Source organism: Schistocerca americana, chromosome 1, assembly GCF_021461395.2.
Source record: "Schistocerca americana isolate TAMUIC-IGC-003095 chromosome 1, iqSchAmer2.1, whole genome shotgun sequence".
NCBI lineage: Eukaryota > Metazoa > Arthropoda > Insecta > Orthoptera > Acrididae > Schistocerca > Schistocerca americana.
Window position 1 is genome coordinate 219,991,492 of NC_060119.1, and position 253,219 is coordinate 220,244,710.

General features: G+C 43.2%; 1 protein-coding gene and 2 non-coding genes across 3 annotated transcripts; all 3 read right to left on the reverse strand.

Annotated features, from left to right (window-relative positions):
* Positions 1 to 3,143: 3,143 nt before the first annotated feature.
* Positions 3,144 to 185,552, reverse strand: LOC124620811. Its single transcript, XM_047147099.1, has 20 exons — positions 185,317 to 185,552; positions 179,487 to 179,666; positions 177,861 to 178,018; positions 170,209 to 170,337; positions 166,483 to 166,670; positions 161,889 to 162,090; positions 157,101 to 157,546; positions 155,458 to 155,601; positions 149,769 to 149,852; positions 134,508 to 134,848; positions 133,627 to 133,824; positions 66,258 to 66,431; positions 50,415 to 50,594; positions 47,753 to 47,910; positions 41,153 to 41,281; positions 31,222 to 31,409; positions 26,019 to 26,220; positions 15,692 to 16,137; positions 13,311 to 13,454; positions 3,144 to 3,389 (listed from the first exon to the last, which is right to left on the reverse strand). Exons 1-20 carry the CDS (start codon positions 185,471 to 185,473, stop codon positions 3,302 to 3,304), a joined length of 3,936 nt encoding a protein of 1,311 aa, XP_047003055.1. The 5' UTR covers positions 185,474 to 185,552; the 3' UTR covers positions 3,144 to 3,301.
* Positions 185,553 to 186,082: 530 nt separating this feature from the next.
* Positions 186,083 to 186,157, reverse strand: Trnas-cga. The gene has a single exon. It is a non-coding gene; the product is annotated as a tRNA-Ser (tRNA).
* Positions 186,158 to 188,594: 2,437 nt separating this feature from the next.
* Positions 188,595 to 188,669, reverse strand: Trnal-caa. The gene has a single exon. It is a non-coding gene; the product is annotated as a tRNA-Leu (tRNA).
* Positions 188,670 to 253,219: the final 64,550 nt, after the last annotated feature.

Consider the following 253,219-nt stretch of genomic DNA (forward strand, 5'->3'; position numbering starts at 1 on the left):
GCAAGATGCTGACACTCTGCAGTCAAGTTGGGATACAACAGCAGTATTTGGATGAGCGTTATCCTGTTGGAAAACATTACATGGAATGCTATTCATGAATGGCAGCACAACATGTCGAATCACCAGTTTGATGTACGGTAGAAATTTGCAGTCACGGTGCGTGGGATAACTGCGAGAGTGCTCCTGCAGTCATATGAAATCGCAGCTCAGACCATGACTCTAGGTGTAGGTCCAGTGCGGCTAGCACGCCGACAGGGTGGATGCAGGCCCTCACCTGCCCTCCTTAAAGCCATGTAGTTGGCTATTTGCTGGTCTTGCACTCACGTGGAGTCGTTACCTTACACAGAAATCCAGTTGTATAACCCACTAGCATATTTGCCAAGGAACGTTCAAATATGTTTAACGTCCATCCCAGAGAAAATGACAGTAGTGTAGGTCGACATTATACTGATAAGAAAACAACAGGTTACACTGAATATGGCATCTATTACTCCCTGAAAAACGATATTTATCGGCTCTAGGGAGCTATGCTCATGTTTTCTCATGTTTTTCCCAGTCATTTAGTTGGTGTGATGTATTTGTGAATTTACACTACTAGCCATTAAATGAGCTACACCACGAAGGTGACGTGCTACAGACGCGAAATTTAACCGACAGGAAGAAGATGCTGTGATATGCAAATGATTAGCTTTTCAGAGCATTCACACAAGGTTGGCGTCGGTGGCGACACCTACAATGTGCTGACATAAGGAAAGTTTCCAACCGATTTATCATACACAAACAGCAGTTGACCGGCGTTGCCTGCTGAAACGTTGTTGTGATGCCTCGTGTAAGGAGGAGAAATGCGTACCATCACGTTTCCGACTTTGATAAAGGTCGGGTTTTAGCCTATTGCGATTGCGGTTTACCGTATCATGACATTGGTGCTCGCGTTGGTCGAGATACAATGACTGTTAGCAGAATATTGAATCGGTGGGTTCAGGAGGGTAATACGGAACGCCGTGCTGGATCCCAACGGCCTCGTATCACTAGCAGTCGAGATGACAGGCATCTTATCCGCAAGGCTGTAACGGATCGTGCAGCCACGTCCCGATCCCTGAGTCAACAGATGGGGACGTTTGCAAGAGACAACAACCATCTGCACGAACAGTTCGACGACGTTTGCAGCAGCATGGACTATCAGCTCGGAGACCATGGCTGCGGTTACCCTTGACGCTGCATCACAGACAGGAGCGCCTGCAATGGTGTACTCAACGACGAACCTGGGTGCACGAATGGCAAAACGTCATTTTTTCGGATGAATCCAGGTTCTGTTTACAGCATCATGACGGTCGCATCCGTGTTTGGCGACATCGCGGTGAACACACATTGGAAGCGTGTATTCGTCATCGCCATACTGGCGTATCACCCGGCGTGATGGTATGGGGTGCCATTGGTTACACGTCTCGGTCACCTCTTGTTCGCACTGACGGCACTTTGAACAGTGGACGCTACATTTCAGATGTGTTACGACCCGTGGCTCTACCCTTCATTCGATACCATTGGTATTTTTAGCAGTAAGCCTTAAAACCCTATTTACTGCCATGTCTGGCGTCTGATGCCTTCTGCTGTGTTTGTGGCTGCTTACCTGTAATATTTTATTATTTGTAAGTTGTAAATTGCAGCGAGTTCTTAAACATTCTTAATTTATTGCCATTGTTGGCGTATAAGGCCTTCAGCCGTGATCACAGTGGCTTGTTTTTAAAACATTATCTGTTGTATCTGTATTTTATGTTGATTTGCTAAATTGTAACGCATTGAAAACACTATTATTTTACACAGTTTCTCATTACCTTATTAATAACGTGTGTTTTTATTTATTGTTGAGTCTGGAATTACTTATTTAAAATAAATGTGTGTAACTGTAAAAGGCAACCAATAGTAAGTGACTACAGCCCCGTTCACAAACTTTTCTGATTACGAGGTGTCTGGTTCAAAAATGGCTCTGAGCACTATGCGACTTTACTTCTGAGGTCATCAGTCGCCTAGAACTAATTAAACCTAACTAACCTAAGCACACCACACACATCCATGCCCGAGGCCGGATTCGAACCTGCGACCGGAGAGGTCGCTCGGCTCCAGACTGTAGCGCCTAGAACCGCACGGCCACTCGGCCGGCTACGAGGTGTCTGATAAAAGGTAAATCATTTATGTTATTCTTGTTACCTCACTTAAACGGTGAACAATACTTTTTTTACGCTAGTAATGTCTGTACAACACCTGTCGTTATAAATGTACGGTAGTTCTTTGTTGTTTCTTCCGGTTTGATGGGCCACACTAGTCGTCAGAAAAACTCAGCAAGATTTTTTTTTCATATTTTACATATAATATTAGAAATTTACTTCTAAATCCCTTCATACAAAAAGCTATCATTCGTCATGGTATCTCTTCATAATGATTTTGAACTTAATAAAACCGAAAAAAAGGTGTTCTAAGAAAAAAATTCATATGGAGAAGGCGATAAAAAGAATTATAGGGAGCTCATGGAGTATGTTCAACAAAGAACAAGAACAAGGAATCCCTCATTATGCTTAAGAAATGGAAAAACTATTTTATAGATTTACAGCGAACGATCTATGGAGATTGCCATTCAAACTGGAGGAATGGGAAAGTGAGTAATCTCGAGAAGTAGATAAAACACGATGTACTTCACAAGTCTTGAATGAGCATTTTCACTATAAACCGTTTTATAGTGACCACAGTGATATTAGATATCTTAGAATCTTTAGTCGATTTGTGTGTGTGTGTGTGTGTGTGTGTGTGTGTGTGTAACCTATATTCGAGCTTCAAGTGAAAAATAAACAAACGTTATATAAATTTTCTCTCTTCTTTAAACTGGTAAAGAATCTTTAAAGTACGTGCAGACTACAAAGGAACCCGTGGGCTTGCACCTTTGCTCGAAGCAACGATTTCAAAAATATAAGTTTAACCATGGGATTTTTGATCTATAAATGTATACTGATGGTGCATGGAAGCAACTTTAAATGCGAAAAATGTGCTATATGTGGGACCTTAACTTACCGCAAGCAGTGAAGATCGAAATCTAAGATCAACTGTACTTCACCTGAGGACAGACACACACTTTGTTAAATTAATAGACGGAAAAAGCGTACTTATTTATTTGTCAAACGATAGCTGTTAACGTCATGACACACATGCACATCACAAAATAAATTCTCGAGAACTGTATTTGTATCAGGTAGGCGGTAGCTAGTGAGTAGTCGGCATTACGTCGAGACAGTGACACGTCGCTACAGCTCGCTTAGTACTCTTCGAGCTCCACTGGCATCGAAATGAGTGTGACGGATTCGTGAGGAGAGAACACCAACAAACCGGGATCCGCTGGCCCACTGCAAGAGAAGCAGAAGTACAGTTTAGGCAAATTTTTCTTTCACAGTCTCTCAAGCTCCTGAGGTACATGGGACCAGAGGTACCTAGGATGAACATGTAGCTCAGGGTTATGAGACAGACGTATCTCTTAGAAATAATGGTTTTTAGTCTATAGTCGTAATGTTTTATTTTGCCCACTGGCGACCAGTTTCCGTGCACAGTATCATCATCAGGCAATAACATGCTAGGCATTCGTCACGCTCGCTACCCATGTAGGTGTCTCAAATGCTTGACACTTCCGATTGTAGACTAAAACTTACTACTCCTAAAGTGCATGGTCGCTGTTCCAGCCGACAATACCTGAAGAATATGATGTCTCTTCTCTCTATGATTTGCATAAACCTAGGATTTTAGTAGCAATGAAACAATTCAATCGCGTACTTGCGCATGTTATATAACACGGTAAAAGATTCTTCATTTACTTAACTGTTATTCAAATTGTCTCTGACGTAACATTGTACAATACATCATAACCTAATCGGAAGCAAATAAATGAAAAAATAACAAAATAAAACAACATTTAATTAGAAATTGTAGAATAAAAATACAATTAGAACGTTAATAACAACTGTAAATGCAGAGCTTACGAATTTACCTCATTCACCAGCTTACATATATCTGTAATGGAAGTGAAGTGCAAGCATGTAACCAATGAGCATAAAGCATGAAGAAATCTGGAAAGGGCCATCACACGGCAATGGGTGTCACATGAATAGTGGTAGTGATGATGATAACAAATCTTACTAATGGGCAAGGGAAGGCCTTTCCCTACTAGTAGGACGCACCTCAACATTTTCCTGGAGTATTTTGAATAAATAATAACCTTAATCAAGATAAATAATAACCTTAATCAAGGTGGTGGGATCGTGTAAATCAGCCGGCAACATCTTTACACGATTATTATTTCCAGTTTTCAATGCATTTTGGGGATTCACTATAAAAGCTCATCTAAAACAATAATATATGAATAACATTGCCCACTATTTCATCGAAGTACATTCCTGCAAGACGGTTAAGTGAATCCATAATATTTCTTCAGGTAAGGGAAAAAACTTAAAGAGTTGAAAATCCGTGGTCTGTCGCTAACAGCCGTCAGTTTTGTATAGTTATTGTTGCTAAAACACATTTTGCTATTACGGAAGCAGCCTACGACTCCGTTACAGACAAAACCTGAATTCGAAAAGCTTGGACTTAACGCTGAGTAGGTACCGAAAACATAGAACGTTTCAGAAGTGGAATTTTTGCGAGATTTACACATTGTGATCACAAAATCGTATTAAGTGCCATCATATATGCACACATTGACCAGTTGTTTTCAATTTATTGCTCACAGACGTACCGTAATTCCAAATTCACATTTCGAGCTTTTTCCTGCAATTAAAATATATTGAGGTATGTCTAAACCAAACTGCATTTTTTCTCTAGTTGTGACTGAGACACTGTAACATATGATGTATTCTGTTAAAGTGGATGTCTTCCTTAAATTATATTGATCAAAACGTTTTGTTATTGTCTGCAATCCTTTAACTAATCAAACATGTTGATATGGCACATTGTCTGATAATAACGACCCCAGTCAACGACTCACTAGGAAAGCCGTCCCAGATGCCACTGCATTTTCAGGAAGGACCTCTTTCGCATCTTTGGTCAGCTCAGATCAGCTAAAGTAGTGCATAATCTACGAACCCCTGCTCTGGCCAATATGGCGTAAATATTACGACTCAACAAGGAGTGGGCAGATGCTGAGAAAAATATCAATAAACTGTTACATTATCGGCAAGTGACTTTTTTTTAGCGTGAAAAAGAGGCCATTGCTCATACGCAACGAAAACTACTAACACAGTCTTGTTGGCATGAATTACAATCCCATCTGGCCAATCGAAAGTAAAGACTCGCCCAGGATGAATTTTGGAGGAACCCAGGTGACATAAGAAATTTCCAAGTACTTCAGCAGCGAGAGGCTTCTGCGCCTTATGTGACAGATTTCAATGCAGTTCTAGAAACATTATAACTATCTGCAACAGTAGTACTTGACACTCCGCCTTCCAAAATACTTAAAACTGCTCGCTTCATAGTCATCTCGGCAACTCCTATCGACACCTCACCGGCTGGTATCGTCTTCAACCTTGGAAAAGTGCCCGGAAAACAGAAACAAAATTGAAACTTCCTGGCAGATTAAAACCGTGTGCCGTACCGAGACTTGAACTCAGGACCTTTGCCTTTCGCGGGCAAGTCTACCAGTTGGTAGAGCACTTGCCCGCGAAAGGCAAAGATCCTGAGTTCGAGTCTCGGTCCGGCACACAGTTTTAATCTGCCAGGAAGTTTCATATCAGCGTACACTCCGCTGCAGAGTGAAAATCTCATTCTAAAAACAAAATTATTTATGTGACCCTCACCACCCGACAGTGTATGGCCCATACAACCCTACTGACAGTGCATATTGAATCACGGCTGAAACAGAAATCACCTTGAGTGAGCACTTTAATATAACGTACAGTCTACATTAAACTACTTGAATGTTTGTACTAACGTAATAATTTTACTTCTTACTTTGAAAGTATAAACCGATGCTGAAAACTACACCGTTTACAAGCTTCGACGCTCAAGACTAAATACGAGTAAAATTTTCTTGTAACGCAAACGCAACAGCTACATCGTTCGAGCTCTAGCTAATGGCTTGGTGATGTCTGCACTTTATAGCAAACACTGCATGTGTCCGCTAATTCGGGGCAAATTCGAAAAACACCAACTGGCCCTTGCTACCTGCAGGTCTACACAAACCGCCATTCCCGTAAGTATGAAGATTAGATCACTTTAAAATCTTTTGCTTCATGGTATGCACAGAAAATCGTAAGAGAGCTCGGTCATCAGATCCTATTGTAACTGTCAAATTATATAACTTTTTTGTATTTCTTTCTGTATTAGAATGAGATTAAAGTCAGGGTGACAGGATAACAGTGATAAGAATCGCTGATAACATTGACATTCTCAGTGAAAGTGAAGAAAAATTAAAGGACTTGTTAAATGGAGTTAAAAGTCTAATGTGTACAGAATATAGAGTGACAGTAAACTGTAGACAGACGAAAGTAATCAGAAGAAACAACATGAGACTAGCGACAAAAAATGTTCAAATCTTATGGGACTTAACTGCTAAGCTCATCAGTCCCTAAGCTTACACACTATTTAACCTAAATTATCCTAAGGACAAACACACACACGCACTCATGCCCGAGGGAGGACTCGAACCTCCGCCGGGACCAGCCGCACAGTCCATCACTGTAGCGCCTTAGACCGCTCGGCTAATCCCACGCGGCGACAAGCGATAACCTCAACATTTTAATTGTTGATCACTAACTAGTTGAACTGAAGAAATTGTGCTTACTTGGAAGCAAGTTAAGGCACGGGAGTCGAAGCAAGAAAGATACAGAGCACTCCTTGTGCATAAAACTCTACTAGTATCTGAGCCGCGCTGCGGTTCGCGTTGGTGCTGTTTGTGGGTTTCTGTCTTCTGTTGGAGGCCAACCTTATCGTTTAGTTGACATGGTTGCGGTTGTTTGTCTTCCTCTAGTGTTGACTGGCGCCACATAGTTTCACAAGCGTTGCCTGTCCGCTAGTGGCAGCAGCGGCGATTATCGATATGTAGTAACTGTGGCCCTATCTTTGGGGTGACGACGGTGGTTCTTCCGGGTCGTGTCAGTGTGCAGTTCGGTTGGGGACTCAGGAGGAGCCAGGTCCGCGCAGCGCGGGAACACGCCGGGACCACTGGAGGCGCACATGGACTGCCAGATGGAAGGCCTGTGGTCACGAGGGTGCACGACCTCGTCGTAAACCGGATCCTACAAGTTTTGAGTGCATTTGGATTCAAGTAGAGAAACATCGACTATTGTGAGATCTTGCAATTCTCCAGTGACTAGGGTTCGTGTTGCTGCTTGTAGTGTTGGCTCTGAGCACTATGGGACTTAACATCTGTGGTCATGAGTCCCCTAGAACTTAGAACTACTTAAACCTAACTAACCTAAGGACGTCACACACATCCATGCCCGAGGCAGGATTCGAACCTGCGACCGTAGCAGCCGCGCGGTTAAGGACTGAGCGCCTAGAACCGCTAGACTCGTAGTGTTACCAAGGCAAAGAGCAGAGAGTGGAGTGCTTGGGGAAGGCGGATCTGATTAGCTTTCCTGGACTTCTAATTACTATTTATTGCATTCAGTTTGTTACTATTTGTTAAGTTCAACCAGCGGTATTTTTCCTGCTTCGTGACCGCTAACGCCCCAGTTACCTGCCCTGGGGGTTAGTGTATGTAACAGCAGTGTACGTTTCCTTGCCTTGCAGCTGCTGTCCGGCGAGGCGTGTAGTTTTGACAGCTTTCTTGATTGTAGGTTGGTTGGCGATTCTTCTACTCTAGCGGTAGTGATTCCTTTCTCGTTCCGGACGATCTAAGCACAATATTCTGTGGGCTGATTCCAGACCGCCGGTTCCGGCTTTGGCGTATTTTTACATCTTCGCATTTGGTTTATTGGACGTCAGGTAGCCTCAGCAAGATTATCATTAGTCATTCGTTAGACTGCCACTAGACTGAGTTAGCATCTTGTGAAGTGAATGCAACTCTTGGCTGCCTATCTCACCGCTCGCGAAACTGTTTTTTGCCTGACCTACTCAGAGGTCGATTCCTGGTGCACCGTCTGTGACTGGCCCTTGTGTTTTATTATTGTATTTGCAGTTTTATTGTGTGTTACTAATTTTTTTTATATAATTGCTATTCTTGGCGTTACAGCAGGTTTAAATGATTGTGCTACCAAGTTTGCCATCATTTTGTCTCACGTTTGGTGATCAGTTGCTTGTGTTTTAAATTGACCTTTGCTGTTGTATTTGCTTTTTTACTGTATGTTTTTCAATTTTTTTATGTAATTCCTACTCTTGGCGTTACAGCAGGTTTAAATCGTTGTGCTACCAAGTTACCATCATTTTGTCTAACCCGTTTCATGATCAGTTGCCTGTCTTTTTAAATTAACCTTGCTATTGCATTGCTGTTTACAGTATGTTAAACTTTTTTTGTTGTTGTAATTATCGTTCTTGGCGTTAAAGGCCTTCAGCCGTGACTGTGGTTACTTGCCTCAAAATTCTAATTGGGATCACATTGGTTTGTTTCTAAAACATCATTTGCTGTGTCCGTATTTTATGCTCATTTGGTGAATTGTAAGACACTGAAGGCACTATTAATCACGCAGTTGTTTATTCCTTCATTAATAACGTGTAATATCTTTATTTATTACTGAGTCTGGAATTAACGTTTTAAAATAAATGTGTGTAACTGCAAAAGGGAACCAACAGTAACTGATTACAGCCCCGTCCACATTCATAGCCGAATCCTGCGGTCCTTGACTTCCAGGTTTCAGTATCACACATTAGCTTTAATTTGAGGAAGAAATTCCTGAGAACTCCCTTTTGGAGCCCAATATTGTACGGTAAAGAACCATGCATGGACTGTCGGAAAGCCGGAAAAAGAGGAGAATTGACTTGTTTGAGACGTGTGATGATTTCATGGTTAGGTACGTAACATTTGTGCAATTTACATTGGAGTCTTAACATCAATATAATAATAATAAAAAAAATAAAGGAACAAATAGACTGAATGTAGAGCTATTTTACACTGAAGGTTTGATGATGAAAGCTGTGTTGTTTTGCCATCAAACAAAGAAACAGGAAGTATTAAAGGCGTAACCAAACTTTCACCTTTCCTGAAATGACCCGTGGTGCTACAGCAGTATGCTGAAAATTACGTAGCGTAATAAGAATCGGAGAAGAAAAGAACAAGACAAGGAGAAGGGGCAGAATGGTAGGACATGGGTTAAGACATCAAGCAATAACTTCTATAGTACTAGAGTGAGTTGCAGTGAGTAGGTGGAGACAGAGATTGGATAACAAAATCGAAGAAGTAGCCGAGGATGCAGGGTGTAAGTACCATTCTGAGATCAACGGGTCGTCACAGGAAAGGTAGTGGGCTGCGTCAAACCAGTCGGAAAACTGCAATAGAAAAAAGAAAAACAAATGAAAAGAAAAAAAGTGTTGAGAGGTACTGGTACGGCCGCAACTGGGAGGTTCGACTGAGGTTCTCCGCGGACGCGCTGCAGTCTCGACTCTGAAGAGGCAGTCTGTCGTCACGTAGAAGAGAACCCGACCAAGAGTACTGGAACACTACCCTTGCCGAGGGCTCTTGTAGAGCACGCAGGTGGGAGCTCATTGTCTCCAGCGTGTCCGTTCCGTGAAGATCTGGAAGTGATCCGACCCCCAACCTTATTTTGTATCGAAACGTAGGGCTGCGATGCATCAGTATCCCCGGATCCGTCCTAGTTTTGAAGGCGTCCCGGGACGGCCCTGAGGGTTTTTTACACCTGTACGGGGAAACCCGGACTTTTTTGTGTCTGGAGATGTTCGATTGATTGGACATAATAGATTTTAATAAATCTTAGTTAAAATTCACTAAATGAAAAATGGCGCTTAGATAGTTTCCTTCGTTTTGTACTAGAAAACCAATGGCAAACCCGCTTAGGCAGTTTTCTTTAGCCGGCCGGTGTGGCCGTGCGGTTCTAGGCGCTTCAGTCTGGAACCGCGTGACCGCTACGGTCGCAGGTTCGAATCCTGCCTCGGGCATGGATGTGTGTGATGTCCTTAGGTTGGTTAGGTTTAAGTAGTTCTAAGGGACTAATGACCACAGATGTTAAGTCCCATAGTGCTCAAAGCCATTTGAACCATTTTTGATTTTTGTGTCTTCTTTACACGTATTTTCCGTCTTTCCTCAGAACAATGAGAAGCCGTTCCGTTGACAATCGATGATCGCATTCACCGCGCTACCCCCCTCCGCCATCGTTCAACTTATCGTTAACGGACACAAATATCTATGGTTTTCAAAGTCGGCAATTTAAGATGATGCAAGGCGTGAGCAAACGTTACGTTTCACTACATGGGTTCATGTCTCACGCCAATGGAGGCGCAAAATGTGCTTTATTCTTTATCAGTGTACAATGTCATTAGAGAACGTAAACAACCATTTAGCACTTTACTCATTCTGAGCCGTGCGTCGCTCACGTTCGTGTCATATATTATGTAACATCTTGTTTTACCGTACGGCCACCACGTAATTTTATATTTCAATTACTGGTGCCACTGAATTACTGCCTTGCCTGCCCGTGAGTGGCAGCAGCAGCGTGTATCGATATTTGCCCTGCTGTATTATCTTTGGTGGACGGCTGTTACTTCCCGGTCGTGATGTGTGGTGGGGAGGGATCGGACCTGGCGCGGTTGGGGTTGGAACGCGGCAGAAGTTCAGTCGGGACGTAGCAGCAGTCGGGGACGGAGCGCTAGGGAGGCGCGAGCAGCCAGTACTCGCCGACCGCTCGCGACACAGGATGAACTGTCCGACGGACGGAGATGGCAGTGGGATCGGCCGTTGGTCGGTCGTTCAGTTGGTCGCCTCTTTGGGTGACGTGTGCTTGGTCTTTTGACCGTTTCTGGGCCTCGTCACTGGGTCATCTTGCTGGACGTGGCTCGGTTCCTTCTTGTGCTGAGACGTCGTGGCCAATGGGCAAGAGTTACCTCTGCATGATTGGGTCCGAGCCAGTGTGCCCGGATCGCCGGGTCTCCCAGTTCCCGACGTATTGCGGAAGCACATGGTTTGAGTGCCAAGAACCTTGATTGGTTGTTGGTCGGTCGTCTGGTCAGACGACGTGTGTTTCACCACCGACCGTCCTTCGGGTTTGTGTGTGTGTTCGCCAGTGATTTGTTCCAGTTGATAATCAGTGATTCGTTCTTGTTCGAGTTTCTAGTGGCAGTGTTTCGTGCAACACTGTGTATCCTGTGTCAGTTCGGCTAAGCAATGCTTTAAATGCTGTAATGCTGTATGCGTACTGCAGTAGCCAGTTGGTCAGTTGCGACAGAACAGTGAGTGGGTGTTTCCTTACCGTGTTGATGCTGTCCGCCACGGCGTGTAGTTCCACAGCCGTTGCGATGTTCATGTATGTCAGTAGTTATTGTGCCGTGACTTATTAACAAACTAATACAGTATTTGAAGACGAGTGTTACTGGTCTCTTCGCCTCGCTGGCATTTAGGTTGTTGTGTTTTTGGTTGGGTGACCGAAGTCATGTAGTTGGTTGGTTCGTCGGCTGTCTATCGGTTGGGTTGCCTTCCGATTTAGAGATCGTTGGTCAGGCTGTCTGTCTCGCCTAAACGGGCGTTAGTGTTACAATTCCAGGCCTACCCTTCGGAACTTCTGAGCGCCGTTCCTTGTCTGTTACGTAGTAACTTCCCTGTTTGAGTTTTAGTTATTTGGTTGATATGTGGCCTGCAGCCGAGTTTTTATATATCCTGAGTTTATTTTCCTCTCTTGCCCTTTAGACATAAGCTTGTTATTCTTTATATGGGGCTTTCAGCCGAATTTTACATCAGATCTTTTAAGGCCTTAAACCTTTAAATTATTGTGTTGATGTGTGGCCTTAAGCCGAGTATTAATATCTCTTAAATTAATGACCTTGTCTTGCCCTTAAGGCATGAGATTGTTATTCTTTATTTATATGAAATGTTTTAAGATAAGGCCTTCTGCCTTTTGATTGAAACTCCTCTTACTCCTTAATATGCGACCTCCAGCCTAGGTCCATTAAAATTAAATTGCTAAGGCCTTCAGCCGATTAGATTGAAGATTTAGAAAATATTCTTGGGTGAAACCTCCAGAAGAATCTTGTATTTCAGTTTTGTTTAGGCCTTGTGTCTTGGATTTTGAATGTGGCCTTCAGCTAATCTAAACGTAATCAACGGAGATCGCTTAAAGTTTTGTGATATTGTGTGTTGATAAATAAAGTTTGTACGTTGAGTGCAACTGACAGGAATTCATTTTGCCCCTTTCCACAACCTTATCCGCTCTGTCCTGTTAGCCCAGGCATTTCACATTCATTTCTCAAATTCACTGTAGTTAAAAATAATTTTTTGCAGCGCTAAACAGGTGTATGATCAGCAAGTGCATATAATTTGGCTTCCTATGTTGTATGTGTGCAATATTGTAATTTGTTCCATAAATCTGACCGCCGCCACTGTATTATTATTTTCCGGATGGGTAGCAAACACACGATTTTGATATTTTAAAAGCCACCTTATAAATCACAAGGAAGGACTAGCTTCAGAATCATATGTCTCGCCCATCTCGGGTTCCGACTTTGTACCAATGCCTTGGGTTGTACACCAAATCTCTCTGCGGAGCTTCATGCAGTAAGGTCATGTGTGAACCGTCCGTCAAATGGGGACGTTAAGCTTAGCGGTGCCCTTGTTGCTGTTATAGAGGCGCTGGAGCTGTACCTCTCCCGGTTCAGCGGGTCACCCCACCCCTTGTCTCATCATCATACAACGCAAATATGACACACTCCCACTGCAGTGATCTAAACTCAAGAGACACACTCAAGAGAACTCTCACGCAACTCGAGGAAAGATGCCATTGTAGGCAGAGAGAAAGAAAGGTCCAAAGGTACATGAACCTACTCCTCAGCGTATCCCCCCATTAGATTTTTTTTTCATTTCTGTTACGTGATAGACAGCAACGGCCCAAAGCATTGATATTTTTGAGATCAGTCCGTCGCATGGGTATATTAAGCTTACATCACAGAGGAGATTCACAGCGTAATGAAATTTCAGAAGCAAAGAACATGTACAATTCTGTTTTCCTAATCATTGCCTGCTCTCGCATACGTAATGCGCCATATTCCGTCCATGACAGTCGCATGTATCCCTGTTGTGTGGCAGTTATCGTAATCATTAGTGTAGCTTGTCTCTAACGTAACTGGTACTATTTTTAGTTTAAGCTCTTCACAAAATGCGAGCAATGAGGTGTTGGACTCACCCCGGCTGTCGAATGCTGGATACGCTGGCGGCGCTGATGACAAAGGACCTCTGAGACAGGCCGAGCATTTCGTAGAGGTCCACCACGTCCGGCCGGTCGCCCACGTTCACGGCGACCACCACCTCGGTGCCGTCATCTGCAGTCCTGCCAACAGAACACAACCACGTCACTATCAAGTAGGTGCTGTTTTCTAGGTAATACAGTGTTGACTACAGACGCATTGTACTGAACACGTATAGTAGAAAAGAAAGATTTTTTGTGAAGGAACGACTCACTGTGAATTTATCCGGCAACTGAGTTAATAAATAGAGGGTTGCGGACGAATAACTGACATAATTTAATATGGCCATAACAGTTTTACTTCTGAAAAGAAAATTTTCAAATTTTGCTCACAGATAGTATGGTCTATGGAAATATATTTCACTTCATCACATGTATAACATGCGCTCCATTCCAGCGGACAACTTCATGTAGGCGACTACACATATTCCTTATAACTTTGCGGCACAAGTCTTCATTTATCTCGCGCGCAACTGAAATGGGCCATGACTGTATAGACCTACCGACAGTGTCTCTTTTTCCCACGCGTAGTTTTTTCATGAAAATGACCGTTTTGTGGTTTTTCTCTACCACAGAATCGAATATGTCGTTTGTTTACGGTTCCATTAACGTGGAAATCAGCTTCGTCTCAGAACTATGAATTGAGAATTATTTCATATTTTCCTTGTGCCCATAATGAATATTCCAGTCTTATTTGTTTGTTGTGCCCAGTCAGCCTTCGTAGCACAGAAGTTTTGTAAGGGAATAAACTGAGATCAGTCAGTAAAATTCTTTGTACAGAACCACGAGTTCTAAGCTGGTCGTAGGTTGTGTTCCAAAAATGAACAGCGTAGAGACAGAAGTGATGACACTTTCTGTAGTACCTGACCATCAGTTTGCAGGACAATGCTCAAGCACGTACAGTGCAAGCTGTTACTGATTTGTTTGACAGATGGGGCTGCTAAGTGCTATACCACCTACTGCACTCCCCTGACTTAAGCCCTCGTGAGTTCAAGTTGATTTCTAAACTGAAGGAAAGACTTCACGGCATTCGCTTCAGAACTGCTACAAATTCGTCGGGCAATAGACCGCACCACTCAAACTGTCAACACAACTGCCACTTCTAAGAGTATCCTGCGACTTCCACATCGCTGGCAACGGGTTATACACAATGCTGGTGACTACTTTCAATGTCAGTTAAACTTTGAAACACGCATCTACTTTGTACGAGCTGTAAATAAATAGTTGCCACTATTAGAGTTCCAACCGTCGTAGGTGGATACGTTTTGTATTTCTGAAGGTATTTTACACCATACAACGCAAGAACTTAATAGATCTAGTTGAAAACGAGACATGACAAACAATGTAATTTAACTAAAATAATATATAATAGCAATATGAAAAAGAAAATTGTACAAATTAAGCGACCGCTACGGTCGCAGGTTCGAGTACTGCCTCCGGCATGGATGTGTGTGATACCCTTAGCTTAGTTAGGCTCTAAGAGACTGATGACCTCAGATGTTGAGTCCCATAGTGCTCAGAGCCATTTGAACCATTATGTATAAATTAAGAAGTATTCGTAGGTGCAGGTGACGAATTTTTTTTTATTTAATGCAGTTGAACACACCTGGCTGGACACATAAAAACAAAGTAAAACAAACGGAAAAGCACAGTTAGAAATTAAACAGTTAGAAATCTAAGTGTCCGTTAGGGTGACCTAATGGAAAGGCGTTGAGAGGCGTTAGAAGACATGAAGTAACAACATTGATACTAATAGCTGAAGACCATAATGTTTGGAAAAGTCGTGAGGCTCCCTTCATCGAATAGTTGGTGTGAAATGATTGATGATAATGTCAAAATGGTTCAAATGGCTCTGAGCACTTTGGGACTTAACTTCTGAGGTCTTCAGTCCCCTAGAACTTACCACTACTTAAACCTAACTAACCTAAGAACATCACGCACATCGATGCCCGAGGCAGGATTCGAAATTGCGACCGTAGCGGTCGCGCGGTTTCAGACTGAAGCGCCTAGAACCGCTCGGCCACACCGGCCGGCAATGAAAATGATGTTGATAGTTACTGAATGGATGACCTTTAGATTGCGCTGGAGCCAATCGCTTTAAATGGAGATTCGGGTCACGATGGTGATGCTGGTAGTGGTGGTGGACTTGGTGGTGGTGGGGGTGGTGGTGGTACGAATGCTGAGAGTAATGACTGTGTTGGTGATGGTGAGGAATATATGACAGTGATGATGGTTCTCCTGAGTCTTGTCATGATGATGTTCACTATGGCGGTCTGTGCTAGCCATGATTGGAGACTGAACTCATAGAGCTGTCTGGGTACCTGGAGAAAGCGATGACTTGGGCGGAACTGTTGACGGCCGTCACTCCAGTCTGCACAGCTGGTTCGTCTCTGAGCGCCACCAGCTGGCGGTAGGTCTTGAGGTGGCTCCTACCAGCTTCCTCCTGAGCTTCAGCGTTGAGGGTGACGTAGTTCTCGTTCACTGGTAGCCAGGTCTCGTTAGCTGTGCTAAAGCCCGCATTCGTGCTGTTGTCCCATTGGAAGGGCGTCCTCTCAGGGTCTCTGGAATTGCCGAGTGTGACACCGTCCCAGCACCCTGCAGGGTCTGTAGCAATTTCACATGTCATGTTGTAGTTGTCCTCCATGCCGATTTCCTCTCCGTTGTAGGTGACGGCGGTTCCCGGCAGCAGTGTCACCAGCATGTTCATGCCGTCCACCAGGTCTGGGCTGAAGCGGCTGGCCACGCGGTGCTGGTCGTGGTTGCCGATCTGCAGAGGAAAGCGGTAATACAACTACCGTAAATACACTTGGATGATAAAAGTCATGGGGTAGCGATATGCAAATACACAGATGGCTGTAGTACCGCGTACGAAACGTATAAAACGGCAGTGCGTTGGCGGAGCTATCATTTATTCGGTAATACAACTACCGTAAATACACTTGGATGATAAAAGTCATGGGGTAGCGATATGCAAATACACAGATGGCTGTAGTACCGCGTACGAAACGTATAAAACGGCAGTGCGTTGGCGGAGCTATCATTTATTCATAGGTGATTCATTTGAAAGCAGAAACTCGGATTGGAATTAAATCTACCATTCCCTTTCTAAGGAACCATTCCGGGATTTGGGTGGAGCGATGTTGGGAAATCACAGAAGACATAAATCAGGATGGTCGGATGCGCTATGAACCGTCCTACTCCAGACTGGGTGTTCAATGCGCTGAACACTGCGCCAATTCGCTCAGTCTGGGATGTAAAAAGAAATGAAATATTCAGATGCGTTAAAATGGTCTGGGCATTACGAACTTCTTTTGCGTTGCAGTGCTAACGTTACTTATAAAATATCACAAAACATGAATCTATCAGTTTCTGCAAAGACACTTTTCAAGAGTAGAAGGAGTTGTTCTTCAGAAAGTTCTGTAATTTACTCTTAAACTGCACCGTATTATCTACAATATATCAAATATATCAAATATACTCCGGCAGATTTCTAAATACATGTGTCACTCCTTTCTGCACCACTCTGAAGCGTTTGTAGGGGTTGTTTTGATGATGGTGTTCCGTTCATGAGATTCACTATTCTTTGAGCAGCGAAAATAATTTTAACGAAAAGACGTTAATCAATATACCTACTGTCAAAGAGTTGTCAGAGTACTTAGTTTTCTTAAGAGGTATATGTGGGATATCGTTCTTATATGTGTTCTGAAAGTGTTTGTGCTAGCATTCTATGCTGAGTTACCTCAAGGAATGAGTCGGTAACTCAGTGGTAAATGGAAATCTTCAGAATACTTTAGTTCCTTAGTTTTTAATTAAACTATACCAATAAGTTGTTCAATAAAGGTTGTGATTTGTGTGTAACTTAGAAAACTTAACACAGTCGATTTCCCGTAGACAATTTTTACAACTCGTGGAGTCTTACAAGAAGCAGTTCACTGTGTGTGGTGAGTCTTGTCAAAGTTTAATGGTAATCAGTTTGATTTTAACCATCTTCTGACTTTTTGAACTTTACGTTAGTTCCTTCTTATGTAGACTGCCACCAGGTATTATTCCTTTGTTACATCATCGAAAAGGGTACCATCAGATCTTCTGATTCTGTAAAATAGAGACAATTTAATAGTATCAGAAACAACAGGGGTCCCAAACCAGAACCCTCCAATACCTCATTTCTGATTCCTTCAAAATCTTAATGGAGCTGCTACGTGATTGATGTACAACTAGTTAAGTTTAATTTCTGTCATCAAGATGTAAACCATATATGTGCTTGCCACCAAGAATGACTCCGAAAGTTATGATAGGAGCATACTTTCGGAGTTATTGTAGGTGCCAACAGTTAGTGACTCATCCTGCATAACATTTAAAAACTTGCATCAAGATGTAATTGCTCACACAATCAAAATATTTGCCTTACTATGATAATAATTTCTGATTTACTGATTCCATAAGAGGAAGTCAAATGAAAACGAGATAGATGGAAGAAAAGTGGTTAATCTGTTTATTATTTCAAAAGTAACAGCCATAACAGCGAATACATTTACCCATGCGTGTTATTCTTTATCCAAACAAAGTCGTTGGCCACGAATGTCTTTCTTTAGCACTCCAAGCGCATCCAAATCATATGGGGAGAGATTTGGACTATATGGAGGATATGTAAGGACTTCCCAGCGTAATTTCTGCAGCATAGGGAAAATAACCTTGGCAACATCTGGTTACACTTAACCAGACTGATGCCGTCTTTCAACATGCCTAGGCGTTTGGACTTGATGGTACACTTCAGTTAACGCACAGCCAGCCGTACGTGAACACTTTACAAAAACTGAAAATCGCCATCACGTTCAAACACACACGAATGTGATGGACTCCGTCATTCTGTTGCAGGATAATGCTCGCCGACTTGTTGACAAGGTTGTTTCCATTACCTTGCAAAACTTCCCTGGGTAGCGCTTATACAACTTCCATACAGTCCCGATCAATTCCAATACGAGTTCCATATTTTTCAAGCCTTGCAGTGGTCATCGATTTGCTTTGGACGAAGAGGTGCACATCGACGACTGAAACATTTTTCGAAGAATACACTGACCATCTTGTCTCACAGTGGGAGAAATATCTTAACACATATGGCGATTACTTTTGAAATAATGAATAATTTACTTACTTTTTTCCATCTCTATCGTTTTCATATGACTGCCCCTTATAGTATATCATCTGTTAAGCTAAGTGTAGGCTGTCCAGTTTATTGTCTTCTTTGAAGTAAAAGCTGTTTACTGCTGGGCATGATTTACCGTAGAAGTTGTTCACAAAGTGTAGTGGACATGTTGTTATTCATTTTTAAAATAGTGACAATAATGTGTTTCACCAGTGTATTATCTACTATTTTGTGGTCTTCACAACAGCATCTTCAAACCAATCTGAGAAACTTCCACTACGAAAAATCTCGTTACATACTTAACTTAATATTTTCCAAAGTTCAGGGTGAAGAATAATTCATTATTTCAATATAAACTAACTCTTTCTAAGGATGTGGATAATACTGAAAACTACTTTTAGAGATGCTGAATGTAGTTAAATGTTACCAGACTTGCAGAAACTAGTGTCCTATTCTTTCTCTTTCAGAGAAATCCTTAACCCATCAACAGTGAACAAGAGGGAATGAGAAGCAATCCAGATTTGACAAATCAATGAACAGCCGTACTTTGTCTGGCAGCGCTTCTCTGTTTACATGCCTTTTCATGCTTTCTGCGTGTAACATAGGCATATCACTGATATCAACGCAGGTGAGAAGCATCTGCTTTCGTATCGGTTCTGTATTCGATTTACAGCACCCGGTAGAGCCGGTACTTACGAGTCTTTTCTCCTTTTACTGAGTAATGACAAAATCCAGATGATCCATACAATGTTGATAACAGGAGCTTGTGTCTTGTCTCATCCTACAAATGCAGTGTCGAGCTTATCTGGACAGCGGCATCCTATGGGAGAAGGAGGCCAGCTCAGCACACGGACCTACCATTGGACATTACCTGCCACTATGGACGCAGTTGCCGGCAGTCAGTGACATCGGGTATAGCTTCCCCCTCCCGACCCCCTTTGTACAGATCTACGTCATCCTCTTAGGTTTTGTGCGGCTAGTGTCTATTCTCATTTCTTAAGTGCCAACCTTAGTCGATTTTTGTTGTTGTGCTTTGGCTGCGCAAGGCTAGATAAAAATCGTGAACATGATGACCTTGAAACTTCCTGGCAGATTAAAACTGTGTGCTGGACCGAGATTCGAACTCGGGACTTTTGCCTTTCTCGGGCAAGTGCTCTGCCATCTGAGCTACCCAAGCACGACTCACAACCCGTCCTCATAGCTTCAATTCCGCCAGTACCTCGTCTCCCATCTTCCACACTTCACAGAAGCTCTCCTTCGAACCTTGCAGCACTGCTGGAAGAAAGGATATTGTGGAGAAATGGCTTAGCCATTGCCTCGGGGATGTTTCCAGAATGAAATTTTCACTCTGCAGCGGAGTGTGTGCTGATATCAAACTTCCTGGCAGATTAAAACTGTGTGCCGGACGGACACTCTAAATCTGGACCTTAGTCTTTCGCGGGCAAGTGCTCTACCATCTGAGCTACCAAGCACGACTCACGACCCGTGCTCACAGCAATGACCTTGTTTAATGTTTTCTTCAATTTGTGCACGAAGGACCTATCGAGTTTGAAACTGAGCATAAACCTGGAATTTTTCTATTTATATTTTCTACTGAACCTTTTCTAATATACACGCTTAAGTTGCTCTCTTTCAGAAACACGGTGTTTCTTTTATTTTACGCTGCACAATGTTGTGTATGATGTGTTTATGTACATTTAAATGCAATGATCGTGACATGTGTGTAAAATTATATTTATCTATACATTTTATGGGAAAGACTTTCTGACCTTTTTGTTGCTGAACGTGCTGTCTATCTGTTGCTATGACAACCCAAGTTAAGTAATACAGCTCATGAGTTGCCTCAGCGTACTTGGTAGCCGTGTATTATCACTGTTTTTTGTTATTAATTATTTTCGTAAAATATATGTTGATGTGCTTATCATTAGAGTATTACTTAAATAAATTTCTGTTTTTGTTCTACGCAAGGAAAGAAGGAATGTGTTCAGTGGCTAATAAAATACTTGTCTACGATCAGCAAGTGCTCATAGATTATATAAGCTAACAATGAATGTGTTCCACGGTTAACTATTAGTGTGTGGAGTGAGTGTAAATCAAGGGAACCATCAGTGGAACGAATGAGTGAGTGAAGGGGTAATGTATATAAAAGAATTGTAAATAAGTCAGAGAATAAGTCAGGATTAAAACTAGCAATATTTTTAAACTTTTTCATTTTGTAATAAATGGGATTTGCAGGCTGGATGTATTCTTAAAAAGAAAATTTACCTACATCTACTGTAAAACAAAACATTAAAGCCGGCCGAAGTGGCCGTGCGGTTGAAGGCGCTACAGTCTGGAACCGCAAGACCGCTACGGTCGCAGGTTCGAATCCTGCCTCGGGCATGGATGTTTGTGATGTCCTTAGGTTAGTTAGGTTTAACTAGTTCTAAGTTCTAGGGGACTAATGACCTCAGCAGTTGAGTCCCATAGTGCTCAGAGCCATTTGAACCAAAACATTAAATAAAATCCTTCATCATCCACACCAGATATGAGGATGAATGAGTTTGGTGATATGTGTAAATACAGGGACTGAATTTTATGTTTTCGTATTGGCGGAGCAGCACCGTTTCCCACGTCCTTGACATTCCTACTTCCACTTGTAGTATGGAGTTCCTACTTACTGTGTAACTAAAAGAAGATATGAATGAGAGAAAAGGAGAGAATTTCATTGATGGTGTGACGTCGTAATCCATTACTGTAACTCCATGCACCCAAATTTTTATTGTGAGGTGAGAGTGACGAGAGGCATGAGTCTGTTCCCACCGTGAAACATCTTATTTTTGTTCTGTAGATTCCTTTAATGAAAATTACAGTCATATTTTACCACACGGTTTGTAGGGGCTGTTAAGTACAGAAAGAATCTCAGTGACTGTAAAGATCAAGCCATTTTTTTCTATTTATTAACCTTCTCTGCTAGGATTCATAACTTTTGCATGCAGAATAGTAAATGTCATTTGCGAGCCTTCGTCTGGTGACTCAGCAGTACGCCACAGCATATGATGCGCGCTGAGACCCTGCAGACATACGTTCAAAAGGGCAGGGGCTGACTTCTGAGACTCGTAACAAGAGTAGGAGAGGTAATGTGTCTGGTCAGCCATTCCAGTGGAGCTACAGTTTTTGCAACATGCTGTAGGAACACTGCAAGGTATCTGGCTAAGAAAGGTGAGGCTAATGAATAGTGGAGAGGGTCGCCCATAGCAAATAAACGGCCGTTTTACCAACAATCCCAGCTAGGTCAAAGAACGCTTTTCAGTGGGCATTTTACTCGGATCTGTGACTTCTTGAAGGCAGGTGGAACTGTAAACAGTTTGACCACATTCCTGTCTCCTGCTGCTCTGAGGCAACCAACTGCATTCAGTTTTGTGAACTATGTTTTCGGCCTGCTGGAGAAAGCATGTTGTGTCAGCCTGATGTCAACGGCAGTCGTGTGGGTATTACTTCTGTTGGGTCCTGCCCACTCATTGCAGATGGTATCTGTTCTTTCGGACATATCCGAAAGAACAGAAGAACCGTGCACCTCTCTAGAATAAAATGATAATTAAATCAAGACGCTAAGCTGCCGACAGGCGTTGATATACATCATCAGGGACAGTTGTGTGCCCCGACCGGGGCTTGAACCCGGGCTCTAGTCCCGGTCGGGGCACACGTTTTCAACTGTCGCCATTGATGTATATCAACGCCTGTCGGTAGCTTGGGGTCTTGGTTTAATTATCATTTCATTGCAGATAGGGTGCCTAAACGATGCAGCCTTCTCAGAATGCTATACAACAATTCAAGCACATAACATTAGTAGTTTTGTTTCAATAAAGCAGGCTGACAATATTTAACTTTATATGCACAACAAATGTTGCAAGCGATCGGCGACATGCAAATAGTAATCTTCTTCGCTCTTTACAAACTCCAAACAAGCAATAGATATGGATCACTACTATCTGATATCGTAGCACTCTCTCCTAGGCCGTGCTAATACTCAGCGAACGCTTTCCACTAATGTTCTGGTCGAGGCTGGCAGGAGCGGCGTTTAAAAAATGTTCAAATGTCTGTGAATTCCTAAGGGACCCAACTGCTAAGTGCATCGGCCCCTAGACTTACACACTACTTTAACTAACTTATGCTAAGAACACCACACACACCCATGCTCGAGGGAGGACTCGAACCTACAGCAGCAGGGGCCGCGCAGACCGTGATACGGCTCCTCAAACAGAGCGTCCACTCCGGCGGAGCTTATATTCAATTCTTGCAGGTGTCGCTCCTGTCGTGGCGTGGCCGTAGTCAGCGCACCATTGGCCGAAGTCGTTTCACCGCCTTCCCTGGTCTTGAGTTCTTAGTCTTCGTTCCGGCGCTTGTGGTTACGCCAGAACAACATCCACCAAAGGTGGGACATGTTCTTATTGGTCAGTCTTAAAAAATTCTCAAGAGTTTGAGACTAGGATCTGACTGAGCCGTGGCGGCTGGCGCTAGGGTGCCGAAGTCGTTTCACCGCCTTCCCTGGTCTTGAGTTCTTAGTCTTCGTTCCGGCGCTTGTGGTTACGCCAGAACAACATCCACCAAAGGTGGGACATGTTCTTATTGGTCAGTCTTAAAAAATTCTCAAGAGTTTGAGACTAGGATCTGACTGAGCCGTGGCGGCTGGCGCTAGGGTGTTCTACTTGCATCGCTGATATCGATATTCGGCTGTCTTGCTATCTTTGACTGCTCCCCCCGGCGGGTTTTCCGGGTGAACGTGTGACGTAAGAGTCTCCGGTCGGCGTTCATGGGACCAACTTGTGTTGAAAACAAGCCGGCGACCCTAACCATGGTGCATGCGCCTCGCCGTGCTCGCCGTCCTTGTCTTTTGTCGCGTCGGATGTAAGGGGCCGGTCATTGGGAGCCTTGACGTGCAAAACTGTGGTGGGCTCGTCGTCTCACGCTGAACCTCTTCCCAGCTCGTAATTTGCAAGCTACAAGTTATTCTGTGTTTAACTAAGAAGATTGTTGAAACTTATTCTGGCATTTGTAGCTGCCAGAGATGGTTCTGAAATTGGTTCCACAGTGGCTATTTTAAGGAGGCTGATGTTCCTCATTTCGTTCCCCATCATATGTGAGGTGTGTATCTTAAGTGGTTTCCATGCAAGTTTTAACTTGATTTAGGACATATTGGCCGCTTGGAGACTGGTTGTTGTTCACGCGCCAGGCAGCTGTAGAGTTAATAGTTTAATCATTTTTTATGGCAGGATTTGGTACGTTTCATTTAATGTTGAAAGTGCCTTAAGGCAACTGAAAGTGATCTCTAAGTTTCCTGCTAATTTACTGGGGAACGGGTACAGTTAGAGTATTGCTCCATAAGGATTTGGGGTCAGGCTTAATATATTTTCCACTGTGGCTGTGATTTGACCTTGTTTTCATTGAAATCTATTTGTGCTGTAGGCCATTTGCTAAGTCTGCTCGTTTCCTGGCGTTGGTGCGATTATGGATTCTTGTCAGGACAGCGCATTGTGAGGCTGGTCGGACTATATATAAACATATATCGCCTGCTTGTGAGCCTGTGCACAAGCCGAAGGGAGTGAACGCTCGTATTGCCTGCCGGCCGTAGCGTTATTGCTTCCAAATACTGCTGTGGGCCTTAATGCTGTTCTCTAAAGCTAAGTGAGGCCACTTTGTTAATATTAGCGTTTCTGTAAGTTATTTTACTGCTTAATACTAGCCATTCTTATCCAACACTTACGTTAATCGTTTGTGTATCTTTAATGAATGTGCAACTTGTTATTTTTCCTGTGTGCCAGTTTTGCGACCTTGGTTGGCCCACTTCGCGTTTTTAGTATAAGCATGGTTCACTGTGTACCTTTATGTGGGCAGTTCAGTTTTATTAAGCTTTAAGATCTTTGTTTTTTTAATGAAGTTGTGGTATTACGTGGCTGTGTAAGTTTTGCAAGTGTATAATGTTAGTAGCCTTTTGAGATATCGTTAAACAAGAAAGATTGTTTATGATTGATTATTCACGTGCCTACTACCTATTTTTTTGATTTCGGATGCAAAATATAATCCTTATTCGTGTTTATGTAATTCAATTAAAGTAAAAATGTGTAGACTGCATCAGTAAGAGGGCAAATGTCCAAATTGAAGTTTATAGTAAAGTCTGTTTCGAGTCAAATTAAAATCGTAAGACAATCAGAAGCTTGTCCTTCACCAGTGATCCCGGGCTTCCCATTTTCTTTAAATAACTGTGATGAGATTGTAATTTTGGTTTTCTAAAGAACTGAGTGGTACCACGGTTCACTGACTTTCTGGGAATTGTGTGCGTAGACAAATCCAGGGATTCGTGGACTGAAAAAGAAATCGATGGAGGAGGATAGATAGGTAGAATGTTCTAAAAACTGCGTCGACAAGAAGCCAACTGATTGGAGAACTTTTTACATCGCTTCTTTGGCGAGAGAGCAGACAGAGCGTTATCAATAACCTCACTGGCCAGAATTTGGTACATCTTTTTTCAATGGAGAATTGTGAAGCAGACTCTGCTTGGAGCAGGGACAGGAGACATGGTGGAGACTTTCTCAGGGGTAGGACTGCGAGGAGAAGATCCTGGTGCTAGAATTAGGGGCTTCAGCGAGGAAATTCGGCAGAGAATGAAACTTCTGAATGTCAGCTTGTGCATTGTCAGACGAGTGGCGAAAGTAGCCTTTAGGACCGTATACAGCTTTCCTCTATGCACATCATCTTGGTGAGATTATCTGGTGGCGTCAGCAGGTTAGGTAGGAGCAAAGACAGGCTTTTTTCACTCAATTACATTCATCTAGGCTCATCCATAACCAAGTGAGCAGGAGTAGCTGCTTATTTGCTTTCCATTCTCTGTTTGGTATGATCTTACAATCACTGTGCAACCAGCAGAGACCATGCTTCCTCCAGTTAAATTATTGGACTATTATTTTTGAAACCCTTCATTCCTTTTCCGAGAACTTTGCCAAGTTTTGGTTGCTCTGTCTCATTTCTTTTCCTTAAATCGCTGTTGCTTTTGTCATGTGCCTAATTAAGATTCTGGTTGCAATAAACGCAGGTTCACTTGGGTCAAGATTTAAATTCAGGAGTTAGTGAATCCATTTTTCCCGACTGCGTACCTTTAACGATTTTTTTCCTAGCTCAACACCCAGGACTCATTTACCAGGGCCAGCTCCCTAGCTATCGTCAAATTCGATATACACAGTTATTAATTCAGTATCTGAGTTATTTGGGGAGGAATCTGCCTCTCAGTAGCCCAACTGATGCAGATCCCACTAGCAGACGGAAGGCTCACGTTCATAAACCTCCTTTGGGGCTTATTACCTTGCGTATAACGGATGCCAGTGACATCACTTTTCCTAAAACTAACTATGAAATGCGTGTTGCTGAACTCTTCTCATCTTAAGATTCTTTTTTGTGTTGTGCATGGTCAAAATAAAATTTTAAAAAACTGTATCAGAGAAACTTATTATCAACGCCAAGAATAAACATACCACCCAGTTGGACCACACTCCCCGCTCGTCGACAATGTCGATCCAGTTGCTGATGACTTCAGCGAAGTCCGCAGCAGTGGAGCTGGCGTTGACATCGGTGATCAGCAGGAAGTTGAAGGAGAAGTCAGCCCCAGGATTGGTCTCGTTGCCGTAGTAGCCCAGAATCTGGTCCACTGTGCCGTAGGACTCGGTTATCATCGTCCTGGAAAACCATAAAACCACTTAACAACTCTGGAAGGAAACCCAAAATTGTTGCCAAGTCTTTGCTCACATTGACCCACGAGATATATTAACAACGTGTGCTGGACAGAGACTTCAAGTTCCGTATCGTCCGCTCTATCTACTCATATCCACTCGTCAGCATGACAATTTCAGTTTGCCTGTGCTTCCCATCCGTAATCCCTATATATCTCTGATCGTAATAACGCATTTTACTTGAATTCAGGAAATTTAAACAATATTTTTTTCTGTTCTTCTCGCTAAATTAAACTATATGAAAGAGGAGAATACTGTAAACATGTTCCTCATCATCGTCGCTTATTGCACATAACCAGCCCAGTTAGGCTCATGGCAGAAGACAAAAAATATACCAATACATAAACATAAAACGTTACGAAATAATGAACACGTACATTCCACGAATCATGAATAAATAGAATGGTAACATCACATAAATTGATTTCAAGTGTTTGCCCATTTGCTTTTGTCTCTGTCATTCTAAACGCTGGCTGTTGGATCTGCTTATTGATTAAAGTTCTGTCTTTCCATCTCGTTCGCGGACGCCCTCGTCTACCAGTTATCTGATGTTCTCATAGTTTTCTAAGGGATGTACCCTCTGCTCGGAAAACATGATCTGCCCACTATGGTCTTCTACTTGCAGTCACTCGTCCGACATTAGCGTTCTTAAACCGCCGATACTATGTTACTGCTGAGCTAGTACCATGAAATTACGAACTACGAATTGCAGTTCAGTAGGATGCTAGTCGTATGTTGTTCTGGCTGATGACCGGTTATCTCCACCATTCTACCTGACATGGTGTCTGCAAGGTGTACCGTATTCTCTTGACAGTTCTTTCTAAAATAGCTGCAAAGGCTTATTACCATGACTTCATCGTTGCTGTTTTCTTCACATGTTAGTTCACCTTGCAAATTCCAATGGTTTTTGAAGGCTGTTTAACTGTTCTCAGTAGTGCAATGTTACTCGCCAACATCAGTAATACTATTTACCACACAGGTTTCCTTTAGACAGGACCTTAAGCGGACTAAACATAGTACAAGGTATTATAATACAGGGTGTTTATAAATGAATATCGGGATTTAACGCTTTATAATATTTATTATATTAAACTTGCAGTTATAAATGATATGTCAAATGAAAAAGCAACTCAAACAGTTTTACCAAGAACCTTATAGATTTCAATGTGAGCACCATTTGTCACACGGCACACATCAAGTGTTCAGCCGAGTTCTTCCCAAACGTTGATAAGTGTGTCTTCAGTGATTGTAGCAACAGTTGCTTCAATCCGGTTTCTTAATTCTGGGAGGTCTGCTGGTAACGGAGGTACGTACACACGATTCTTGATGAAGCTCCAAAGGAAAAAATCGCATGGAGTTAGGTCGGGTGAACGTGGAGGCTATGCAAAGCAAGCACTGTCATTGGGCCCCTTGCACCTATCCAGCGCTTGGGTACAGTGAAGTTCAACCAATCGCGTATTTCGCTATGTCAGTGAGGTGGCGCACCATCTTGCTGGAAAATCAAGTTCTCTGGCTCATCTTCTTCCAACTGAGGGAAGAGCCATTGCTCTGGTGTATCAAGGTAAAAAGTGCCAGTTACAGTAGGTTCACGAAAAAAGAAAGACCCATAAACTTTCCATCGGGATACGGCACAAAAAACAGTCACTTCATCGTCATGAAACAACATTTCGTTTGCGAAATTGGCACGTAATCCATTGTCTGCCGGCTTGAGAGCCTGTAATAACTGTAAACGTAAGGACGTAGCCGTACGCGTTTTCTTAAAACTTTCCAAACAGTCGACATGTGAACTTGTAATTCACGACTAGCCTTCTGGACTGATTTCTTTGGGCTACGAGTGAACGACTCTCTCACTCGCTCAACAGTCTCTTAACTAACTCTTGGTCGTCCTGTGCTCTTCCCTTTGCAAAGGCAGCCGGTATCTTCAAATTGATGATACTATCTACCAATGTTATTATCACTTGGAGGATCACAACCGAACTTGCCGGCCGGGGTGGTCGAGCGGTTCTAGGCGCTACAGTCTGGAATCGCACGACCACTACGGTCGCAGGTTCGAATCCTGCCTCGGTCATGGATGTGTGTGATGTCCTTAGGTTAGTTAGGTTTAAGTAGTTCTAAGTTCTAGGGGACTGATGACCTCAGAAGTTAAGTCCCATAGTGCTCAGAGCCACTTGAACAACCGAACTTCAGCCGTAACACACGTTGTACAGTAACTACAGATTCGGTCTTTGCAAACTGCAAAACACAAAACAGTTTCTGTTCGCTAGTCGCCATCTTCGCTACTAGCGCTGTCTAGCGGACTGCGGCGGAAACATTTCGTGCTCCGCATGTGCACTGATGCCAAACAAAATTGTTTGAGTTGCTCTTTCTTTTGACATATCATTTATAACTGTAAGTTTAATGTAATAAATATTATAAAGCGTTAAAACCCCGATATTCATTTATAAACACCCTGTATTTGCAAAGGAATAGAAACATGGAACAGAACCACCATTCCTTCCTCTGTCTATTCTCCAGCTGTCTAACCGATAACATAATAACATCGCTGTTCAGGCATTAGACACAATCAATATGTCAAAGGAGTGGATATCATAGCTATTATAATAGAAGTAGGGCGAGATCGTTCCATCTCTACAGTCTCATTTAATTTAGCCCTGTTTTGTGCCAGATTGCCGTAATATGCAAATGATCACGTAGTTTTAGGTATGACTGCCTGAGGCTCCAAGATGTCTCAAATCGCAGACAAGGAAACCAGAGGGAAGGGCCACACTATATTATACTGCTACTGGTGTCTACCACAGGGATGCTATAGAGAGTGTTTCCGTGACAGCCCGAAAAAAGGATGCTCCACTGAACAATTTGAGATAGGGAACTTTGCGTCGGAGAAACCAGAATTTGGAAGCCAAGATTTTAACGTGTGTGCACTATTACGCTTGTCCAACTACAGAAGCACGACTTCAGTCTCTGAGCAATTGTCTTTTTACAAGATGCCATCACCGCCAGGCAAGACATCCAGCGTGTAGGGATGCAGGTGGTCCGCAATAATGTTCACGTAGTCCACAGCAGTCACCGTACGTTTGATTACTATCACAGGTCGCATGGAAACCAAGTGTATGTCCCCCATAATATAATACTGCCTCATTGGCCTGTGTTCGTGGTGCAGTGCACGTTTCCATCAGCAGTTCACCCAAATGATGGCATATCCGGACATGAGTTTCGGCCTGGTTTAACAATAAAAGTGATTCATCCAAATAACATGTTTACATTGATACACGGTTCAGTTTCAGTGATTCCGTGCCCACTGCTATTGTAATTCTTTGTGTCAACATGGGAACACAGTGGAGTTGTCTGCCTCGGTACCCTGGCAATGTGTGTTGAACAGTGCATTTCGAAACATCTGTGCCTGCAGCAGCATCGTACTTTGTCGACAGATCGGCCACAGATAGTCACATATCCTGCTCTACATAGCTGTCAAGCCTCCGACTTCAGCGTTCTGTAACGAAGCATGGACGTCAGACAACTTGTCGCCTACTCGTGGTTTCATAGTCCTTTAGCTGCTCTCCATAGATTCTCACGACAGTATGACGAGACAACATAACTGCGAATACATTTACCCAGGCGTGCTCTTCTTCGTCCAAACAAAATCGATGGTAACCAATGTATTTCTTTAGCACTCGAAGCTCATCGAAATCATATGGGGAGAGATATGGGCTGTATGGAGGATATGTAAGGATTTCCCAGCGTAATTTCTGCAGCGTAGGGAAAATAACCTTGGCAACATCTGGTTACACTTAACCAGACTGATGCCGTCTTTCAACATTCTTGGGCGTTTGGACTTGATCTCATAGAAAATATCTCGACATCTGTTGGTGAACGTCATGGGCTGTCTACCTTTATGATGACTCGAAATTTGCTGGGGACACTTCCAGGTATACCATTTGGTTCATGTTAGGACTCTGGTCATTCCAGTACATTTCATGAAAGTTACAGACCACAAACAGTCGCCTCACAGATATCACTTTGTGCATTGTCATGCTGATACTAACAGTCTCTTTTCCTCTACTGTATGCATAACACAATTATGTAAAACGTGGTCGTATTCTTATGCAATTGACGTTTTCTTAAGCACACAAAGGTGACCAGACTCTAGCCGCAAATAACACCCTCATAGCGTAAAACATCTCCTCCATACTTCATGTTTGGCGAGACACAGAGGGCCATGGAACATTCTCCACACATTCCTCAGCCGTATTACCACTGGGTGCTGTTCGTTTCATTACCCCAATCACTCTTTTCCAGTCATCAGCTGTACACTGGAATCGGTGTGTACACTACCCCAGGCGTCGTTTAGCACTGACTGTAGAAATGTGTGCCTCATCAGAAGCTGCTCTACCACTGAACTCCATTCACCCCCTACGCACGAACAATGAGCAAGATGGAACTGTTGGTAGCACTTTGGTGATTCCTCTCGCTCACTGCATCCGACTTTTTACTTTCACACCCTGCAATGCACGATAATCCCTGGTCCGTCAGTACATGAGATCTTGCGTGTTCTTGACGTAGCAGTGGTTCTTCCTTTCCAGTTGGCAACCACATCTCCAAAAGTCGAATGGTTAGCTTTACAAGGGATTGTTGATGGATGTTTCTGATGGATTTCCTAGCCAGATGACATCCAATAACTGGTTCACATTCGAAGTCACTGATCTATCCTTACAGACGCAGTCTATTACTGCTTCTCTACTGACAGCAAAACAGTCCCTATCTCCTTTTCACACTGGCGGTCCACCTCTAACGATACCTAGTAGTGAATCTCGCATTACATAGAGGTGTCAGGATACTTTTGATCAAACAGTATAAAGTGTTTGCCACGTGTTGAGAACCAGGGTTTAATTTTACGTGGACAATGAAACGCTGAAACATGTATCTTCAGTGGAATCCGGTGATTGCTTACCTGTTGTCATACTCATCGACGACGGCGCGAAACTCTTGTACGATGACGTAGGACTCAGGCTGGTGCATGTACGGCTGCTCTATGTCGCCCGGGACCCCATCTGGAAAGCCCTCCGCCTCGACCAAGAACGTCACCGCGTCCATGCGGTAGCCATCCACGCCCTTGTCCAGCCAGAACCGTAGGTTGTCCTGGAAGCCGAGGTCTTCATTTATTCAAGGAAGCCCTTTAAGGAATCATTTCAGAGCTTTTTTTCATCAAATTTTTCACTCCAGCTATCGGATACAAATTTTGTATTCTAGCCAACAGCTATGTTGCGCCCACATCATCTTAGTAGCTGGTGAAGTATTCGAACGTTCATTAGGACCAGACGTTGTAAGTGCGTGTACGTGTGTGTGTGTGTGTGTGTGTGTGTGTGTGTGCGTGTGCCAAGGACGCGGGGGGGGGGGGGGGGGGGGGGGGGGCTTGGAGGTGTTTTAGAGACAGGAGATAGGTGAAATGGAAGGAACTAAATTGTGGATAAGTAAATGTTGCACGAAAGCTGATTTTTCAGCGACAGAGGAAAGTTAGCCGATTTATAAGCCGTATGGTGAAACAGAATTGAACTGGTGAATAGTTTTCGCGTGGTGCAAACCTTTCGCGACCGTAAGGTGCAGTAGCGGGCGATGAATGCAGCGTTTGGCACAAAACTTGGATCAACAAGACTAACGCAACTATTGCTGTGTTTACTATAAAACTGTTAGCAAATGACGTCTAGGATGATAGAAGAAATACTAGACCTCCCCAAAAAAAGTCAAATTTCTTCTTTTCGGTGCTCAGCCGAATTGTTGCTTCCGTTTTTATGCACAATACTTCGGCACAGCGGAAAATTTGAAGAATTGAAAGTTGGTTTTCACTCAAGAGAAAATCGACGATCGATTGATACTTGCCAAGGCACTACTGACACTGATAAAAGAGTTCTATTGAAGCTTATTACTAGCGTATAATTTTCTGCTCAACTTCTGAAACAGTCTTCATTCCATATGGGTCGATGAAAAATCTTCAAAATCTCAAGCGTAAATACAAATTTATGTCTGCTTTCCGTAGTGGTGCCTTCATACAAAAATACTTCGTGCCTCTACATAGAAAAGTAAATACACAAATGTATCTGAAACTGCTTAAACGTTTGGTACCTCGAATCCAACTACACTCATGTTCAGAAGAAATAGAACACCTTGAATGATTAGAGACAGGACGTTCATATTGACAGGACACGAACTTTAGTATGTTCTGCAGAAATGATTAGCATTTGAACCATGTCGGCCCGCGGGTTCAGGGTTCAACATCGATATGGCGGCGCAACACCACCTACCAATAAAATGTGCCTGCGGCTCTCGTTGTCGCTATAAACCGAAGGTAATGGATCAATGTGACTTTAACAGACGTGCAGGTTGCCTCGCAGGCGTATCCGAGAACCGTACCGTCAAATCATTCAGTTTGAAAGAGGGTGCATTATTGGCTTGACAAAATGTGATTCATCCATCCGGAAAATTGCTGCTCACAAACGCAATGCAATGAGTGTGTGCAGAATGCTTCACGAAAGGCAGTAGAATACGAAGAGATGCGTCATGTCATACCACCCACTTTGCTCCTCCCCCCGTCACCGAGCTCGACACCTAATCCGTATGGGAACCGAGTTAACACATCGTACACCATCAGGGGTGACAGTCCCTCCACTTCTCCACCTACCTCTGACGAATGTACGGAAACATGCTAGACGGCAGTGGTGAGTGGAACGACGTCACTGGGGCAGGAATGGCGTCATATAGTGTTTTCGGATGAATCCAGATTCTTCTTGTTTGAAAATAATGGCCACATTTTGGTCGCTGCAGACAGGGAAAGCGACAACAGAAAACACAGTGACTGCATCCGCATAAGACATACAGTGCCATCTCATGGCCTTAAAGTGTGGGGTGCTATTGGGTGTAGCCACAAATCACAGCCGGTGCGTGTGCAGGGCACTGTGACCTAAGTCAGTGACGTCCTGCAACCCGTAGCCATAACCCTTCTGCACAATACCCCAAACGCCATTTTTCAGCAACACAACGTAGGAACACATGCTGCTGCACGAACGTCTGCCTTTTTGGTGTCACGGAATATCAGCCTTTTGCTCTGGTTCTCCAGGTCACAGACATGTCGCCAGTCTAAAATGTGTGGGATATGGCGAAACGACGGGTGCAGCGCTGTGACCCAACACCAACCACCACAGATGAATTTTGGAACGAGGTGAATGCGACATCTATGTCTATAACACAGGACACATTCGCGTCTCTTAAGAGTCGATGCCGTCATGCGCGTAACAAATTATCAGTGCCCATGGTGGACCCTGTGTCTACTGGGCAAAAGGTTACATGCCGAACTGAGGTGACTAAAATACTAATAATTTCTGCAGAACATTCTAATATACGTATATGCAAATATGAACGTCCTATTTCTAGTCGTTCAAGGTGTTGTGTTTTTTTTTCTGAACAAGGGAGTAGTTCTGCCACTTTCGATTTCTACATCTTGCAATGGATCGGAGCAACGAAATCGGAGATAGCCAGTGTAGTGCCGGGTGCTGTGTGAATGTTCAAATCGAAGAGAGTGAGGAGGTCAGTAGAAAACGGCCTGCATCCTGGGTGTGACTGCGGTGACAGTAGCCCTTACAAAATCTGCTGATTGCAGGCAACTAGGAGAAATTCCAACACCCGAACGGCACCGTGGAGGCCGACGATATCCCCTAGTGCCCTCCACAACAGCGGGCAAAGAAATGCCCTACCTTGTGGGAAGGAAGATGAGTACAACGTCCCGCCCATAGCGTGGTCGTTGGACCCAGACCACACACTTGTAATGTTTCAAGGATAGATAAGTAAATCGGCCATGGCCATGGCCCTTCAAAGGAACCATCTTGGCATTTGCCTGGAGCGATTTAGGAAAATCATGGAAAATCTAAATCTGGATAGCCGGACGTGGATTTAGACCATCATTCTCACGAATGGGAGTCCAATACACTAACCACTGAACCATTTCATTAGGTCCTGCTTGTCTTCACAAAACGTGGAAACGGCTGGAATACGAAACTGACAGATCACAGCCCGTCATTTGACTTGCGTGTCCCTTCTACAACAAAGAATAATTACTATATCAATACTCATAGGTAAAGAATATCTGCCATCCATCATGTCGGCTGGGAGTATTACTACGCTTACAAAATAGCAGTATAAAAATAATTTTAAACGCTTAAGTAGCGGGTAGTGCGCCGACTCCTGATTGGCTGACACAGGTTGTATGAGCCTGTCCAGAGAGAAAAGAGATCGGAAAACACTTGTTGTTGAACTGTCACGAGTGGCGGACATACCAGACAGGTTTCAGTATACTGATGCGCCACATTCACGAGGTGTTGTATATCCTTTAGCTTACTCGATTGTCATTAGCTGGCCGCACACGAGCGGTTTTTAGCAAACCACGGATATTTCCGACGTATCGTGTAACACCTGTAGGGCCCCCCTGTGTGTGATGGAGACACGACCTACCAGCCTTTGCCTGCAGTCCTCGGACCGGAGAGCCAGCCTCTTCAGATGGGCAGAGACGTGCGGATTTCAGCGACGGGTCACGTTCAGGAAGTCCGTGAGTTATCCGGCGGTTTCAATAAGGTAACAATAAGTTTAAATTGAAGTTAAAATGTTCTAGGTTATTAGGCCGTGTCATGTTTCTTCTAAAATGATTGACGTTTCGACCCCTCTGCTGGGATCTTCCTCGGGACCTTCTAGTGTCCACTACTGCTAGAACACTGACAGAGACGAGTGTCGCGTCGTCTTATAAAGGGGGAGTTTTGTCTGGAACCGCGCGACCGCAACGGTCGCAGGTTCGAATCCTGCCTCGGGCATGGATGTGTGTGATTTCCTTAGGTTAGTTAGGTTTAAGTAGTTCTAAGTTCTAGGAGACTCATGACGCCCAATGTTAAGTCCCGTAGTGTTCAGAGCCATTTGAACCATAGTCATAGGCTAATATTCCCGCTCTGATGCAGAAGAAGGGGCGTTGTTAGTTAATCTCCTGTGGATGCCACTGGCGGCCCATCGTCACTGGATAGAAAGGCACTGTTCCACACTTACGCTGGAGTAGGGTTATTGGTTGAAATTCCTGCTACCGCTATTGGTTGGTCGTCATCACTGGCTAGATTCGAAACGGACACAGTAAGAGAGGGGGAATGTTTACCCAAAATATTATTGTCCGTCGAGATGACTTGCAGCGCGCTTTTTATGCCGCTCACATACCGCGGCCTCGTATTTACTTCCTTGATGGCGGGGAACCACGATGCCGGAAGCCTATAGCCGTCCTCTCTATTGAAATTAGATGCATTCTGAGAAATTTCAACCGCTTCTCGGACCTTTCTTCTATAAATGTTTGTTTCCTTAGCCAGTACACGTACGTTATTAAAATCGATGTCAGAGCCACAGTTCACATGATGTTCCGCTACAGCCATTTTTGCACTTTGTTTTAGCCGCATGTGCCGTTCGTGTTCCTTAATGCGTTTTTTAACAGTTCTTCCCGTTTCGCCTATATGTACTTTGCCGCAGCAACATGTCACTTGATAGACGCCTGCATTGTGGAGGGAATCAGGTGCGTCCGTTTTCCGTCGGAAAAAATCTTTTATTTTGTTTTGACTAAAGAAAGATGTCTGAATACCATTTTTCTTTAAAATCCTGCTTATGCGGTCAGTGACCCCAAAAACGAACGATAACCCGACGGAGTGAGAAAGCGGTTCCTCGTCATTCTTATTAGCGGTATAAATATTCCGCCTAAAAGCCCTGTCGATTGAATAACTATCATACCCATTGCTCTCAATGTCCTCTTTAAAAAATTCCACTCCGATTCCAAGTTGTCGTCATCGCTGATACGGAAGGCACGTGAAGACAGAGTGTTGAGTACTGCTTGCTTCTGGGCTGGGTGGTGGTGTGAAGTGGCATCTAAATACCTTTTTGTGTTAGTCGGCTTTCTATACACTCTGTGACCTAGAGTGTTATCAGAACTTCTGTATATCAATTGCTGCAAGTGTGGCGAAGGAGTGGATCACTGACCACAGAGAAAAAAACAATTGCACCGCAAGAAACCTTATTATTAGAAACTGACACATGAACATTACAGGAACAAGAAAATACAAAAATAGGGCGTATGAAGAGATCGTTGAAATATTTCTAGACAATATTTCAACTATGGACCAACGTGTTATAAAAAAAGAGTTCAGAAAAGTGGAAGCTTCTGAAGCAAGCGGAAAACGAAAGGATGAGTCGTATAAACCCATAAAAAGTTGCTTGGACGATCTTCCTTATTGTATTACGTATTACCCTCTTACGTCCATTATTTTACAGGTATTATGAGTTAATTTTCTTTACGAAGGATCAAGGACACGCTTTTCCTAGCATGTCAACCCTTCAGGATTCTCAGAGGAGTGCCTATTGTTCAGAAAGCATATCTTCGTCGCGGTAAAACGCCTTCAGGCATTACTGTGTCATGTTTCTGTAGCGTAATGCCCACCAGGCAGCGAATTAAAATTGCATCACAACTCGCAGTACCTTACGAATATTGGGCATAAAATGGAAATAACAAATTGGCAGAACACCTAGAAGCAGACCATTCATCACCAAAATACGTTTTACTACACCAGATGCTCGATATCATCTATCCAGTGCAAAAAAACATGAAATGTACTCACCTAAAATCTCGTTGCAATTATACTGACTCATTCTTCGGTAGTTCTTGTAGCCTTGGAGATTCTGAATCATAGCCACATGGCTGCAATGTTTCCTTTCGGTAATCCATTTTTTTACCTATTTTGTGCGATTTGTGTTTCGAGAAAAATATATAAGTACATAGCGTATAAATTGTCGGCTACAACCGCAATTTTATTCGCCTTACCTTCCATAGTAACTTCTGATCGACAATTTAACGGGTTCCAGAACCGAAAACAATGTTTTAAAAACTCTGCACTGTGCAACGTATTTTGAGTGAGACAGAGCTGCAGCTACTGAACTCCGTCGTCTGTAGCCTGTGACCTGTCGAGTATGCACCGCAGTCCTGGCAGCGCGGATAAATCGTGAAAATCGACTGATTTACCCCACACACGAAGATACCCTACTCCGAGCAGATTTCTGGAACCAGTTCCGAAAGGGGGGAAGGTGGGGAGAGCTGCACGTTAGTGGATAACGGTGGGCTTGCGACTGTCTGGGCAGTTCGCTTAAAAATATCCTAGGAAGTGTCCCGCAGGTGTGTACCATCGTACGAATCCGCTCGTATGTGGTCAGCGGTTGTGTTTCCCTATCAAGGATCAATTAGCTGCTCTAACATAGATAATTAGTCTAGTGGGGGTTGGGGTTGTTTGGGGGAGGAGACCAGACAGCTAGGTCATCGGTCTCATCGGATCGGGGAAGGACGTCGGCCGTGCCCTTTCAAAGGAACCATCCCGGCATTTGCCTGGAGTGATGTAGGGAAATCACTGAAAACCAAAATGAGTATGGCCGGAAGCGGGACTGAACCGTCGTCCTCCCGAATACGAGTCCAGTGTGCTAGCCACTGCGCCAAATTAGTGTTTAATTTGAACCTCATGAAAGCAAATCAATACTGCATTTTAAATGGGGAATGATTACTGTAATCATATTTAGTCTTATCTTTATATATTTTGTACTTGGATCCGGTGACGACTTTATGGTTTAATAATCCCTGCTGATGTTGGACATCTGCTTTGTGCAGTGCTGAATGTACCACTGTGCAACAGAGCACAGAGGTGAAAGTTGGGAACAGCTAAGCTGCAGCCTGCAAGGCTCACCTCGGTTGACTGGATTCGGAGGGCGACGGAATTTGCACGCAATACCACACCTCTGTAACAGCATTACACACCCCGTCGTGCTGTTCACACCTTATATCAACGTAACCTAGTTCTAAATACACAGACGGGTCGCATTAATATCACCACCGCCTATGTCCAGCGCCAACGCACAGTGACCACTCATATAGGTAGGTAGCAGAACTAGCCGTGGAGAGTATACAAAGGGTGTCCAGGGGACGTGGACAACATCGTAATCGTTGTCGTAATGCGGAAATGGAGCGATTCATCTGACGTTCAAAACGCCGTGATCATTGGCTTTTGGGCTTAGGGTAGAAGCGTTTGTGAAACGGCTAAGTTTGCCGCTCTTTGCGAACCGCCTGATTGTAAGTACAACGTACATAGCAAAATGGTGCTATCTGAATCCGGCACCGAAGCAACTGTGGTGCACCACGCACCGTAGAAGACAGGAGCGTACGACGGCTGCAGAGGTGTGTACCGGAGAATTGACGTGCAACTGCTGAGCGGCTGAGCTCCCAGATGAACCAAAAGTGTACCAACCATGACGGTTTAGCGGCAGTTGCTGCGGATGGGCCTCTGCAGCAGGCGACTAGTTCATGCTCAGATGATGAGACGAACTCAAATGGATATCCACTGAGTGGCGACTCGTGGTCTTTCCAGACGAATCACGTTTTATGCTCCACGGACAGATGGTCATTTGCGTGCACGGCGTGAAACGTCATAAAGAAGACACCCTACAAGAAACGTCGGAAGGATCCACGCCGGAGGAGGGAGTGTTGTGGTCTGGGGAATATTTTCGTGGCATTCCCGGGATGATCTCGTCATTCTGTAAGGCACAACGTGTTAACAAAAGCGTGCATCTATGCTTGGGGATCATGTCCTCCCCCACATGCAGTTTGTTTTCCTCATTGTCTACCAGCAGGACAATGCAATGTGAGACACAGCTCACAATCTAAATGCGTGGTTCGAGAGAGCACCAGGATGAGTTTATCATAATCCATTGGCCACCAAACTCCGCCGGCCGGAGTGGCCGTGCGGTTCTAGGCGCTACAGTCTGGAACCAAGTGACCGCTACGGTCGCAGGTTCGAATCCTGTCTCGGGCATGGATGTGTGTGATGCCCTTAGGTTAGTTAGGTTTAATTAGTTCTAAGTTCTAGGCGACTGATGACCTCAGAAGTTAAGTCGCATAGTGCTCATAGCCATTTGAACCATTTGAACCACTCTCGAGGCAAAAGTAGACAAAAATCAGAGAAGAGAATGAGTGAGCTTTTGTAAATTCAGTCAGCTTGAACGCCGGAGTGGCCGAGCGGTTCAAGGCGCTACAGTCTGGAACCGCGCGACGGCTACGGTCGCAGGTTCGAATCCTGCCTCGGGCATGGATGTGTGTGATGTCCTTAGGTTAGTTAGGTTTAAGTAGTTCTAAGTTCTAGGGGACTGATGACCTCAGAAGTTAAGTCCCATAGTGCTCAGAGCCATTTTTTTCTAACACTTCTGATTTTGCTGTAGTGGTCTTTTCGCGCGACGTATGATGGAGGAAGTAATACGTTTCCCGACTCTTCTTCCAACTAACACCCTCAGAATTTTAATAGTAAAGCTCCTCATGATAGACGACGCCTTTCTTGTAGAGTTCTGCCACTGAAATTTGCGGAGCATCTCCGCAGTGCTCTCGCACCTACTAAACCATACCGCTCTTCGTTTGGTCTTCTCTACTCCTATTAATCTTGGTGAGGATTGCAGACTGATATGGAATACTTAAGAATAGATGGAACACATTTTTAGTAGGCACCTTCTGTGGTGGATGAATTACATTTTCTTAAGATTTTTCTTCTTTTCTTACAATTAGTTTTAGGTGGTCTTTCCACTTTCGATCAGTCCAGATGTAAACCACTACGAATTTTTTTATTAACCATTTTTTCCTTCTGCACTGCAACACCCTTGTGGATTCAGCACGAAAGGATTGACAAGTCTTTGCTGAAAAGCAAGTCTCAACGTTTGACGTAGTAGGCTTTCCGGTTGTAATACGTCTTGAAAGTCTCCTCGGGTTTGCTGCCGGATCCTAAAATCAACTCGATTCAATATTTCGGCGATTCAACTGTCCGCCATCTTCAGGAGAAGGTTGCTGTGCTGAGTTCCGCTGAGAACTGATCAGCACCAGCAGCAACAGCGTTCTCCTGAAGATGGCGAACGCTTCGGTGGCCGAAATATTGAATCGAACTGATCACCACATTTACCGGAGAAGTTACCATCGGAATACTTCCTCAGAACACATTGTGCATTTGAGGGGTTCCAAATGCTGCTAGATGAGAGGCAGGAAACAGACAAGGAACTTGAAGTACATTAAGAAAAAACGGAAGTACCACTCTGTGTAACCAATTGTGCCAGGATGAGATTTTCACTCTGCAGCGGAGTGTGCGCTGATATGAAACTTCCTGGCAGATTAAAACTGTGTGGCGGACCGAGGTACGAACTCGGGACTCCTTTCTTCCAGCAGTTCTAATTCTGCAAGGTTCGCAGAAGAGCTTCTGTGCAGTTTGTATGGTAGGAGTCAAGGTACTGGCAGAATTGAAGCTGTGAGAATGGGTCGTCAGTTGTGCTCTGGAAGCACAGATGGTAGAGCGCTTGCCCGCGAAAGACAAAGGTCCCGAGTTTGAGTCTCGGTCCGGTACACAGTTTTAATCTGCCAGGAAGTTTCAATTGTAAGTGTCTCAGTATGGTAGCCAGCTTCCTTTCTCATCACAATCTTGACTCGTTGGAGTTTACTGTAGAAGATCTTAAATTTTGGTTGGAAACTCTGCTACCCAACAAGTCGCTTCTTTAGAAGGTCGTCATTATGTGAGATCCGTAACTGTTACAAATCGTTTCCCACTATTGTGAACCAAAAATCTTTTACGTGTTTTAACTGAAAAGTAGAAAAGAATCTGACGGGATAACCTTTCATGTCTCATTTTCGACAAGTAGCGATAGTTTCCTATTGATCAATATTTCACATAATATTACATAGACGTTTCCTCTGTTTCAAGAGCATGTACATTTTGCAGAGAAAAGATCAGTGAGGATCGAGACATTGTAGGTACCTGCATTTCGGCGAGGACCTCAGGGTTCCTGTAGTTGAGGTCGGGCTGCTTGATGTGGAACTGGTGCAGGTAGTACTGCTGGCGAGCCTCGTTCCACTCCCACGCCGTCTGCTGGTCGAATTGAGTGGGCTGAAAAGCACACGAGACACTTCATTAAGCACTAGCCAAGTTATAATTATGATGTTTAGCAGCTAGACCTCTTTTTCTGTGCAGTTCATAGGAGGACGTGCTGAAAATTAACGCCTCCGAATTATTTATATGAAAACTCTTAAGGATTTTAAAATAAACCAGACTCCATTTAAATTCTATACCTTCATTCTTCACGTTATACGTCTGTTTCCCAACATAGTCAACCTGGCGACGAACACGTTTCTCCCGACGAGAGAGAGTTTGTTCATACAGTCACTGTGGAACGTCTGCCTTTGTTGACGGTGCCACAACCTCACCTCTGACTGCACCGCTTCATCATTATCAAAGTGAAGTCCTCGAAGACGTTCTCTAAATTTTGGAAACGGATGAAAATGGGATGGAGCGAAGTCAGCACTGTATGGAGGATGACCAATGACAATGAACACTCTCGTAAAAGAAATTATTGATAAATGTCTCGTCTCGTCTGTCTCACGCGAGTAGTGAGTATTCGAGGCAATTACCATGCACACAGTTTTCCATACCGAAGTTCTGCATTGATGGCCTGTATACGCTCTTGTAAGAACAACACACAAACTCATGCCCGAGGGAGGACTCCAACATCCGGCCGGAGCGGCCGCGCCATCAGTGACATGGTGCCTCTAACCGCGTGTCCACTCCGCGCGGCCATGTACGCAAATCAGCGGCCTATCATTTACGCGAATTACATGACCTATATGTAGACATATAATGCCTCAGTATTCCAGAGCCTGTGTTATTCTGATGACAACGCACTGCGGAGAACACAGCCGTTACGAAACATGTCGGATGAATTCACATTGCGAATAATGACCTCCATCAGCTGTAGAATGGAATGACGACAATGAAAATTTGTGCCGGACCGGTACTCGAACCCGATTTCCCGCTTATCGCGAGCTTACCATTTGGCTATCCGGACACGACTCACGGCCAGACCTCAAACTTCCATATGTCGTCAACCATACATCTGAGATCAGTACTCGCACATACATTTTGTGTATTACCGTACAGGTCAGACGAAGCGCTCATCAGACGTTGCACTGGTTCGAGTCCTGGTTCAAATGGTTAAACTGGCCCTGAGCACTATGGGACTTAACATCTGAGGTCATCAGTCCCCTAGAACTGCTACGGTCGCAGGTTCGAATCCTGCCTCGGGCATGGATGTGTGTGATGTCCTTAGGTTAGGTTTAAGTAGTTCTAAGTTCTAGGGGACTAATGACCTCAGCAGTTGAGTCCCATAATGCTCAGAGCCATTTGAACCATAACGCAGGTTAAATTTTGGAACACGGGCTGAACAAAATGAATTAGAGGGTAACGTCCCGTCGACGTCGAGGTTATTAGATACGGAAACGGGCTGAATAGTTCTAACAGTCACTGGAATTCGGGATAAGACTGGAACATAGCGAGGCCGCCAACTTAACAACCGCTCACTTAACATCGCTTTGGGATATATAACAGTGCTATTAAACGAATGACATTTGTAGGTCAGGCGGCCAGAATCTAGAAAATCTCGAATATTATCATACTGAAAAAAGTGCAAGACAAGACACAAGAACACAGAAACGCTACAGGCCGATTTGTTTGGTAAATGGTCTAGCCAAGCTACAGGAAAAGCTCCTGTGCTGCCGGCTGAGAGACCACAGATAGTTAGTACGCATAAGCCCCCTGTAGCACGGCTTCAGGAGAAAGGATGCGATAAATCACGCAATGAATACTATACACACATCAGACGACAACTGTGGTATAGGCATAATGATTAACATAGTTAGGGCGTTCGATAATTAATGGTGCCTGTCCTATTCAAAAGACTGAAACAGATGGACTGTCCCAGGCGTCTCTGTAACAGCCTACGAGATTACTGCACAGACAGGCAGGTGCCATTAGATTGCCCCAAAAAGAAAATTGTGAAAAATAAATCACCAAAGGCTGCCCACAGGGTTCTGTTTGTCGTCCAAAATTCTGGGATGTTGGCTTAGACTCATTACTAAACCAGCTTCAAAGCATATCAAACATTAGAGGCTGCATCGCCTACGCAGACGATCTGCTAATTATACTACGTCAACCCAAGGTCTTAATTAGAGGAAAATGGTAGGGTAGTTCCCGAAAGACTAAGTAACTTTTATGCAGAAAATAACTAACCACAGCAGCACAAAAATGCCGGTGGTTGTGGCCGAGCGGTTCTAGGCTCTTCAGTCTGGAACGGTGCGACCGCTACGGTCGCAGGTTCGAATCCTGTGTCGGGCATGGATGTGTATGATGTCCTTAGATTAGTTAGGCTTCAGTAGTTCTACGTTCTAGGCGACTGATGACCTCAGATGTTAAGTCCCATAGTGCTCAGAGCCATTTGAACCATTTTTTGAGCACACAAAGCGGTTCATATGTTACGAAAATGAGCATTATCAAGAGCGAGAAATCATACAATCAGAATAAATGATCATCCTGCGGAAAGAAAGGAAGTATGTAGATATCTTGCTATAAACGTTGATGAAAAGCAAAACTTTCACTCTCTTGTAGAAACCATCTGCCAGAGAGTCATTAAAATCCTGAGCAAAATAGCAACTATTGGCCAAAGAAGTTTTCAGATACCACTAAGTACGAAAAGAATGTACACATCGCAGTCATAATTGTAATTGGGGCTACAGGTGGAGCCAAGAAGGTAAGGACAGTTCTGGTTCTACGGCGAGCACTGAGAAGTGTACTCTTGAGCCTGACAGGTGCGTGTAGGGCAACACAGACTGAAGCACTGCTGGTGATATTAGGCTTGCTACCTCAGGAGCTGGTAATAAGAAGGAGAGGTGGACAATATTGGCTTAAAAACGGTGAATGTGATAAGATAAAGAAGATACTGGGTACAAAACCAACTTTGGATCAAGAAATAAAGGCTTGTATTGATAGAGAAGAGCAAGAAATGGGGGACAGGACAGAAACAAGAAGGAGAACTTACCAGTTCGTTCTTGAAATAAAAGAATGTTCAAAAGTGTGATTCTTCCGATCGAGGGAGCTATACGCTACTTGTCGGGACATGGTTCATATACCAGCTAGTTACTGAAAATACATCAACGCACCACAGATACTTGTCAATGTGGAGCAATCAGCACCCCAGACCATATCGTCTGGGAATGTCCCATTAGACGAGATGTTGCTTACCACGACAGGATCGTCTTTGGCAATACAAGCGTCTATAATATAATGAGGAACGAGAAACTGTTGCATAAGCTGAAATCGCTGGCAGCTAAGATATCAGCTTATGAACTGCAAGCTTGCATGGCAGAGAGACAACCAAACAGAGGCAATATATCACGATAACGCACCACGACAGTGCTTCCACTGCAACTATCTTCAAGAGGAAGTGACGAGATGAGCCTCGGGAAGGACGAGGATGGATTTACTTGGACTCCCAAGCCATCTCCCAGTTTTTTACACCTTGGGTGCCACAGCAGCACAGTCCCTTTGAATCTTGAGTTCAGCGCACCAGGGACTAACTATCCAGACAAATGAGAAATCTGTCTTGGTTCTGATACCAAGTACAGTAGTGTAATGTAGTGCTGTGTAGTGTAGTGTTGCATAGCAGAGTGGTTCAGATTTGTAAGTTACAAAATTTGTGATCCAGCAATGCAGCGTAATGTAGCATACTAGTACCCTGTGCCCTCTGGATTCCAGATGAATATATGTCTATGGGCCAGATGGCCAAATGGGCTATGTAGCCATTTTTTTCTTTTTATCTTTTTCTACAGATATTGTATGTAGACCTTTCCCCCGAAACACCATCATGCTTAGTTATACTAAAACATTTGAAATTATGATAAAATATTATGTGCTATATTGACTTCAATTCACGTCTAACATTTGGTCTGTTCTTGTATTTAGATTACAGACTAAAAGAAAACAGTACATAAATAAATATGTAAATAACAACTAATCGCTTTGGGAACGTGGGTATTACTTACTTAGCAACATTTCAAAAAGCATTCATCAATCCAGAACTCTAATGATTTAACTGAACTTACGCGTTAAGCGAAACAGTGAGGCTTTCATTACCATAAGTGGCTGCAAAATACTAACGCGAATTCTTTACAGACGAATGGAAAAACTAGTAGAAGCCGACCTCGGGGAACATCAGTTTGGATTCCGTAGAAATATTGGAACACGTGAGGCAATACTGACCCTACGACTTATCTTGGAAGCTAGATTAAAGAAAGGCAAACCTACATTTCTAGAATTCGTAGACTTAGAGAAAGCTTTTGACAATGTTGACTGGAATACTCTCTTTCAAATTCTGAAGGTGGCAGGGGTAAAATACAGGGAACGAAAGGCTATTTACAATTTGTACAGAAACCAGATGGCAGTTATAAGAGTTGAGGGGCATGAAAGGGAAGCAGTGGTTGGGAAGGGAGTGAAACAGGGTTGTAGCCTCTCCCCGATGTTATTCAATCTGTATATTGACCAAGCAGCGAAGGAAACAAAAGAAAAATTCGGAGTAGGTATTAAAATCCATGGAGAAGAAATAAAAACTTTGAGGTTCGCCGATGACATTGTAATTCTGTCAGAGACTGCAAAGGACTTGGAAGAGCAGTTGAACGGAATGGACAGTGTCTTCAACCGAGGGTATAAGATGAACATCAACAAAAGCAAAACGAAGATAATGGAATGTAGTCGAATTAAGTCAGGAGATGCTGAGGGTATTAGATTAGGAAATGAGACACTTAAAGCAGTAAAGGAGTTTTGCTATTTGGGGAGCAAAATAACCGATGATGGTCGAAGTAGAGAGGATATAAAATGTAGACTAGCAATGGCAAAGAAAGCGTTTCTGAAGAAGAGAAATTTCTTAACGTCGAGTACAGATTTAAGTGTCAGGAAGTCATTTCTGAAAGTATTTGTATGGAGTGTAGCCATGTATGGAAGTGAAACATGAACGATAAATAGTTTGGACGAGAAGAGAATAGAAGCTTTCGAAATGTGGTGCTACAGAAGAATGCTGAAGATTAGATGGGTAGATCACGTAGATGAGGAGGTATTGAATAGGACTGGGGAGAAGAGAAGTTTGTGGCACAACTTGACTAGAAGAAGGGATCGATTGGTAGGACATGTTCTGAGGCATCAAGGGATCACCAGTTTAGCATTGGAGGGCAGCGTGGAGGGTAAAAATCGTAGAGGGAGACCAAGAGATGAATACACCAAGCAGATTCAGAAGGATGTAGGTTGCAGTAGGTACTGGGAGATGAAGAAGCTTGCACAGGATAGAGTAGCATGGAGAGCTGCATCAAACCAGTCTCAGGACTGAAGACCACAACAACAACAACAAACTGGTAAGTAGATTTAGTTCACTACATTTGATCTGTCGGGTCCAAAATATAGTGGTCAGCATTCAACCTTAGTCTTGATGTTCCTAACAATGTAGTACAGTAGTGGGAAGACGTGGGTTACTGCGTTGAGACAGAGAACCTAATGTTACGAGTTGTTAACGAGATTCTGATATGCCGCAGACTATATGATAAGCTGGTTGTCCGAAAGGCATATAGTTTGCTATTTGGTATTCTCACATTCACGTTGACTCGCCACACTACACGTGTTAGTTCTTCTAGTTGGATGACCTATAGCGTATCGGTCAAGGAAAGATCAGATTTGGTTTAAAGAGAGTCCCAGACAATTTAGCAGTAGTGTGGTATCGATGTTTTGCTGATAAGAAAGCAACAGGTTTCATTGAATGTGCCATGTATTAGTCCCTGAAACACTATATTTATCAGCTCCAAGAACCTGGGAGCAGTTACTGGAATGTAATGATCCGTTGTTTCTACACTGGTCTAGTGCCGACTCTCCTAGCTGTGGTATTATTTCTGTTCTCTTACCAAACTTTCTTACAGATGTCATCTGTGCCACACACAGTCCCAGCACCTCACAGAAAATCCGAAATTCCTAACGAACTGTTGCTTACATTCATCTATAACACCGCTCACATGGTAGGGCGCAGCTCAGAACTAGCTAGTTCGAGTTTCGGTGCTTGAAGACTATCAGTATGCAGAGGGACACTGCATGCTTTCTCCCTTCCTTTCACATACAAAATCATCCACAACAACACAAACATTACATTCCCAGTAAAATCTCACCGCAATATCTACACGTCGAAACGAAAAAATATAGCGTGAAACAGAGAGTGATTCTACCTCGTTTCTTCAGTACATTCCAGAAACACCCATTATAACAGGTCACAATGGCTAGGTTCGAACTGGTGACAAATATATATGCCGTTTTACACACAGTTTAATTATTCTGGGCAGTTCAAATATTTTCAGTCATTTTCATTTCTTAGGTGGTACAGGCAGTTAGCACTGAAATTGAAAAATGTTATCATTCTTTAACAAAATTTCAACGACTAGCTAAAAGTCATTAAATCGTCCCATTTACGTAGTGATACATGGGATGTGCGACACAGCTTACCCAGTTGTTGGGCACTGATCCGTCTTCTTTGGCGTCCACCCAGACGTAGTAGTCCTTGTACTTCTCGTAGTTCTCATGTGTTGGGTCGCTGGAAGCTATGAACCACTCGTGCTCGTCGCTGGAGTGGTTGGGAACGAAGTCCAGGATCACCTTTATATCTGCACATAGTATCACATCGAATGTTGACTGATAACTTCGGAATTCAGCAATATGAAATAAAAACATTTTGCTATGCCATGAGTTTTGCAGCCTTTTTTTTACCTTTGGCAAAAGTTCTTATATGCTTGCGGAATATACTCTGTCAAATAGAATCTACCACCAATTAGAGGCCATTAATATGGGTAGCTGTACGTCCATCTTTTCGCAGTTGGTTTCGGGGGCCTCGGCTGTTCATTACAGAATGTCAAATAAAACACCATCCGGCCGTCTAAATTTCCAACCTGTTATTTTTTTGGGCCACCGGTTTCGACGATTTATTACTCCGTCTTCAGGCCCCTGGCTGACGTGCAGGAAGAGTTATTTTGTTGGGCTACCGGTTTCGACGATATATTACGTCATCTTCAGGCCCCTGACTGACGTGTAAGAAGAGTCCCCTTTTGGTCCAGTCGAAATAGGGCTGAGCATTGAAAGACTGGTATCCGTAGATTGTTGAGCCAGCGATTACTTCAAACAGCATCAGTCTAAAAAATTTACGGATATCAGTCTTTGAATTCTGGCCCCTATTTCGACTGCACCAAAGGTGAGAATCTCCCTACTACATATCGGTCATGGGGCCTGAAGATGGCTCCGAACTGTATTGCCGAAACTGCTAGCCCAATAAAATAATGATTTGGAAATTTAAACGTCTGAAAGGTGTTTGATTTGACATGCTGTTAATATGGGTTTGGTGAACCCTTCGCCTTTATAACTCTTCGAACACTGCTGGGGACACTTTCAATGAGGTTTCTGAATGTGGTAGAATGATAGCCCATTCTTCCTCAAGAGCTGAAACCACAAAAGATAGTAATGTTGGACCTTGCAATCAAGAGCGATGTCAACCTTCTAACTCAGCCCAAAGATGTTCCATTGGGTCAGGTCGGAATCTGGGCAGGCCACTCAATTTCAGGAATATTGCTGTCCACAAACCATTGCCTCACAGTGCTGCTTTATGAGAGGGTGCATTTTCATGCTGATGCAAACAATCGTCTCCATACTGTTCCTCTCAGCACTCAGTAAACATTGCTCTTAAATGTGGGCATATCCTTCCCCATTTAGCGTTTTTAAAGAACATTAAGGGGACCATGAAAAACATCCCATACCATAACACCACCTGCACCTCACTGTTGGCATTTAACACGAAGGCAGATTTTCTCCAGGCTTTCGCCAAACCAAAACTCTTCCATTGGATAGCCACAGGGTATAACGTGATTCATCAGTCCAAATCACTCGTTTGCAGTCTTCCAGTGCCCAGTGGCGTCACTCTTTACATGATCTCAAGCGCCACTTAGCGTTAACTACAGAAATGTGTGGCCTATGAGGAGCTGCTCGACCACTGAAACCCATCATTTTGGCTCTGTACGCACGACCACCGTGCTAGCTGAACAACTGGTAGCACTTTGGAACTGACGAGAGATTGCTTCCGCTGATTTCAGGGGTTCAAATGTCCCAGATATATCCAGGTGGTATCCCTTCCCAACCGACTCACTCTGCTGCTATGGCTTTGCTACTGACAACCGGAGGGTGCGCCTTTCGTGACATATAATGGTCAGTTTCTGATTACGTAGGGGTGTCCGTATACTTTTGATCAGACGTGTAATACTGAAAACGTGTGGATTTTTCTACATTATACTGCACAACCTACTACACGAATACTTATTTTATTAAAAGTAAATAATTGTGCTTGATAATTTTTCACTTTCTCAACAAAAAATGGGTGAAATTCATCTGTCATGACATGAGCATCCATGTATTTTCACAGATATGAAACCCATCCGACAGAAAACTTTTGTTTTGTTTAGTTAACTCCGTCAGAAATTATATATCCGCAATCCAACTTCAAAGTGAGAAAGGACGTTGTTGAGCTCAACACTTAAATCCAATGATACGATCCTCTTTAGAAGCTAAATTCACCTTTTCTTCTTGAGAAATTGTACCATTATAGGTTAAGAAAGTTAGATGCCTGTACCCGCAAAAATAAAAAAATTGTGATTAGTTACCGCAACTGCTAAACGGCTTCTGCCTTCACATCAGCGGATTATTTTGCAAGTATTTCCTAGGACAATGATTCGTAAGTAACAGCCACTACCCATACTGCAGTTATTGACAACGTTTGGAGCTTCTGGATGTGTGAAAGACGGCGATCCTGTAATGTAGTCAGTTGAGAGTTCTGACTAGATAAATTGTATAAATGAAGAATCTGTCACCACTATTCAAAACGGAGAAGAGTACTGCACTTAAGAACTCATGCTTCTCAAAGAATATGTTGATTTTCAGGGAACGATAACATATATGGTACTAGAAAATGAAAAACAACGAGAATAACATTGTGAGGTAGAAAGAGAAATTTCCACTGAGAGGACGCTATGTTGTAGTCTTCCTGCCATTTAAATCCAGGAATAGTACATCGTTCAGTAAGTTTTCCTGTGCCGATATAATACACATGTTAGATACGCTAGATACATACCTCTTTGATGGGCACCTTCCAGAAGGGCCTCGAAGTCCTCCATAGTGCCGAACAGAGGGTCGATTTCCCTGTAGTCTGATATGTCGTATCCATAGTCCGCCATCGGGGATTTGTAGATGGGTGAGAGCCATATCGCTGCTACTCCTAGACTCTGAAGGTAATCGAGCTTCTCAATCACACCTGTGAAAGCGAAGTGGGTCGTGCTCAGTAAAGAATGAGAATACGACTACAAGTTGCTGATCTGATCTAAATTGTGAAGTTATCAAATCCAGAGGCAGGTGTTTCAGATCTCAGAGGTAGAGTCAATTTCCATCGGCAGAACATGACCACCAAGAGAAGCCTGTTTTACCGAATCAATGGGGGATCAGCGTTGCGATAGCATTTGGGAATTATACAGCGTCGTTACTATGTTGTGCTAGCGCTAGCAGATACCGTAACCTGGGAAATCCAATGGACCTAAATCTTCTTTGTAATTCACAAACAAAACTGTCTACGACTTCGACTTTCACCTTTGTCCCTCGTCGCCAAATGTCTGCAACATCATCCGGAACTATTAAAACGAAAGTGTCACTGGATCTCAACCGCAATACACAATGCTAAGTCAGGATAAGACTATACTTACTTCTAATAATCACGTCTTATTTACAATACAGTGTTGATTTGCTTTTGGAAAGCACAATTTACGTTAATACGGCTAGGCCACAAATTGATTCTGGATAGGGAGGACAAACATCTATAGAGCAAGTTAAATATTACATGCATTTCACGAATACTCTCCACCACTACGCTGAAATCTAGTGTCGATGATGAAGTCCTCTGCAGCCATCGCTCGCGATGACCCACGAACGTGTCGTCACCAGACTGACAGCACAAGGAATGTTTATGCCAGCCAGTCAGGTGTCCCTACTTCACATTATGGTACTTCAGCTTTTAATATAATTTTACACTACGGCTATGTAAAAATAGCTAATCTCTCCGTTACTTGATGGGAGCCATATCCTCTTTACCTATATGTCTCACAGTACATGACATGAAAATGGCTAGCTCCTTATTTGCTCCATTCCATTTCATCATATCGCACGTTGTTAACTTTACCCATTGTGGCCTCCTTCGTCGGCAACAGACGCACATAGAACGTAAAGCGATGGTAGGGTTATAACAGTACACGCTTAAACGAAAAAAAATGTGGAATTGAAATTACCACCTGACTGTACTGATAAGGGTTTTCGTTTGCTTCCCCCAACCACTTTTGGAGGATTCTGGGATGGTTCCTTCGAAAGGGCCGATTCATACTTCATCGTCACCCAGTGAGGGCTTTTGGTCGGTATGTAATGATGCTTTGTCCACGAACCCAACCCACAAATATTTTTTCTTATTTTGTTTAGCAGAAACGCGACACTTTAATTCACATAGTCCCGTCTGAATCACTCCTAACCATTCCACATGATACACGTTATACTCATTCTGCAAAGGAGAAATATTACGAAAAAAAAGTGAAGCATTCCTCAACCCAAATTTTTATCTGAACACCGAAGTGGTTTTACAGCCATAGTGTTATTGGAGCTATTGCACTTGCCCAGCCGATTACATAGGAACCTACAGTTTAACAGGAACTCCTGATCACCGTGTAGCTTGACGTTTACACATTTTTAAATCATTGCTATGTGGGAAAGAGTTTATAAAAGACAGAGGATAACCACAAAACAGATTTAGGACTGAATAGATAACTTTTAGGTATCAACTCGGACAGTTACCCACTTTGTCATCGAAAATTTCTCAACAAGCGATTTCATACAGTCCTTTCTTCTGATGTGTATGTACACTATTATAACCGCCAGCCAACTATGCAGCAGTAGCAAGAAACTTCCCTCGAATTAATAGACGGATCATGAGTATTTGTAGTTACTATAAGAACTGGTCTTTAGGTGTGTGGTTATTTATATTTTTGTAACTGCTAATACTGTACACCATGAGTTTACCAAAGACCGTACAAACGGTGCTTGTACACTGTTGACCACTAAAACTGCCATATCACAGAGCGGGACTTTTGTTTTTTGTTTTTGAATGATCGGTCTTCTGAGTCGTTTGATATGAACCGTTTCCTATAACAACCTTTTCTTGTCAGAGGAGCAGTTGTGAGCTACGTCCTCAATTATTTGCTGGGCGAATCCCAGTCTCTGCCTTTCTCTATAGTTTTTACCCTTTACAGATCCCTCTAGTACCATGGAAGCTACTCCCTGATGTGTTAACATATGTCCTGTCACCTGTTCCTTCCTCTTGTCAGTGTTTTTCATATCCTCGCCGATTCTGCGAAGAACATCTTCATTCTTTACCTTATCAGTCCACATAATTTTCAGCATTCTCCCATAACACCACATCTCAAATGCTTAAATTCTCTTCTGTTCTGGTTTTCTCAAAACCAGTGGTCGACAGCCATACGTTTCGTGTTCCAAACGAACATTCTCAGAAGTTTCTTCCTCACACTGAGGCCTATTTTTATACCAGTAGACCTGTCTTGGCCAGATATCCCCTTTGGCAGTAGAATTCCTTAACTTCATCTACATTGTGATCCCCAACTCTGATGTAAAGTTTCTCGCTGTTTTCAAAATGGCTCTGAGCACTATGGGACTTAACTTCTTAGGTCATCAGTCCCCTAGAACTTAGAACTACTTAAACCTAACTAACCTAAGGACATCACACACATCTATGCCCAACGCAGGATTCGAACCTGCGACCGCAGCGGTTGCGCGGTTCCAGACTGTAGTGCCTGGAACCGCATGGCCACTCCGGCTGGCCTCGCTGTTTTCATTTATACTTCTTCTCATTACTTTCGTCTTTCTTCGATTGACACTCAGTCCATATTCTGTACCCATTCGACTGTTCATTCTACCCAACATATACAACGATTATTTTCCATTTTCACTGAGGATAACAATGTCATCAGCTAACTTTATCGTCGACATCTCTGTCTTGCAGCCTTTTTAATTCGAGCTCTTCGTTCTTGATTTTCCAGTCTTATTGTCTCGTCTTTTTCTTGTACATTTACATATTACCCGTATTTTCTTGTAGCTTGCCCCTATTTTTCTCGGAATTTCGAACGTCTTGCACCATCTGACATCGAACGCATTTCCAAGGCCAACAAATGCTACTAACGTGTCTTGGTTTTTCTTTAGTCTAGCTTTCAGGATCAGCACCTACGTAAGAACAGTTTCCCAAAACCAAATTGATCGTCATCTAACACATCCTCAATTTTCTTTTCCATTCTTCTGTAAATTATTGTTCTAGGAACTTGGCTCCATGAGCTGTTAAGTGAATGATTTTTTCGGAAGGTTTGATGGTAAGTCGCCAGTCTCATGCATTCTAGATACCTACGTGAACAGTGGTTTCGTTGGCACGTCCGCCAATGATTTTAGAAACTTCAGTGGAATGTTATCTATCCATTCTGCCTTATTTGATCTTAAGTCAAGGCAAGATCTTTTAAATTCTGGTTCTAATATTGGATCCCCTATCTCTTCTCTGTCGATTCATGTTTCTTCTTCCATCGTGTCATCAGACAAATCCTTCCCCACATCGAGTCCTTTAATGTACTCTTCCACGCATCCGCTCTCTCTCTTCTGCATTTAACACTGAAATTCCAGTTACACTTTTTGCTTTACCGCCCTTGCTTTTAACTTTACTAAAGGCTGCTTTTTCTGTTTTCTGATTCAGTTCTTCCGACTGTCATTTCTTTTTCGATTTCTTCACGTTTTTCATGCTTCCATTTCGCCTTAGCTTCCCTCCACTTCCTGTTTATTTCTTACCTAAGTGGCCTGTATTTCTGTATTCCTGTACATTTTTATACTTCCTTCTTTCGTCGATCAATTGAAATATTTCTTGTTACCCATGTTTCTTCGTGGTTCTTCTTTGTACCTATGTTTTGCTCTCCAACTTCTGTGATTGCCTCCTTAGAGTGTCCATTCCTCTTCAACAGAATTGCAGTATCCATAGCCACAGAGAACTTAAAGCGAATCTCTTCATACCTTAGTACTTCCGTACTCCACTTCTTTGCGTATTGATCCTTCCTGGCGAGTATTCAAATAGCTGTAAGCACTGTAGGACTTAACATCTGTGAGGTCATCAGTCCCCTAGACTTAGAACTACGCAAACTTAAGTAACCCAAGGACATCGCACACATCCATGCCCGAGGCAGGATTCGAACCTGGGACCGTAGCAGCCGCGTGATTTCGCAATGAAGCGCCTATAACCGCTCGGTCACAGCGGCCGCCTCAAACGTCATCCTACTCTACATCCTTACTACACTGTGATACACCTTATAGTCCAATATTTGATTTCGGAATCGTTTCATGACGTAATATAAGGGGAATCTTGCGGTATCTCCTGCCCTTTCCCAATTATACCTCCCTCTCTTGTGATTCTTGAACAGGGTGTTCGGCACATAACAAACGTAAAATTGGAATGGGGTGTACTACATGTCATGATTTGGGAATGATTATCATGTAGACGCAAATCCACAATATAGGTACATGTAATGTCGCATATACTCTGTAAAGAAGAGATTGCACAATAGTTTTTCGTACACAAAATGCATTTGAATTTTAGTTGTTGTTGAGAAGATTGCACTCCGTCCCGTGTAAGAAGGAGAAATGTGTACTAGTTAGTGTTGGAATTCAACAGTGGCAGGACCGTGTCCAATTTGGTCTGCAGGTTATCCTTCCTTGATATTGGTTGTTGCGATGGTCGCGATCCAACGACTATCAAGTGATAACAGTTCAGGAGGACCATACTCAGCGCCACGCAACATCCCAACACTCCCACGTGGGTATCGCCAGAGAGATCAGACATTGTTTATTCGGTCGTGGAGGACTGTAGAGCCAAGATAGGTATGTACACGGACAGCGCGATGATGTCTACAGTCAGAGCGCCCATACCCGCAGAAGGGGGGTGGGGGGGGGGAGGAATGGAGGGTGCCCCTCTCTAGCTTTCAGGGAAAGAAAAAATCAGGTGTAGTCACGTCATTTTCTTTCAAAAAAGGGATTTAAAAGTTGGTTTTCTACAGGATCGGACCTGGAACTTTTTAATGTCTACTTAAAAGTCGCGATTCGTATTTCGAACTATTAAAAATACTACATGCTGCCCGGTCTAGGCCCCCCACACAAACTATCGTATGGGCACCCTTGATCTGCAGCAACGTAGGCTGTTACCACAACGACTGTTGTTGCAGCTTCGTTTGAACCCAGAGCAGAGAGAGTCTCGGTAGCAGTGGTGCCCCCAGCGATAACACTGGACGCAGGAAGGGGCACCACGCCCCCTCTCCAAAAGAGTTCGGGTTCTGTATATAGCATCCCCCCCATGAACCGTGGACCTTGCCGTTCGTGGGGAGGCTTGCGTGCCTCAACGATACAGATAGCCGTACCGTAGGTGCAACCACAACGGAGGGGTATCTGTTGAGAGGCCAGCAAACGTGTGGTTCCTGAAGAAGGGCAGCAGCCTTTTCAGTAGTTGCAGGGGCAACAGTCTGGATGATTGACTGATCTGGCCTTGTAACATTAACCAAAATGGCCTTGCTGTGCTGGTACTGCGAACGGCTGAAAGCAAGGGGAAACTACAGCCGTAATTTTTCCCGAGGGCATGCAGCTTTACTGTACGATTCAATGATGATGGCGTCCTCTTGGGTAAAATATTCCGGAGGTAAAATAGTCCCCCATTCGGATCTCCGGCAGGGACTACTCAGGAGGACGTTGTTATCAGGAGAAAGAAAGCTGGCGTTCTACGGATCGGAGCGTGGAATGTCAGATCCCTTAATCGGGCAGGTAGATTAGAAAATTTAAACAGGGAAATGGATAGGTTAAAGTTAGATATAGTGGGAATTAGTGAAGTTCGGTGGCAGGAGGAACAAGACTTTTGGTCAGGTGAATACAGGGTTATAAATACAAAATCAAACAGGGGTAATGCAGGAGTAGGTTCAATAATGAATAAAAAAATAGGAGTGCGGGTAAGCTACTACAAACAGTATAGTGGCCAAGATAGACACGAAGCCCACGACTACTACAGTAGTGCAAGTTTATATGCCAACTAGCCTTGCAGACGACGAAGAAATTGAAGAAATGTATGACGAGATAAAAGAAATTATTCAGGGAATTGAAGGGAGAAGAAAATTTAATAGTCATGGGTGACTGGAATGCAAGAGTAGGAAAAGGGAGAGAAGGGAACATAGTAGATAAATATGGATTGGGGCTAAGAAATGAAAGAGGAAGCCGCCTGGTAGAATTTTGCCCAGAGCATAACTTAATCATAGCTAACACTTGGTTTAAGAATCATGAAAGAAGGTTGTATACATGGAAGAACCCTGGAGATACTGAAAGGTATCAGACAGATTATATAATGGTATGACAGAGATTTAGGAACCAGGTATTAAATTGTACGACATTTCCAGGGGCAGATGTGGACTCTGACCACAATCTATTGGTTATGAAGTGTAGACTAAAACTGAAGAAACTGCAAAAAGGTGGGAAATTAAGGAAGTGGGACCTGGATGAACTGAAAGAACCAGAGGTTGTACAGAGTTTCAGGGAGAGCATATGGGAACAATTGAGAGGAATGGGGGAAAGATATACAGTAGAAGAAGAATGGGTAGCTTTAAAGGATGAAATAGTGAAGGCAGCAGAGGATCAAATAGGTAAAAAGACGAGGGCTAGTAGAAACCCTTGGGTAACAGAAGAAATATTGAATTTAATTGATGAAAGGAGAAAATATAAAAATGCAGTAAATGAAGCAGGCAAAAAGGAATACAAACGTCTCAAAAATGAGATCGACAGGAAGTGCAAAATGTCTAAGCAGGGATGGCTAGAGGACAAATGTAAGGATGTAGAGGCTTATCTCACTAGGGGTAAGATAGATACTGCCTACTGGAAAATTAAAGAGACCTTTGGAGAAAAGAGAACCTCTTGTATGAATATCAAGAGCTTAGATGGAAACCCAGTTCTAAGCAAAGAAGGGAAAGCAGAAAGGTGGAAGGAGTAGATACAGGGTCTATACGAGGGCGATGTACTTGAGGACAATATTATGGAAATGAAAGAGGATGTAGATGAAGATGAAATGGGAGATACGATACTGTGTGAAGAGTTTGACAGAGCACTGAAAGGCCTGAGTCGAAACAAGGCCCCAGGAGTAGACAACATTCCATTAGAACTCCTGATGGCCTTGGGAGAGCCTGTCCTGACAAAACTCTACCATCTGGTGAGCAAGATGTACGAGGCAAGCGAAATACCCTCGGACTTCAAGAAGAATATAATAATTCCAATCCCAAAGAAAACAGGTGTTGACAGATGTGAAAATTACCGAACTATCAGTTTAATAAGTCACAGCTGCAAAAAACTAACGCGAATTCTTTACAGACGAATGGAAAAACTGGTTGAAGCTGGCCTAGGGGTTGATCAGTTTGGATTCCGTAGAAATGTGGGAACACGTGAGGCAATACTGACCCTACGACTTATCTTAGAAGAAAGATTAAGAAAAGGCTAACCTACGTTTCTAGCATTTGTAGACTTAGAGAAAGCTTTTGACAATGTTGACTGGAATACTCTCTTTCAAATTCTGAAGTTGGCAGGGGTAAAATACAGGGAGCGAAAGGCCATTTACAATTTGTACAGAAATCAGATGGCAGCTATAAGAGTCGAGGGGTACGAAAGGGGGAAGCAGTGGTTGGGAAGGGAGTGAGACAGGGTTGTAGCCTCTCCCCGATGTTATTCAATCTGTATATTGAGAAAGCAATAAAGGAAACAAAAGAAAAGTTTTGAGTAGGTATTAAAATCCATGGAGAAGAAATAAAAACTTTGAGGTTAGCTGATAACATTGTAATTCTGTCAGAGACAGCAAAGGACATGGAAGAGCAGTTGAACGGAATGGACAGTGTCTTCAAATGAGGATATAAGATGAACATCAACAAAAGCAAAACGAGGATAATGGAATGTAGTCGAATTAAGTCGGGTGATGCTGAGGGAATTAGATTAGGAAATGAGACACTTAAAGTAGTAAATGAGTTTTGCTATTTGGGGAGAAAAATAACTGATGATGGTCGAAGTAGAGGGGATATAAAATGTAGATTGGCAATGGCAAGGAAAGCGTTTCTGAAGAAGAAAAATATGTTAACATCGAGTATAGATTTAAATGTCAGGAAGTCGTTTCTGAAAGTGTTTGTATGGAGTGTAGCCATGTATGGAAGTGAAACATGGACGATAAATAGTTTGGACGTGAAGAGAATAGAAGCTTTCGAAATGTGGTGCTACAGAAGAATGCTGAAGATTAGATGGGTAGATCACATAACTAATGAGGAGGTATTGAATAGAATTGGGGAGAAGAGGAGCTTGTGGCACAACTTGACTAGAAGAAGGGATCGGTTGGTAGGACACGTTCTGAGACATCGAGGGATCAGCAAATTAGTATTGGAGGGCAGCGTGGAGGGTAAAATTCGTAGAGGGAGACCAAGGGATGAATACACTAAGCAGATTCAGAAGGATGTAGGCTGCAGTAGGTACTGGGAGATGAAGAAGCTTGCACAGGATAGAGTAGCATGGAGAGCTGCATCAAACCAGTCTCATTACTGAAGATCACAACAACATATAGCATTACGCTGCCAGACTGTATTCGCCATGATCATATGGTCCCAGCATTTGGCTTGATGGTGTCAGGTCCACTTGGGAACACAACACGATTATATCTGATTCGAATAGACGGTAATTTGGAAAGCAGGCGTTGCATTTCTGACGTTTTACTGCCGGTTCCTGTGCCTAACTTCATCTTTCAACAAGATAACGCCCGTTATTCCTTAACCTCCTTCGAAACAAAGTGTATTGGAGTATTGCCCCTGTCCTACACGTTCTCCAGATCTGCCACCCATTGAATCCATCCGATCACAGGTTAATGAGAGACAGGCACTCCACCACTCACCTGACACAACGATTGATGAACTCTACCACTGAGCTGAAGTATCATAGAATGACGTACCCATATCCGTCATCCACGCTGCATTCGATTCGGTGCCCAGGCTGGTAACTGCCTTTGTTACTTCTAGACGTGGCAGCTGTTTGCACTACATTTCGCACCCTGTGTGCTCACAAATCACCCAATCACATATTCTGAACACTAAATGTATAAACACAATAAGTAAAATTATCTGATTTGCTGTCCTTCCCGTTCAGCACATTTGTTGATCAGCGGCGTACTTCGATGGAATAACCATTTATTTCCTCAGAAGAACAATTACTCGGCACCATAGTTCCCAGCTGTGTGAGAACAACATTTCTCAGTAGTTGGCCTGTCATAGCGGGCCCTACAGCGTAATGGAGGCTCTGGACCGAAAATTTCTTCATTTAGGTGCTCAGAAAACCTAAGGGGGTCTCCGCACCAACGGTCCTACACATTCCGTTCCACTCTGCCAGTACTTGCTGTTCTAGACACCAGCTGGGTGCTGAGCCAACACAACGGGGTCTCCCTACTAACGTTTCCACACGATCCATTCCACTCCGTCGGTATCTGCTGCTCTAGACTTCATTTGGGTACTGAGAAAACACAAGGGAGTGTTGCGTCTAACAGTTACACACAATCCATTTCACTTCGTCTTTACCTGCTCCCACACAATCCACTCCACTCTGTCGGCACCTGCTGCTCTGGACTTGGGTGGCAGCGTCTCCTTCCCAGGCGCTTAACTGATACACGGTCATAATTATTAACCCTTAGAATAATCTTGAAGGTCGGCGGTCTTATCTACACGCCACTATTCGGTTTGCATCATACGAGTATCTTTTCTTCCAAAACAGCTTTGCCACAATGTCCAGTGTGTATCGATAAAATTGTCGACGTATTCCTTAATAATGATTATACAGCCCATGGTACTGCTGAAATTTTACAGCAGTTATAAGTGGATCAAAAAGTAAAATTTCAACCTACTGAGTTTCTATTTAATAGCATCGGATCACCAAAGCTATATCTAGCAATGAAATCATCTTTGATCTCTCTCCTAACTCAACAACCCCTAAATAGTTGAAACTTAACCAGCACTGTACCTTGCTGTCTGCTTCTATCGTGCAAATACGCTCGGCATCACATCAAGGCCGCCATTTCCAGCAGATTCTACATGCTCCCACCTTGCTCCAGCAGCACTTCCTTAATATTGTAAGACAATGCGCGTTCTTTTCTTCCTCACGCACTATGTCACCTGCACTATGTAACTGGTTTTTACAAATAACCCACCACCCATGAAGTGAAAAATGGTGCGCTCTAGACTTCCCTTTACAAAAGATGTACGACGTTGGTCTTTTCTCCCATCACTTCGTAGGTACCATCTCAGTGTCTTGAAAAGCGACATCATTGAACGTTGGACTCCAAAATGACATATATGTGGTAAGTTTGTGGAGAGATCTGACATCCAGCGACAGTCTGGTTATTTATCAGCGCTTAGTGATGCACATACACAATGCAGTCTTGTCACAAAGAAATAACATTTAACTGCGATTTCTGAATGACATACTCACTGGGTAATTTTCCTTATGCAGACGATCACATTAATGTCAACACCACTTATGATAGACGACAACGTTCGGTAACCACTCACAGATAGCAGGTGGCACCACAAGCAGTGGAGGGTATGTGAAGGTTGTCGAGGAACGCCGGAAACAGTGTCATCGTTGTCGCAATGCGGGAATGTAGTGATTCATCTGCAGTCCAAAAGGGCATGTTCATTGGCTTTCGGACCAAGGGGGAAACATTTCCCTAATGACTAAGTTTGTGAACTGTTCGCGTGCCCTGTGGTTAAAATATACCATGGATGGCAAAATGACGCTATCTAAATCGACGCCAAGGCAACTGTAATGGACCATGGACTATAGATAACAGGGGTGAACGAAGGCTGCAGAGATGTATGCGGACTAGTAGACTTGCAACTGTTTACCAACTGACCACCCAGATGGACCGAGATTTGCCAGCAGTGTCTCCTCAACGAGCGTTCAGCTAACGTTGCTGAGTATGGCCTTCCCCAGCAGGCGCCTGGTTCGTGCATTCATGCTGACTACTGTTCACAGGCAACGAAGGCTGTAATTTGCTCCTCAATACCGTAACTGAAAGGCGACAAGTGGCCTTTTCAGATGAATCACTTTTTATGCTCTATTGGACAGGTGCGCACTGTCCCATACGGCTTGAGAAGTCTGAAAGCAAATGACTTGCAACAATCGTCGGAAGGGCCCAGGCCTGAAGGCATTCCCTGAGTCATCTCATCATTCTGCAAGGCATACTGGATGAACATAAGTATGCATCTGTCCTTGGAGACCGTGTCTACCCCCAAACACGGTTTGGTGTCCTTCGGCAGAATGGTATCTACCAGCAGGACAGTGTAATGTATCACGCAGCTCGCAGTGTACGTACGAGATGCAAAGAGCACCAGTATTAGTTTACCATACGCCCCTGGCCACCAAATTTCCCGGATTTAGAAACAATCGAGTGCCTGTGGGACCACCTCAACTGGGCTGTTATCGCCACGGATGCTTAACCGACAAACCTAGCGCAGTTGGCCACGTCACTGGAGTCAGCATGGCTACACATGCCTGTTGGTACCTCCCAGAACCTCACTGAATGTCTTCCTGTACGTCCCACAGCGGTCCGCGCTACAAGAGATGGTTATTCAAGGTGTTGACAGGTGGTCACGTTAATATGTACGGACAGTGTGTTGTGCGGTTAAGATGTACTGTTAACTCTTTACGTACCCAGGCAACTAGTACATTTCACACCAACTTGATGTCGTTTTTTACATGCTACCCTCTGACAGAACCAGAGGTTGTAGAGAGCTTCAGGTAGAGCATTAGGGAAGGATTGACAAGAATGGGAGAAAGAAATACAGTAGAAGAAGAATGAATAGCTCTGAGCTGAAATAGTGAAGGCAGCAGACGATCAAGTAGGTAAAAACACGAGGGCTAGTAGAAATGCTTGGGTAACATAAGAGATGTTGAATTTAATTGATGAAAGAAGAAAAAAAGCAGTAAATGAAGCAGGCAAAAAGGAACACAAACGTCTCAAAAATGAAATCGACAGGTAGTGCAAAATGGCTAAGCAAGGATGGCTAGAGGACAAATGTAAGAATGTAGAGGCGTGTATCACTACGGGTGAGATAGATACTGCCTACAGAAAAATTAAAGACATATTTGGAGAAATGAGAACCACTTGTATGAATATCAAGTGCTCAGATGGAAAGCAAGTTCTAAGCAAAGAAGCGAAAGCAGAAAGGTAGAACGAGTATATAGAGGGTCTATACAACTGAGATGTACTTGAGGACAATACTATGGAAATGTAAGAGGATGCAGATGAAATGGGAGATACGATACTGCGTGAAGAGTTTGACAGAGCACTGAAAGACCTAAGTCGAAACAAGGCCCGGGAGTAGACAACATTCCATTAGAACTACTAATAGCCTTGGGAGAGCCAGCCCTGATGAAACTCTACCATCTGGTGAGCAAGTTGTATGAAATGGTGAAATGCCCTCAGACTTCAGGAAGAATATAATAATTCCAATCCCAAAGAAATCAGGTGGTGACAGATGTGAAAGTTACCGAACTATCAGTTTAATAAGTCACGGCTGCAAAATACTAACATGACTTCTTTACAGACGAATGGAAAAACTGGTAGAAGCCGACCTCGGGGAAGCTCAGTTCGTAGAAGTGCTGGAACACGTGAGGCAATACTGACCTTACGACTTATCTTACAAGAAGATTAAGGAAAGGCAAACCTATGTTTCTAGCATTTGTAGACTTAGAGAAAGCTTTTGACAATGTTGACTGGAATACTCTCTTTCAAATTCTAAAGGTGGCAGGGGTAAAATACAGGGAGCGAAAGGCTATTTACAATTTGTACAGAAACCAGATGGCAGTTGTAAGAGTCGAGGGACATGAGAGGGAAGCAGTGGTTGGGGAGGGAGTGAGACAGGGTTGTAGCCTATCCCCGGTGTTATTCAATCTGTATATTGAGCGAGAGGTAACGGAAACAAAAGAAAAATTCGGAATAGGAATTAAAATCCATGGAGAAGAAATAAAAACTTTGAGCTTCGCCGATGACATTGTAATTCTATCAGAGACAGCAAAGGACTTGGAAGAGCAGTTGAAGGGAATGGGCAGTGTCTTGAAAGGGGGATATAAGATGAACAACAACAAAAGCAAAACGAGGATAATGGAGTGTAGTCGAATTAAATCGGGTGATGCTGATGAAATTAGATTAGAAAATGAGACACTTAAACTAGTAAATTAGTTTTGCTATTTGAAGAGCAAAATAATTGATGATGGTCGAAGGAGAAAGGATATAATATGTAGACTGACAATGGCAAGGAAAGCGATTCTGAAGAAGAGAAGTTTGTTAACATCGAGTATAGATTTAAGTGTCAGGAAGTCGTTTCTGAAAGCATTTGTATGGACTGTGGCCATGTATGGAAGTGAAATGTGGACAATAAATAGTTTGGGCAAGAAGAGATTAGAAGCTTTCGAAATGTGGTGCTAGAGAAGAATGCTGAAGATGGGTAGACCATGTAACTAATGAGGAGGTATTGAATAGAATTAGGGAGAGAGAAATTTGTGGCACAACTTGACTAGAAGAAGGGATCGGTTAGTAGAATATGTTCTGAGGCATGAAGTTATCAGCAATTTAGTATTGGGTGGCAGCATGGAGAGTAAAAATCGTAGAGGTAGACCAAGCACTAAGCAGATACAGAAGGATGTAGGCTGCAGTAGGTACTGGGAGATGAAGAAGCTTGCTCAGGATAGAGTAGCATGGAGAGCTGCATTAAACGTGTCTCTGGACTGAGGACCACAACAACAACCACCCTCAAGTTGTTGCAGTTTTAAAGCCAAGCAGTGGTAATATAGTATGTGTATCTAAACCCATCGGATTTTTTAGCATCTCATCAGATCTCACATTCCGAGTGACATCATGAGACATTGTTCTTAGTGTCCACAGCAATAGTAGATACTGGAGCACAAAGTCTCTGTTGACAATTTTTCCGAAGTGGGAACACAAATCCCGCAAGTAGATCTGTTGACAGCGTTCAAATTTAACTGGTCGGTAAGGGTGGGACGTCAATATTCATGCAACACTGCCCGCATTATTGTGTGCTAATATATCTTACGCTTCAGGACTTTGAAGTTGAGGTTATATCTTTTCTTTATTGAGCGCTCGAGTGTGTACCAAAGCTTAAACCATTACGTGCAGTTTTATCGTATCTTGCGAACTGCCACTAACCGAATAATATGGAGTGCTGGGAAAAGATTAGCTAGTAATCAGTCTGAATTAAGTGCCTGATGGATCCAAATGTCAAGTGTTAGCTACTGTTGCCGACATAACTGTTACTGACTGACACAGTGAAGGTAGAAAGCAGAAGATAATACTGCTGTCTGTCAGACACAGAAATAAACATCATTTGTAGAAAGTTCAAATAGCTAAAATCACCGTTTACATCTGTATTTGTAGGACGAGTGATGACGTTTTCGAGATATGATTTGCTTAATTTCCTCATAGTTCACAGCGAATCTCTATGATACAAAAAATTATTTCCTCTATTATTATGCTTGTCGTTCTCCCCACTAGTACAGCTTTAATGTGGGTTCTGGATCTTCGTAGTTTTTGCAGTCGTCCATGTGTTTTGGCTTGTGAGTACTTATTGACATTAATAATTTGCTTTTATTTGCATAACTGTCTTACACAAAAAAGTTGTAGATTCTTAAAATTAAATCTATAAAAACTTTGTTGCTCTCTGGACGTTTTTGAGAGGTGTATCTTGAATCGATAGTAACGATCTAATATGTTTATATCACACTCTCAGTATCCCTCCAATGACACAGATATACTCACTTGTAACAAAACATTTAGCACATTACCCATGATTATACCTGTTCCCTTCCTGTTAGTCTCATATCTCTCTGTTTTATTTTCTGCCTTGTCTCTTTCCCTTAATCTTTACTTACATTTCTCCATTGTTCGCCAAATTTTTATTTTTGTCTCACTTTACATTTTTCTCAATAATTTCTCTCTTGCCCTTCCTAGTCTCCTCTCACCACCCCTGTCTCCACTTGTTTGTTCCATCACACTTCCTCACTCTCCTGCCATCTTCTATTATCCCTCCTTCCATTCTATACCACATTCTACCTATCATTCACCTACGTCTCTCTCATTGTCACACACACACACACACACACACACACACACACACACACACACACACACACGCCAATGCATACCATGTGAACAAAAGCACAAAGGTTATATATAGCCTGTTTATTCAGGTTGCCCCTTTAATTTCCGTCTGTCTGTAATGTTGGCAGCTTCCTCGTTAGTCCTTAATCTTCTTACTAAAAAGTGCTGTATATCACCTCCATCAGAGCCACCACCTGCCTTTGCTCTAGTCTATTTCTTCACTGCCCAATTTTCCCTATATTATCCTACCTGTTGTCTTTATAGTTTCTTCTCGTCCTTCCTGGCAATTTCCTTACCCAATTTCCGTCACTCTCTTCTATTCATTCCTCATATTTCCCTCTGTCACTTCTTTCTCTTTTTCATGCCAAACCCCCGCCCATCTCTCCCTCTCTTTCTACGCATGTGTCTGGCTCTTTCTCACCATCCTCGTGTCCTTTAACCCTCTTTTCTGCCTTCCCTCCTCTGTTTTTACTTCAGTATTTCCCGTCTTTCTTCCGTTTCTTATCTCTACTCGTATGACCTAATTTCTCTCCCTCCACCTCCATATATTTGTCTACCTCTGGTCACAGAGTTTGATTCACGTCTAACGCAGTCGCAGTACAAGAATGTCCTTCCGTGTCTTACCGTTGAGGTCGCCCACGCCATCACCATCGCTGTCCTTGAAGGACCGTGGGTAGATCTGGTAGATGACGCCGGACTGCCACCACGCCAGCTGTCCCGCTGTGGCGCCCACCATAGCGGCCACTGCCGCAAACAGCAGAAGTGCCTGAACCCTAAGCATGTCACTGACTCTTAAAACTGCTCACCTCTAATAATTGCCCGCTAGCAGCAGTATTTATACTTCCCAGTCGCAGCTTGCGACGTCACTGCTGTATCTTGGAAATATGAACCAGCTTGCGGTCTACTGCACGATATCGCGAAATCTGAACATGTGAGCTTATCTGTATAATGTCCTTGTAACATCTTGAAGAATCAATATGGTACAGGTTACGCCAATTGCCGCTGCGACATCTTTGTTGAAAGACAAGTGTGAACTATTGAGCAAACTGTACATTCGCAGCGCTAAGTTTCGGCACGAAGAAAGAGGTACTGGGAAGCTGGATAACGTGTGTATAGCGTTCTGGATTCTCTCCGCAGAAATTCGACAAATTGAATGAACGTAGTTTGCACTACAGGAGGACCTAAACACCATTTCAAAAGCCATGTTGGGCAAAGTCAGGTATTACATAATCTGCCTTACAAAAAACACTACTGGCCATTAAAATTGCTATGCCATGACGATGGCGTGCTACAGACATGAAATTTAACCGACAGGAGGGAGATGCTGTGATACGCAAATGATTAGCTTTTCAGAGCATTCACACAAGGTTGGCGCCGGTGACGGCACCTACAACGTGCTGACATGAGGAACGTTTCCAACCGATTTCTCATACACAGACAGCAGTTGACCGGCGTTGCCTGGTGAAACGTTGTTGTGATGCCTCGTGTAAGGAGGAGAAATGCGTACCATCACGTTTCCGACTTCGATAAAGGTCGGATTGTAGCCTATCGCGATTGCGGTTTATCGTATCGCGACATTGCTGCTCGCGTTGGTTGAGATTCAATGTCTGTTAGCAGAATATGGAATCGGTGGGATCAGGAGGGTAATACGGAACGCCGTACTGGATCCCAACGGCCTCGTATCTACATCTACATCTACATCTATACTCCGCGAGCCACCTTACGGTATGTGGCGGAGGGTACTTATTGTACCACTATCTGATCCCCCCTTCCCTGTTCCATTCACGAATTGTGCGTGGGAAGAACGACTGCTTGTAAGTCTCCGTATTTGCTCTAATTTCTCGGATCTTTTCGTTGTGATCATTACGCGAGATATATGTGGGCGGTAGTAATATGTTGCCCATCTCTTCCCGGAATGTGCTCTCTCGTAATTTCGATAATAAACCTCTCCGTATTGCGTAACGCCTTTCTTGAAGTGTCCGCCACTGGAGCTTGTTCAGCATCTCCGTAACGCTCTCGCGCTGACTAAATGTCCCCATGACGAATCGCGCTGCTTTTCGCTGGATCATGTCTATCTCTTCTATTAATCCAACCTGGTAAGGGTCCCATACTGATGAGCAATACTCAAGAATCGGACGAACAAGCGTTTTGTAAGCTACTTCTTTCGTCGATGAGTCACATTTTCTTAGAATTCTTCCTATGAATCTCAACCTGGCGCCTGCTTTTCCCACTATTTGTTTTATGTGAGCATTCCACTTCAGATCGCTCCGGATAGTAACTCCTAAGTATTTTACGGTCGTTACCGCTTCCAATGATTTACCACCTATGGCATAATCGTACTGGAATGGATTTCTGCCCCTATGTATGCGCATTATATTACATTTATCTACGTTTAGGGAAAGCTGCCAGCTGTCGCACCATGCATTAATCCTCTGCAGGTCCTCCTGGAGTACGTACGAGTCTTCTGATGTTGCTGCTTTCTTGTAGACAACCGTGTCATCTGCAAATAGCCTCACGGAGCTACCGATGTTGTCAACTAAGTCATTTATGTATATTGTAAACAATAAAGGTCCTATCACGCTTCCCTGCGGTACTCCCGAAATTACCTCTACATCTGCAGATTTTGAACCGTTAAGAATGACATGTTGTGTTCTTTCTTCTAGGAAATCCTGAATCCAATCACAAACCTGGTCCGATATTCCGTAAGCTCGTATTTTTTTCACTAAACGTAAGTGCGGAACCGTATCAAATGCCTTCCTGAAGTCCAGGAATACGGCATCAATCTGCTCGCCAGTGTCTACGGCACTGTGAATTTCTTGGGCAAATAGGGCGAGCTGAGTTTCACATGATCTCTGTTTGCGGAATCCATGTTGGTTATGATGAAGGAGATTTGTATTATCTAAGAACGTCATAATACGAGAACACAAAACATGTTCCATTATTCTACAACAGATTGACGTAAGCGAAATAGGCCTATAATTATTCGCATCTGATTTATGACCCTTCTTGAAAATGGGAACGACCTGCGCTTTCTTCCAGTCGCTAGGTACTTTACGTTCTTCCAGCGATCTACGATAAATTGCTGATAGAAAGGGGGCAAGTTCTTTAGCATAATCACTGTAGAATCTTAAGGGTATCTCGTCTGGTCCGGATGCTTTTCCGCTACTAAGTGATAGCAGTTGTTTTTCAATTCCGATATCGTTTATTTCAATATTTTCCATTTTGGCGTCCGTGCGACGGCTGAAGTCAGGGACCGTGTTATGATTTTCCGCAGTGAAACAGTTTCGGAACACTGAATTCAGTATTTCTGCCTTTCTTCGGTCGTCCTCTGTTTCGGTGCCATCGTGGTCAACGAGTGACTGAATAGGGGATTTAGATCCGCTTACCGATTTTACATATGACCAAAACTTTTTAGGGTTCTTGTTTAGATTGTTTGCCAATGTTTTATGTTCGAATTCGTTGAATGCTTCTCTCATTGCTCTCTTTACGCTCTTTTTCGCTTCGTTCAGCTTTTCCTTATCAGCTATGATTCGACTACTCTTAAACCTATGATGAAGCTTTCTTTGTTTCCGTAGTACCTTTCGTACATGATTGTTATACCACGGTGGATCTTTCCCCTCGCTTTGGACCTTAGTCGGTACGAACTTATCTAAGGCGTACTGGACGATGTTTCTGAATTTTTTCCATTTTTGTTCCACATCCTCTTCCTCAGAAATGAACGTTTGATGGTGGTCACTCAGATATTCTGCGATTTGTGCCCTATCACTCTTGTTAAGCAAATATATTTTCCTTCCTTTCTTGGCATTTCTTATTACACTTGTAGTCATTGATGCAACCACTGACTTATGATCACTGATACCCTCTTCTACATTCACGGAGTCGAAAAGTTCCGGTCTATTTGTTGCTATGAGGTCTAAAACGTTAGCTTCACGAGTTGGTTCTCTAACTATCTGCTCGAAGTAGTTCTCGGACAAGGCAGTCAGGATAATGTCACAAGAGTCTCTGTCCCTGGCTCCAGTTCTGATTGTGTGACTATCCCATTCTATACCTGGTAGATTGAAGTCTCCCCGTATTACAATAGTATGATCACGAACCTTCTTCACGACGTTCTGCAGGTTCTCTCTGAGGCGCTCAACTACTACGGTTGCTGATGCAGGTGGTCTATAGAAGCATCCGACTATCATATCTGACCCACCTTTGATACTTAACTTAACCCAGATTATTTCACATTCGCATTCGCTAATAACTTCACTGGATATTATTGAATTCTTTACTGCTATAAATACTCCTCCACCATTGGCGTTTATCCTATCCTTGCGGTATATATTCCATTCTGTGTCTAGGATTTCGTTACTGTTCACTTCCGGTTTTAACCAACTTTCCGTTCCTAATACTATATGCGCACTATTTCCTTCAATAAGAGATACTAATTCAGGAACCTTGCCCTGGATACTCCTGCAGTTTACCAATATTACGTTAACTTTTCCTGTTTTTGGTCTCTGAGAACGGACGTTCTTTATCAACGATGATAATGTCCTCTCTGGTAAGCCGTCAGGTATTTTATCGTTTCGCCCAAGGGGGGGTCCCTCTAACCTAAAAAACCCCCGTGTGCACGCCACACGTACTCTGCTACCCTAGTAGCTGCTTCCGGTGTGTAGTGCACGCCTGACCTGTCTAGGGGGGCCCTACAGTTCTCCACCCAATAACGGAGGTCGATGAATTTGCAACCATTATAGTCGCAGAGTCGTCTGAGCCTCTGGTTTAGACCCTCCACACGGCTCCAAACCAGAGGACCGCGATCGACTCTGGGCACTATGCTGCAGATATTAAGCTCAGCTTGCACTCCGCGTGCGATGCTGGTTGTCTTCACCAAATCAGCCAGCCGCCGGAAGGAACCAAGGATGGCCTCAGAACCCAAGCGGCAGGCGTCATTCGTTCCGACATGTGCTACTATCTGCAGCCGGTCACACCCAGTGCGTTCAATAGCTGCCGGAAGGGCCTCCTCCACATTACGGACGAGACGCCCCGGCAAGCACACCGAGTGCACACTGGCATTCTTCCCCGACCTACCCGCTATTTTCCTAAGGGGCTCCATAACCCGCCTAACGTTGGAGCTCCCTATAACTAATAGGCCCGCTCTCTGTGACTGTCGGGACCTTGCCGGAGAATCGGCCACTGGCCCAACAGGCGAGGCATCCTGTGGTGGCTCGGAAACGATGTCATCACCACTAGGAAGCACCCCGTACCTGTTGGAAAGGGGTAAGGCAGCTGCCACGCGGCCAGATCCCACCTTCGCCTTTCGGCCAGGCACGCGCGAGCCCACCACTGTCCGCCATTCACCCTGGAGTGATGGCTGACCGGTAAGATGCTCACTGCCGGAAGACGCAGCGACATCAGGGGTTCCATGTGATTCCAAGGCCACCGAAGTAGGCATAGGTCTCACCACAGTTGCCCCAACGCCACTACGAGCCGACGCCTGCGCCTCGAGCTCGATGAGCCTAACAGACAAAGCCTCCACCTGCCCCCGACGAGTGGCCAATTCTCCTTGCGTCCGCTCACAACAACCACAGTCCCTACACATGACTATGTTTACCCTACTCTATACGGTGACAAATTCCCAAGATCACTAGCAGTCGAGATGACAGGCATCTTATCAGCATGGCTGTAATGGATCGTGCAGTCGATCCCTGAGTCAACAGATGGGGACGTTTGCAAGACAACACCCATCTGCGCGAACAGTTCGACGACGTTTGCAGCAGCATGAACTATCAGCTCGGAGGCCATGGCTGCGGTTACCCTTGACGCTGCATCACAGACACGAGCGCCTGCGATGGTGTACTCAACGACGAACCTGGGTGCACGAATGCCAAATCGTCATTTTTTCGGATGAATCCAGGTTCTGTTTACAGCATCATGATGGTCGCATCCGAGTTTGGCGACATCGCGGTGAATGTACATTGGAAGCGTATATTCGGCATCGCCATACTGGCGTATCACTCGGCCTGATGGAATGGGGTGCCATTGGTTACACGTCTCGGTCACTTCTTGTTTGCATGGACGGTACTTTGAACAGTGGACGTTACATTTCAGATGCGTTACGACCCGTGGCTCTACCCTTCATCCAATCCCTGCGAAACCCTACATTTCAGGAAGATAATGCACGACCGTATGTTGCAGGAGGTCCTGTACGGGCCTTTCTGGATACAGTTATTGTTCGACTGCTGCCCTGGCCAGCACATTCTCCAGATCCTCACCAATTGAAAACGTCTGTCAATGGTGGCCGAGTAACTGGCTCGTCACAATACGCCAGTCACTACTCTTGATGAACTGTGGTATCGTGTTGAAGCTGCATGGGCAGCTGTACCTGTACACGCCATTCAAGCTCTGTTTGACTCAATGCCCAGGCGTATCAAGGCCGTTATTACGGCCAGAGGTGGTTGTCCTGGGTACTGATTTCTTAGGATCTATGCACCCAAATTGCGTGAAAATGTAATCACATGTCATTTCTAGTATAATATATTTGTCCAACGAATACCCGTTTATCATCTGTATTTCTTCTTGGTGTAGCAATTTTAATGGCCAGTAGTGTAAAAAATGGGAATCACCCCAAAGGGGAGGAGGAAACGAAATGACGCGTCACGAGTTGAGAAGGTATGTGACGAAATTTCAGTGACGACAAAATCGAGGCAAATTTACTAAGAATTTGGCATAATGAGCTCATTATCAATATGACGTTGCACCCCCTCTTATTTTGAAGCGTGTACTGACTCGGTTTGGAAAGGTGGTATGAAGCTGTGGTATCGTCTCTTGAAGCAAGCTGGTCCACAAAATCTGTAATGGGTCTGTGATATCCTGGATACTGACGCGGGGTCGAAGTCGACGTCGAAGGTGGTCCCACACATTTATGATGAATTGATCTGTGGACTTCGCTGGCTATGGGAGTACCTTGACATCAAGCAACCATTTCATAGAGACACGTCTTTTATGCGGACGGGTATCGTACTGATGAAAAATGGCACCACGATACTGTCGCGTGAGAGGTAACACAGGAGCATGCAGAAATATTTCCGAGACGTACCGTTGTGTTGCCAGAATTCCCTAAATCACTAGCAGCCTTAACCTGAATTCATACCCCATGACGTCAGCAGTAACACCGCTGTGCCTCTCCAAAACACTCGAAGAATGGGACCTATCCCAAGATCGCCGCCACAGTCACCGATGATGGTAATCTGGGTTGTGCAGAACGGCGATTCATTATTCAATACAGTGCGATGCCATTCATCAGCAGTCCATATTTCTCAGTCAAGGCATCACTACAAATGCGGCCGCTTGTGTTGTGGACAACGAATATGAAGGAAATTTACTGGTATAGCTGCTGCTAGTCTCCGACGAATGGCGTGGAATGACACAGAACGGGCTGGGATTGCATTATCGGATTGCACGTGCACATGTGAAGCGCTTACGATGTTCTCAGTCAACAACACAGCGACCCTCCCTTGTGGTGGCCGACCGGAACCTAGGCGTCGAGTATGCTAATTCTCTCCTTCTCTTGAAGTTTGATATACGGCTTCAGTCACATCAATATGCCCCACAAATGTGCATATTGCACGATTCGACCAACCGGCCGAATGAAGATCCACAGTAATGTCCCTTTCAGACGCCGTCTCACACGAGTATGCCGCACCTCGGTGTCCTTCACAGCATTCACCCAGCATCCAGGGCTGCTCACGACCTTTGTAGGCTATACTGTACCACGCCTGGTAACTACACTAAACACAAACATACTACGCCTGTGCAGAGCCGCCCACAACTCACCACACCAGCAGAGATCCGTAAAATTATCCGGCAGACTCGGAATAACGCGCCAGGCAACGACTCCATAAGCAACACCGATTTGAAAGGTGCCCGAGAGAGTGCTGTTGAAGAGGCTCCATGACACGCTTACAGCGCATGCTGTTATACGACCCCAATAATTCGGTTTCAAGGACAAGTTATCTGCCGAACTTGAACTTCTACGGATTACCGAACGGATACAAGAAGAATACAACAAGTAGCACTTCACGATTGGTGTATCCCTTGCCATCCAAAAAGCTTACGATAAGGTGTGGCGGCCCAAGCTTATCGTCAAACTACATCGCACTACCCCTATTGCGGATTGTTACATTGGAGTCACAGGCAACTTTCTGCAGGACAGGAAACTGTATGTCCGAGTCGACGATAAAAACTGCGAAATGAAACTGATCTCCGTAGGAATTCCGCAGGGCTCTGTCATTTGGCCTCTGCTTTTCAACTTATGTATAAATGACATCCCAACAGTCCCCCTTGTTACGGCGAGTTTTTATGCGGAGGATACGGCCTTTCTGACAACATGACGACGCTTGGACCAGCTAATCGCTGGGATGCTACGGCAACTTGCTGTAATGGAACGCTGGGCGCTGCAAAATAAGATAACGATCAACCCGACGAAGACGGCAGCCGTTCTGTTCACACGAAGGAAACCAGTTCTGAACGACAGACTCCAAATAGCTGATCAATTTATCCCATGGTCGCCGGGAATGAAGTACCTCGATGTCTACCATGACAAAAAACTGCTCTTTACGCAGCATATTGACGACAAGAAGACGGCAGCCCAGAAGATGGCCAGGTCATTGATTCCGTTCCTGAAGAGTAAGGATCTCAACCCTGAGACTAAACTCCGCCGGCCGAGGTGGCCGAGCGGTTCTAGGCGCTACCGTCTGGAACCGCGCGACCGCTACGGTCGCAGGTTCGAATCCTGCCTCGGGCATGGATGTGTGTGATTTCCTTAGGTTAGTTAGGTTTAAGTAGTTCTGTTCTATGGGACTGATGACCTCAGAAGTTAAGTCCCATAGTGCCCAGAGCCATTTGAACCATCTGAACTAAACTCCTACTGTATAAGGCAACGGTGGAACCCACAATGTTATATGGCTCCACCTCGTGGGGAACTACGTGCGTCTCCAACTACAACAAACTCCAAACGCTGCAGAACATTCGCTACCGATGGATCACAGGAGCTCCATGGTGGACACGAAACGTCGACATCCGCACCGCACTCCACGAGACCACTGTACAAGAGAAGGTCCATGACAAGGCTCTACGAGTTTTTGAAAAGATCGATGCCCTTAGGGACGAAGTTCGACAATTAGAATCGGTAGGAACGGTAAACCCTGCAAGATGGCACAAGTATCGAGTACCGAAGTCAATAACATTTCACCCCCCATAGGCGATCTGTCATAACACGAGTAAGCTGTCACACATAACTGCCTAGAAACATCTACACTCCACAGCAGATAGACATCACCAAAGGCAGCAGGCTAAAGGACCCATTGAGAGCCCAAGCCTTACTGAATGTGTAATAAATGAAGTGTTTTCCTTTTATCCTTACATCCCATCCTAGAAGAATAAGTCATCAAGGATGATCTCTTCAGCCCACACTACAAAGTAAAAAAAAAAAAAAAAAGTAACGATTCATGTTGAATGTTACTTAACGTAAGTTTCTTCTGCCTGTTCCATTGATGAATGAATGCGTAATTTTCATGGTTCACAAAATTTATTCACATTAATTGACATCCGAACTGCACACTCCTCATGTAAACAAAACGCGGACAGACTTCACTGATCTCTTTTACTTCCAAAAGTAACTTCAAAACTGACTCCTCGCACCATCGCTGCATCGCTTCATATAGAACTTCCAAAATAAAGCATTATTAATTTTGTACAATTTTGATGTTACAATTAAAATGTAAAGAAACTGATGTTACAACCGAATAAGGTATAAAATACAATATTCAATGACAATCGTTTACAGTAATAGCTTTAGTTTTCCATAAGAAAATCATTTTGATCTTTAATTACAATAATTTCTCCCGTATTACTTTATTTACGTAATCAATTATAGTTTGGGTTTGGTTACTAATATTCAGTGGTAGTACAGAGCTCGTGCTTTATCTGATTACATATAAAAAATGCACAAATACGACCACAAATTCTGGAAATTGGAAAACTGTGAGATGTAAGGAGTTGGAGAGTTAATTATAAATGTAATTACAAAGAATATTAATTACAGAGGAAGACATAAAAATAAATAACAAATGAAAATACATCGCTTGGTAATAACTTTTAAGCTGTTTCTCAAGATAGTGAAGACTTCTGTTACTGGGTTTTTAGATTACCATTTTGTTAATTAGAGGCAATGATTTTTGCTGCTAACGTCTCTGGAGTCTCTAGTTATTTATTGCTAAGGACTCACTACTTCAATTTTTATTAGCTACTTAATTTAGTATATGTACATAATTTTGTCAACGACAACAATCCACCGATAATTATGACAACACACGTCCTTCCAGAACATTCCACACGCCTTCGCAATGAATATCAAGTTTTTTATCATATAGGACCGGTTGATACATATAAAGACACACATACAAGGCCTTAGGAATCACTGAATTGTTCGATAACTATCCGGATGCCTATAAAAAAAGGCAGTGACCATGCCTTTCTGCTGGAGTGGGTAAAGTTCAGCTCTGATGTTAATGTTTTTCATCTTTGTTTCCGTTTTTGGTGTAATGATTCTAATAATTGTTTTCCCTTTTCGTTATCACCGCTCTCGCTGTCCTCTTGGTATAGCTTGGTATTTTGGGGAAGGCTGTATCGTTATAAGCTGTTATCATTTACATGCCTGCCGTTGGTGTGTACGCGTCCAGAGCAACACAGGCATCCTATCAAGTCTTCTGAACGCTTCACTTTTTCCATTAGTCATATGCCACCTACCTCAACAAAAAAGCAAATCTATCAAAACGAAATTTGAATCGTAGCTGCTGATAACTGATAGAGAGTGTTGGTGTTGTACTACTCAAGCAGCATAATATATTCAAATGTAAACATGAATATTTGATCGGAAGACATTCTCCGCTCAGAAAATCGATATCTGAATTGTAATATCTATCAGTAAAAAAACGTGTCTCTGGATCAGCAGATTAATCTGTACAGTGTCTTTCGCTGTCAGTGACCGTGCAATTGAGCCATCCTTCACGCCTGACTGATCAACCCACAGGTTCAGGTGTCGTCAAGTTACTCTTCCGGCTTTCCTTGCTCCACACAATCTCAGTCGCGGCACTATGGTCATCTGGCTATGGAGTGGCTGTCTGCCATTGTACACGGGTCCGTGAGTCGTTTATAGAAACATGAGCAAGAGCTTGAGTCAGTGACCAGCACACAGTTCTAGCTGTCTGTGAATTGTATGTTAAACAACTGATCTGACATTGGTGTCTAATTCTCCCTTGACAACATGCACATCAGTGTTGAGATAAGTACATGATCCCACCTTCTACCCTTCTGTTACAGCAATTCATGTTTTACTGGATTCATATTCTACTTCGTGGCTCTCACAATGCTTGATTCATATCAGAGGGTTCGGAGATATCGGTGTTCAAGCTAAATTACCTGGAAGCATTTAGTTTTATCATTCACTTGATCTCTTTTTGTACTGTAGTTTTAAGTCGCTATCCGTGACCATAAAGATGTAATTTCCGCTTTATTGCAGGGTCAGGCAGCTAATAAAGGCCACCTAAAATACACTATCTGATCAGAAATATCCGGATACACCTTTGTAATGCGGGACTGACCACCAGATGACACCATAGGTGGATCAACCAGTATAAAAGGAGGCGGCGTGCATTGTGTTGACAGTAGAGAAGCAATAAAATCAGAATGGGGCAGTCAGGTCAGCTCTGTGATTAGAACTTGGACTAGCCACGTGAGTATCAGCGCTGTTTCAATCCCTCTAAAGTTGTACAAATCGACTGTCAGTGACGTGACTATGAGATGCAGATGCGACGAACAACTACAGCTAAACCACGAGACAAACTTCAAGTACTGACGGACAGTGACCATCCGAAATTGCGAAGAGTGACTGTTAAAAATTTCTTGCAATCAGTGAAAGGAATCACTCGTGTGTTCCAAAACGCTACCAGTAGTCCAGCTAGCACAGTCAGTGCGTAGGGAGTTCAAAAGAACCGGACATATTGGTCGACTAGCTCCTCATAGGTCCAACTTTTCTGCACTCAGTGCTAAGCGACGCTTGAGGAGGCATAAAAAGAGACGCTACTGGACGCTAGGTGACTGGAAACAAACGATTTGGAGTGATGAATCACGCTGTATCTTGTGGTAATGCGACGGGAAGGTCTGGCGATTCGCTGCAGATCGTTACTTGCCGTCATGTGTAGTGCTAACAGTGAGGTAAGTAGGAGCTGACGGGTGTTACAGTGTGGGAGTGTTCTTAATGGTTAGCATGTGTTCACCTTATTGCTCTTAACAAAATTGTAAATGTGGTAGAATATAAATATATTTTACGGCATTATACAGGGTGGTCCACTCATCGTGACCGGGCCAAATATCTCACTAAATAAGCGTCAAACGAAAAAACTACAAAGAACGAAACTCGTCCAGCTTGAAGGGGGAAACCAGATGGCGCTATGGTTGGCCACCTAGATGGCGTTGCCATAGGTCAAACAGATATCAACTGCGTTTTTTTAAAAAAATAGGAACCCCCATTTTTATTACAGATTCGTACAGCACGTAAGAAATATGAATGTTTTATTTGGACCACTTTTTTCGCTTTGTGATAGATGGCGCTGTAATAGTCACAAACATATGGCTCACAATATTAGACGAACAGTTGGTAACAGGTAGGTTTTTTTAAATTAAAATACAGAACGTAGGTACGATTGAACATTTTATTTCGGTTGTTCCAATGAGATACATGTACCTCTGTGAACGTATCATTTCTAAGAACGCATGTTGTTACAGCGTTATTACCTGTAAATACCACATTAATGCAATAAATGCTCAAAATGATGTCCGTCAACCTCAATGCATTAGGCAATACGTGGAACGACATTCCTCTCAACAGCGAGAAGTTCGCCTTCCGTAATGTTCGCACATGCATTGACAATGGGCTGACGCATGTTGTCAGGCGTTGTCGGTGGATCACGATAGCAAATATCCTTCAACTTTCCCCACAGAAAGAAATCCGGGGACGTCAGATTCAGTGAACGTGCGGGTCATTGTATGCTGCTTCGACGACCAATCCACCTGTCATGAAATATGCTATGTAATACCGCTTCAACCGCACGCGAGCTATGTGCCGGACATCCATGATGTTGGAAGTACATCGCCATTCTGTCATGCAGTTAAACATCTTGTAGTACCATCGGTAGAACATTCCGTAGGAAATCAGCATACATTGTACCATTTAGATTGCCATGGATAAAATGGGGGCCAATTATCCTTCCTCCCATAATGAAGCACCATACATTAATCCGCCAAGGTCGCTGATGTTCTACTTGTCTTAGCCATCGTGGATTTTCCGTTGTCCAATAGTGCATATTATGCCGGTCTACGTTACCGCTGTTGGTGAATGACGCTTCGTCGCTAAATAGAACGCGTGCAAAAAATCTGTCATCGTCCCGTAATTTCTCTTGCGCCCAGTGGCAGAAATGTACACGACGTTCAAAGTCGTCTACATGCAATTCCTGGTGCACAGAAATATGGTACGGGTGCAATCGATGTTGATGTTGCATTCTCAACACCGGCGTTTTTGAGATTCCCGATTCTCGCGCAATTTGTCTGCTACTGATGTGCGGATTAGCCGTGACAGCAGCTAAAACACCTACTTGGGTATCTTCATTTGTGAAGGTCGTGGATGACGTTTCATGTGTGGCTGAACTCTTCCTGTTTCCTTAAATAACATAACTATGCTGCGAACGGTCCGGACACTTGGATGATGTCGTCCAGGATACCGAGCAGCATACACAGCACACGTACGTTGGGCATTTTGATCACAATCGTTATACGTCAACACGATATCGACCTTATCCGCAATTGATAAACGGTCCATTTTAACACGGGTAATGTATCAGGAAGCAAATACCGTCCGTCCTGTCGGAATGTTACGTGATACCATGTACTTATATGTTTGTGACTATTACAGCGTCATCTATCACAAAGCGAAAAAAGTGGCCCAACTAAAACATTCATATTTCTTTATGTACTACAGGAATATGTAATAAAAAATGTGGGTTCCTATTAAAAAAAACGCAGTTGATATCCGTTTAACCCATGGCAGCGCCATCCAGCGGGCCAACCATAGTGCCATCTGGTTTGCCCCTTCAAGCTAGACGAGTTTCGTTCTTTGTAGTTTTTTCGTTTGACGCTTATTTGGTGAGATATTTGGCCCGGTCACTATCAATGGATCCCCCTGTATACTTGCATATAGGGAGGAAGAGTTCGGAGACGATGACTGACTCATTAGAAAACGCATCCTGTCATATAGCAGCATCTGTGACGCAATGTTTTGTGGTCAGTAACATTCCTGAAATATGCTAACCTGCCCCGAGTCCTGACCTGAAACGAATGGAACACCATTGTGATGAATCAGAACGTCGACTTCGCTCCAGAACGGAGCGTTGGCAATTTGATGGCATCCGTCATAAATGGAAACAGTATCCGTTCTTTTTTTTTTTTCGTGTGTCGTATAGGGGAGACCGAACGAGCCTGTCACAAGGGTTCATTGTCACAAGTCTCATTGTTCAGTTGTCAATCGCTGCATCTTCCTAGCTGTCTAAACTCAAACCACAGTAGAACCACAACATTCTGACTACAAAGTTTCCTGTTCCTGGTGATAGTAGTCTACACCTTAAATTATTTGTAACTGAAAATATTTATTTTTTATATAGTTAACTCTCATTATTCTCTCTGCATTCAGTGAAGTCTGTATTCCAACCATTTTCTGTTATAAGCTTTGCACAATATTTTTCTGAGTCAGGGGTAAGGTTAAGGTCAAGCTCTGTTTCCCCAGCTCGGTTTTGTCATTTACGTTTGTTCAGCGTTCGATGTCACAGAAATTTCCTGCATGGTTGTTACATGTGGGAACATATCATGGAAGGATTTTTTTGATGTTTTTGATTATTTCAGGTGAATCTGGTGAGAAATCACAAATAAAAGGCAAACCGAAGGGAAGTTGCTGCAGGCATCAAACTTGGAGCAGTGATGAAGATAACAAGAAAGGATTATCGGTTTTTAAATCTGCGGCTGATTATCAAAACAGATATCGAACTTCCGCAAGATACTGTAGAATGTTCCCCAAGATGATACCAATGATGAAGTGGTAACTCGGCCTCCTACCACAGTTGATCACTTTCGATATGGAAAATTTCTTTCTAATGACAACACGAAGGAATTATGCAATACGTTCTTCAAGTAGCCGATGTTTACTGTCTTATAATGCAAAATGGAAAAAAATGATTTGACTGATGATGTTTGTGGGCAAATTCTATTAAATTTCCTGAATCATGGCAAGATAATGGACGTGCCGGAATACCTGTTCCGCTGCTTTTTAAAAAGACAACCCACTCTTTAATTATGTAAAACTGGCACGACCAGCTTAACAGAGCTTCTAGTGTCAACCGAAAAAATGTGAAATCTATTTTCAGTCATTAGACAACAGTTCCTGATAGACAATATTCAACCTCATGAATTTTGGAACATGGGCGGAAATATTGTTACTTCAGTGCAAAGACCAGACAGATCTGCCTTTCGTAAAGTAGCTAAACTGATCGGTATACTTCTTTCTGCTGAAATCAGTACTCCAATAACTTTGCTTTGTGCTGTCTGTTCTGTTAGAAATCTTATACCAGTATCCTTTGTGTTTCCTAAGGTCAGATACTGCAAGCTCTCTAGACACTGCGCCTGCTGGTTCTGATAGTACTTCGTGCTCTATGAACCGGTTGCCAGATGCAGTACTTAACAACGGCATCCTGAATCAGTCATTCTGTGCGTGTCGTTTTGAGGTTTTGTTGGCATCACAACAATGTCACTGACTCAGGTGAGTGTGAACAACATAATCAGAGAAATTGTCTGGTATTGCGGGACTCGGTAAATGATAGACGTGATATTCTGCAGTGACTTAGCCAATGGCGATAACCGGCAGGCACCACCTCATTTTCTACGCCTCTTACCACAGCACCTACCACAAACGTTTAGTGAGCCATGGGTTGAGGCGAAGAAGATCCTGTAACATGACCTTCCCATTCAACTGATCCGAATCCTTAGATTTACTTGCTGTGGGGCCGTTTAAAGACACTGATATATTCCACATCAATCGATACGTGGAGGCATTACAGTAATTTACGTCCCGTGCATATGACCCGACCTGGGAGCTGTCAGGATGAGTTCGTGATTCGCTGAGAAAAAGTATTGAAAGATAAGTAAGAATGAGTGGCAACCACTTTGAACATCCCCTGTACTGTCAACACTTAGCTCACGTAGGACGTAATGGCGCACATCTCGAGAAGTATTTGTTTACGACCATTTATTTCGAGGAAATTTAGTTTCTAGTTTTGACCAGTATTCTGCAAGAATGTGGGACACTTTTTTTAAAGCATCCTGATTGCGTCTTCACTTCATTCTTTTCCCTGGCCGAAGTGTTTGTCTCCACATATCTCATAGCATTTCCCGTTGACTTTTACTAATATTACTCGCTATTCAGAATGTGTGAAAGTTAATCAAACACTAAATCTAACAGTATAGTATGCTGCCTGGCAACGTGACGAGTTTCATACGACGCTAGATATGCTGCAAATAAGCAATGTTCAAATGGTTCAAATGGCTCTGAGCACTATGGGACTCAACTGCCGAGGTCATTAGTCCCCTAGAACTTAGAACTAGTTAAATCTAACTAACCTAAGGACATCACAAACATCCATGCCCGAGGCAGGATTCGAACCTGCGACCGTAGCGGTCTTGCGGTTCCAGACTGCAGCGCCTTTAACCGCACGGCCACTTCGGCCGGCAATAAGCAAGGTAAGTAAACAATATTGTCTCTCATAGAACTGTAGTTATTCTCTTCTCATTTTCAGTAGCACTATACAGAGGGGGTTTATATTTTTACATTTTTGTTAATATTGTCCCACGTATAATTGACTAAAACGTAACATTAATATTCTGCATACTGTAGGTGAAATCTCCGACAGGAAGTAAAATTTGGTACCATGCTTTCCCTGGATCTGTTTTCTTCGTTTCATCATGTGGTGTTTAATATTATGAATACGATCGCGTTCGTACAAAGTTGCAACATTGGTAGTGTTTTTATTAACAACTGGGCCGGTAATTTGTGATTATTATACAATGCTCAGAGCGAATGGACTAGAATGTGTTTCATCTGCAGAAAAGACAAGAAAAAGAAAAGACGACCAGAAGAATATAAAAGGAATATTATTAAAACTGGTCGTCTGAGAGGCGACGAATATATTGAGCAAGGTGATGTTGCAAGGAAAGTGAGAATGACCCGTTCGCCTTGTAAGTATATTTAATTAACAATATACTGTACGTCTCTGAAGAGACCTAACTATTCATTTATACGATTTGACAAACGAGAGCATGACACTGTGCTTTTTATAAGAGGTGCAACAGAAAATGCTATGACCGGTTTGATGACGTCAATGGAGTAGTTATCTTTGATTCACTGCGTACGTTGGCGTTCAAAAATAAAAAAGATTTTAATACACAACGGGTGATTAATACATGTGAAGTCGTAAGCACCGGTCAGTAAAAGAAAAAGCCATATTTAAAGAAAAATTTTCAAATATCTCATGCTAGTGCGTGATACAAAAGTGGAGGTTCGTAGAGATACCTATTTTAGGCTTTACTACGTTTCTGATGAGAGAATAAGACGTTTGCGAAAACTCTTGTCAGAGGAAAAATTCCCCAAAGATAAGTGAAGTCATCATCCTCCTTCTTTGAAAACTGAAAGGAATGATCTTGTTCAGCGGCACATACATACGAGCTCTTTCCCAGTGAAACAGGCTCATTATACTTCATGCAGTTATACTTACCTTGTAGCAGAACTTTTTTTTGCTGAAGTGTACAGCCTTATTAAAAAGAGGTATCCCGATTCAAGAATTAAATATTGCGTTCTATTTATGGCATTTCAAAAAAATTTCGGTCTTATGTTTGGCTGGCCGCAGGTGGACTCGTGCTGTGAATGTGAAGAAAACTAAAAAAAAACTGAAAAAAAGTTGTTAAACGATAATGCAAAAAAGTCATTTCTGCAGAATTAATGGGGCACCAAAGGAAATCCAAACAATTTGGAAACGCTTTACACGTCAGCGAACAAAAATTCTAATGAGGTCCTGGATCATGTTTTAGATTGCATGCAAACTCGTAAAATCCGAAATTCCTGTTCAGGAATCTTTTTATTAAAGACTTCTCGTATAAGTATTCTGTGTGTATAACATGAAAACTGGTCTGTTAGGTACATCATGGTGGAGAAACCCGGAAAGAACCGAATGATGATAACTACATCAACAATAATGTACAAAATGGTTCAAAAGGCTCTAAGCACTATGGGACTTAACATCTGAGGTCATCAGTCCCCAAGACTTAGAACCACCTAAACCTAACTAACCTAAGGACATCCCACACATCCATGCCCGAGGCAGGATTTGAACCTGCGACCGCAGCAGCAGCGCGGTTCCGGACTGAAGCGCCTAAAACCGCTCGGTCACGGCGGCCGGCCTTCTCCTCAGAGTGTGAAAATATGTGCAATCTAATTTCCAGGAAATTCAGATTTTTTCAGATAACTGTCCAGGACTTATGTTCTTCAACTGTTTTTCTTTGGTTCAGTAGCGTCTCTTCGGCTGTGAAACTTATAGTATATTTTCTTCGGCAATAGAAAAAAAACTGCAATTTATTACTGAAGTAAGAAATTATGGCTTTATAGCTAAAAGGTACACAAGCCGTCGAATCATAATAGTTTTTTCTCCTTGAGAAGCATTTCAGTGGGCAGCCAGCAATGTGCTCTACAATCCATTCGCAGTTAATTATTTCCTTAAATGAACTCTACTTGTTTGGTACAAATTCTAGAGGATAGAACAGTGTGTTTTCACAAAACTGTCCAATAATGGCTTAGATCTCTTTTGATAATCACCTGTTCGTTCGTAATAACTATTTTCAATTTATTGTATTTGTAATATGTCTGGTTATGTCGTACATTTTCACCAAATGCCATACTTTTTTTTTAAAAAAATCCTTGTCTCTGGCTCACACGCGTTTGTTCCACAGTACTGTATAAGTGGTTTAAATCCTGCTAGCAACTCTCTCATAGCTCTAAGTTGATTAGACGAAATATCGGAACAAGCAAAAATACTAACCTGGATGCAAGTCCGAAAGATGATGGAGTATAAGGTAGAATACATAATAGGTAAGTGACATGAGAAAGACAATTTGGTCACTATTTTTTCATACGATGTCGACAGATGCAAAACCTGAACGCAATTTATGTTCACCTGGTCCATCTTCATAGTGTAGGTACAATAAATTGAAAAATGCAGAAGAAATCTACGACCACAAAAACAATTTACTTGCATTAATTACAGAAGAAGTCAAGCTAATATTTAGAGAATTATCAAATGGAACATTGTTGGAGAAATGTTTACTTGGAAAAACACAAAATTGCAATGAAAATACACTTAACGTAATTTGGAGTCACATTACCAAAAGGATTTTTGTTGAAATTAGTACTCTACATTTTAGAGTCAATGATGCTGTAGCTGTTTACAATAAAGGGAATGTGATCAAGCGCGAAGTTCTGAAGAGGCTAGGACTGAAACCAGGATTCTCTATAATCGAATCCATGGCTTCGATAGACTCTGAAAGAATAAGAAATGCTGAAAGGGTACAAACTTCTGCTGAAGTTTGTTTATGGGAACAAGTTTATTTATGAGGACAAACTTCAGCAGATAAAAAGTGTAAAAAGAAAACTGTTAGATAAGCCTGAAGAATCTGACTGTCCATCCTATGCAACTGGATTGTTCTAAACAGGTAATAGTTTTTAAAGCTTCGTTTCTCACATTTACATTTCTTAAATTGTACGTGCGGTTTTCTTTAAAACTATAATACATACAGAGCTCAAATTTTTACAGGCTGTTGTAATATGTGTGTTTACTGTTTTAAAATCTTTCTGCTGAATTCCATGCTACAGAAGAAAATGATATGAGAAGTTCCAATTGATACTTTCTGTTAAAGTGTTAGTATTCAGATAAAAAAATATTAATTTTTCATGTTACAGTCCATAGCTCCCAAAACATTTTGAAATATTAAATAAAACCTGTTTAAAAACTTGTAAAAATTTCATCGTTATATTTTAAGTAGATCCCAAGAAAAATTTACATAAAACTTATAATTTTAGCAGGAAAGGTATGCAGCATTCCAGGTCCACGTAATAACTTTTCCTGGTACCTGTACCATTGTGCTATCACCCTTCCTCTATTATTTTTGACATGTAGCACAAATGATTGCGTACAACCACGCAAGTGATTTTTTCATCTCAAAGACTCATGACTGGAACATTACGTGTACAATGGACTTACTACTCCTGATTGAGAATTGCGGAGAGTAGCAACGCATTGGATCTGTAATTAGCGGCATTGTTGTAAGACGCCATTTTAAATACGGATTGAAATTTGATTAAATGTGATAGCATCTCATCTCATATTAGAGGATGGTGTATACTGGAACGTATCTAGGAAAATCGTTTATGGGAAATTATAATTTCGTGAATGGAAAAAGAACATTCAGTTCTTTGATTATTTTAACTCCGTCCTTGTATGTGGTTCGGAACGTTATTTGGTATGTCGTAACTCGTCGGAAACCTTGTATCCTAGGAAATTAGGAGACCCTGCACCACGGTAATTTATGCTCTGTTTTAAGAGATTAAAATCTGACTTTATCGAAACATACACAACTTCGACAATGATTCCCATGCAGCATAGTGAGTACATCGTACCACCTAAGAAGGGTTCCCATGGTGCCTCTACCTGTTTTAAGAATTTTCAAAGTCGACGATCGCCGGCATTCTGCAGAGCCACAGAGATTTTATTCCATGTTCTAACTTCGACGACGAGCGTTAGACGGATTATAATCACCAACCGTAACTTCTAATCATTATGTTTTATATACTTAAGGGTTCAAAATAGTAACAAAATTTCTACCTGGAAGCGTGCGAAATAGTTGTGTCAAAACTATGGAGAAGCGACTTCTCTCGCCCAAAAGTTTCCACTCAAGTAACTACATATTATTCAGTCATAATAAGTTAACTTCAAATCTTAGGGGGAGAGAAGTTGAACTATTTATGCGTATCGGTTTTTACAACCATTTATGTGAGAATGAAATGTTCATTCTGATGACTTTATAAGACGGTAAATGACAGCATCATCTGCAAACAATCTAAGACGGCTACTGAGATTGTCTCGTATGTCGTTAATATAGATCAGGAACAATAGAAGGCCTATAACACTTCCTTGGGGAACGCCGTATATTACTTCTGTTTTACTCGATGACTTTCCGTCCATTAATACGAACTGTGACCTTTCTGACAGGAAATCACGAATCCAGTCGCACAACTGAGGCGATACTCCTTAGGCGCGCAGTTTGGTTAGAAGACGCTTGTGATGAACGGTGTCTTCTGAAAATCTAAAAATATTGAGTCAATTTGACATCCTCTGTCGATAGCACTCATTACTTCATGAGTATAAAGAGCTAGTTGTGTTTCACAAGAACGATATTTGACGAAACCGTGCCGACTCTGTGTCAATAAATAGTTTTCTTCGAAGTACTTCATAATGTTCGAATACAGTATATGTTCCAAAACCCTACTGCAAATCGACGTTAGTGATATAGGCCTTTAATTCAACGGATTACTCCTACTTCCCTTTTTGGGTATTGGTGTGACTTGAGCAATTTTCCAGTCTTTAGGTACGGATCTTTCTGTGAGCGAGTGGTTGTATATAATTGCTAAATATGGAGCTATTTTATCAGCATGCTCTGAGAGGAACCTGACTGGTATACAATCTGGACCGGAGGCTTTGCCTTTATTATGTGATTTAAGCTGCTTTGTTACACCGAGGGTATCTCCTTCTATGTTTCTCATCTTGGCAGCTGTTCTTGATTGGAGTTCAGGGATATTTAATTCGTCTTCTTTGGTGAAGGAGTTTCGGGAAACCGTGCTTAATAACTCTGCTTTAGTGGCACTGTCATCAGTGACTTCACCGAAGTTATTGCGCAGTGAAGGTATTGTTTGCGTCTTGCCACTGGTGTGCTTTATGCATGACCAGAATCTCCTAAGGTTTTTTGCCAGATTTCGAGACGGAATTTCGTTGTGGAAATTATTAAAAGCATCTCGCATTGAAGTATGCGCTATATTTCGAACTTCTGTAAAACTTTGCCAATCTTGGGGATTTTGCGTTCTTTTATATTTCGCATACTTTTTTACGTTGCTTCTGCAACAAAGATTTGACCCGTTTTGTGTACCATGTGGGATCAGTACCATCACTTATTAATTTATGTGGTATATATCTCTCAATTGCTGTCGATACTATCTCTCTGAAAACATTCGACAACTTTTCTACACTGACATGATGAGATCGGAAGGAGTGAAGACTGTCTCTTTAAAAGGCGTTAAGAGCATTTTTATCAGCATTTTTAAATAGATGTACTTTGCGTTTCTCTTTGATGGTTGTAGGTGGTACGGTATTCAGCCTAGCAGCAATTGCCTTGTGGTCGTTAATTCCTGTATTCGTCACAATACTCACTATTTGTCCATGATTATTTGTTGCTAAAAGGTCAAGTATGCTTTCGCAACCATTTACGCTTCGAGTGAGCTCATGAACTAATGGTTCAAAATAATTTTCTGAGAAAGCTTTCAGTACAATTTCGGATGACGTTTTATGCCTGCCGCTTCTTTAAACGTATAGTTTTTCCAGCATATCGATGGTGGATTGAAGTCACCACCGATTATAATTGTATGAGCGGGGTACTTATTTGAAATGAGACTCAAGTTTTCTGTATATGAAGGAACATATTATAGTTATACACAACCTCACCTACCTAGTTTAAAGTGCCTTCACAACACTTCTGTATACCACAAACCAATTTCTACAATCACGAAGATGAGATTGAATCATGGCAGCTTTCCCTGTCAGTTACTTCGTCTACAACTAAGGAACTCTGACAGCTGTGCCTGCAACAACCCAGATGTGGGTGACATTAATCATTTAATCTTCGCTTGCGCAAAGTACGATCAATAGAGAAAACAACTGCTCTCAGAACTAAGCAATCTTAGGGTTCTATTCCCAACAAGCACTATTAGAACGTTACAGCAGTGCTGCGACGTCAGGCAAGACTTATTTTGGTGAGCAATTTTAAAATTTGACCACAGAACTATATACAAGGTGCAATCACCATTTTACTTAAGAAATCGCTTAGATCTCATAGAGTGGTGACTTTACAAACATTACACTGCTTTTTCATCCTTTTTTTACTTGATTGTTTACAAATTAAGCTTGTTTTGGCTTACACGACAATGAAGAAGCAATTTTCAGTTATTGCAATGCACACGGTCATGTCTAAGTTTAAGAAATTCCCCTTTTTCTTTTAGCTGTCAATGGTTAAATAGAATACTGACGCTGAAAACCAAATAAATAAAAAAATGGAAAAGGAACTGCTGCCAAATGATTTTGTCTGAATCTTATACAACACTGACCCTTTCTTTTGTTAATGTAACTGATTAGTTTCTTAACTTGGAGGAGAGAAGATAGACGTGAGTCAAGGATCAGCTCTCATTATTATAACAAAAAAGAGTATTCAAGAAAGCAGCACTATTATCCACTGACTTGCGGAATCGATATGTTTTTACTGTTTGATCTCACGCAAATGAATTCACATTATGAACTAAGCTGAAGAAAAAGTACTTAATTCTTTGTTGTCACTGTAATCATAGGGTGACGAATATATAATAACGTTTGTCCAAATGAAATAACTTCCAGTATTCAACCCAGAAATTCAGTAAGAGTTTGCAGAGACTGGTAATTAGTCTGATGTCACCTAAGCCACAGTAAACAAAAGGGGACAAAACTTATATCATCTCGTAGTCGAATTGAATTAATTAAGAAATCCATATTTTATTTATCACATTAACAATAATTGTTGGGATATTAGATAAGGAACTGCGCAACTTTAAAAAGGTTTTCTGTCTCGCCTATTTTAACTGAGCTCTAAACCGGTAGATATTAACTAGCTAATCGGTTGACAATTTTTATTTTGGCTTGAGCCACAGTCAAGGTAAATTTTTTGAACGTAGCTGAAGCCATTTTATCCGTAGATATCCGACCCTTGCTGAGAAAAAGGACGATCAGTGTGCGTGGTAATTTCGAGGTACTTTATGTGCCTGTTTGGGGGCGCTTTCTTCTGCCGAAATCGTGGCAGCGTGATTAGCGTCGCAAGTCTTGATTTTTGCGCCCTGTGTTCGAAACGCAATTATTACCTTTATTTTTAATTTCTGTATCCATTTCTGTAGAAGATTGCTACACGAATGTTTCCCAGTGTATATTCATATAACGTTGTCCTTATTTGTCTACTAACTGCATGTCAGATGAATGACTTTAAAAATGAGAAAATTCTTTGAAGCTGTTTTCGATGAAAGTCCTGTAGTGTATCTTGATTATAACCTATTACAAACGCCGGTTTCGGCGAAAGTGATCCGTTATGTATAGTTTGCCGCGAATTTATTACTAACACTCGAAATCTTCACCAAAGGTAATGACGTTTCTTTCCCGAGTGAAATTCATATGATGAAATATCACTGTGGCAAACATGCCTTCGAGCGATGCTCGTGATGTTGGGGATACCTTGTGTTTCGAATATTTCTACTATCAGTATCATCGACGGTAATGCACCAAATTTTCCAGAAGAATAAACGTATGAAAAAAAATATTAAAATTAATATAAGAGTTGATATAAGAAAAAAACATCAGTACAAGAGAATATAAAAATATTGTGACCCTTCAACATACCATGTACACATATCTTGTACAATAAATACACTCCTGGAAATGGAAAAAAGAACACATTGACACCGGTGTGTCAGACCCACCATACTTGCTCTGGACACTGCGAGAGGGCTGTACAAGCAATGATCACACGCACGGCACAGCGGACACACCAGGAACCGCGGTGTTGGCCGTCGAATGACGCTAGCTGCGCAGCATTTGTGCACCGCCGCCGTTAGTGTCAGCCAGTTTGCCGTGGCATACGGAGCTCCATCGCAGTCTTTAACACTGGTAGCACGCCGCGACAGCGTGGACGTGAACCGTATGTGCAGTTGACGGACTTTGAGCGAGGGCGTATAGTGGGCATGCGGGAGGCCGGGTGGACGTACCGCCGAATTGCTCAACACGTGGGGTGTGAGGTCTCCACAGTACATCGATGTTGTCGCCAGTGGTCGGCGGAAGGTGCACGTGCCAAACGACCTGGGACCGGACCGCAGCGACGCACGGATGCACGCCAAGACTGTAGGATCCTACGCAGTGCCGTAGGGGACCGCACCGCCACTTCCCAGCAAATTAGGGACACTGTTGCTCCTGGGGTATCGGCGAGGACCATTCGCAACCGTCTCCATGAAGCTGGGCTACGGTCCCGCACACCGTTAGGCCGTCTTCCGCTCACGCCCCAACATCGTGCAGCCCGCCTCCAGTGGTGTCGCGACAGGCGTGAATGGAGGGACGAATGGACACGTGTCGTCTTCAGCGATGAGAGTCGCTTCTGCCTTGGTACCAATGATGGTCGTATGCGTGTTTGGCGCCGTGCAGGTGAGCGCCACAATCAAGACTGCATACGACCGAGGCACACAGGGCCAACACCCGGCATCATGGTGTGGGGAGCGATCTCCTACACTGGCCGTACACCACTGGTGATCGTCGAGGGGACACCGAATAGTGCACGGTACATCCAAACCGTCATCGAACCCATCGTTCTACCATTCCTAGACCGGCAAGGGAACTTGCTGTTCCAACAGGACAATGCACGTCCGCATGTATCCCGTGCCACCCAACGTGCTCTAGAAGGTGTAAGTCAACTACCCTGGCCAGCAAGATCTCCGGATCTGTCCCCCATTGAGCATGTTTGGGACTGGATGAAGCGTCGTCTCACGCGGTCTGCACGTCCAGCACGAACGCTGGTCCAACTGAGGCGCCAGGTGGAAATGGCATGGCAAGCCGTTCCACAGGACTACATCCAGCATCTCTACGATCCTCTCCATGGGAGAATAGCAGCCTGCATTGCTGCGAAAGGTGGATATACACTGTACTAGTGCCGACATTGTGCATTCTCTGTTGCCTGTGTCTATGTGCCTGTGGTTCTGTCAGTGTGATCATGTGATGTATCTGACCCCAGGAATGTGTCAATAAAGTTTCCCCTTCCTGGGACAATGAATTCACGGTGTTCTTATTTCAATTTCCAGGAGTGTATGTGACACCTACTGTGAAATCCAGTTGTGATTTTACAGTTAACTGTATATCTTAAGTTGATTAGAAACATCCGTGTAGTAGTCTGCTACGGACATGGGTAGGTAAATGAAAACAATAATTGAGTTTAGAATATGGGGGGGGGGGGGGGGGGGGGGGAACGCGACGCTGATCACGATCATTTCATGTGAGGATATCACGCAGTTAAAGGCACATATAGTACCTGGAAAATACGTCGCAAACTTTGAGCGCCGTTTTTTCAGAAACGGGAGAGTACCTACGTATAATCCGAGACAACTGTTCGCTTGTTTTAACCCCTCTTACACGGAGTGAAGTTCCTCGGAAATCGGGTGATACCATTTCCGTGTTCTCCTCGTAAGAATGCTGTTACCAACATTCTGTTCAAAAGTAAAGACAGGATCTACCTTCACAAAAGAGTGGAATTTATAGGATTTTCTACAGTTTGTTTGGCAAATTCTGTCAGATAGGACTATAACTGCTAGAGTCACTGAACTTCAGAGGAATCGGAGACTGAAAACTAAACGTTCCAGCTTTACTGATTATACTTTGAACTTCATTCTTATGATGTTAAATGTGCTGTTGCCAACAGAGGAACTAAAGCCAAAACACTAACATTACTTGAAATTCTGGCTATCAACAAACACCATCCACAGAATCCTGAATTAATCCTTAATTATCGAAAACGGTTTCATTATATGCCCCTGCCAATGCTACAGGAACCAGTTAACATTTTTCGTGATAACATAATATACTTCTTGTAAACAGTACAACCGTTCCCCATACACATTCCACTCACTCCTAGCTCACTTCTGCCCCTACGGTTTTGGCTGTTTATCACGTTCGCCAGTTATTTTGTTCGCTAGTCTGTGCCAGTACTTACTTCCATACCGTTAGTGGTCTGTGCGTTCTTATCCTTTTAAACTGTGAGTATAAGATAATAAAAGATTTATTTGTTCACAGCTTCTTTATGAATTTCATTATGCTTGTGTTTTGTAGAGATATATAGTCGTAAAAGGTCATATGTCTTCGGAAAAACAATCTTTGTACCGCTATAAACTCTGTGGATTTAAGTTTTTAATATTTTACAATTAACTGCGGCCCAAGGTTAGACGTAGGATCGTCTCCTCAACAGAGGTTATGTTCTCCCAAACCGCTAACGAAAGTCTGTACATTTCGCACTAGATGTGCATAGCCGACAGCGGTTTCTTGGAGCCAGCACGCTCGCTCTCCTGTACCGATACTCGGCTAATTAGTACATGCTTCCTCCCTTGCTTCTACATGGACCATGTGATCTAATAAGGGGATCTTGCCGACTGGTTCTCTTCGATTTGCTTCATACTTACACGATTACACGATCTACAGTTCACTGCCCGAACATCATTATCCTGAAGCATTGCGACGCAATAATTAAAAAATAACCTAAAAAATTGTCTTTGAACATCAGGAGATTTCCGAACGCGGTTAAATATGAAATATTGCCGCTGTTTTACAGGGTTCGCCGACAGATGAGTCTGTTGCGTATGAGTGCTACAATCGCGATGTCGCTCATTCGATAGTCACTTGTTGCAGCTGTATTTCACTTTTCTTTGAACTGTATATCTATTATCAAGTAGAAATGTTAGTTGCCAAATGCTGAATCATCATTTACAATAAAGCTGCCTTTTTATTTTTAATTACTAATCGCATGAAAACTTGAGTATTCCAGATGCATTACGTTTTTATTTATACAGACTGAACTTTTTAGTTTGACAAGAAAACATTTCGTATGTTCGTGTCTATAATGTCGCCTTTTGAGTCCATCTTCGAGTGTGGTCATCTCCTGTGCCCGCCAAGACTGGCTGATGCTCTTTCACAACGCTTGGGAACTGTTCTGTCATTAACTCGTATTATTTATTTACTCGTTGCGATTTACACTTGACCTGCATGTGGGGGCAGAGACAGGTGAAATTCATCTCTACTTACAGTTGCACATTTGTTTTGATTAATGACATAAGTAAGTAAACAGCTGCTTCATTCATTCCTGTTAACTTCGTCGTGTTGATGCTCTGCAACGTCAGCATTATTTAATAAAAAGAAGTCTACTTTTAGTTGTTCTGATAAAACGTATTCGTCAAGAAGAAACAGAGAGATGACAGAAAAATAGTAGCAGCTACTGGCACCGAAGTTGAGCACGGGCGGAAGCCTTGGATAAAGCGAGAGCTCTGCACTCTACATCTAAATCTCCTGCTCGGAAACTACTTTTATTTTACTGCTGTATATCTAATGCTGATAACGTATTGTTATTTTTCATATGTTAAGAATGTAATGCTATTACTCGAAATCGAATGTATCAGTTTTACAACTATTTTTATTTTAATGACAGTTTTTGTGTAACTAAAGCTGCCTAAAAGCCAATCACGGTCTCGTCTATTTGAGAGAAGTTTAGATTTTCATTGTGATCCACATCTGTGTCTGTGTTCGTGTCCGTGCCTGTAGTTTCATAAGTTTGAGCGTCTGCGTCATCACTTACGCCCTTCCGTTTCGTTTGCAGGGCCAAGCCCCCTTGTACTCCCTATAAAGTGTGTTTCTAACAGATTTGGCTACATTATTCAAGAAACTCCTCTGTACTGTGCCCCTGGTTGCGTTATATTCAGTTGTCTTGCGTTTGTCCAGGATGTATGACGTGTCCAAACAATCTGCAGCGAAGAACTGTGTGTTCAGAGGATCGAATTCCATTACATAGTTGCTGGATCCATAGTTACGTGCCCTTCCGACGCCCAGACGCCCATTTCGTTTCTATTTGAGTCGTCATCGTGGTGGAGATGCTAGAGTTTACTGTAGATGTGTGTGGAAGAAAACCAGTGGGTCCATAAGATCATTAACAGGCTTCCCCAGAGATATTCATGCCGCGGCAGTTAGCGACTAGTACCCATTTTGAGTGGGTCGGTGTGTTGCAACATTTATCAGTAACACGTCTACTGGCTGTGTCCTTGGTATTTTTGATAACAAGTACTGGATCTATCAGATCTCTTTCGCGTTTATACATTACTAGCAAGTATCAAAGAGAAAATAACAATGCTGGATCAGTGACTTGAGAAGTCTGTTATCAAAAATACCAAGGACACAGCCAGTAGACGTGTTACTGATAAATGTTGCAACACACCGACACACTCAAAATGGGTACTAGTCGCTAACTGCCGCGGCATGAATATGCCTTTGGTTGACATGTGTACAGTTTAAATGCGTTGGATAAGGACCGTGTCCGGAGAAGAAACGGACCATGCCATTTCGGGTTGACTTATATCCCATCTCTGTAATGTCGAGGAAGAATGCGTATCACCTATGGCCCTTAGCGCTATTGTCCCATTCCCTCCGCCACGTAAGGCGCCATGTTCTCACTCGTCGTTTATGATGTATGCTCTTTGCTTCAATAGGCAATTTGCAACTTTTTCCATCTTCACCAGTAGGTGGCAGCTTCGTATTTAACACTGATATCTACGGTGCAGATTCCAAGCACCACATGAAGTGTTTCCACCGTCGTGGCGCTGAAAGACGCTGACAAGAATTCCACTCTCCTGACTCCAGTCATGTTCACTGAGGGGCATAGTTGATGAGCCCCTATGATTACCGCGAAGTAAACAATGGACTCAAAAAGTGAGAACTGATATATTCTCACAGTGGCTAGAGGCAGTTGCATTTTACCGAATTTATTCAGCCAGGATCTATCAGATCTCTTTCGCGTAGGAAAGCCAGTCGCTCATCTATGGTTACACCTATATATCTAGTTACGATTTTCCAGTACAAGAGTAAGTCATTACTCTCAAAAAGAACATTCACCTTTGATATTTCCGTAGCATGCCTACTCCTTAGCCCAGACTGACCAGACACACACTGCGTTTGTACATTACTAGCAAGTATCAAAGAGGAAATAACAATGCTGGATCAGTGACTTGAGAAGTCTGTTGTCAAAAATACCAAGGACACAGCCAGTAGAAGTGTTACTGATAAATGTTGCAACACACCGACACACTCAAAATGGGTACTAGTCGCTAACTGCCGCGGCATGAATATCTCTGGGGAAGCCTGTTAATAATCTTATGGACCCTCTGGTTTTCTTCCACACACATCTACAGTAAACTCTAGCATCTCCATGACGACTCAAATAGAAACGAAATGGGCGTCTGGGTGTCGGAAGGGCACGTAACTAAGCGAACAGGCAGTATGTGTATAACGGAAATACTTTGGTAGTTTCCAAGTGACAAGGAATAATCGAGGCGCCGACTTATCGAAATAATGCAAGAGCAACATTGACAGTGAAGATTGCGTTGTACGAGAAAGTCCAGACAGGGCCTTATACAGCAGTGGTTGTATAACGGCTACTGCAGATGATGATACCATGTCTAACATCCGTACAGCGCCACTAGTCGTGTATGAAAGTACTTTGAACTTTCCCGACGGACTGGGTCACTCGTTGACTGAAAATGCAGTGAGAGAAGTTCCCGACTTGAGCCCTTGCATTGACGTGTGTCTAACAGAACGTGCTCTTCCTCTTCTTGAACATTTCTATCAAGTGCTTGAATTCTGTGTAATATTTGTAGGATTGGTTTCTAAATATTGGTGGCTTGAGAGAAATGCTGATTACTGCTAATAATAACATAAGTTGCTTTCGATTTATTTATGATGAAGAAGTACCACCCTCTTGAATGTAGTTTCCCACATTCGTCTAGTTCTTCTCCAAATCGGATCATTCTGACTATCTCATCAACATACCGCAAGTGAGTATGGTTTCTGTCCCTGACGTATATTCCGTTGAAGTCCTTATCAGATGTTTTATTCATTATCTCCTTTAATGTAAGGACTGGACATGTCAGACATCCTGGACAAACGCAAGACATTTTGCTTCACGAACGACACTCTGCACGATACAGTTCCATGACTATGTGGTAGACTCAAATTCATCAGCGATGTAAGTAGAAGGCGAGCAAGGAGCCAATAAACTGGCAGATATTTTAAGTATACGCCTGCTGGAAGCCTGGGACAGGTTCTTGTTCTTGTAGTCGTTGCTGTTGCGATCTTCAGTCCGAAAACTGGTTTAATGCAGATATCCACGCTATTGTGTCCTGTGCAAGTTTCTTCATCTCCAAATAACTACTGCAGCCTACATCCGTTTCAACCTGCTTACTGTGTTCGCCGCTCCGTCTCCCCCCTAAAATTGCCCCTCCCCTTTCCTCATACTTCTCACCATTACCAAACTGTCTCAGGATATGTCCTACAACCAGATCTCTTCCGTAGTCAGTTGTTTTCAGTACCTCCACAGTAGTTAATCGATCTACTCATTTTAATCTCAAACGTTCTTCCGTAGCACCATTCTTAAGAGCTTCTGTACTATTCTTGCCTGAACCGTTTATTGTCCACATCGCATTTCCATCCTAGACAACACTCAAGACAAACACCTTCAGAAAAGACTTCGATAGATTTAAATTTATTTTAGATGTTAATGAATTCCACTTTTTCATAAATGCTTTTCGTGCTACAGTCAGCCTGCATTTTGTACTCTTTATATTGCTACCATCATCGGGTATTTTAGTGTCCAAATAGCAAAACTCAGGTACCAATTTTAGCGTCTCCTTTCCTAACGAAATTCCTACGACAACAAATGAACTAAATCGATTACATTCCAGCAGCTTTGTTTTACGTCTTTTGATGTTAATCTTATGACCTCTTTTCAAAATGTGCTAGTTATCCCTTTGAACTGCTCTTCATAATTCTTGGCTGCCTCTTACATAAATATAGCGTCGTCGGCAAACCTCAAAATAAATTTTTCTTTCTTCTCCTCGGAATCTAATCCCCAGTCCAAATTTCTCCTTGGTTTCCTTTACTGCTTGCTCAGTGTACACACTGAATAACGTCAGGGACAGGTTATAACACTGTCTCAGTTCTTGCTTCTCTTTCATGTCCTGTGACTCCTGTAACTCCGATCTAGTTTCTGTACAAGTTGTAAATAACCTTTCTCCCATTGTTTTTATCCCTGCCACCTACAAAATTTTAAAAATTGTATTTCAGTCAGTAGCATCAATATACCTAAATCAACTAAAACTGTAAACATAGGTTTACCTTTCTTTACCCTGTCTTCTAAGACAAGTTGTTGCCAGTACTGCCTCGTATGTTCCTTTATTTCTCTGAAACTCGAACAACCCTATCCCAAGGTCGGCTTCTACCATTTTTCTGTAAATAATTTGTGTCAGTAGTTTTCAATCATGATTAAATTAAATTGATAGTACGGTAATGCCTCCTTTCAAACTGAAATTATGACATTCTTCTTGAAGTCTGAGGTATTTCGTCTGCGACAAGTTGGTATAAAATAGAAACAGGTCCGTCTGAATCACGACATTCGGAGGTGAACAACGAGAGAGATGATGATGGTGGTGTCGTTGTTGTTGTTGTTGTTGTTGTTGGTAGTGATGGTGTTAGTTTTGTTTTTGGTGATGGTATTGGTGGTGGCAGGGGTGTTCACGATGATATTCACTACGGTCAACACTACTGTTTAAACTTACGCACGAAATAAATGCCCACAGACAAAACTTAGACAGATGCAAAACACCTGCTTCGGTATTTTTCTGCGCTATTCAATAAAACTGTGACAAAAACAGTTGTTAACAAGATTATTCACTCTATCGTATGGAAGATCAGTTTTCCTTTAGTAACGTTTCCGTCACATTACATCCATCAATCTTATCGGTCAAAATGATGATGCAAGTTCTTACTAGGAACATAGAAGTACAACGTAGCATGTTACTGTGAAGTAACGTCTTTCGGGCCCACTTGCTGCACAGCTGCAGACAGGTATCTGTTTACTCAGTTTTAATCAACGAGTTAAAATTTCATAGAGTGGCTGTAGGTCCGCCATGTTTGAAGCAAATTGAAGTTCTGGCCGCCATATTTTCTTTAGTCAAGGCATTCGTCTGCTGTGTCCCGCCCCCTTGTAACTGCGTTTGACTTACTTGAAATAGCCCATACTAGCTTTATTTTTTCTAAAACAAGCAATAGACAGCAGTGATTTCAGTGTACACTGACAGCAAAAAGGGATGTTTTTGTCGAAATATGGCTCAACTTTTCGATGTAGATAACACTACAAGACAACTCAAATAAGTCTGTCCATCCACTGTAACGTTACTTGTTGCCCATAAATTAATGCAATTAGAGCAGGTACCACCAGAATATTACGGTGAAACTTCTAAACATGCTGTGGTTAACTATTAGAAACAGTAACGGGCGCAGAAATGCGATATTTTTGTCGCTATTTCAAAGTAATCAAAGCCTCAAAAACCAGTACACTGTGAACGAGAATTTATTTGAAATATGTGTTACAAGTAGTTAACACAAGCATAGTAATTCAATAAAAAAGTCGAAGCGTTCTTGGGTGGGGTAATTTCACAAATTTTCGTAAGTAGCTGTATGCCTTGGCAGAATAAAAGTGTAGGGTCAGGGCAAATTTCCTTATTTGCTGAGAATAATGGCATACTTTAGCACTGCACTGAAGTTCAGATAGCTCCTTCAACAAACCAACTACATGTTCACTGTTTAACGTATCAGAAACTGAACTACATAGCCTTCTTCTCAAACCAGCAACTAAAGTCTGTAACTGCACTATTCTTCTTTTGTGTCGTACACTAAGTTGCTTCATTTGCTGTATCCGCTTCTTTAGTCGCACATTCTCTGCTTGTACTCTGTTATATTGTGTTTTCAACTTCTTAGGGCTTGGTAGACAGTAATTGTGGTCAGCAGAAACAGATTTGGGTCCGACAGGCACTGAAAGAATGTAGTTACATCATACGTTTATAACAGAGTTACACCGTAAGATTATAATAGAAAGTATGTAATTCAAAGTAATAAGAACACGGAGTAAAATTAAATTATTGACTTACTTTGTGCTAATGATGTCGCTGTAATAGCACTATCTTGCAAATTGTCGAAAGATCGCTTTCTGGGTTGTGGTCGTAATACTTTATCTCGCTTTTGTAAATGTTGTGGAAAGTTAAAGATAGTAGGTACTGGTTTTGACAAAAGGCGCCTCTGGACATTTGTGTGGTACATATATTTCTCTTCAAAATGAGCTGAACAGAGGTAACTGGCTGTAGTAGGATACCAGTTTTCTCGCTTCATATTTATAACCCATCTTTTTGTAATTTCCTTATCTTTTAAAGGAAATCTGTAATCAACGATAAATAAATTACTTCCTGCATTTGTCTTAAGCATAATTACAGTTCCAATGCAAATGACTCTTTAATAAACATTAAAAAACGTGTGTCGTATTTCGGTACTAATATACTTACTTATAATATGAAATATTTGTTGTTTTATCGCTGCGATTTGTGCAGTTGAACGCTGAACACACTGCAGGCATGTTGACTTTATATTTTGTAAGAAAAAAGTCAACTAGAAAAGTTAAATATTGCAGTAATATCACAATAGCTGACACACTTCCAACACAAACAACAGTAACGCTTTCCTAATGTTTTGACTAAGGAGAACATGGCGGCCGAGTTAGCGTTGGTTGCCGCTAGGAACGCTGTAACTAGTATCTCAGCCACTCTATGAAATTTTAACTCGTTGGTTTTAATCGAGAACTTACCTGTAGAGCGGTGAAACAGGTCCCTCTTGTGAGTAGATTCTGAGCTGACCGTGTACTGTTCCAACTCCACCACAACTTCTTCTAATTTTAAGTTCTTTCTAATTAATTCTGTAACGGTTTGCAGTTTCGCCTCGTTCGAAGAAGAATAAGGTAAGAAAAGAAAAATTATTTTTCTCTGTAGTCTCCACAAGAAACCGACGTAATATTGTTGATTTTGTTCGTCGCTCAGACAAACAACGATGGTGTTCAATTTGGCGCTCAGCGAAGCTCTGTGGATCACTGGTGTTCGCGCTATGAGATACATTTGAAATTTAAAGTTTGGATGGAACCTGCCCTCCTATCTTCCTTGGTTTCTCTAACCTGCCTTTAGTATAATTATGACGAGTTCAGTCCGATGCCCGTAAGGTCAGCACGTACTTTGCAGTGGAGCACCGTCACAATGAGACAAACAGGTTATGAATGCAGGTTTTTTTTATATTTATGGGTTCTTCCGTTGCATCTTGATAGAACATTTTCATACTGAGGGTTGAAAAACACTTAGGCGGTTTTTTGTTCTACTGATTTTTATTTGTATGAACTAGTTTTCGGTTTATTAGGCCATCTTCAAATACCTACTGGCTACCGTATACAATGGGGTTGTGTTCTTACGAACCAAACATTCTGGACTAAGATACAACACACTTACATACGATCTTTAGTTGTGGTATTGTCTTTGGAATTGTCAAACGGGTCTTTTGACTTTTTTGTCCTGTAAAACTGTTCTTTAACATAATAAATCACATTTTACGGTTTGTCAGTACAACAGTCAAAATTATTTAGAATACACATCATTACAATATTACAATTTTTTGTATTTGTTGTGAACAGTTACACTGGACGCTAATTGTTGGTTGTACAACAGCGATGATTTCTTTGGGGGTTACATTTTGTTATTAGAGTAATTGTCCATTAATAAACACCAAATATTACGTTGTTACAGTTGAGTTACAGTTAGGAATGTAAACACATGTAGGATATTACATTATATTGGGGTGTGAATTTGTTTACTATTGGACACTTTGTGGTTAGTAGCAGGTTTACTGTATTGCGCAAAGTTTAAGAGTGATGATGAGCTCAGTTGCAATTGGTCATTTAGAACCAGCTGGGGATTTAGGGCTCAGCTTCTAGTAGGCTGAGTTTTCTGCCTTTGTTGGCTATATGTAGCACTTCTGTGTGTCTTAGATATTTGTGTCCTTCTTTGAGAACATGATCAGCAAAGGTGGAGTCTGATTTATTTAATCTCCAGGTGCGTTCATGTTCAGTCAGCCTTGTTGATATGGCCCGGCCCATTTGACCAATGTACAGTTTATTGCAGTCAGTGCAGGTTATTTTGTACACCCCACTGTTGCTTAGTTTATCTGTTTTGTCCTTCCTGTTGAATAGGAGATTAGCTGTAGTGCCTCTTACATAAAATGGTGTTTTAGAGTTCTGGGATTTCAGTATTTTGGCTAGATATGGTATAGTACACCAGTTAGTTTCTGGTGTGGTTGTTATTGCAGATGGGGTTTAAATGTAGCGCAAGATTTTCCTTCTTTGTTTCTTGTGCAAGATTTTGTCAACTAATTCAGGATTATAGCCGTTGGTATATGCAATATATTTAATGGTGTGTACTTCTGTTTGGAAATTTTGGTTTGACGTTGGTATGGATGTGAGGCGATGCACCATGAAATGGAAGGCTGCATGTTTGTGTGTTACAGGGTGTTGTGAATATGAGGGTATTACTGTATATGTTGTTGTGCGTTTTCTGTAAATTTTGAAAGTGTGTGTATTTGCGGTGATATTTACATTAAGGTCTAAAAAGTTAATGGATTTTTCACCTAGCTCCATGGTGAATTGTATGTTTTTGTGGTGTGAATTTAGATGTTCTAGGAATGTGTTCAGTTGTCTCTTGGTACCTGTCCATATATACATACACAGTTGTACAGAACAAAAAGTCAAAAGACCCGTTTGACAATTCCAAAGGCAATACCACAACTAAAGATCGTATGTAAGTGCGTTGTATCTCAGTCCAGAATGTTTGGTTCGTAAGAACACAACCTCCTTGCAAATAATAGTCAGTAGTTACATGAAGATAGCCTAATAAGCCGAAAACTAGTTCATACAAATAAAAATCAGTAGAACAAAAAACCGTCTAAGTGTTATTCAACCCTCAACAGGAGTATACTTGTTTTCAGTAGATAACCAGGATCAGTTGTAGGACAGTAGTTTCATTCAGAGATTCAAACCAAGTCCGAGTTTAATATGTCATTTATTTACTGCAAGATCCGACACATATGACATTAAAATGATAGAGAATAAGTTTCCAGCGAAATCTACATAAAGCCTATAATATTGACAGAGTAACTGCTGCAACACAACTAACTCAAATCCTCGTAAACTACTGAACACAAAGTTCTCGAGAAATTCAATTTAATCATGAATGCCCCGCTAACACTGTGACAGGGTACTTCATCTAGTTGAAAGAGAGCTTGGGAAGCGCTACAAGATTTCCTAATCTGTGCAGCTCGCAAATGCGAAGTAAACGAGTCCATTTCTCTCTCTCAGTCTCCACCGTAGGATGGCACTTGCCCAAAATTATTCTCTTATAAGATTAACTACCCACATTTAGAAAAACGTCCATATGGAGAGGATGACAACGGCCATTGCTACAGTGACCAGCGAGAACTTCACTTTATTTACATTAAAACAGGAGAACCCTGCAGGAATTTTCCCTCGTTGACGTACAGAACGCATCTTAACCTGCAACAGATCTGTAGAGGTTGCTGGCCATGTTCCACACATTGGTCGAACCCTTCGCGCCTAAGCATAGTGGTGGGCAAGAATCATTTGATTGGATAACAATCTGGAGAGAATGGCAACTAATTTTCTCATGGTGGCCCAACGGCGCCATGGCGGCCCATTCTTAGATATGCCTACAGGTAGGCCAATTTATGATGCACAATTATACTCTAGGGAGTTGCAATGGCTTAGCTGAGCTGCCTTCATATCACATTTGCCGTCGGAGGTGGAACAGGAGATTACTGCAACGGTTTCTGCAAACTGCAGTGCCCTGGGGACCCATTTCCTTTCTCTAGAGCCTCTGTGACTGACCTCCTGCGTCAAAACAGACCAGGGGATGAACACCTTGACCCAGAAATTTCTTCACAAGGTAGTCTGAAGCCTGCTTCCAGCGTCAGCAAGCTTGTACTGTCCTCAAAAATATCCAAGAAATGAGCAGAAAAATAATCAAATATCGTTCAGCGATACGTGACTGTCATGTCACAAGTTTTTCGCATTAATATACTTTATAGTTACTTTCAAATAATCGGCGTAAATAAATTTCATCCCCATTCGTTCCACTGACTGAATCACCAAAAATACTGTTTTGCAATTTCGTTTCGTCCAAATATTTTAACACACGAGACAGCATTTCTCACTTTTTACACTGTAGGCAACACTCTCTAAACTCTCCCGTCCGCACAGGGACAGGGGAAGTGACAACGGTACGCTCTCCGCCACAAACTGCAAGGTGGCTTGCGTGGTATAGATGTAGATGTAGAGTGTAGAATCAATCTGTGAATTATGAGAAAAGCATTTATAAAACTCCACTCTGTTTTCCGTATGCAGTCATCCTTCACACAGACCGTTATCAATTGGTATGTGAAGAGAATCACGTTGTGGTCGATGAAAAGAACATACTACAATGATAAATCATGAAGCGTCTCGTGCTTTACGTTCAAGCTGACTGAATTTACAAAGGCTCACTCATTCTCTTCTCTGATTTTCGTCTACTTTTGCCTCGAGAGTGGTTCAAATGGTTCAAATGGCTATGAGCACTATGCGACTTAACTTCTGAGGTCATCAGTCGCCTAGAACTTAGAACTAATTAAACCTAACTAACCTAAGGACGTCACACACATCCATGCCCGAGGCAGGAATCGAACCTGCGACCGTAGCGGTCGCTCGGCTCCAGACTGTAGCGCCTAGAACCGCACTGCCACTCCGGCCGGCACCTCGAGAGTGACATAAAGAATCATCAATAGCGTAATGTGTCGTATCTTCCAGAAGCTCTGTAGTGTCGGAGGAGACCATTCGGCATTACAGCACTACACAATGTCATGTGCATTTCTTCGAACTGACTTCAATCTAACGGTAGCGTTCTCGCTTCCCACGCCCGGGTTCCCGGGTTCGATTCCCGGCGGGTTCAGGGATTTTCTCTGCCTCGTGATGACAGGGTGTTGTGTGATGTCCTCAGGTTAGTTAGAAGCCTGATCAGTGAGTCATCCGGACTGTTCCCGTTGCAACTACTGAAAAGCCTGCTGCCCTTCCTTACGAACCACACGTTTGTGTCGCCTCTCCGCATATACTACACCGCTGGGTAGTTCTAAGTTCTAGGGGACTGATGACCATAGATGTTAAGTCCCATAGTGCTCAGAGCCATTTGAACTTCAATCTAAAGCAAAAAAATGCTTCATTTTGTCGTGTTGAATTATAACTGAATCATTACTGTATGTTTCAACAGGCAGAATTAGTTCTTCCTTTTCGTTTAGTAACAGTGAAATACACATTCCCCACATTAAAAATGTTATAAGTAGCCCACGCTTTTATACCTCTTGGACAGTATTTGGTTGGGTACAATTCAAGAACAACATGTGATTAGCATCATGTACTTTTTTGTGTAAGAGTGAAATACCAGCGGTGTAGTATATGCGGAGAGGCGACACAAACGTGTGGTTCGTAAGGAAGGGCAGCAGGCTTTTCAGTAGTTGCAACGGGAACAGTCCGGATGACTCACTGATCAGGGCTTCTAATATCAGCCAACATGGTCTTCCTGTGCTGGTACTGAGAATGGCTTAAAGCTAGGAAAAACTACAGTCATCATCTTTCCCGAGCACATACAACTCTACTGATGGCGTCCTCTTGAGTAAAATATTCCCAAGATAGCCACCCATGCAGATCTCCGGGAGGGGCTACTCAGGATGACGTCGTCATCAGCAGAAACAAAATTTGTATTCTGTGGGTCGTAGCGTCGAATGTTAGAGCCATTAGCTGGGTAGGTAGTTTAGAAAATTTATAAAGAGGAATGGGTAAGTTGAAGTTCAGGTCGGATGAGTATAGCGTTACAAATACAAAATCAAGTAGAGCTAATACAGGTATATGTCTTATAATTAATAAGAAAACAGGGATGCAGGTAAGCGACTATGAGGAGCATAGTGAATGCATTATCACGTCTATCTTGGCATCAAGAAAACATCCGTCCAGCACCATACTAGTCGTACAAGCTTATACGCCATTTAACTCCGCAGATGATGAAGAGATTGAAAGAAAACGAGATTAAATAAAAGAAATTATTCAGAGAGTTAAGGGAGGCAAAAATTTAACTGTGATGAGGGGCAAGATAGCAGAACAAACACTGGTAGTGGTTAGTTCTGTAAAATATCTGAGAGTATGCGTACGGAACGATTTGAAGTGGGATGATCATATAAAATTAATTGTTGGTCAAGTGGGTGCCAGGTTGAGATTCATTGGGAGAGTCCTTAGAAAATGTAGTCCATCAACAAAGGAGGTGACTTACGAAACACTCGTTCGACCTATACTTGAGTACTGCTCATCAGTGTGGGACGACAGATAGAGAATATCCAAGAAAGAGCGGCGCGTTTCGTCACAGAGTTATTTGGTAAGCGTGATAGCATTACTGAGATGTTTATCAAACTCAAGTGGCAGACTCTGCAAGGGAGGCGCTCTGCATCGCAGTGCAGCTTGCTGTCCAGGTTTCGAGAGGGTGCGTTTCAGGATGAGGTATCGAATATGTTGCTTCCCGCTACTCATACCTCCCGAGGAGATCACGAATGTAAAATTAGAGAGATTCGAGCGCGCACGGAGGCTTTCCGGCAGTCGTTCTTCCCGCGAACCATACGCGACTGGAACAGGAAAGGCAGGTAATGATAGTGGCACGTAAAGTTCCCTCCGCCACACACCGTTGGGTGACTTGCGGAGTGTAAATGTTGATGTAGATGTAGAAGATTACAACAGTAAGAAAAGAAAAGAAGGAAAAATAATAGGGGAATATTGACTCGGAATTTTACTCGTAGCATATTTTAATCACCACTGTCACTTGGTTTATGAATCATGAAAGAAGAGTGTATACATCGAAGAATGCTTCAGCTTGATTGGATAATGGCAAGAGAGGGATTTCGGAATTAGATTTTAAACTGTAACACATTCCAGGGGCAGATGTGGACTCTGACCATAATTTATTGGTTATGAAATGTAGATTTATTAGTTATGAGCTATTTGAAAGAACCAGAGGTTACTGAGGCTTTCAAAGGGAGCATTAGGCAAAGATTGACTGAAACTGGAACATGGAATACACAAAACTATTCCACCTGGAGTGCAAGATATGCGAGACAGGGAAAATATCCGCAGATTTGAAGAAGAATGTAATAACTCCAATTTCAAAGAAAGAAATGCTGACAGGTGTAAAATTACCTAACTATCAGTTTATTAAGACAATCCTGAAAAACAATGACACGCATTATTTAGAGAATGGAGCAACTGGTAGAAGCCAATCTCGTATAAGGTCAGTTTGGATTCTGGAGAAACATGGAACATTCTAGGCAGTACTGACACTACGACTTGTCTTAGAAGTTAATTTAAGGAAAAGGAAAACTACTTTTGTAGCATTTTTAGACTTGGAGAAATCTGTTGACAGTGTTTATAACACCATAACTCTGTGAATGATCATACATTTTCTACGGGTTTTGCGAAGTTCGTTTTATTAGTTGTGCTGAATATTATTCTTGTAAATATGTTGTCAAGTTACAAATGTTATTTGTTGTTTAAGAAAGAGAATACGTATGAAATGTTAACATTTTGTAAGTAGACACGCTGGCCTAGTCAGGGAAACGTTTTGTCAAAGAGTGTAATAAACTGCAAATGCGTTATCGCAGGGCGTGCGAGCGCGCCAAAAAAGTAGCAGTTCAGAGTCGCGAGGAGACGATTGTTGTCCTAGGCTATGTGTATTCGCTGGTGTAGCTTTGCAAAAGTGCGGAGGTAAAAAGAAGTGCGGAGCGTGAAAACTGAAATGGTTGGTTTGGCGGATGTTTAATACGGGCAAGCTATGGCATTTATTGGGTACAGTAATAATGCAGCAAGAGTAATTCACATAAAATCAAGAGTGTTGTGGGCCCTTGTTAATGGCTATGGTAATGCAAGAAAATCAACCTGTGCCCTATTTTACCGCTAAATGAAGCCACTCGACAAACCAACGGCATCATAAAGTGAAGTAAGATCTAGACTTTTATAACTTGAAGTGAAATAGGCTGACCAGCTTAGTTGAAATCTTATTGCTTAAATAACATTGTTGTCGTGCATATTGTCACATAAATTATTTTCCCAAGTCATCATTCCAAGTAGTGTCCATCCTACCCCTTTGTATGAATCGAGATAATCAGAAAATGAACTGAAAATGAAGTGACATTAACTTAGCGGATTATCAAAACATAATTTTTCCAACTTTTGGACAATTACGTAATAATTAAGTCATTGGCTGTACTATGAATAATGTCAGAAATAGAATGATGCAAAAGCCAGTATTCACTCTTTTGCTAAAAATAGAGTAACTCTCATGATAAAAAATTGGTAATATAACTTTACGTAACTTAGACACTTAATTTCTTTGTCAAACCACAGTTCTAATTTATAGCTTGTGGCATAATTTATAACTTTTATTACAAAGAAATATCTGTGTAACTGTTAGGCAGTCCTTACCAGTGAGTAAATTCACACAATCTTGCTGCTTGCTACAATTACGACAGTCAGTATTACGATGAGCAACGTAACAAAAAGTTTATGTCTACAGTCTTACTTTAATTGAACTTTGAAAATTAATATAATATGTTATATGTGTTTGCTATTGGATTATTATTTGACTACTGTGACATATGTGGTATGAAGTACCTGAAAGTGTGCGTTGGATACTGTTCCTACGTTATGACGTCAATAACTGCTCTTATGTAAGATTGCTTACGAGTATAAAGGTCAGTTTCAATTTAATTATTCTTGTCTGGTGAAGAACTGGCGACCGTTGGTTGTCTTCATTAATGACACACTTTGAAAACATTTTTCCAATTTTTCCACTAACTACTGTTAATTAAAAACTAGTTTACGTATTAAATATATATAAAGTTAACCGAATTTTGTTTCTAATCGTCATTGCTGAAGTAGTGAGCAATGACGATTCGGTTATAAATTCATCCACTTCTCTCGGTTTTCCATTATTCTTCGGAGTAGATGCATTTTCCCCACAGATTGGGGACTTTAGGTACACGGTCATATAGAAAAGCAAATTTAGCCGGAGAGGTAGGAGGGTTATGTGCCGACTGGAATACACTCTTTGGAATTATGAAGGTATCACGGCAAAATACAGGGAGTTACATACAGCCTGCACAGAAAGTGGGCGGCAGTTACAAGTGTCGAGCGGCGTGAAAGGGAAGCAGTGGTTGAGAAAGGGGTGGAGGATTGTACGCTATCAACGATGTTGTTCAGTCTGTAGGCTACATAGAGAAGGCAGCAAAGGAAAGCAAAAAACATTGATGATGATAAGGTCCCTTACTCTGAGGAGCGTAGGGGATGAAGCGTGAGACCCGCACCGCCGACTAACCAATGTCCTAGCGGAGGTGGTTTGCCATTGCCTTCCTCCGACCGTAAGGGGTAAGAATGATGAAGACGACACAACATCCAGTCATCTCGAGGCAGGAAAAATCCCTGACCCCGCCGGGAATCGAATCTGGGACCCCGTATGCGGGAAGCGAGAACGCTACAGCACGACCACGAAAAACATTAGAATATGAAGTTCAAGGGGAGGAATTAACAACTACGAGTTTTGCCGACGACAGTGTAATTCTGACAGATACAACAGAGAACTGGGAAAAGCAGCTGGACGGAATGGACAGCAGGTTGGGCAGAATGGACAGTGTCTTGAAAGGAGGCTGTAAGATGAACAATCAGAAAAAAGCAAAAAGAGGGTAATGGAATGTAATCGAATTAAATGAGGCAATGCTGATGGGGATTAGTAAAGGAGACACTAAAAGTAGTAGACGAATTTTACTGTTTGTACAATAAAATATACGGTGATGACACAGATAGAGATGATATAGAATATAGACTGACAATGGCAAGAAAAGAGTTTCTGAAGAAGAGAAATTTGTTAATATCGAATACAAATTTAGGTGTTAGCAAGTCTTTCTGATTTTTTTGTCTGGAGTGTAGCCTTGTATGGAAGTGAAACGTGGACGATAAGCAGAAGAGAACAGAAGCTATTTGAAATTTGGTGCCAGGAAAGAGTGCTGAAGATTAGATAGGTAGATCGCACAACTCATGAGGAAGTACTGAACTGGGGAGCAAATTGTGGGATAACTTAACTAAAGGAAACGATCGGTTGACTGGGCACATTCTGAGACATTAAGGAATCATCAATTTCGTATTGAAAGGAAATGTGTGTGTGGGGGGGGGGGGGGGTGAAAAATGAAGAAGGAGATCGAAAGACCATATAGTAAGCAGGTTCAATGAATGTGGGTTGCAGTAGTGATTCGGCAATGAAGAGGTTTGCACAGAACAGAGTAGCATGGGGAGATGCACCAAACCAATCTTCGGAGTGAAGACCACAACAACAACAAGAGTGAAATTAGCTAAGTGAGATGATATCTAAACGATGTTTTACCACTGTAAGGAATGTAAGATGACAAAAATTGTGTCAGGTTATTAAAATAGTGAGGAAAATCTTGGAACAGTATACACGGCACCAAAGCCAACTATAGAATATTTAATTATTGTTCAAACAATTTCCATTTCATTCGTGTCAACAGGTGAGAATTTCTTGTTTTATTGGCAAGAAGAATCATGCACAAGTTAAATCTTACGTATTATTAGAAATGCGTTACGTTGCAACGTAACCTTCCAGTACCGGTGGTGGTAAACGTCTACCTAAGTAGGAAGATTACCGTCGCTTTGACATGTCCTATCGCTCCTGCAAGCTACCGTCTGTAGTAAATGGTTTCTTAAATTCGTGTGGTCCACGAATTTACTGGCCCCTGCAACGTATTGCTGGGTATTAATAATTTCTAGCGGAAGGTTTTAACGAAACGGTAGAAATTTGAACGCAACGGATAACGCATTTTTTTTGAACCACTACAGAAGGCACCTATACAGGGCTTAATAGGCAGTATATAGCTTTTATTTGCTTTCATGACCCAGAATTCGACTGTGGTACTGACTGCCACCAATTCTTTATGATGGAATGATGGAAGGAGTAAGTAACCAGTCGAGGGTAGAGATTAATTGATATTTATTCAGTACCGATGGTCGTGTTTCTCTTGCAATGTACATCATCAAAACCGGTCTCTAGTTAACATGGTTCAGTTTCGCCAGGTATTTATGGAATGGGACAGAGGAGCGCAGACCTGGCTTCAATGTAATTTTATACAACCGCACAATTATACCTAAACCCTCGGTTATTACATTCAGTTGCTATAGATTACTCAGAACAAGTTCCGCAAAGACAATACAAGCAAAACTAGGTCAGGGGGGGGGGGGGAAGAGTATTTCGCAAATCTTTATCAAATCAGTGGGCATTAAAATCCGATACTTTTCCTAGTGGCACGAGTATTTTACTTAACGCACAACATCGCCAACAAATCAAATCGTTATGTGGGTGCACAAGAAACATCACTTCAATGCTGCTCAACCCACATGGCCAAGTTTCAGTAGCCAACAGAAACCCAGAAAAATATGGACACACACGATTATTCCTTCCCTATTTTACACTCGCTCACTATCGTATGATTATTCATCGTGTACAATATATTTTCAGACCGAAACTACAATTTATCAATGCGGCGGTTGCTCCAACCGACCACGTGGCGCGAAAGCAAGTTCACAAAGAAAACATATGGAAAATAAATAAAAATCCCCAAAATATTGCTGTAAATGGAAGAGCAGATTAAAATACATTGAATGAGTGAATTTCCGATAAGCACAGAGCAATAACGTAACCGTGAGCTTAAGGCACATGGTGCGTTGCCTGAACAAGGCACTAACGCAAGGTCTACTGAAATTCGAGTAAATTAAGAAAATCAATTCCCTTATGGGGTTCAGTGGTAATTTCGCACCTGATTTCAACATCTGGACTTCATTACAGAGCAAATTTCAGACAATCTAATACCTATGTTAACATTACCAAAACGAGAGCTGCGTCTCCATGTCTGTCCAGCACCACGACCCAGGAACAAGTGCTCTTCCAACCGAATTCGCCTAACCGTTCCGCTTACAAACGTGGTGGGGGTGGCGCGCCAACCTGACAGAGCCAATACGCGCTCCTACGTGTCATCTTTGCCCTGACCTGCAAACTTGGTCTCTGCTAAACTTGTTCACGCTTGGGAGGTTGGTACTACTCTACCCCAGAACGACCATTCATGCAGTGTTACAAACTGTGCCTAAAGCTTTCTGCTAGTTCACACACTCATTTATACCGTCCAGGCCGCTCAAAGAAAAGGAAAATGGGAATCGTGGTACACAACATAAAAAAATCAATAAATAGTCCTGTTCAGTCCATTCTCTCCTTTTGGACACCAGCTGAGGTATTACCTGCAAGCCGGCCGTGGTGGCCGTGCGGTTCTAGGCGCTCAGTCCGGAACCGCGTGACTGCTACGGTCGCAGGTTCGAATCCTGCCTCGGGCATGGATGTGTGTGATGCCCTTAGGTTAGTTAGGTTTAAGTAGTTCTAAGTTCTAGGGGACTTATGACCACAGCTGTTGAGTCCCATAGTGCTCAGAGCCATTTGAACCATTTATTACCTGCAAGAGAAGAAACTCTTGCTAATAATTTCTGCGTGATAGCAATTTAATAAAACATTGGAACGGTACAACAAGTTCCTTTCCAACGTTATAACAGACATCTCAACATTTTCGATCTTAGCAATTGATTTCAACGATCTTCCTGTTCATATCACCAAGTCATCTTTAAAAAATCTCAAATCTTACGTAATACTAGAAAATCATTACGTTATGATGGGTATCTTAGCATTTTCGACCTTAGCAACTGATTTCAACGATGTTCCTGTTCATATCACCAAATGATCTTTAAAAAATTTCGCATTCGGCTGTCACATGAACGCCGGGAGAATGCTGTACATTCCGTTCACTGTCACACCATTCAGAAGGAAAATTACGGTAAGAATCTCATCACGTGAAAATGTGGGATTTTCTACCAATGTTAGTTCAGATAAAGGCTACCTTGTTCAGTTAAATTACAAGAGACGTTATCTGGGTGAAATTAAAACCTGTTCTGTAAGACTGCTAATCTGAAACGCTCCTGTGAAAGCTAAAAGATAAGACAGAAACTGTTCCCCATTATAGTAGGCAGTCTTGGGTGAATATTACGAATAAATAGAGTTAAACTAAAAAACTAAAGTTCTCGATGAGGCCCTGAAGACTACGCGACGTCGGCTGGCCGCCGTGACACCCTTTACCATAAAGCGTCATGCGGATATGGTCCACCGGCCGGTGTGGCCGAGCGGTTCTAGGCACTTCAGTCTGGAACCGCGCCACCGCTACAGTCGCAGGTTCGAATCCTGCCTCGGGCATGGATGTGTGTGATGTCCTTAGGTTAGTTAGGTTTAAGTAGTTCTAAGTTCTAGGGGACTGATCACCTCAGATGTTAAGTCCCATAGTGCTCAGAGCCATTTGAACCATTTTTTTGATATGATACGCAGGAACATTGGGTCAGTACACCGCTCTCCCGTCCGCTGTTAACGTTTAGACCTTGAAGCCGCTACCTCTCAGTTAGGTATCCCCTCAATTGTTCTGAGAGCACCATGATTCAATCTTCCCACCAAGCAACATTCCTGGGCAGTACTGGGAACTGAGGCCGGGACTTCCGGATGAGAATCAGACGTGCAGACAACTCTGCTACGGAAATAAACGTACCTATAATTACAAACGCGAAAGTCGCGCGCGTTGGAAATTGAATTTTTTTATTGATTACGCTGCTGTTACATGAATTTGAATTTATGTTAGCCATAAAATTACTGATAAATTAAATTAAAATCAGATCGCCTTATTTATTGGGCTAAATTTACATTTGAAATATTTGTATTATGTTGTCACATCGTAAACCAGCTGAAAAATGCTCCTATAGCAGCAGAAAAAAGTCGAATATGCTCCTGTTTAGAAGACTCTCACTGAAAAGTGGGGTACCAGCTGCCGCATTCTACCTTCCTCAGCACCTTTAAACTTTTCCCAATAATTTTGATATGCGACCATGTTTGCGCTCTTTTTAACATGCAACTCCCCCCTCACTCCCACGAGCTCCCCCCACTCACATCCACTAGTCCATCGCTGCAAATCGCTCATACCCATCCACTCCCATTTATCGATTCTCGCTCACTCATTCGTCCCAACTCTTTGTCAACAGCTCTTTGTACCTCTCTAACTGTCGCTGTCTCCTGCCTCACAGTCATAGTAGCCTTCTTTCTGTCCTACTACTACTGTCTCCTCTCATTGCCAGTGTCTCCCTATTGCCTTCTCTTACTGCTACCGTCTCATTCACTCCTTCCCACTGCTACTATCTCTTCTCATTGTCACTAGCTCCTCGTAAGTGTCGTATACTCTATCTCTCATTATCACTTGCTCCCAACCAGTTCCACTTTCTCCTTCTGTTTATTCCCCTCTTACTGCCACTGTCCCCTTCACCCCTTTCCTAGCACTGTTCTGTCACTGTCAACTATTTTCCATTCCCAATGTGTGCCTCTCTCTCTCTCTCACAATGTCACTATATTCTTCGCTCTTTGCATACCACAACCACTGTCTACTATACTCCAGAATTTATAACTTTTCCCTCTCCATCCCACTGGCACTGTCTCCCTCATCATAATCAAGAGCGAATCTGTTCATTTTTCAGGGTGTTAGAATGCGACAGCTGGTACCACACTTTTCAGCCAGTCTTTTCAAAAGGTCCATATTCACTTTTTTTTGTTCCAGTAGTGTGGGGCGGCGGGTGGAATTATGTCAATTTTATGTTGTTTATATAAATGTTAGGTTTGCAGAATGTTAAACCCGTTCCTATTATTTAGAATGTTATTTATGCTGTCTTTCGCCGTTCTCAACACTGGCTCTCTAACTACAATATTGGCAACCAGAAAGTGATTAGCAAAACGTGAAGCCTGTGATTAGAATTCCTAGTGCCCACTTCATCTGAGAATACACTTATAGTTACAGCTTATAGCTCTGATGAATTAGGAGATTGTCTGGGATTTATAATCAAAAAAAATGGTTCAAATGGCTCTGAGCACTATGGGACTTAGCTGTGGTCATCAGTCCCCTAGAACTTAGAACTACTTAAACCTAACTAACCTAAGGACATCACACACATCCATGCCCAAGGCGGGATTCGAACCTGCGACCGTAGCAGTCGCACGGTTCCGGACTGCGCGCCTAGAACCGCGAGACCACCGCGGCCGGCTATAATAAAAAACGGTCGTGAAAAAACATTCTGTATTCTGAAAGTCACAGATGAAAACAAAAGAATCCACACAATCTAACTAACAAAGCAATTCAGAGTCTAATGCGCTGATGCAACTATAAATGTCCAAATTAAATGTTTAAATGAATGCTCGCCGTAATTTGATGATTAGGTTCATCAAACGCCACGCTAAATAATGGTAGAATGTTTGTCCCTTGGCGGCACGTGAAAATACGACATACGCAAACTGAAGATCGATAATTAAAGTCATCCCAGAATTAACACTTCATTCGAAAACGATTTCACGGTTACGCGTATCCCGAGTAACTTAATACGGCATCTGAGGCTGTTTATAGCAATGATACCGACGCGACGCGACTCCCGACACAGATGGCGTGCTATTCAGCGTCTGGAGAGAACTGGGGGCTTCCTCTCTCGCAGAGCGTTCTTATATATAAAGCCGCGGTGCGGACGGCTAAGGGAACGCCTGATCAAATCGGCTCTCCCGACTAGCCGCTGGACTAGTAATGCACCACATGAAGTTATTGAATAAATCATAGCTTCTTTTGCTGATGGCCGATGAAACTCTCAATTTAAATGTTCATTCAGCACACAGGTATGTAATCATAATAAAAGTTTGACGTGGCTAAGTTAAATATTTTGGGCGAGAGAATTAATTTAATTACACTGCACGCAGTAGACGAGCTCTGAACTGGCCCTTTGGAGATACACTATCGCTATAGTTTTATAGGTATCCAAATGAAACTTCTCACATCCTTATGGTTATAGCGGATCTCCATTCTACTTATATATAAACATCCTAGCCTCATTTATTAGCCTACTTAATCTATCTTGCTTCCTTAATTTTTAAGACAAAAACCAGAAAAACATGAATTTCAATTAAAATCTTAATTTGTGAGATCTAGAAGACTGTTTCTATTAAATATTTATGAAAAAGGAATCTAATTATAAATTTTGAAGTCTCTACCTCTTTTCTGTTGCGCCAATGTTTTTAACAGAAAAACGTCCAAATTTCGAAAATGGCTAAAGTTATCGAACTGATATTCAACACATATTAATTTAATATTACTCCTGACATGCTAGACCCGTTTCAGGTTATTTGCTTAATTTTTAAAGTATTGCGCAACACTTATGACGTCAGAGCTAGTTACAGCGGACTGGCTGGCACACGATGGAAAGACTGATGTGAATTTACTATGGCGTGAGTAGGCTGCTTCCCTACAGTAGGAGCATTTTTCTGCTCGTTCCCTTTTCTTCCTGCTACAGCAAGACATGTCACTCATACGAAAGGTAAATTATGGGGCATTAAATTTTGATAGGTTATCTTTCGTGAAACTGAAATAACGCAAAACTAATTTTACACCTCTGACCGGATTTTACGTGCACGAAAACTTTGCGTGTGCTTCAGTACTACAGCCTGAGGTTGCCAGAACCCTTCTGATGATAACGGAGACACTTATTCCGTTCTCCATGCTATAACGGGGTGCAGAAATAATAAAGAAAGCAATTCAATGCTTAGAAACGTAAGTACAAGTTCGGAAAGCTGTCTTAATCGTTACGAAACTGCTACAGTACTTTATTATCTAAATTGTTAGCTGAGGCACCCGGCATCACTCAGGAACCTGATATGAGATTGTGTGGTAGATGGAATATGAGCATGAACTTTAAAGTATAAGGCATAAAAAAACTTTAACGAAAACATTTTCTAACAACTTACAATGACTGTTAAAGCATAATAGGTAAAAACGTATTCAAACTATTTGCAATACTTGTTTATAAACAACATTTTTCATTCTGTTATATGGGGTATATACGTGTAGAAAATTTTCGAATTTTCTACTCGAGTTCAAGCTACGTTTACTTGACCGTGAGAGAAACAGGAGTTTTTGAGGTTGATGCCGCAATATTTTATAGTTCGTCCTTAGACTTAGTTCACGGTAAACCTGTAGGTTAATTTTAGTGGAAATTGCAGTATTTTTAATTGGTACGACAGTTCAGTAGAAATCAGTGGTGTCCTGTGGATAAACAGTGTGTGTTCTTTGTACTTTCCATTCTTTATTTCGCCTTCGATCATGTTATTCGATAGCTGTTTGACGATCATTCTTGTTTTACACTGTAGAGCCAAAGAAACTAGTACATCTGCCAAATATTGTGTACGGCCCCGGTGAGCGCCCAGAAATGCCGCAACACGATGTGGTATGGACTCGACTAATGTCTGAAGTAGTGCTGCAGGGATTGACACCATGAATCCTTCAAGGCTGTCCAGAAATCCATAAGGGTACCAGGGTTTGCATATCCTGAACAGCACATTGCAAGGGACCCCAGATATGCTCAATTATGTTCATGCCCGTCCAGTGGAAGTGTTTAAACTCAGAAGAGTGTTCCTGGAACCACTCTGTAGCAATTCTGGACGTGTGGGGTGTCACATAGTCCTGCTGGAATTGCCCAAGTCCGTCGGAATGCACAATGGACATGAATGGATGCAGGTGATAAGACAGGATGCTTGCCTATGTGTCACCTGTCAGTCATATCTAGACGTATCAGGGATCCCATGTCACTCCAACTGCACACGCCCAACACCATTACAGAGACTCAATCAGCTTGAACAGTCCCCTGCTGACATTCAGGGTCCATGGATTCATGAGGTTGTCTCCATGCACGTACACCTCTATCCGATCCATAAAATTTGAAAGGAGACTGGTTCGACCTGGCAACATGTTTCCACACATCAACAGTGCAATGCCGGTGTTGACGGGCCCAGGCGAGGATTAAAGCTCTGTGTCGAGCAGTCATCAAGGGTACATGAGTAGACCTTCGGCTCAGAAAGCCCATATCGATGATGTTTCGTTGCATGGTTCGCACGCTGACACTTGTTGATGACCCAGCATTGAAATCCGCAGCAATTTGAGGAAGGGTTGCACTTCTGTCACGTTCAATGATTCTCTTCGGTCGTCGTTGGCCTCGTTCATGGAGGATCTTTTCCCAGCCGCAGCGATGTCGGAGATTTGATGTTTTACCGATTCCTGATGTTCACGGTACGCTCGTGAAATTGTCGTAGGGGAAAATGCCCATTTCAGCATTACCTCGGAGATACTGTGTTCCATCGCTCGTGCGCCGACTACAACACCACGTTCAAACTCGCTCAGATCTCGATAACCTGCCATTGTAGCAGCAGTAACCGATCTAACAACCTCGCCAGACCCTTATATAAGCGTTGCCGACCGCATTTCTATATTCTGCCTGTTTACATACCTCTGTATTTGAATAAGCATGCCTATGCCAGTCTCTTTGGCACTTCAGTGTAATACACTCCTGGAAATTGAAATAAGAACACCGTGAATTCATTGTCCCAGGAAGGGGAAACTTTATTGACACATTCCTGGGGTCAGATACATCACATGATCACACTGACAGAACCACAGGCACATAGACACAGGCAACAGAGCATGCACAATGTCGGCACTAGTACAGTGTATATCTACCTTTCGCAGCAATGCAGGCTGCTATTCTCCCATGGAGACGATCGTAGAGATGCTGGATGTAGTCCTGTGGAACGGCTTGCCATGCCATTTCCACCTGGCGCCTCAGTTGGACCAGCGTTCGTGCTGGACGTGCAGACCGCGTGAGACGACGCTTCATCCAGTCCCAAACATGCTCAATGGGGGACAGATCCGGAGATCTTGCTGGCCAGGGTAGTTGACTTACACCTTCTAGAGCACGTTGGGTGGCACGGGATACATGCGGACGTGCATTGTCCTGTTGGAACAGCAAGCTCCTTTGCCGGTCTAGGAATGGTAGAACGATGGGTTCGATGACGGTTTGGATGTACCGTGCACTATTCAGTGTCCCCTCGACGATCACCAGTGGTGTACGGCCAGTGTAGGAGATCGCTCCCCACACCATGATGCCGGGTGTTGGCCCTGTGTGCCTCGGTCGTATGCAGTCCTGATTGTGGCGCTCACCTGCACGGCGCCAAACACGCATACGACCGTCATTGGCACCAAGGCAGAAGCAACTCTCATCGCTGAAGACGACACGTCTCCATTCGTCCCTCTATTCACGCCTGTCGCGACACCACTGGAGGCGGGCTGCACGATGTTGGGGCGTGAGCGGAAGACGGCCTAACGGTGTGCGGGACCGTAGCCCAGCTTCATGGAGACGGTTGCGAATGGTCCTCGCCGATACCCCAGGAGCAACAGTGTCCCTAATTTGCTGGTAAGTGGCGGTGCGGTCCCCTACGGCACTGCGTAGGATCCTACGGTCTTGGCGTGCATCCGTGCGTCGCTGCGGTCCGGTCCCAGGTCGACGGGCACGTGCACCTTCCGCCGACCACTGGCGACAACATCGATGTACTGTGGAGACCTCACGCCCCACGTGTTGAGCAATTCGGCGGTACGTCCACCCGGCCTCCCGCATGCCCACTATACGCCCTCGCTCAAAGTCCGTCAACTGCACATACGGTTCACGTCCACGCTGTCGCGGCATGCTACCAGCGTTAAAGACTGCGATGGAGCTCCGTATGCCACGGCAAACTGGCTGACACTGAAGGCGGCGGTGCACAAATGCTGCGCAGCTAGCGCCATTCGACGGCCAACACCGCGGTTCCTGGTGTGTCCGCTGTGCCGTGCGTGTGATCATTGCTTGTACAGCCCTCTCGCAGTGTCCGGAGCAAGTATGGTGGGTCTGACACACCGGTGTCAATGTGTTCTTTTTTCCATTTCCAGGAGTGTATATAGTTTGGATGAGTTCAAATTTCTGAGTAGTATGATCGGAGATCCAATTTTGACTCGAAGGCTTGGTAATGGCATTCCTGATTTTGGCAAAGAGTTTAGAAATCCTGTTCGGACGTTCACACCTTCTTCAATGTTTGCTAGCGTGTCAATCAATTTACGTATCCTCTCTTCACCGGGAATTTTCTTTTAAGCATTAAAGTTGATATCGTCCACAATAGTTTATAGTTGCCAAAATTGCCCTTTCAAATAGTCATTCCGGGCTGGCGAAGTTGTGAACAATGTATGGATAAATTTCTTCGATGAGTTCGTTTTCAGCAGTGTGTAAGAGGTATGCGCTGCCTGCGATATGTAAGGTATAAGAGAATCTCAGACCAGAGAGCAGTGTTGTATGCAGTAGGAACTGTGTGGTTGTAGCAGTAAGTTGTTGCTAGCGAGCAGTCTGGTGTATCGTGTTGGCTGGGCCGGTCGTGGTGCAGCGATGGCGGAGCCTGAGCGTTATAGTATAAGGTAAAAGCAGCCTCGCGCATATCTAGTAATGTTATGTGAACTCCCATGTAAATCCTTTAAAAATGTCCTAATAATAATCTTTGCCATATAAAGTAATTTCTAACAAGCATTCATTTCAATTTAAAGAATTTATTAATTTCTCCAATTCATGATCATTCCGATTGTTGCAAAAGAAAAATCAGTTGCTTCCTTTCATAAATGACAAATCTATAGGCCAGCATTGCACAGAGCTGTGCCGGAAAAAGCTATTGTAAGAGCAGATAGTTGGCGACTTTATTGAGGTAAGAATTTTTGCTTTTTATTCAGAATGATCTTACAGGGCCATGACGCAACACTGCTGTCGTCCAGAATTTACCAGGTTACTGAATTTATTTTTTTTATTACGAGGTTTAGGAATTTTTCTGTTTCGAGCTTACATTAAATCAGAAAAGAATTTTGTGGGTAAATTAAATGGGAAACAAATTTTGTGTGGAGGTTAAATGCGAATGAATTTCTGTAGGGAGGTTATTAACTAAATAATATTTATTTATTTTAATTTTTCTGTGGGGAGGTTACAAGTGACTATTGCAGAAACCACTGTTGAGTTTGAGTCATTTGGTCAGTAGGATATGTGCCTTTGCCTATTTGTAAAAGTTGTTGAGCAAAATGTGCTGTTGTTTCGTCTTTAGACAGTTCAGCTCTCATATTTTTTGTTAGTCGCAGAATTTGTATCTGTGGCCAGAGATGTGATTTTTTTAAGCTTGCTTTAATCTCGTCTGCTGGTGTTTACTTGGAGATAACTGTAAGTGTTTGTCGAAAATCTCCTGAGAGTATCAGTAAAGATCCTTGCATCACTTCAGAGTTTCTTCGCAAATCTTGTAATGTTCTGTCCACGTCTTCGAGTGTTTTTAATGTGCCGACGTGCATTCGTCCCAGAAGAAAATTTTAGCTTTCCTTAGAAGTTCAGCTCCTCCAGATGCTCTTGAGATTTTACACACCGGGAATTGTTCTTCGGCTATATTCAACGGTAGTTTAGGGCGGAATGAGCAGTTCGTCCTCCTTCCATAAGTGTGGTTGCAATCCCGGATGATATCAGTGCAAGTGCGAAGTGTTGTTTGGTACTCATTCACGCCAGCAACAGATTCATTAGGAACGTTTTCCTGGTGCTGCCTGATGCGTCCAAGTAAATAATTCCGCCAGTGTTGTTGTCGATCTGGCCCATGATAAAGTAATACATTTTCTTCTGATTGTTACTGAGGATTGGTTTGTTGTGAACAAAGTGTTGAAGTTATCCGTTGATGCTGTAGCTTTTTTCCTTTGTAATTACAAAGTTCAGCAGACTGTCATTTCATGGTGCTTGCATCCCAAGTTGTACTAAGGTCTGGTTGTTTATTGCTGAACATTTATCATCAAGGAGAATGAGTGTTTCCTTGAATACGTCAACCTTGAATTCGATGGTCAGTACAAGATGAGCTTGTTGGATTTGGTACAGTATGTCATCATTCATATTCTCTTTGAAGGAGTCCCATAGCTGTTTTGGATACGATGGGTTACATGTTGTTAGAATTATGGCGATTAAGTCTCTTGTTCAGCTGAGGCTGTCAGTGAGGCTTCTTGAAGGGTTAATTCCAAGTAACCGTAAGCGTTGGCATGCTTCTCTGTACGTCTGGCGTAGGTGAGCATCAACAGTCTTGAGATCTGTGAAACTTGTTGGTCCTCGTATTTTGTGTAACAGCACCCGGAGATAGAAACATTCGGTGCTGTTCGGATGTACGGGGTATACTCGGTCTAGTGCGCTAGTTTTCTTGGTTCCTGGATGATCTTCTACTGGAATTCCTTGTTTTTGTCATTGAAAATTTTTTGGGACGTCGACATATAGTAATGTTTTCGCGAATGGATCCAATTTTCATAGTTGATAAAAACTTGTTAATGTTATGTTCTGGGATGCTTCGCTTGCAGTTTTTCTGGCGATGTCTTTTATGAAGTAAGCCCTCTGTCCATTCTCACAATGTACTGCTTGATGTTGGATAACTGTTCCGCGTTCGTGCATGGGCAAACCGAAAATCCACCACGCTGTTTCTTTACTTTTGATGTATCTTACCATTTGGCACATGATGAGTCGTCGTTCCTGTTTTGTTGTTCGCTGTCTTTCGCTGTTTGAAATTCTGCCTTGTCACAGCCTTTGTTCACAGACTTATAGACATACTTGATGGATGTCACTGAATTGCAGTATTGTACGTTTGTTTGCGCTAGGAACATTTTGGAGAGCAGTTTGTTATATGGTATTACCCCTTGATTGTCTGTTTCCTCATATTCATATTTTTGCTGTGAAGCTATCGATTTTGGGTGATAGTCTTCTGTACTTGGGATAGCCATCAACTCCGGTTTGCGTGTCGTCCAAGTATGCTTTTTGGTATTTTTTTCTAAATTTTCCATCACTCATACATGGAAAATTGGGCTTTACTGGTCCTCATGGCCCGTGAATCATGTTTTTCGCTACTACGTCGTACAGTTTCGGACCTTCTTTTGGATCGGTAAATTCAACTTGGATGTTTGTGTCGATATCCGTGGGATGAATCATGTCGTATAATCAAATGAGATTGTGTGAGTGAGGCAGTCCCCGTCCGTTTTTGCCATTCGATTGTGCACATAAAGTCTCTAACGGTTCCATAGATGTGGTTTTTTTATAATGCCTTCAATAAATCTCATTTGTTTTGTCACAAGGCCGGCCGGTGTGGCCGAGCGGTTCTAGGCGCTTCAGTCTGGAACAGCGCGACCGCTACGGTCGCAGGTTCGAATCCTACCTTTGGCATGGATGTGTGTGATGTCCTCAGGTTAGTTAGGTTTAAGTAGTTCTAAGTTCTAGGGGACTGATGACCTCAGATGTTAAGTCCCATAGTGCTCACAGCCATTTAAACCATTTTTTTGTCGCAACTCGGGATATTATGTCGTGTCGATGCATGGGGCTTGTCCGCATCTTAGTTGTTCTTTGATTTCTGACCACGACGAGTTGGATGTGAATGCTATGAAGAGATCAGGTCGTCCATATTTTCCTACGTAGGTCATGGCCTTGTAACCTCCCCACAAAATAAAATAAATAATATGAATAATATTCACATTTAGTGTAACTGCCCAACAAATAAATTCCTTAACCTACTAATAATACAATGTGACTAATCTCCCAATAAAAAATTGTGGCTCGCTTATAACCTTTCAATAACTGACTGTGAATTTAAGCTGATTAAGTTTGGACGTCAGCAGTGCTGCGTCATGGCCCTGAAAGATCATTCTGAATAAAAAAGAGAAAATTCTTACCTCAGTGAAGTCGCCGGATAACGCATACATTTCTGCTCCTATATGAAATTAAACTTTTCTGGCACAGCTCAGTGTGATGCTGGCCGATACATTTGTCATGTATAAAAGGAAACAACTGATTTTTCTTTACAATAATCGGGAAGACCATGGATTGGAGAAATTAGTAAATTCTTTAAATTGCAATGAATGATTATCAAAAGTTAATTTTTTTATAAGAAAGATTATTATTAAGAGATTTTTTTAAACACTTACATGGGAGTTCACATAACATTACTAGATATGCGCGAGGCTGCTTTTACCTTACATTATACCGCTCAGGCACCGCCATCGCTCCCACGACCGGCCCAGCCAACTCCACACAAACGACTGCTCGCTAGCAGCTACTTACTGCTACTGCTACACAGTTCCTACTGCAGTCAACACTGCTCTATGGTTTGAGATTCTCTTATAGCTTACATATCGCAGGTAACGAGTGAGCAATACATCGAAATTACATCTGCTCGAGTGCTCTAGCAACAAATTTCTTAATGATGGACCTCTTACAGCCTCTTGAATGTGATCGTTTTTGTGTCTTGGACTTCCTGTGTATGATGAGGGTAAGATTACCATTGTTCCAATGTCGTCAATGTTTGTGTCAATGTGTGTATGATTGCGTCTCGAAGGTGGATGTATTCTTCCGCGCGTAGTTTCTTCTGATTCACTCTAATGTAAAACATCCGTGCTTCTATTTCTGCATACTTACATACCTACCAGGAATTGCTGGTATAAAAGGCGAGTGTTGAGAATGTGGGTGTATGGTTCAAATGGCTCCGAGCACTATGGGACTTAACATCTGAGGTCATCAGTCCCCTAGAACTTAGAACTACTTAAACCTAACTAACCTAAGGACATCACACACATCCATGCCCGAGGCAGGATTCGAACCTGCAACCGAAGCAGTCACGCGGTTCCGGAGTGAAGCGCCTAGAACCGCTCGGCCACAGCGGCCGGCTGAGTGTATGTTTCATTGTTTCTGATCATTAAGTGGTAATCATAGAACTCCTTGGAAGTGACTTTTTTGATTGCTTCTACGCCTGTTTCAGTCTGGATTTGTTTCACATTAAAATGATATCTGTACTCTCCATCCAGAAATGTTAATGATATCGGAGGGCGTGTCTCTGCAGTGCGTTGTAATCTTCCTCTTGTTCATTGTACGATTATGTCACAGAATGTGTTTTCATTGTCCACAATTGTGATGGCAACTTCGTCTATCTGATGTGCATTAAATCAACGTTCGTGTTCTCCAGTTGGTCTTTTGCCTGCTCGAATTATAACTTTATAGTCATCAGAAATTTGGTATAGTTCTGTCTTGAATCTGTGAATCAGTTGACTGTATTTGTGTAAGATCCTCTGTACACCTTGGACTACTTCTCGTATCAACGCACTGACATTTGTGCATCGTTGATCAATTTCTGTTTCTCCATTTCCGATGAAATATACTTGCATAAATTTATGGTCTTCGTTGGGTAACGGTAGTAATGTTCCCATGTTGTGATAGATTTTTCCTTGGATGGAGAAAACATAACCGGTTTCTCCTCAGTTAATGACGATCGAAGTAACACCGAAGGAGGTCAATTGGAAACAGACTTTGTGCTCTTTTGTATTTTGAAGAAAGTGTTTTGATTCTGGAGTTTCCCCGGTCATGCAATGTAAAAAATTCCTGCAGAAATTCCGCTGTTCTTCAGTTTCCTACTTCTCACGGTGCTCATTATTGTTCGCTGGGAACTTAAACGTGCTTCGAGCTCTTCGTCTCTTCCGTTTTTTCGTTGTCCTTTTTGTTTTTGCCTTTTTGCTTCAGAACTGGCAAGATCTCCTTCTCTCTTACGTTTGGGCATTGCTTAGAACATAAATCATATCAACTTTTAATTATCAGATACACTAAGTCCACTTCACACACTTTATTTTCGATTTATATTCAGTCACTGTATCACTTTGAGTACTCACACTTCACCGTTTGTTTTTATTCACCTACTTCACTACTTTTTCGCTTCCTCTCCTCGTCACTCATACAAAACTGACATTCGAACCCACGACGCGTCTCGCTTTCTATACTCTACCAATGGTAGCCCCACAAGTGACAAATCCCAGAACATACTAACAAGGCTTCGAATAGTCCACAATGTTCCAGAACATTCTACAACATTCGAGAGTGTTCTGGAGTATTCCACAATGGTCCGGGATGTTCCCGAACGTTGTGGAATCTTTCCGAATGTTCCAGACTATTCTCGAATATTCAAGAACATCCCGGATCATTGTGGAACATTCCGGAAGATTCTATAATGTTGGGGAATGCTCTCGAATGTTCTGGAATGTTCTCGAATAATCTCGAATGTTCTGGAATTTCTAGAATTTTCTAGAGGACTAGACATATCTTCAAGAGCACGCCATTCAGGTAAAAATGGGAACATTTTTCACGGTTGGGGGTAGAGGGCTACCCCATCATACAACTTCTTTGATCGTACCGGGACTCGTTTCTGAGTTTAGCGGCACGCGCATTGGACTCTTAAATCTAACTAAAACATCTTCACAACTAGAAAAAAAGGAAAGATAAACCATGACTATCAAGAAGCTGCAATATTAACACAGCATGGTGGTTCAAAATGTGTGTAGGTACTACAATACACGAATACAGAAGCTTGCTAGCTTCGTAATCCATAAGGCTGGTTAACATATTCCTCCCACTCCCACTTCATTTTTATTATAGTCATAATTACATCTCCCAATACTGTCTGCTTCCTGATCTGTATCTTTGTGTTTAGTTTGTCTGACTAAGTCCCAACTTGCCTCTCTCCATTGCTTCTCGAGTAACAGTACCAATCATAAATCGTTTCAGTTAATAACCACTGACTTCAAACTTTCTTTTTCAGTCACGTTGGTGACTTGCTTTTCAAAACTACACTCCTGGAAATTGAAATAAGAACAACGTGAATTCATTGTCCCAGGAAGGGGAAACTCTATTGACACATTCCTGGGGTCAGATACATCACATGATCACACTGACAGAACCACAGGCACATAGACACAGGCAACAGAGAATGCACAATGTCGGCACTAGTACAGTGTATATCCACCTCTCGCAGCAATGCAGGCTGCTATTCTCCCATGGAGACGATCGTAGAGATGCTGGATGTAGTCCTGTGGAACGGCTTGCCATGCCATTTCCACCTGGCGCCTCAGTTGGACCAGCGTTCGTGCTGGACGTGCAGACCGCGTGAGACGACGCTTCATCCAGTCCCAAACATGCTCAATGGGGGACAGATCCGGAGATCTTGCTGGCCAGGCTAGTTGACTTACACCTTCTAGAGCACGTTGGGTGGCACGGGATACATGCGGATGTGCATTGTCCTGTTGGAACAGCAAGTTCCCTTGCCGATCTAGGAATGGTAGAACGATGGGTTCGATGACGGTTTGGATGTACCGTGCACTATTCAGTGTCCCCTCGACGATCACCAGTGGTGTACGGCCAGTGTAGGAGATCGCTCCCCACACCATGATGCCGGGTGTTGGCCCTGTGTGCCTCGGTCGTATGCAGTCCTGATTGTGGCGCTCACCTGCACGGCGCCAAACACGCATACGACCATCTTTGGCACCAAGGCAGAAGCGACTCTCATCGCTGAAGACGACACGTCTCCATTCGTCCCTCCATTCACGCCTGTCGCGACACCACTGGAGGCGGGCTGCACGATGTTGGGGCGTGAGCAGAAGACGGCTTAACGGTGTGCGGGACCGTAGCCCAGCTTCATGGAGACGGTTGCGAATGGTCCTCGCCGATACCCCAGGAGCAACAGTGTCCCTAATTTGCTGGGAAGTGGCGGTGCGGTCCCCTACGGCACTGCGTAGGATCCTACGGTCTTGGCGTGCATCCGTGCGTCGCTGCGGTCCGGTCCCAGGTCGACGGGCACGTGCACCTTCCGCCGACCACTGGCGACAACATCGATGTACTGTGGAGACCTCACGCCCCACGTGTTGAGCAATTCGGCGGTACGTCCACCCGGCCTCCCGCATGCCCACTATACGCCCTCGCTCAAAGTCCGTCAACTGCACATACGGTTCACGTCCACGCTGTCGCGGCATGCTACCAGTGTTAAAGACTGCGATGGAGGTCCGTATGCCACGGCAAACTGGCTGACACTGACGGCGGCGGTGCACAAATGCTGCGCAGCTAGCGCCATTCGACGGCCAACACCGCGGTTCCTGGTGTGTCCGCTGTGCCGTGCGTGTGATCATTGCTTGTACAGCCCTCTCGCAGTGTCCGGAGCAAGTATGGTGGGTCTGACACACCGGTGTCAATGTGTTCTTTTTTCCATTTCCAGGAGTGTATATTGTTTATGAAAGGAACTTAAGGTCAAGTTTACTCTATATTTAGTTCCTTATCCCTCTTCCTAGTAGTCTTCGTTCACCTAAATACATCGACTGAGTCTGAACTCAACGACCGTCGGTTGATCGTTCGGTCGGTCGTTTCATCGGACGACGTTTATTTGGTCGCCGACCGATTCAGGTTCTCTGTGTGTGTCGACCTGTCATTCGTCCTGTTTGTTGCACAGTTATTGCTTTTACGATTGTTCGAGTTCTTGTGGAAGTGTTTTCGTGGAACTGTGCCTAGCTTGTGTAATTTCGACTGAGCAGTTGTGCTAAGGCTGTCTGCGCACTGGAGTAGGCAGTCGGTCGGTTGGCACAGTGCAGCGGGGAAGTCACCGCGGCGAGCGCATTAGCGTAGTGTTCCGCAGTGTGTTTTTCCTCGCCGTGTTGATGGTGTCCGTACAGCGTGTAGTTTGACAGCCTTTGGTGTTGTTCATATTTTTGAGTGGTTATTGTGCCTTGGCTGTTTTTAGACGCCAATTTTGAAGATGTAGTGCTGCTTGTATCTTCGTCCTCGGCTGATATTTTCCGTTGTCGTGCTGTTGGTCGGCGCAGAGGAATTGATTAGGTTGTTGGTCGGTCCTTCAGCCGTCCCTGGGTCGGGTTGCCACCTGATTACTTAATCTTATTCTTGGCTGCCTATGTCACCTAACCTTACGTTAGAGTTATCTCCTCAGGCTGACACTTCGAACACTTCTGAGCACCATTGTTATGTTGTTTTTAGATTGTGGTTTTTGTCTCAAGTATGGTGCGAGGCCTTCAGCCACCTATTAATTTAGTTTGTTTTAATTTTAAAATGAGTCCTCCAGCCGTCTTAAGTTAAAACTTTGAAGATTCTTGTTTGAACTAATTTTTTTAAAGAAGAAAAGGGGGATTTTGCTCTATTGCAAATCCTTGTTATCCAGGCCTTAAGCCGTGAGTTGTTTTATGTTCAGTATGTGGCCTTCAGCCGAGTTTTTATGTAAAATTTTGCAACTAAGGCCTTCAGCGTGTGTATTCCTTAAGGCAATTTTTAATAACTTGTGTTCGGGCATTAAGCCACATTGTTTTGAGTGCTTTGAAGGGCATGTGTGATTAAGTGTTTTAGGAAACTATAGTTTGTACGTTTCGTGCAACTGACAGTAACTGATTTTGGCCCCTTTCCACAACTATAACCTGATCCGCTCTGTCCTGTGAAACCAGATTTCATACACTGCTTGACAAAAAAGTGAAGCATCTAGAAGGAGAGGAGGAAACTAAATTAAGCTTCGCAGGTTGAGAGGGTGGTGTTATTTCAGTGATTGTAGAATCAACTCACATTTACAAAGAACTTCGATTCGAGCAGTCAGCGGAAGTGAGATCCGCCAGGAGGCCCTTTCCTAACTCTGGTAAGTGTCGATAACGCTGTCTCACACTCGTACATCGTCTCTCCATGTCCTTCAGAGTGACGACTCATCATCTGCCGCTGTTCATCCTCTTATATACCCTAGTAGGCCATGTAATAAGAATAACCATGACCAACACTAATGGTCTCTGGAGGCTTCACTTTCTTTGTCAGGCAGTATATGGTTTTCATGGCTGCAGTTTAATTTTACGTGTTACGTTTTTCACAACGGGCAAACAATTCACTTGCATTAGAAAAATGAATATGGTTCAGATGAGTTTCACTAACAAGTATTCCTCATCATTTTCACCGTTTAAGAATTTGTAAGCGTTTTTCTAGGACAGCTCAGAATATGAATCTCCTTGCCTGGAGCTTGTCTGAATTCTGGATGTCTCATAATGCTGATTTACTTCAATGGAATCTATAGCGTAATTTCTCAGTAAAGTCTCTTACGTCAAAGGAATATAATGCTGTGTACGAGTTTGCTATATAAAAGGATGAAATTAACCAGGAATGGTGTACAATGGAGGGTTACAGCAGACATTCTCTTTAAGATCGGATATAGAAGTTTCACATTGACACATGGTGCTATAAAATTATTTATCCGATTTCATAAGACTTTGTCTCGAGGCACTTCTTAACACTGAAAAGTGGCGACAAAATAATGAGCTCTTTACATTCATCCTGAATCTGCATTTTCTACTGCATATGTCAGTTGTTTGATCAGCGTATCGATCAGCGTCCCAGCTGCAAAACATTTGGGAGCAATATATCGCTGCCAGTGCGAGAATCTAGTGATCTCTTTTGAGACACTAAGGTATTGAAGCTAAATCAGCCAATAGGAATACTAGTCAGTGGTTTTGGCTGGTGCCAGTCACGCGAGTGACGACTGACAAAGTGGCCTAGAACTGACATACCTCTACAATCACAATCACAATCTAAGATGGTGGCAGCGACATTCTCCGTAACCTACCACATGACAAGCCAAGCCTCCCCTACCTATCACATGACTCCAGACAATCCTCAACTCTCCAGTTCACTCCTCCTCCCCCTCCAACTGCCCTTTTCCCTTCTTCAACCAATATCAGTACAAGTGATTCTTGAGTTTCTCCCGGCGTATTTGATAATCAAAATATCCACGGGTGTGCTGCCGGTCTATAGTGTCCAACGGGCACAATATTTCGGCGAACATACATGTCGCCATCATCAGGTGAACTGACGGACTGAGCTCCTGTGAACATACCGGCACGGAGATCCGTACGCTATGGCTGCTCAGAGGGAACTGGGTTCGGTCGCGGCGGCGCGGCGCCACGGTCGCGCGGTGGAACAGATTGCGACGGCGTCTGAGATGACGTCGGTATGATGGCTCTGTCCGCCGTGGTCGTCACAACTATACGTTTGCTCGATTTACTCTTGATTAACCCAATCGCTGGTTCCCAAGCCTTGCTAAGATTATAGCCACAGTCACGTTTTATGAGGTCGTCATTGGTGCGAATTTCGATGGCCTCTCTAACAACGCTGTCCCAGTATCTCGACGTCTGTACCAGAATCCTCGTGCGGTCATACTCCATGGCGTGATTTTCCGACAAACAATGTTCAGCGACCGCCGACTTGCTCGGATATATCAGTCGAGTGTGCCTCTGGTGTTCACGGCATCGATCCTCGACGGTACGCATCGTCTGACCAATATACGACTTGCCACATTGACACGGAATCTGGTACACGCCGGCCTTCCTCAAACCGAGGTCATCTTTGGCGCTCCCCACCAGTGCACGAGTTTTATTTGGAGGGCAAAACACAGTTCCGACCCGGTGTTTCTTCAGAATGCGGGCGATTTTCCCCGAGAGTGCGCCTGTATATGGAATAAATGCAGTGCCTACCTCCTCCCTTGTGACTTCATCCATCTCAACAGGTTGTGCTGCAGTGGTTGGGCGGAGAGCATGTTGACTCTGCCACTCTGAGTACCCATTTTTTCGAAATACAGTTCTCAGATGTTTCAATTCCTGGGGTAGACTCTCTGCGTCAGAGATAGTGCGCGCCCTATGTACTAGAGTTTTAAGCACCCCATTCCTCTGTGAAGGGTGGCGGCAGCTGTCTGCGTGCAAATACAGATCAGTGTGCGTTGTCTTCCGATACACACCATGACCTAGGGTGCCGTCAGCCCTTCTCTTGACCAAGACGTCAAGGAAAGGTAATTTACCCTCCATTTCAGTCTCCATAGTGAATTTGATGTTGGGGTGTATGGAGTTTAGATGTGTAAGTAAGTCAAGGAGTTTACCCATACCATGTGGCCAGATGACGAACGTGTCGTCCACGTAACGGAAAAAGCAAGTAGGTTTCCATACGGATGACGACAGGGCTTCCTCCTCGAAGTTCTCCATGTACAAATTCGCTACCACCGGTGAGAGTGGGCTACCCATGGCGACTCCCTCCGTTTGTTCGTAGTATTCTCCATCAAAAAGAAAATACGTGGAAGTCAAGACATGCCTAAAAAGTTCAGTGGTCTTCTCGTCAAACTTCTGACTAATCAATTCTAGTGACTCTCGCAGGGGTACCCTCGTAAACAAGGAAACGACGTCAAAACTCACCATGATATCTGACTCATCCAACCTGAAGCTATCAAGGCGTTTAACAAAATCCACGGAATTACGGATGTGATGAGGGCATTTACCCACATAAGGACTTAATATTCCCGTCAGGTATTCGGCCAACAAATATGTAGGTGCCCTGATGTTGCTGACAATGGGGCGTAATGGTACCCCCTCTTTGTGAACCTTCGGGAGTCCATATAGTCTAGGCGGTACCGGACCTTGGGGTAACAATTTCTTAGCGTCACCCTCCCGTAAATCTGCGTCCTTGAGAAGCGCCCTCGTCTTGTTCTCCACCTTCTTTGTAGGGTCAACGCTGATCTTCCGGTAGGAATCGTCATTTAGCAGGCTCTGCATCTTATCAGTGTAGTCCTTATGGGAGACAACAACTGTAGCATTGCCTTTGTCAGCCGGTAAGACAACAATTTCAGAGCGCTCCCTCAGATCACGAATGGCCGCCCTCTCTTTACTGCTGATATTTGACTTCATCGGCTTGGATTTCGTCAACGCACGACAAGTTTCACGACGTATTTCCTCGGCTGATTCTGGCGGAAGTCGAGCTGCAACCTGTTCAACAGCACTAACAATTTCTGCGACCGGAGTGAACTTGGGGGGTGGGAGCGAAGTTGAGACCTTTCTGCAAAACCGAGACCGTATCATCACTCAACACCATGCCACTCAAATTGATGACAGTCTTGCACGGAACCTGCAGAGATGGTTTGTCAAGGAGACGTGAGAACTTAGCTGTTTGACGTCCCGTAGCCTTCTTATGGGCGGAATCAGCTGACACCCAGGTGACACCATCAATCCAATCCCAGGAACAAGAAGTGAACTTACTAGCCAGTTGCAAATGTAGTTTGAGTAATTCCTGTGAGATAAACTCAAGGCTCCGGCGGGTGAATTGCACTCTCTCACGTACCAATGCGAGGCTGGCTCGTTTCTTGATTCGATGTGATGCATAACCTTAGCAAATTTTGGAAGGCTTCGGAACCAGCGATTGGGTTAATCAAGAGTAAATCGAGCAAACGTATAGTTGTGACGACCACGGCGGACAGAGCCATCACACCGACGTCATCTCAGACGCCGTCGCAATCTGTTCCACCGCGCGACCGTGGCGCGAGGCGCGGACGGCGGAGGGAGCGCGCCGCGGGCGGAGGGTATTTAAATCGGCAGCCGCCGCGACCGAACCCAGGACGCCCAGCGCGAGAGATGTCGAAGCGAACGGAGCTACGTACTGCGAAGGGTGTGGCAGATCGCCGTCTGGCGGAGCTTGCTCCGTCGGCGGCCCCATCTGGCCCCCCACTTATGACGGACCACGCAACGAATGAGGACATGATGGATATCGCTATGGATGCGCTTACAGTTCCGCTTCCGGAGTCGGAAGAAGACGAGCCGTCTGCCGTACCACCACCTCGTCGGCAATCCGGCAAAAGCAGAAGAGAAGACGATACAGCCCCCACCGGCGGGCGCAGCTCACCGGCTGAGAAGCGATCGAAACAAACGCCTGCTGACGATGCTGACGGATTCACTCGCCCGAAGCGACGCCATACAGCGTGCCGACGGGTGCTGTCCACCCACGAGCCGGAATCCACTGCCAACACTTTTTTTGCCCTTGAGGATGCCCCAGAGGAACCACCGCGCCCTTTCACGGCGCCAAGGAGGGATGCGCCACTTCCGCCGATCGTTCTGAAATACGAAGGGACCTTCCGGCAGCTGCAACAGCTTCTCAATAGCTGGACGACGGCAGTCTACAATGTGAAGGTCGCCGGACGAGACATGTACAAGATTACGCTGCGCTCAGCAGACGACTACCGACGCGTGACGCAGGAGGCGTCTGAAAGGGCAATCCCTTTCTTCACTCACGCCACCACACCGGACCGCGTCCTGAAGATTGTCATCCGGCATCTGCCCTTCAACATGGAGCCGGATCACATTAAAGAAGAACTCGAAGAGCTCGACTTCAGTGTCAGAACTGTGATCAAGATTAAGCAGCCCAAATCACGTGACTACATGCCCCTGTTTCTCGTCATCGCAACCGATACAATCGAGAACAGGAAGCTCTACCAGCTCACCCGACTCGCCAACGTCTCGGTGACCACAGAATACTTGCGCGCCAAGAGAGGCCCTGTTCAGTGCTACCGGTGCCAGGGCATCAACCATGTCGCCCGGCATTGCTCCATGCCTGAAAAATGTGTGAAATGCGCCGGTGCACACCCAGCGAAGGACTGCCCTATCCCTCGGAAGCAGCAGCCAACGTGCGCTCTCTGTGGGGGCGCTCACGTTGCCAGCTACCGCGGCTGTTAAGCTTGGAGACGCGCCAGTGCTCGTCAGCGAGGCCAGCCAGTCGCCGCGAAACAGAAGAAGTCTGCCAAGGTTGACCCTACAATCTCCCACGCCACGGTTGTCGCCAGAGGACTGGCGCCCCGCCGACCCAACAGCGATGACGCCGAGCATGCAGGGCCACAGGCACGTCGCCGCAATGAAGACTCCCACACCCGCGATGTTTTTGAAGACGCGGGGGCACGACATCCACTACTACACTGCGCCACTCCACCTGTGCAGAATTCGTCGGACCCGGAACCGGGCCCCTCCTCTGCTGCGCTACCCGTGATGTCTGGTGCACGCCCCCAACGCTGCGGCGGCCGGCGCCAGACGGGGGGTCGCACAACCAACGCTCCAGAAGATGCCACATACAATGGCGAAGAGGTGGCCACTTCCATCGGCGTCAGAGAAGATACGGCTCCTGCCGCCTCTGCCACGGACATCGCCAGTCTGATTACTCAGCTCACCGCACTTGTGGCGAGCACAACAAAACTGCTTGATGTCCTGCGCCTGACCGTTGCACAGAAGACTGCCGCTCCGGCAGCCACCAGACGCTCCTCCACTACTCGTCATGGGAAGTGTTAGAGGACTCACGGTCGTCGCGTGGAACACCCTCTGTCTACGCACACAAGCTGGCGAATTTCGTCAATTTCTTCGTGATGAAGCCGTGGACATCTGTCTGCTCAGCGAAACCCGCCTTAAAACAGGCATTGCAGTCAAAGCGCCGAACTACTCCTGTTACCGTGCTGACTGGCCAACTGCCGGCGGCGGAATGGCCATCTACATACGGAATGGGATCCGTCACCACCAGATTCAACTGCCGCCGCTCGTGACTGTGGAGGCGATTGGAGTTGTCGCGCACACGTCAGCGGGAGCCATAACCTTCATTGCCACCTACAAACCACCGTCGCATCCATGGGTTGATGCGGACTTAGAATCTCTTCTCTCCATCGGAGGCAAGCTGTTCATCGCTGGAGACTTTAACTCCAAGCACGTCGCTTGGCGTTCACGGCTCACCAACAGAGACGGACGCCGCGTCCTACGAATCGTGGATCGCAATGACACCGTGGTAGTGGGTCCCTATGATCCCACCATCTTCCCCGCTAATGGACAACCGGACATCGTCGACTTCGCGGTCGTGAAAGGCATTCCGCACCGCATCCTCGCCTCGACACGGAACGTTCTCTCCTCTGACCATGTGCCAGTTGTTTTTGACGTCGACCTCGACCCACTGCAGTTACCCAGGCGTGGGGTGTCACTCTCTGGAGTCAACTGGGATCTCTTTCGCCACACCCTGACCGAGTCCCTAGCTGGTATGCCACCTGTAGACGACGCAGAAGCTGAAGATTCCCTCCTCCACTTCACGGACGCCGCCCTCGCCGCAGTCGAAGAAGCGGCTCCGCCCAGACGCGAGCGCCAGGACCACTCTCGACAGCTGCCCCCCGATCTCCTTGCACAAATTGCCGAGAAGAACAGGGTGTACCGCGAATGGCAGCGTACACGGAACCCCGCCAAACGGCAACTCAACCGTCTGCGGCGCGAAATCACGGTGGCTGTGGACAATCACCGCAACCGGGAGTGGGCTAGCCGTGTGGCGACTCTTCAGCTTGACGACGGGTCTGCCTGGAGGACCACGAAACACTTCCTACGGCGAACGCAGCGTATGCCGCCTCTCCGAACTGCAACCGGAACTGTCTGTGAACCAAACGCGAAGGCTGATGCCCTCGCCGATGTTTTTGAAGAGAACTTCAAGCCTGTAGAGGATCCACTGGACGCAGAACATGAAGAGATGATCGCCGACCGGCTCCCTCGCTATCTGGAAACGGAGGGCGATGATGACATCGAGGCCACAACTCCTGAAGAGGTCTCGACGGCTCTGAAGGCCCTCAATCCAAAGAGAGCTGCAGGCCCTGACGACGTCTCCACTGCCATGCTGAAACAACTGCCTGAGGACGCCTCTACTCACCTGGCTGCAATCTTCAACAAGATCTTTCGCACCGGTCACTTTCCCCTGCAGTGGAAGCATGCTGAGATTGTGGCTATTCCTAAGTTGGGAAAAGATCTCCGGCAGCCGAAGAGCAATCGCCCAATTAGTCTGCTGCCTGCCATCTCGAAAGTTTTCGAGCGCATCTACCTGAAGAGGCTACAGCAACACGTCACCGCCGAAGCTCTACTCCCAGATGCCCAGTTCGGCTTCCGTAAGGGCCACTCTACGGAGCACCAACTTCTCCGACTCGTGGAAGAAGCCTTCGATTCCCTGGAGAGGCGCGAATACTTTGGAGCAGTCTTCCTTGATGTCTCGCGCGCTTTTGACAGCATCTGGCACGATGGGCTGCTCTTAAAACTTCTCGAAATGGGGGTTCCTGGATCCCACATCCGTCTGCTACGGTCCTTCCTCGATGGACGGACTTTTCACGTCCGTGCAGAAACTGGCCTGTCAACAGTCCGTTCCATCAGAGCAGGCGTGCCACAAGGGTCGGTCTTGGGGCCGATCCTGTACACGCTCTACACGGCTGATACGCCGACGGTCTCTCGTGTGCACCTAGCACTGTACGCCGACGACACTGCGCTCTACTCACGAAGTATGCGCGCGGACACACTTCGCCAGAGGTTGCAGCACGCTGTCGACACCCTAGCCGATTGGGCCGTCAAGTGGAAACTGCAGTTCAACGGCGCCAAGACGCAATTTTTCATTGCAACCCGTCGTGTCATCCCAGCCGCTCTGCCCCCACTCGTCGTTGGAGGCAGTCCAGTCAACTGTCGACCGACAGCGCAGTATCTTGGGGTCACCATAGATCGCCGCCTCACCTGGGGCCCACACGTGAAGGGCGTCGTAAACAAAGCAAGGGGTCGACTTCTCCAGCTCTACCCCCTGCTCAACCCGACGTCGACTCTTCCTCCGCGACTGGGCGTCACGTTGTACAGGGCGCTAATCCGCCCTGTCTTCGATTACGCGGCTGTCGTCTGGGGGAATGCGGCAGACGACCACCTGAAGAAACTACAATCTCTGCAGAACAGGGCTCTCCGCCTCGCGCTGCACCTGCCGCGGGACTTCCCATATGTACCACTGCACGACCTCGCTGAGGTCCGCAAAGTCAAGGGCCACGTCCGTATGGTTGCCCGCCGCTTCTACGAACAGGCGCGGCAATCCGAGAACCGGTACATACGCTCTCTGGGGCAGAAGATACGGCGCAATGCCAACACACGCTGGCCCCAGCTCCTTACGGCATAGGCTGTAACTGAAGAAGAAAACAGAGTGGAAACAACCAGAACCCAATCACCTCTAGAAGACGCACCACCAGAATTAATGGGAGGCAAAACATGTATATGTTGTGAACTCCGCTTTACTCGAAGACTGAAGTTTCTTCGCGAAGAAGCCACGCAGCGCGACCGAACCCAGTTCCCTCTGAGCAGCCATAGCGTACGGATCTCCGTGCCGGCATGTTCACAGGAGCTCAGTCCGTCAGTTCACCTGATGATGGCGACATGTATGTTCGCCGAAATATTGTGCCCGTTGGACACTATAGACCGGCAGCACACCCGTGGATATTTTGATTATCAAATACGCCGGGAGAAACTCAAGAATCACATCATACACCTTTACGGGGAGGAGATGTATCGCAGCATGAAGAAATTTGAAAAGTTGCGCCACCGTAGATGTCGTTTGCTAAGTACTCTTGCCTTTCTAAAGAGATGTCGTTCCGAGAATGTTGTTCCAAATTTTGCTAAGGTTATGCATCACATCGATTCTGCAGCAGCTAAGAGAATCAAGAAACGAGCCAGCCTCGCATTGGTACGTGAGAGAGTGCAATTCACCCGCCGGAGCCTTGAGTTTATCTCACAGGAATTACTCAAACTACATTTGCAACTGGCTAGTAAGTTCACTTCTTGTTCCTGGGATTGGATTGATGGTGTCACCTGGGTGTCAGCTGATTCCGCCCATAAGAAGGCTACGGGACGTCAAACAGCTAAGTTCTCACGTCTCCTTGACAAACCATCTCTGCAGGTTCCGTGCAAGACTGTCATCAATTTGAGTGGCATGGTGTTGAGTGATGATGCGGTCTCGGTTTTGCAGAAAGGTCTCAACTTCGCTCCCACCCCCAAGTTCACTCCGGTCGCAGAAATTGTTAGTGCTGTTGAACAGGTTGCAGCTCGACTTCCGCCAGAATCAGCCGAGGAAATACGTCGTGAAACTTGTCGTGCGTTGACGAAATCCAAGCCGATGAAGTCAAATATCAGCAGTAAAGAGAGGGCGGCCATTCGTGATCTGAGGGAGCGCTCTGAAATTGTTGTCTTACCGGCTGACAAAGGCAATGCTACAGTTGTTGTCTCCCATAAGGACTACACTGATAAGATGCAGAGCCTGCTAAATGACGATTCCTACCGGAAGATCAGCGTTGACCCTATAAAGAAGGTGGAGAACAAGACGAGGGCGCTTCTCAAGGACGCAGATTTACGGGAGGGTGACGCTAAGAAATTGTTACCCCAAGGTCCGGTACCGCCTAGACTATATGGACTCCCGAAGGTTCACAAAGAGGAGGTACCATTACGCCCCCTTGTCAGCAACATCAGGGCACCTACATATTTGTTGGCCGAATACCTGACGGGAATATTAAGTCCTTATGTGGGTAAATGCCCTCATCACATCCGTAATTCCGTGGATTTTGTTAAACGCCTTGATAGCTTCAGGTTGGATGAGTCAGATATCATGGTGAGTTTTGACGTCGTTTCCTTGTTTACGAGGGTACCCCTCCGAGAGTCACTAGAATTGATTAGTCAGAAGTTTGACGAGAAGACCACTGAACTTTTTAGGCATGTCTTGACTTCCACGTATTTTCTTTTTGATGGAGAATACTACGAACAAACGGAGGGAGTCGCCATGGGTAGCCCACTCTCACCGGTGGTAGCGAATTTGTACATGGAGAACTTCGAGGAGGATGCCTGTCGTCATCCGTATGGAAACCTACTTGCTTTTTCCGTTACGTGGACGACACGTTCGTCATCTGGCCACATGGTATGGGTAAACTCCTTGACTTACTTACACATCTAAACTCCATACACCCCAACATCAAATTCACTATGGAGACTGAAATGGAGGGTAAATTACCTTTCCTTGACGTCTTGGTCAAGAGAAGGGCTGACGGCACCCTAGGTCATGGTGTGTATCGGAAGACAACGCACACTGATCTGTATTTGCACGCAGACAGCTGCCGCCACCCTTCACAGAGGAATGGGGTGCTTAAAACTCTAGTACATAGGGCGCGCACTATCTCTGACGCAGAGAGTCTACCCCAGGAATTGAAACATCTGAGAACTGTATTTCGAAAAAATGGGTACTCAGAGTGGCAGATTCAACATGCTCTCCCCCAAACCACTGCAGCACAACCTGTTGAGATGGATGAAGTCACGAGGGAGGAGGTAGGCACTGCATTTATTCCATACACAGGCGCACTCTCGGGGAAAATCGCCCGCATTCTGAAGAAACACCGGGTCGGAACTGTGTTTTGTCCTCCAAATAAAACTCGTGCACTGGTGGGGAGCGCCAAAGATGACCTCGGTTTGAGGAAGGCCGGCGTGTACCAGATTCCGTGTCAATGTGGCAAGTCGTATATTGGTCAGACGATGCGTACCGTCGAGGATCGATGCCGTGAACACCAGAGGCACACTCGACTGATATATCCGAGCAAGTCGGCGGTCGCTGAACATTGTTTGTCGGAAAATCACGCCATGGAGTATGACCGCACGAGGATTCTGGTACAGACGTCGAGATACTGGGACAGCGTTGTTAGAGAGGCCATCGAAATTCGCACCAATGACGACCTCATAAAACGTGACTGTGGCTATAATCTTAGCAAGGCTTGGGAACCAGCGATTGGGTTAATCAAGAGTAAATCGAGCAAACGTATAGTTGTGACGACCACGGCGGACAGAGCCATCATACCGACGTCATCTCAGACGCCGTCGCAATCTGTTCCACCGCGCGACCGTGGCGCGGGGCGCGGACGGCGGAGGGGACGCGCCGCGGGCAGAGGGTATTTAAATCGGCCGCCGCTGCGACCGAACCCAGTTCCCTCTGAGCAGCCATAGCGTACGGATCTCCGTGCCGGCATGTTCACAGGAGCTCAGTCCGTCAGTTCACCTGATGATGGCGACATGTATGTTCGCCGAAATATTGTGCCCGTTGGACACTATAGACCGGCAGCACACCCGTGGATATTTTAATATCAGTACAATATTAAAACTAAACAGTCAGTCACAGAGTATTATATTAGCGAAATCTTAGTGTAGCTCCAGCGCAACAATCTCAACTGTGCTCAAAAGCATCCAAAAGATCTCAGTATTTGCATCAAGAAAATTCGTTTATTCCGTAACACAATAATTTTTCTAACACAATCATAACCGATTTCGGCCTCAATGGCCATCTTCAGATGCTACGAATGATAGAAAACATTATGTTAAAACCTTAAAGCAAGTAACACTATTTTTACCAAGTCTGCTTATAAACTAAGTAAAGTGCTATTGAAATACACGTTAGCGATATCTAAAAGCGACATTTGATGAACAAATATTCATGTATTGTCAGACCGAATGTGACACGAAGAAACAGGGAATTACACAGGTACAATTAATTATACTTTTCTTTCCCTAATCTTTGAAGCTACCTGCAAGTGTCGTCTATTAAACAATGCTTCCTTTTTGAATGCCGTAAAATAAGACACACATAACAGTAGCATTTCAGTCAGTTATGAATAAAATATAAAAATAGTGTACAAGTCAGGTTTTAGTTATACTGCTACACTGTTTTGTCCATGTACGTCTAAATTTTCTACTAAGTTAACTTCGGCAATGATTTTCTTCATTTTACTTGGGCATGAAATAGCAAGCAGGCATGTCATTAATAAATAAAGGAGGATTTTAGGTCCTTTTCACAAAAAGGTTGTGTTCATCGTTTGATGAGATGATTATTCTACAGCATAAGGTTTCACAGCCAGAGAAAGAGCACCTCTCAAGTGTGAGGCTTCTCTAAACAAGTTAGACAGTTTGTTTGGTTCCGTAGTTCAGTCAGTAAAAACGGAAACTTTTAATGATAAATTTGGTGACCGTTCGTCTGTCTGACTGTCTGTCTATCTGACGTTGACATCCTTTTCTCAAGAACGAGTAGACGTAAAAACTGAAGTTTACATCAAATACTAAGATCTACGGCCCCTTTAGGACATGGAAAATTTAAGCTTTTAAGTTAATGGAGTCAAAAGGTACTGCCATTTATGTCAGATATTTCACTTCGCTGCTCGACAACAATGGTGATGTTACTAATGAAGTACCACTGAAGCATAGTTACAAAATGCGGTTTACTGAAATTCCTTCACCAAAGAAGACAAGATAAATACTCCAGAACTCGAACCAACGTGAGTAACTTAAAAGTAGATATCATCGGCGTAGCAAAGCACCTTAAATCACTTAATTAAGGCAAGGTCTCCGATCCTAATTGTATATCAGTCAGGTTCCTCTCAGAGTTTGCCGATACAATAGTTCCATATTTAGCATTCATGCACCACCGATCGCTCTTGAAAGATCCGTATCTGAAGACTCAAAAATTGCCCAAGTCACTCCAGTACCCAAGACAGGAAATAGGAGTAATCCGCTGAATTATAGACCCACGTCGCCAACGTCGATTTGAAGTAAGATTTGTGAACATAAGCTGTATTAGAAAATTATCAGCTATCTCGAAGAGAACGATTTACTGACAAACAGACAACACGTATTCAGAAAATATCGTTGTTTTGAAACTCAACTAGATTTTTATCCTCATTAAGTAAAGAGTGCTATTGATAGGGGATGTCAAACTGAACCCATATTATTAAAATTTCAGAATGCTTTTTGACACCATACCTCACAAGCGACCTCTAACCAATTGCGTACCTATGAACTATCGTCTGCATTCCTGATTTCCTTTCAGAAAGGTCACAGTTTGTAGTAAGTGAGGGAAAGTGATCGAGTAAAACAGAAGTAATAATTAACGTTCCTCGAGGAGGTTTTATAAGCCCTCTGTTGTACCTGGTGTACATAAGCGATTTAGGAGGCAATCTGAGGAGCACTTTTAGATTCTTTGTAGATGATACTGTCATTTACTATCTTATAAAGTCATTTGATGAACAAAATAAACTGCAAAATGATCTAGACATGGCACATGTGTGATGCGCACAGTGGAAATTGACTTTAATAGCGAGAAGTGTCATGTCTCCCACGTGAGTACTAAAAGAAACCTGCTAAATTTCGGGTAGGTGATAAATCACACAAATCTGACGGCTTTAAATTCAGCTAAATACTTAGAGGTTACAGTTACAAATAACTTAACATTGAACGATCACATAGATAATGTTGTGTCTAAAGAAAAACCAAATTTTATTGGCAGAAAACTGAGAAAATACAACAGCTCTACTAACGAGACTGCCTACACTAAACCTGTACGTCCTCTTCCGAGTATTGCTGTGCGGTTTGGGATGCCGATCAGATGGGATCAACGGAGGACATCCAAAAACTTCAAGGAAGGGCAGCTTGTTTTGTACTGTCACGAAACAGGAGACAGAGCGCCACTGATTAATACCTGAGTTCGGTTGGCAATCATTAAAAGAAAGGCGCTTTTCGTTACGGCAGGACTTCTCATGAAATTTATCGCTCCTTCTCCTCAGATTGTTCAAATAGCTCTGAGCACTATGGGACATAACATCTGAGGTCATTAGTCCCCTAGAACTTAGAACTACTTAAACCTAACTAACCTAAGGACATCACACACACCCATCCCCGAGGCATGGTTGTGAATGACACTAGAGTTGTCGTCTGCCGATGTGTCATATGTGCTGTATTTAAGACAGATCTGGTGATCGAGTAGGCCAAGGCAACATGTCGCCACTCTGTAGAGCATTTTGGATTGCAACAGCGGTATGTGGCTGAGCGTTATCGTGTTGGAAAACACCCCGTGGAATGCTGTTCATGAATGGCAATAAAACAGGTCAAACCAAGAGATTGCCGTACAGATTTGTAGTCAGGTTGCGTGAGATAACGACGAGAGTGCTCCTGCTGTAGTACGAAATAGCATCCCATAAGTGTCAACAGGTATAGATCCAATGTCTGTAGCACGCAGAAAGGTTGATTACAGGCCCTCAGCTGAACTTCTTCTAACGAACACACAGCCATCTTCGAGACAGGGTCAACTTTCATCAGAAAACACAATAGACCTCATCCCTGCCCTCCGATGAGCTCTCGCTTGACAACACAGATGTCGCAAATGGCGGTGGGTTGGGGTCAGTGGAATGCGCGCTACAGGTATATGACTCGGAGCTGTCCTTGAAGAAGTAATCGATTTGTGACAGTCCTTTGCGCCACTGTGGTGTCAGCTGCTGCTCGAATTGCTGCTCAGATGCAGTACGAGACGCCAAAGCCATAGGCCGAACACAATGGTCTTCCCCCTAGGTAGCCCCATAGGTAGTACCACGTGGCCGGTCTTCTTGCGCAAGAACATTTTCGTCAACACTACTGCCAGTAACCACGTACAGTGGCTACATTCCTGCCAAGTTTTTCTGCAACATCGCAGAATCGGAGAGTGAGGACAGGCGAAAGTTAGTAGAGATTCGTGATGCTGTAAAAAGAGCGATGCGCGAAGCATACAACCACTACCACCGTCATACCTTAGCAAAAGATCTTGCTGAAAACCCAAGGAAATTCTGGTCTTACGTAAAATCGGTAAGCTGGTCGAAGGCTTCCATCCAGTCACTCACTGATCAGTGTGGCAAGGCAACGGAAGATAGCAAAACGAAAGCTGAAATTTTAAATTTAGCATTTGAGAAATCTTTCACGCAGGAGGATCGTACAAACATACCGCCGTCTGAGTCTCGTACAGATTCCCGTATGGAGGGCATAGTGATAATCCCTGGGGTTGTGAAGCAGCTGAATGGGTTGAAAATAAATAAATAAATCGCCGGGTCCTGATGGGATTCCAATTCGGTTTTACAGAGAGTACTCTACTGCATTGGCTCCTTACTTAGCTTGCATTTATCGCGAATCTCTTGCCCAACGTAAAGTCCCGAGCGACTGGAAAAAACCGCAGGTGACGCCTGTATATAAGAAGGGTAGAAAGACGGATCCTCAAAATTACAGACCAATATCCTTCACATCGGTTTGTAGCAGGATTCTCCAACATACTCTCAGTTCGAATACAATGAATTTCCTTGAGACAGAGAAGTTGCTGTCCATGCATCAGAACGGCTTTAGAAAGCATCGCTCCTGCGAAACGCAACTCGCCCTTTTTCCACATGATATCCTGCGAACCATGGATGAAGGGTATCAGACGGATGCCATATTCCTTGACTTCCGGAAAGCGTTTGATTCGGAGCCCCACTGCAGACTCCTAACTAAGGTACGAGCATATGGGATTCGTTCCCAAATATGTGAGTGGCTCGAAGACTTCTTAAGTAATAGAACCCAGTATGTTGTCCTCGATGGTGAGTGTTCATCGGAGGTGAGGGTATCATCTGGAGTGCCCCAGTGAAGTGTGGTAGGTCCGCTGTTGTTTTCTATCTACATAAATGATCTTTTGGATAGGGTGGGTAGCAATGTGCGGATGTTTGCTGATGATGCTGTGGTGTACGGGAAGGTGTCGTCGTTGGTGACTGTAGGAGGATATAAGATGACTTGGACAGGATTTGTGAATGGTGTAAAGAATGGCAGCTAACTCTAAATATAGATAAATGTAAATTAATGCAGATGAATAGGAAAAAGTGTGGTGTCAACGTCAGACACAACACTTGCTAGGTGGTAGCCTTTAAATCGGCCGCGGTCCATTAGTATACGTCGGACCCGCGTGTCGCCACTGTCAGTGATCGCAGACCTAGCGCCACCACACGGCAGGTCTCGAGAGACTTACTAGCACTCGCCCCAGTTGTACGGACGACTTTGCTAGCGACTACACGGACGGAGACTCTCTCATTTGCCGAGAATATAGGTAGCATAGCCTTCAGCTAAGTCAATGGCTACGACCTAGCAAGGCGCCATTATCCAGAAGCTACGTACTTTTCTTTATAGCATTCATTACGTATCCTGTTTCAGACCTCACGCCATCCTGCGTGAGCTTATAGCGTGCATTTCAGTCTCCTCAAACCACACTGTGTCGGCACTTCTGTCGACACATCAAAAAGAATCCCGTAATGTTTGAATACTCCATTAGTAGTGTAGCGCCTGACACAGTCACGTCTATTAAATATTTGGGCGTAACATTGCAGAGCGATATGAAGTCGGACAAGCATTTGATGGCAGTTGCGGGGAAGGCGGATAGTCGTCTTCGGTTCATTGGCAGAATTTTGGAAAGATGTGGTTCATCTGTAAAGGAGACCGCTTATAAAACACTAATACGACCTATTCTTCACTACTGCTCGAGCGTTTGGGATCCCTAACAGGTCGGATTGAGGGAGGACATAGAAGCAATTCATGGGCGGGCTGCTAGATTTGTTACTGGTAGGTTTGATCATCACGCGAGTGTTACGGAAATGCTTCAGGAACTCGGGTGGGAGTCTCTGGAGGAAAGGAGGCGTTCTTTTCGTGAATCGCTACCGAGGAAATTTAGAGAACCAGCATTTGATGCTGACTGCGGTGCAATTTTACTGCCGCCAACTTATATTTCGCGGAAAGACCACAAAGATAAGATAAGAGAGATTAGGGCTCGTACAGAGGCATATAGGCAGTCATTTTTCCCTCGTTCTGTTTTGGAGCGGAACAGGGAGAGAAGATGCTAGTTGCGGTACGAGGTACCCTCTGCCACGCACCGTATGGTGGATTGCGTAGTATGTAGATGTAGATGTAGATGTAGAAGGAAGACCCAGCTTCTCGTAGACTTATTACACAACCTCGTTCAAACTCAGTGAGGTGTTGATGGTGTCTTTGTCGCCTTAAAGGCATTGTTGACTAACATCAACTCACCACGTTCAATCTCACAGATAACTAACCCTTAAGATCATCACAGCGTGTATTTAAAGCAAATCTGATCTGCATCTGCATAGAGGCGCTACTAGCACTACTCTAATGCAACTAGCGTGAAATTTGAACAGACATCATCTTTCAGATGTAGAAACTCGCCAACTAACTGTTGTTTATGTCTGACACCTCTTTCTTGGTGTATCGACTTTTTTCCGTCAGTGTATAAGCGGCAGTCAACGGAAAACCAGACAAATGCAAGGAAAGTAACTAAACTTTTTATTACTTCAAATGTAATCGCCATAACTGTTAATACTTTTATCCCGTCGTGTAACAAGACGGTCAAAGCTTTCACCGAAGAAGGTTTGCTGTTACCTGTGGAACCATGATTGTATTCAGGCGCGCATCTCTCCGTTAGAAACAATCGACAGCTACGAATGTTTGTTTTCTGGGCTCCAAGAGTATGGAAACATCATGGGCAGAGGACGGGATTATGTGGAATACTGGTCAGAGCTTTCCAGCGAAACATCTACTGTGTAGTCAAACCTATCTTGGCAACATGTTGACCCGCCCACAGGCAAAGGCAACCCTTTTTGCAAGAAATCAATAACCGTCTTGTCTAGTTCTGGGATTAATGTATTAACAGCTATGGTGATTAATTTTGGAACAATAAGCAGTTTACTTACTGTTTTCCATCTGCATCGTTTTCAAATTACTGCCCCGTATACACTGATTCGTCAAAGAAATTGGTATAGGCATGCGTATTCAAATACAGAGATATGTAAACAGGCAGAATACGGCGGTGCGTCGGCAACGCCTCTATAAGACAACAGGTTTCTGGCGCAGTTGTTAGATCGGCTACTACCTACTACAATGGCAGGTTATCAAGATTTAAAGGAATCCGGTAAAACACCACATCTCCGACATCGCTGAGGCCGGAAAGAGATACTGCAAGAATGGGACCAACGACGGATGCAGAAAATCGTTCAGCGTGACAGAAGTGCGACCCTTCCGAAAATTCGTGCAGATTTCAGTACTGTGCCCTCAACAAGTCCCAGTGCGCGAACCATTCAATGGAACATCATCAATATTGGCTTGCGGAGCCTAAAGCCCACTCATGTACCCTTGATGACTGCGTGACACAAAGCTTTACGCCTCGCCTGATCCCGTCAACACCGACATTGACTATTGATGTCTCAAAACATGTTGCCTGGTCGGACGAGTCTCGTTTGAAATTGTATCGAGCGGATGGAGGTGTATGGGTACGGAGACAACTTCATGAATCCATGGACCCTGAATGTCAAGAGAGGACTGTTCAAGCTGGTAGAGGCTCTGTAATGGTGTGGGGCGTGTGCATTTGGATTTATATGGGACACCTGCTACGTCTAGATAACCTCTGACAGGTGACACGTACGTGAGCATCCTGCCTGATCACCTGTATCCATTCATGTCCGTTGTACATTCCGACGGACTTCGGCAATTCCAGCAGAAAAACGCGACACCTCGCACGTCCAGAAGTGCTACAGACTGGCTCCAGGAACTCTCTTCTGAGTTTAAACACTTCCGGTGGTCACGAAACTCACCAGTCACGAACATTATTAGGCATATCTGGGATGACATGCAGTGTGCTTTTCATAAATGATCGCCACCCCCTTGTAGCCTTACGGATTGATGGGCAGCCCTGCAGAATTCATGGTGTCAGTTCGCTCCAGTACTACTTCAGACATTAGTCGAGTCCATGCCACGTCGTGTTGCGGCATTCCTGCGTGTTCGTGGATGCTCTACACGATTAGGCAGGTGTACCAGTTTCTTTGACTACTCAGTGTATTATGTTCTTTTACCACGTGTGAAATGGTGTGGTCTGTAGCTTTTACATACGTTAAATTTATCATACATTTTTAAATATTTATGTGTTGCCTCATCTTAAAAATTTAAAAAAGATTTTACGTTTTACCTCTTCTAACATGCACTACATTGTTAAATATATATCTTTACAGTTGTCTGTAAATGGCAGTTTTCTAGCGTCACTTCCACCAGTCATTGCAAATTTCATCTACAAAAATGTACTCTCTGCTCTTTTAAGTACTTACTACTCGCTTTCATGCCTCTGCTGAAATTTTTTGGTGACTTGATCATTTAATTCGCACATTTATTGTCCATTGCCTTGTTTTGTAAATCTATTGATATGTTTTTGTTTCTATTTTCTCGTTTTCATCTGGTGACAGCTGCGAAGCCGGTTTTAATAAAATACCATGCAGCCAAGACAGCGACATTCAAAATCAAACTATTAATTAGCTGATTGTAATACACACACGCAGCAACAATAAGGTAAATATAAATGGAGTTGTTGACTTCACATAGTCAGTTTTTCGTGAAATGATTCACAAAAAACATTTATGGTTGTCGTCATATTTTAACTCCTGCATCTGCGACGTAAATTGATCCGTTTGAGTTCATGATTTACCATAACGTTTAAACTTCCTCTACTTGATGTATTTGGCAACAGATTAAGAGTTCACTCGAGCATTTATGTTTGCCCTACGACCACAGTTTGTCATCACAAGGGGAAGAAGAAGACAAATGTAGGCGGAGTAAAAGTTAAATCATCCTTTCTCTTGGTATGTGTGTCTGTATCTGTGCATGGTCGAAGTGACCTCGGAAAGACGTCGAACACCGTTGTAAGAAACAAAGAAATTGTGTATGGCGTTTATCATGAATTGCGATGAAGCAAATAAAAAGGGTGAGTTAGGTAAATACTTTGCCTTTGGTTCCATTACTTCATTGCAGTTCTTAATATTTCACTCAAGTATTACTAGCTCCAGATTCAGAATGTTCCAACGCAAGTTCATTACGTCTACCTGATGAAACCAGACCCATTAGAAAAAGTAAAAGTCCCTTTCATTATTAAGGCCAAGAAAGAAGAAATATTGTAGTATGTTGTAGTACATCGTAAACGAAAATAGGTATAAATAAGAGAAACGGTGTGGTAGGTTCCAAGCGTTTAGTGACGGACCCAAAGCCTTAAACATATCAGCATACCAACGATACAATTTCCACACGACACTTTCATAACAGTGTACAAAATTATAAAACTAAAATATTCGCAGGATTCTTCTTGCTGTATGCAGCTACTTGCAAGATGCACACACTGGACAGTTAGTATTATGTTGAAATAAATTTGTATGTTGTCCACTAGTGAGAAAATAAATAATCTTTTCCGGATGAAATGAAATGCAAAAGCGTATTTTATTTGCGTGTCAAACAAGAGTAGCTAATGTCATTTCACACTGGCATAGCATTACAAAAACTCTCAAGAGTGATGTTTATAACAGGCAGATTCCACAAAGATGTAGAAAGTGAGTCAGGATTCCATCGACTGGAGGGTGAGCCCGTGAAGCTCACTTACTTCCTCCGGATCTTGGCCGGCGCCGTGATGATGGTGACAGACTCGTGGCCAGAGAGCGTCAGCGAAGACGCGTCCACCGCCGAGCTGCAGGAACAAGAAGAGGGGATTCAGGTAACAGTGCTCCTCCCACACATCTCAAGTTTCAGCTGCTGAGATATTTCGCAGTCGTGAAGTTCAGCTAGATCACGTTTAACATAGCTGCAGTATATGGCACAGAGATCCCTGATAACATACGTGGTGTCAATCATTCGTCTGTTCTGTTATCCACTATGGTATCTTTGTGTATTCTTGTGTAAAATGATAATCTGGAAGTATGCCTTCGTTTAGTAAGATGCTAATTTCGTAAGGCGTTCAAGTCCCTAACTGAATTACAATAATTTATTTATAATTACACTGAAACGACTTGGAAGATCTTTTGAATGCTGCGGATAGTATATATACGAGGTGTGGCTAGAAAAAAAACCGGACTAGTACTGGTGAAACAATAAAACGAATGCAATAAGGCTGAAAGTCGCGTGGCCTGTCACGTGACTCTCGCTCCGCCTACTGCTCGAGTTTCATCTGCCTCCTGCACTCAGTCTGCCCGTGGCGTCTGTTTTAAGTAGTTGACGTTTTGTCTGTGCGTCGGAAAATGTTGAGTGTACAGAAAGAACAGCGTTTTAACATCAAATTTTGTTTCAAACTAGGAAAATCTGCAAGTGAAACGTTTGTAATGTTACAACAAGTGTACGGCGATGATTGTTTATCGCGAACACAAGTGTTTGAGTGGTTTAAACGATTTAAAGATGGCCGCGAAGACACCAGTGATGACACTCGCACTGGCAGACCATTGTCAGCAAAAACTGATGCAAACATTGAAAAAATCGGTAAACTTGTTCGACAAGATCGCCGTTTAACAATCAGAGCAGTGTTTGAGTTAACAGAAGTTGACAAGGATTACCGATTTACCGATTTACCGATTTTTTCAATGTTTGCATCAGTTTTTGCTGACAATGGTCTGCCAGTGCGAGTGTCACCACTGGTGTCTTCGCGGCCATCTTTAAATCGTTTAAACCACCCAAACACTTGTGTTCGCGATAAACAATCATCGCCGTACACTTGTTGTAACATTACAAACGTTTCACGTGCAGATTTTCCTAGTTTGAAACAAAATTTGATGTTAACACGCTGTTCTTTCTGTACACTCAACATTTTCCGACGCACAGACAAAACGTCAACTACTTAAAACAGACGCCACGGGCAGACTGAGTGCAGGAGGCAGATGAAACTCGAACAGTAGGCGGAGCGAGAGTCACGTGACAGGCCACGCGACTTTCAGGCTTATTGCATTCGTTTTGTTGTTTCACCAGTACTAGTCCGGTTTTTTTCTAGCCACACCTCGTAAAAGATATAATGAGATGTACATAAACTATGGTAATGGAACTTAGTCGAATTGAATCTGTAAATGCTGAGGGAATTACATTTGGAAATGACACACTAGAAGCAGTAGATGAGTTTAGCTTTTTGTGCAGGAAATATCTGACGACAGCCGAAGTAGAGGGAATACAAAATGCAGATTGGCTGTGACAAGAAACGTGTATCTGAAAAAGAGAAATTAGCATCGAATATAGCTTCAAGTATTGTTTCGTTAAAAAACAAATAGGCAATTACATCTACTACTTTTAGTGTCTCATTTCTTAATATAATTCCCACAGAATCGCTTGATTTAACTCAAGTACATCCCATTAGTCTTATTTCACTTCTGTTGACGTTCATCTTACAATTTCTCTTCAAGACACCATCCATTCCGTTCAACTGTTATTGCAAATCCTTTGCTGTCTCTGACAAAATTTTTTATTTCTTCATCCTGAACTTTAACACTATTTTCTTCAGCTATTGCTCGATTTACAGATTGAATAACACTATGTAACCCTGTTTCACCCCCTTCTCAGCCACTACTTCCCTTTCGATATCCTTCGAATCTTTCCTGCAACTGCACACGTTATAAGTAACGTTTCGCTCCCTATCTTTTTCCCTGCTACTTTCAAACTTTCAAAGCGTGTAGGCCAGTAAATACTATCAAATACTTTCTCTGAATCTACAAATACTACAAAAGCATGTTTGTCTTTCCTCACCAAATCTTCTGAGATTAACCATATGATCAATATAGCCTCGCGTGTTCCTGCATTTCTCCGGAATCGGAGCTGATCTGCTCCGTAGCCGACTTCTTCCTATTTCTCCATTCTTACGCCAATAATTCGTGTTGGTATTTTGCAACTATGACTTACTAAACGGATGAGTCAGTAGTATTTACACCGGTCGGTACCTGGATTCCTTGCAGATGGAATTATTACATTCTTCTTGAAGTCTGAGGCTGCTTTGCCTGTCTCATAAATCCTGTAGACTAGGTGAATTATTTTTGTCATTGTACGATCTCCTACGGATCGCAATAATTCTAAGGGAGCGTCATCTACACCAGAGGCCGCGTTTCCACCAAGGTCTTTCAGTGCTCTGACTAACTATGCTCGCAGTATTTCATCTTTATGTTCTTCCTCTTCCTTTTATATAATACTGACTTGAAGTTCATTTCCCTTGTACAGTCCTCCCATATATAACTTCTACCTTTCAGCTTCCCCTATTTTGCTTAGCACTGAACTATCAGTTGAACTGATTATATGCGTACAGGTCCTTCTCTTTTCTATAAAGATCACTTTAATTTTCCTATAGGTGCCATCTATCTTTCTTCTATTCATGAATGCTTCTACACCCTTGCATTTGTCCTCTAGCCATCCGTGCTTAGCCATTTTGTATTGTCGTTCAGTTAAATTTTCTAACCATCTGTATTCACTTTCACCTGTTTATTTTATGCACTTTTATATTCGCTTCTTTCTTCAGTTACATTCAATCTTTCTTATCCTAGACAAGGATTTCTGCTAGGCCTTGTCTTCATAACCATTTGATCGTATGCTGCCCTTCTGCAGTTCGTAACCAATAAATTATTATCCAAGCCCACACCAACCCTTGCGAACATCCTACAGTTCTTCGAAATCTTTGTCTCGCCATTATGTAATCAGTCTGAAACTATGGTGTCCCAGGTCTTTTCCACGTATACAGTTTTCTTACATGATACGTAAATCAAGTCGTAATGTTTACTAAAGTTTTCTTCTGCGAAAAATTCTACCAGGCGGCTTCCTCTTTCATTCCTTTCCCGCAGTTGACTCTTTATCCTTCTCTTTCTCTTCACATTATCGAATTTCAGTAGCCCATTGGTATTAAATATTCCTCTCCCTTTGTTTATCTGAAGAATTTCTTTTATCCCACCATCCATTCTTTCAATCTCTTCATTATCTGCGATACTAGTTGGCGTAAAAACCTGTCTACAGTAGTGGTTGTTGCTTTCGTATCCATCTAGGCTATGATAATGCGTTTTCAATGCTGTTCATAGTAGCTTACCCACAACCCCTTTCTCTTATTCGTTAATAGACCTACTCCCGCATTACCCTTATTTTATTTTATATTTATAACCCTGTTCTCACCCGACCAGAAATCCTGTTCCTTCTAACATCAAACTTCACTAATTCTCACTATAACTAACTGCAACGTAACCATTTCCCTTTTTTAAATATCTTGCCTATTTACCCCACTCTGAGATCTAACATTTTTGTTGTTTCTGATGATGATGTCTTTCCGAGTAGTTCCCGACCGGAGATCCTAATGGGGGATTATCTTATCCGAGAAGATGCCATCATCATTTAACCATACAGTAAAACTGCATTAGCAGAACATCAAGCCCAACCTGACTGTTGTTACACGGTCACATCGGTCAATGGACCACAGTGATGCCCCTGCAATTACTGGAAAGGCTGCTGCCCTTCTTCAGGGCCAGAAGTTAGTGTGGCTTCTCTTCCACTGCAGCTGCACTTACGTACTGTGACTGAGGCAAGCGAGCTACATCAACTGGGGAGATTACTGGGGAGGGAGGGATATACAATATATTCGTCCTGGATCTACGGCTCCTGCCGCATTCCAGCGTCCATAATAACGTATTTTGTATGTCCTCAGTAGTTAAAATTTTATCGGTCATACTTCTTTCTATCCGTTGAATCAATTTAAGTCACGTTCTTGCTCCGCACCTTCTGTTTGTCGGTCTATATTCAAATACGGTTTTGGGCATTCCTTCTTGTCCCATTCTAGTTAAGTGTCCAAAGCAAGAAAGTTGTCTGCGTTCTACTTTACCCATTATGATATCTTTCATATGTGTTATTGCACGCATATTCTCATTTGTTCTATGTTCCTAACGTGAGGTCCTTGATGCTCGTCTTAAAAAGTCAATTTCTACAGCTTAGATTTCCTACGGTTCTTTTCCGTAACCGCCCAATACTTCGAACCATAGATGGTGATTGACCCAGTACTGGCTTTATATATACTTCCGTTTTGTATCCGACTTTCGTGGACGACGAAAAAGAGCTCAGATTTAAGGTTTCTCTTCTTCCTAAGCTCAATCCGTTTCTCTAGTCAGTTTCAGGTGTTCCTTCTTTATTAATTGTGATATCGATAGCTACGATGCCACGGCGTAGGTGCAATATCGTAGGTTGGCACTACGACACAGACAACGACGATAGCTCCCTCTAGTCGGTGCTGTGCAGCTCTACGAGCCCCGCTCCGGATTCAGCCCATTTGATGGAGAGCAGACGACCAAGCAACATTGTTTCTGTTTCATAGTGGCCGAGCCACTACGTGTAACTTTATAACTTGATGTACGGCTTCGCACCTATGTGCTCATCTCAGCCAAAGTTACGTAAGGCTAATGTAATCCTAATTCTTCTTATAGTAAAGGTGATTTAAATTCTCATTGCAGTACCGAGATTTTTTCCTCACCTGCTCCTACTCGCTTCCTACATTCGGCCTACACTTCAGTTTACAGGAGCAGACCCAGGCGGGATACCAAATTAATTAAACTTGCTATTTATTTACAACTATTACTATTACCGATGGTTATATTTTCTGATATTCCAAGATGTGCTTATTGCGTTTTCGTTAAGTGTTCCATCTCAGTGCCAAAATTCAGTCCCCATTTCCTATGCCCTTCACTACTTTGCTCACCATATCGGAGATATCTTCTTCATCGGTCGCAACCACGAATTGGTCATCTGCGAATAAAAGGGTATGTGCACTGTGTGGTCCTTTATCTGAATGGCGCTTCATCTGTAATAATAGTAGTGGACCGAATGTCGAGCCATATAGATCGCCAGTGCTAATTTGTCCAAAATCGGAAGCCAACAAAGCCACTGACTATGTTTGCTGCATGGATTCTTGAATCCTCGGTGTTTTACTTTCTAACTAGTTTCATACTTCATTGTTCGTTTCTGCAAAGTTTCAGTGTTTGTGTCTGATGGCTATACAATTCCAATTCTTATTAAAAATGAAACTCCTCCAGCTGTACTTAAGATTTCATATTTATTTTATGTTAAGTACAGCTGGAGGGGGTTCATTTTTAATAAAAATTTATACCAGCTGATGTCCCACCATCATCCAATTTACACATGGATGTACGAAGAATTGTATTTCTCTCTGCAGTAACTTCATTTCCATTTTGTGGGACGGAGAATCTCCTGTTCGAATTCCTGGCCTCCGTGTCGTCTTTGAACCGCAAGATCTGTATTTCTCTACACCTCTGGAAACTCGAATACCGACAAAGAGCTTAGCTTACCCCTGCAGCAGTGGGCTGGATATACTGGAGGCGCTGACGACGAAAGAGCTGCTGGACAGGCCGAGCACGCTGACGAGGTCCACGCTGGCTGGTTCGGTGCTCAGGTTCACAGCCACAGCCACTTCGGTGCCGTCAGTCGCAGTCCTGCCAACAACACAGCATCGCTCCAGTACAATGCAAGTGATGCCATGCAGGTACACTACAGCTTACACAAACACTTCTCCCATCGCTTATATTAAGATGATGTACCGTTTAAAAATAATCTGTAGCATACTGATGACTTACCTGTTTTCTGTTGAAAAAAATCTACCAAGCCATACAGTATCTGATCAAAGATGTCTGGACAACACTATGTAATGCGGAATAGACTAATAGATATCAAGAGATGACAAATGCAGTATTGCTGAGAGTGGTAGTGGCGATGATCAAGAGTATAAGAACTTTTTTTTTATCTTATCTTATGTTTAGGGCCCCCGTCGGGCTGACCATTCACCGGGTGTCGGTCTTTCAATTTGACGCCACTTCGGCGACCTGCAGTCTATGAGGATGAAAGGATGATGATGAGGACAGCACAACACCCAGTCCCTGGGCGGAGACAATTCCCCGACCCAGCCAGGAATCGAACCCGCGCCCAGAGGATGGCAATCCGTCACGCTGACCATTCAGTTGGCAACGGCCTTGCCGCAGTGGATGCACCAGTTCCCGTGAGATCATCGCAGTTAAAGGCTGTCGGGTGTGTTCGGCACTTGGATGGGTGACCATCCAGGCCGCCATGCGCTGTTGCCATTTTTCAGGATGCACTCAGCCTCGTGATGCCAATTGAGGAGCTACTCGACCGATTAGTAGCGGCTTCGGTCAAGAATACCATCATAACGACCGGGAGAGCGGTGTGCTGACCCCACGCCCCTCCTATCCGCGTCCTCCACTGAGGATGACACGACGGTCGGATGGTCCCGGTAGGCCACTCGTGGCAGGGCCGGACAGTATAAGAATAATGATGTTGTAGGTGGAATGGATGATGATCTGGATGGTGATTACATTAATGGTGTGGATTTAAGATGATAACGATGCTTGCAGTGCTGTCAGCAATAGTAATAGTGATATTTATCATGATTATTGGAATGGTGCCTGTCTTTGTGTTGATGATGGTATTGACTACTGTCGATGATGATGGTCATCATGTTGATTGAGGTTGAGATAGTGATGATTGTAATGCTGATAGAGGTAGTGGTAATCCTGACAATGCTGATTGTGCTCGTGATGAAGATGGTAAACTTGATAGTGGTCCAGATGATGGCAGTGGTGACTCTGTTCAAAAATGAATGTGTGTGAAATCTTATGGGACTTAACTGCTAAGTTCATCAGTCCCTTACAGACTACTTAACCTAAATTATCCTAAGGACAAACACACACACCCATGCCCGAGGGAGGACTCGAACCTCCGCTGGGACCAGCCGCACAGTCCATGACTGCAGCACCTTAGACCGCTCGGCTAATCCCTCGCGGCAGTGGTGACTCTGATCATGATGATAGTGGTGACTTTGACCATGACTACGAGGATGACAGTGAAGATGGCCAAATGCTAAGAACCGGACGCTTGGAGTGAAGTCCAACATTTTACTTGCTATGAATTGAGTGCAGACCTGGAGAACGCAAAGACGGTGCCGGAACTCTTGACTGCGCTGGCGCCAGTCTGCACAGCTGATTCCTGCCTCAGCGCCACCAGCTGGCGGTAGGTCTTGAGGTGGCTCCTATCGGCCTGCTCCTGGGCCGCGGCGTTCAGCGTGACGTAGTTCTCGTTCACTGGCAGCCAGGTCGAGTCTCCGGTGCTGAAGCCGGCGTTCTTGGTGTCGTCCCACTGGAAGGGCGTCCTCTCTGGGTCTCTGGAGTTCCCGAGAGTGACGCCGTCCAAGCAGCCTTGAGGGTCGTGCGCCACCTCGCACGTCATGTTGTAGTTGTCCTCCATGCCGATCTCTTCCCCGTTGTAGGTGACGGCGGTTCCCGGCAGCAGCGTCACCAGCATGTTCATGCCGTCCACCAGCTCTGGGCTGTAGCGGCTGGCCACGCGATGCTGGTCGTGGTTGCCGATCTACAGAGAAAACAGTACTGCTGTAAGCTGGAAGAGTATACAGTTCCAAAAAAATCTTCAGTTATTCAGTTGTTGCACTCACACTACCATTCACGCATATTACACGTCAGAGATTACCAAGGGATGATGATGTTGGGTATGTGGGGCGCTCAACTGCGCGGTCATCAGCGCCTGTACAAATACCCCATTTTTACACAGTCCAATTTTTTACGCAATCCAATCTAGCCACGATGATGATGATGATGATGAAATAATGGGTACAACACAAACACTAAGTCCCCAAGAAAAAATTACCACGGGAAGATATACGGGTTAGATAAAGGAAACAAGTAACATTTCAGCTAAGATCCGACTTTCGTCCAGTGCATAGCCTATAAACACATTTTTCGACTTCTGATTTGTGTTTGCGATGTTCTTAAAGCCTAGACCATTTAAGAAATTTGCAACATTTGATTCGTTCGCTTTTACTCAATTTGACGATTATTTGTGGTTGTTTATGAGTCAAGAATAGACTCCAGTTTACCACTGCTGACCGGTTGATGATGATACGAACAGTAGGGGAGACTGTTGCACCTTGGAATACTTGTCTATACTACCATGTTACAGAAGTTTAATAACACAATGTTTATTCCATTTTTAAATGATGGCATTCAAATTGCCTGTGCTACAGTCTTTTTCTGAAAATCCAAAAATTACTCCGGAAAGGTAAGATTTTTCCAAATTTGGAAAACTGCTCCAAGTTACAACGTGGTCGTGTACCGAGCGGCAAACATCCTATTCAAATTTTACAATGTTGCGGTCGAGAAAATCTTGTCGGTACTGTATCTAACAGTATGTTACATTATAACTCTGCTACACCCCAATAAACAATAAGATAAGTCAAATTAAGAAGTAGTATCATCAGAAACCAGTTACAAATTAAAAATGTTTTGAAATGGAAGTTAATGATAGCTAATACAAATTTCCATTTACAAGAGAGGAAAAATAGTTAAAAGCTAAAAAATTCAGTTCATTTCCTAATATCACGTGTTCCATAGTATAAGTCGTTCCGTTTCAAGGCGCAAAATGGTGTACGACTCGTGAAGTATGGCTTAACCCCCCACACATTATGTAACTAGTTTACTCATTACAAAACTCTGTAACTGAAGAATTAACCAAATACTGCTACAACCGCCACAAAAAACACAACCTCATGCCCCACAGCAACAAAAACAGTAGAAAATGCCAGAAACTTGTTATGGCGACCTGTACTGCGCGTTCCTTCATGTGAACTGAAATACTGGCCAAGAACATTTATGTGTTCTTAGGTACCCTAAGCTCAAGCTACAACACTCTCCTCTACGTTTTACTTTGAGCAAAACGTCTTGTATGTCTGCCCTTTCAAATTCAGACACGAAGAAGATGGCATTTATATAGGATAAACTACGTGAAAATTCGAAAAGTGTATCCAAGAGCAGATTGACTCCTAAAAACACACTACAGCACACAAATGTGCGATAGCTACTCACATCCGAAAAACAAACAACATAATGTCGATAAGTGATTTCAAACATCCCTCATTATCGACAAACTGAAAAGATTAATAATGATGGAATATATAAAATAATCAAAATGTGCATCAGTAATATTTTCAGAAATAATAAGTATCCTGCAACATATAAGCACGAACATAAACGCATATCTTTTTACTGCATTAGAATACAGAAAAAGTTTAACAGTTACTATCTGCCGCTGTGTGTACTTTTTCTCACGAGTACTGCTATGCAATCGATAGATATATTAAAAAGAGGTAATTCGTGGTGCAAACAGATACGTTTCTAACTTTTGTCTTGGACAAAATTATCCCAGAAACAAAAACACTTCAGACGCCAAAATTTTGACTAAGATTTATGTAATGGTCCTTTTAAGCGTGCCCTACGTTTCAGAACGAACTGTTGTTAGTTGCATCGTTACTAACAACCATAACAGCCGTTTGCGGAATAAACTGGATAATAACGACTAAATACTAAATAAGGAACTTTCACCAATATCAAGATCTTCACCAGCTGATAAACACGAGGAAAGCAATAAGAAAGGAACTGCTGCAGTTGGTTAAGTGTTAATTGTTTTTCGATTTAATTTAGTTATAGTATGACACCAGATGATAGTCGAAACAAAATTGTACCAACGAACTTGGAGGGGTTGTTAAAGATGTCTTGACAGAAAAAAAAGAACTGACGATAACAACCCAAGTCTGGAAACTTCATTCGACGACGGTCAGTCAGTCAGCTGTCTACGTCACATCACCCCTTCGACAGGGACCTTTAATTTTTACGCCAACGAACAGCAAGCAGAATTCCTCGCAGTGGTCCGAAGGCATTCAGGTTACTAGAAGACGTCGAAAGCATCCACGCAAACGTTGGTCCCTGTAAATCCGATGCTCTGTAGCCTATTTGAATGGCGTTTGTAGACATGTATTTCCATCCTCAATTTGTTCCTCAAGGCACGCTCTACAACCCCTCGAAGTTTGTCGCTATCATTTTCTTATGAAAAGTGTAGTAGATACAATTATACAGGGTGATTCTAAAGGTTCTTCTCAAATTGGAGGAGGATTCGAAATACGACATTAGAATAGGAACTTTTGATCTTGAAAGTAACCCCGAGCCAGTGAAACCTTTGGAGTGTTAGGAACAGCAGCGGTATTCAGTGTAAATTCTCCTTAAACTCAGTGGACTATTCACTTAGTACGCACCATCAGAGTCCTATGTAACCAGTGGTATGGTTACGTCGATTCCCTGATCTGACGCTTCTTGACCTTTTTGATGGGGTCACATCAAAAGCCTCGTGACATCAGTTCTCAACGAAGAAAGACTTCACATTCGGGTAATTCAAGAGCGATGAGGTTCCTGCTATTTCTGGTGTTTACACCAGAATTTTCTACGAAGATGCTACGCCTGTACTGAGTGTAGTGCTCGCCATTTTGGACACCTTCTGTAATGTACATCTTTGTTGAGTAAACAGTATCTTGTCTCTGCTGAATGTAAGGCACGTGTGCACTGATTGTCGTTGTTTTGACATCCCAAAGCGTTCAAAAGCCAACATCGTAAGTTCCTACTCCAACGTTCCAAAGTTGTTCTTTTTCAACTCCTCTATTAGTTTCCTTCAATTTGTGCACAACGTTTTCAGTCACCCTTTATAGCGAAATCGACAGTTTACCATGTACCATGTTACCATCATGAGAAATGTAGCTACATGTCCTTTGAGCTAAAGAATTCATTTTAATGCTAGATGACTGCAGTAAGACAATGGATGCAACTGTAACCATTTGACCAGTAATTCTATTTGTTACTCTGTGAGTGTGAGCTTTCCAGGTTTTCTAACTGTTAAAGCATTTCCTTGGCTAGGGCACGAACAACAATGAGACTAAAGCAAAACTATTCAACTGTTTCAGTTATTTATTACAGAATGAATAGCGTGTCTCGTGCGTCACGTCCGATCAAGACATAAAGAAAAAAATTCTGGGAGATGGTTTCAGTTTGGTGTAGATCATTCAGACACTAAAGCAATTATAGTGCATTCAAGCACTTTACAAATTACAATTGCTCCATCTGTCTTTTGTAAATAAAAAGAACTTCAATATGGTTCTCTCTATCTCTTAGCCCATCCTTCGTGTTAACAGTCAAATTATGATGAATACAACTTGAGCATTTCAGTGTGGGTAATTAGTTTACCTCCAAAGTAGTATGTAGGAAAACGGAGCGAATGTGTTCTACAGCTCGGAGAGGTCTTGAGATTCGCGAAACTAGGGTGAGAGAGAGAGACTCGAAAATCTTTTAACATTTTCCACACACTGACATATGCTGTTATTAGGCTACTCTGTAAAATTTTGGAAATTTGTGGTAAGGTCGTATGGGACCAAACTGCTGAGGTCATCGGTCCCTAAGTGTACACACTACTTAATCTAACCTAAACTAACTTACGCTAAGGACAACACACACACCCATGCCCGAGGGAGGACTCGAACCTCCGACGGCTGGGACGGCTGGGAGGGGGAGGGGGGGGGCAGCCACGGGAACTGTGACAAGACGGCCATAGACCGCGCGGCTATCCCGCGCGGCCGGCTAAACTGTAGCAGAGTAATATTCATTAGTGGTAACAGGTACAAACCCAGTGAAGTTAATTCCACTACATGGGTTTTCGGTTTGCACTCGCTATTTGGATACTGTATATACAAAAGTTAACTGTCAAGCCGCCAATGCAACATACATCGCTCTATACCTCTACTGTAAGGTATGTCGTCCATAGCTAAAGAGAAACACAAAACACATCGTAACACAGGAACAAATCACAAGAATTAACGTACCACCCAATTGGACCACACTCCACGTTGGTTGACAACATCGATCCAGTTACCGATGATTTCGACAAAGTCCTCGGCAGTGGATTCGGCGTTGAGGTCGGTGATGAGCACGAAGTTGAAGGAGAAGTCAGCCCCCGGATTGGTCGCGTTACCGTAGTAGCCCATAATCTGGTCCACTGTGCCGTAGGCCTCGGTCATCATCGTCCTGGAAGATCAACCAACATCCTACACTGTCATCTGATCTGGGACACTTACTGATAGCATCGTTACACATGACATTCGTTTTCCCTATGACAGCACCTTAGATGCCTCAGAGCTCCAAGGGGGAACGTCTATATCGTGTGGATGCGGCTAAGTACGTTTCGTGAAGTCTATTATGCATGGCCGGTTGGTGCTATTAGTTCACTATTCATGAAAGCCAGAATACAGAGTTCTAATTCCTACGCGTCTCATAGCTCTCTTTTATTTCATGTAATCACGGTAGTTAACAGATTCAAATATTTGTATTTTATCGCGGCTAATGATAGGAATTTTAATCGTAAAATGTGCTTTGTGTTTACCAGCAATATTTATGAGTTAACCGGCTATTTATATCGATTTTAAGTGTGATCGAGGTAGCCAGCAAAGAGTAATACGCATTTACATAACAATTTGAAAAATTTAAACAAATTGAACAGCTGTGTCGATTCACTCTGGAGGTCCTGAGCAATATACCCTCAAAGCCTAAATTTTCACCGTCTTAGAGGACCATTGAAAGACACAATTGATGAAATATACACTTCTACCCTTTAGAGACTACCGTTATTCCTACACATGCTTATTACAAATGACTGAAACGATTTCATAAATTCACTAGTGGCTACATTAATTGACATATTGTCACGAAACCCAACATTCTTACACATAAACTCAAAATTTATAGATGCACTTCAGATTTCTACCACTAGCGCGCAACTGGGTGCATTTAGACGCCGAAAAAGGTCATGGTGAGCTAAAAACGCAGTCACGTCAGTGGTTTATAACAGGTTGACGATAACACTTACCAAAGAGTCGAACGTGTTGAGTCCAGTCTCGCGAGTTTAAAGTTTACGGTTCCTTCTTCTTCTGCGTGGAGACCGTTGTAAGACACGTGTATCTGGACATACTGGAAAATTAGCTCATGACGCAATTGGATACCGACAATGTGGGCTTCATCTACCAACAGAATGGCACTCCACCGTACTTCCAGCATGATGTTGGTGAATTCTCAAACAGGAAACTGAGAAGCCTATGGAGCGGTCGTGATGACTATGATCGTCAGCAATTCATGTCATGTCCTCCACGCTCTCCCGACATAACCCCATGCGATGTGTCTGTGTGGGGTTATGTGAAAGATTCAGCGTTTACGCTTCTTCTGCCAACAAACCTACCAAACTGCGAGTTCGCATCAACAGTGCTTTTGAACAGATTGATAGGGACATGCTGCGTCGAACATCGGAAGAATTTGATTATCGACTTGTCAGCAGAATCAGCAAGGGGCACATATGGAGTACTTGTAATGTATCAAGAATAAGCTTTTTGAATTTTTCTACGTGTCTGCGAAGTCCAGTGACAATATATTAAACAATATACCTACAGGAAATCTGTGAAATCATTTCAGTCATTTATTGTAACCTTGTATTTTTTATAACAATTTTTACACCCAGGCATATTCACAGTTTATGTTTCTCGATTAGCTGTGTCGACGGTGTCAACAGGTAAAATTCAGATTAATATGCTGTACAGAAGGACCATGCACTGTCAGGAGTGACAGAGTCTTTTGCTGAAATTGGTGATGGTGGTACCTACATGGCGTTCAACAGCGAGGTCATCAGCAACGTTTCCAAACTAAGTGGAAACAGATTTTTTTTAAAATTATGCATCAACAGGTAAAATACAAAATGTAACTCTCAGCCATCTTGTGTACACTCACTTTCACCCACGCTCTCATACGCAAGACTTAATGATATATCTATAGTCATTTTATGGTTAAAATACACAAACGGAAGGGGAACAGTGCCTGGTTGATCAATGGGAAAATAAAAGATGAAGCCATCGCCCTGAAAATACATTAAAATCTTTTACCTAAGAAGCTATGTATAAGGTGAAATATCACATAGCATACTGAACCACGAACCACATTCTATTCATTGTCTCCTGAAATAGGGGGCAGATCAGCTGGTTAGTCGCTTCCAGCCCTCGTATTTTGATACAAAACGCATTCCCTTAAAATGTGGTGTTCACATACCAGGTATTGACGCCCTTTATCAGCTGACGTTGCTGAACTCTCAGTATAATAGTGTAAGGTAATACAGTTCTTAACCCGAAAGCTGGTATGAATACTTTAGTGCTTATTTAACTAGGTATGGACCAATTGGACATAGTATGACCTTGCCATCCTCAAACTGACTTACGTAGCCAAATATAGTGGCCTACAGTTTGAAAGCGTATAGTCCTGTTCAAAAATTAAGCTAAATTTTCAACTGAAGTTTTGTAATGGGTTTTACTCTTATTTCAAACCATCCAACTGATAACCTCATCCGATTTGGAAGGTTTAGTGACAACGGTGGTGCTTTCGCAAGCATAGCAGGAATTTCACAGAAACGATTCTGAAGGAAACCAATTAATAATTCGTAGCCAGGACTACTGTTGCATTAATTAATAGATGTGTAATGAGCCTCATCTTGTAGACGAAAATTTTGTAAGACAGATGTATTTTCCCCCTGTACGATCTGAACCTGAGCATCTAGGGCAACATTTAAAACCCGTAAGTAATACTAAGATTTGTACTGGAAGACTGATGTAATGATGTCGTTGTTCCGACCTGCATATACAGCAAACAACATGACGTCACTTATCTCACAGCTGTCAATAGACATAAGAAGAGTTTGTGGCGAAGTAAGGCGTGGATTAGTAAGACACGTCCTTTTCTTATGAAGCGTAATAATTTAATGAGAAAAGGTCCTATGAGGAATCCCAGTACTGGTGCAAATAAATAAAGCCACGTGGTCGTATTGCGAAACAAAGGATCCCTTTTAATGCAATGAAAAGACAAACAGATTTTGGTAGAAAGATATCCTAATATTACAGGGTAGGCAACCTCATATTGGCAATTACATTTCGTCTCAGGTCCTGCACAAATTCATTAATTGTTTAGCCACTTAACAGGACCAAACATTCTGCAACGAAAGCGCTTTCCCTACTATTGGCACAGAAAGAGAGAGAGAAGAGGTGGGGGGGGGGGGGGGGGGAGGACTCCACTGGCACTAAACGTTGTGCTGAACTGAATATCTCTGTCTACTTGACCATATGGTTTCGCGGGAATGCTGATTTTCATTGCCCTTAAAACATGTACGCGATGCGAGAATTTACTCTGCATAAACAACAATCGAACAATAAGATCTGATAGAAACTAAAGGGACACACATGAAATACACAGATTAAGCCAGGAGCATGCAGCGATCTCACCTATGTATATGAAGAAGCATGTTGAAACCACAGTACGGGAACTAGCACCAGGTAGGCTTCCAATTGCGACCACGCTGACTCATATTAAAATTTTCTCAACGAGCGCAGTGATTGATTCCCACATGCCAGAATCCTTAAGCTCATGAGACGACCATGCTACGCGGCTCAGAGAGAGCCGTGGCAATCACCCAGACATATCAGCTTTTGATATTCTCGAAAACCAGCCGAGTGGCGAGTGGCGCACTTGCTCACTTACGGAACAGGTCCGTGCGGAAAGAGGCAACATGTTTCAAATTTAGCGTGTACTGCGTAGCAAGGGGCGTCTCGGCAATCTGGGTTTGAGCACTATGAGACGTAACATCTGAGGTCATCAGTCCCCTAGAACTTCGAACTAATTAAACTTAACTAACCTAAAGACATCACACACATCCATGCTCGAGGCAGGATTCGAACAAGCGACCGTAGCAGCAGCGCGGTTCCAGACGGAAGCGCCTAGAACCGCTCGGCCACAGCGGCCGGCAGCCATTCTTCGGCACGGCACTAGGAGAGGGAGGGTGGAGGGCCTATCGCCCCAGGCGCTTTTGCCCCCCTCCCTCCCCCCCCCCCCCCCCCCTGGGAAAGAACCCCTGTATTCATTTCATAACAAGCTCAGTGGGTCTGGGGCCGTCCTGGAGGGAATTGAACGAGGGAAAGATCGTGGCTCCATGGATGACCGAAACCATGACCTCCATGCCGCAGTGTAGCGAGCTACTAGACCACCACAGCCACCTGAAAGAAGTGGTAAGTGATAATAACTATTGTAACATGCGTGGCCACTTGCTGGCGTATTGCCTCTCGGCCTCTGTCTCCGATCTTGGGCCAACTCTTTTTAATGAATTTCCTGACCTTTTACCAGCACAAGTGCCTGGCTAAACGATAGGAAATTCGTTAAACAATCGTCGGCCTAAGATCTCGAGACAGAAGCTAACTGGTAAGTGACACATGAAAAAAGTTCTAGGACTAACCGAGGATTGAATCCTAGACTTTTTATTTTAGTTGTAGGGTGCAATAAAGGAGTTTCTAGGCAGCCCGGGTACGAGAACATCACAAGCGATAGGGGATGGTGGCTTACCTGTCATCATACTCGTCGACGACGGAGCGGAACTCTTGTATGATGACGTAGGTCTCCGGCTGATGTTTGTACGGCTGGCCAGGGTCGCCCGGGATCTCGTCTGGGAAGCCGGCCTTCTCCACCATATGCGGCACCGCGTCCATGCGATAGCCGTCCACGCCCTTGTCCAGCCAGAACCTCAGCACGTCCTGAAAACGCCCAGTATTCAGTCAGTCAGGGCAGACGTTTGGCTGGTCACCCACGGATCAGTTCCAAGTCCTACACTACAAACAGAACTTTTCGTACTGGACAAAAACGGTACACATGTGTGTGTGTGGTCTTCAGTCCAGAGACTGGTCTGATGCAGCTCTCCATGCTAATCTATCCTGCGCAAGCTTCTTCATCTCCCAGTACCCACTGCAGCCTACATCCTTCTGGATCTGTTTAGTGTATTCGTCTCTTGGTCTCCCTCTACGATTTTTACCTTCCACGCTGAGCTCCAATACTAAATTGGTGATCCCTTGATGCCTCAGAGTATGCCCTACCAACCAATCCCTTCATCTAGTCAAGCTGTGCCACAAATTTCTCTTCTCTCCAATTCTGTTCAATACCTCCTCATTAGTTATGCGATCTACCCATCTAATCTTCACCATTCTTCTGTAGCACCACAGTTCGAAAGCCTCTATTCTCTTCTTGTCTAAACTATTTATCGTCCATGTTTCACTTCCATACAAGGCTACACTCCATACAAATACTTTCAGAAACGACTCCCTGACCCTTAAATCTATACTCGGTGTTAACAAATTTCTCTTCTTCAGAAACGCTTTCCTTGCCATTGCTAGTCTACATTTCATATCCTCTCTCCTTCGACCGTCATCAGTTACTTTGCTCCCCAAATAGCAAAACTCATTTACTACTTTAAGCGTCTCATTTCCTAATCTAATTCCCGCAGCATCACCCGATTTAATTCGACTACATTCCATTATCCTCGTTTTGCTTTTGTTGATATTCATTTTATATCCTCCTTTCAAGACACTGTCCATCCCGTTGAGCTGCTCTTCCAGGTCCTTTGCTGTCTCTGACAGAATTACAACGTCATCGGCGAACCTCAAAGTTTTTATTTCCATGGATTTAATTCCTACTCCGAATTTTTCTTTTCTTTCCTTTACTGCTTGCTCAGTATACAGATTGAATAACATCGGGGATAGGCTATAAATCTGTCTCATTCCCTTCCCAACCACTGCTTCCCTTTCATGCCCCTCGACTCTTATAACTGCCATCTGGTTTCTGTACAAATTGTAAATAGTCTTTCGCTCCCTGTATTTTACCCCTGCCACCTTCTGAATTTGAAAGAGAGTATTCCAGTCAATGTTGTCAAAAGCTTTCTCTAAGTCTACAAATGCTAGAAACGTAGGTTTGCCCTTCCTTAATCTATTTTCTAAGATAAGCCGTAGGGTCAGTATTGCCTCATGTGTTCCAACATTTTTATGGAATCCAAATTGATCTTCCACGAGGTCGGCTTCTACCAGTTTTTCCATTCGTCTGTAAGGAATTCGCATTAGTATTTTGCAGCCGTGACTCATTAAACTGATAGTTCGGTAATTTTCACATCTGTCAACAACTGCTTTCTTTGGGATTGAAATTACTATATTCTTCTTGAAGACTGACGGTATTTCACCGTCTAATACATGTTGCTCACTAGATGGTAGAATTTTATTAGACCTGGCTCTCCCAAGGCTGTCAGTAGTGCTAATGGGATGTTGTCTACTCCCGGGGCCTTGTTTCGACTAAGGTCTTTCAGTGCTCTGTCAAACTCTTCACGCAGTATCATGTATCCTATTTTATCTTCAATTACATTCTCTTCCATTTCTATAATATTGTCGTCCAGAACATCGTCCTTGTATAGACCCTCTATATACTCCTTCCATCTTTCTGCTTTCCCTTCTTTGCTTACAACTGGGTCTCCATCTGAACTCTTGATATTCATACGGTACACATAAACTTTGCAAATCAAAGAAGTCGGCACATAAAACCTCGGTTTCTGAGATGCTCTTCTCTCGTTATAAAGCTGTTCCAGACTCCTAGTTTTTTCCCGCAACTTCTCAAATGCTAGCCGGAGTTATTGGGGCATTCAGGCTTAATTTGTGCCCGTGCACAGTATGATAACTACAATGTGCAAAGTAATTCAACTGAATAGGAAAAATAATAGCAATACGTGAAAAGATCAAAAGGTGAAAGGGAAAAGAATACATTGTTTGATACGGCTTGCTTTCTTGGCAAATTTCAGCGAGGAAATCTTTTCTCTTGTATCAGCCGAGTAACAGTTTCGTCTCGAAACTACCATTTTACAAGTTAATTACTAGTCATCTTCAGGTGAAATGCTCAACGCTGTACGCGATGCTGATAATGATGACAATGATGATGATAATAGTATGAAATTTGTTTAAACTTTGCTCCAAGACGAACCTGACACTCGACTGGCAAGCAGAGAATTTTTCATCAGTGATTCTTTTCACACAAATTTATTGTTATTATTGTCTGGCTTCTTTCTTCTTTTAATAATCGGCGGCAAGTGGCAGACGCAGAAGTCTTTAAATTGTAGAAAGAAAAGTGGGAACGCATGCACTATAAAGATTGTTGCTGTCTTAGAACTCTCTAGAATCTATTATACAGAATGTTTGGAAATTCTCGTTATAAATTTCTAGGACTTGTAGAGGGGAATGAGTGGAGAATATTTTGAATAGGAATTTAAATTCAGATATGTAACGCCTTCACGTCTGCTGAGGGAAAGAGAAAAGTCTCAGCATTGCTTGTCCTGGTATGCAGTAGGGCAGACAGGGTGATGTGTACTACGTCATACGGCCGCCTGATATCACTTAACGTCTCCTGTGGATGGAGACGAAGATCTGCCGGCACGAGTTCTGGCAGTTACACTAGAAACCGGCACCAGGTAGCTCGGAGAGTGTGTATCAGAACGTACTTCGTAGTTACAGTGTCTGTAAGAAAAATGGTAGCCGCCAGCCGTTGTTTTAATGCATCAGTACTGCTCTGTGCGAACAGTATGCTGAGTTCCTTTTTGTTTTGGAATAATGTAACCATGTAACCACGTAGTGTTTAAGTATTGATACAAACATGTGTGCTTAAGTGATAAATGTATGTCTGGTTACGTTTCCTTTCGAACTGTTACCTAATAATTTTTTGTATTACGTCTCATTCGATTCCTCAAACACAAGTCGAGGAGTGAAACATCTGATTGGAACCGTCGCAGAACGAAAACAGTACGTTTCCAAACATCGGTTCCAATTTAAAATATTACGTACTCACTCCCCTCTACAAGCTCCAGAAGTTTATAACTGGAATTTCCAAACAGCCTGTATACATGTTTTGGTTCCTTGTTTATCGTTATGTACATGATACTTCATAATGCGATTCATACTAGTCACTACCAATCACCCGCCATTACAATAACTTGTTACTGGACTCAAATTAAGTTTTTTGTGTGAACCATAGTATTTTCGATGAGTCCGTGAAAATTTGTAATCCACTGAAATATAAACCTGTATGAATTTACATAGTTCTAAAATATTTTACCAAATTTTTTAACAGTGAGGCGCACAGTTTTACATGATTGTAGTTCTAGTACCTCATTCGTCTCAACTTCGAAGAACATCCAGGTTTCTCACATTGCAGAAGCGTAAATATTTGGGGACAAGAGTCCGCAAAGAAAGAAAGAGACGGTGTGGGTACCTCCATTTCGGCGAGGACCTCAGGGTTCCTGTAGTTGAGGTCGGGCTGCTTGATGTGGAACTGGTGCAGGTAGTACTGCTGGCGGGCGTCGTTCCACTCCCACGCCGTCTGCTGGTCGAACTGGTTGGGCTGCAAATCGCAGAGAACAGTTGAGTCAGTTGTGTCAGTTGTGTTCAGTACATTACCTCGCGTACAACTTTCATTACCCCCCTCAACTGTACATATCACAGAGATTTAACATTGGTCATCGTCGTGTCTACAGGCACCCATTCCACGAAATTTCCTGAAAATGTGGCTTGTAAGAAATGTTCATCGTCATGTAAGACTGTCATATAAACACTGAAGACGAAGCCACAAGCTTCGAAATGGAATGTGCGTATGAGGAAAGATACACAGTGGAATTTCGAATCGCTGGCGTAGATCAAGTACTCGAATGAGTAACTAAAGGTTGACTACTTAGTTAATCAGTTAACGTTCACAAGCTTCCATGGGACGTGACGCAAGAGGCAAAGGAGCTTACTTTACACGATCACATAATCCAGCTGGACAACGCTCTCCAATGTGAAGAGCCCCCTGCAAACTCTTCGGTTTTCATATTTTTGGAAGAGATTGCATGGGCCACAACGATAAAAAAAATTTACTCAGTTCCAGCTTGCTGAATGGTAGCCGGCAACGAGTGTAAAAAAGATGCCCAGTAAGTATGAGCACCAATGATACAATAGCAAAGGTGAAGTGCTCATAGCTCTTAAGGTATGCATTTTAGAGCCGATGTGTACTAAACTTTTTCCTTGTTTTGGCCGATACTGCAAGCCTTCACTCGCTTTAATCGTAAATATATCTCTGAGTGAAGCTACTCATGTTCCACTACAATAAAACAAAAACAGTGAATAGTTGAGGGAGTCTGAATGAGAAGAGTGGCGTATTTAAGTTTACTAAATACTGACAAGTTCTACCTTTAGTAACTACAACTGGCTGCTGAAGCTTACATAGAAATGACAAACACAAATTAGATACGGAATGGTGTTTGATAGCCAAAGGATACATTGGGCGGAAGTTGTGGAAAATTTTCCCATGGCTTAATTCCTTTCACAACGCTATCTCAATAGGTTTACATGAACTCACTGTGAGGCCCAAGTCTATACCAGAAACTGTGGTTCACCTGAGAATAGGGGGCTGTGAATATCATTTAACAACTCTTCGTCGGTGAAGCAGTATTTTACCCTTTCACCTTGATTCAGGAGGGAAAAAAAAACGGCGCAGTGTGGCCGAGGAGTGGTTGTTGCAGAAGCTGTAATGTTCTGAAGCGCCCACGAAAATATGCGAACTACGGGGTCTGGCGTTCTGATTATCAGAACGCGGGAAAACTTCCCTGTCAGAGATCTGAAATCCCTGTAGATTTCAGTGTGAGGTGCACTCGTTCGCTGGTATGGCCAAACCAATTTGACTCAAAGACATGATGGTGCATGCTGGAATTGTCAGACTTCAGACGGCCGACTCAGGACGAATAAGTTCACTCTCGTGACACACGACATGTCCAAGATGATGCGCAGTTCTACTGTCAGTACAGGTGGAACTGCCACAGGCTGTTAGTTCACCACAAGACACAGACCACAAGTCTCACCCACTAGGGAAAGATTGGAAGTTCTCCACCAGGGGAGGACCAGAAGAAGATACCCAAAGAATCACAACCACTTTCGACCAAGGTAGCAGAATTAGCAAAACGAAACCGGTCCACATTGCACAAACCAATCGAACTATGCTCTATTCATTGAATCTCCCCTCTTGACTGTTCTGTTAGCCTGGTAGCCAATCCAGGCACAACACAGGTGTTCCCATGCTGTGGGAGCAAGCCTCTACTTTGCATATCCTGAGAGGAGCCAATCAGCGACCCCAAATCTCTCTTGTATGGAAAAAGAAGATTTTAGACCAGGGAGGCGTCGACCTCACGATGGGCACTGCCATATTTTAGCAGAAAACATCTGCCTGGACGGGACCACAGTCCCTCATTTATGGAATGATTTAATTTTTCTGAGCTGACCATTACCAATTTCTGAAAGACAGTTGTGCCCATGAGATTTATCTTTTTGCCGCTCACTAAAATACTCTGGCGACTTCCTGGCGTCGAGGGTGGGAGGTTACGGTCCTACCTCTGCTAGACACATACGCCAGCCGCTCTGTCCATGTTATCCCAGCTTCTAACGTGAGAACGCACAGAGTTTTATGACCTTCCCACCGTTTACACAAAAACTCAGGTTACAGCAGTCTATCTTAAATGTCTTTCTCCATCCACTTTCAACCATCTGGCTGTCTTCGATGATGGACTGCCGCCAGGCTCAGATAAAATGTTTTGCGAACTGGCGCCCTTTTGCCGACCCTAAGTGGAAGGCGAAGAGAGCTGTGGCTAGAAGTCCCTCCTCAGGTAAGAACAACTGAACACTGTTTCCCAGAATCACATGTACACCCAGGTCACTGCGTTCAGTGTTTATGGTCCCCAATTCATCTCTATCAATGTTCTTGATCGCCTCTGCTTCACTCCGTCACCCTCCCTCCTATACATGCAGTTACAAGAGCATTCTGCACACTATTTCCTCATGTAGTAAGTTTCGTTAACCATGCATAGCAAATGTATAACGGGGGAACACTGAGATCATACCGTAAAATATGAATGTTCTCCTGACTGACAACGTTGTTAAAGTGAGAGAGTGGCATGCTATCTGCACGTACCACATGTGAAAGTTCCCTATCCTGCAGCCTAACTAACAACAGCACCGATAGATGTAATCCACTGTCAGATGTACCAGAAAGATTTTCGCTTATAACTTTCGGCTCACTCGTTCCCAGAACAGGGTCCGTTACAGTTACCCTTCTCCGTCATCCATGGGGAAAGGAAACGTCATCTCCTGACTCATACTTTATAACTGGATGAGATCTAACTAACGCGTAGTTATGGCACGCTGCTACCAGGCAATATGTTCTAAATTACCAACTATTTCTTTTATACCCACTTTCAGCTCGCTGATATCAGCCAGCGTTGCTCGTCGGATCTCAGCTGATTCTAGCCCATTGCTGGTGCATCAAAACATTTCATCGTCAATGTTTTGCAAGCGTGGCGAGGAGACACAGTGGAATTTCTTCTCATAAGACTGTACGCCAATGCCGCATGTATCGAGAACATGTGACATTCCTGATGACACTTATTTCACAAGACGAGGGTGTCACGTTCGCCAGACTTTTATACTTGTATAAAATTCCATAATCTCCATAGCTAAATAAACTTAGAATTCTCTTGTATAAACAATCATTATAATCATTCTCCAAAGTTAAACGGAGACGTCATACACCGCATCAAGCCACTACATTCGAGAGTCATACTCGTTACATCCTCACATGAGACAACTTTCTCTTCTTACCAATCACAAAGAGGCCACGTTCCAATCGGATTTTTGTAATTTTTTGTATTTATGGTACGTGAAGTTCAGAACTCAAATATCAGTCAACCAAAGCATTTTCACGTAGCTCTCAAAACTGCTCAAGACAGTTGACTTTGAAGCTTTTTTAGTACCATTAATAGCGTAACGTAAGGTTAATTTTTCGACAGGCACCGTGCTGTTGTGGTAGAATGCTCGCCAGCCATGAAAAACTGCTTGATACGATTTCTGGCTTATCCAAACATTTTCGCCATTCACTGACAAAAAAAAATTGTAACACCAGAAATGAGTTGTGCGACATACAATAGTTGGTAAACATGTTTCTACATCTGAAAGATGATGATCATTCAAATTTCGCGCCAGTCGCATAAAAGTGGCGCTAGTAGTGCCACTACGTTCGCTTTAAATACACGCTGTAACAGTCGTGACCGTTAGTTACCTTTGAGACTGGACGTAGTGAGCTGATGTTAGTAAAGAATGCGTTTTAGGCGACAAAGACCTCATTAAGTTCGAACTAGGTCGTGTAATCCGGCTGCGAGAAGCTGGATGTTCCTTCTGCGATATTGAAGAAAGACTTTGCATGAATGTAGCCAATGTACATGATTGAAGGCAACGGTGCTCACGAGAATGTATGGTCGTTAGAAGACGGGCTCCAGACCGCCACGTGGCGCTGCCGAGAGAGAAGTGTTCGGCGTATCGCTCTGGAGCATCGTACTGCATCAGCAGCAGCAATATGAGGAGCAGTTGGCACCACAGCGGCACAAAGATCTGTTACAAATCTGTTACTTCAAGGACAGGTCCGAGCCAGAGACCCTGTAAGCGTGCATTCCAGTGGTGTTAAGCTAGAGCTCGTTACAGGGCAAGGTGGAGGTCTGTTTGTTTTCTGATGAAAGCTGGTTCTGCTTCGGCGCCGGTCATGGCCTATGTTGGTTAGAAGGAGGCCAGGTGAGGGCTTGCAGCCATCCTGTCGTATGCTAGAGACAGTGGACCTACACCTGGAGCTATGGTCTGGGGTGCGATTTTGTGTGCGATATACAGGGTGTTACAAAAAGGTACGGCCAAACTTTCAGAAAACATTCCTCACACACAAAGAAAGAAAAGATGTTATGTGGACATGTGTCCGGAAACGCTTACTTTCCATGTTAGAGCTCATTTTATTACTTCTCTTCAAATCACATTAATCATGGAATGGAAACACACAGCAACAGAACGTACCAGCGTGACTTCAAACACTTTGTTACAGGAAATGTTCAAAATGTCCTCCGTTTGCGAGGATACATGCATCCACCCTCCGTCGCATGGAATCCCTGATGCGCTGATGCATCCCTGGAGAACGGCGTATTGTATCACAGCCGTCCACAATACGAGCACGAAGAGCCTCTACATTTGGTACCGGGGTTGCGTAGACAAGAGCTTTCAAATGCCCCCATAAATGAAAGTCAAGAGGGTTGAGGTCAGGAGAGCGTGGAGGCCATGGAATTGGTCCGCCTCTACCAATCCATCGGTCACCGAATCTGTTGTTGAAAAGCATACTAACACATCGACTGAAATGTACAGGAGCTCCATCGTGCATGAACCACACGTTGTGTCGTACTTGTAAAGGCACATGCTCTAGCAGCACAGGTAGAGTATCCCGTATGAAATCATGATAACGTGCTCCATTGAGCGTAGGTGGAAGAACATGGGGCCCAATCAAGACATCACCAACAATGCCTGCCCAAACGTTCACAGAAAATCTGTGTTGATGACGTGATTGCACAATTGCGTGCGGATTCTCGTCAGCCCACACATGTTGATTGTGAAAATTTACAATTTGATCACGTTGGAATGAAGCGTCACCCGTAACGAGAACATTTGCACTGAACCGAGGATTGACACATTGTTGGATGAACCATTCGCAGAAGTGTACCCGTGGAGGCCAATCAGCTGCTGATAGTGCCTGCACACGCTGTACATGGTACGGAAACAACTGGTTCTCCCGTAGCACTCTCCGTAAAGTGACGTGGTCAACGTTACATTGTATAGCAGCAACTTCTCCGACGCTGGCATTAGGGTTATCGTCAACTGCACGAAGAATTGCCTCGTCCATTGCAGGTTTCCTCGTCGTTCTAGGTCTTCCCCAGTCGCGAGTCATAGGCTGGAATGTTCCGTGCTCCCTAAGACGCCGATCAATTGCTTTGAACGTCTTCCTGTCGGGACACCTTCGTTATGTAAATCTGTCTCGATACAAACTTACCGCGCCACGGCTATTGCCCCGTGCTAATCCATACATCAAATGGGCATCTGCCAACTCCGCATGTGTAGACATTGCACTGACTGGAAAACCACGTTCGTGATGAACAGTAAGCTGTTGATGCTACGTACTGATGTGCTTGATGCTAGTACTGTAGAGCAATGAGTCGCATGTCAACACAAGCACCGAAGTCCTTCCTTCAATTGGGCCAACTGGCGGTGAATCGAGGAAGTACAGTACATATTGACGAAACTAAAATGAGCTCTAACATGAAAATTAAGCGTTTCCGGATACAGGTCCGCATAATATCTTTTCTTTATTTGTGTGTGAGGAACGTTTCCTGGAAGTTTGGTCGTACCTTTTTGTAACACACTGTATAATTACAAATAACAAGACGTCCGTTTTTCATAAAAATGACGAATGGACTTGTGTTAACTAGCATACATTGAACGAATTTTCTACTGAAATGACGTGGTATTCGAACTCAACGAAAAGAAAAAAACGAAAATAATATCTACCGAAACGGGACTCGCACCAGTGATTAAGCAATTATCTCGAGTACTATCAATTTTTTCAAACTTCGTATGTTCTACGCCTCGCTCTCGTGACTGGCAGACGCACACTGACTGCAAAGTTGTATGTCAGTCTGGCGCTTCGACCTGTTGTGCTGCCATTCATGAACAGCATGCCAACGAGCTTTTCCAACAGGATAACGCTTACCCACATACCGCTGTTGTAATCCAGCATCCTCTACAGGGTGTCAACATGTTGCCTTGGCCTCCTCGGTCACCAAATCTGTCTCCAGTTGAGCACATACTGGACATTATCGGATGACAACTCCAGCGTCATCCACAAACAGCATTAACCGTCCCTGTATTAAATGGCCAAGAGCAACAGGCATGGAACGCCATTCCACATCACGTAAACTGAAACCCAGCACCTACACAACACAACGCGCGCACGTTTGAATGCTTGCATTCAGCGTTCTGGCAATTACAAAGGTTATCAATGTGCCAGCATTCACATTTGCAATGGCTTATCTCGCTCTCACATTACCCTGTAAAGTTACAATGTAAATCAGTTAAAAATGGTATCTAGACAAACGTATACCCGAAAATTCATTTCTTTACATTAATTACTTTTTGGTGTTCCTATTTTTTTTCTTTCAAATGTAGGTGCATGCTTAGCGAGGCATTCCACGAAGTGTAAAACTCACAAAGACGAAATGCATTGCATTTGTAATGCTTTTTTCAATTTGACTATCAATCTTTTACAAAAATTCGTTAATTAATAATTTCGATTTGCAATGAAAAATGGATTTTTGTGCGCTACGTGTAATTAGAATTAATAAGACGTCCGTTTTTCATAAATATGACGATTAGACTTGTGTTAACTAGCACATATTGGATGAATTTTGTATTTAAATAACGTGGTACTCGAAATCAACGAAAAGAAAAAAATGAAAATAATAACTACCGAAACGAGACTCGAATCAGTGATTAAGCAATTATCGGTCTCGAGTGCTATCAGTTTTTTTCCATTCTACGCTTCACGAAAGCGCTCGTAGAATATGCACCTTTGTTGAAAAAAATTGTACTAGCCAGGAATCGAATCCCGGCCCTCCACATGGCAGGAAAGTATTCTACCATGGACTTACGACTGGAAAAACCGGCCTGATTTCCGGGTATTAAAGATGCCGGGAATACTTTAAAGTCGATTTGCTCGAAAAATTTTGAGAGTTGCATGGGGCTGCCTTGGTTGACTGGTATTTGAGTTCTTAACTTCACGTACGATAAATACAAAAAAACAATACAAAAATCCTGTTGATGTCTTCTTGTCATTTTGCAATATGAATTTTACATTCGTAGCTTATGTGAAAATCAGTTAAATATCTAGTTTACACAACGTTGTAACTACGTAGTAAAATGTCCAAAGGATACCAAAACATTACCATTTACTTCTGGAGTAGAAAGACGCACGACGTAACTTACCCAGTTGTTGGGCACTGATCCGTCTTCCTTGGCGTCTACCCACACGTAGTAGTCCTTGTACTTCTCGTAGTTCTCGTGTGTTGGATCACTAGAAGCTATGAACCACTCGTGCTCGTCGCTGGAGTGGTTGGGAACGAAGTCCAGGACCACCTTGATACCTGCACAGTGAGAAACAACCAAGATTTGAAGTTTGCGCTATGGAAAATACTGATTTGTTTTTGACCCACTTTGGTCCTCTCAATATTTTAGTCAACTTTTGTAATGGAATAATTTTTCAGTAATTTCAATAACGGCGCCGCCTGAAAAGAGAGAGGTGAATATTAATGGCTTATTAAAACCAGTAAAAACATTACCAAAATCGATGCTATGAAACACCACGTTTGTGGTGTTATTGGGTGAAAGTTCTTTTCATGCGAAAAGTGATTTCTGGGCATGAGAGAAGGGAAGGTGATGCAAGACAGTTCGCACATAGCCGGCACGATTGTTTTATTAATCGTTAAGTGGTCCGTAGAAGTAGTTGGTGGACATTGTACGAACCTTGTTAAAAAATAACGGAAATTTTGTCCAGTGCGGCAATGAAGAGTGCTCATGACGTACCTTTGGCAGCACTGTTCAAAGCTTATCCACAATAAGAAGACCACTCACATGTTTGTAGCGTGGTCCGAAACGAAGCGTGTCTCGCCCAGGATACAGAAAGCGGTAGAAGAAGTGTGCAGTGTTATGTATCACTGACTGTCTCTTGCAGTGCTAGCATAATTACTTGTGTTTTTATTTACAAAGTCAGGAGTGACAAAGTGCCTTTTCCATTGTAAAGTTCTGGTGAAGTAGAAAAACCTATTTTCAACTGGTTACGACCTTTTCAGACATTTTAAAACCTGCTAAAGAATAAACAGTCGAAATGTGATTTAGAGCTGTGAGAAGTAAACAAGCAGTTTCTACAGCAGTTCTAAAGGACCAACAAATATCAAGTGAATGCTCAACATCATCATCTAATATGTGCCAATTTTCTCCGCTGCTGGCAGTCAGCGTAAAGAGTCTTCTTATTGTGGACAAACTGTGTATCGTTACCTTGTTATTCACACAGCAAGAGGAGTTTCTTGTTTAAGGAGAAAATACAGTATAGAAAGTACGCCGCACTCAAATTAACGTTACCTATAATCCGAAAACGGTTGACACAGCTTACTACAGAAACCATAAACAAAGTAGAATGTTCGGCAGCTGTAATGACACTTTCATCTATTTCAAAGCTATTCCACTCGAAGGGTTATTAGTACGAGAAGAAATTAATCGCCTACAATGAAATCCGCTTGTTATTTATTTAAAATGACGGCAGTCAACAGTCTGAATACAAATGTAGTTATTCTGCATACATGCCGAATACAATGGTAAAACATGAGTCGTTTCTCCATTGCCACTATGTTTACATAGCCTCTGCTGCTTTTTTAACGATACAATGCCTAAGAAGGGCAGCTGAAGCACTTCTGCGACTCACTCAGTTTCTATTAAGGCACATGGCTTCGTCTCCGGTAGTTAGCATTTTAGCCAATTCTAGAGGTACGCATATTTCAGAAGATTAATCTAGAACAGGAATGCTACAGGCTCGAGTAATAGTTTGCTAGATCGTACCTCTCTCGTGGGCAGCTTCCAGAAGCGCTTCGAAGTCCGCCATGGTGCCGAACGTCGGGTCGATGTCTCGGAAGTCCGAAATGTCGTATCCATTATCAGCCATCGGAGATTTGAAAATGGGTGACAGCCATATCGCCGCTATACCCAGGCTCTTAAGGTAGTCCAGCTTCTCAATCACACCTGTAAAAAGAAAGTGCAGCAAACTTAGCGAAGCAATAGTAAGTACATTCGATTGAGTCATATGGGGAAATGAGAGGCTCTTCCTGAAGTGAAGAGCTGTTCTGGATACATGCTATACATGGGTTTGCGTCTCTCATCCATTCTCCGACCGTCTTAGTAAGAATGGCAACCGATCCAGAATACTCGAAATTTTTGTCGGCACAATTTGTCGGCAAGAGAAATGATGGCAAAGTAACGAACCTATTACCAGTGTGATCTATATTACTTCGGGATAAAAACTATACACTCTCACCTCAGCCAGTTACTTGGAAAAGCAAGATTTATCAGGCAAAGAAGAAAAGTTAACGTCGTGATTGGTGAAAATTGTCCAACGAAGTAGCTTAAGTATCTTAAGTTCCTTTCCATTTTCCACAGACAACAATTCAGACATTTTATGCATCGCCTAAAAATAGACTTGCTGGGGTACTATTTGAGACTCTACGCAAGAATCTCCAACTCTGCTCTCTAGTCGGCCTAGGCACGCAGTCCTACAATTCTGATGGACCTCTTCCGTGACCCTAAGGAAAATCAGACACCACCATTCTGTTCAGTTCTCTACGACTGACCCAACTCGAAGTGCATCTACACAGAAGGTTTGAAAGTTAATGACATCGAGTTCGTTATGCTCTTCCATACATAAGGGGAACGAGAAGCATTCTCTGCGAAGTGCATGCAGCGTGTACATTGCAGAGTTAGCAGCTTTATCACGGGATCTGCGTTACATCGAAACTCTGCCAGCAAAGAATTCTCCGGTTTGTAGCTACTCCACGAGCTGCTTACAGGGAATATTTCAGTGTTAACGTAGAAGCGTCTTTGTCACTACCATTCAAGACCCATTAGCTGACCTCCACAACTGCGGAACCACCAAAACGTTCATTTGGACACTGAGCCCTGTGGGTATTCCGGGAAATGTAATCGCTGACAAATGATCTAAAGAAGCAACCGGAGGAGAAAAAAAATGGTCCAAAAAGCTCTGAGTACTATGGGACTTAACATCTGAGGTCATCAGTCCCCTAGAACTTAGAACTACTTAAACCTAGCTAACCTAATGACATCACACACATCCATGCCCGAGACAGGATTCGAACCTGCGACCGTAGCGGTCGCGCGGTTCCAGACTGTAGAGCCTAGAACCGCTCGGCCACTCTGGCCGGCCCTCAGAAGAAAAACTGGAACTCAGAGTACCAGGCATAGTCGTCCGATAGAATCTGAGAAGTCAAATTTTGAAACCTTGGGATACGGAATGGCAGGGCACCAAGACCCTCAACAAGCAGAGAGAAATCAAGGATACCACAAAACCTCTCGGAAAGATCCCATCGTGCGGGGCCGACTACGTATCGGCCACATCAGACTTACCCAGGAGTTTCTTTTACGTCAAGCACCTTCCCCTTCCCCACTTGCAACTGTAGTAGCTCATTTCCTCATACTGTATGGCCTACTGGCCGATCTGAGACAGTTCATCGATGTGTCTACCTCCCTACGCCACATACTTGCGGACGATGCGATAGCAGCTAACAAAGCTTTCCTGAGGAAAAGCGAATTTTATAGCAAAATTTAATGCACCTCTAGTTTCGGTCGTATAGGTAGACGTGATGCTGAGTACATCTCGCTGCTGTGTATGCCCCAACTACAAATGCATTTTTAAATTGTTATGTACATATTTCATTCAGCTGACTGTTTAAGCTAAATGACTTTCCAATCGATATAGTCTTCATTTTGTCACTTTTTAGTCCTACTGAACACGATGACCATTCTGGTGTATCCTTCAGGGCGGCCGGTGTGGCCGAGCGGTTCTAGGCGCTTCAGTCTGGAACCGCGTGACCGCTACGGTCAGATTCGAATCCTGCCTCGGGCATGGATGTGTGTGATGTCCTTAGGTTAGTTATGTTTAAGTAGTTCTAAGTTCTAGGGAGCTCATGACCTCAGATGTTAAGTCGCATAGGGCTCAGAGCCATTTGAGCCATTTGTAATCGTCAGCGGTTGATATGGGATGGAAGTGGAAGATGCTCTTACCGCCACAGGTGTCCGGCGCAGCGAGCCTCCATCTACGGCAATTCCACATCCACACCATCATCAGTTTTCCTTGACCGGTTATAATTTCTAGCTGACTGAGTTTTATCTCACTGTTAATCGTCTGACTTAACCTAGCGTCGCAAAAAATTTTCAACCGTGACTTCAAGGTCAAAGAACGTTCTCTTTTTCTCGGTTCACATCATTTTATATGAATTTCTAGTGAATGGGGGCCTTATAACCAATATGATTAGTTACTTTAAACCCGTTATCATCATCATCATCATCATCTATACATGAATGGTAGGCCATACTCTTACTAGGCACACTTCCTTGAAGCGAGCCCTAACAAGACTTGATCCCAGTGTTAAATAAGAGATAGTTGTTTCTTGCTGCTGGAGTCAGCTGTAAGTCAATGGGAAGAACTATATTTCTCTGTAATCTTTCATCCAGTACAGTACCACACATGTACTTCGGATGCTGGGTTCTGCGTCACTAAAAACGTGATGTACTTGTTAATTCCGTAAGATGGAATGTTGACGAACTAGCAATTTGGTAAAGAACTAATAAATTGTTCTACTTTTGCCAGTTAGTTATTACAAATCTCTGAAGGTATCTTCAACTCCGTGTAGGTGAAACATTTAGTATGTTCCCACGAAATCACTGTTGAGATAGGCAATGGTTACTAAATATTTAACCTATACACACCTTGAAAATGGAAGATAACTTTTTGAAAATGTAAAGTGAGGCATACATAATTTAAGCGGTCAAATATCGAACTTATTATCACTACTAAAAGTATAATATATTTGTGATTTTGTAGAATTTATCTAATAAAAAACTTGTGATATTCTTCCCGGATTTGAAACCACCTCTTCAAGTCAAGTTGGCACTATATTTCGACAGTCCAACTGACTGTTATTGCTGAGTGCATCTCACCTGAAGATGACGGGACCGTCGAAATATTATGTCGAGTTGAAGATCTGGCTGCAATTTCGATAAGAATATCACAAGTATGAAATATTTGTTTAGATATTATTATTCCTCTCCGATACATAATAAGAGCGTCTTTGGTGTGCGATGTATCCATTTTTCCCGCCTCGCAGACCTTTTGGTAAACTGGCTTCTCGGCACTTAATGACACCATCAATTTTAATTCGTTTATTTCTTTAACTCTGTTCATTTCCCACTCCTAGAAGTGGAGCGTGCTGTTCAAGATCAGTCCCATTAAAGACTCGATGTTTTATTCAGTCAATTAACAGACAAGTGGATTCCAATTGGGAATAAATGGGAGGGGTTTACCAGATCCGGCATACGCCTTATAACCAAGGGCAACCTCCCGAAAATCTTGGTCGGAACCTACGGTAGCAACAATATTAGTTTACTTCTGGGAGAACGTCCTTCGATGAGAACTTTGTCCCAGCCAAAAATTAAAATGTTGCGTATGTGTGAGGTATGTATATGTTGTGTCAGTGTGTATGTGTTACTGAACGGAGTGCCGTCTATTTGCGAAATATCTTGTCTTAGCCGCTCGGGATTAGCCGAGCGGTTTAAGGCGCTGCAGTCATGGACTGTGCGGTTGGTCCCGGCGGAGGTTCGAGTCCTCCCTCGGGCATGGATGTGGGTGTTTGTCCTTAGGATACTTTAGGTTAAATAGTGTGTAAGCTTAGTGACTGATGACCTTAGCAGTTAAGTCCCATAAGATTTCACACAAATTTGAACATATCTTGTCTTAAGGGGGGTAGGACGTCAAACGGGCCGACTTGGAACAGGAGAGGCACCACAGGACATTTTAGTTTCTACTGTCTATACTTTTACAAATAAATTCATAAAACTTTAACAGCATGACCAGGAAGGATTCAGGATTCATACTCATAGCAGTGGAAGCTCAAAAACGTAAGAAAGTAGCAAAACGTAAAAAAGTAGCAAAATACATTTTTTTGCATGTGAAATTTCATCATTATTTTTTCACTTACTATTGGCTGCATTTGTTGCAATAGGTACACTTTTCTTCCTAAGTAAGAGAGATTCTTCGACGACTTTTGCACAGCATACAAACCACAGTTACAGGTGTATGAAACTCTAGAAGTTATTTAATTTATGAAAAATGAATGAACTGTTATATTTTAAACTTCATGTTTAGAAAAAATTCATGTTTTATAGTTAATTATCTCAATTTTTTCCACAGTTTTTTAATAGATTTGGAAAATTCTAGAGTTTCATACACCTGTAACTACTGTTTGTATGCTATGAAAAATTCATCGAAGAATCTCTCTTACTTAGGAAGAAAGTGTACCTATAGCAACAACTGCAGCCAGTAATAAGTGAGAAAATGATGAAATTTCACATGTAAAAAAATGTATTTTGCTACTTTTTTGAATTTCCACTGCGATGAGTGTGAGTCCTCAATCCTTCCTGGTCATGGTGACCAAGTTTTATGAATTTATTTGTAAAAGTATAGTCAGTAGAAATTAATATGTCCTGTGGTGACTCTCCTGCTCCTAGTCGGCCCGTTTGACGTCCTACCCCCCTTAAGGGGAAAGAGAAATACATGACTGCGACGGTCTATGGTATCTCGGTGATCCCCACTATTGGTTTATTAATCGAATTACTGCGTCGTCTTTACGAAACGTGTCGATCAGTTTTTTGAACACCTTTTCTTCGCCTGAATATTGCACTTAGAAAATTTGTTTAGGCCGACGTTGTGACTTGGTTGAAATCGTGGGTACATTTCTTTACTGTGTCTATCTGTATAACCTATTCATCGCTTTCTGTACACCATGGCAAACTAAGTTTTTTTAAACGACTGCAACTGGTTCAAACCTCCATCTCCCCATTCCCATCCAATATTTAACCTTCCTGCCGCCTCTTTACCTTTTCCTTATCTATCTTTGAACTCTCTGCTCTCTGAACATTCATTCCCTAAAATTCCCAAATTCGTGCCTCTGTTTCTCATCATCCCCTCTTTCGCATAAATTTCTTTCTCTTTGCCACTCAATTCTGTCTTCGTCCCTCACACATCCTTATCCTCACTCTCACCTTCTACACTCTGACTCTCATCCTGTCTCCACTCACACCATCGTCCCTCCTTTCTCTCTCTCTCTCTCTCTCTCTCTCTCTCAACCTCTCTCTCTCTCTCTCTCTCTCTCTCTCTCTCACCCCTGGCCCTGCTTCTCTCCAGTATTTAGCCTACCTGCCGCCTCTTTACCTTTTACTCATCTATCTTTGAACTCTATGTCCTCTGAAACTTTATTCCCTAAAATTCCCAAATTCGTCCCTCTGATTCTGATTCTGGATCATCCCTTACCAGCTTACATCATCTATCACTCTCCCTCTCTCATCATCTCCTCTTTCACATAAATTTCTTTCTCTTTGCACTCAATTCTGTCTTCGTCCCTCACACATCCTTATCCTCACTCTCATCTTCTACACTCTGACTCTCATCCTGTCTCCACTCACACCATCGTCCCTCCTTTCTCTCTCTCTCAACCTCTCTCTCTCTCTCTCTCTCTCTCTCTCTCTCTCTCTCCCGCTCTCTCTTTCCCTCTCTCCCTGGCTTGGCTATTGCTTCATAGTGTAAGAGATCGGCGCTATGCCTCACCGTTGATATCGCCGACTCCGTCGCCGTCGCTGTCCTTGAAGGACTTGGGGTAGATCTGGTAGACGACGCCGGACTGCCACCACGCCAACTGCGCCGTCGCAGCACCCGCCATGGCTGCCACTGCTGCCAAAAGAAGGATAGTCCGCGCCTTGCCCATGTCCCTGCCGGCGATGCTCTGCCTGGGATCTGCACGCCTCTGGCAGTTTGCCACCGCCCGCGGTATTTATAATCCGCAGCTTGCGGCCGCCACGTCAGGGAGGTGTCTAGTAACCGTGGGCCAGGTCACGGATTACAGACGTGCCACGCGATATCTCGCCATCTCAGACCGCAGGCTTATCGTTATCAAGCGCCTCGTAACATCTTCAAGCGTCAATACAGTTCACAGCAGCGCAACAGCTGCGAAGGGCAAGTGCGGGCCATTTTCTTGACCGACCTATCAGTACGAAGCCTCTTCATGAGACAGACAGCTGCCAATAAGCAGTCGGTGAGGGTGCGACAAGTACACGGTTCCCCAGAATCATTTCCAAATTTTTTCCGTCTTTTACCTCAGGTGAACCTATAAGAAACAAAAATTCAGCTTATGCTGTGTTTTACCGTGATTAGGATGCACTGAGGTGACAAAAGTCATGGGATACCGATATGTACATAAACAGGTGACGGTAGTATCGCGTACAAGAGGTATAAAATAGCAATGCATTGCGGAGCTGTTGTTTGTACTCAGGTGATTCGTGTGAAAAGGTTAAACTTCTTGGCAGATTAAAACTGTGTGCCGGACCGAGACTCGAACTCGGGACCTTTGCCTTTCGCGGGCAAGTGCTCTACCAACTGAGCTATCCAAGCACAACTCACGCCCGGTCCTCAAAGCTTTACTTCAGCCAGTACCTCGTCTCCCACCTTCCAAACTTTACAGAAGCTCTCCTGCGAACCATTCAGGACTAGCACTCCTGAAAAAAAGGATATTGCGGAGACATGGCTTAGCCACAGCCTAGGAGATGTTTCCAGAATGAGATTTTCACTATGCAGCGGAGTGTGCGCTGATATGAAACTTCCTTGCGGATTAAAACTGTGTGCCGGACCGAGACTCGAACTCGGGACCTTTGCCTTTAACGATGAAAAGGTGTTCGACGTGATTATGACTGTACGATGGAAATTAACCGATTTTGAACACGGAATGGTAATTGCAGCTAGACGCAAGGGACATTCGGTTTTGAAAATCGTTAGGGATTCAATATTTTGCGGTCCACAGTGTCATGAGTGCATCGATAATACCACATTCCTTTCACCATGGTGTCACCTGCATCACAAACAAAGAGTTGGACGTCCTGTGACAGCAACCACCGAGTTGCACAATCAGAATGTTTACAGATTGATTTAGGACAATCGTCGTATCACTTAGAGACAAACTGCAAGCACACTCGGCATCTCACAAGAACGTGTGGGTCACGTTATTGCTGTTCTTGGCTATCGGAAGATCTGTGCACGATGGGTATTCCGGATGATGACCCCTGAAATGAAAGCGCACAGACTTGAAATTTGCCAGGAACTCCTCTCGCGTCACGAAAATGAAGGTGACGCCTTTCTCCATTCGTTTGTGACACGAGACAATCGTCGTATCACTTAGAGACAAACTGCAAGCACACTCGGCATCTCACAAGAACGTGTGGGTCACGTTATTGCTGTTCTTGGCTATCGGAAGATCTGTGCACGATGGGTATTCCGGATGATGACCCCTGAAATGAAAGCGCACAGACTTGAAATTTGCCAGGAACTCCTCTCGCGTTACGAAAATGAAGGTGACGCCTTTCTCCATTCGTTTGTGACAGGAGACGAAACGTCAGTCTATGGAACATCGACACAAAGATTCGCCCCAAAAAAAGAAATTCAAGACGCAGGCCTCAGCTGGGAAATCATGGCCACAGTGTTCTGGGACCCAGATGATGTTATCCATGTTGAATTCTTTGATCGTGGAACAACAATAAATTCAAAGCGTTACATCACAACGCTGCAAACTCTGAAACGACGGCTAACAAGGGTCGAAAAAAAAAGTTAAATTTTTTCCTGCAGCATGAAAATGCCAAACCACACACTTCACGTGCCACCAAAGCAGAACTTCAGAGACTGAATCTCACCACCGTTCGCCATCCTCTATACAGTCCAGATGTAGCTCCGTCTGACTTCCATCCATTCCCGTTAATGAAAGACGACCTACTGGGATATCATTATGCTTCTGATGAAGACGTTGAGAGAACTGGGAGACTGTGGTTGAAGAAACAGGGTATCGAATTCTTCCGTGACGGCTTCAGAAAACTTGTTCATCGTTGGCAGAAATGTATGCAACTGGATGGTAATTATGTGGAAAAGTGAATATTGGTAATTAAATATCACATTCTAAGGATTATTTCTGTGTTTGATTTATTAAAATATTCCCATCCAAACCCAATTAAAGAAGGTGAAGGCATTACTTTTCATTCCATCCTCGTAGTAGAAAACTCCTTATGATTGTGGATTCATAGCGATTAGGACACATTGAAGAACACCCTGCAACGATTCCTCTTGTGGACTTAAGACATTCTGTCCATACATTTCATGGTCATCTAAAAGTATGTCCTAAGTTTGGTTGGTTGGTTGATTCGAGGGAGGGGACCAAACGACGAAGTCATTGGTCCCATCGGATTATGGAAGAATGGGGAAGGAAGTCGGCCATGCCCTTCCAAAGGAACCATCCCGACATTTGCCTGAAGCTATTTAGGGAAATCACGGCAAACTTAAATCAGGATGGCCGGACGCGGATTTGAACCATCGTCCTCCCGAATGCGAGCGAGTCCAGCGCGCTAAACGCAGCGCCATCTCGCTCGGTAATCGTAAGTTTTGCTAATAACTCCCTGATTACTAGAAACCATTGTAAAAGAAATTAAGGCTTCTACCGTTGTGAAGTAAAATATCATTTATGCATGAAAGGACAGCTGTAGTTCTATCCTCTCTTCCCACATTCGCCACAAAGCAGGAAGGATGGTAGATACTGGCAGTGAAGTTGTTATTCGCTATTAGTATTTCACATGAGCATAATTTTAGATAATCCGAAAGAGGGCTGCCTTCAACCAGACATTAAAAAAAAATTGTTCAAATGGCTCTGAGCACTATGGGACTTAACTGCTGAGGTCATCAGTCCCCTAGAACTTAGAACTGCTTAAACCTAACTAACCTAAGGACCAGAATGAGATTTTCACTCTGCAGCGGAGTGTGCGCTGATATGAAACTTCCTGGCAGATTAAAAGTGTGTGCCCGACCGAGACTCGAACTCGGGACCTTTGCCTTTTGCGGGCAAATGCTCTACCAACTGAGCTACCGAAGCACGACTCACGCCCGGTACTCACAGCTTTACTTCTGCCAGTATCTCGTCTCCTACCTTCCAAACTTTACAGAAGCTCTCCTGCGAACCTTGCAGAACTAGCACTCCTGAAAGAAAGGATATAGCGGAGACATGGCTTAGCCACAGCCTGGGGGATGTTTCCAGAATGATATTTTCACTCTGCAGCGGAGTGTGCGCTGATATGAAACTTCCTGGCAGATTAAAACTGTGTGCCCGACCGAGACTCGAACTCGGGACCTTTGCCTTTCGCGGGCAAGTGCTCTAGCATCTGAGCTACCGAAGCACGACTCACGCCCGGTACTCACAGAGTGAAAATCTCATTCTGGAAACATCCCCCAGGCTGTGGCTAAGCCATGTCTCCGCTATATCCGCTATAACCTGACCATCATTGTCCAGGATAATGCTCAAGCACGTACAGTGCAGGCTGTTATTGATTTGTTTGACTGATGGGGTTGCTAAGTGCTATGCCACCTACTGCACTGCCCTGACTTAAGCCCTCGTGAGTTCAACTCGATTTCTAAACTGAAGGAAACGCTACACGGCATTCGTTTCAGAACTGCTACAAATCCGTCGGACAATAGACCGCGCCGCTAGAACTGTCAACACAACTGGCACTGCTAAGAGTATCCTACGACTTCCACATCGCTGGCAATGGTTTATACACAATGCTGATGACTACTTTGAAGGTCAGTAAAACTTTGAAACACATGTCTATTTTGTACGAGCTGTAAATAAGTAGTTGCCACTATTAAAGTTCCAACCCTCCTACTTCTGTTAAATATTTTCTTCTTCGGCCTGGCAATACTTTCGGGTCACTTCGTTCTTTACCTGTTCTCATCCTTGCCTCTATCTGTAGAGACGCTCACAATTATGCAAGTTAATTAGGATAATAATATTTACCAAAAAGCAGATCGACTGCATTATATCTCTTCATTTCTCTGGTACTAATGCTATACATGTTTTTTGAATAGATGGTCCTTCGGAGTTGTCGATGTATTTGTTTCATGATCAGAAGTAGCCAGGTTGGACGTGATCTGTTTAGCCGCCATTAAGGTTATCTGATTGAGATAACTACTAATTGTAGTAATTATATACGACCTGCTTATTTATATTAGGAAGAAGTCCGATTCGTCATTACGAAGGAGATTGGCGCACTTGAGACATTTAAATTATGTGTTCGCAGAATGATTAATCAAGTCAGCTACGTCTAAAGCACGTGTTTCCTGTTATCACTTGAACTGCGCCGTCTATGTAACATTTCGTTACAGCGGACACGTCAAGGATCGCGTGTTCACAATACCAGCCACTGTCACGGCTGCCTTTCGTACACGCTCCATGAAGCAATGAGAACTGTCATCGCTGCATTGCTTACCCGTGCGTGTGCAGGACTCGAATTCGCCCTGATGTTGGCGCGCGGGACCTACATTGAAATCTACTTGTGGCATATTTGGCCGAGAGTCCCCTTCTCTGGTGTTCGAGCGCATGGCGAAAGTCTTTAATCTGACGCCCTCGGGCAACTTACATGTCGATGACGAGGAAATGATGATGAGGAACAACGGGTCCCGAGCGGAGAAAATCCTCAAACCGACCGGGAATCGAACGCGGGACCCGACCCCATGATCGAGGGCATTGAAGTCCTGGCGCAAGACTAAATACACTCAGACTCATAAATTAAGGATAATGTTGATACATGGTGAAACAACGTTCTGGTGGCCGGTTTGCGGGTTCAGATCACCTCGGGGTGTGACAATGCGGGCATTGGACCTGCGGTTGTCGCACGGCGGCACTGGCAGCAGTCCACATACGCAGACGTGTGCTGTTGCATGTCAGAGTACGGTGCAGCGAGTAAGTGTGCAGTCGCTTTCAGACGTGCCAATGGTGACTGTGTGTTGAAAATGGCTCAAAGAACACATATTGATGACGTTGGGGGGGGGGGGGGGGGGGGAGAATACTAGGGTGACTGGAGGCTGGTCAAACACAGCAGTTCGTAGCACGGGCCCTCCGCGTGCCACAAAATGTGATCTCAAGATTATGGCAACGATTCCAGCAGACAGGAAATGCGTCCAGGCGCCACAGTATGGGACGTCCACAGTGCACAACACCATAAGAAAACCGATATCTCACCATCAGTGCCCGCAGACGGCAACGGAGTACTGCAGGTAGCCTTGCTCGGGACCTTACTGCAGCCACTGGAACAGTTGTCTCCAGACACACGGTCTACAGACGACTGAACAAACACGGTTTGTTCGCCCAGAGACTTGCAAGGTGCATACCACTGACCCCTGGTCACAGGAGAGACCGTAAAGCCCAGTGTCAAGAACACAGTACATGGTCATTGAAACAGTGGTGTCAGATAATGCTCACAGACGAGTCCAGGTATAGTCTGAACAGTGATTCTCGCCGGGATTTCATCTGGAGTGAACCAGGAACCAGATACCAACCCCTTAATCTCCTTAAAAATGACCTGTAAGGAGGTCGAGGTTTGATGGTGTGGGGTGGGATTATGATTGGTGCACGTACACCGCTGCATGTCTTTGACAGAGGAACTGTAACAGGTCAGGTGTATCAGGACGTCATTTTGTACCAGTATGTCCGCCTTTTCAGGGGTGCAGTGGGTCCCACCTTCCTCCTGATGGATGATAATGCACGGCCCCACTGAGCTGCCATCGTGGAGGAGTACCTTGAAACAGAAGATATCAGGCGAATGGAATGGCCTGCCTGTTCTCCAGACCTAAACCCCATCGAGCACGTCTGGGATGCTCTAGGTCGACGTATCGCTACACGTCTTCATACCCCTAGGACATTTCAGGAGCTCCGACAGGCACTGGTGCAAGAATGGGAGTCTATATCCCAGCAGCTGCTAGACCACCTGATCCAGAGTATGCCAACCCGTTGTGCCGCCTGTGTACGTGTGCATGGTGATCATGTCCCATATTGATGTCGGGGTACATGCGCGGGAAGCAGTGGCGTTTTGCAGCACATGTGTTCCGGGACGGTTTTCTCAACTTATCACCAATACCGTGGACTTACAGATCTGTATCGTGTGTGTTCCCTATGTGCCTATGCTATTAGCGCCAGTTCTCTGTAGTGCCACGTTGTGTGGTATCACATTCTGCAGTTATCCTTAATTTATGAGCGTGAGTGTACTTCGGTAGCTGCTAAACGTTTTTTACAACAAACCACGATGTTCTATCTCTAATACAATGGGCAACAGAATAACGCAGAAGGACACGATATAGGAGGAATGATAAAGGATAAGCGCCCTTTACTGCTTCGGATCACCTTTAACTTTCGTTGAATGGTGTTGAACGATCCCTAGTGGTTCCAGCCTGTGAGAGCAAAAACTGCGGTCGCGCTTCTCTCCAAAGATGTCAGATCACCTTTAACGGGAACACGGCTCCACAATGTCTGACGATGTCAGTAGTGACAAATGTTGACCAGAATGTCTTCCTGTCGCTCACCACACTACGAACCGTCGTTTACGACGCCAAAATGTGTGGGTCTCAACGCCCATGGGAAAGAGGTGGTTTCATTGGCGTCCTTTGTCAGCCCCTGAGGCCTTTTTGTGTCGATTGTGAGTGGCGGTGTGTCTGTAACATTTTCCTCTGCCACTTATAAGAAAACCCCGCGATTTCAAAGCTGCGTGTGGCAGTCCTGACCTCCATCCCAGAGGAGTCAAAAGTAGCGAAATTTGAGTAATAGGGGCTGCGACGACCTTCCTGTTCAAACAACCCTACCACAACAAAGGTCAAAAATTTAATAATGTTTGTGGTGTTGCTCACGCTGCTAGATACTGCATTTCCGGGCAACAACAAAGTTACTATGTGGCAGGTGTCATTAGAGCACAGTTAATAAAGTCATTTCATGTCATATTAAATAAACTAGGCACTCATCTTTTCGTGTTTCCCACGCTGCTCTCCTTGTGAACGGCTCAATCGTCGAAAATCTAGGTGGTGATGATTCCAAGCTCGGATTCAAAGAGGCCTAGCTTTTATTCTGCTATATTCAAAAGTTTTGTAGATGCGCTTCACAAACCATTCTTGAAGATTAAACCTTTCAAAGTTAGCACAATGGTGATGTAAAAAAATAATCAGCGCTCCGAATTTAAGTTACACTTCTTTTTTATTGCTTTTGCTGCAATATCACGTAACACACAAAACATCACTTCACAATACAAAACATACTTGAAAACATCTTCCTCACTGTTAAAGTTCACATTTTATAACCTGACTGCGTTATGCGTCTTTCCAACATAACGTCCAGGACTTGACTTTCTCAAGGTCCGACTCTCTAACAACTAATTGCTTACGCGCCCAAAAGTTACAAGTACGTCAAAGATCATTGTGACAAAAGAAAGCATACACATAAGAATAATATCATTGCAACATAAACATATCGATGTATCAAAAGTACCTCTGCATTAATGAAATCAAATCTGAATGTTGTCTCAGAAATATGTTAACTACTTTACAGAAACACAGTAGAATATTACTGGTATCGAGAGGTTCAGGTGAGCTGCCGTAATGGTTAATTAATTCAAGTACCATTACACTTTCCAGTGACACATGCATAGTGGCATTAGGCAGAATGGTGAAGTTTGGCGCTAGTGTTTCATCACTGATGCACCTTACGCGCCACGAGAACTGAGTTATGACCTTTTTTTCGGAAATGTCGACACCTTGTTTGAAACGTCGTCAAGCCCTTGGGCGACGTCACAGGGTGTCACGCCCTTGTACGATTACAGAGAAAAGGTTGTACGCACATTTGAGCCAAATTTCAAATTTAAGCGGTGCAATGGGTGGGAATTATCGGGTTTAGAAAAAGTGATCTTTTAATTCTGTTCCGCACTGCAGTTTTCAAGTTATAATCTTTGAAATGATAAAGGACATTTATGGACATTCCATATATGTATTGTAACATATTTGAAAAATGTCAGTTGTACGCCAGTGTGAAACTTAGTGAAGTAAGTTGGCAACGGCATGAAAGAGAGTGAGACCTTCTTTAGGGTCGTGTATACGAATGTTTAACTATCAGACAGGTTTGCTCATAGGTAGTAAGTGTAGACACCCCATAATGTGTCAAACCTGTCAAATTCTCATAAACAAAGTTGCTTTCCCGCCACGATTCGTGCTGTTACTCCCAGTTATCAGTAAAAAGTAGCAGCACATAAAACAATTATCGTTTGATTTTCGTGTTCAACGGATTTTTTACGAACGTACGTATTTTTTCATAACAATATGTGTCCCCACACTTTTGCACGTTTGTAGATCAATGAGCATTTCTATCAAAACTATTAGCTGCGCGTCTGTACGTAATCACGCATATCACGTGAAGTGTAATTGGAATAATAAATCGATCTGCCTTGAAAGAGAGAACGTAATCGAGAGATCGCTTGTTTAAACGTTAAGCGACCGGGGATTCAGGTATCTATAGCTTCGTAATCCGCCGTGTGAAATAATAGCGCTCTTCACGTAATCTCTTAAAGTCTGGGTTCTGACAAACAATTTAATCCAATGTCACGTGCCTTTGCCGTTCAGCCAGACACAAAAACTACTTCTACATATATACTCCGAAAACCACTATGAAGTGCACGGCAGAGGGTGCTCACCATAGCAATAACGTCTTATGGTTTCTTCCCGTACCGTTCGAGTATGGGGCAAGGGAAGAAGATAGCTTAAATGTCTTTAGGCGCGCTGTAATAAGTCTACTCTTCTTCTCGCTGTTCCTAGTTCCTAGGTGAGAGATGCTTATTCCTAAGTTCCTCGCTTAAGTCTTGGTCTCCTTCTACAACTTCACCCTTGCCTCCCCCCCCCCCATCCCCTCGTACACTTACTTCTATAACTGTATTAATTATTTCTTCATGCCGCAGGACTATCAACTCTTCCTTTTGCTAAGTTGCGTCATGAACTTTTGCACCATAATGGTCCAGTATATTTTCATCAGATATACAGTCTATCCATCTAATCTCAATCATCCTTACCCAGCATGACATTTCAAAATCCTCTATTCTCTTCTTGTCTGCATCTTTTGCAGTCTATGTTTCTCTTCCGTACAAGTTTACAATCGAGACAAATACTCCAGCAAAAACTTCCTAACACTTAAATTTATATTCGATATTACCAAGTTCTCTTTTGCGGAAACGCATTTCCTGCTATTACCAGTCTGGATTTATGTCTTCTCTTCTGCGCGCATTATCAGTTGTTTCAGTTGTTTTACTGGTCAAATGGTAAAATTATTATGGTACTTTCAGTGTTTCCTAATCGAATTCCTACGCTATTGTCTAGCTTAATTGGAGTACACACCATTATCCTTGGTCTCCTTGTTGATATTCAAGTACAGTCTCCTTTCAAGACATTCTGCATTCCATTCAAGCTACCTTTCAAGACCTTTGCCGTCTCTGACAGAATTACAATGTCATCGGCAAACCCAAAACATTTTAACCTATTTTCATAAGGAACCGTTGTCCACAGCGACCGAAGACTATTATAAGGAAGGATAGGAACACAGAGATCAGTCTCAATCCTAGTGGTTTTCTATTATTCTTGTACATACAAATTTCAGCTATAAATAGCCATCTTCAGTACATTTGAGTGAGTTACAGTTCAACAAACTCGCAGCAGTACATGCCACCATATTTCTTTACTCGTATATAGGCAGAAGTGATATACAACACCCTTCCAAATCCTTCCATCAATTAAGATCAATATGCCAGAATGAGATTGTCACTCTGCAGCGGAGTTTGCGCTGATATGAAACTTCCTGGAAGATTAAAACTGTGTGCCCGACCGAGACTCGAACTCGGCACCTTTGCCTTTCGCGGGCAAGTGCTCTATCTACTGTATCCTTTCTTTCAGGAGTGCTAGTTCTGCAAGGTTCGCAGGAGAGCTTCTGTAAAGTTTGGAAGATAGGAGACGAGATACTGGCAGAAGTAAAGCTGTGAGTACCGGCCGTGAGTCGTGCTTCGGTAGCTCAGTTGGCAGAGCACTTGCCCGCGAAAGGCAAAGGTCCCGAGTTCGAGTTTCGGTCGGGCACACAGTTTTAATCTGCCAGGTAGTTTCAAGATCAATATGTCCTGTGATATCCAAGGATAGACCTTGTCTTTTTATCTGTTTGATTCTATGCTGCCTATGTTATTTCATGTATAAAAGTTTCCCATTCGTCTTCTACTGCATTCCTTTCCCATGTCCTGGGCAATCGTTGCCTAATGCTCCTCTGAAATTACCAACAACCGCTGATTCTTTCAACTTATCCAGATCCCATCTCCTTAATTTCCAATACTTTTGCAATTTCTTCAGTTTTAATCTACTGTTCAATAGCAATAAATTGTGGTGAGAGTTTACGTCTTTCCGTGAAAATGACTTACAATTTAAGATCTCATTCCGTTTCTCCAGTCTCTTCCACTTATATCACCGTCTTTCATGATTCTTAAATCAAGTGTTAACGATGATTAAATTAAGCTCTGTGGAAAATTAGGATGATACCACAAGAGTTGGAGAAAAAGCGCTTGATCAAATGAGTCGTAATTAAAGACCCATCTTGCTATAAATATAACAAATTTCAAACATTTCTGTAAAAAAATTTTAACCCTTTGGTAGAAAATATAAAGAACCGATTTTACGACTTCGATTTATTTTCGGATGCAGCCATATCAAATCCAGAGGTATGACCTTCAGTCGAATACTGAACCTGTGTTTTGTGGGTACATGGCAATTCCACGCTTACGTAAAACTGTGAATTTTAAAATAAATGAAAGCACGTGTGTGTCATTAAATGTTTTCGAAACTATAACGAAAATAAAGAACTTGTGAAAGCAGTCGAAATTATAAACGAATGTGAACGCAGATTTAGTGACATGAACCTAAAGCTGACTGATTACAAAAATCATTTGCAAATCCCGACACTTCCAAATCTGCTTTTTATTTCAATAAATGGCCCTCCATTACATTATTTCGATGCAGAAATATTTTCAGCAAGATAGATCAAGTCCAAGTACTGTAACACACTTGACAAATTAAGCGGTAAACTCTCGCATCTTTAAGAACAGTCTCAGTCATCTCGTTTGTTCAAATAAACTCCGTAAGTTACAAGGACAAGTATATACTGTAGTAAGATTTTGTAATTATGTTTTATTTATAATGTGCTTTAAGATGCATCAAGAAGACAGTCACAAATTATACATAGGTAGTTAATATACACTGCACACAAGAATATATACTCTAACTCACTAGGACTTCCAACCCGTCTACGAAACACTTGTTAAATATAAAGAAACGTTACACTTACGATCCAAAACAATATGACCACCAGCTTAATAGATTGTTTGTCCGTCTTTGGAACAAAATAAATCAGTGATTCTTCGTATCAGCGATCCGACAGATTCTTGGTGAGTTTGTGGAGGTATGTGGCATTAGATCATAAATCAAGTAATTCTCGTAGATATCGGGCCGCTGATTCGCTTACACGGTGATGGCGCCTGATAGTGACACAGATGGGTTCCATAGGATTCACATGAGGCGATTTTATTGAGACATCAACTGAGTTCACTATAATTAAATTATAAACTGTAGCACAGTTCTGGCTTCGAGACACTGACAATTACGCTGCTGAAGGATGATATCAAACATGAAGGGATGCAGTTGGTTCGCAGCTGTCAGCGTGTCTCCGATTACTACCACAGGTCCCAAGCTAGCGAAGGAGAATGTCTCCCATAGCACAATACTACTCCCACCAGACTGCCTCAGTGGCACGCTGCATGTTTCGAGCCGCGATTGACCTCGAAGACGGCGTTTGTGGAAACGACCAGCGACCTAATGTAGCAAAAATGTGATTCATCTGAAGAGTCGACACATTCCATTGATCGACGGTCGAATCCCAATGGTTCCACTGCAATCGTAACTGACGATGTCGTTGGGTCAACATGTGATCACGTAGGGGTGGTCTGCTGCAGAGCTCCATGTTCAACAATGTAAGATGAACGGTGTGCTCCGAAACGTGCATCAGCGTTGTTCTCCTTCGGAAGAGATGTCATAGGTCGTCATCTATCCTGCTTTACAGAGCCGACAAGCTTCGGAACCCCACGCTCTGTAAAGAGTCATGAACGTCCAACCATTTAGCGGCTAGTGGTAGTTTCACTGTCCTATCTCTTCCCGTGTATGATCACGACAGTAGCACGTGAACATTCGGCCAGCTTCACCGTTTTCGAGATACACGTTCACAGGCTCTACGTAGTAATAATCTGCCCTTTGTCAAAATCGCTTTTCTCGATGGATTTCCCCATTTGCAGCTCATATCTTCGCAAGGATGATACCCCGTCCGAGTCCGCCCGGCTTACGTACTTTAGTTACCGCGTCACGTGCCCTCTATGTCACCAGGCTGCCAGTGGTCATAATGCTTTGGCTTGTCAGTGTATTTACCACTAAATATATATAAACAAAACCTAAAGTCACGAGTGAAATGACACTCGTACAGAAATACTTTATTCCTCTTTTTGTCTATTTTATTGTGATAGTCACTACCATTGCGAGGTAAAAAGTTTGCAAGAAGTTTAATAATTTGCACACTCTTAAACTTCACTCGACTTTCCAACACGAATAATTTATTAAAGTAATTACTTTTTCTTCAAACGACGACTGGCTTGAGATACTTAAATCTGTGGCTCTGGAACTTCAGTCTTTGGTGTAGCAGCGAGTGTGGAATTCGTTTATTCTGCGTCGGGAAACAGTGTTATTGCTGTTAGCGTCTTATTATCGTGTCTATTTTCTTCATTTAAAATTTGTTGGCTGGAAGTATAGCGAACAAAACTTGACGTTGCTACTCGATGTCTTCTGCAACACGCCTTGTCTTCCGCTGTTTACTAACAGTTTCTTGTTCTACATGCAATATGTGTTGAATGCAAAACACGTAGCACGTTATTCTTCACTAAATGTCTTTAGGTTATGTGACGCCCGCTAAACCCGCTGGGCAGAACAGGTAATACGATTGTGGGAAGGGCCAAGGGTTGAGGTCAGTTTCTGATTCAAATTGTCATTTATTGTAATTTGATAACCTTTGCAACCAAAGCGGCACACAGCCGAATCTTTACCAAATGCAACTCTTTCACCGCTGAAGGCCTCCAACAAGAAATCTTAACAAGATAAAAATCCAATTAAGAGAGCAAACAAATAACTCAAAAAACAATATACGCAAGGTGCAATACAAATGGCTGAGGGCCAAAATGAAATTCCAAAATTTTTGAATATATTACCATAGATCTTTAAAGGCAGAAGACCAACAAGAAATCTTAAAAAATCAAAAATTCAATTAAGGCAGCAATACAATAACTTAAAACCCAAAAGAAGCAACATATGCAAGGTGCAACACAAATGGCTGAGGGCCACAATTAAATTTCAAAACTTCAGAATATATTACCACAGAACCTTAAAGGCCAGCATGTTTAACAACAATAAATCTTAAAATCCAATTAAGATAGCAATAAAGTAATTTAAAGATGAAACATGTGCAAGATGCAATACCAATGGCTGAGGGCCGCAATTAAACTACAAAATTTTTAAAATATATTACCATAATCTTTAAAGGCAGAATGTCGCAGTGTTTAAGCTTGAAACATAAATTTAAAAATTAATTTTGCAAAATTTTAAGAAAACACAACTAATAACCATAAGCCTAAAATTTAAAATAGCTGACAACAGATAATTAAACACCGGTGGCACTCAGAAAGCCTCCAGGGAGATCTGTCTGCCATCGTTCACTTAGGTGAGACAGGTGATGAGTCCAACTATACTTGATCCGTCGGAACCCAACCAGGGGACAGCCCCGGACCGACCGATACAACGACTTGCTTCCCATCAATCACTACATGAGAACTCAAACCGGCAATGGTACAAACGTGATAATCCACAATGGAGTACGTATTGGCTGTCAGAATTACACACCATGTTGGACAACGACAACAGGTGAGAAAAGGACGCTGCCTGAAATTACGTTAGTGGCCAGGGCAGGTAACCGGAACACCAACAGCCACTAGGCAGAAAATTCTGCTGGTACACTCGAATTTGAAACACGATAATAGTTAACTTCCCTCAAAAGAACATTGCCTGAATTTACGTCAGTGCCCAGGGCAGGTAACCAGAACACTAACGGCCACAAGACGGAAAATTCCACTGGTGCACTCAAATCATAGTCGACCAAAAAGGTTAATTGCACCGCATGGCGGCTAAATCTCAGCCGTAGAACCACTCGGTGTTGCTCACTGGAAAACCTCCCCAACAGCAAACCACCGAAGCGAACCACCACAACATGAATAACGTGGCTTGGGTAGTTGAAACCACTACTCAACTTTGGCGTCCTGGGTCGGCTAACCACGAAGCTCGTAGCGACCTGAGAGCTTCACACACGTTCCGACACTGCGCAAGGATTGCCAGCGGCCCCAGCCGACTTCACCGCGCCGAGATAACTTCCCTCGTCCGCAACAACCGACCGACTCAATCCAGACCCCCTTGCCGGAAACTATATGCACCAAACCAAAGATGGTACACGGTGCAAATATCGATAGACATCACTGCTGCCACACGTAGAAGGAAGAAGAACCACAACGTAACCGCGACAAGGGCGGGAAACCAAACACAGATAGCCAGCGATGTTCACGAAAAAGCATAGTTGGGAGAGAGCACGGCACAGGTTACTAGAGAATCATAACTGAATAGTCCCGTAATATAGCTCTGGGATTCCCTTAGGAAACATAATAATGGCACATGCAGTGTCTCTTTTTTCTTACTGCTGCGGTTTACATTGCTTCATACGCTCACTTTCGTAAAAAGCATGGTACAAATCGTTGTAAACGATACTGTTCACGTTCATATGATATCGTAATCAAAAATGTAGCTTATTGGCCCCTTGGAACGCTGTTGTCGCACTGTATAACAAAAATTTGCAGGGATGTCGTGACAGTATGCGTTAGACTATGATAACACAACCATGTTTACGTTGCAGTCCGGTGTTTGTTTAAAACTATAAGCTTTCCTACCCAACTAAGTTTGTGGCCATGCAAAATTTCTGTTAAGGCTGCACCACTGACGTCTTTTAATAACTCTCTTTGACTTCGGAAATTAAACAGATGCCAGCTTTAACTGTGTCAGAAACATACACTATTACTTAACGGGATATCGCGAACATTAACAGAAGTACTCCAGACAGATTGATACAATAAACGTTCTCATTTAAACTAACAATTAATGGCATCGGATAATTATACACTACACAGATACATATTAAATAAGATGTGACTAGTATGCAGCTAATTCACATGCTTCCTTGGCTGAATCAGTCACATTCTAGGGAGAGCATATAGTTGGACGCAACTTGCAGGAAATTTACTGCCTAGCGGATAGTCCACCTCCAGATATCCGCTGTGAGTTTGCATCCACACTAGAGGACAGTGAAGCCAGTGAATCCTAGGACTTATACCTTACACGGGTATCAACCGGAAACCCAAAGGCTCAAGTCACGAAAGAGCTTTCTTCATCCTTTAGAAAGCCTCACTGGACCACTTAACACTTCAGAATAAATTCATGACATTCCAGATTCACCTATCTTGGATAGATAATGCCTTCTGAAGGCCTCACTGAACGTCACGAGGAATGTTGATCTACATGGAAGATACTCGACAGCCTCCTCTCCCGAGGTGGCAGAACGAAGATCAACATGAGAAAGTGCACTGCAGTTCAGCATTATGCGAATGGGATGAAGATACCAGCTGTAAGTGATCAGAACTGCCAGGGGCTAAGCTCTATAATAGACAGAGTTTTACGACTAAAGCGCGCATATATTTTCAAGCAGCCAGTGTAAATCGAATGTGTCAGTAGATTGCGTCATTTCTGGAGGTAGGCATAATTTGGATGATCAGAGTTTTGTTGAATAGTAGCGAATATTAAGTGATAGAATATTAGACAGTTGGAATGTGCGGATAATAGTAATGAAAGAGGTAAAGAAGGCAATAAGATGCAGCTGAGAAAGTTCTGTTCAGGCTTCAGGCGGCACAAGTTTTAACATTAAAAATCGCGTGTCTGTAATAAACGTTACAGATTTTCAGAGGAAAATATTCCAGAAAGAAAACAACAGAGCGAGAGCGAATGGTACCTGAAGCTTGTTAGGGCTGAAATGGTTTACTAAATAGTGGATGGAATCAGATATGTTGCCCCTGCGAGATACCGTACATAAACCATGTGCATACTGTCATTTATTAAACTGCAATGAACAGTGGTAGTATTGTATGAGAAATCTAATCGGGAAACTGGAATTGTTAGTATGCAGTCGGTCACATCTCTCAACCTTCGCTTTTACACCTGTGACTTCTTCATACCCAGCTAAACAATTTCCAACTGACTGCAACTAAACACATGGTCGCTAATGTTCATTTAAATACAGGGTATTTCAAAGCCTATGCATCAAACGTCTAGGAGTGACAGAGCACGCCATGGAGACGCGTACAACGCTAGGCCTCTCTCATTGAATTCGCCTGCGCTGGGACGATGAGAGATATTTCAGAAGCGAATAGGGCACTTGACCCACCCCTATTCGCGCGGAGCAGATGACTGGATTATAGGCAACACACATTCCATGCAGAAGTCGCAGAGAGCCTACGCCCTGCCGGCTCTCAGTTTCATAGCCGAGAATAAAAGACACCTAACGTAGCGTCTCGCGGCTGAGGCGCTCAGTCCGGAACCGCGCGACTGCTACGGTCGCAGGTTCGAATCCTGCCTCGGGCATGGATGTGTGTGATGTCCTTAGGTTAGTTAGGTTTAAGTAGTTGTAAGTTCTAGGGGACTGATGACCACAGAAGTTAAGTCTCATAGTGCTCAGAGCCATGTTTTGAACCTAGCGTAGCCGGGAAACATCAGCGAACCATTTTCTTCTCGAACCAAAGTTGATTTTTTATCACCGCTAGACAGTTGATGAAAAGATTTCAAATGCCCTGTATAGACGCAGGGTGTGGAAGCCTACGCACTCATTTCAAATTCGATACTTCTTTCGAATATCCCTCGCCATTTTGTACACAGAAACCGAAAAGAGCGCAAAGTAGCAGTCGCGGTTTTTTCATAATACACACTTGGATATGAATTGCACTTGCTTGAAAAATAATGTGATTACTGATGGTAAAGTTGTAACTAGGCTGTTTAGGTTTTTATGTTGGTAACGCCACGTAGCGCTCTGTATGAAAATCACTGACTGTGCTGTGTGCAGTCTGTGGCTGGTTGGCATTTTGCAATATTTGCTATTGTAGTGTTGGGCAGTTGGATGTGAACAGCGCGTAGCGTTGCGCAGTTGGAAGTGAGCCGCCAGCAGTGGTGGATATGAGGAGAGAGATGGCAGAATTTTGAGATCGGACGATCTGGACGTGTGTCCGTCAGAAAAAGGAAATTTGTAAGACCGGATGTCATGAACTGATATCTATATATTGTGACTTTTGAACACTATTATGGTAAATTTATTCTTTGGTCTCCATCAAAATCTTTCATTTGCTAACCATGCCTATCAGTAGTTAGTGACTTCAGTAGCTAGAATTTTTTATTTAGCTGGCAGTATTCGCGCTCGCTGTATTGCAGTAGTTTGAGTAACGAAGATTTTTGTGAGGTAAGTGATTCGTGTAAGGTATAGGTTATTGTTAGTCAGAGCCATTCTTTTGTAGGGATTATTGCGTTGCGCTAAAAATATTGTGTGTCAGTTTAGTGTTGATCAGAATCAGCAAAGAGGGAAATGTCTGAGTACGCTCAGTTTTGCTCAGCTGTTTGAAAATCAAATAACGTAGAGGTTTTCCAGCACTGTCATTCATAAATTTATCGAAGGGGATGTTTCAAAGTAAGTAGTTAGCTACGAATTTACGATATTACATTCCCCTTATATTAAAAAGTGTCTGGAAAAAATATTTTTATTTTCGTGATAAACAAAACGATTGTTTTAAAAAGGAACAGACTTCAAAAATCAGCTTTACTTTTCAGCCCTAACAGGGCAATGCCCTCCTTCTCGAATCACTGTCTTTCTGTGTTGTGTTTGTATTAAGGAGTCCGTTGAAATGTTGGTCCTAGACCAGCTACTTAAAGCTTGGCATTGTGAAGCAAGTATCATGCAATGTCTGTGTTTGATCCTTACTAAGCTCCCTTAAGTACGCAGCCTAAAACACAGCTGCCCTCATTTCATTTAAATCTGTTAACTAATTAGTTCCTCCCATTCTCAGTGTGGATATGCAATTGCGTATTAAAATATTTCTAGGTACGCCTTCCAAAGAGTTGCTACTGCGTTTTTTCGTTTGCAGACAGTATCTATAAAAACCAAGATAAAAATTTTGACAAAGGTAATTCGCAAAGCGTCGATTATTCTTTAGTAGCTTTACTTTCAGTTCTCTGGATTGTAAGTTCCAATCTCAACTATTTATTTGTCCATCATCCAATCAAAGAAATGGCATAGAAGGGCGACGATGAAAATGTTTCCTTTCAATCATTTCCTCTTTCCGATTACTCGCAGCCCACGACACACTTTTTGTACTATCCCTGACGACGTCTTTCAGTCTTATTGGTTCTTTATTGCTTTTATCTTTCAGTTTGATAAACTGAAAAAAATTACACTACTGGCCATTAAAATTGCTACACCATGAAGATGACGTGCTACAGACGCGAAATTTAACCGACAGGAAGAAGATGCTGTGATATGCAAATGATTAGCTTTTCAGAGCATTCCACGAGGTGTCGCCACTGGCGCCAACCTGCTGATCTGCCAACGTGCTGACATGAGGAAAGTTTCCAACCGATTTCTCATACACAAACAGCATTTGACCGGCGTTACCTGGTGAAACGTTGTTGTGATGACTCGTGTAAGGAGGAGAAATGCGTACCATCACGTTTCCGGCTTTGATAAAGGTCGGATTGTAGCCTATCGCGATAGCGGTTTATCGTATCGCGACACTGCTGCTCGCGTTGGTCGAGATCCAATCACTCTTAGCAAAATATGGAATCGGTGGGTTCAGGAGGGTAATACGGAACGCCGTGCTGGATCCCAACGGCCACATATCACTAACAGTCCAGATGACAGGCATCTTATCCGCAAGGCTGTGACAGATCGTGCAGCAACGTCTCGATCCATTAGTCAACAGATGGGGACGTTTGCAAGACAACAACCATCTGCACGAACAGGTCGACGACGTTTGCAGCAGCATGGACTATCAGCTCGGAGGCCATAGCTGCAATTACCCTTGACGCTGCATCACAGACAGGAGCGCCTGCGATGGTGTACTCAACGACGAACCTAGATGCACGAATGGCAAAACGTCGTTTTTCGGATGAATCCAGGTTCCGTTTACAGCATCATGATGGTCACATCCGTGTTTGGCGACATCGCGGTGAACGCACATTGGAAGCGTGTATTCGTCATCGCCATAGTGGCGTATCACCCGGCGTGATGGTATGGGATGCCATTGGTTACACGTCTCGGTCACCTCTTGTCCTCATTGATGGCACTTTGAACAGTGGACGATACATTTCAGATGTGTTACGACCCGTGGCTGTACCCTTCATGCGATCCCTGTGAAACCCTACATTTCTGCAGGATAATGCACGACCGCATGTTGCAGGTCCTGTACGGGCCTTTCTAGATACAGAAAATGTTCGACTGCTGCCCTGGCCAGCTCATTCTCCAGATCTCTCACCAACTAAAAACGTCTGGTCAATGGTGACCGAGCAACTGGCTCGTCACAATATTTCAGTCACTACTCTTCATGAACTGTGGTATCGCGTTGAAGCTGGATGGGCAGCTGTACCTGTACACGCCATCCAAGCTCTGTTTGACTCAATGCCCAGGCGTATCAAGGCCGTTATTACGGCCAGAGGTGGTTGATCTGGGTACAGATTTCTCAGGATCTATGCACTCAAATTGCGTGAAAATGTAATCACATGTCAGTTCTAGTATAATATATTTGTCCAATGAATACCCGTTTATTATGTGCATTTCTTCTTGGTGTAGCAGTTTTAATGGCCAGTAGTGTATTTTATGAAAGAAATCCATCTCTCATAATATCAAACACACAGTCCAGTTCTAGAGCTCCAGGGTATAATACGACTATACTGAAAATGGAATATTCACATCTGCTAAAAGAGGATCCAACTGTAGTTTCACTATCATCGAATCGTCACTTCAGCTACAGTAACGGAAAGGCAAAACATTGACTACCCATCTATCTCAAAGGCTATACAGCAACTTATCATGAATATGCAATGTCCAGTTGCATTAATGGTCCAACATCTATTGTCAAAATCAACATGCAATAACCACTCACAGACAGCAGAATTGTAGCATAAATATGTCGGGGGGAGGGGGGGGGGGGGGCGGAAAACAGAGCAGTCGTTGTCGCAATGCAGAAACGGATCGATTTATCCGATGTCCAAAAAGACATGATGATTGGCTTTCGGGCAAAGGTGGAAGCATTTCCTAAACGGCTAAGTCTGTAAAATGTCCACGTACCGCCGTTTTTTTTATAGTGGGAATGGCAAAAGGGCACTATCCGAAACCGGCGCCGAGGCGTGGATGACAAGAGTGAATGAGGAGTACGGAGATGCGTACGGGCGAATAACGGTTCAACTGTTGATCAGCTGACCGCCAGGATGAACCAAGGGGCTCCCAAAGTACTGTTCAGCGAACGTTGCTGCGTATGGACCTCCGCAGTAGGCGCCTCGTTCATTTAGCCATACTGACTGCTGTTCACCAGCGACGAAGGCTGGAATTTGCACTACAGTATCGCAACTGGACGTGCACTGAGTGGCGACAGGTGTCCTTTTCAGATGATCACGTTTTATGCCCCACCGGCATGAAATGCCTGAAAGAAAATACCGTGGAACAATCGCTGGAAGCGTCCAGGCCAGAGGAGGGAGCGTCATAGCCTGGGGGCTGTTTTCGCTACATTCCCTCGGTGATCTCGTCGTTCTGGAAGGCGCAATGGATCAACACAAGTATCCATCCACCCAAGGGGCAATGTTTCCATCCCTGCATGCAGTTTGTTTTAACTCGACACGATGGCATCTACTAGAAGAACAATGAAACGTGTCACATACGTGTGTCGTTGGAAGAGCAGCAGGATGCGTTTACCGTACTCCAGATTCCCCAGATTTAAACCCAATGGAGAACTTGTAAGACCAGCTCGATCGTTCTTTTCGCGCCGCTGATCATCAAACAAGACACCTGGCACACCAGGCCACGGCACTAGTCAGCATCACTATTGATACCTTCCAGAACCTGACTCGCATCCTGCATGTCAACACTGCAAAAGGTCGTTATTTAGGCTTCTGATAGTTGGTCACATTAATACAATTGGACCGTGCATATGAGACGCTTCGGAAGAGCGGCTGAAACGTAGGAATCAACGTCCTTGTTGTTTGCAATTCTACGGGATCTAATCATTAATCAGCGGCTTCAACTCGATATGGCATACCTGATGAAACTTTGTATTGTACGCCTAAATATACATACATAATTCGTAGGTAGCCTAATGGTGCGTGTCGGGAGTACCTTGTACCATTACTAGCCATTTCCTCGCCGAACAGCTGTCATTACCAAAGTTAGAGGCGGTGTTTCATGGTAACAGTGTGGAGTTCTCATGAGGGCGACTAATTTTCTTGTCCATTGTGCATAGTTAGCCACATGGTAATAAATCTTCATTAAACTGCGTTTTCTATAGACGAAGTCATTTCAAAATGGACCTGCAAGACGAACTGGCCTGTTGTGCTTGTAAAGAGTAACAAAGGACATTGTAGCTAGTAAGATGGTTTCCTTTCCTACTTTTTCCTTTTTCAGTCGGAAAACTCGTGAAGCATTATTACGAGGACTATTCGGAAAGTAAGATCCGATACATCGCGAAGTGGAAACGACAGTCAGAATTCCATGAAGCTTTGCACAGATGTGTTGTGCAGTGGTTCAAATGGCTCTGAGCACTATGGTCATCAGTTCCCTAGAACTTAGAACTACTTAAACCTAACTAACCTAAGGGCATCACACACATCCATGCCTGAGGCAGGATTCGAACCTGCGACCTTAGCGGTCGTGCGGGTCCAGACCGTAGCGCCTAGAACCGCTCGGCCACCCGGCCAGCTGTTGTGTAGTGTCCCTAGTAAGACTACTGATCGCCTCACGACGCTCTATTGAGTTCTGGCCGCACAGTGAGCACGTAAAGATGCCTAGATCAATAGAGTGTTCCGCCAACAATGGGTGCCCACTGCGAGGTTTCGCCTGATTTCACACAACCCTACATAACGTACCTGTCATGCAGTTCCATCTTCATGACAATTCTCGACCACATAGTGCAGGGGCAAAAGGACGCCCCTGCAGCGTTTTCGATGGGAAGTGTTTGATCACCCATCATACAGCCTGGAGTTGGCTCTCACTGATGTCCACCTCTGCTCACATGAAGCGCTGGCTGTGAAGGCAAGATTTTGGCACAGACAACGAACTGCAGATCAGCCTAAAGAACTGTCACAGGACACTGCCTTCTATGAACGAGGGCATTGGAAAGTTAGTACAACTCTTCAACAAATACTTCTGTCGGAGCGGCAACTATGTAGAAAATAACTGGAAGATGTGGCTTCCATTTTACGACCTATCGGATCTCACTTTCCGAACAGCCCTCGTAATATTATGACGATCGCCATATTAAGATAGATGTGTTGCAGCATTAGAGATCTGTCCCCTTAAACGGAATCTCCGTTTCTTGGGCCATATGAGTCTTGAAAATCACTCTTGCAAATTGTGAGAGAAAATTATGGAGTACAGTACATTCAAATACCAGACGCGTTAGTTGGAAAAAACATAGTTACTGTCTTATCAAGTGATGTGGGAAGCTTCTCTGTCGATGTTTTTTGGATAAAAATACCTGTTAGAGTACAAATTACATATAACAGTCATTCTTCAAAATGTGTTACCGGTACATTATGGAAACCTATCCAGCGAAACTGCTCGGGTGAATTGTATGCCGTAAAATGTTAGCGATAATACAAGGTTTTTCCGGGCTTTAGTACATCGATGCTGTGAGCTCACCAGGCGACCTGCAGGAAGGAAACAGAGTGACTTCAGCATCTCGTCAGGTCGGTGGAGACGGAGCTATAGCTAAGTTCGAGAATGAAGGTTGCTGAGAAAGCAGCTATGGATTCGTATGAGAGAACAAACCAACTTTCCGTTGCAGTGACCTACATGAACAACTGAAAAGGTAAATGAAGACGATTAAACGATAATCTCAGAACCACTGCTTGCAACGCGCGAAGTGTCGTGCACCACTTACCACTATAGCTTTATTTAACGTATTAAACAAGTTTCTATACAAAGAAATATTTTCTTCGTCTATCGGAACTCGTTACTTAAATGTAACTAAGGATAGAAATGAGTGAAAAATGCAGTATTTTCTTTTTTTAATTCTGTTGTAAAATTTTAAACGCATGTCTGTGTTGTGGCCCTGGCTCAGGAGGCTAACATGAAATATCTCTCGACGCTAGCTCATACTGTGCAAATCTCTACATCTCTGCGTAACTACTGCAACCTACATCCACTTGAACGTAAATACTGCAGTTTTAACTCTTTCCCCCTCCACCCACCCCGATACACACTTCCTTTTCCCTCCATTTCCAGATTATCCCATCCTGCTTCAGTATATGTCCCACCGACCTCTCCTTTCATCTAGTCAAGTTGTGCAACGAAAATCGCGACCGCTACGGCCGCAGGTTCGAATCCTGCCTCGAGCATGGATGTGTGTGATGTCCTTAGGTTAGTTAGGTTTAAGTAGTTCTAAGTTCTATGGGACTGATGACCTCAGAAGTTAAGTCCCATAGTGCTCAGAGCCATTTGAATCTTTATTTTTTTTTTTTTTTTTTTTTTTTTTTTTTTTTTTTTTTTTTTGCAACGAGAATATTTTGTCTCCGACTCTATTAAGCGCCTCTTCATTCATTATTTTCCTTCTCTGTAATTTCCTAATTTAATTTCTACAGCATCATCAGATTAAATTCATCACCCTGATTTCAGTGTTGTTGATATTCACGTTACAACATCTTTTCAAGACAATTTTCATTCCATTCAAATGCTCTTCTAAGACTTTGTCTCCTATGTCACAATTAACATGTCATCAACAGACTTTAATTAATATTTCTTCCCTCCTGATTTTAATTTACTTTCAATTTTTTTTAATTTCCGTTACTGCTTGCGCAATGTAGAAAAGGTGACTAAAATTTTCTTTAGTATCGACATATTAGTTCCACAGGCATGGCGTCTACACAACGTACAGTCTTTCATAAGTAGCTGCATCACGTCGGATTACCATTTTCATACGGTAACCAAAACTTCTGTATAATTTCAAAAGAAAGACGTCGTCATTAGCGCAGACTTGTGGCGCAGAGAGGAGCCGCTATTGAACCTGACCCGTTTATAAACTGGCAGTACTCCCTTAATTAATAACACCATCATAACAAGTCAGACGATTGTATTTTAGAACTTGCATTTACTGACTCAAATTCAGCAGCTGACAAATATGTTATGCTATATACCGTTTCCACTGAGTAGCCAGCTTTGTTATAAAAGGCTAAGTTCCTAATCTATTTTCTCTCCACCCGACCGTAATGTTTCACGCGGGCGGAACGGAGGTATTCAGAGCTCCAGTGTTCTGATTGGCCCACGAGTAGGCGTATATCACTTGATAACCGTAGGATCAGCACCAGGTAAGGCGCTTAATACCTACGTGACACGTGCCGCATGTTATTATATAAGGATGGGATGAGACATACGAGAATTTTGTGATCCTTGACATCCATTGTTCTTTCTGAGTTGTAAATCGCATTAGCGCCCACCCTTCCGAAAAACATCCTTTGGCACGCCTACCAGAAGCGTGGAAACACTGAAACTGATAAGCCTTATCAGATAATTTGGAGGTCTGTCATGAGGAAACAACCAATGTGTTATGTCTGACAGAGGCCTTGTTTCACTGTTCCAACGAAGCAGGTTTCTTAGCCTTTCAAGGAAAGGAAGGAAGGGTAGGTTTCATCGTCAATCGACAACTAAGTCAATGGAGTCGGAGCCCAAGATTGGAATGCGAAATGATGAGAGAGCAATAAGCTCGTGTCCTTTTCAAAGGAACAGTCACAGCAATTTGGCTTAAGCGATTTAAGGAAACCACGGAAAAACTAAACTTGGGTGTCTGACATAATTTGAACTTCTATCCTCCCAGATGCGAGTACTGTGTCTTAACGTTCGGTCTCTGCTTCACACCAACTAATTGAATCACTGGTAGAATAGTAACAGGTTCAACTATGTGATTTGCCAACATGTACTAGCAGCTCGAGAAAATTCAAAATTACATATTACAAAAAAAGAAAAGAATCCTTCCTAAGCCTGAAAAGATATTTCGTTTCTGTGCTCTCTATGTGGTGTCACCGCCAGACACCACACTTGCTAGGTGGTAGCCTTTAAATCGGCCGCGGTCCGTTAGTATACGTCGGACCCGCGTGTCGCCACTGTCAGTGATTGCAGACCGAGCGCCGCCACACGGCAGGTCTAGAGAGACTTCCTAGCACTCGCCCAGTTGTACAGCCGACTTTGCTAGCGATGGTTCACTGACAAATTACGCTCTCATTTGCCGAGACGATAGTTAGCATAGCCTTCAGCTACGCCAATTGCTACGACCTAGCAAGGCGCCATTATCAATTGCTATTTATCTTGTGATGCAAGTACCGTCAGACCGATGTTCACCAATTATGGATTAAAGTTAACTATTCCAACAGCTACGTACTTTATTTGCTAGACTCAAATCCTTTAACTGTTCCAGACCTCACGCCAGCCTGCGTGAGCTTAAACGCGTGCCTTTCGGCTTCACCTCCTAGTGGCTTGGCTGTCTTGCCAAGTCACAACACTCTATGAGTTCAAGCTTCACGGTTCAAAGTGCTCACCATGGCATCATTTTAACGTCCAGAAGTCGGATCCATGTGCTGTTATTGTAGGTAAATTCATTACCTGGAGAATGGTAATCAAATATTAGAAGAGTAACAGTTACAAGTTTTTCTCAAACACCGCATTTTCGCTAAAGTTCTTTGTTACTACACACAAACGTCGAATAAGGTGGCAGAATATTGTGCAGAATAACAACGTTTGTTTCCGAAACTATATACAAATTAAACTGACACCATAACTTAAAATTTTGAATATACCTGCTATTCAGCAAGAGTGAATGTAAATAAATAATTTGATAAAATCATCCAACGAGTTGCAGATATAAAGGTATATTCACAACCTTTGACCATCTTATTAACAATAGTAAAACTGTCTTCTTCAGAAGTACATGGAACTATTGAGGAAATTTTTACATAATAATAAAGATAATTATCATGGTTTAAAGGGCGTACAAAACCACTGAATAAAAACATAATAAACAAAACTTACTTAACGTAAAATCGTACACTGGCGACGACAAATTTGAAAGCGAGGAAGCTCATGTCGAGTAACAACATACGTGTGACCTTCAGTAAAACCAAATAAAATAGATTAAAACGCATTCCTATTGGAGCCGGGCTAAGTTTAAAAGCCTTCATACTAAAATGTACACAGAATTATAAAACAGTGTGTAACACGCCCGGGAGTACTATTGGGTGGGGTGGTACCTTACACTGGTTGTCGTTTCCACGGTGCGCCCTGTCCACACCACGTACCTGATAATCCCGCGGCGGTCGTACTGTTCTTCTCCACACTGCTGCTAGCTTGCCTGAAATTATCCATCGAAAAAATGCAAGCGGGTTTAGGGGAGCCCTAAACGTTAAAACACAACATTGTTCTGCGTCTGTTATGAACAACTACACTACTGGCCATTAAAATTGCTACACCACAAAGATGATGTGCTACAGACGCGAAATTTAACCGACAAGAAGAAGATGCTGTGATATGCAAATGATCAGCTTTTCAGAGCATTCACACAACGTTGGCGCCGGTGGCGACACCTGCAACGTGCTACATGACGAAAGTTTCCAACCGATTTCTCATACACAAACAGCAGCTGACCGGCGATGCCTGGTGAAACGTTGTTGTGATGCCTTTTGTGAGGAGGAGAAATGCGTACCATCACGTTCCCGACTTTGATAAAGGTCGGATTGTAGCCTATCGCGATTGCGATTCATCGTATCGCGACATTGCTGCTCGCGTTGGTCGAGATCCAATGACTGTTAGCGGAATATGGAATCGGTGGGTTCAGGAGGGTAATACGGATCCCAACGGCCTCGTATCACTAGCATTCGAGATGACAGGCATCTTATCCGCATGGCTATATCGGATCGTGCAGCTACGTCTCGATCCCTGAGTCAACAGATGGGGACGTTTGCAAGACAACAACCATCTGCACGAACAGTTCGACGACGTTTGCAGGAGCATGGACTATCAGCTCGGAGGCCATGGCTGCGGTTACCCTTGACGCTGCATCACAGACAGGAGCGCCTGCGATGGTGTACTCAACGACGAACCTGGGTGCACGAATGGCAAAACGTCATTTTTTCGGATGAATCCAGGTTCTGTTTAAAGCATGATGATGGTCGCATCCGTGTTTGCGACATCGCGGTGAACGCATATTGGAAGCGTGTATTCGTCGTAGCTATACTGGCGTATCACCCGGCGTGATGGTATGGGGTGCCATTGGTTACACGTCTCTGTCACCTCTTGGTCGCATTGACGGCACTTTGAACAGTGGACGTTACATTTCAGATGTGTTACGACCCGTGGCTCTACCCTTCATTCGGTACCTGCGAAACCCTACATTTCAACAGGATAATGCACGACCGCATGTTGCAGGTCCTGTACGGGCCTTTCTGGATACAGAAAATGTTCGACTGCTGCCCTGGCCAGCACATTCTCCAGATCTCTCACCAATTGAAAACGTGTGGTCAACGGTGGCCGAGCAACTGCCTCGTCACAATACGGCAGTCACTATTGATGAACTGTGGTATGTGTTGAAGCTGCATGGGCAGCTGTACCTGTACACGCCATCCAAGTTCTGTTTGACTCAATGCCCAGGCGTATCAAGGCCGTTATTACGGCCAGAGGTGGTTGTTCTGGGTACTGATTTCTCAGGATCTATGCACCCAAACTTCGTGAAAATGTAATCGCATGTCAGTTCTAGTATAATATATTTGTTCAATGAATGCTCGTCTATCATCTGAATTTCTTCTTGGTGTAGCAGTTTTAATGGTCAGTAGCGTATATTCTGAGACGATAAAAGAAAATCGCAGGTTGCACTGTTTACATACTAATTCATAAGTGTTATCCCCATTAATGGATAATTAACAGTCCACAATACCACTTAGACGAGCGTACGCGTAACCGACATGTCGCGGTTGATTGTTGATGATGTGGAAGCCGAATGATAGCACGAAAGTTCTTACGCTCGCCATGCATACACAGATTTCTTTTGGTACCAGTCCTCCTTGTCACTAGTAATGATATAACACTGTTCGTAAAGTTAATTTTTCAGTTCTCAGGTCTCACTTGTACGAGCGTGCGCGTAACCGTCGCGGCGCGGCTGATTGTTGATGATGCGCATCGCGATGACCGAACGCACGTTCTCACGCTCGCTACAAGACACTGGCACTTATTTGCACTGTTTTATGGTAACTAATTTTTGCTGATTCACATTAGTTCATTCTGAGATTATTGATACTGTACGGTACGACACGCAACGAGAGGATACCCAAATACGTTATCAGCGGCACTGCTCTTTTTTAATTACTTCTTGACGCACTTTCCTCTGAATCATTTGCGTATTTTATCACTTTACTGTAATTGCACTTGTAGCAAAACTTCAACTTCCATACTAACAATGCCTCTCACATGCAGAGTGACCCACAACACAACATAACAGTTCCGTGTCCCGTGCTCGATTCTGCAAACGCCCTGCTCGCAAAGGTACTCCGAAACCAAGCCAGAGATATGACAATACGCTTACGAGTGGAATGGCCCATATATGGCTGGTGCCACTCAGTGAGCAGCAAAGTCACCCTGAATATCCCCTATTCTGAAATCCGGCCGCCGACCTTGTTATGCGACCAGTTTTGCGTAGCCTCGTTAGCACCCAATTAAGGGCCTGATTATCGGTCTCCAGTAAGAAAGGTCGATGTTCTAACAAGGGAAACTCCCCATCGCACCCGCCTCATATTTTGTGGTAAGGTTGCTCAGTGGACAGCCAGTCAAAAACTGAACACAGATCAAACATCAAAACAGGAAGAAGGAGTACTGAACTGTGAGAAAAGAAGCAAAATAGAAACGGTCCAAGCTCAAAATGTGCAACATCGAGCGAAGTGGAGCAGCCACGGCGTCTTTGTTGTGTTGGACTGCGAAAGGGAAGACGCGTGTTCAGATGTCTTTCATGCCCTTTTTTTCGCAAAATTATGAACTGTCCATCCGGTCATTGATGTGTCTGTTCGTTTTATTCAAATCTGTGTAGTGGTACAACGTGCATCTGCAACAGCGAGATGTAAGGAAGGAATCTCCAAACGTACGCACCTCCTGTTTGTTCTACACAAGTATCACATGTTATGACACTCGCGTCCCGTTTTGGAAGCTTTGTCTCATGCAGCCCTTTGTTGCACCATAGTGAACACCCGTTTATTTGTTTATTCTTTTCTGTCCGACGTCTGTGAAGCATCTCACCTGCTCTCGCTATTTATAACATTTACTTGTGAGAGTAATAGAGGGTGTTACAAAAAGCTACGGCCAAACTTTCAGGAAACAGTCCTGGTAGGTGGTTAGTGTTTAACGTCCCGTGGACAACGAGGTCATTAGAGACGGAGCCCAAGCTCGGGTTAGGGAAGGATTGGGAAGGAAATCGACCGTGCCCTTTCAAAGGAACCATCCCGGCATTTGCCTGAAACGATTTAGGGAAATCACGGAAAACCTAAATCAGGATGGTTGGAGACGGGATTGAACCGTCGTCCTCCCGAATGCGAGTCCAGTGTGCTAACCACTGCGCCACCTCGCTCGGTAGGAAACATTCCTCACACACAAATAAAGAAAAGATGTTATGTGGACATATGTCCGGAAACGCTTAATTTCCATGTTAGAGCTCCTTTTAGTTTCGTCAGTATGTACTGTACTTACTCGATTCACCGCCAGTTGGCCCAATTGAAGGAAGGTAATGTTGACTTCGGTGCTTGTGTTGGCATGCTACTCTTGCTCTACAGTACTAGCATCAAGCACACCAGTACGTAGCATCAACAGGTTAGTGTTCATCACGAACGTGGTTTTGCAGTCAGTGCAATGTTTACAAATGCGGAGTTGGCAGATGCCCATTTGATGTATTGATTAGCACGGGGCAATAGCCGTGGCGCTGTACGTTTGTATCGAGACAGACTTCCAGAACAAAGGTGTCCCGACAGGAAGACGTTCGAAGCAACTGATCGGCGTCTTAGGGAGCACGGAACATTCCAGCCTATGACTCGCGACTGGGGAAGACCTAGAACGACGAGGACACCTGCAATGGACGAGGCAATTCTTTCGTGCAGTTGACAATAACCCTAATGTCAGCGTCAGAGAAGTTGCTGCTGTGCAAGGTAACGTTGACCACGTCATTGTATGGAGAGTGCTACGGGAGAACCAGTTGTTTCCGTGTCTTGATTGGACCCCATGTTCTTCCACTTACGCTCAATGGAGCACGTTATCATGATTTCATACGGGATACTCTACCTGTGCTGCTAGAACATGTGCCTTTACAAGTACGACACAACGTGTGGTTCATGCACGATGGAGCTCCTGCACATTTCAGTCGAAGTGTTCGTACGCTTCTCAACAACAGATTCGGTGACCGATGGATTGGTAGAGGTGGACCAATTCCATGGCCTCCACGCTCTCCTGACCTGAACCCTCTTGACTTTCATTTATGGGGGCATTTGAAAGCTCTTGTCTACGCAACCCCGATACCAAATGTAGAGACTCTTCGTGCTCGTATTGTGGACGGCTATGATACAATACGCCATTCTCCAGGGCTGCATCAGCGCATCAGGGATTCTATGCGACGGAGGGTGGATGCATGTATCCTCGCTAACGGAGGACATTTTGAACACTTCCTGTAACAAAGTGTTTGAAGTCACGCTGGTACGTTCTGTTGCTATGTGTTTCCATTCCATGATTAATGTGATTTGAGGAGAAGTAATAAAACGAGCTCTAACGTGGGAAGTAAGCGTTTCCAGACACATGTCCACATAACATATTTTCTTTCTTTGTGTATGAGGAATGTTTCCTGAAAGTTTGGCTGTACCTTTTTGTAACACCCTGTATATTTTTACCCCATGATTCGTATTCTGTAACCATTGTATAGTACTACAACTGCCAAGACTGCAGAAGGAGAACAGATACGACAAATGACAGGACGGAAAGATCTTAATATTACGGAAAAAAGTGGGGTGTGAGCGAAGTTCAAATACATATCTCCCCGTCCATTGGCCAACACCATGATCACGCGACCATGACGCCGTCGCTATTCAAAAATTCGCCCTGTGTTGCACATTTTGAACTTGGACGCTCACTGTTTCTATTTTGCTCCTTCTTTCACAGTTCGTTACACGTTCTTCCTGTTCTCATGCTCAATCTTTGTTCAGTTTTTCATTGGGCTATCCTCTGGACCGTCTTACCACAAAATCTGAGATCGGTGTGATGGGGAGTTTTCCTTGTAAGTAGAATCGAAATTTCTTCAGTGTAAAACATTACCAGATCCACAAACTTGAAAACAGTATAATTCACTTACAGACTCGATAAGGCCCTGGATGCACATGCCACAGTACAACGCTCGCCGTCATACTCCAGCAATAATACAGCTCTCACGCCCGAGTTTTAGGCATCATTCTTGAGTTTAACATCTGGGATAGTTGACACTGGTGCCGCACTAAGGAAAAATTTTAAGGCACCAAAATCTGCTTGCTGATTGTCTGTCCATTGAAAGAAGACGCCTTTACGCCGAAGCACATGCAGTGGAGCTCCTAATTGTGCGAATTCTGGAGTGAAATTGCGGAAGAAATGAATAATCATGACAAATTGTATGATCGTTCTGCGATTCGTAGGCTGAGGAAAATCTCTACTGGCTCTAGTACGCTCTGTGTCTACCTTGACCCTACTTCCTGAAACTAAAAAATGATGCCTCTGGACGCACGAAATTCATCTGGGACTGATCGTGAGGCTAGCTTCCTTAAACCTGCCCAAAACTCGACACAAATGCTCAAGACGCTTCTCAAATGTCTTACTGTAGGCAACCACATCCTCCAAATAGCTATGAACAAAGCGGAACTTAAACTCATTCAACACAGAATCCAAAACTCTGCAGATAGTATCCACACCAGTGGACAAAACCCAAATGGAACTCGGTTAAATTAAAATCCTTTACACTCGGTACAAAATACCGTCAATGGTTTAGAATCTTTATTAGGGGTATCTGGTGGTATACTTGGTTTAGATCTAACAATGTAAAAAAGTGCTCTGGAGAACCAAGTAAAGCATTCATGCACAGTAAGAACAGGCACTGATTATTGCACTATCTTGTGGTTTAACAGCCTGTAGTTGACAACGGGTCTGCAATCTCCATCTCTAGGCTTAGGAACAACGATCATGGGTGATACATACAGGGACACTAATATTCTGATGACTCTTTCGTGCAAAAGTTTACTGATAAGCATTCTTGTCTCCTACATTTTAGGTGGGGACAATCTATATGGTGGATGGTGAACAACAGTTTTATCAGTTAATTGCATCTGATATTGTTTAGAGGGTTAGTAACTCCTAAACGCTCGGTAACAGCATATCAGCAAATTCCTCCAATAAGCCGGCCGGAGTGGCCGAGCGGTTCTAGGCGCTAAAGTCTGAAACCGCACGACCGTTACGGTCGCAGGTTCGAATCCTGCCTCGGGCATGGATGTGTGTGATGTCCTTAGGTTAGTTAGGTTTAAGTGGTTCTAAGTTCTAGGGGACTGATGACCTCAGCAGTTAAGTCCCATAGTGCTCAGAGCCATTTGTTAAGTCCCATAGCGCTCAGAGCCATTTTGAAGTCTTGAGAATGGTACAGTACATAGTGTTGACATACTTCGAACACGCTTTTAGTTTTAATCAATGCCTACGGTAATCTGTCATCTCGTCATTTGTTCAGTTCTGTATCGTTGTACTTAAAAAGAACCGGATGACTGCGAACAGGACTCATGCTTTGAGGGTTCTGTAGAAAATTAATTATGTATATAAGAATATTATTGTGTACTTCAACGGTCTGGTGCAAGTTCTTCTGGACGCCGCTTGAGCAAATTTTGTGCAATTAAGATACCCCAATTATCCAACCTAGGATATACGAGATTTGGAACTTTAATAGTGGCAACTATTTGTTTACAGCTCGTACAAATTAGATACGTGTTTCAAAGTTCTACTGGCCTTCAAAATAGTCACCAGCATTTTGTATAACTCGTTGCCAGCGATGTGGAAGCCGTAGGATACTCTCAGCAGTGCCAGTTGTGTTGACAGTTCGAACGGCACGGTCTGTTGCCCGACGAATTTGTAGCAGTTCTTAAGCGAATGCAGTGAACACAACCTACGACCAGCTTAGAGACAGAAGTGACGACACATTCTGCAGGACCTGACCGTCATTTTGCAGGAAAATGCTCAAGCACGTACAGTACGAGCTGTTACTGATTTGTTTGACTGATGGGGCTGCTAAGTCCTATACCACCTACTGCACTCCCCTGACTTCAGCTCTCGTGAGTTCAACTCGATTTCTAAACTGACGGAAACACTTTACGGCATTTGCTTCAGAACTGCTACAAATCGTCGGCAATAGACCGCGCCGCTGTCAACACGACTGGCACTGCTAAGAGTATCTTAGGGCTTCCACACTGCTGGCAACGGGTTATACACAATGCTGGTGACTACTTTCGAAGGTCAGTAAAACTTTGAAACACGTATCTATTTTGTGCGAGATGTAAACAAATAGTTGCCAGTGCTAAAGTTCCAACCCTATAGGGTGTTACAAAAAGGTACGGCCAAACTTTCAAAAACATTCCTCACACACAAAGAAAGAAAATATGTTATGTGGACATGTGTCTGGAAACGCTTACTTCCCACGTTAGAGCTCGTTTTATTACTTCTCTTCAAATCACATTAATCATGGAATGGAAGCACACAGCAACAGAACGTACCAGCGTGACTTCAAACACTTTGTTACAGGAAATGTTCAAAATGTCCTCCGTTATCGATGATACATGCATCCACCCTCCGCCTCATGGAATCCCTGATGCGCTGATGCAGCCCTGGAGAATGGCGTATTGTATCACAGCCGTCCACAATACGAGCACGAGGAGTCTCTCCATTTGGTACCGGGGTTGCGTAGACAAGAGCTTTCAAATGCCCCCATGAATGAAATTCAAGAGGGTTGAGGTCAGGAGAGCGTGGAGGCCATGGAATTGGTCCGCCTCTACCAATCTATCGGTCACCGAATCTGTTGTTGAGAAGCGTACGAACACTTCGACTGAAATGTGCAGGAGCTCCATCGTGCATGAACCACATGTTGTGTCGTACTTGTAAAGGCACATGTTCTAGCAGTACAGGTAGAGTATCCCGTATGAAAGCATGATAACGTGCTCCATTGAGGGTAGGTGGAAGAACATGGGGCCCAAACTAAAATCAGCTCTAACATGGAAATTAAACGTTTCCGGACACATGTCCACATAACATCTTTTCTTTATTTGTGTGTGAGGAATGTTTCCTGAAAGTTTGGCCGTACCTTTTTGTAACACCATATATATATATATATATATATATATATATATATATATATATATATATATATATATATATTCATGTGTGATTTAGTGAGCATCAAAATATGTGGCATACACAGGATTTTTAACTGCACTGACTTCGAGGCTTAAATTATTTTCACCGTCAGGGGACTACAGGCCTGAGTATTTGACAGATTTCTGCATGATACGTCAACCCGTTCCTGAGAAAAAATGGGTCTTAACAGTCGGACAGACAGAGTCATGGACAAGGAAGTGATCCTATAAATGTTCCCTTTTTACTGACTCAGGTACGGAACCGCAGAAACGATTATTGTCAATACATATCTAGCTGGCCAGTGCTGTGAAAGCTGACTCCTTCACAGTAATGGACGTGCCTAGGGCAGCAGCTTGTGAGTTTTGAACGTAACAGTATGTTACCGATATTTTGCTAACGTTGCGAACAGAACAGAGCGTTTTTCTCTCACTATTACTGTCAAGCACAAGGTTCGAGAGAAGTGTGCATAGTGCTGGTAGAATCTCACAAATTCCTGCCACTGACTCAGAAGCTACATCTACAACTACATCTACATGGATACTCTGCAAATCACATTCAAGTGCCTGGCAGAGTGTTCATGGAACCACCATCACAATTCTCTATTATTCCAATCTCGTATAGCGCGCGGAAAGAACGAACACCTATATCTTTCCGTACGAGCTGTGATTTCCCTTATTTTATCGTGGTGATAGTTTCTCCGTATGTAGATCGGTGGCAACAAAATATTTTCGCATTCGGAGGACAAAGTTGGTGATTAGAATTTCGTGTGAAGATTCCGTCGCAATGAAAAACGCCTTTGTTTTAATGATGTCCAGCCCAAATCCCATATTTCGCGATAATACAAAATGTGCTGTCCTTCTTTGAACTTCTTCGATGTACTCTGTCAGTCCTATCTGGTAAGGATCCCACACCGCGCAGCAGTATTCTAAAGGAGGACGGACAAGGGTGGTGTAGGCAATCTCCTTAGAGGATCTATTACATATTCTAAGTGTCCTGCCAATAAAACGCAGTCTTTCGTTAGCTGTCTTTACAACATTTTCTAAGTGTTTCTTCCAATTTAAGTTGTTCATACTCGTAATTCCTAGGTATTTAGTTGAATTTACGGCCTTTATATTTGACTGATTTATCGTGTAATCGAAGTTTAACAAATTCCTTTTACAAAATTGTTAAGGCTTTCGTGGGTACTTTTAGCACTCATGTGGATGAACTCACACGTTTCTTTATTTAGGGTCAACTGTCAATTTTCGCACCATTCAGACATATTTTTGAAATCGTTTTGCAATTTGTTTTGATCTTCTGATGGCTTTATTAGTCGATAAACGATAGTCTCATCTGCAAACAACCACGATGGCTGCTCAGATTGTCTCTCAAACCGTTTATATAAGGAACAGCAAAGGGCCTATAACACTACCTTGGGGAAGGCCAGGAATCACTTCTGTTTTACTCAATGACTTTCCGTCAATTACTACGAACTGTGACCTCTCTGACAAGAAGTCACAAATCCAGTCACATAACTGAGACGACATTCCACAAGCACGCAATTTCACTATAAGCCGCTTGTGTGGTACAGTGTCAAAAGCCTTCTGGTAATCCAGAAATACGGAATCGATCTGAAATCCCTCGTCAATATCACTCAACACTTCATGCAAATAAAGAGCTAGTTGTGTTTCACAAGAACGATGTTTTCTAAACCCATGTTGACTGTGTGTCAATAGACCGTTTTCTTCGAGGTAATTCATAATGTTCGAACACAATATATATTCAGTACCTGACACATATCCTTACAGCTATGAAAGTGAACGGTTCAGTTTATCTCCAAATTGACTACAAGAAGAGTAAGGTGTCTTAAAAATAGTTCAAAAGGCTCTGAGCACTATGGAACTTAACTTCTGAGGTCATCAGTCCCCTAGAACTTAGAACTACTTAAACCTAACTAACCAAAGGACATCTCACACATCCATGCCCGAGGCAGTATTCGAACCTGCGACCGTAGCGGTCGCGTGGTTCCAGACTATAGCGCCTAGAACCACTCGGCCACTCCGGCCGGCCAAGGTGTCTTAATATGGGGTACCTTTTGATTTTGTCTCATACCGTCAACACCATTAAAAATCAAACACTTACATTAAAATATGGGATTATAATATTAGGTTTATTTGTATTTTAGCTTGTTAAATGTAATGGGGTATGTGATACCACCTTTTCTTACAATTTATAGTTAGAAATGTGACAATAAAATCAGTATTACTAGAAACAGTTTGACATAGTTTCCATAAATACATAATGTACTGTTTAAGTTGTACAGTCACAAAAAGTAAACACTTATATAAAAATTCTTCTCTTCCTTTAAATCAGAAACCCCAAAAATGCTACCTAATATGGAGTGGCTTCTATTATAGGGTAGCACTTTTCTTTCAATCTTCTATTAGAAATATTACAACAAAATCAGTATTAATAGAAATAGTTTAACCAGTTTCCACAAGCAGACAATGAATTGTTTTAAGTTCTTCAGTCACAGAAAGAGAATCGTTTTCTTGCTTTGAATCAAATAAAGTAAATGAAAGGAAAATACTGAAATGAACACATAGGGCTTATTATTAAGTTATCTGCACTTCAGGCACATGAAATTCTTCTTAGAACTGCATGCAGAGTTTACGTGAGCCGATTTCAGGCGTTTTTACAACTCTTAGCCTGACTGATCATCCGAAAGCAACCCTGCACAATACAAACATTCAACATCGGCTTTATCTTCGCTTTCATTTCCCCAGTTATTATCCTCTGACAGAGAAGAAAATTCTTAATATTCCGAAGATGATGAAGTTCAAAGATTTAGAGATTTTTTTCCTCTTATCCCCATTTGGTTAGTACGGCTAATTGACGTTCTCTGTACTTAGGAATCCTTCTTCGTAATCTTCTAGTACCCTTTAGTCTGTGTAGGCCTTGCAGATTTTTGATGATCAATCTGACAATCTTCTTCATTTGACTGCTTGCCAGTTGTTTTTTACGTGGCGATGGTGTTTATGATCTTCGCAGAACTTGCTCTAGAACTTCTTTCGGCAACGGCATTAGACATAGATGGAAGATCGCACCAACCAACTCGACTAATGAATTTGTGATCTCGAAAAGTTTTGTTCAGAACAACCTGCCAAGTCGTCAGCAATATTGTTGGAGTCGGATGGCAGGAAACACACGTCTGCTGCACTCACAATATCCCTTGTTGAAGCTCCTAGAACCTCTCGGCCACTGCGGCCGGCAGTTTGGGAGATTTAGGAGTGTTCGTTGTAGAGAAAACCACGTGTGAAACTATCGGTCTTTGTGAAGAATTCTGTGTGGCTTGTTCGGTATGCATTTCCAGAACACTTTTTGGTGAGCATCTTCCTTTGAAGAATCCACTGCAAAGGACCGAGTGTGAAACTCATTTTGTAGCAGAGTATTGACTGTATTAATCTCGTAATATTTCGGGTTGGACATACTACATTTCTGGCTGTCTTGCGTGTGATATAAGCTGCATGAGCTTGTAGTACTTGTGTGATTGACGTAAATGTGGGCTTGTTGACACCACAACTAAAAGACAATAAAAAACATTAGTATCGAGAAGCGGACATTTTCAATGAAGAAAGGAAGCATCCACTTTTGCCCGTTATTACTAGTGATTTACAGGTTCATTTTTCTACCTTAGTTAGCGTAAGTATGTACGTAAGTATGGACGAGGGTTTTCTTCAACGCTGCTTTTAACATCGTCTACATACGAGTAGTACCTACGAATGCAGAGCAGCGGATGGTGAACGAACGCTGTACTGAGGTAGGTGTACATTAATTTGCAGCTTGCTTCACTCAGTGCTAGCGAATCCTTTTTTAACACCGCCACACCGCAATGTGATGGAGAATTTAGTTGTTGAAACATGATATACAGACTTTCCTTACGAATGACCATACGTAAAACACGAAAATATTCCTAATGAAGCGATTGTTGTTCATGTTGTCCTCAATATGCAAGAGGAAATTGGAAGTAGTTTTCGATGTGTCTCGAATAAGTACAAGTGGATACCATCACACTATGGCTTCCGTTTAAACAATAACGTGGATCTCATCGCAAAGGATGCAACATACAACCGACAGTTACTAATCCTCAGTTGAGTGTGTCTGACCATATCTCTAGCAAGGACATACAAGTAAAATGCTAGGAAAAAAGAGTGGGGAAAAAACACTGCACCACAAACGACGCTGTTCTATAATACGCAACCTAACCCTCCTCACCCATATACATCCACCACGCCTCCAAAGGTCGTGTTTTGCGGACTGGACATGTTAAAGGCGATGGTAAACGTCCATGGTAAGGATGCGCTACCGTCATGGAATCTACCCCAGTCACCTACACATAATTGGCCTTACACACTCCCCAAAGAGGTCATGAGTCACACCATCAACAGATGATTTAAATTAATTGTGAAAAGCACTCTCAATCCCGTTTATATACTGTTGTGAGCGATTTCGGTCAGGATACCATCATCACACAAATTTGTGGCAGCAGAGAGATTGGGACGAGCAGAGGTCTATGGTGGATCTCAACAGACTTCTGATTAGCAACTGATTCATCAGGTTTGAGTGGACCACTAGCACTTGATACAGTAGGTCTGGAAGGCCCCTGTTGCGTCCTTGACTCATCAGGAGAAAGCACACCTCTGTTCACCATTTGATTAATTAGGTCTGAGAACTTATCTGCTCAGCGTATGATTCCTTAGGTCTGAGCCTAACTCTGCCCAGTATTTCGTATTGCACGTCTCAGTAGACCACTTCTCAGCACTTGATTCGTTAGATCAGCTGAGTAGACCTCTCGTCGGCACTTGCTACACTGAGTAGGCCTCCACATAACACTTGATAGAGGAGGTCTGAACTGACCTCTTCTTGAAACTTGATTCATTGGTTCTAAGTAGACCTCTGCTCAGTACTTCATACAGTAGATATCAGTGTACCTCTTCTCAGCACCCGATTTAAGACGTCTAAGTAGACCACTGCTGAGCACAACTCATTAGGTCTAAGTAGAGAGACATGCTCAACACTTGATACACTGAGTAGACCTCAGCTCTTGATAGACTATGTCTGAGTAGACCTCTTCTCAGCTCGTGATAGACTATGTCTGAGTATACCTCTGCACAGCACTTGATAGAGCAAGTGTGAACAGTCTTCTCCTTAGCACTTGATTCATTAGATTTGAGTAGACCTCTGCTCAGTACCTGATTCATTAGGTTTGGTTAGATCTCATCAGCTGAAACAGTTGGTCTGAGTAGACATATGCTGAGCACTTGATATAGTTGATCTGAGTACATATTTTCTCAGCCCTTGATGCAGTAGGCCTAAACTTTTTACAATTGATATACAGCAATTGCTGCAGTCTCATAGACTTTATGGCTAAAATTATTGATTGAAATTAACTGTTCTTTTCCTGTAAATGACATCGTGATCAGTGCACACGCGTAGCAGGTCTTCAATATTACTAAGTTACGCACACGAACAGTCACACCTACCACCACCAAGACCTTTGGTTGGGTCGTATTTTTACTTAATATTAATTCCAATCTTTCCTGGGAATATTCTCGATAGTGTTTTCCTTCGCTCACTAAGAGATCTCTTGATATTTGTCCGACAACACCTCGAACAGCTTAATCTGTCCTTCAGAGTATGGAATGAAAAGCATGTAATAAATAGCTTGTGATTATAGATTAACTTTGTATAGAGACACAGCAAATTTCAAAACTAACTGCTCACTAATATCACCACTAAGCAAGTGTACGACAGCATAGAAAATCCTCATCGAACACATCCATAATTTCCCCAAGGAGGGCTTCCTTACCACACTATGGACCGTCTGTCAGACGACAGTGTCATACCTATGTACTGCATAGTTACTATCTCAGGAAGAAGCCATCTTATCAATGGAAGATAAAGTCACTGTATCACATCAGAACAAATTAGTGTATTTGTGCTATTCTTTATTTTTCTGCCTCAATAATCTAAAAGAACTGTACTTTTCGCCACTTATCATGATGTGTCATTATGATAACATTATCAGGAATTATGTAGTCTGTAAGTGTTTATGTAATTTTCTTTGAATCATCATACCTATCAGTTACGTAACTTAATGCTGGTAGCATGCCATGTACACCAAATGTTAATGAAATAGAAATAACTATTGGAAAATTAAACTTGGTCGTTTCTTTGTCTTGGCACTCAGTAATATAAGATGACACTGCGCAGTTGGCGTGGTAGTGTCAAACTTGTAGGTATGGGGATCGTAAGAAAATGCAGTCCGACTTGGATAAAACTTCCACTTGTTGTAATGAATGGCAGCTCTCTTTAAATGTGGATCAATGTAAGATAACGGCTATAACAAAGAGTAGAAACTATTTAGTGTCTCTTTACATTATTGGTCGTAAACATCTTCAGCACCTCTCGTTGTATAAGTACTTAAAAGTAATACTAGGAAGCGACATGAAATTGCAGTCTTATAGAACGAAAAAATAGATTTACTGGAAGGATTCTGAGGAAATGCAAAGCATCAGTAACGGAAATTGCAGAGAAGGCGCTAGTGTGACTAATTCTAGAGTACTGTTCCAGTGCCCGGAGTCATGACAATAGACGTCGTAACCATCCAGAAACTTGCTGCTGCGTTTGTTACAGACGAATATGGAACAGAAACGCAAGAATAACCTAATTCGGAATCATTGAAAGAAGACTACGTAGTTCTCGTAAACCGAAGTTTGCGTAACCGTTACGCTCACAATCGAATACCTCGCATTTGTATCACGAGAATAACATGCGAGAAATTTGGGTGTGAACACAAGCAAATAGACAGTTTTTTTCTCTTTCCAGGTGATTACAAGCATTTTTATGACGCGGAAATAATTTGTCGTGTGATTTGTTGCTTCTCTCTAAATCACGTAAATAGCAAAGAATATATGACAAGATATTTTTAACAAACCTGAAGTAACACCTATAAAACAGAAAAATCCGAGATAGAAGGAGGGGAAGTGAACAATTTTTTATCCTGGTTGGCAACATTACACACAAGATGCAGTACACTAGGGGGATTGCCACAGGATATAGCGTGATCCATCACTCGAAATCATTTGTTTCCAGCTTCAAATCTGCTAGAGACACATTCTTTTTTCACAGTTCTGTACACCTTCCTGTTTTCATGCTAGATCTGTGTTCAGTTTTTGACTGGCTACACACTAGGCTATCTTACCACTAAATCTGAGAGGGATACGATGGGGAGATTTCCTTATCAGTGTGTTACACAACAAATTGTTTACTCGTAAAATTTTAAAGTCACTCCCAGATAATATATTTCATTAGTTGTGGCTCATGTAAGTGACCACACAAATAACCAGCCTGCGATTAGGTCTTTTTAGTGTAGTACAAGGTGCATTCAAGTTCTAAGGCCTCCGACTTTTTCTCCAGACTGGAAAGAGATAGAAACATGCGCATTGTTTTAAAATGAGGCCGCGTTCATTGTCAATACGTCGCAGAGATGGCAGCACCGTACGGGAGATGCAATTTTACCGCCAGCGGCGAGAATGAGAACTGTTCTAAATACTTAAAATGGCGACGTTTTCCTTACTTGAACAGCGTGCAATCATTCGTTTTCTGAATTTGCGTGGTGTGAAACCAATTGAAATTCATCGACAGTTGAAGGAGACATGTGATGATGGAGTTATGGATGTGTCGAAAGTGCGTTCGTGGGTGTGACAGTCTAATGAAGGCAGAACATCGTGTGACTACAAACCGAAACAACCTCGGGCTCGCACAAGCCGGTCTGACGACATGATCGAGAAAGTGGAGAGAATTGTTTTGGGGGATCGCCGAATGACTGTTGAACAGATCGCCTCCAGAGTTGGCATTTCTGTGGGTTCTGTGCACACAATCCTGCATGACGACCTGAAAATGCGAAAATTGTCATCCAGGTGGGTGCCACGAATGCTGACGGACGACCACATGGCTGCCCGTGTGGCATGTTGCCAAGCAATGTTGACACACAACGACAGCATGATTGGGACTTTCTTTTCGTCGGTTGTGACAATGGATGAGACGTGGACGCCATTTTTCAATCCAGAAACAAAGCGCCAGTCAGCTCAATGGAAGCACACAGATTCACCGCCACCAAAAAAATTTCGGGTAACCGCCAGTGCTGAAAAAAATGATGGTGTCCATGTTCTGGGACAGCGAGGGCGTAATCCTTACCCATTGCGTTCCAAAGGGCACTACAGTAACAGGTGCATCCTACGAAAATGTTTTGAAAAACAAATTCCTTCCTGCACTGCAACAAAAACGTCCGGGAAGGGCTGCGCGTGTGCTGTTTCACCAAGACAACGCACCCGCACATCGAGCTAACGTTACGCAACAGTTTCTTCGTGATAACAACTTTGAAGTGATTCCTCATGCTCCCTACTCACCTGACCTGGCTCCTAGTGACTTTTGGCTTTTCCAACAATGAGAGACACTCTCCGTGGCCGCACATTCACCAGCCGTGCTGCTATTGCCTCAGCGATTTTCCAGTGGTCAAAACAGACTCCTAAAGAAGCCTTCGCCGCTGCCATGGAATCATGGCGTCAGCGTTGTGAAAACTGTGTACGTCTGCAGGGCGATTACGTCGAGAAGTAACACCAGTTTCATCGATTTCGGGTGAGTAGTTAATTAGAAAAAAAATCGGAGGCCTTAGAACTTGAATGCACCTCGTATTAATATATTTTAAAAAACAACTGCCGAGAGCCATCGCCGATTCGACCGTCTACTGTGGTCCCCGTCTCAGGCTGATGCTAGGAGCAGATAGTCGAGTCAAGGAAGATCAACAAAAGTCAAATAGCAAAAAAAAATCTGGTAGTTGCAAATATGTTACAGTGACAGGAGGGCATGTCACGAAGAACACACTAATAGTCCCCACCAGTGGAGTATGGGTGTGGGATAGGGAGGTGTCTAAAAGACTCTGTTTCATATTTTTCTTGACAAACTCGCAAACTGTGACTTCCAGCAAAAATGTTTCTCAGTATGTCTCCCTAAACCCACGCTCACATTCTACCAGCGGTAATTTTTAGTATGTTGGTCATAAAACTCATTCCTACCTCTGTACAAGAATTTGTGACAACCCGATTTTTCTCCTAATTTTCCTTTGTTGGTTGTTGGTTGGGGCTCTTTCTGTTGGGACAAGAAAACCTCTGGTTCAAGCGTTTTAGCCTATCAAAGCAAAGATAGTTTCAAGCTACTCTACATAATGGAGCCTTGCTTGGTCAATAGCAGGTGAGAACGTTGTTTCGAGTTGGATGAGGTTACGTCGCGTCAGCAGAGTGCCATGATGGGACTCCCACCTATCTTCCAAGCAAATCGTGTAGGTTTTATTATGTATTGCACCATATTATGAATATTCGATATTCATTTTAACATAAATGATGAGTTGAGACATGGATAAGTTGAACAAAGTGTAATTTGTTGACAGTTTCAAAGGGATCATTAGGCAATGATTGAATGAAACAGGGGAAGACGAACAGATAGCTTCGTGATACGAAACAGTGAAGGCAGAAAAAGTATTAAATAGGTAAAAAGACTAGGCCTGGTAGGAATCCTTGGATATCACAGCAGATACTGAATTTAACTGGTGAAATGATAAAACATAAAATGGCAACAAATGAAGTGTACGACAGGGATCGAAAAATCAAAAACCTCTAACAAATAAGACTTATAGAATGTGCAAAATGACTAAGCAGGGATGGCTAGAGGACAAAAGTAAGTGTATAGGTGCATGTATAACCAGGAGAAAGATAGATATCACCTACAAGAAAATTCAAGAGGCTTTTGGATAAAGGGCATGCAGCTGTATGGATATTAAGAGCTCATATAGAAAACCAATGTTAAGCACAGAAGGAAAACCCGAAAGGTGTAAGGGTCTATACAAGGGGAATGACCTAGTAGGCGACATTATAAGAAGGGAAGAGGGAAATGAATGAAGATGAGCTGGGAGATATGATACTGTGAGAAGAATTTGACAGGACACTAGAAGGCGTAGGTCGGACTAAGGCTCCTAGAGCAGACGACATTTCCTCATAACTGCTGATGTCCTTGGGATAGCCACCCACGACAAAACTATTCCACTCGGTACGAAACATACATGAGACATGGAAAATAACCTCAGACGTCAAGAAGAATGTGACAATTTCCATTCAAAGAAAGCAATTGCTAACAAGTGTGAATATTACAGAACTATCAGTTTATGAAGTCACAGATGCAAAATGCTGTCACGAATTATTTACAGAAAATGGAAAAACTGGTAGAACTCGTCCTCTGGGAAGATTAGTTTGGATCCGGAAAAATGTTGGAACATGTGAAACAATAGACCCTAGGACTTATGTTGGAGGATATGTTAAAGAAATTCGAACCGGCGTTTATAGCTTTTATAGGCTTATATGCAGAATCGAATTGAGAACGAAAGAAATTTTTCGTGTAACATGACTAAAGAAAGAAACTGTTGATAGGACACATCCTGAAACATCAAGGAATCATCAATTTGATACTGGAGGAAAATAGGGGGGGAGGGGGGTGGGGGGAGGTAAGCTTTGTGGCGGGAGACAAAAAGACGAGTAATGTGAGCGGATAAAAATAAATGTGGCTTACAGTAGCTGTTCGGGAATGAAGAGGCTTGCACAGAACTGCATCAAACCAGTCTTCGGACTGAAGGCCGCAGCAACAACAAACGGTAGTAATTATTTAATGCATAATGATACATCGATAATAATTAAATGAACGTTAGACAAGTTTCAAAACTTCCTTTGTAGTGCGAGCGCAGTGATCGACAGCTAGCCACGCGTGACGCCACAGAACGTTGAAAGAATTCGTTTATCGTTCGAATGTAGTCCATGTAAATCGATGTAGCAACCAGTAGGCAGCTACAACTGTAACAATGTTTTCTAAACGTTCCTGAAAACGAAACTATACGGAATTCAAAATTTACAGAAAATGAAACAGAAAGATTACCTCATGTGTACGATTTTTACTATGGCAATGTTGGGGACCAGGGATAAAGAAACATTTTCCGAAGATCCATTTTTGACGATGAAGTAATGTTCAACCACACCGATCAGCCACAACATTATGACCACAGACCTATTATCAATAAAAACCCGCCCAGGCGATAGCGGCTTCACCTGGCGAGGAATGACTGCTGGTCAGACACACTCACGGTTCTTGTAGTATCAGTGAGCTTGCTGTCTATGTGTAGAAGGGGGAAGGCAGATTCTGATGATCCGGAGGCTCAGCACGAGCTTTCGGAAACCGCACGACTTGTCGTGTGTTCGAGGAGTGCTTTGACGAGTGTCTTCAACACGTGGCGAAAACAAAGTGAAACTACGTCCAAACGTCGTGGGGTTGAGCGACCGCTCCGGCGAGCTTTCGCAAATAAGAAAATTAAATGAGTGTTCCTCAGCCACGTACCCTCCGACTCAGAGTTGAAATACTAAAAGTTTTGGCTCGTTTCATTGTCTAGGGGCTTGGATACGTAGTTGCCGCATTACAAGAAAAATACTGCTGAGTCTACAGTATACGATATTAATATACACATGGATCGAATGGTCAAAGGTTCCTTTCACTCAGCAATTGCGAATGTAGCGTAGAAATTTATAAATGAAAGATTGCAATTAAATAAATTTGCAGGTACTATCTTAACGACTTTAAATGATGAGAACGATAGTAGAATTACTTTTGAGAATGTGGTATATTTCTGCAAAATAATTATGGTGTCGATGATACAGCAATTAAATAAAATATAACTTGCACAACAGGGAAACAAAGATTCCTACTGCACGTAATTAGTTATGAACGACAACATAGCTCGCGACATATTCACTTCCAAACGCGTACTACGTCTTCACTTTAGAAGCCACGGAAATCTCACAACTACACAAGCCGGCACTCCGAAGTATTTCTATCTCTCGCGATCACGCACAAACTGCCCCACTCCAAGTCTTTCCCGCGACTGTACGTCGCGCCTTCACGTCCAGCACTTTCTATGTCCTGTCACGCCCGTGTCCTGTGCCGTCCTGCCCAGAACTGCCAGTGTCCTCTCTCGAAACGATCCTCCTCCCCCACTTTCATACAGTCTCACCATTAAAGAGCGCTGTGATTGGCTAGAGCGCTCTCTCCGTGTCTCCAAGCCAATGTACACTCACAAAGCCGGCGGCGGTGGTCTAGCGGTTCTAGGCGCTCAGTCCGGAAGCGCGCGACTGCTACAGTCGCAGGTTCGAATCCTGCCTCGGGCATGGATGTGTGTGATGTCCTTAGGTTAGTTAGGTTTAATTGTTTCTAGGCGACTGATGACCTCAGAGGTTAAGTCGCATAGTGCTCAGAGCCATTTGAACCATTTTTTACACTCACAAACACATTTAAACAAATACAAAATACTAGAGTTACATTTAAATAACTTGAATTTAAATAAATATTCCTACGGTTGGACCATACATACGCTCTAACACACATTATTAAATACATAAACAAATTAAATAGACATATATCAAAGGAATAGCAAGCAAAAGTAGGCCAGTAGCTTAACGTCTCTGTGCTTTCTAAAACACAGTAAACGATTGATCAATCTCCTCATGAATAGCATATATCGGATATAAACAAAGACATAGATGAATAGCCGGCCGGGGTGACCGAGCGGTTCTAGGCGCTACAGTCTGGAACCGCGCGACCGTTACGGTCGCAGGTTCGAATCCTGCCTCGGGCATGGATGTGTGTGATGTCCTTAGGTTAGTTAGGTTTAAGTAGTTCTAAGTTCTAGGGGACTGATGACCTCAGAAGTTAAGTCCCATAGTGCTCAGAGCCATTTGAACCATGGATGAATAAATATATTTATAAGCATGCTGCTATCGTTTTTTCGTGTAATTGTGGCCTGACGCGATCAATAGTAATCGGCCACTTTGACCTCCAATAACTCGTGTACTATTCAAGTTAAATGCCTGTAATCTATATCAATTTAGGTTAACACTAATAGCTTTCTAAAGACACGTCGATCGAGAAAATCGGATTAAGCGTTTAGACTTTGGAAATTCGTTGCTGGGAGTAACATGTGTAATTTACAGTCAGGTACTAAACTTTGAACTAATAAAGATATTGAAAATCTAATTACACCATCAGAATCGTCGTGCAAATAATGGTAATGTACATCTTTCTTTTTGAGGTATCATCATTCAGCTAGCTACTATTAATTTCTATACGAACTGTGAAATGTCTGCTGTTATGGTTTCACAAAGTGCACCATCTTTGGCACTCCCGGCATAGACATGTCCCTCATCGACACAAAGCACCGTCCTCGTCACGGCGTCAACATGGAATTCCCAGCAACATGATCGGGCTGGACCCCTCTTGCTTCGGCCAACGTCCGGCACCACGTGGCCGGCCTGCCGAGCGGCCCTCGCCCACTGAGCGGCCTGTGCGACCATGCCAATTCCGAACTTGGAATATTTTCAGGGCGCCACAATTCTCCCGTTACCTCACACCCCTCATTACAGATGCCGAATGTCGTAGACTGGGCAGACTGGTAAAAAACGACAGGTGACAGGTGGTGAACTGTAGCGGAACTGACATCAGAGTTCAATAGAGGACAAGTCTGTCTGAAGACATAGTGCACCGAACACTCCTAACGATGGGTCTTTTAGCCGATACCCCTGTATGTGCCTATGTTAACACCACGACTCGGCAACTACGACTGAAGTGGGCACATCACCATCGGCACTGGACGTTGGCGCAGTGGCGGAGTGTTGCACGGTCTCATGAATCCTGATACCTTCTTCCCCCATACCGATGGAAGAGCGCGAATCTGTCTTCTTCCAGGGCAACAGTTTCTTGACACCTGTACTGCGATACGGAGGTAAGATGGCGGCAGCTCCATTATGTTGGTTGGTTGGTTGGTTTGAGGAAGGAGACCAGACAGCGTGGTCATCGGTCTCATCGGATTAGGGAAGGATGGGGAAGGAAGTCGGCCGTGCCCTTTCAGAGGAACCATCCCGGCATTTGCCTGGACTGATTTAGGGAAATCACGGAAAACCTAAATCAGGATGGGCGGACGCGGGATTGAACCGTCGTCCTTCCGAATGCGAGTCCGCTCCATTATGTCCTGGGGATCATTCATGAGGGCATCCACGGGTCCAGTGGAGCTTGTCCAAGGCACCATGGCGGCCAAGGAGTATCGTACGCCATTTGCAGACAACATACACCCAGTCATGACGATCATGTTTCCCGACGACAACGGCACTTTTTAACAAGATAATGCACCATGTCACAAGTCCAGGAGTGTTACGGAGTGGTTCGAGGAACACAGTGACGGTTTCCGATTGATATGCTGGCTTCCCAACTCGTCAGACCTGAACCCGATCGAACACATCTGGGATGTGATTGAATATGGCGTCAAAGATCATTGCCCCCTCCTGGAATTTACTGGAATTGGGTGACTTGTGTGTGCAGATGTGGTGCTAACTCCCTCCAGCGACCTCTCAAGACCTCATTGCTCCCATGCCACAACGCATTGCCGATTTTTTCCGTTGCAAAGGTGGAAATAACGGCTGTTGGGTAGATGGTCACAGTGTTGCTGATCAGTGTTGCTGGGATACAATAACGCCATCGTGTGTAACTGAACATAAGCATTATTCACCAAAAGTTAATATGTTCTCTGCGATGTTGGCATAAAAACTGTACTACCCATTTTCCTTGATTGAGTTGTTTCAATAGACATTTACCTGGGCGCGCCTGAGCGATAGCTGATGCCACAGCTTGATGCAGATTCCAGTGATTGCATCTTTCGGCAAGATATGATATTATGTTATGCCATGACCATAAACAAAGTTCAAGCCCAGGAGATGTGTATTGCAGGTGTTGACCTAAGTGTCAGTTGCTTTTTGCACGGCCATCTGTACATGGCCCTGTCCCATGTCAGTGAAGCAAACGAGCTCTTCTTGCACGTCCCCATTTATAGCGTTTCTAACATTCTGTGCAAAGCAGCTCTGTAAGTCAAAAATAAATTCCACGTGTACAAAGTCTCTGGCCCAGGTTTAAACAAATACACAGGCAACACCATGTTTCCCAGCTAGTCTTCAATATTTTTAAAGACTGTTAGGGACTTCAATACGAAGAAGAACAGTAGCTGTAATTTTATTAAGAAAATATGTTCCGTTTTGTTCTCAGTAGTGTGTCGTTTCCTTTGCTAAGCGAAATGGCTTGAAAATGCGATTATTTTATTTTCAATCAGTTTCGACAGCAGTGCAGTTTTTTTTTTAATTTCTGCGTGAAGCTGAGGCAGTTATTTACTGTTTATTCTGTCATTCAGTATTATTTGGCTTTTCTAACGGCTGCCGGAACGGCGGAACGTTATTGGGTGCAGTCAGATCCGGAATATAGGACCCCATTTAAGGTTTTCCAGGGGATTTTTATTTGAGAGTCCTTATAGATGTAGTTCACCAGAGCTAAATTATTATCGAACCTTGATACTGTAGCCGGCCGCGGTGGTCTCGCGGTTCTAGGCGCGCAGTCCGGAACCGCGCGACTGCTACGGTCGCAGGTTCGAATCCTGCCTCGGGCATGGATGTGTGTGATGTCCTTAGGTTAGTTACGTTTAAGTAGTTCTAAGTTCTAGGGGACTGATGACCACAGCTGTTAAGTCCCATAGTGCTCAGAGCCATTTGAACCATTTGAACCTTGATACTCTGAATTTGAGGACATTCATTAACTTTTAAGTTCAATCCTCATTTCAAGATCAAGAAAATGAGCCTTCAAATAGGTATCATGTTCTGCTCTTGGACATATTCATTTTCGGACTTTGCACCTGTGAATTTCTTTTTATGAAGTTACGTGAAAGACCTTACTTCGCCAAAAACTATTCCAGAACCAAAAATGAGCATTTTTAATGCGCTCGGATCGGTGTCTCAATGTAAGTTGTCTGTGTAACCTAGAGGAGACGTATAGTCCACCTCTAAAGTGGGTAAAAAGAATTCGACCTTCCTTTTACATTCTCTGTAATTCATATCGATGTACCGCCATGCGTTAAATAGTTATAGCCGTTTGTAATCGCTACATTGAATTTGAATTGCCATTTGTATGTAAAACATCGGTTTTCATTATCTCCAATAAAGAGATTGGTGAGGCGTAACAGCTGGAAACTGCGTGAAGGTTGCAATCTGCTTCGCCTCACGTGAAAGCAGCGTGACGAAGAAGCAACACCTATCTAGAGGGCTTTGGAAGAAACCGGGAATCACGGGATTACATCAGATACACAAGCTTCCTTTTAAAAAAATAAGTACGAATAGATAGTTAATTCTTTTGAATTGCCTGATCGTACGACTTACGATATAAAAAACATTAATTTCATTTAATCTGTACTGCTACTATTGGGTCTATATTCTCTTCCGAACTTTAGATAACAACCTCAAGATAAGTTATAGGAATGCATCGCCTTTTGCCTGTCACGACATTCACAGAAAACACAGTGTCACAGCTTTGATTGCCGGGGGATGGCGGACATGTTATGCCACGTGTAGCCGTGTAATAGCAAGCATTCGCGAAATGCCACGAATTACAAAATTGCGTCAGCCGTTCAAACTAACACAGGAAAACCATTTCGCCAAAAAGGCAAACCTCCTTAGGGAATCGTCTTTCATCACAGATCAACAGTAATAAAACTGTCCGAACAGTGCCACAGAAAGTCACGTGGAGCAATGTCGCCTTAGCTTCGTACATAAGTGTGGACATAGGGAATGGGGACGCTATATCGGTGTGTCGAGTCCAGGTTATACCAGCTTCTTTGACTGTTTCCATGGTACTCATACAACAATCCCCGTGTTTTCTACGAGGGGCGTCTGAAAAGTTCAGTGAATGGCTTCGAAAAATAAAGAAAAGAGCAGCAAACGATTCTTGTGAAATCGCCCGAAGCACTGTAATTACTCGTTGTTGGTTATCCGCATCACTACAGGAATGAGACCTGGTGCAACCAATACTATCCGGAGACTAAGTGGCACACAATGGCCTGGTGTTCATCGTCTTCACTGCCTCACTCCGCTATAAATTCACGATGGATCAAGCCCCTTCTGTTGAGAAAATGGAAGTGTAGACGATGACAACAATGCCATTGACTGGCGCTTGGTCTCCGGATAGTATTGGTTACACAATGTCTTATCTCCTGTAACGATGTGGATATCCAACAACGAATGACTACGGTGCTTCGGACGTTTCACAAGAAACGTTTGCCGACAATGTCCAACAGTTTTACAACAGATGTCAGAAGTGTTTTGTAGCTGCTGGTGATTACATTGAAGGCCGGTAAAAGTATTTGTGTCTAACTCCTGCTTCCTTTCTTTTCTGGGACCATTTACCGAACTTTTCAAACACACCTTATAGATTTCTCTACGGCTAGTAAGCTCCCGTTACTTTTGTGCAAGGGACTGCTTAGTTCACAGACGACTTTGGGCCCAACGACGGTACGGTATTCCGACGGAAAAACAATCTTCGTCTCTTGCAGACACTGGATCAGAATCAGACACCTTAACGGATTGCACCATCACTTACTCTCAGTTCCTCTGCACTGATATGGGCGACGTTTCTCTTTTTCTGGTTCATATAATTAACAAAGATCTTTAGGACTTGCTTAGACATAATGTTTTTGGTCTAGAAATAGTGTCTTGGACTTCTCAAAAATCGTAGATTCCACATTCGACTGCAACAACTGTAAACGTTTTGAAAACTTCCCCTGTAATCCTCGTTCTGCACTGTTTCCTCAAAGAGGGCAGAGGAACGGCAGAGGTTCAGGGCACTTTCTTACGCTTGGCGTCAAAAACTACCCATAAAGATGAAAGTCTTTAGAATCACGAATGGGATGAGGATGCAGAAAGCAATAGAAAGCACTGAATTAAAGACATATAATGCATGTTCGGACAAAACACAGAATTACAGACAAAACACAGAATTATAACTGAAAATTCCCATTGGGAAAACATTCCAGATTATTCGCCGTTGCTTCATCCAGGATCACCAAGCGTGAGGTGATCACGAGAAAAGGACCAGGTGACCAAGGGGTGAAGAACCAACGAAAGGATTACAATAAATGAAAAGCTCGAGTTTGCTTATGTTCTACAATATTACTTTTATTGTTAACCGGTTTTCGGCTTACAAGGCCATCTTCAGACATTTACTGAGTATTATCACCAAATAAGTTACAATGTTTGCAAACAACGTTGGAAGAGTAGTAACACGTCTAACTGAAGTAGAAACATACAGCAAGTAACATCTTTGAGAGTGTGGTGGTAATGCAATGAAAAAGTAAATATTGAACAGTACAATGTAGTAGACAGGAAAACCTTTAACACAAAATAGGAATAGCAAGTCTACATAACAGTTTATGTTAATAAACAAAACTAATAGAATAAAATAAAATTAGTACTAGACAAGGCTACATTACAGGGTATGAAACATGGAGAGTGTTACACAAACCAATTAAAAGAAGAGACAGTTATCAATGTAACTACAGAATACACAAGGAACTTAAGCAATATCAGTAAGATGAGCAGAAATAAATAAATGCAGGAAAATGCAGGCATTTGAGGGAGCCTACAGTGAATGCAATTTTCGAGAGTGTGGTGGTTCTGCATTTTAACATTAACATTATAATCAAAACAGTGGCTGTGTAATAGTTTGCATTAAATAAAAGAACAAAGTAAAATATGAACAATATTTGGTGAGATAACTACAAGGGGTGTTAAGTATGGACAGTAATACAAGTAATAGTTAAAAGAAAGCCGTAACTATTGAAACTACAGTCTATATGGAATACAAAGACAACTTCAGCAAAACAAAAGATCTTACTGAATACAGGAAAATGGGAATATGTAGGAAGAGAGAGTGCGGGAAGAAATGAACAACAGAGATGATTATATGAAGTTTAGGAGAGGGAAAGTGTTAGGCTGTGTATGGTCATTTAGAATTAATTCTGGACTGTGAGCAAGATGTTTGTTAATTTCCAGGGCTTCCAGCTGGTTGAGTTTATGGTCTTTGTTTGCTAGGTGAAGTACACGAGACACTGGCTGATAGTTGTGACCCTCACTCAGTACATGCTCAGCAAATGCAGAGTCCGAATTCTGCAACCTCCAGCTGCGTTCATGTTCAGCCAGTCTAGTTGCTATTTCTCTGCCTGAGTGACCAATGTAAAATTTGTCGCAATCAGAACAGGTGATTTTGTGTACCCCACTGTTGGCTAACAACTGGATCTTATCTTTACTATTACAAACACATTGGGCTGTAGTGTTCCTGACATAGCGGGAAAGCCTATACCTGCAGGATTTCAGTGCTTTGGCTACAATCTGTGATACCTCACCTAGAAATGGTAGTGCACACCATTTCTTGCAGACAGTGGATGGAGAAGCAGGTGAGGCATAGAGGAGGGGTATAATTTTCCGTTTTTGTTTCCTGTGCAAGATGTGGTCAATAAGAATTGGATTGTAGCCACTGGCTGTAGCAACAAATTTTATTGTATCTAACTCGATTGTAAAATCATCTCTGGCAAGGGGATAGATATGAGACGTTGCCCCATAGAGTGTAAAGCTGCATGTTTGTGAGCTATGAGGTGTTCAAGAAGGTGTTATAGTGTCTGTAGTTTTTCAAAAATGTGTTGAGTTTTCTTGTAGTACCAGACCACATACAGAGGACATCATCTACATATCCCGCAAGTATAGGCTTTCCTACTATGTCAGGGACACCACAGCCCAGTGTGTTTTTAATAGCAAAGACAAGATCCAATTATTAGCAAACAGTGGGGTACACAAAATCACCTGTTCTGATTGTGACAAATTTTACATTCGTCACTCAGGCATAGACATAACAACTAGGCTGGCTGAACACGAACGCAGCTGGAGGTTGCAGAATTCAGACTCGGCATTTGCCAAGCATGTACTGAGTGAGGGTCACAAAAACCAGGCAGTGACCCATGTACTTCATTACCAAAAAAAGGCCATAAACTCAACCAGCTGGAATCCCCGGAAATTTACAATCATCTCGCTCACAATCCAGAATTAATTCTAAATGACCATACACAGCTTAACACTTCCCCTCTCCTAAACTTCATATAATCATCTCTGTTGTTCATTACTTCCCACACTGTCTCATCCTACATATTCCCATTTTTCTGTATTCATTAAGTTCTTTTGTTTTGCTGAAGTTGTCTTTGTATTCCATACATACTGTAGTTTCAATAGTTAAGGCTTTCTTTTAACTACTACTTGTATTACTGTCCATATTTAACACCCCTTGTAGTCATCTCACCAAATGTTGTTCATGTTTTACTTTGTTCTTTTATTTAATGCAGACTATTACACAGCCACTGTTTTGATTATAATGTTAATGTAAAAATGCAATACCACCACACTCTCAAAGATTGCATTTACTGTAGGTTCCCTCAAATGCCTGCATTTTCCTGCATTTATTTATTTCTGTTTATCTTATTGATATTGCTTAAGTTCCTTGTGTATTCTATAGTTACAGGTGATAATTGTCTCTTCTTTTAATTGGTTTCTGTATCATTCTCCATGTTTCATACCTCCTGATGTAGCCTGTCGAGTACTAATTTTATTTTATTTTATTAGTTTTGTTTATTAATATAAACTGTTATGTAGGCATGCTATTCCTATTTTGTGTTAAAGGTTTTCCTGTCTACTCCACTGTTATTTATGTACTGTTCAATTTTTACTTTTTCATTGCATTATCACCACACTGTCAAAGATGTTACTTACTGTATGTTTCTACTTCAGTCTAGACGTGTTACTTCTCTTCCAATGTACTGGTGCTTTTCATTTATTATAATGTTGTTCTACCAAGAACCGACGGAAGATTCTGTTAACACGAAATGTTTACATTTTACTAGACGCAACACGTGACATCAAAATTCTGAATGTGCTAGGGAAGCTAGAAAATCGCAAAAGGAAATTTCTAAGGGTGAATCTAGCTTTAATATGTCAATACATTGAAATAGAATGAATACAAAGATATATGACCAGAAGAATAAGATATCAATAGAAACAATAATACACTACTGGACATTAAAATTGCTACACCAAGAAGAAAAGAAGATGATAAACGGGTATTCATTGGAGAAATATAATATCCTAGAACTGACATGTGATTACATTTTCACGCAATTTGGGTGCACAGATCCTGAGAAATCAGTACCCAGAACAACCACCTCTGGCCGTCATAACGGCCTTGATACGCTGGGCATTGAGTCAAACACAGCTTCGATGGCGTGTACAGGTGCAGCTGCCCATGCAGCTTCAACACGATACCACAGTTCATCAAGAATAGTGACTGGCGTATTGTGACGAGCCAGTTCCTCGGTCACCATTGACCAAATGTTTTCAATTGGTGAGAGAGCAGGAGAATGTGCTGGCCAGAGCAGTAGTCCAACAATATCTGTATCCAGAAAGGGCCGTACAGGACCTGCAACATGCGGTCGTGCATTATCCTGATGAAATATATGGTTTCGCAGGGATCGAATGAAGGGTAGAGCCACGGGTTGTAACACATCTGAAATGTAACGTCCACTGTTCAAAGTGCCGCCAATGCGAACAAGAGGTGACCGAGATGTGTAGCCAGTGGCACTCCATACCATCATGCCGAGTGATACGCCAGTATGGCGATGACGAATACACGCTTCCAATGTGCGTTCACCGCGATGACGCCAAACACGGATGCGACCATCATGATGCTGTAAACAGAACCTGGATTCATCCGAAAAAATTACGTTTAGCCATACCTGCACCCAGGTTCGTCGTCGAGTACACCATCGCAGGCGCTCCTGTCTGTGAGGCAGCGTCAGGGGTAACCGCAGCCATGGTCTCCGAGCTGATAGTCCTTGCTGTTGCAAACCTCGTCGAACTGTTCGTGCAGATGGTTGTTGTCTTGCAAACGTTCCCATCTGTTGAGTCAGGGATCGAGACGTGGCTGCACGATCCGTTACAGCCATGCCGATAAGATGCCTGTCAACTCGACTGCTAGTGATACGAGGCCGTTGGGATCCAGCACGGGGTTCCGTATCATCCTCCTGAACCCACCGATTCCATATTCTGCTAACAGTCTATGGATCTCGACCAACGCGAGCGGCAATGTCTTGATACGATAAACAGCAAACGCGATGGGCTACAATCCGACCTTTATCAAAGTCGGAAACGTGATGGTACACATTTCTCCTCCTTACACGAGGCACCACAACAAAGTTTCACCAGACAACGCCGGTCAACTGCTGTTTGTGTATGAGAAATCAGTTGGAAACGTTCCTCACGTCAGCACGTTGTAGGTGTCGCCACCGGCGCCAAACTTGTGTGAATGCTCTGTAATGCTAATCATTTGCATATGACAGCATCCGCTTCCTGTCGGTTACATTTCTCGTCTGTAGCACGTCATCTTAGTGGTGGCAATTTTAATGGCCAGTAGTGTATAATGGTAATTCAAAGTTCGGAGTGATTTCATATACATTGTCCAATCGCATGAATATGATCACCGGCCAAAAGCCCAAATAACCGCCTTTTGTATCGCTGACTGCTGCGAGACGTTAGGAAGGGAGTCAGTGAGGTTCTGAAAGGCTTCGACAGGGACGTGGAGCCATGCCGACTCCAGCGTCGCGGCCAGCTGTACCAGGTTTCTCGGTTGAGAACCCAAAGCATGTACAGCAAAGCTGAGGTGGTCCCACAGATTCTCGATTGCGTTTAATTAGGGGAGTCTGGTGCCCACAACGGTACAGTACACTCATACTGGTACTTTTCGATCAACTCATGTACACTGTGATCTGTATGACACTTTACATTGTCCTGCTGGTATATGTCATAGTGCTGGGGAGAAACAAACTGCATGTTCGGATGGATATGGTCCCCAAGAACAGATCCATACTTTCGCTGATCTTCCAGCCTTCCAGAACGCCACGAAAGCATTCCCACGCCACTACGCTCCCTCCCTCCCTCCTGGGCCTTCCAACGATTGTTACAGAGTGTTTGCTTTCAGACGTTTCACGCCATACACGGCAACAGCCATCTGTCCGATGGAACATAAAGCTTCATTCATACGAAAAGTTGACCTGTCGCCACGCAGCGGACGTTCAGTTGCGGCATTTGCGTGCAAATTACAGCTTTCATCTCTGATGAACAGCGCTCAGCATTGCTGAATGAACTAGCTACCTGCTACAGAGGCCCATATGCGGCAGCGTTGGCTAAACAGTCGTTGAGGTGACACTGCTGGTAGCTCCTTGGTTCCTCTGGGCGGTCAGTTGTTCGAGAGAAGCGGGAAATCCGGGTTCGAGTCCCGGTCTGGCAGAAATTTACATTGTCGTCATTCCATTATACACCTCATGGTAGTCCATATTCAAATGCGAATACATTTCACGTAACACTAACGTACGCTCGTGGCTGTTCTATTAGAGAGAATTGCAACACTAAGAAATTCCGGTGAAATTTCTCTGGATACCATTTGTAGATCTCCTCTCAAAAGGACAGAACGAACAACTGCTACTACTAATCTTTGACCATAACCTCGAACTTCAATCCCGGGCATCTAACACATACAACGCAACGAACATCTGCCTCTTACTAATCTTCGATCATAGTCCTGAACTTCGTCGAGGTCACGTAACGAATGGAAAGGACGAAGGAAAGAAACGTGATGGCAGGCCTCGAGTAACCTGCAACCTGCTACCCCTAGAATGTCTTGTTTACAGATTGGACTTGTGGAGTACAAAATCAAAGGTCTGTAATAACGATGTTTGCGTGACGGGAAGTTCCAAGACACCACCACAAGAGAGAAGTTGGAGACTGCTCATTCGCTCGCGTGACTCAGTGCTCAGAAAATGATTTCAATCTCATCCCGTTTTCGTACAAATAGAACGGCAAGTAACTTTGTGCAAGAGACTAAGCAAATTGAAATAATAGTTTCCGATTAATATCATCACCATTCTCTCATATTAAAATACAAGAAGTTAGCACAAGCACCCTTCATACGACAAAAAGCACGACTGTTAGTGACAGACTATACAAGAAGTGAAGATGAAGAAGATATAACGTTTACATGGAGAGATCGACGTGTCTCTAGGAGTATATGCGATGTTTCGTCACCAGCTATCAGGGAATGTCAGGTGATTCCTCTTTAAATGCAACGGACCCACCTCTCCTGATATTACTACTGATAATTGTTAGATAATGCCAAATCGATGATTTATTGTGGTACAATTATGGATGTCTGGATCGCATGGCAGATTAATTCTCAAGAATGCAACACAAAGCCGACATCTTTTTTTTCTATTCTCTCACAATTAACAAATATGTTCGTTGTCATTACGTTTGCCGTCATACGCTTCGCTTCGTTTCTGTTGCTCAGTGTCGTTAACGCAATGCAGAAATTTCAGTTGTTCAACATTTTCTGCTTTCATTTCACTACATCCATTTTTATTTTCGGTTACGTCTCGTATGTGTTGTAGCTTCCAACTACTTCTCCTATAACATTTTATTCAAGAACAATAATATCCTGCTTTCCAATGTCCTTCCCTTTTCCTAAAACTTTGATAATTATTTGCAGTCAGTTTCTACAGATTCTTTCTTCGGTGGTAATTAACCATTCTAGAGAGTATTGTCAGAGGTATTGTGAAACACTCACCTGAAGATGAACTGAATGGCTGTCAGCAGAAATGTCATGGCAGGATGACGACGTCATCCAGCTGCAAGCTGACAACCGCTCAGCCACTTTCAGTTAATTATTGTGAGAGCATCACAGAGCAGTGTGAATGTTAGCAAGCTGCACTTCCAAACTGTAAAGGTTTCTCAGTTACCAGAAGAGTTCCGATATGCATTTAGGCTTACACGTGACGCTACAGTATTTCAGGAAAACCACATTGAAATTCAATTCGTGGCTCCGCTGGAAAGTTTGTATTTCAGTATCTTCAGTAGCAATTGACAGGGGTCGTCTTTGATAATACGAGTGATGAACCGAGTAAGCATACGAGGGGCGTTTGAAAAGTCCGTGCAAAAATCTAAAATACCTACGTGTTTGGGGTAAAATATTTTTATTTTTCAACATAGTCTCCTTTTAGACTTATGCACTTCGTCCAACGGTGTTCTCATTTGTTGATCCCTTCCGAATAACAGAAATTGTCGAAGTCTGCAAAATAGCTATTAGTTGCTGCAATCAACTCCTTATTTGAACAAATTCTTTGTCCCGCCAGCCATTTCTTCAAATTCGAGAAGAAATAGTAGTCCGAGGGAGTCAAGTCAGGATAATATGGGGTATGTGAAACGAGTTGGAATCCTACTTCCATTGACTTTGCGACCACAACCGCTGAGTTCTGTGCTGGTGCATTGTCTTGATGGAAAAGGACTTTTTTGCAGTCCAGTCGCTTGCGTTTTTCTTGCAGCTCGGTTTTCAGACGGTCCATCAACGATGAATAATATGCACCTGTAATAGCTTTACTCTTTTCCAGATAGTCGATGAGGATTATCCCTTGCGAATCCCAAAAGACAGTCGACATAACCTTTCCGGCCGCAGGATTGGTCTTCGTCTTTTTTGGTGCAGATTATCCCTTTGTAACCCATTGTTTAGATTGTTGTTTGGGCTCAGGAGTATAGTAATGGATCCATGTTTCATCCACAGTGACGAAACGACGCTTAAAGGCCGGCAGATTCTTCCTGAACAGCTGCAAACAATCCCTGCAACACTTCACACGATTCCGTTTTTGGTCAAGCATGAGCAATCGCGGAACCCATCTTGCGGATAGCTTTCTCATGTCCAAATGTTTATGCAAAATGTTACGTACCCGTTCATTCGAGATGCCCAAAGCACTAACAAACTCACGCACCTTAACTCTTCTGTCATCCATCACCATATCATGTATTTTATCAATGATTTCTGGAGTCGTAACCTCCACAGGGCGTCCAGAACGCTCAGCATCACTTGTGCCCATACGGCCACTCCGAAAATTTTGAAACCACTTATAAACTGTTCTAATCGAAGGTGCACAGTCACTGTAATGTTTATCAAGCTTCTCTTTACTCTCCTGAGGCGTTTTGCCTTTCATAAAGTAATGTTTAATCACCACACGATATTCTTTTTCTTCCATTTTTTTTTTTTTTTTTTTTTTTTTTGACAGTCACTCGATTTCCTTGATTCACACGAGTGCCAAACACAAAGAAATAGACCAATATGGCTGAAACTTGGTGTTCTTTCCAAAGATGCTAAAAAACTAAACATGACCTCGATACGCGCCGGTGGTGCCATCTCTCGGACTTTGCACGGACTTTTCAAAAGCCCTTCGTAACACGGCCACTTGTGAATAAAGAAACATTGATGTTTCCAGAATGAGATTTTCACTCTGCAGATGAGTGTGCGGTGATATGAAACTTCCTGGCAAATTAAATCTGTGTGCCCGACCGAGACTCGAACTCGGGACCTTTGCCTTTCGCGGGCATGTGCTCTACCATCTGAGCTACCGAATCACGACTCACGCCCGGCCCTCACAGCTTTACTTCTGCCGGTATCTCGTCTCCTACCTTCCAAACTTTACAGAAGCTCTCCTGCGAAACATGCATAACTAGCACTCCTGAAAGAAAGGATACTGCGGAGACATGGCTTAGCCACAGCCTGGTGGATGTTTCCAGAATGAGATTTTCACTCTGCAGCGTAGTGTGCGCTGATATGAAACTTCCTGGCAGATTAAAACTGTATGCCCGACCGAGCCACGAAGTCGGGACCTTTGCCTTTCGCGGGCATGTGCTCTACCATCTGAGCTACCGAAGGTAGGAGACGAAATACTGGCAGAAGTAAAGCTGTGAGGGCTGGGCTTGAGTCGTGCTTCGGTAGCTCAGATGGTAGAGCACTTGCCCGCGAAAGGCAAAGGTCCCGAGTTCGAGTCTCGGTCGGGCACACAGTTTTAATCTGCCAGGAAGTTTCAAAATTGATGTTGTTGTTCTGGTCTTCAGTTCGAAGTCTTGTTTGATGCAGCTCTCCTCGCTGCTCTACCTTCTCCAGGCCTCTTCATGTCTTCATACCTACTGCAACCTACATCCATTTGAACTGAACCTACTTGCTCTATGCTGTTGTGTACGACTTCGTTCACAATCGTAGGGAGACGTGGGCTGCAGAGTGGTGCGGCAACTGTCGTCATAGGACAGCTGGAGGAGCAGAAGTGGTTGGCGAACAAGTAAAGGGGGGGGGGGGGGGGGGAGGGTGTTAGGACGTCAAACGGGCCGACGTGGAGTAGGAGATGCACCACAGGACATTTTATTTTCTACTGTCTATACTTTTACATATAAATTCATAAAACTTTGTCAGCATGATCAGGAAGGATTCAGGATTCACACTCATAGTAGTGTAAGTGCAAAAACATAACACAATAAATTTTTTTTAGATATGAAATTTCATCATTTTTTGACTTACTGTTGGCTGCATTTGTTGCTTCACAAGTAAGAGAGATTCTGTGATGAATTTTGCACAGCATACAAACCATACTTACAGGTGTATGAAACTCTAGAATTTTCCAAATCTATTAAAAACTGTAGTAAAAATTGAGATAATTAACTACAAAATTTGATTTTTTTCTAAACATAAAGTTTAAAACGTAACAGCTCATTCGTTTTTTCATAAATTAAATAGATTCTAGAGTTTCAGACACCTGTAAGTATGGTTTGTATGCTGTGCAAAATTCATCTAACAGTCTCTCTTACTTATGAAGTAAAGTGTACCTATAGCAACAAATGCAGCCAATAGTAAGTGAAAAAAATGATGAAATTTCACATGTAAAAAAAATTATTTTGTTATGTTTTTGAACTTCCGCTGCTACGACTGTGAATACTGAATCCTTCCTGGTCATGCTGACAAAATTTTATGAATTTTCTTGTAAAAGTATAGAAAGTGGAAATTAAAATGTCCTGTGGTGCCTCTCCTACTCCAAGTCGGCCCGTTTGACGACCTACCCCCCTTAACAGAAGAAACAGAAGATTTACTTAACCCGTATTTCTCCAAGTGTGCGAAGACTCATCACAAATAATGCAGCAAGAGATAAGTACAGCTATTACAACAACTATGAGGCTTGAATGATGGCATCGCAGTGAAGAGACTCCAAGTGCAAGTGGGATGAAAGGCTGCCTCCGGCCGTCCTGTATCGCGGCAGCGGAGAGCGCTTGTAGTCCAGGGCCACTGAAGGCGTGGCTCAGCAGTAGCGCACCATTGAGTCTTCCAGATCCTGTGTGACCGCCATTGGCGTTAGACAGAAACTTGCAGTTCCGTTGCCAACTGCGAGACGCCTGTGGGTGGTACCGATACGAGATACCACACATGCCAACCGTGATCTCCCTCTATGATTTTGACCCTACACACTTCAATACATTGCCAACTGACCATTCCTTGATGCCTCAGGATGTGTCCTATCTACCGGACCCTTCTTGAAGTCAAATTGTGCCACAAATTTATTTTTCTTCCCAATTAATTTCAGTATATTCTCATTAGTTAGTCTACCCGCATAAAGTTCACCATTCTTTGATAGCACTTTATTGTAAAACCTACTGTTCTCTTGTTGTCCGAATGTTTCATAGTTCACGTACGAGGCTGCTGTCCAGACAAATACCTCCAGAAAAGACTTCCTAATGCTTCAATTTGTATTCAGCGTCACGAAGTTTCTCTTTTTGGAAATGATTTTCTTGCTATTACCAGTCTCCGTTCACATTCTTCCAGCATCTGCCATAAGTCATTTTGCTGCCAAAATAATAAAGCTCATAGACCACTCGTAGTGAGATTTCCTAATCTAATTTCATCATCATCGCCTGAATTAATTTGACAATATTCCACTATCTTTGTTTTACTTTTTATGTTCATCTTGCAACTTATTCTCGAGATACCCATCCATTCCATACAATTGCTCTTCCAAATCCTTTTCCATCCCTGATAGAACTACCAGGAAACCTGAAAGATTCTATTTCTTCTCCGTGAATTTTAATTCCCTTCCGAAACTTTTTCTTGGTTTCCTGCACTGCTCATTCGATGTACAGATCAATCTGTATCGAGGATGGGATACTAACCTTCTTCACTCCATTCCCAATTAATGCTTTCCTTCGTCTCTTATAAAAAAATTCTGATTTCTGCACGAACTGATGTGAACTTTTCGCTCTTTTTATTTTTCCAGCTATTTTTAGAATTTCCGAGAGTGTATTCCAGTCAACACTGCCAAAAGCGTCCTTAAAATTCACAAATGCAGTTTACCTTTCTTCAACTTATTTTCTTATGTACGATGGAAAAGTGGAAATGAGCGTTTGGCGTCAATGGCCGGGAGGTCCCTTACGGGGCAGGTCCGGCCGCCTTGGTGCATGTCTTATTGCATTCGACGCCACAATGGGCGACCTGTGCGTCGGATGGGGAAGAAATGATAACACAACACCCAGTTCCTGAGCGTAGAAAATCCTCGACCCAGCCGGGAAGCGAACCTGGGCCCCTTTGGACGGCTGTCCGTCACGCTGACCATTCAGCTATGGGGCCGACTCATATGTGAAGTAGGATCATTATTGCCTCACTTGCTCCCAAGATTGGGTTGTATCAGTTTTCTCCGTTCTTTTGTAGACAATTCGTGTTAGAATTTTTCAACCATTATTTATCAGGTTGTCAGCACTTGACTTCTTTGGAACTGGAATTATTTCATTCATCGTGATATCTGAGCGTATTTCGCCTATTTCACATATCTTGCATACCAGGTAGGATAGTTCTGTCATGTGTAGGGTGTCCTTCTGAGGGAATTACGTCTGTTCCGTGTCCACGGGACTTCTTAGGTGTTTCAGTTCCATGTCAAATTCTTCCCACAATATTGTATCTCACCCCTAAATTTCATCTGCTTTCCCTCCACTTTCTCTAATATTGCCCTCAAGCTCCTTTTCCTTGTACAGCCCTTCTCCATATAAATCCTTCCCTTCAGCTTTACCTTCATCGCTTAGTACAGGTTTATCAGCCGAGCTCCTAATATTTACGCAACTTTTCTTGTCTCCAAGGTTCCTTTAATTTTCCTTTCCCACTGTCATGCATGTTTCTACAAAATTGAATTTCTCTTCCAGCGATTCCTATTTTGCTGTTTTGAATTTTGTGTCAAACTTCGTTTTAGACGTCTGTATTTCCTTTTGTTTGATTCATTGGTGTGTGTCTATAGTTTCACCTTTCGTCATTTAAATCAAGTGTATCCTGTATTACCCAAGCGTGTCTACTGGGCCTTGTATTTATGTCCATTTGATCATATTCTCCCTTAACTATTTCATGTCTCAAAGGTACCCATTCGTCTTGTGTTATATTCCATTCCCCTCCTTGAGTCCATTGTTGCCTATTGTTCCTTCAATTCTTTCACTTTGTCCAGATAATATCTCCTTATTTTCCTACTTTTCTGCAATTTAGTAAGTTTTAATTTGTAGTTCGTAACCGGTAACTTACTACCAGAGTCCATATCCGCCCCTAAAAGTATTTTACAGTGTAATATATGGTTCCTAAATCTCTGTCTTACCATTATATAATCCATCCGAAATGTTCCAATGTCCGAGATCTCCTTCACGTACATAGATTTTTTTACGATTCTTAAACCATGCCTTAGCAATGATTGGATTCCGCTCTATGCAGTATTCTACCTGACGATTTCCCCATTCATTTCTTTCTTCAAGACCACATTCCACTATTTTCCTTCTCCCTCGTTTCCTGCTATTGAATTCCAATCCCCGATCACGATTACATTTTGTATTCCTAAACTATCCGAATAATTTTTTTGTCTAATCACACATTCTCTTCATCATCTGTGGAGCTACTAAACTTGTATAACTGTGTGAATGTTAGCTTCTCGTATACCCTGGCTACAATAATGTGTCCATTGTGTTGTTCATAGTAGTTTACCCGCCATCGCACTTTCTTATTCATTATTAGGCGTACTCTTAATTACCACTACTTGATTTTGTATGTATAACCCTGTATTCACCTGACCAAATGTACTGCCCTTAAAGCAACTGCTCTTTACTGATTCCCACTGTAGCCTCAATCTATTAATTTTTTTTAGATTCTTTAAATTATCTACTCTGTTAAGGAATGCAACAGTCAAAACCCCAACTCCTAGTGCAACATTTTGTTTTCCCTGATGGCAACACCCTCCTCAACAGTCACTCTTGCACCTCTCCCCCATCTCTGCATTCTCACAGAGGTCAGATTAAAGGCACATATTACATGCATAATATTTTACACATTTTTACATCATTAAGCTACACAGTAGAGATACATGCCATCGGTAAATGTAAGGAATGTAGTTTCTCCATGCTTCCAGCCTTTCGCAGTACCAGATCGCTAGTCCAAGTTGGCTACTGTTAAACTGTCAAATCAGTAAATCAGCCAGACAATTACCTTTGCAGCTACTGACGCGCTGCTGCCTCTTTTCAGGAACCACTTCTCAGATGGTATATTAAAGTCAATGTCACATTGTTCTATACTCTCTCAAGAATTTTATATCCTAAGAAGAAAGCAGCTATCAGGATATTCGATGCTACATCCTCCATACTCTGAGACAATGAATACGCTGCGTAAAGCTTAACATATAATGCTGATTTCTACATAGCTACTAACGAAATTTGGTGTGTTTTAAATGTGACTACTTTATCGATTTTCTAGTTAGTGGTCAAGCTGTGATATTGGTCGATTTAATACTTTAGCCACAGTTAGTTTTAACAACATTTCAACAATCAGTTTTGTATTAATATTTCGATTATTACATTAAAATTTTTATAATTGATCGTAAGGGTAGGGAGCCCGTAAAATATTGTGGGAAAGAATTAGACAGATGTTAATAAAAATTTGACTTCATCTTGATAAGACTGTCAGACTTTAATCCACAGTCACTGGAATACTTCCTAACCCAGTTTACTAGAATTACTAATATCTAATCACAAATTTCATGTTTTACATGTTAATAACGACTCATCGCCAATTACTTGTTAGACAAGTAAAAATAATATGTAAACGGAAATAACTGTGGCAGAACACCAAGAAAGTGTTTCCTTTTAGGTTTGACAGTCACGTTCTCACAAAGACTGACGGAGACTTCACAGTGTGTTACACCTGAATATTTCTAATCTACACCCAAAAAGATCTTCTCTTTTGACCTGAAAAAGAAACTTGTACAAACGTATATACTGCCAGTTATTCATTACAGCGATGTTATCCTGCAACGTCTTTCTCAGGAAAGCCCACGGGCCTGGAACTGTTACCTGTGTTCGTTATATCTGTGATGTTCGACTCTTTGATTACATTTCAATATTATACACACAGCTATCTTGGCTGCGTGCAGACAAGAGCTGAGATTTGCAAGTCCTTTGTCTTCTCTACTGTCTTATCAATGAACATTGTCTCTCAAATCCCTCCTCGACCTTAACACTCTTCCCTGAACAATATGGCAGCGACACAGGTTTCCATCAGAGCAAAATCCTTTCTGTCCCACTCCATCACGCAACCACTTTCTCGAAGTCCTTTTTGGTAGACGTACGCGACTCTGGAATAACCTCCCTCATTATGTCAAAGAACTGAATAACATCTTCCGTTTTCCAGAGACAGTTAACGACATGTCTATTGAACCAACAATAATGGCTACCACTG

What these genes read in the sequence shown, in the direction of transcription:
- LOC124620811 (XM_047147099.1), bottom strand. Translation starts at nt 185,473, where the DNA reads ATGGGCAAGGCGCGGACTATCCTTCTTTTGGCAGCAGTGGCAGCCATG. An exon ending in CCGGCCAAGATCCGGAGGAA is followed by an intron (nt 134,849 to 149,768) that starts GTAAGTGAGCTT and finishes CTGAGTAATCAG; the next exon opens with ACTGGCGATGTCCGTGGCAG. An exon ending in CAAGTCATCGCTTTCTCCAG is followed by an intron (nt 13,455 to 15,691) that starts GTACCCAGACAG and finishes TTCTGTTGGCAG; the next exon opens with GACTGCAGATGACGGCACCG.